Source organism: Trachypithecus francoisi, unplaced genomic scaffold (assembly GCF_009764315.1).
Source record: "Trachypithecus francoisi isolate TF-2019V2 unplaced genomic scaffold, Tfra_2.0 Lachesis_group11, whole genome shotgun sequence".
Taxonomy (NCBI): Eukaryota; Metazoa; Chordata; class Mammalia; order Primates; family Cercopithecidae; genus Trachypithecus; species Trachypithecus francoisi.
In genome coordinates, this window is record NW_022681456.1 from 44721077 (window position 1) to 44948693 (window position 227617).

A 227617-nucleotide genomic window follows, 5' to 3' on the forward strand; every position below is an offset into this window, starting at 1 on the left:
TTATCCTGGTAGAATTTTTAAAAAACAATTTGCAAAACAGAAAACAAGGAACAGGGTTCACAATTGTTAAGTGACTTGACTGAGGCTGCCCCACTACTGTCTTAATCCTGTGGCCATCTTTGCATTAGAGCTAAAACAAGAATGCAGAGAATGTCATCTTTGATCTCAGCAAAGAACTTGCACATTGGGTACTCAAACCTTTCATCACTCTGTACATTTACAGTCATGTGAACAACTGTGAAAGTACTTCAAGTATTGATTTTGGAGTTCCATATAGATTTTAGCAAGTAGGGAAATTCAAAAGTATGAAATCTCTGTATAATGGAAATTGTCTGTATATTGTAGCAATTCTTGAATCAAACTCCCTTTTATTAGTGCTGTTTTGTTGTTGCTGCTGTTACTGCTGTTGTTTATTTACTGACTTTCCAAGACTAATTCTGTAGAGTAAATATTCCCTACAGTGTGTAGCCTATGAAATCTTTGCTTTTTATTTATTTTTCTATCAATTTATTTACTTCATTGCTTGTATTTTAAAAACTGTATTTATTGAATTCACTCCAGGTCAGCATAGTCTAGTGATCAGTCAGTGATTGGGCAAAAGATTTCCTTGAGCCACTAAATCTTCCACAGTGTTCTAAGGGATCTGTGTACATGAAGGCACACCTTCAAAGTTTAATTGATTTACACGTCTGCATTAGCTTTCACTTGCTGTTTGCATAGTTCACCAAAGTTACCCAATATGAATAAATAAATAGTGCTCCATTCAGTCTTTCCTGAGCACGTACACAGGCATACAAGTACTAGGACTCCTAGATCTCTAGTAATGGATTGAGGCTTTTCAAAATCCTTTAGGGTTGTGTCATTGCTTAGATATTCCTTGCAAATTCTTGGCCAACAGATACTGCAAACTTAAGCATTTGTAATATTAATTATTGCAGATAATTGTATTTGTTTTTGACAATGACCTGAAAATGAGGCTTTTTGTTGAGCTGACCCCCAAGTCAGGCTAAACAGCAACAATGCCCTGGAAATTGGACTTTTCTAGAGAACTTTAAGTATAGTCAAACACACATAACACTCTGGGGAATGGTATCATTTGTAGAGCTCCAAAATGGATCAGCTCCATCCAGTGGGTGCAAGGCTGATGGTTAGGAGAGCTACCATGCCATGGACCTGGGTTTGGGATGTAAGTATCCCCAAAATAAAATGCCACAACTCTATTTTTGTTATAAAAATCTAATTGTTTTGCTAAGCATTTTCTACTTTGTTGTATGCCTTTGGTTAATTTCTAGAGTTTCAAAATGGTTAATTTTGATAAAATTTTCTTTGTTTTTAATGGAGAGGATTTAGCAAGGTCCTTACTCTGCCATTCAGGAAGTTCTACTTCAATCAATTATTTGTATCACTTTGCCTGGAGACTAACATTCATAACAGCAACCTAGATTTTTTTAAACCATCATATTATGTTTATCTCTATAGCTATATCTCTATTGTCTAGCTAAACCAATAAGGTAATTAACATTAATATATCTTTTTTTCTAGTTATTCAACAGGTTTTTGAGCAACCACAATATGCACAATACTTTACTATTTACTGTGGAGCATATTAAAGAAAACTTCAGACATCTACCTTACCCTTAAGGACTTTACAGTCAAATTGAGTAAGATAGACATAATACAAATAAATACAAAAACTTGAATTATGTAATGAGTTCCATAAAACAGTAGATGTAGGTAACACTCAAAAAGTTCTAAGAAGTTATACTTTGTCTGAAGACATCATAGAACGCTTCATGAAGTTGTGACACAATACATTAATGGATGAGAATATTAACCCATTGTAGTTTCTGAATATATTTTTTTACATGTCAAATAACCCAAGACAATATATGAGGCATTGACCAGGTTAATGCAGAGACATGTTGAAGCAAGCAGGCTTTCAGCATCCCTTAAATTTTGCTATATCTGTGACATCCTAAAGAAACTGGGTTATGATATCATCACTGTAATCAATCATCATTTATTTTAAAGATAATAAAATCATTTCATTTTTTGCCTTTGCAAAAGTGAGTCATTATCACTCATGTGAAAGTTTTTATTAGAAATACTTTGTCATTCAAAGGCAAGGATAGTACTCCACATAGTTGGAGGAAACTAAAAGCAAAAGTTTATGTATTAACAGGACCAACATTACAACTATTTTCATGATAATAAAGTGTTAACTTTTATTTCATCTGTGAGTGAGCTGGTCATGTCCATATTTGGTGCATTAGAAGATGGTGAATGAACAAATGGGGCATCTGTGGAAGCCCAAAAAGTATGAACATCTTCCAAATAAATGTCTGGGCAAAATAAACAATCAAGAAACAGGTCTGTTCAATTCTACTGTGGGCTCTAAAAATAGGTATACATGAAAATACAGTCAAGTGTTTTACAAAGTGCCTTGGCAATAAGAAGTGCTATTTCAGTGAAGTGTAAGTCCTAGGAATTCAAAGAGTTGGGCAAAGCAACTAATTGGCTAAGTTATAAACATGGTTTGCTAAAGGGAGACACATTAGTAATAATGACATGCATGGTGGGAACCCCTGCATACAGCACCATAAATCTGACTAACTAATGTAAGCAAGACAAAAACAGCAGCTGAAACAAAAGACCTGAAAAACTTACTGAAAAAAGTTCACTGTGGAACTGTGAATAACTTAGAAGGAATGGTAATAGACAAGGCCAGCCAGTCTTTCTACATGACTAGAGCATTACAATTTGAAAGTACTCAAATAAAGATGAAATACTAGATGTTGAAATGCATTTTGTGTGTTTACTGGAAGGTGGTTGATGTTAATCCTTTTAAATCTCTGTTCAGTATTAAAGCTTAGAGAACCTTTCATATGGCAGCAAAGTGTCATTTTTCAAAGGGGGTGTAATGGAAGGATAATCCTAATATTTGTCGCTTGATTTTTAGTCCTCATTCAGCTTATGTGAAATTGAGACTCATTTTGCGGGCTGATTATGAAACATTATAAGTCTCAACATTTAACCAAAGCATACTCAAGAGTGAGCTCTAAATTATCCATCATCTAAAGTGAAGGAGTTAAGATGATAAAGGCAGGCTCAGCTCCAATAATGATGTTGCCATTTTCCATAAATGTGCTACTTTCTGAATGTCTTAAGATATCAAGAATTTTTTACAATAACATATTTATTAAGCATAATAAATCTGGATACCACAACAAAGACTACCACTTGAGACTTTGGCCTCTGCATTTCTCTCCAGGGGACAATTTATATAGTATAAAATAGCACAGAATCCTCTTGTTTACTTAATGTGACTCAGCAGCACTTGAATTTCAAGCCAGATCTATTGATGCTAATCTGTAATTCTCCTAAGCGTGCCAGATGTGGTGCCTAATTTTCTGTGTTGATTTGGTTAGCCTGTGGTACTCAGTTTTTGGTTAAACACCAGCCTAGTTGTAGTGGTGAAGGTACTTCTTAGATGTGATTAACACTGAAATAGGTAAACTTTGAGAAAAGCAGATTACTCTCCATAAGAGAATCCTCATATAATCAGTTGAAGGCCAAAGAGAAAAGACTAGAGTCACCCAAGGAAGAGGAAGCTCCACCTCTAGATTATCTTCAGACTTGAGACTGTAACAACAATACTTCCCTGGGTCTCCAGCCTCCAGTGGGCCCTGCATACTTTGAAGTTGTTGCCCACCTCCACCTCTCTCTCTGTCTTGTTTCTCTCTCCCTCTCTCTCTCTCTCTCTCTACACACACACACACACACACACACACACACACACACGTATGTAGCAGAACCATGCTATTGGTTGTACTTCTCTGGAGAACTCTAATATATCAGAGGAAAGAAACTCTCCAACTTCTTCCATACTTGGCCATCAGTGTGTCTGTACCACTTGTGTAATCACCATGAGAAGTGCTGATACAAGTATAGGTATAGGTATAGGTATACATGGCAAATTGAATTCCTATAGCTATTGACTAGAAGTGATAGGCTTTCATTTAATATTGTGGTTGATAATACCCCTTGGAATGCTTCTGTTTTTCAGTTGCCTAGTAGAAGTGAAATAAATTTTTTATAAGCACTAGAAATTGACTTGAAACATAAATCTGTTGACTTTCAGCAATAAGAAATGATGATTCTCTTCCAAAAACAACGCAAAATGGATTGATGTGGCTTTCTAGTAGTGGTGATATCTTGAAATACATGTTTCCATAATGACTTGATCCCCCTTGTGACCAAAAGTAGATAATAAAATATATAGAAATTAAATTCATTTTGATTCAAAAATATTTATTGAGCACCCACTATGTTCAGTGCTGGAGAAAAAAAGATAAGGAATAGCTCTGACTTCAATAGGTCACTTATCCTGTGAAGAAGATATATAAACACATACATACACACACACACACACACACACATATGAAAATGTGTAATTAAGGCAGTGGGTAATAGGCAATTTTACTCCACCCTCCTACCTCAAAACCTATTAAAATAACAAATAATGACAAATAAAAATATCTTCACTAATACCAAGACATTGCTATAATTCCCAACCTCATGTTATGAAGCACACCTAGACTGAAAAAAAGAACATGCAGAAATAAGTCTCCCCAAATTATATTCCACATAAACAACATTTTAAAATTAAAATGCTCCATTAGATCAGTTTTGACACCCCAGAATCATAAAACAGGGAGCACTGAAAGGAAAAACCATGGTGATGCACATGCCACATCTATTGTCCATGATGAAGCTTCTCTGCCAAAGGACATAGCCCAGTGGGAAGGAGGATTGAAGAAGTTTTAAAAGACGATTAGATCCAGGTTGCTACACTTAATAATCTAAGAGAGCATTTGCTCCTAGGGTGAAGGAAATAACTTACTTGATGATAGTAGTGTTTGAAATAAATCCCCAAACTTTTCAACGTAATGTTCCACCACCATTCAAAGTTCAGGAATGTTCAGAAAGATATTATCATGGGACCTATGTCTGAAAAGCAATAGAGAAAAAAAACAAACTGAAAGCAAGCAAGAACAGAGGGAAGGGACATGAGCAAAAGGCAACTAGATAACACAAGAATAGTTAAATCATACAGTTCTATAGTACTGAATTGTAAAGAACAGTTTTTATCTTAAAAGGAAGAAATGAAAAAAAATTCAAAAGAGTCATGTAAGTGTACAAAAAGTGATCATGAGACCAAGTAAAAAAATGAAAATGATTCTTATAAAACTTAAGAAATTAGAGGGAGGCAAAAATATCATTATGATGAAAAGCATTCTAGAGACAACTGAAAAAATGGAATAAGTGCAACAGAAAAAGTCAGAAATATGGAGAATAGGTTAGAGAAAATATAACCAAATATAATGAAAAACATATATATGAGGAATATCAGAGAAGATAACTTAGGAGATATAACACATGCAAGAGGGCTATTTTTGAAGAAGAGAAAAGGAGTTGTTTGGAAGCTGTTAGGGCTATTCACATATATTCTGATTTTCCAGGAATATGGCACAATTGCTATCCTCATTTCCTTTGACAGGGATGGGCATGTGACTGGCTCGGGGCATTGAAATGTGAAGTGTAAATGCTTTAGAACTTAGTGTTTAATTTACTACACTCCTATTTGTCCTGTTTGGTCAACTGTAGGGGACGTGTTTCAAGAAGGAGTTTCCATTAGCTTGGGACCCTGAGCAACCATAATCAGCTGAGCCCCTGGTGACCCATGTTGCACTTACATGAGCAATAAATAAATTTTTGTTGTGTCATGGCACTAAGATTTTAGTACTGCAGCATAACTTAGACTGATACAAAAATGGCCTGGAAAAATATCCCAAGGTACACTGGCTGTTCCAAAAGAATAAGTGCACTTTTAAGCTTTATTTTATTTTATTTTATTTTTATTATACTTTAAGTTCTAGGGTACATGTGCACAATGTGCACGTTGGTTACATATGTATACATGTACCATGTTGGTGTGCTGCACCCATTAACTCATCATTTACATTAGGTATTTATCCTAATGCTATCCCTCCTCTTTCCCCCCAACCCACGACAAGCCCCGGTGTTTGATGTTCCCCACCCTGTGTCCAAGTGCTCTCATTGCTCAATTCCCACTATGAGTGAGATCATGTGGTATTTGATTTTCTGTCCTTGAGACAGTTTGCTCAGAATGGTGGTTTCAGCTTCATCCATGTTCCTACAAAGGACATGAACTCATCCTTTTTATGGCTGCATAGTATTCCATGGTGTATATGTGCCACATTTTCTTAATCCAGTCTATCATTGATGGACATTTGGGTTGGTTCCAAGTCTTTGCTATTGTGAATAGCGCCATAATAAGCATACATGTGCATGTGTCTTTATAGCAGCATGATTTATAATCCTTTGGGTATATACCCAGTAATGGGAAGACTGGGTCAAATGGTATTTCTAATTCTAGATCCTTGAGGAATCACCACACTGCCTTCCACAATGGTCGAACTAGTTTACAGTCCCACCAAAAGTGTAAAAGTGTTCATATTTCTCCACATCCTCTCCAGCATCTGTTGTTTCCTGACTTTTTAATGATCGCTATTCTAACTAGTGTGAGATGATATCTCATTGTGGCTTTGATTTGCATTTCTCTGATGGCCAGTGATGATGAGCATTTTTTCATGTGTCTGTTGGCTGCATAAATGCCTTCTTTTGAGAAGTGCCTGTTCAAATCCTTTGCCCACTTTTTTATGGGGTTGTTTGATTTTTTCTTGTAAATTTAAGTTCTTCATAGATTCTAGATATTAGCCCTTTGTCAGATGGGTAGATTGTAAAAATTTTCTCCCATTCTGTAGGTTGCCCGTTCACCCTGATTGTAGTTTCTTTAGTTGTGCAGAAGCTTTTTAGTTTTATTGTACCCCATTTGTCTATTTTGGCTTCTGTTGCCATTGCTTTTGGTGTTTTAGTCATGAAGTCCTTGCCGATGCCTATGGCCTGAATGGTATTGCCTAGATTTTCTTCTAGGGTTTTTTATGGTTCTGGGTCTAACATTTAAGTCTTTAATCCAACTTGAATTAATTTTGTATAAGGTATAAGGAAGGCATCCAGTTTCAGTTTTCTACATAAGGCTGGACAGTTTTCCCAGCACCATTTATTAAATAGGGAATCCTTTCACCATTTCTTGTTTTTGTCAGGTTTGTCAAAGATCAGATGTTTATAGATGAGTGGTATTATTTCTGAGGGCTCTGTTCTGTTCCATTGGTCTATATCTCTGTTTTGGTACCAGTACCATGCTATATTGGTTACTGTAGCCTTGTAGTATAGTTTGAAGTCAGGTAGTGTGATGCCTCCAGCTTTGTTCTTTTTGCTTAGGACTGCCTTCACTATTTGGGCTCTTTTTTGGTTCCATATGAACTTTAAAGTAGTTTTTCCTAGTTCTGTAAAGAAAATCAATGGTAGCTTGATGGGGATGGCATTGAATCTATAAACTACTTTGGGCAGTATGGCCATTTTCACGATATTGATTCTTCCTATCCATGATCATGGAATGTTCTTCCATTTATTTGTTTGTGTCCTCTTTTATTTCATTGAGTAGTGATTTGTAGTTCTTGTTGAAGAGGTCCTTCACATCCCTTGTAAGCTGGATCCCTAGGTATTTTATTCTCTTTGTAGCAAGTAGTGAATGGGAGTTCACTCATGATTTGGCTCTGTTTGTCTGTTATTGGTGTATAGGAATGCTTGTGATTTTTGCACATTGATTTTGTATCCTGAGACTTTGCTGAAGTTGCTTATCAGTGTAAAGAGATTTTGGGCTGAGACAACAGGGTTTTCTAAATATACAATCATGTCATCTGCAAACAGAGACAATTTGACTTCCTCTTTTCCTTATGCTTTAATAAGTTCAGAAATATGTTACCAATTTAGCAATGTGCGGTGGCTCACACCTGTAATCCCAGCACTTTGGCAGGCCAAGGAGGGGGTCACTTGAGTTTGAAATCAGCCTATGCAATATAGTGAGAACTTGTCTCCACACACACACACACACACACACACACACACACACAAAATAAAAATAAAAATTCACTAAGCATGCTGGCATGGAACCTGCAGTCCCAGCTACTGGGGAGGCTGAGGTAGGAGGATCATTTGAGTCAAGGAGGGAGAGAGATTGCAGTGAGCCAAGACGATACCATTGCACTCCCACCTGGGTGACAGAAAGAGACCATGCCTCAAAACAAATAAATAAATGTTACCAATTTGAAAAAGTTTGAAAATTTCATTATCTATATTTTATACCTGTTAATTTTTTAAATGCATTTTAATTTTATTTTTGCTGTCCATCTTAAATCAGCTGTACTAAGAAACTTAAAAATGTATTGTTTGAAATTCACAGTACTAAATAAGTATAAACACATGGAAATAGCTTTCAAATTATGAAGTTGGTGAGTTATTTGCTTTACTTACTATTTTGTGAGCTACTTGATGAAATAGACTGTCTTTTATTCATTCCTTCTTTTTCTTTTTGAGGCAAAAACAGTGCCTGGCATCATTTAGATGTTAAATAAACTTTACTTGGACAGAACTGAATTGTTAATGCTTTCAATGTTGCTATGTAGATCATGCAGTTTGGTTCTTTTGACTAAAGATTACAATGGAAACCATTTGGCTCTATGTATATATGCACAATTACCGTTGTTTCCGGAGATTATTTACTTTTGATAGTATGACCTAAAAATATCAACATAGAGTCATGCATGTGATCCCTGCAACTCAGGAGGCAGAGGTGGGAGGATCACTTGAGGCCAGGAGAAAAAAAAAAAAAGAATAAAGCATCTTAGATGCATAGGCTACTGATTGTTATAGTACATTAAGTTTGAGATTGAACAATTGTAAAAGAGGTGACTATATAATTATGTCAAAGTAAATGTTTTTTGAAACTAGTTTACAAATGACACAACATTTTACAATTAAAATGAAGTTCAAATTGAGATATCTGTAAATGTAATTGACAGCATTTTGTTCTTTCTCTGTTTGAAAGTACAGTGATCAATAATACTTTGGGAACTAAATTACAGACACGAAACTGAGTGGATAAATCCTTAGTTTAAATCTCCCTGTTAAATATCATTATTCTTCTTCTTTATTACACATTCAACTCTTTCCAAATAATGTATGTGGTCTTTTAAAAAAACCTCAAAAGATCTTTCACCTTCATCATTAATACAGAAGAGATGTTGGTAGAGGAATCCTTTTTTGGTAAATCAAGTACATGCGAATTTAATCCTCTTTGGCTTACACTTTAGCTCCGGTCTTTGATTAAATATGTTATCACACTGTTGTGGTTCTCCCCTACTTCTCTTATCACTATTACTTGTTTCCTTTGCTAACCCCTCTCTTGCTCTTTGATTGTAGGTAATTTACTGCATTCAATCCTTATCTCTAGTCTTAATAATCTCCTTGATGATCTCTTCAACTTCTAGGACTTAAAATATTGTCTGCACATTGAAGACTTCCATTTTAACATCATCAGCCCTAATCAATTTCCTGAGCTCTGTATCTTTATTTCCTGGCAGACATGCCAACTGGAATTCTTTGCAACCTGTAAGAACTCACCAATCTAAAAACTGATCTTACTATTTCACCTGGGAATATCTTATCAGGATTTTATACCAATGGTTCTCAACTTGAGTTTTGAAGACAGAAGTTGAGGTTGTTAGGGAAGGGAGGTTGAATCAAAGTCATGTATGGATGTTTTCAAACCAACCTCTTTCCACATAATCTGTGCCAGAATTCCCTGATGCATGGAACTAATCAAATAACCATAAAATGAAAAAAGCTTATGGGTGATTTTGCCCAACTTTCATCCTTCACTACTTTCAACTGAAAATGGCTATGTTAGGCTCATAGATATCCAAACTCTTTCTTTCTTGTCCATTCCTTATAAATGCCACCATGGTATGTGATCAATGGTCTGAGATCAAGCTGAGGGATTTCTTATTATCATGAGAAAGAGAAAAGAGAGAGAGAAGGGGCTGGCAAATTCCGTGGAATAGTTTAAATTCCGAAACATCTTTAACATCAGATTCATGTTCTTTACTCCCATTCTCTCTACAACTGCTTTATTTCAGGATCACCAGAATACCTTGACTTCTGCAATGACCTAAGTGACTTCTCTGCTATTAGTGTAAATATAAATATGTTTAGTGTGTGTATGTAATTGAAGTATAATTTCAATGTAATGCAATTAATCTATATTTAGTGTACAATTTGATGAATTTTGAAACTGTATACAGTCATGTAACATCAGGACCATCATGGTATAGAAAGTTTCCATCACTTGAAAAGGTTTCCTCATGCCCCTTTGCAATTTGCAATTTGTCCCATCTCCTAATCTCCAGCCTCTGGACACTGCAAATTTGATGTATATATTATATGTATATGTAATACATAAGCATACAGATATATATATCTGTAGATATGGGATGCTGAGACCAACTTGGTTGGGGAGACCTTAACCTAGTGGCACTAGAGGAATTAAAGACACACACACAGAAATATAGAGGTGTGAAGTGGGAAATCAGGGTTCTCACAGCCTTCAGAGCCGAGAGCCCCGAACAGAGACTTACCTACATATTTATTAACAGCAAACTAGTCATTAGCATTGTTTCTATAGATATTAAATTAACTAAAAGTGTCCCTTATGGGAAACAAAGGTATGGGCCGAATTAAAGGATTAGGTTGGGCTAGTTAACTGCAGCTGGAACACGCCCTTAAGGCACAGATTGTTCATGCTATTGTTTGGGGCTTAAGAATGCCTTTAAGTGGTTTTCCACCCTGGGCTGGCCAGGTGTTCCTTGCCCCCATTCCCATAAATCTACAACCTTCCAACATGGGCATTAAGGCCATTATGAACATGTTACAGTGCTGCAGAGATTTTGTTTATGGCCAGTCTTGGGGCCAGTTTAAGGCCAGATTTTGGGGTCTTGCTCCCAACATGTCCCCCTTCTCTGATTTGCAAAGAGATAAAAGCAAGGGTAGCTTTGTCACGGTGAGCTACTTCTCACAGGAGTCAAGAACTGCATCTGCAGACTATACAAAGACAAACAATACAGATTAAAAGCACAGTATTATTTGGAATTCAAATAAATGGAAATATACATCATGCAGTATTTACATCTGGCTTCTTTCATCAAGTATAATGCTTCTGAGTTCCATCAACACTGTTGCATACATCAGTAGATTGTTCCTATTTGTTACTGAGTAGTTATTCCAAAGTATGGCTATATCACAATTTGCTTATCCATTCACTAGGTATTGGGCATTTGAATTGTTTCCAATTTTCAGATAATACAAATATAAATATTTATGAGAACATATGCTTTCATTTCTCTCAGGTAAATATGTAAAAAATAAGATTACTGTATTCCAAAGTGGCTGTGCCATTTTGCATTCCCACCACCAATGTATAGGTATTCCAGTTGTTCCATATCCTTACCAACATTTGGTGTTGTTACTCTTTTTAATTTTAGACTATTGATATTGAACAATTTTGTTTGGTGCTTATTTACCTTCATATGCTGTTGTCTGAGAAATGTCTGTTAAAATCTTTATGTATTTTTTTCATACTTTTGTCTTTTAGGTGTTGAGTTGTAATAGTTATTTATTATCTAGACACAAATATTTTCCAGGCATATGTTTTGCATATACTTTCTACTAGCCTTTGGCTTACCTTTCCATTTTAACATTGTTTTTTGAAAAGCAAAAGTTGTAATTTTAATAAAGTTCAATTTAGCATTTTTTTCTTCCGTGATTTATATATTTTGTGGCACATCTAAAAAATTTTTGCATAACCTAAGGTCACAAAGATTTTGTCCTTGTTTTATTCTAGAATTCTTAGTTTTAATTTGTACATTTAGGCCCAAAGTCATCCTGAGTTATTTGTATATCTGATATGAGATAAGGGTCAAGGTTTTTTTTCTTTGTATGGAAATATTCAATTTTTTCAGCACTATTTGTTGAAAAAAAAATGTCCTTTGCCCATTACTTCCTTTACTGAGATTTTTGATTTCTCTTTCATTTCATTGATTTATATATTGATCCTAATGCCAGTATCATGCTGTTTTAATTACTAAAGTTTTATAGTAACCTTGGAATTATGTCATACAGGTTTTCCAATTGTATTATTTTCCAGAATCATTTTAGCTATTCTACGTTTTTAGAATTTTCATATAAATTTCAGAATAACCTTGTAAAATTCTGCAAGAAAAAATTCTGACAGATTTTTAAAATTGAAATAGGATTGATTCTATAGACTATTTTAGAAAAATATTAGAATATTAACTATACTAAACCTCCAAAAAAACATAGTATTTCTCAGTTATTTTTGTCCTTTTATTTATTTATTTATTTATTTATTTATTCATTTATTTTTTTGAGACGGAGTCTCGCTCTGTCGCCCAGGCTGGAGTGCAGTGGCCGGATCTCAGCTCACTGCAACCTCCGCCTCCCGGGTTCACGCCATTCTCCTGCCTCAGCCTCCCGAGTAGCTGGGACTACAGGCGCCCGCCACTGCGCCCGGCTAATTTTTTTGTAATTTTTAGTAGAGACGGGGTTTCACCGTGTTAGCCAGGATGGTCTCGATCTCCTGATCTCGTGATCCGCCCGTCTCGGCCTCCCAAAGTCCTGGGATTACAGGCTTGAGCCACTGCGCCCGGCTTTTGTCCTTTTAAACTAATGTCAGCTATGTTTTCTAGTTTTTAATGTATAGAATTTGAATATATTTTGTTACATGTGTCCCTAAGTATTTCATATTTTTATACTATTTTAAGCAGTATTGTTTTCTAAACATCATTTTCAGTTATGACTTGCTAATAGATAGAAAAACAATTGATTTTGAATATTGATTTTGAATCTAGAAAGTAAATTGTTAAATTTACTTAAAATTTTTTGCCCTTTTATAGACTCCTTAGGATATTTTACATAATCAAACACATCTTCAGCAAATAAAAACTTTATCCCTCCATTACAATGTGTATGCATTTTGTTTTTCTTATTACCCTGGGTAGGTCTTTCAGTAAAATGTAGGAAAGAAGTGGAGTAAAGGGGGCATATTTACTATCTTTACTAATCTAGGGGAAAATATTCTCTTTCCACATTAGGTATGATGCTAGTTATAGGTTTCTCAAAAAATCCTTTGTCATGTGGAATAACTTCTTATCTACTCTCTATTTAGCAAGCGATTTTTTAAAATCATGAATGAATATTGAATTTTGTCAAATGCTTTTTCTGCATCTATACAGATGATCAATAAGTGAATTACATTAACTAGTTTTCCAATGTTGAAACAACATTGTATTGCTTGGGTAAATAACACTTGGTTATATATATTTTCCCTTTAATATATTACTAGATTATGTAATATTGCTAAACTTTAAGTTTTATAGGTCTAGGCTGGGTACAATGGCTCATGCATGTAATCCCAGCATTTTGGGAGGCTGATGTGGGCAGATCACATGAGGTCAGGAGTTTGAGACCAGCCTGGCCAACATTTTGAAACCCTGGCTCTACTAATAATACAAACATTAGCCAGGTGTGGTGGTGTCATCCTGTAGTCCCAGCTACTGGGGAGGCTGAGACAGGAGAATTGCTTGAACCTGGGAGGCAGAGGTTGCAGTGAGCCAAGATGGAGCCACCACACTCCTACACTCCAGTCTGGGCAACTCCATCTCAAAAAAAAAAAAGAGTTATCAGTCTATTTAGTTGATACGTTTCTTTTTGGATGAACTCTGATAGTTGTGTCTTTCAGGAATTTGCCCTAAGTTATCGTATATGTCATCATAAAGTTCAAAGCATTCACTTATTATCTTTTAATATCTTTAGGATGTGTAATCATTTCTAATAATGGCAGTTCATGTTTTCTCTCTTTTTTCTTACCAGCCTACTGTTGACCCACTTATCAATCTGTTCTAAAAATTGCCTTTCAGTTTTATTAATTTTCTCTATAGTTTTTGTTGTTGTTTTTCTTTCTTTAATTTTAAATTCATAAAGTTTTTAAATCAGTGTTTTTCTGCTCTTATCTCTATAATTTCCTTCCTTCTGAATATGTTCGATTTCAATTGCTCTTTTTAATAATTTGACCTAGTTTCTAAAAGTAAAAATTTAATTAATTAATTTTCAACTTTCTTCTTTTTTTAAAAAAATATAACCTTCAAGGCCATTGATTTTCTTATAAGTTGGTCTTTTGTAACTTCCCCAAAATTGTGATATGTTGTATATTTATTATCATTTAAGTTTGTGTGTTCCAATTTCTGTTATGTGTGTTAGCTTTCTAAATACTAGGGAAATTTTTGATAGTTCGTTATTAATTTTTAGTAGCAATTGCAGTTTTTTATGGTTTTAATACTATTAAATATATTTAGTCTTAAGTCATAGCCCATAATTTGAACTATCTTGGTGAAGGTTACATGTCTACTTGAAAAAAATAATATAGGCTGTTGTCATTGGGTGATGTGTTCTACAAATCTCAATCAGGTCAGGTTGGTTTGATTGTGCTGTTCAAGTTTTTAATGTACATACTGATTTTCTGTTTCCTCTTTCTAGCAGTTGCTAAGAGAGCAATGTTGTAATCTCCAACTATAATGATAAATTTTTCCATTTATCCTTTGATCAATCCATTTTGCTTCAAGTACTTTTCAACTATATTATTAGCTGTATATACTTTTAGGATTGATATATTCCCTTGATGAATCCATCTAATTATAATTATAATGTGTCCCTCTTTTATCTTGGTAATATTCTTTGTCCTGAAATATTTGCCTTCATATTAATATAGCTACTCCAGCATAGATTCAATTAGAGTTTCATGACATGATTTTTTTCTTATTCTTTCTTGTTTAACTTCTCAGTGTCTTTATATTTAAAGCAGGTCTCTTGTTGACAGCATATGACTAGGTCTTGCTTTTTTATCCAGTCTGGCAATGATACACATGTATCTGATAATACACACATTATCAACCCATGATTCATTGTTTTATATTTGTTTAATAAGTCAGTCGATTATCTTTTAAAGACTTTAAATAGTATGAAAACAATATGTTGACTTGTATAGTTATCACTTCTGGTGCTCTTTATCCTTTGTGTATGTCAGTTTTTCCAACTCATATCATTTTTATTCTGTCTACAGGCATTCCTTTAACATTTCAGGTAGTGTGGGTCTTTGGTGATAAATCTATTCAGATTTTGTATGTCATCTTCATTTTGAAAAGATATTTTCAATACATATGAATTCTAGGTGGACAAATTTGTGTTTTTTTCCTTTTACTACTTTAAAAATATTGCTCCACTATCCTCTTGTTTGCATTATTTCCAACAATACTTATTTTGACAATATTTGTGACAATCTTATTTTTATTCCTTTGTAGGTAACCTGTTATTTTTTTCTGGCTGCTTTTAATATTTTATTTTTATCACTGGCTTTGAGATATATGACTGTTAGGAACCTCGTTTTGTTTTTCTTTATATTTCTTATGCTTTAGCTTGTTGAGCCTCTTTGAAGTATCAGTTTAGAATTTCCATTAAATTTCAAAAACCTAAGTCATTATTTTTAAAAATATTTTTTTCTATCCTTCCTTCTCTTAAACATCCTAAATACATGTAGATTAGTTCATTAGAAGTTGTGTCACAACTCATTGGTGCCTTGTTTATTGTGTGTGTGTGTGGTGTGTGTGTGTGTGAGAAAGATACTAATACATATTGATTTTTAACTCTTACAGTGACCCTGGGTGATAAAAAATTTCTTTTTCTTTTTAAAGAAGAAAATCAGACTGAAAAGGCTGATTTTATTCAACAAATACTTTTAAGGGCCTACCATATGAAGATTTTATCCTGGTTTCTTAGGGGCACACAAATAAATAAATAGTTCCTGCTTTTAAAAATTTTTGTTTTTTAACTTTTTAGTTTGAAGAATTCTAAATATATGCAAAATCAAACAGAATAACATATAATGAACTCCCTTGTATCTATCTGTCTGCATTAATAATAATTAACTTGAAAGCAGTCTTTTAAAGTGTTATTATTATTTATTATTATTCTTGAGAGATAGGGTCTTGCTATGTTGCCTAGACTGGTCTCAAACTCCTGGGCTCAAGTGATCCTCCCCGTTCAGCCTCCCTAAATGCTGAGATTACAGGTGTGAGCTACCACACCCAGCCCAAGGTCAGTCTTATTTTATCCATATCCCCACATACCCCCTCCTCAGTTATCATATATTTTTAACATTTTATTTTGAAATAATGATTTATATATTATTTATAAATTATAAAGCTAGTATGGGGAGGACTCATGTACTCTTCACCCAGGTTTTCACAATGGTTGCATCTTATATAAACATCTTATATAATCAAAGTAAAATATTAAAATCAGGAGATTGACATTAGTACAATGGATGTATAGAGTCTCATGTCTGTCTCTGGTCTGTTTGTTTGTTTTAATTGTGTGTTGGATTTCTTTAGCTACCACTGCAAATAAAAGCACAGTATTATTTTATCCTTGTATACTCCTACGCATCATCTTCCTTACTACAATTTCAAATCCTTGAACACCACTAATTTAATCTTTATAGTTACATAATTTTAAGAGTGTTATATATGTGAAATTGTACAGTATGTGACTTTTTGAGACTGTCTTTTATCACCCAACATAATGCCCTTGAAACTCATTCAAATGAAAGTCAACCCAATAGTCCCATAGACAGATCTTTTTGTATAAACATAGAAACTGACCCTTCTGGTCTTAAAGCGTAAAACATATATTTGTCTTATCTGAGTCCCTTCTTCAGGACAGGACTCCCAGGCCTCTCAAAAAGTATCAAAGAACTGAAACTCACCAGAACATCATTTCCAGACAATGAGACTCTAGGCACCTCATTTATCATGATTGCTTTCTTACCTCTCCCAAGTTCCTGTATTCTCACACACAGTTATATTTATTCCCGGCTTTATAAACCCCTAATTTTAGTTAGTCAGAGAGATGGATTTGAGACTGATCTGTCTCCTTAGTAGCAGCACCTGATTAAAGCCTTCTGTCTTGGCAATAATTGTCTCAGTGATTGGCTTTCCATGTGGTGAGCAGCAGAACCTAAACTAAACCCCTAGTGTTTCAGTAACACAATTTGTTGTGTATTCAATAATTTGTTCCTTTTGACTGCAGAGTAGTATTCCATGGTATGGATGTACCATAGTTTATCTGTTTGCCAATTTGGGGACATTTTTGTTTTTACAGTTTTTGGCTATTACAAATAAAGTAGCTATCAACATAAGTTTTTTTTGATGGGCTAAAAAGCTCAACAATGCAATCATTAGGGCACATTATTTGTATATGTTTAATTGAAAAAATAATAATATTATATAATTAATAACAATAATATCTTAATAATAGGAACTGACAAAATAATTTTCATAGTGACTATATAGTTTGTGTTACAGTCAGCAATATATGATAGATTCAATCTGTCTGGATCCTCAGCAGCATTTGACATTGTCACTAGTTTTAATTTTAGCTGCATTGGTAAATGTGTAATGGTGCTCATGTTCTTAATTTGTATTTCTATGATGGCTATTGATGTTGAATATTTTTCTGTGCTTATTTGACACCTGTATATGCTTTTTGGTAAGGCGTTTTTTCATGTCCACTTTCTAATTGGACCGTTTGTGTTTTTTATTTTCAAGTTTTTAGAGTTTTTTAATACATTATAGATATGAGTCTTTTGTAAGATACGTGGTTTGCAACTGTTTTCTCTCACTCTGTGAGTGGTATTCTCACTGTTTTCACGTGGTCTTTCATAGAATAGAAGTTTTAAATTTTTGATGAAGTCCAATTTATCTTTTTTTAAATGTATCATGCTTTTTGTATCTAAGAACTCTTTACTAAGTCTAGGTCCTAAAGATTTTCTCCTAAGTTCTCTCTTTAAAAACATTTTAAAGTTTTACATTATACATTTAAATCTATGATCTACTTTGAATTAATTTTCATGTAAGGTGTGAGATTTAGATTTAGGTTAAGTTTTGCCATGTATATTTCATTGCTCCTGCACCATTTGCTAAAAAGGCTATCCTTTCTCCATTATATTGTTTTTGTACCTTAGTCAAAAATCTGTTGGCTGCACTTGTGTGGGATATTGCTGAGTGCACTGACCTGTTCCAATGATCTATGTTTCTAACCGTCTTTCAGTACACATCATATCCACACAGATTTGATTATTGCAGCAATACAACTGATCTTAAAATTGGAGAAAGTCAAACCTCTTATTTCAAATTATAAAACTGATGTAGCTATTCCACTTCCTTTCTCTTTTCATATTAATTTTAGAAAAATCTTGTTCATGTCTATTAAGAAATTTTGCTGGAATTTTGATAGAAATTACATTAAATTACAATTTTCAGCTATCTGCAATACTCATCTGTCCCTATTTGTAGATGACATGATCATCTCCATAAAAAAGGAAACTCCAAAAGTTAGTTAGTGAGTTCAGCAAGGTCACAGGACGCAAGATCATTACAAAACATAAATCAAATGTATTACTGTATATGAGTAATGAGTATGTTATAAATGAAACAAGTTGGAATTGAAGTCAATTGACATCTTTATTATATTGAGTCTCACAATTCATAACCATGGTATATCTCTCCACTTATTTAAATATTCTTTATTTCTATCATCAACATTTTGTGTTTTTCCTAGTGTACAAGTCCTATATATGTTATCTTAGATTTACACCTGAGTATTTCATTTTCTGAGCAACTTTACATAATATCATATTTTTAATTTCAGTTTCAACATGTTCATTCCTGATATACAGTAATACAATTGAGTTTTGTTGTATAGTGATCTTGCATCTTCTGACCTTGCTGAACAAGGAGGGTTTTGAAAATGTAGATGATCATGTCATCTATAAATAGGGACAATTTGCATGCCTACTATCTCCTTTTATTGATTTTTAATATTGAATACAATTTATAGTACTGTATTGAATAGTAGTTGTAAGAACAAACATTTTTGCCTTGTTGTCACTCAGAGAGAAAGTATTCAGTCTTTCAATGATTAAGTATGATGACAGCTCTAGGGTTTGTAGATGTATCTTCACAAGTTGAAAAAATTTCCTTCCGTTATAGATTGAATTGTGTTCTCAAAAAATTTTCATACTCCTAACCCCCAGTATCTCAGAATGTTATCTTACTTGAAAATAGAGCATTTTAGATTGAATCGGCTAAAATAGGAGAGGTCATACTGAATTAGGGGCCTCTAATCCAATGTAGGCCCTTAATCCAATATGATTAGTGTCCTTATAAGAAGGGGACATTTGGAGAAAGACACACAGGGAGAACACTGTGTGACAATGAAGGCAGAGATCAGGGAGATGCCTCTATGTGCCAATGAATAGCAAAGATTGCCAGCAAACTACCAGAAGCTAGGTGAGAGACATGCAACAGATTCTTCGTTATAGCCCTCCAAAGGAACCAACTCTGCTAATACCTTGATCTTAGAATTTTAGCTTCCAGTAATGTGAAGACAATACATTTTAGTTGTTTAAGCCATTCACTATGGTACTTTGTTATGGCAACTCTAGCAAGCTAATATACCATTTCTAGTTTTCTAAGAGTTGTTACTATGAGTGAGTGTTGAATATTTTCAAGCATTCTTTTAGGCGTCAATTGATGTGGTCATGTGAATTTTTTCCTTAGTTTGTTTACATAGTTGATTACAATAGCTTAATTTTGGATATTGGAGTACGCTTTTTGCTTAAAATAAATTCTATTAGTCATGGTGTATAATTTTTATATACACTGTTGGATTTAGTTTGCTAATTTGCTAAACTAATATTTCATTTGGGGATTTAAAAAAATCTGTATTATGAGGAATATTGATCTCTAGACTTTGTTCTTTTTTGTTATTCTTGTACTATCCTTGGATTTGCTGTCAGAGTAATACTGGCTTCATAAAATAATTATCAATATTTTCTCTTACTCTATTTTTTGGAAGGTATTGTGTCAGTGTTATGTCTTTAAATGTTTAGTAAAATTCTCTAGTGAAACCTTCTGAGCCTAGAGATTTCTTTTTGGGACATTTTAAAATCACAAATACAATTTCTTTGCAGTTATAGAGATATTTAAATAGTGTAATTCATATTGGTAAATTGTGGTAATCTGTGTATTTAGAGGAACATATGTACTCAAATATATATGGGTAGAGCTATTTGTAGAATTCCTTTATTTTTTGATGTCATCAGGGTCTGTAGTAATAACCCTTATTTTATTCCTGAAATTGGCCATTTGTGTCCCTCTTTTTTTTTTTTTTTGATTAGTCTTGCTAGAGTTTTGACAATTTTATTAATCTTTTCAATGAGACAGCTTTTTGTTTCAGTGACTTTTTCTATCTTTTATGCTTTTAATTTTGTTGCTTTCTACTGTTATATTTATTATGCTCTTTCATCTGCCTGATTTGGATTATCTAACTCTTCTTTTTTTAGTTTCCTAAGGTGGGGGCTTATTGTTAATTTGAAACTTTTCTTCTTTTCCAATGTGAGACTCCAGTGCTATAAATTTTCCTCCCAACGTTATTTTAACACCATCCCACAAAGTATAATATGTTTTACTTTCATTTTCATTCAGTTCAATGTATTTTTAAAAAATTCTCCTTGAGAATGCCTTTTTGACCCATGGATTATTTAGAAGTGTGTTTATGTCCAAGTATTTTAGTCATGATGTTGGAAAGCATATTCTGACCTGAAGAAGCTATGGTAGTGCTGTGAATATTATTGCTTAGAGGAAAATATTAAAAATAACTATGAGATTGTCCTTGGTTGACTTTTTGGAATCAGAATATTTTAAGTAAAACTAGTTTAACCAGAATTAAGTAAATGTATTGGTATGAGTCTAAGGAACTCTCCTGTAAAGAATCAAGTTACAAAGTTCTGATTACTATGCTAGATTGACCACAAACTCCTGTATTTTCTCTAAAACCATACTAAAGTGGCCATAAAAGGATCTCAAAAATGCCACAAGCCAGCAATGACAATGTACACAGGAAAAAGCTGAAGTGAAATGGACAAGAGATGACAGATGTAACAGACCAGAGAAAGCTGAAGTTTAGCCAGTGGAAACCTCTAAAGTAAGCTAGTCATGATGAGGAAGACCAGCAAAGCTCAGGAACTGGAAATAACAGTTACACTGACGTGGGGCAGGATACAACTGGATCTGAAAAGAGGAAGATTGCTCAAGAACCTATATAAACAGCGGCTCAAACCCTAGATTCACTCCTATAGTCCTCACACTAAGGAAATTACCCCTCATACTCCAGTAAAGGATTAATTTATTTTCTATAAAGGTCAAAAATTAGTGGCATCATATAAAGATGAAGACAAAGGTATCACAATAGATATAGGCAAACAAAGTAAAACTCTAATATAAACAGTGGGCTTCTTTGACTTATTTAGTTATGAATGTGTAGCTAATAGACAGTCTCTTATTCCCTCCAGGCAGGACATTGTATGACTCCTCCCTGAATAACTGTCCAGCATATGAAGAGGAATCTGCAGATATCAACAGTCTTTGTGTTTGTTCTTCAGAGAAACAGCCCATCCAGATCACGTTGTGATGAAGCCCAGAGTAAACAAGTCTGCCTTTAGACACTAAACTCCCAGTCAGCTTTTCAGCCATTCTTAAAGATGAATGGACAGCCAATGATCACCAAACATCAGAGGAAACTCTCTAGCAAAGTGAAGATAAAAATAAACGGTATGGGGCCGGGAGTAGTGGCTCACGCCTGTAATCCCAGCACTTTGGGAGGCTGAGGTAGGAGACTCACTTGAACCCAGGAGATGGAAGTTGCAGTGAGCTGAGATCATACCACTGCACTCCAGCCTGGGTGACAGAGCAAGACTCCATCTCAAAACAAACAAACAAACAAACAAACATGAAAAAGACAAAAAAAAAAAAGTATGAAATTTAAACAAAGATAATGAACAGAAGAAAACTTTTTGTGAAAAATGTAATTGAAGAGAAACAAAAAGAAATTATATTACATAAAAATAGGAAGTAATAAGGAAGATTCATACAACAAAAGCTAGCACTTGGAAATTAAAAATAAAGAACTATAAATAAAAAAACCTAAAAGAGTAGTTGGAAGATAAATTTGAACAAAAATTTTAAAGAACAGATAAACCAAATTTTCCATATAAGCCTTATTATACTTTTTAAAATTATGTAAGTAATTTTTAAAAATTAAAAGTAAAAGGACCAGGCTGGAAATTGGGGATTAACCCAACCAGATTTGCAAATTCTTAAGAAATTGGACTCCTTCCTGGAAGGGAAGAGGGTGTGTAGCAGACATAAGGTAATTGATTAAAGTTACTACTTTGACACATCTGCAGAGACAAGATTTTTTTCTTTTCTTTCTTTTTTTTTTTTTTTTTGCAATAGAGCCTCACTCTGTTGCCCAGGCTAGAATGCAGTGGCGCGATCTTGACCTACTGCAACCTCCTCCTCCTGGGTTCCAGCAATTCTCCTGCCTCAGCCTCCCAAGTAGCTGGGATTACAGGCACCTGCCAACACATCCGGCTACTTTTTTTGTATTTTTAGTAGAGATGAGGTTTCACCATGTTGACCAGCCTGGTCTCGAACTCCTAACCTCAGGTGATTCTCCCGTCTCGGCCTCCCAAAGTGGTGGGATTACAGGCACGAGCCACTGTGCCCAGCGAGATAAGACTTTCTTTCTAAACTTCTCTGGTGAGGCTGGTTTTCAAGTAAGCCTTGATACCTCTGTTTGAGGCTATATGCTATCAGAAACTAGAGCTATTGCAGAGAATGATGGAGCAGAAATATACAGGATGATTTTAAATTGTGCTTAAAAAGTGCCAATAAAATGGAAGAGGACTGGTGTACCTTTGAGATGGGCTATGTGGCCACAATTATAAAAGGTTTTGAGCATCCAGGACTAGTGATTTTACATGGTCTTAAAGTTGTCAGTGCATGCATTTTGGTAGCTAAAGAATATTTAGTAACATAGAAGAAAAGCTGTTAAAAGACATTTATAAGGATATGTAAAATTTAAATAACACTTTTAGTGAGCCATGAGACAAGATGTACTGGAACACAGATTAGGAAATTTGGCTTGGTTAGTGCCAAAGCAATTGATGACAAAACATTACTGAGGCTCAGCAGGCTTAGCTAATATGTGAATTACATACACATCTAATTCCCTTCCTCCCAATGATGCACTTATTGATTCAACAAACATTTATTAACTACCAGTAGTTGTAAGGCACTATGCTAGTCAACAGAGCTGCAATGAAAATGAGCAGACACATTCTGTCTTCATGGAGTTTATAATCTAATAAGGAAATTGTTAAGAGTGATAAGCATTACCCAAAAGGGTCAAGGTCACTGGAAGGGAGTAACCAAGGTGAAAGTGACATAAGCCACTCTGACAGCTTAGAAGAGACTTTGAGAAAGTGAGATGAGCGGAGGTGTAATAGGTAGGTAAGATTTAATTAAGCAAATAGGGAGGTTGGTGTCAAACTGTTTTAGGTAGAAATAAGAGCATGTACAAAAGGTTTGAGCCAGGAAAGAGCATGGTGCCTTCAAAAAAGTGAAATTTTTGCATATTGGCCAGAATATGGAAAGAGACCAGGGAAGGGACATTTGATCGACACAGAGCAGCCAGCAGAAGGCAGGTTGTGTAGGACTAATAGGCATATTGTGGATTTAGGGTCTTATCTTAAAGGTAATGGGAAGATATTAAAAGGTTTGAAGTACAATCTGATCAGTTTTGAATTCTTAAAATATTCCTTTGACTTTCTTAGAAAAAATAGATTGGCAGGGAGAAAAAGCAGATTCACAGAAGATAGGCTTTAGCAATTTGCTAATTTGTTGCTACATTTTCTGTTCCTTATGTTTGATGCTTTATTTTGCCAAGAAACCCAATTACTGAAACCATACTTGGTAACCAAGCAGTAATACATTAACAACAGGCCATGTATGTTGGTGGTGGGGTGAGGAGAGGTCAGGAAAAGCAAGGACATTGTCTTATTTTACTGTGAAACCTCGGTTCTTTCCAGAGTGTCCTTTATTTCTCCTCTTGCTCTATTTCCTTTTCTTCTCACATCAGGGCTTATCGGGTCAGCTTCTCCACTGTGATATCTTGTGTAAAGCACCTAGTCAGTTATCATAGAGCAGCATAATTTTCTTCATGAACTATCAACCTAGCTTTTGTGTAATTTTATTATTTTAAGATTAAAAATGAATATGTAAACTGGGGTCAAAAGGTCTGTGTTTTCATAATAAAATAGATTTGGAAAGTTAAAGGCATGCCCTCATTTTTCTTGATATAAACCTTTCCCTAATTTTATATGTAACATCAATCAAATGAGTTTGGGAAAGTGAAAAAGTTTCAAGAAAGGGCTAAAATTCCTCTATCAAAACACTCTTAATTTTTTTTTGTTTTACTTTTGTTCCTGCCTGAGCTGCTTATAATATCAGAGAGAGGCTTATATAGTTATGCAAACAGAAAACTCAATCTATGCCAATTTTATGGCATCACTGATTATTCAATCACTGTTCATTTACTCATTTACATAAGTAGTTTTGCAGCAGCACCACTGTAGGCCCTGAGATCCTTGTTTGCATTCAGAGTAGGTGAGAGAAATCAATAACGATAACATAAACAGGCAATTAAAATAGCAACGTGTAAATGTGGTTCAGGAGCTAAAGACACACAGAAAAGACATTCATTTCTGTTGGGAACAGGCCCCCCAAAATCTGGTCTTAAACTGGCCCCAAAACTGGCCATAAACCAAATCTCTGCAGCACTGTGACATGTTCATGATGGCCATAACGCCCATGCTGGAAGGTTGTGGGTTTTCCGGAATGAGGGCAAGGAACACCTGCCTGCCCAGGGCAGAAAACCGCTCAAAGGCGTTCTTAAACCACAAACAATAGCATGAGCCATCTGTGCCTTAAGGACATGCTTCTGCTGCATATAACTAGCCCAACCCAACTCTTCATTTCGGCCCATCCCTCCGTTTCCCATAAGGGATACTTTTAGTTAATTTAATATCTATAGAAACAATGCTAATGACTGGCTTGCTGTTAATAAAAAAGAGGGTAAATCTTTGTTCCGGGCTCTCAGCTCTGAAGGCTGTGAGACCCTTGATTTTCCACTTTACACCTCTATATTTCTCTGTGTGTGTCTTTAATTCCTCTAGTGCCATTGGGTTAGGGTCTCCCTGACCGAGCTGGTCTTGGCACAATTCGGTCATGGAAGTTGTCCTACAGGAGTGAAAACTCAGGGAGAATAAATTTTCCTATGGATGTGTAGAATCCCGCTGTAGCAGTAGAAGAGTATTCTAAAGCGGAGGAAATAGCATAGACAGTCTCTGAGGACAGAGGAAGCATGGCCCATTTAAGGGACTAAAAGTAGCATGATGTATGTAAGATGATTGTGTAGGTGGAGGCAATAACAGAATTTAAGGTTAGAGAGGTGAGGAGACGGCAGATGATTAAAAAAAAAAAAAAAAAAACCTCTGAGCCACATTAGAGAATTTGGGTTCATGGTTCTCTGTGGCCATTGGGGAAGCATATAAAGTCTTAAACAGAATGTGATAATAAGATTTGTACTTTGGACAAATCACTATGGCTCTAACACAAAGGATAGCCTGAAGGCAGTTGCACTGTAAGAGTGATCCAGCCAAGAAATAGTGGTGTACCCTCTATTGGGCAGTGAGAATGAAGACAATTAGTTGGCACAAGGAATAATTTAGGAGTAGGTTAATAGGATTGGATGATTGATGTGGATATAAGGGTGGGCTAAGTAGCAGAGAGAGTCAAAGATCATGCTCAAGTTTTGATTTGGGAAATTGGGTGAATAGAAGTGGACATGTTTAATGCGTGGTGCTAGTGGACATCTAAACTAAGATCTCTAAGAGAAAATTATTTCTGTGGAGCCTGCAGTCCAAACAAAGGGTGAGGGGTGTGGATATACATACATGAGCACATATGTGGGAATGGGTGAGTAGGTGGGAGGGAAGTATTCTATCATCAAAGACTCTTTCATTTGCAAATGAAATAAAACCCCAAAGGGTGAGGGGTGTGGAGATATATATGAGCACATATGTGGGGATGGCTGGGTAGGTGGGAGGGAGGTATTCTGTCATCAAAGACACTTTCATTTGCAAATGAAATAAAACCTCCCTCAAATAATCAAGAAATGTATTGGTTCATGTAATGATAAACTGCAGAAGTATACTTCAGGCTTCAGATCCACCTGTATTCAGGGACTTAGTGAATTCATCAGAACTGAGTCTTCATCTAGTTTTCACTGAGGTGGTCTCATTTTTCTGAACCCCAGCAGTACGGTGCTAACTTTCTTCTCACTGCCAGCAGAAAAGACATAATTCTTCATTGATGGCTGCTACCTACATAAATCCTGGAATAGTTTAATTGACCAGGTTTGGGTCAGATGGAGATTTCTAATTCAACCTCTGTGGTGAGACTGAAGGTATGAAAATGTCCCTTGCAGGCATGTAACCTATACATGTATAAGATGAGAGTCAAAAAACTAAGAAAAACGGCTAAGAAGGTAATAGGAAATTATGACAATTTAAAAAAAAAACAGGAGAGTATATTCAATAAAAAGGAAATATTTATTATAGCTAATGATGGTGCTAGGTTAACTGGGGAAAGAATGTAAAATATTCACTTACTTTAGCAACAAAGTGATGATCTGTGATCTTGGCAAAGAAGTCTCAGGACTGTGGTCCTGACTTTTGTTATGAAGACATAATGGAATGCTACAAATGAACACTGATGAAGTGGTGGAGGCTGAGGTTATAGACAACTGTTTTGATTGTGAAGAAGAATGAGCACCAGGATGCTGGTTAGATCCACAGTTGCAGCTGATGAGTAAGTGGTGACTGGACCTCCTTTTCTCCCTTTGAACACTGCCTCTGCACTCTTGCCATGCAAGCCTGGTGTCTAACAGTGAAGCAGATAAGACCACCTCTCACTATTCCTTGCGATAACAACAAGGAAAGATGTAGTCAAGACTAAAACAGTTATCACATTAATTGCTTTTATTTTTATTTTTATTGTACTTTAGGTTCTGGAATACATGTGCAGAATGCACAGGTTTGTTACATAGGTATACACGTGCTATGGTGGTTGGCTGCACCCATCAACCCATCATCTACATTAGGTATTTCACCTAATGCTATCCCTCCCCTAGCCCCCCAATCCCTGACAGGCTCCAGTGTGTGATGCTCCTCTCCCTGTATCCATGTGTTCTCACTTTTCACCTCCCACTTAAGAGTGAGAACATGCAGAGTTTGGTTTCCTGTTCTTGTGTTAGTTTGCTGAGAATGATGGTTTCCAACTTCGTTCATGTCCCTGCAAAGAAAATGAACTCATCCTTCTTTATGGTTTCACAATATTGCATGGTGTATATGTGACACATTGTCTTTATCCAGTCTATTCTTGATGGGCATTTGGGTTGGTTCCAAGTCTTTGCTACTGTGAATAGTGCTGCGATAAACATACATGTGCTTGTGTCTTTATAGTAGAATGATTTATAATCTTTTGGGTATATACCCAGTAATGGGATTGCTGGGTTAAATGGTATTTCTGGTTCTAAATCCTTGAGGAATCACCACACTGTCTTCCACAATGGTTGAACTAATTTACACTTCCACCAACAATGTAAAAGTGTTCCTATTTCTCCACATCCTCTCCAGCATCTGTTGTTTCCTGACTTTTTAATGATCGCCATTCTATCTGGCGTGAGATGGTATCTCATTGTGGTTTTGATTTGCATTTCCCTAACGACCAGTGATGATGAGCTTTTTTTCTGTTTGTTGACTGCATGAATGTCTTCTTTTGAGAAGTGTCTGTTCATATGCTTTGTCTACTTTTTGATGGGGTTGTTTGATTTTTTATTGTAAATTTGTTTAAGTTCTTTGTAGATTCTGGGTTTTAGCCCTTTGTCAGATACATAGGTTGTAAAAATTTTCTCCCATTCTGTAGGTTGCCTGTTCACTCTGCTGATAGTTTCTTTTGCTGTGAGAAGCTCTTTAGTTAATTAGATCCCATTTGTCAAGTTTGGCTTTTGTTGCCTTTGCTTTTGATGTTTTAGTCATGAAGTCTTTGCCCATGCCTATGTCCTGAATGGTATTACCTAGGCTTTCTTCTAGGGTTTTTATGGTTTTAGGTCTTACATTTAAGTCTTTAATCCATCTTGAATTAATTTTTGTATAAGGTGTAAGGAAGGGGTACAGTTTCAGTTTTCTGCATATGGCTAGTAGGTTTTCCCAATACCATTTATTAAAAAAGGAATCCTTTCCCCATTGCTTTTCTCAGGTTTGTGAAAGATCAGATGGTTGTAGGCATTATTTCTGAGGCCTCTGTTCTGTTCCATTGGTCTATATGTTTTGGTACCAGTACCATGCTGTTTTGGTTACTGTAGCCTTATAGTACAGTTTGAAATCAGGTAGCATGATGTCTCCAGCTTTATTCTTTCTGCTTAGGATTGTCCTGGCTATGAGGGCTCTTTTTTGGTATCATATGAAACTGAAAGTAGTTTTTTCTAGTTCTGTGAAGAAAGTCAATGATAGTTTGATGGGGATAGCATTGAAACTATAAATTACTTTGGGTAGCATGACCATTTTCATGATATCAATTCTTCCTATCCATGAACATGGAATGTTTTTCCATTTGTTTGTATCCTCTCTGATTTCCTTGAGCAGTGGTTTGTAGTTCTCCTTGAAGAGGTCCTTCACATCCCTTGTAAGTTGTATTCCTAGGTATTTTATTCTCTTTGTAGCAATTGTGAATGGGACTTTGCTCATGATTTGGCCCTCTGTTTGTCTATTATTGTTGTATAGGAATGCTTGTGATTTTTGCACACTGATTTTGTATCCTGAGACATTACTGAAGTTGCTTATCAGCTTAAAGAGATTTTGGGCTGAGATGATGTGGTTTTCTAGATATACAATCATGCCATCTGCAAATAGATACAATTTGACTTCCTCTCTTCCTATTGGAATACACTTTATTTCTTTCTCTTGCCCTATTGCCCTGGACAGAACTTCTAATACTATGTTGAGTAGGAGTGGTGAGAGACGGCATCCTTGTCTTGTGCCGGTTTTCAAAGGGAATGCTTCCATTTTTTGCCCATTCAGTATGATATTGACTGCTGGTTTGCCATAAATAATTGTTATTTTGAGATACATTCCATCAATTCCTAATTTGTTGAGAGTCTTCAGCATGAAGCTGTGTTGAATTGTATCAAAGGCCTTTTCTGCATTTATTGAGATAATCATGTGGTTTTTGTCATTGGTTCTGTTTATGTGATGGATTATATTTATTGATTTCTGTATGTTGAACCAGTCTTGCATCTTAGGGATGAAGCCGACTTGATCATGCTGGATAAGCCTTTTGATGTGCTGCTGGATTTGGTTTGCCAGTATTTTATTGAGGATTTTCATATCGATGTTCATCAAGGATATTGGCCTGAAATTATCTTTTTTTGTATTTCTGTCACATTTTGATATCATGATGATGCTGGCCTCATAAAATGAGTTAGGGAGGATTCCCTCTTTTTCTATTGTTTGGAATAGTTTCAGAAGGAATGGTTCCAGCTCCTTTTTGTACCTCTGATAGGATTCGGCTGTGAATCTGTCTGGTTCTGGACTTTTTCACACTTTTTCCCCCATTCCACTGTAATTTTTTTCTAATCGATATCACAAAACTGTAGATTATACTAAGATAAAGTATGGTTTAGACTGCTAATTGATGGATTTATAGCATAGTAGCATATCACATGGGAATAGATTTTAATCTCAGTGCTTAAAATAAAAATAAAGGATCGAGTGTGGTATAATCCTAGCATTTTGGGAAGCTGAGGTAGAAGAATCACTTGAGGCCAGAAATTTGAGACCAGCCTGGGCAACAAAGCAAGATCTCACGTCTACACATACATACACAAAAATTGTCTCGGTGTGATGGTGCACTTCTAGTCCCAGCTACTCAGAAGCCCGAGGCAGAAGGATTGCTTGAGCCAGGAGGTCCAGTCTGCAGTGAGCCATGATAGTGCCAACTGTAGTCCAGCCTGGGAGACAGAATGCAACCCTGTATTTACAAACAAACTTAAGTTTAATTAAAATGGAATAAATAATGCCCTTGAAAATGATCTTCAAATACAGTATGGTACTGTCTTTTAATAAGTTCAATACAATTGTTCCTCCAGTCTTAGAATAGAGCTCTATTTCTTTGGTTAAGCACCAGGTGATAGCTGGCTTGCATGGAAAGCACTTAAGGACCATGCTGTAAAAAAAAAATATGTACTGCATATTTATGAATGAAGATCACACTCATCGTAGCAAGATACTCTCACTTAGGCAGTTGAGAACTTAGATAACTTGGGAAACAACAGATTCACGGTTTTCATTTCATGTTCACTCACAGCCATAAATTCATCCTGAGGACAGAGGACAAAATCAAATGATGTCTCTTTCTCTCTGTCTCCTACATAATTGAATTTAAATTACATAAGCATACGATGCTGCTCTGTTGTAATATTTGCTAGATGACATCAGTACACTAGATCCTTTAACATCTGTAAACAATCTTTTCACAAACATGTTTGACAGTTAGACTTAATATTACTAAGAGGTTTTTTAATCCATTAATTAAAACAAACAAACAGAGAGGCCCTCCCCCCAACCCCCACAAGAAATTTGGCAGAGCTATTGCCCAAATTGCGTTTGGAGCATAACGATGATAACAAAAGATAAACTGTGGAGCCAAAATATCCAAACTAGTTATTTGCTGAGGCCTTTTAACACAGTTGTGATATACAACAAGAATCTGGAAATATCTGCCTCTCTCTGATATGGAGATGGAAGGGAATTGGAAAGAAGGGATGGAAGAAAGCAGTATGACCATATTGAATGCGCTAATTGGTGCTATATATGCTGAAATTCAATTATATTGGTAATTGAGATAGAAAGATTTTCTGAGTAGATCAAAAAGTAGAATTCCCCAACCAACACAGCTTTAGACTCTATCAAACCTGTTTTACACAGTAAACCAGTAAACAAATATTTTGCTGGCAGAAATTCTACCTCTTCTATGCAGATATACAGCAGGTGAATCAATGGTGCAATGGACTCTAAGATCAATAATTAAAACTGAAAAATGAGCCAGCCAGGTACCATGGCTCATACCTGTAATCTCTGCACTTTGGGAGGCCAAGGAGAGCAGATTGCTTGAGCTCATGATTTCAAAACCCTGTCTCTACCAAAAATACAAAAATTAGCTGCTCATGGTGGTGCATGCCTGTAGTTCCAGCTACTTGGGGGGCTGAGGTAGGAGGATCGCTTGTACCTGGGATGTTGAGGCTGAATTGAACCAATACTGCACCACTGCACTCCAGCCTGGGTGACAAAGTGGGATGCTATCTCAAAAAAAAAAAAAAAAAAAAAAAAAAATTGAAAAAATGAGCAGTTTTTCTTCTTGAGGATGGATGCACTATATGGACATTTATAAACAGACTCTTTGATATCCATGGAAATAAAAATCAAAAGAGAGTATGTATTTGAGACAAAATGGGGAAATGCATCCTAAATTTACCCCAGACCTACACTGACTTTTGATCTCTTCATAGGCTCACTGTTTTTTTCTATTATTTAAAATATTTAACACACCCTTGCCAAAAATGTGTTTGAGGAAAATGTATAGTCTAAGATTCAGAAAAGTGAGGAGAAAAGAAAAAAATAAGGGAAGAAAAAAAGGCAGTGCGGTAGGGTGTCTTAGATGCAATTAAAATACACTAAGGAAACTGTGAAAAAGTTCTAATAAACTGGTAGTGCATTAAAGTCATATGGTTATATTTTAAAGAAAACCACACATTTTTTAAAACCACAAAAAATATAAGTCTAAAATAATGATGAGCAGCTAATTTTATCTGTGTGTGTGTGGAAACTATGGCACTTATTAAAATAATTACCTGAGAACCTCAAACTGGAGTTTACTTTATATCATATATGCAATCCTTGTAGCGATATCTGGGGTGTAACCAATTAGTTGGATTGTAAAAAGTCCTCAATTCAGAGTTCTATTAGTAATTTAGTTAAGTCCTAAATTGCAAGTACGTAGATTACTTCATACATTTCTAAATCTGATGTTAGGGCTGAATTATGATGAATCAGGTTTTAATTGGGGATTTTGTGAACAGAGCAATAAAGTCTTTTCACATAGATGGCACAAAGAATCCACTCCCAAGGGACTTTTAAAATTCTACCCATCATTTAATACAAAAAAGCAGGCCCTCTAGACAATCCATCTCTCCACAGAAAAACAGAAAGAAAGGGAAAGAGAGAGATACATACAGAGATATTTGGGAATATTTTAAAGAACTACTCATCCTTAAAAACTTTAGTGAAAATTCTGAGAAACAGAATACGGTGCATTCTTTACTGTTGATGGCAACATTGTACCTCTTGCCACCTTCAATCAAAGTTGTAATCAATAAGAAATAATTGAATATTAAGGCTAGGTGTGGTGGCTCACACCTGTAATCCTAGCACTTTGAGAGGCTGAGGCAGGCAGATCACCTGAGGCCAGGAGTTCAAGACTAGCCTGGCCAACATGGTGAAACCCTGTCTCTACTAAAAATATGAAAAACATTAGCTGGGCTTAGTGGCGTGTGCCTGTAGTTCTAGCTACTCCAGACACTGAGGCATGAGAATTGCTTGAACCTGGGAGGAGGAGGTTGCAATGATCCAAGATTGCACCACTGAGCTCCAGCCTGGGTGACAGAGCAAGACAGTCTCAAAAAAAAAAAAAAAAAAAAAATTACTTATTTACTTATTTAAGTAATGATTTGTTTGAATAGTGTGTATGCATGCATTCTCTCAATTGATTTGTTTGGTTTTCAGCTAATATTACTTTAACCACCCTCCACCCCAATTGTATACATAAGGAAACTGTGTTTCAGAAAAGTTCAGTTCTTTGGAGAGCTTCCTTTGTATTCTTCTGCTTCTAAATTGTTAGCCACAGAGAAACTAACAAGGTTAAACTATTCCTATTTATTCCTAGACCCTGATTTTAATTTTCATCTTATTTGTAGAGGGCAAATGTTTTCTTCCTTTTCCTACCTTCCTACCTCAGTCCTTTCTCTCTTTGTCCACTAGCCTCTTCCTACAGGAGGAAGAGGAAGAGGAGGAGGATGAGAAACATACCCACTGGTGAGAGCAGAAAAAGGGCCCCAGACCTTGCTTGCAAGGCCCAGACCCCATCTGGCTTCTCAAGATCTTCCTCTACCTAGACCTCCCTCATTCTGCTCTGCTCCTTGCTCTATAGAGGCAGACTGGGGTTTCCCGTGTGGTCAATAGGACGATAGTCAAGCTCTGAAAGTCTAAAGGCTTCTAGGCCTGGATTTGAGAGTGGAAGCAACAGAGGCACATTTTAACTCATCTGTTTGCATTGTGCTCACCAGTCTAACATTATAGAGCTGCTCATTTATCTCTGGTTCCTGGTTCAGAATCCAGAAGGAGTGTTGACATTTCCAAAATCTCAGCATACTCCTTTTATTGTCACTGTTGCTACTCAGAAAACAGAACATTTGATCCCCAAAAGAGAATATGCTAATAAACTTCAGTCCACTTGAAAAAATCTAATATAAATTTAAGAAGCTAAAAATATGTGTAATTTTTAAAATTTTCTCCCATGACTGCAATAACTAAAATGGGAAAATTTCCAAATCTTGCTTTTTGGGGACATATAAAGGAAGTAATGCAAAACTAAACAACTTCGTAAATTCTGTAGCCTGATTGTATTGCTTTTAAAACCACAAATCTTTGACACGTCATGCTTTAAGAATATGTCTTTCACAATGTGTAATTGCTAGCTGATAGACAAGAATCTAGTTGAAATCCAAAGCTTCCATCAGGTAGCTGATGGTTTCAATGTGAGTTTACTAATCATAAATTTTATTTTATAATTAATATTTTAAATTAAAATATGAAGATATGCATTTCCTTTTTTCTGAAGTTTGTATTGTATTTATATCTGCAAATCACCCAGTTCCAGATTCCTCATCCTAGATCATTTCCCGTTGGTCAGACATTCTGATGGCACACTCTACTTTTCCTTTCTAGCTGTTATTGCAGTAACAGTTAAGAAGTTATTGGTACAATTGTGGTTGATGGACTGCATCTTTCAGTAGACTGCAGGCTCCATGAAGAGAGGGATCATATCTGTTTCTTCATCATCATGTTTCTGCTGTCCAGCATATAGCCTGATACCTGACAAATAGATAAACCTCAAGCAAAACATCATATTTTTAAGGCAGACATAGATATTACAGCCAGCTATATTTAAGACAGGTATTAGAGAGATTTGCAAGAATATAAATATTGCCACTCTTCTCAAAAATATTTTCATTATTATTTTAAAAAACATATTTTTCATAGTAATAGGTTAATTATTCTAACCCGAGAAAATCCAAGTAAAGCTTATAGTACAGCACCAAGAAAATAGTCTGTGCTCAATAAATGTTACTAATTAGCAACACCGTTAATACAATTGTTACTGTGTGTCCACTGTATTCTTGACACAAATACGAAAACCTGCTATCAAAAGTAATTTTAAAAGCTACTTGTTTTTCTAGTATTACCTACAGCCCCTGTCTCTCATGCTATACCCCAGCCACAGAAAATGATTTGAGATTCCTCCAGAACATCAAGCCCATCTAAGCTCCTTTCCTTTGCACATAACTTTGCTGGCTTGGAAGGCTCTTCTCTTCCTAGTCTGCTTGGCACACTCATTTCAGACTCTAAAGTTTCCATGTCAGAGGTAATCTGTTTTATGGCACTTTGAACACAGTCTTTTTAGTATTTTTTATTTTATATTTTGTCTTACTGAATTATACCCTTCCAAGCTACTAGTGTCCAGCATATAATTGGCACTTGAGAAATGCTGTGTGAGAATGTGTGACTCCACTGAGCAGGTCAGATTTGCTTTTAACATAATATGGATTTTCATATTGTTTCAGTTTTCTTTTTCAAGATAGCAAGGCTTTGTTTACTAAAGAATGGTCACTGATATTGCTAAATATATTTATTTTATTTTCTGTCAAAATTTACCAGATGCAGATGTGCTAATAAATGTTTGTGTTTTCCAACATTTGCTGGCAAGACTGGCTGTTTCAAAGACTGGAAAGAATTATTTGTGTAAATGCCCATGGAACACAAAAAACTTAGTTGGGGATGCTGTTCTCTGAGGCTGTCAAGAGATAAGAGGTCCCTTGGCAGAAAACCCTGTTGACTCTTAGCTTGTAATCTTAGTGAAGGTCACAGCCTTTAGGATCTGGCCTGTCTGCCCAGATGAGCTGGGGGCTGAGTTTGCTGGAGTATGGTAGAGAGGAAAAAACATCAGGAAGAACTGAATGGCACATGTAAGTGTATTTCTTTCTTAGCAGCAATGAATTATTTAATCGTAATCCGGTTCCATTGAGTCTTTCCTAGGCATGAATGTTGGAGTAATTGAAAGTTGCAAAGTTGCTAAGTGCCAAAAAAGGAAAGGGTATATTTGCTGGGCTTCCTACAATAAATGTCTCAATTCTCTTCTTGGTAATGTACAACTGGAAATAATATTGGGGTTGGACTAGGGTTACCAATGAAGCAATGTTCATATTCCACGCTTCTGTTACCAACGTTCTCAGTTTATTCAGAACTGAGAGGTTTCCTGGGATGCGGTACAGTCAGTGCTAAAACTGGGAAAGTCCTGAACAAATCAGGATAAGCTGGTCTCTTTAGCGGATCCATACCTCGCATATTTGCAGAGCTTAAGCAGCCAGAAGTATACTTTCATATTTGTCCTAACATCAGCTGAGTTCCATTACAGAAATAGACTAAATAAGAAACTGTTGTGAGTTGTGTTTTGATGTACACCATCTACATTTACTTATACTTTGCTTCTGGGGAGATGGTAGAGCATGATGCTTGGTGACCTTGATCCATAATGCTTGGTGACCTTGGTGACCTTATACTTTATCCTTGGGCATAATCCTTAGTAACCTTGACCTTAAGGCCAAAATGCCTGAATCCAAATTCCAGCACTACCATGTATTTGCTTAGTAATCTTGGAAAATTAATTTAACCTCTGTATGCCTCAGTTTTCTTGTGTGTAGTTTCTAAATCTATAACCTATATAATTGGCTTGTTATTGAGAATTAAATTAGGTAACATGTAAAATCTTTAAAACAATGTTTATTATTATCACTGTTGTCTCTGTGACTACTATTACTACTATTAGTTAGCTGTTCAATTCTTCAGCTTCTTTATCTGCAAAATGGAAATATCTCATAAGGTTGATATGAGGATTAAAAGAGAAGACATAAAATGTGTAAAGCACTTAGTTCAGTGACTAGCAAAGAGTAAGCTTGCCAGTTTTACTCAGTGTCATTATTGTCATTATTACTATTATTGTTAAAAGGTCACTGTTTTTATTATCAATTTGTTTGCTTTATTTTAGTTCCAAGGCATATCACACTCACAGTTACAAGCAAATGCTTTGGATTCTTAGAAAGCTTTTAGATTTCAGATTTAATGTTTGCTATGTTATAGCCCTGGCACCTGAAAGTCTATCACAGTGCCAACCTTCTCAGGTGGTAATAGAACTGGGACAAGTCATCTGCCTTTCTCTGAATGACTTGGCCATCTACAGAGGGCAGACACACGGACCACTGGCGGTGACAATAGGCCACTGCTTTATTTCTGGTGTGGTTGACAAGGCCTCTCATAACACTTTCAGGCAAGTGACTGAAGTAGGTGATTCTCATGTTTCTTTTTACTTTTCTTTCTTTCATTTTTTGCCACTCTTTCTAAAATTCTTAGTTCCTATATAACATTTCTTTTCCCCATAAACCTTAAAAGATATATTAGAATAGCACTACACATAATAGAGTATTTGTTGGAAAAACTGAAAAACTGGAAGCCATTTTATAATGCAAACATTCCTGATTATTAACCAGTGCAAGTGTCATTTGAGACGAGGAAGTTAGAAAGGGAAGGAAGAGCAGGGAGGTAGAAATTACAAACCAATTAACAGAGCATAACTAAACCTTTGAGACTCCTAGAAAAACAACATGATCAAGGACACATTCCAGGCTTATAGAGTGACTATAGATTCTTTATGTCCCAATGTGGCATTACAGGTCATAAGTGTTATAGCCCTGAGGGGAAAAAAATTCATTTGGATTAGTTTAAATATTTAAGTTTTAACACCAGAGCTTACATGAATACAAATCAATCTTAGAATAACGTTTGATGCCATCAGTCCTATGAACAAGGTAAGCATGCTCAACCTTTAAAGTCTCCGAAAAGGTCTGGCATTGAGTAAGGAATATCTGTCCTGATGTGAACTCACTGTAGAGCAGAAAGGGCTTAGAAGTAGCTCTGTGTGTAAGAAATTATGCAAACTCACCGAAGAGAGATGTCAGATACTTTCAGGTGGCCTAAGCCCTGGTTCCTACAAATGTGCTTGGATGCTGCTCTGCTCATTCACACTCTGTGGTTGGATTTGGAGGGTTCTGCACCTAAGAAGTGAAGTCAATAAATGCAATAAGATCAGTTTTATTTCATTTCTGTAATTCAGCCCAGTTCAGAGTAGCAAAAAGAGTGCTGAAAGATTTAGGCTTCCAGTTAAAGACAGGATTTTAAGCTCAGCTGTCCTATAGCTTGTGACGTAATGGGGGAAAATTATAGTAACCACAGCCAGTGAGCTAAGGAAAAACCAACATGCAAAAGTGGAAGAGATGCTAGGCAAACAAACATGCACAATCACGCTTTCACACAGGGACAGCATCAGGCTTTATGAGCGCCGTAAAAGATAAATAAGAGTTTCAAGATTCGAGAGAGTAGATAAACCCATTGTCTGCGTGATAAGTGAATGTGCTTTAGGAATTCCTTAAAGCACATGATAGTAATATTACGAATAAAAGATAATTTCTAGAATTCATTATGAGTTCAGAATCACTATCTTTCAGACTGTGTTCAGGAATTCAGTAGTAAAATAAATATATACACTAAACAGGCAAATAGAAAATATGGGTTTTTCTCTCTGGGGAGCTGGGGAGAATTTTCTAAGAGAAAGGCTACTATTAGCCCTTCGACCTTAAGTGGAATTCATGTGAGGACAGGTTGAGCAGTGCTGCCTTAACACCTCATCCATATCTTCCTTTCCAGTATGCATGTACTTGCTTTCCTTTTGGTTTCGTTCAAGTCTTATAAGGTTGAACCATCACAGAACTTACTCCATTTTACAATAGCCCAATTTGTTCTACATAATAAGAGAATTTCCCAAGAACTTGCTGTTGCTATTATTCATTATGTTTAATTGTTTGTAGCATTTTTCTAAGATCTTCAGACTAGTTTTTTGTTTGTTTGTTTAATAGTATGGTTAGCCATGTTTTATGTCACTTCCTGATATGCTTTGGCTGTGTCCCCACCCAAATCTCACGTTGAACTGTAGTTCCCAGAATCCCCACATGCCATGGGAGGGACCTGGTGGGAGGTAATTTAATCATGGGGGAACTTATCCTCATGCTGTTCTTGTGATAGTGAATGAGTTCTCATAAGATTTGATGGTTTTATAGGGGACTTTATCCTTTGCTCAGCATTTCTCCTTCCTGCCACCATGTATAGAAGGACATGTTTGCTTTTTGTTCCATCATGATTGTAAATGTCCTGAGGCCTCCCCACCCGTGCTGAGCTGTCAGTCAATTAAACCTCTTTCCTCTATAAATTACCCAATCTTGGGTATGTCTTTATTAGCAGCATGAGAATGGACTAACACACTCCCCCACCCAGTGGGATAAATCAGATGTGAAAATCTGACCAATAGAAATATCATTATGAAGTCATAGCAATTACTTATTTCATATGTTTTGGGAATACATTCAATAGCTAGTATTCAAGCAATTGGTGAATATTTACTGTTCTTAGCATATTCTCAGGCACTGGTAGTAGCTAATTGTGTATCTCTTCTAAATTACTAAGCAATTATTACCTGTAATATTTGTAATATTCATTTGACCAGAAGTCTTGCATTTTACATATTTTTTTATTTCCTCCCAAGAGCCAGGTATTATGCTAAATGTTTGATGTACACCATTCCTAATCTCCAAAATCTCTTACTGGTAGGAAATATTACCAGCACTTTATAATGAGACACTGAGACTCATGGACACTGAATGACATATCTAAAGCTACAGATCTAGAAAGTAGGAAAGGGCTTTTCTAAACTGAGACTCTTTGACTCCACAAATCAGCTTTTTTTACTAGACCACATGTTTTGGGGGTTTTCTGACAAGCCTTACTGAAAGTCTTCAGTCAGGGAAGCATATCTTGAAATTTTACTTGCTAGTATGATGTTCTCATGGTTTCTATGATTTATTTGTTCAATATATCATTATTTGACTTTTGATCAAATAAAAATCTTAAGCCAGTAACAGTGGCTCACTGTGATTACTACTTGTAATCCCAGCAGTTTGTGGGACTGAGGTGGGAGGATTGCTTGAGCACAGGAGTTCTAGACGAGCCAGGGCAACATACTGAGAGCTCATGTCTACAATATCTAGAAAAATTAGCTGGCTGTGGTGGCACATGCCTATAGTCCCATGTACTCTGGAGGCTAAGGCAGGAGGATCGATTGAGCCTGGGAGGTAGAGGCTGCAGTGAACCATGACTATGCCACTGCACTCCAGTCTGGGTGGCAGAGCAAGATCTTGTCTCAAAAATAAATAAATAAATAAAAATAAAAACAAAAATTATGGTAATTTTAGATGATGCATCAGCAAGGATATGGGCTGAACAAAGAAAGGAACTAGAAGAAAAGTCGCAAGAAAAAAGATAAGGGAATAATAGCTACGTGGAATACAATAGACAGATAATCACTGTGACTCTAGAATTTGAAAATTGTCCCGAGTTGAGAATATTTCCAAGGATAATTCAAGGATTCACATAGTAAACTGGATTCTTTCTTCCTCCTGCTGCTCCTCCTTCCCACCCTTCTTCATGTCCTCTTTCCCTTCATCCCTCCCTCTCTCCCTTCTTTCCACATAAGTTAATTACTGACATGCACGGTTCTATGTTAGATGCTAGGACTACAATGATGAATAGAGGAAGACACCTATTTAAGGAGATACGTTAAAATACAATCAATTCTCTACCAAGTTCTACAAGAGTAAAAGTTGAAAACTGTCAAATGTAGAGAATTAAACAAATTATATATACATATAATACACAACATTTTAATTATGTATATTGCAAATATGCATGTATATACATACACAGTATTTGCCTTAGGAAAGAAATGTTCTTGGGCATGGGCCATGAGCATTTACTTTTTAAATTGTTCACTCAATCCAGTTTATCACTCTTCACATTGCTAAACCTCAGTAAATACCTAAATACTTTCTTTGGTTAGTGCTCCTGCTGACAATTTCTTATGGTCTTCAGCTTTATTTTATGTAGGAGTTTTAACCTTTTAATTTGCATTGAAATTCTACTCAATACCTCTTTGAATAACAACTGCAATACTTGTATAATGGCTGCTGCTTCACAATTGTCAAAATGTTATCATATATTCTTCTTTCCCTTTTCCTTGACACAATCTGAGTTTTTATTTTTCAGGTGAGTAGACAAGGATCAAAGAAAGCTCCATGACTTCCCCATGGTCACTCCCCTAGGAAAAAGCAATCCAAATGCTGGGCTTCTGAGTCCAGAGCCCATCATATTAAATTGACTCTCTGAAAAAAAAAAAATCTCTTATGAGACTCTCACCTCTCATAAGCCTAAATTAAGAAACTTTCTTCCATTACAACATAGCAGACTGTGGGGTTCATAGAGAGTCAGACCTGGAACGACTACTTACCAATTTTGATTCTTTGGTGAAATTAAAATTAAATTTCCAAGTTTCATAATCTTAATATTATAGACTATTTTACTACATTGGAAGAACTGTTGCATGGATCAAATGAAATCACATGAGAGACTTAGTCAGACTTCCCCAACCAGGAAAAGTATTATTATTACAGGAACAGGACTCCATATGTGTTAGGTGAACTTGGAGAAGGGAGAGCAGTGCATATTTAACCTATCTATGAAGCCATCAAAGAAGGGATACAAATTAAATTGGCCTTTAGCGAAGATGAGCTTTAAATTAGCCAAAAAGAGAATTCCAAACAGGGGGGAAGAACAAACAAAGATAGGAAAGAGAATGGTGAAAGTTGGAGTAAGATGAGATCACCAGTCTGATCAGGGAAGATTCATGTTGGAGAATCATAAGAAACAAGACAAAATAGTGAAAGAAAAATAACTGAAGGGGGCTTGAACTCCAGGTTGAGAAAATGTGACTTTTGAAGTATCTTTTTACCAATTTTTGGAGCAAGAGGAATAACATAATGGAAGTGAAGTTTTTAGAAAGGAACTCTAAATCTTAGCATATATTAGATGGGAGGAGTTTGGAACAGGAACCAGAATCAACAGGGGATGGGTTGTAGCAAATTTACTGAAAGTTATTAACATGAATCAGTGTTGAGTTTTGTCAAATGCTTTCTTTGTGTTTATTGACGTAATCATGTGATTTTTCTTCTTTAGCTTGTTAATGTGAATCCATTATATTGATTGATTTTCTGAAAAGTTGAACCAGCCTTACATACCTGTGATAAGTCAACTTGGTAGTGGCATATCAATTGTTTTATACATTGCCGGACTCGATTTGCTATTTTGTTGAGAATGTTTATATCTATGTTAATTAGAGATATTGATTCTAGTTTTCTTTTCTTGTAATATCTTTGGTTTTGGTATGAGGATAATGCTGGGTCTCATAGATTGAGTTAGAAAGTATTCATCCTTTTTCTATCTTCTAAAAATCATTGCTGAAAATTAGTATAACTTCTTTCTTAAATATTTGGTCAAATTCATGGTGAACTCATCTGCACCTGATCCTTTCTGTTTTGGAATGTTATCAACTATTGATTCAATTTTTAACTGGGAATTTTGTGAACAGACCAATCAAGTCTTTTAACATAGATGGCACAAAGAATCTACTCCCAAGGGGGTTTTAAAATTCTCCCCATCATTTAATACAAAAAAGCAGGCTCTCTAGACAATCCATCTCCCCACAGAAAAACAGAAAGAAAGGGAAAGAAAGAGATACAGAGATATTTGGGAATATTTTTAAGAACAACACATCCCTAGAAACTTCAGTGAAAATTCTGAGAAACTGAATACAGTACATTCTTTACTGTTGGTGGCAACATTGCACCTCTTGCCACCTTCAAACAAAGCTGTAATCAATAAGAAATAATTGACTATTAAGGCCAGGTGTGGTGGCTCACGTCTGTAATCCCAGCACTTTGGGAGGCTGAGGCAGGCGGGTCACCTGAGGCCTGGAGTTCAAGACCAGCCTGGCCAACATGGTGAAATCCTGTCTCTTCTAAAAATACAAACAACATTAGCTGGGCTTAGTGGCGTGTGCCTGTAGTCCTAGCAACTTGGGAGGCTGAGGCATGAGAATTGCTTGAATCTGGGAGGAGGAGGTTGCAGTGATCTGCAATTGTGCCATTGCACTCCAGCCTGGGTGACAGAGCAAGACTACATCTCGGAACAAAGGAAAAAAAAAGACTATTTATTTGAGTAACGACTTGTTTGATAATTTTGTAAATTTTGGAGCCTAACAGTATTGTTTTTAAAACTGCAAATCTTTGACACATCACCGTTTAATAATATGCCTTTCACAATGTCTAATTGCTAGCTGATAGACAAGAATCTACTTGCAATCCAAAGCTTCCATCTGGTAGCTGATGGTTTCACTGTGAGTTTACTAATAATAAATTTTATTTTAAAATGAATATTTTAAATTAAATTATGAAGATATGCATTTCTAAGTCTGAATTAGGACTGAATTATGATGAATCAGGTTTTAATCAGGATCAAATATAAAATTATCATCCTAGCCCAGTGAGGAGGAGACAAAACATCTCCTAACATGTCTCCTCAGATGTCCCAGAGGCAATTCAAAATCAACATCTCCATAAGTGCCTCAGATTTAACTTCCATCCTGTATTCTCTCTGTGTGTCCCACCAACTATTTTGTCACCCAAATCTAGGAATTATCCTTAGCCCTATTTTATACCTTATTCAACCATTACATCACAAAATTCAAGTCAATGCTGCTTGGTAAGTATCCTTTCTTTCAACCCCATGTCACTACAAATATTCATTGAGCATGTACTCTGAAGTAGGCACTGTGAAAGACCCTGGGATACAGTGGCAGACGGGTGGTTTACAGTCTAGAACAGGAGACAGATCCTGAGCAAATGTTACGCGACTGTAGCTAAAGACAAGTACAAGTCCTATTTTTGTGTCTCAAAAGGCTGTGAATCCTGATCTAAGTGGGGTCCATGAAGGCTTTCCTGGAGAAGTGACATTAAAACGGAAACCTCAAGGATGAAAAGGAGTTAAGTGATATAAAAGAAGAAAAAAAATTCCAAAAAGGAAGAATATCATCTACAATGGTTGTGAGTCAGGAAAGGACATAGTATGTGTGAAGAAAACAGAAAATTCCCAGAAACTAAGAGATGAGCAGCTTGCACCTATATGGTCTTTTGCTGTACTACCAAAATTGTTTAAATGTTTTCTTTTTCTTCTGCCTTGGACTACTAGCATCAGTTTTTCACTTTGCCTCCAGAGAGACTTTCCAAAATGCAAACCTCATTATGCCACAAAATCCACAATGGTTTCCCACTGACTACACAGTAAAGGTCAAATTCCCACAAGAGATTCTTCCATTCTCTTCTTTGTGTCTTCCACCCACTCCAACACTTAGTGACAATGATGCCATTTATAGCTCTTCAAAACAGTCAGGCCTGTTCACCTACTTATGTCTTTGCCAGCTGCTATTTTCTTCATTTGGAATGTCTTCGTCTGCCTGGAAAACTCCCATTCATCCTTTAATGGGATTCATATTATATATTTTCTAAGCCAGAGGCCAGCTACAGTTCATGAGACAAATCCAACTCTCTGCCTGTATGACCTGTGAACTAAAAATCGTTTACCTTTAGTAGAGGTTGAAATAAAATCAAAAGAAGAATATTTTGTGATATGTAAAAATTAAAACACATTTAAATTTCAATGACCATAAGTGGAATATTTTTAGAGCATACCCACACTCATTTGTTTACATATTGCCTACAGCTGCTTTTGCACTACGATGGCAAAGCTAAACAACAGAGACCACTCAGCCCTCAAAACTGAAATATTTACTGTCTGGTTTTCTGCAAAAAAAAGGTTGCTCACTTCTGCTCAAATCTAATCTTTCCAATATGCTCCTTATAGGCCCCATCCCATGGAAATATGTTCTTGGAGCAAAACAGTTACCCTGACTACCATCCAAAGCAAATAACAGAAAAATTATTTTAAAAATTTGAGTATAAAACTTGACTTCACCTTAATTTCCTCAGCTGTATAATGGAGACAATAAAAGTGTCCATCTCATAGGTGCTCTGTGAGGATCAAAATAGTTAATAAAGTGTTTGGAATAGTGCCTGGTGCATAAAAAAATGTTCATTAAGTCAACTGTATTAAACATTTTTCCTCTAATATATCTTGTATATTCATCTACTGTTTCCCTTCACTGTATTTCAGTTCTTTTTCCCTTATGAGTCAATTGTGATTTTTCTTTTGACTTGTGCAAGGTGACTCCTCAATAAATATCTAGTGAATAAATAAATGAATGAAAATGAAAGGACTCATGGCCATGGATAACAGTGAGAATGAAAGTGAATTGTGTTGAACACTGTACTGCTGTTTAATATTTACATTGCAAATTTTGTGCTACTTTATGACTTTTAGCTGAATTTTTAAAATGTAATGAAGTCAGAAATTATTTCACTCAAATGCCAGAAAATGTAAGATACTTTTGATCAAACTGGAGGGGTTATATTAAATATTAAAGTCTTACAAGCCTCAGTAACTCTAAACTTATGTTGACTTGAGGATCATTTCCTGACTTTTACTGGAACCATTCTGGGCAGTATATTCCCTCTTCCTGATGTCTTTGTGAGCTTCTGCTCCAATTTCTCTTTTCATGTCTTCTTTATTTTACCACAGACTTATATGCCTCCAGCACATGAAGCTGCGCTTAACTTGGCTCAAAAGCAAGGCTAGATATTATCACAATGTAAGAGATTAAAAAGCATTCTAATCTCAAAAGAAACACACATGCAGAGTCCGCAGAATATGTAGGGAAGATTTTTTTCTTATGTTAATAAAATGGCAATCCCAGCTTTAATTTAGGATGCATCTATTGAGATCTAGACCAGGTTAGTCATTTTCAGCGAAATGCTGGGGTGTATTCTCCAGAAATCTGTTTCCATGAAGAATCTGCAAAGCCCTCAGGAGTTAATCCATCTTGAGAAAGAAGAGTCTGGGAAACAAGTTTAGGCCGGTAGCAGAGTTTTGGTTACCAGAGAGGAGAGGGGACATTGAAGACAGCAGGGAATTTGCCATTTCTAGGTTTTTGTTTGTTTGTTTGAGACAGGGTCTCACTCTGATGTCCAGGCTGGAATGCAGTGGCATGATCATAGCTCACAGTAGCCTCAAATTTCTGGTCTTCAGTGATCCTCTTGCCTCAGCCTCCCAAATAGCTGGGACCACAGGCATGCACCACCATGCCCAGCTAGTGTGTTTTATTTTTTGTAGAGATGTTGTTATGTTGCCCAGCCTGGTCTTGAACTTCTGGGATCAAGTGACCCTCTTGTCTAGGCCTCCAAAGTGCTGGGATTATAGACATGAGCTACCGCCCCCAGGCTGCCCTTTCTAATTATCTGCCAGACTAGTCCCCAAAGATTCACCTAATCTTCAAATGTGAATGTTAAACGTGAAAGGGCAATTTCTCAGAATCTTGGTATGATGTTGAGTCATAAGTAACATTTCCTTAGGTCCTCTTCAAGAAAGTGCATGCATACATAAATGCACAAAAAGAAGAAAGAAAAGAAAAGAAGAAAGAAAAGAAAAGAAAGAAAGAAAGAAAGAAAGAAGGACAGAAGGAAGGAAGGAAGAAGGAAGGAAGGAAGGAAGGAAGGAAAGAAAAAAAGAAAGAAAGGGAGAAAAGAAGGGAGGAAGGAAAATGAAAGCAAAAAAAGAAAAGAAAAGAAAAGAAAAGGAAAGAAAAGAAAAGAAAAGAAAAGAAAAGAAAGAAAAGAAAAGGCATATCTCATCAAAAGTTCCTTAGAGAATGGACTAGCTAACCTGAGACCTAAATGAAGGAGTGGTGAGGTGCAGGAACATCTACTACAAAGGCTTGGTTATGATGAATATTATGACCCATTTGGGGAACTGCAACTCATTTAACTCTGACCACAACCCTATGAAGTGGATACAATTATTATCTCCATTTAAAATGAGAAACTGAATTATAGAGAGGTTAAGTAACTTGCTTTATGTTACATAGCTAAAAAAGTAGCAGACCTAGGATTCAAACTCAAGCAGTCTGACTCCCACATCTGTGATCTTAACCTCTACTTTATAATATTCCTAATATAATAGCCACCTTAAGGTAAGAAAGTTTATATCACATACTGTATTAAGTACATTATACGTATTGCTTGATTTAAATATGCTCCAGTTATCTCCTGCTTCATACCAAAATTTAGTGACTTAAATCAATAAAAATCATTTATTTCTCTCATGAATCTGCAATTTGGGCTGGGTCCTACCCTACCCAATGCCAACTAAATTGAGGTGTGCAGGATCTGCTTTTAAGATGGGTCACTCACATGCTAAGAAGTTATTATGGGCTCCAGGATGAGTTTTTCCCACCTAGACTTCTGGGCCTGTGATGGGAGAGACTGCCATGAAGGTCTCTGACATAACTGGGGACATTTTCCCCATTGTCTTGGTGAGTAACATTTGACTCCTTGTTACTTATGCTAATTTCTGCAGCTGACTTCAACTTTTCCCCAAAAAACAGGTTTTTCTTTTCCATCATGTCAGTCTGCAATTTTTGCAAGCCTTTATGCTGCTTCCTTTTGAATGTTTTGCCACTTAGAAATTTTTTCTGCCAGATAACATAAATCATCTCTCTCAAGTTCAAATTTTTTCCACAGATCTCTAGGGCAGAGGGGAAAGATGCCAGTCTCTTTGCTAAAGCATAGCAAGAGTGACCTTTACTCCAGTTCCTAACCAGTTTCTCATCTCCATCTGAGACTACCTCAGCCCGGACTTCATTATCCATATCACTATTAGCATTTTGGTCAAAGCCATTCAACAAGTCTCTAGGTGGTTGCAAACTTTCCCACATTTTTCTGTCCTCTTCTGAGTCCTCCAAACTCTTCCAACCTCTGCCTATTACCCAGTTCCAAAATTGCTTCCACATTTTTGGGTATCTTTACGGCAGCATCCTACTCTCTGCAGTACGAATTTCCTGTACTAGTTTCTTCTCACTCTCCTCTGAAGAAATACTGGAGACTGGGTAATTTATAAAGGAAAGAAGTTTAATTGACCCACAGTTCTGCAGGGCTGGGAGGCCTCAAGAAATTTAGAATCATGGTGGAAGGAGAAGCAAATAAATCCTTCTTCACATGGCAGCAGGAAGGAGAAGAATAAGAAATGAGCAAGTGGTGAAGCTCCTTATAAAACCATCAGATCTCGTGACAATTTACTATCATGAGAATAGCATGGGGGAAACAGCCCCCATGATTCAATTACCTCCCACCGGGTGCCTCCCAGCACACATAGGGGTTATGGGAATTACAATTCAAGATGAGATTTGAGTGGGCACATAGCTAAACTGTATCAATGGGGGTGGTTTCTAATGGTTTAGCACCATCCCCCTAGTGCTGTCTCATGACAGAATTCTCATTAGATCTGGTTGTTTAGAGGTATGTAGCATATCTCTTGTCCCTCTCTCTCCTGCTCAACAATGGTAAGATCTGCTTGCTTCCCCAGTGCCTTCTGCAATGATTGTAAGTTTTCTGATGCCTCCCTAATATGAGCTTTTGCAAATATTCTTTATCAGGTTAAGGAATTTTTGCTTTAGACCAAATTTACTGAAAGTTATTAACACAAATGAGTGTTGAGTTTTGTCAAATGCTTTCTTTGCATTTATTGATATAATCATGTGACTTTTCTTCTTTAGCTTGCTAATGTGAATCAATTATATTGATTGATTTTCAGAAGTTGAACCAGCCTTATATACCTGTGATAAATCACCTTGGTAGTGACATACACTTTGTTTTATACATTGCTGGACTTGATTTGCTGTTTTGTTGAGAATTTTTGTATCTGTGTTAATTAGAGATATTGATTTCTAGTTTTCTTTTCTTGTAATGCCTTTTTCTGATTTTGGTATGAGGATAGTGCTGGGCCTCAGAGAATGAATTAGAAAGTATTCACTCACTTTCTATCATCTAAAAAACATTACAGAAAATTAGCATGATTTCTTTCTTAAATGTTTGGTCAAATTCATGGTGAACCCATCTGCACCTGATCCTTTTTGTTTTGGAATGTTATCAACTATTGATTCCATTTTTTAAATAAACGTAAGTCTATTCAGATGGTCTGTTTTTTCTTGTGTGAGTTTTGGCAGATTATGTCTTTCAGGGCATGGGTTCATTTCACCTAGGCCAGCATGTGAGATTAGAATTGTTTGTAGTATTTCTTCTTAACTGTTTTTTAAAACTTTTCAAAGAGAGAGTGTCTTGCTCTGTTGCTCAGACTGACATGCTGTGGCATGATTGTATCTCATTGAAGCCTCAAACTCTTGGGCTCAAGGAATCTTCCCACGTCAGTCACCTGAGTAGCTAGGATTTCAAGTGTGCACTACCATACCCAGATATTTTGTTAAATTATTTTTTTGTGGAGATAAGTTCTATTTTGCCTAGGTTAGTCTCAAATCCTGGCCTGAATTTATCCTCCTGCCTTGACCTCCCAAAGGGCTGGGATTGCAGGCATAAGCCATCAAGCCCGGCCCATAGTATTCCTTTGTTATCATTTTAACGTCCATGGGAGCTGTAGTAATTTCTTTTCTTTCCTTTCTGATATGAGTAATTGTGTTCTCTCTCTTTTGCTTTTTTTTCCAGTTACCCTGACTAGAAGCTTATGGATTGAACTTTTCATTAGTTTCATTAATTTTCTCTACTGATTTTTTTGTTTTCAGTTTCATTTATTTGTGTCCTAGCTTTTATTTCTTTTTTTTTCTACTTACTTTGTATTTTATTTGCTTTTTCTTTTCCAGTGCTGTAAACTGGTTGATCTATAATTGATTTTGACATTTCTTTTTTTCTATTATACACATTTAGTGCTATAAAATTCCATCTAATCGCTACATTTGCTGCATTCTACAAGTTTTAATAAGCTATGTTTTAAATTTCACTTAGTTTAATTTCTCATGAGATTTTTTTCTTGGACCCATGAATTATTTAGAAGTATATTGCTGAATCTCCACATAGTTTGGTATTTTTCAGCTCTCTACCTTTCTACTATTCCTCTCTAGTTTAATTCCATTGTTGCCTGATAGCAGACATTGTATGTGTTGTGTTTTTAAAAATTTATCAAGGTGTATTTTATTGTCAAGAACATGGTCTATCTTGGTCAGTGTTCCATGTGAGGTGGAGAAGAACATGTATTCTGTTGATGTTGCATAAAGTAGTCTATCGATGTCCATTATGTCCAATTGTTTGGTGGTGTTATGGAGTTCAACTATGTCCATATTGATTTTCTGCCTGCTGAATCTGTTCATTTCTGACAGAGGGCATTGAAGTCTCCAACTATAATAGTATATTCATCTATTTCTCATTGCAGTTCTATCAGTTTTTACTTCATATATTTTGATTCTCTATTATTAGTTACATACAAATTAAGAATTATGTCTTTTTGAAGAATTAATCCTTTTGTCATTATGTAATGACCTTCTGATATTTTTTTAACTCTGTGCCTGTGCTTACCCATGTAATGCACTTCTTTATCCCTGATGACATTCCTTGTTCTGAAGCCTACTCTGCCTGAAATTGATATATCAATTTCCACTTTCATTTGGTTAGTATTAGAATGGTATAATTTTCTTCATCCATTTACTTTTAATCTACATCTCTTTATATTTAAAGTAGATTTCTTGTAGACAACATTTGGTTGAGTTTTAATTTTTTATCCACTATGACAATCTTTGTCTTTTAATTGGTGCATTTAGACAATTAACATTCAAAGTGATTATCGATACAGTTTTATTAGAATCTACCATATTTGTTACTGGTTTTTATTTCCTATGCTTCTTATTTGATTCTATTTTTGTCCTCCACTTATATTTGCCTTTTGTGGTTTTGACTGAGTATTTGATATAATTTTATTTTCTCTCCTTTCTTAACATATCACTTATACCTTTTTTAAAAACAAAACATTTTTAGTGGCTATCTCAGAATTTACAGTGTACCTTTACCATTACTCCAAGTGCACTTTCAAATAATGCTATACCACTTCACAGGTAGTATAAATACCTTATAATGGCAATAGTTCTAAGCCCTCCCTCAAGTCTCTTGTATCATTGTTGTCATTTATTTCACTTATATATAAGTATATATAAGTGTGTGTGTACATATATGTATACACTTTATATAGATACTTCATATATATATCCTTGTATGTGTGTGTGTAACACACACACAGAGACACATGTATACATACAATTGAATACAATTATACTATTGTTATTTTTAACAAACTGTTATCTGTTACATCAATTAGGTATGAGAAAAATAAGAGGTTTTTTTTTTTATTTTACCTTCACTTATTCCTTCTCCAATGCTCTTCATGTAGATCCAAGTTTGTGACCTATATCACTTTTCTTCTTGCTGAAGAGCTTTTTAAAACATTTCTTGTAAGGCACAACAAATTCCAATTTTTGTTTTTCTGAGGAAGTCTTCATTTCTCACTCATTTTTAGAGGACAGTTTTACAGGGTATAAGATTATAGGTCGATAGGTCAGTGGGGTTTTTAATCTCTCAACACTTTAAATATTTCACTGTTCTCTCTTCTTGCTTTCCTTGTTTCTTTCTTTTCTTTCTTTCTCTCTCTCTTTCTTTCTTTCTTCTTTCTTTCTTCTTTCTTTCTTTCTTTCTTTCCTTCCTTCTTTCTTTTTTTTGAGATGGAGTTTTGCTTTTGTCACCCAGGCTGGAGTGCAATGGTGTGATCTCGGCTCATTGAAATCTCCATCTCCTGTGTTCAAATGATTCTCCTGTGTCAGCCTCCTGAGTAGCTGGGATTACAGGTGCACACAACCATGCCCGACTAACTGTTTTTTGTATTTTTCATTAGACATGGGTTTTTGTTATGTTGGCCAGGCTAGTCTTGGACTCCTGATATCAGGTGATCTACCCACCTCGGCCTCCCAAAGTGCTGGGATTACAGCTGTGAGCCACCACACCCTGCCTGCTTTTCTTGTTTCTAGGGAGAAGTCAGATGCAAATGAAATTCTTATTTTTCTCCTCTATAGGTAAGGTGAGATTTTTCACCTCTGTCTTCTCTTTGTTGTTGTTCCACCCCTACCCAATCCCCCAACTTCTTTCAAAATTTTATCTTTGATTTTCTGTAGTTTGAAGATGATATGCCTAGGTATAGAGATTTTTTCACATTCATCCTGCCCAGTGTTCTCTGTACTTCCTGGATTTGTGATTTAGTGTCAGACATTAATTTGGGGGAAATCCTCAATCATTATTGTTTCAAATATTTCCTCTGTTTTTCTTTCTCTTTATTCTCCTCCTGATATCCTCATTATGTGTATTTATGCTTCTGGAATTGTTCTGCAGTTTGTGGATATTATGTCCTTTCTTTCTTTTCCAGTCTTTGTTCTATTTGCTTTTCAGTTAGATGTCTGTTGACATGTTCTCAAGCTCAGAGACTCTTTCCTTAGCTTTGTCCAGTCTACTAAAGCCATTGAAGGAATTATTCATGTCTGTTGTTTTTTGTTTGTTTGTTTGTTTTTTGTTTTTGTTTTTGTTGATCTCTAGCATTTTGGGGGTTCTTCCTTAGAAAATCCCTATTTCTCTACTTATATTGCCCATCTATTCTTGCATGCTGTCTACTTCATTCACTACAGCCCTTAACATATTGATGAAAGTGGTTTTAAATTCTCAGTCTGATAATTGCAACATTCCTGCCATATCTTAAGTCTGGTTTTAATTCTTGGTCTGTCTCTGCAAACTGTGGTTTTTGCCTTTAGTATGCCTTGTAATTTTTTCTTGATAGCTGAACATGATGCCTTGAGTAAAAGAAAGTGCTATAAATAGGCCTTCATTAATGTGGTGGTAAGGTGTGGGGGAAAATAAGTGTTTTATAATCTTAAGAATAGGTCTCAGTCTTTTACTAAGCCTATGTCTCTGGGCTGTGAACTTCACACATGCTTCTCAGTCACATCCCCTCAACTCAGATGGGACTAGATAACTAGACTGAGCTGAAGTTGGGTGTTTTCCTTCTTCCACATGGAAGACCAGATAGAGTTGGGTACACCTCTTTCCCCAGGTCAGTTAGTTTCTGATAAAACTCTAGCAATTTTAATTTTCAGCAACTAGTTAAATGGTTTCCCCTGGGGACAGAACTTATTAAGAACAGAATGTATTGGTATATTTCAAAAAATTCCTTCCCTTTCCTCTGTCAGAAGCACAAAGGAATCTTTTCTCCTGTAATCACTGTGAGAACTTGATAAGGATCCAGGAAGTAAAACCCATAAAAGCATGAGGTCTTTCCTAAGACTGAGTCCCCCAGAAGTCGTTAGCTCTCAGACCCATCCACATGAAACTTCTGGCAATTCATCAGTTACACTTTAGGTTTTCTTCATTAGTTTCTGCTCAGGTAAGTTGTGATTCTCTATATTTGTTCAGGCAGCAGTTTGACCTGTAACCTTACTTCTCTATGAATCTAAGAAAGGTTATTGATTTTTCATTTTTTTTCAGCCTCTTATTTGTTGTTAGGAAGGAGTGGAAACTTCTAAGCTTTTTACATGCCAAACTATAAACCAGGAGTCCTTATTATTTTTTTTTAATCCAGGGGGTTAGTCCAGAATTTCAGTGTACACGAATCGTACTGAATTGAGGGAGTTTCACTATCTGACATTTTTTTGTTCTGTGAATCCTCAAATTCCAACTAATTAATATATTTCCAAATTTTCTTTTAGAAGAAAAAGTATTTTAAAATTAAACCAAGTACTATTAGAAATTTATTTGTGAAAGCTTAAGTTCACCACATATTTTGAATTGGTCTTATATCTTATACTTTTTACATTTTCTATTTTAATTACAATTCTTAAGTACCAAGAAGAAATTTCAGAAATCATCACTGACCCCCTCCTTGTTTTACAAATAAAGAAACTAAATCTCAGACAGTCTACCATTTTTCCTTTGGTCACTTAATGACAAAGCTTCAACTAAATCCAGGACACACATTATTCATATTGAGAAGGAAGAATATAAAGAGGCAAAGGCCATGCCATGTCTAATGCTCTGAGGTGTGATCTGCTGCATATAAAGATGATCTTGGGTTGGACATAAACAATGGGAATGGAAGTTACTTAAGCTGGCACTAGAGAGACAAGTGGGGCCAGTTCAGGGAAGACTTTGGGGGCAACGTCAATGAAGGCATTGTAGGATTGAAAAAGAGAGAGAAGTGGAACCATGAAATTTGTAGTCTGAAAAATCACTCTGACTATGGGAAAAGCCACAGGGATGAGAAAGACACAAAATACTCAGCAAGTGAAGATAATTTATAAGGCTAGAGCTTAGAGCCTGCTGTGAGGAGTCACAGGAAATGTAGGCTAGAGTCAGATCCTGAAGGAAGCCCCGTCTGTCTTGGAGTAAGACTTGTATAGTTAATCCACCAGGGAATGAGGTCACTTTGATAGATTATATGTTCAGAACATAAGAATCATGCTAAAAAGATTCATTTGTATTCATAATATTGTAGTTATGAATGTGGATAATGGATTGACAGATTTTACAAATATTTCATAAAAAGTTGGAAAGAAAAAAAAAAGATGCCTTTCAATTAACCAGAACTGCCTATTTTCGTTTTCTGTTTTCCAGTTGTTTGAGATTGATTGAAGACCTCAGCTGTAACAAAAAACAAACTCAGAGAGGGCAGAGAAAGACAACTGAGACCTCGCCATACAATGCCTTGGTGAGATGGACTTTCTGCTAAACCTTACGTTAACTCCTCAAGGAAACGTCTGGGCATATACCACAATAGTGCCTGCCTGTGTGATGCAACCTAATGCTGCCTCTACTTGCTGGAATTTTGCTTTGTGCCTCTGGGTAGTAATTAGGGATTGTTTGATCTTAGTCAATAAAATACTATTCAATTTCCCCTGCAGACATCAGAGATGCATTTATTATAGTAAAAACATTTTCCCATGCCACTATTTGAATTTAAAGCATACATGTCTGCTCATTTAATTTCTAGCTACTTACACAAGCTTTTTAACATATAGACTAAGTACAAATTAAAAACCGAAGGACATTACTCATGTTTCTGGAGGTAAAGATGGATGGATGTTCAGTAAATTACACCTACTCCTATGGAAGCTGCTGTTGATGAAGCTTATGAAGTTTAATTTCTTGATTTATCTACACTGGCTGACTCCCATGATCGTCTATATTCTGAAGCTTAGATTAAACAGATGATGCAAGAAACACCTACATTCAAAATTTGAGAAGTACCTTTGAAAATTCAATGGAATTCTTTGTAATAAATTTCTAAATCACACATGTCAGACATATTGTGGTCCAAATCCTGCCATTTCATTCATTATAAACGTTCACCTTAAAGCAGAATTTCTCTGTAAAGCTGGTAGCAATCCTCTTTCACATTTCCTGTGTTATTACAAAGAGGTGCCATTCTGTGTAAGAGCTTATGAGGCTGCTAGTGGTAAATTCACTTGTTGCATCAGTAGACTTGGAGACAGACAAAAGATCTTGCATTTGTCTGATGATTAAGTGATAAGCACCATCAATATGTTCACAAAGAATAGGGGAGGAAATAACACCCTGACTCAGTGTTGTTACCACCTTGGGTATGTGAATTCATTGATATCCTTGTTAATTTGGTGAAATACAAACTCTAAATTTAGAAACTGAATATTTTCTGTTTACTTCATTACACTGTATTATATGACATTAAAGAGCATATTAAGCAAGTATGATGTTTAATATAAAAACTACTAATATTATATTTCCAGTTAAAAAAAGTCTTCCAAACAAGTGAAGGAATTTATATGTTGTATCAAATGTCTCCGACAACACCATAACTTCTTGATACTGTTGTGATTCTTATTAGTATGAAAAAGGATACAATTGACATAGTTCATAATAAATGTTAAAGTAATATTCTGAAAATGCATTAGTAATAGGATTTGAATTCACTCATAAATAGAAAGCATTAAAATATTTTGTTTTGTTTTTGAGAAATAAGGACTAGCACCAAGTCAAGAGTTATACGATACAGAGAAAAATAGTAACCCCACTTCAAAGGGCATATAACCTTAAGGAGATTAGATAATATGTGCATTAACAGTTAAATAATCGAGTGGTTCAATAAGGAGTTATAGAACATATAAAACCATAGAAAATGGATATCAAGGTGCAAATGTATGATTAAATTAAAATCTAATTAGTAGTAAAGACATTAAACACTATGAGGTCATAGGCTACAGAGTGCATGTGTGTTGGTGTGGTCAAGAAGGCTTCATGGGGAAATGAGAAATTAAGTGGCATTAAAGTAGCAGGAGGAAATGGGCAGAGGGAGAAGGAAGGGATGGGTTTTCAGAAGAGGAGAGGGAGACGTGGAGGGAGGTTACAGTAAGACTCCAGGGCAAGGAGGAGGGGGAAGCCACCAGTAATACCAGCCGGTGACTATATCAATCCAGATATAATCAAACATTTATGAGGGAGAATAGTGGAAAATGGGCTGGAATGATAGGCTGAAGAAAGCTTCGGACTCCTTCAGTCGGACCTTTATTGAAAATTTCCCCTGAATGGTAGTCTTCCACTTCTTCTCCAGGTCTCTGATGGTATACTGACTTTGGTAGAACATGCTGCATGTCATCAATGCCCTTGTTTGATTCATTGCCTCATATTCAGAATCAAAATGTAGAGCTTGGTACAAACTGGCTTTTATGAAAGATGCAGATGACTGCAAAATCACAGTTTCTGGAATGTGCATCTGCTTGTCATTTATTTCAACTGTCTGTTGGGCACTTACACTGAAACCCTGCTACTCTTCCCTCTAATCAGGTCTACAATGAAATTCTACTTCATTCTGAATGCCTATCTTCTCTATATTTGTTGGAGGCACTTCAAGGCAGTTCCATCATCACAGCTGCCTGAGCTGAAAGTATTCTCCAATACATATAAGATGACTAAATAATTTATCATCCAAGTGAAAGGAGTGTTATCAATAATTCTTCTTGGACGACAGATATAAATTGGATGATCCTAGGGAAACAGGACTAACAGTTATGCTATTTGATTTTTCCATCATTGTATCCTGTCCATTTCTTTTTTTAATTATCTTAATTTCTCTCCTTTTTCTCTCATCGCTTCTGTATCAGTCCCCACACTGAGTTCAATTGCACCCTCTGGTCTTTCTTGCTAGTCATCCGTCTCTCTCCTTTCATTCCATCCTGACACAGGAAAATGTACCTAAAACTCTATTTTGAGTGTTACTCTCTTGTTAAAGAACCTACAATGAGTCTTCAATATTTTTCCCCAAAATAATGAACTTTTCAGCTGGGCACATTTGGCTCACACCGGTAATCCCAGCACGTTGGGAGGCCAAGGTGGGGGGACTGCTTGAGTCCAAAAGTTTGAGACTAGCCTGGGCAATCTAGTGAGATCTTGTCTTTACAAAAAAAATTTTTTTTAATTAGCCAGGTATGGTGGTGTGTACTTGTAGTCCCAGCTACTTGAGAGGCTGAGGTGGGAGGATCGCTTGAGCCCAGAATGTCAAAGCTGTGGTGAGCCAGGATTGCACCACTGCACTCCAGCCTGGGCAACAGAATGAGACCCTATCTCAAAAAAAAGTAAAAATAAATAAATAAATAAACTTTTCTCTCTGGCTCTTTAGGACCAGCTTGATCTACATCTACCTACCTGTTGTTATTTTCTCCTGTTCTCAACTGCAGCACTGGATTTTCAGGATTTTCCACAAATACTCTTCCTTCCTTCCTTCCTTCCTTCCTTCCTTCCTTCCTTCCTTCCTTCCTTCCTTCTTATTTATTTATTATTGCTTTTGCAAGTACTGATTATCCACATCTATACCATGCCCTTTTATTTTATTTTTTCCTAATCTAGTTACTGTATAATCTTTAGAGCCGTCCCTGAAACTGAACCTTTCTTTGAACTTCTTAATAACCTTACATTGAATCTTTAAGAAGCCACTACGCTTTTGAGTTCCTGTTTTCTTTTGCTACCATGATTTCAGGTTTGTTTTCTTAAACAATTTCTCTTTAAACTAGATTGTTAATTCCTTGAGGAGACAGAATAGGGGGTCATATGTCATTCACATAAAGGTGTTTTGAATATATGATGAGAGATGTGTCTTTCCCATCAAAATCTCTTCTCTCTTTTTGAGATGGGCTGTGGCTCTGTTGCCCAGGCTGAAGTACAGTGGGGTAATTTCAGCTCACTGCGACCTCCACCTCCCAGACTCAATAAATCTTCCCACCTCAACCTACCCGATAGCTGAGATCACAGATGCCTAAATCTCTTCTTATTCCACTCCTGCCTAATTTGCCCTTGACCACTTCTAAAAAGCAAAAGAAGACAAAAAAATTAAGCATCTGTTTTCATTTCACAACTACCTACCCTATAAATCCAAAAATAATGGTATCCTCTCCTTACTAAGTGAAACAAATACATTCCAAGATGTGAGGTATTACTGTTCTGAGTCTTCAAAGTCTTTACCCAATTCAGCAGAATCATTCTCAGATGGGCACAGAGTTTGCTTTCTTATGCATAATGGATTCATATACAAAAATTTCCTGACCAGGATTATTCCTGGTAAAATGTAAATCTGGTGTTGTTCCCTGTGCTTTTATATGTTTCTATCTTTAACCTTGAATGTGATGCCTTATGTAAACCTGTATGTTTAGGATGGAGGGGATGGTGAATTTAATTCAAATGTAATGCAAATGTAATTCCCACTACAACATAGATCTTCAGAGGCCATGAGCAATATTCATCCTGAAGCCCTCTTGCTGATTAATTTGGGGAGGGGGATTAAGGATTCAAACTGGTGTACTTAATATGAGTCAAAAATGTAAACACTGCACTGAATGAGTGTTCTGTCTCTTGATTGGTTACCTGATATACTTCATTAGCTAGTGTCCTCTTAAAAGAGGAGGTGGGAGGTGAGGGGTTTATAGGTGGTATAAAATAGCAGTACTTGGGTGTGATATTCTCTGCCTCTTCCTTTGTCCCCTTCCATGGTCCTCTTGGCCCTGTGAACACACATGGCGAATGATGGAAACTGAGTCTGCTGGGTTCTCCACTTGGTTTACTGGCCTGGCTGTTTACCCTCAGCCTTTCTTGCCTGGTCACCTTGGTCCTTGATTCATCATCTGTGATCCATGGAACTTGTGATACATGGTGGGTCAGAAGTTTTAAAGCTGAGGAAAGTGGGAGCCACAATCCCATGTCACTGCGAGGCCATCATAAACTGGCTCTGTTCCAGTATACCTACGTAGGTTACAGGGAAAGGCACACCGCCTGGCTGTTTCCCTCAACTTCTAGGACCTGCCTTTTTCTTTGATTTCTATTCAAGAAAGAAAGGAAACCTTGATTTTCTACTTCTGACTTCCATTTTCTTTTCTCTATTAACCTCTGAACAGGAGAAAAATAAAGTAAGCTTTTTTTTCTCTATCTATATTCCTTCTTCCTGGTTTTAGCAGTGGACTAGGCACTCTAGGAGCTGGAGTCCCCAGGTCTGAGGCCTGGATGTGTTTAAAGAGAACGTAACCTCCCTGCACATAAAGCCAGCCTTTCATTGCAATTGTCTTACAAGGAGATTAAGTCCCAGCATCCTCCTGCCCCAAACCAGATTTAACAGAACAAATTAACACCATCAATTTAATGCTATTTAAAAAATAAATATCTTGATTATACACAAAGTCAATGGAATACCTCTTCTTTTTCACTGATGGAAAAAATTTCTCACAAAATATACTTCTGAGTGAAGGCATTGGTTTTCATAATTAGATCTTAATAGTATGTAATTATAAAATTATTTCTTACAATTCTACAGTCATATTACATATATGGCTATAAAAATGCAAAGCTTAAGCATCAATGATCATCGCAGATACCCCATATATCTTAAAATAAGTTAAAAATACCAGCTTCCTACATAGCATCATTCTGAGCAATAATGATTACTACAGTTAATTACTTATCTATTGTACCTTAAGATTATTTACTCACAGCCATGACATTAATAGCATACTGCTTGGGGCCGGGCATGGTGGCTCAAGCCTGTAATCCCAGCACTTTGGGAGGCCGAGACGGGCGGATCACGAGGTCAGGAGATCGAGACCATCCTGGCTAACATGGTGAAACCCCGTCTCTACTAAAAAAAATACAAAAAAAAAAAAAAAAACTAGCCGGGCGAGGTGGCAGGTGCCTGTAGTCCCAGCTACTCGGGAGGCTGAGGCAGGAGAATGGCGTAAACCCGGGAGGTGGAGCTTGCAGTGAGCTGAGATCCGGCCACTGCACTCCAGCCTGGGCGACAGAGCGAGACTCCGTCTCAAAAAAAAAAAAAAAAAAAAAATAGTATACTGCTTGGAATTTTACCAGATAAAGACAGCCTGCTAATTCTTTCGTATTCTCTCTTTTCTTTTTAAAACAATATTCAGTCAGTATTTATTAAAAAGCTGCTTTGAACCAAGCCTTTCATGGGTAAAGCAACAGAAATAATAAATATGGGTCCTCAACCAGAGGAGCTCACGTACTTTTGTATACCAAGTATTTTCTGTACTATCTTCCTCCTTACTTTTGTTTAATTTCATAATATAATAGTTTCCCAAATCTGTGGCAGCTATTTCTCTGAAGTGATGATTAGAAATGAATAGCAGAGTCTAAGTCTCATAGTTATCTTTTGGATAACTGCTTTATCCAAAAGATTAATGGTTCCACTTTTCATTTTTATGCTTAGTTGTTCATTCTAATTTTTACATATTCATTTATTCACTCATTCATTCCATAAACATTTATTAAGCAATGACTTTGAGTCCACTGCTACAGTTGGCCTCTAGACATAAGCCATCTATATTGGCCTTCAAAGTGATCTGCCTACTGAGCCATACATATGATAATGCTATAATAGGGAAATACAATATGAAATAAGGGAAGGAGATTGAGTCTGCCCAGGGTCGGATGGGAATACTTTTCAGAAAAGTAAATAACTTGCACTGAATGTTGAAGGAGTAGAAGCACGTGAAATAGTTAAGTGAGAAAAGGCAGTCTTATCCAAGTGAACGGTACAGACAAAGGAGTGGAGGCTTGAGCAAGCAAAGTTTCTTAAAACTCGAAATGGAGTATGCCAAAGAGCCTATTTCAGTTTTGTTGGGCATACAAATGTGCCCAGCTACAAGATGGCATTTCCTGTCCTTCCTTACAGATAAGAGTGAACAGTGATAATGTGCCCCAGCCTTGGTTAATGAATTATAATTGGTAGTTGTATAGTGAGGCTTCCCAGCAAACTCCTTAAAAAAGGAGGAGGCTTACCTGGACTGAACCTTTTGCCCTTTGCGCTTTGGCCTTCTGTTCTTCCTGCATGTGATATAAACACGATGCCCAGAGGAAGAACAATGCCCTGTGACCATATAGCAACAAGCACACTCTCAGAAGGGTCGAGCAGAAAGACGCAATGAGCCTGCAGCCCTGAGATAACATGGAGTAGCTCTGCCTGCCAGCCCTACACTGACCATCTGAGACTTCTCATGACCAGAGGAAAGGTTCCTTAGTTAAGCCACTTGTTTTCAGATTTGTGTTACTTGGGAAAACTGACGGAGTAAACCTGAACAGGCTAGAAGAAGCAGACATTTCTGAACAACACCCTCATAGGTTCTGATTCTGATTCTAGTCATCTAAATGGCACCTAAGAATTCCAACTTTACTTTCTGATGTATGTAGTCCCAAGATAACCTGCATTTAAACAAACAAACCAAATTTAACAAATGTGAAAAATAAAAAACTCTCTCAAATTTGTGGATATGGAGCAATTGATGTGTTTGCTATAGTAGGCAGAACAAGTATTCTTTCTCTCTCTCTTTCTCTTCCTTTCCATCTTCATACAACACATGGGGAGAGAGGATGGCTATTCACAGTCAACAAAATCCAAATCTATGACATCTATGTTATGGCATAAGACTAATGGAGAAGACATTGTATATTTAATTTAGCAACACTTAAGTAGTGCTTACTATATGACAGGGACTGTTCCAATAACTTAACAAGCATCAATCCATTTACATATTATAAAAACTCTACAAGGTAGGAACTACCATTATCCCAAATTGTAGATGTGGAAACTGAGTCACGGAGATGTTAATTAGGTCATAGAGCTATTTAGACACTATACTATATCTTGAATTTTTAACCATCATAGATTTATCATTTGTGTTTCAACTACTTATCAGTGACCATAAAAAATCCATAATAGTCAATTATAATGAGAACAAAGATATTATTGCCATATGTTGAGATATAAACATGTGTAGAAATAAAAATATTATAATGAGGGCATCTAGCATGAATGAATCTTATGGGTTGTGATGTTGGTTTTGATAAAGCAAGTAACTTAGCGAGCCTAGCTAATCTCCAAACATCTGTTTCTTAGTTTAATTTCTGGGTTTTATAAATTTGGGAATTCTCAAAGGTCTAGAGTTGTAATCAATGTAAATATTATGGACCCACAGTAGCATTTTCTCAAATATATTATTTTTTCTTTAAACAGTAGTTCTATAAGATGTTAAATTTAAAAAGGGCTTCCTGTTTAAATAACTTTGAAAAATATTAGGTTATACAAAGTTTTTACTGCCAGATTTATGGGAATCTTTGCTGCCAGATTTTTTGAAATCTTAATAAGAAAAATCCAATTGTAAATCTCTAAGAGTAAAATATATGTAGCATTTTCTGAAAAATTGACCATGCAATCCTTTTTTTCTCAGAGTATTTAATGACAGGATTGTTCCATAGAATACTGTGTATTCCAAATTTAAAATTGTATTTTGTACAACTTGAAGTAATGTTTTAAGCAGAACTACTCATAAAAGGTTTTTTTGCAAGCTGCAGGTATCTTTGGTATGTGTAGTCATGTAGATTAGAGAGAGGAGGAATAAAACACTACTAAATGTAACTCTCCTTACCAGCAAAAAAGCACTATTTTGTGAATAATTTGTAAATACTTACAATACTTTTTAAATTCCTTACAATTTATTTTAGCATTTTGTTCTAAAATTTTTCTGTTCTTGGCTTTGATGAGTTCTGCTGTTTCCCCTTTGAGTTCTGCAAGATCTAGTGTTTTGGGTATTTTTGTGTTTCTTTTTCTTTCTCTAATCATAAAATTGTAACTATAAAGCATAAAAATGGAAAATTCGTCTTGTTCATCCAGCCAGTAAACATCTTTCATCATCTGAAATAAGTGGGAGAAACAATCTTAATGTATGCAGGATAAAAATCAAATTATATTTTTCTTAATGAGCTAAATAAGCAGATAAATGTTTGTTATGGATAAACATCTTGATACATAGTAAATAAATATGCCTGAACTTCTCTGCTAAGGAGAATGCTCTCGTTAATGTTGATGTTGTACTATTTTGGTTTCACGAAACATGAAACAAAACTTTAATAACTTATTTGATTATGTTAAACTCAAGGCTCAGAAAAGATTGTTTTGTATTTAATAAGAGGTGTATTTATTTAGATAGTTTTCAATTTTTTAAAATCTCATTTAAAGATAGTAAAAGACTGCCTAAGTCAACCAATTCAGTCTGGCTCCTCTGTAGACTTGTTTAATATCAGAACACTGACTTCTTGCATAGCTTGATTTAAAACATTTCTCAATTGAACTGTTTTTCTTCTCTCTGGAGAATTTGTGTTTCTTAGGGAAGGAATATTTTGAAGCATTATTCTCATGTTGCTTACTCTTCCCTGTGTTTGAATGTGTATTTGTGTTTCTCTCTTTTTTTAAATTTTTAATTCTTGGAAGTCAGATCATTTTTTTTACTGTGTGATATTTGTGTCCTTTATTTTATTTTTTAAGAAAGAAGATGGCTACATATTAATATTAATTACTATTGTTATTTATTTATTTCAAAATATACTACATAAAGAGGATACGAAGATAAGTTAAAGGCATTGTTTTAAGAATGTCCCATCATTTTGGTAGATAAGTAGTAAAAAAAAATGATAAATTCTACCAATGCAATCATAAGATCTACAATAAAGCAGAATTTTTACCTCCCCATTACCCTCCAACAAAAATTCCCAGTCTTCTGTTTTTTGTGCTGGAATAAAAATTAAGTGAATTCTGGATACTGGCATATTCTACAAGTTGTTTTATATCCTTCACTCTCATATCTTTTTATAGTTATCACCAAGCTATGGTTTCTCTTTCATCTGAAAGAAGCAAATAAAGAATTAGATATATATTCACCAAACTGTAAGCAAGCCTTTCATTGTGATATGTTATATTTATTATAATTAATTATTTTTTGTAATGAGCAAATATTCTATACTCAGAAACAAATAATTTTTAAAAGTAGTAAATTAAGGGGCACTTGATATAAAATTCAATTAACGTAACAGCTTTTAAAAATCCAAATATGTATAATAATGAAGATGCCTGCTTGCAGAAATGGAAAGATGATAAAATGCAAGATAAAAAGCAGTTTTATAATATCACTTATTAATATGTTCAGTAAAATAGGAGCAACCCAATGTCACATAAATATTACAAATGCCAATAATGATGATTTCTGGGTAGTAGAATTATGACTCAAGCATTTCCCTTTGTTTTACTTTATTGGCAGTTTTTTGTTTTTCTGTATTTACTAATTATTTTTACAGTGGATACACAATGAATGCATGACTTAAAAAAATTAACATGAATTGTAATAGACCTTATAACAAGAAAAGAGGCAGGAGATTGTGCGAGCAGGGAAGGCATGCAGGTGGAGAATAAGGGGAGAGGCAAGCATTTGTGATAGGAGCCTGAGAATGAGAATGCTGACACGAGAACCAATGTGTTCCCTGACGTTTGGAAACAGTAGAACTGTGTTCAAATTCAAGTTCCATATGACAAATATGGACAAGTTCCTCGACATCTCCAAGGTTGTCTAATTGTAAAATTGAGATATCCCCAAGGCATATTATAGAAACTGGATGAGATAGCTATGAAAAACAAGTAGCACCATGTTTCTCACAAAGGTAATGGCAAACAAATGATAAGTAGGCTGATATAGCATTTTATGACATGATAAATCCTTCACTTTTCATCAACACCAGTGCCTTCCTATACTCAGTCTGAAGTAACTGCCACCACTATTAGCCCAAGGAATGAAGCCCTAAATTATCTAGAGTCAGTGGTAGAGAATGCATCCATTCTCCCCAGGGTGCTATCTAAATCCAGAACACTAGATTAGTGTCTGCAAATAATTCCCATTTTCAATATTTACATGAACCATTGTCCCATTTATTTTAGAAAACAATTCATCTAACTAGTAAATATATATTGGTTTTGTGTGTGCTACTTTTACAGTGGGCCAGAATTAACTAACAGAATCAATGGCACATTGGTACCTTGGATCCCGGGGAGAATGGTTAACTTATGAGGCAAAAATTGAAGGTGCTAAAAAAAATTTTGGATACTTCTGAAAAGAAATTATTATGATGTATGAAGGAGAAGGTAGACGAGATGCCCTTGGAGTTCTTCCTAACTCTAAACATCCATGATTTCATGATTTTTATCTTAAAACATAATTTTTTGTTTGTTTGTTTGTTTGTTTTTGTGTTTGTTTTTGTTTTTGAGATGGAATCTCACTGTGTTACCAGGCTGGAGTACAATGGCGCGATCTTGGCTCACTGCAAACTCCACCTCCCGGTTCAAGCGATTCTCCTGCCTCAGCTTCCCGAGTAGCTGGGACTACAGTCACGCGCCAGTCATGTCTGGCTAATTTTTATATTGTTAGTAGAGATGGAGTTTCACCATGTTGACCATGATGGTCTTGATCTCTTGACCTTGTGATCCGCCCACCTCGGCCTCCCAAAGTGCTGGCATGAGCCACCGCGTCCAACCATGACTAACATTTTTAAACCATATGTCATAGATTTTAGTCGTCAAGTATATGTGTGTTAAATACGTCCTATTCATCATTAATTTTTGTGTTTCTCTTTCATTATGTACTACTTTGTGCCTTTGAGAGTCTCCTTTTTCTATGCTTTTGTACCTGACCAGCTCCCAGCTGACACGTCTTTTTACTATGTTAACGTCTTCAATAATTGTCAAATTTTGCAGATGTATAAGTCATTATTTCTTCTTTGCAGTGTCTTTTCATATTCTCCTGATGTGTTTCTAACTGCTTGACTCTGAGCAATCTCATTTCCCTTATTTTCAAGTGCTTATGGGACTGAGTCAGAAATAACTGATAAATTATTGATGAATAAATTCTATTCAGATATTCACTTACTGTGCTGTTCATTGTTAAATTTAAAATACTTAAAGATGGTCTATATAGTTATGATTTTTTTCTTAGATATGAACAACATCCAAATAACAGAAATTAATGTTTCTTGCTTGATAAACTTCTTCACATTTAACATTTGGAGCCTTAAAATTTATTTTTGAAATACAAGAGTTACTTCTTTGGAGCTAGGGAAGTGAGAAGCGTTGAATTTAGTAGCCAAATGCCAAAACATTATGTGAAAATCAAATTAGAAATAGGAGGATTTTCTTGTCTTTCAACAGGTGGTAGAGCCTCACCCCGAAGAAGTCTTGGCAGATTTTTATGCCAAGTCTGCAATTAAGGAGGAAGAAATAATAAATACTGCCACAGCTCTCACACACAATATACACACATTCATGCACATATACATCCCGCACACTTCCTCTGCCTTCTAAGTGACTCAAATTTTCAAAAGGAAAAATGAATATGATAAGAGAGATTACATTATCTTCAAAGATACTAAGGAAAATTCTCATAACAACAAATTTAGGTATATAAATAAATTTATAAAAGAACATAATTTTAAATGCAATTAAATTAATGAGTGCTAGAGTGGCAGAGTCCAAAGATATAGTCCACTAACTGATTTAAGAAAGGAATTACCATGCTTTTTTTCTTTCCCTCCACATGAACGCTCTGAAATCCATAGAATATATTATAATTGGTATTATAATTGGTATATACAAGCCCCTCTAGCTTTATATTATCTTATTTTCTTCTGTGTCCTCTAACCTCAATGTTTTTCCTTCATATTTATAGGCTTCCACCCTAGTGCATCTAATATGTGGCCTTGGACATATGTGTACTATAGAAACACACATACGCTGGGGAAGTTTTTGTAATACAGACCTTCTCTCTTCCTTAATCAACATTGTGTGTCTTAGCTGATGTGTGGCAGATCAAAAGTGGCCACAAATTCATGGACACTCCTCCCACAAAGAGATAGATGCAAGTTCCTTACCTCAGTTCTGGGTGGGCTCTGTGAAAGCTTTGGCTAATAGAATATGGCAGAACTGACACTGTATGTGTTTCAGAACCTGGGCCTTAAGAAACTGGCATTTTCTACTGCCTTAGATTGTCCTCTCTGGAAGTCCTGCAATACCATTTATGTAAGAAGTTTACCCAACCTGAAATGGCAATGCTGGGGAGGTCACATGTAGGCATTCCAGTTGACAGCCCCAGTTGGGTCTAATCTTGTAGCCATCTCTGCCAAGGCACCAGGCATGTGAGTGAAGCTGTCTTGTGTGCTGCAGACCAAACTTTCCACTATTAAATACCAGGTAGTGACCCCATTTAATACTATGTTGAGTAAAGGCATCATCCAGGGAGTCCTTCCCAAATCCCTAACCCACAAAACTGTGAGATAATAAATTGTTGTTTTAAGTCACTAAGCTTTGGGGGTAGTTTGCTACTCAGCAACAGATAACCATGACAACATGCTACTTCAAGTATTGCTAGCTTATATTTTCTGACTGCTATAAAAGGTAGTTGTATATGTCTACTTTTATCCATGAGTTCTTTTTAATTTGCATCAATATAAGTATTACTCTCTAGATCTACTTTTTTAAGCATTCTACTCCCTTGTAAAGATACATCCATGTTGCTCTTGGAAAATCTAGTTCTTTGGTTCCAAGAATCTAATTCATTGTGCTAAAATTACAGCCATCGCATATTTCCATATCTCTAGAACCACAAACCACACCGTCACACATGCTTCTCTGTCACTCGATGTGAAAATTTATTTGGGATATATTCCAAGAAGTAGGATTGCTAGTGACAAGGTGCATGCACAATTCTTTTCACTTAATATTGCTACACAGCTCTTCATAATGATGCAAGTCTATATCCATCATATTTACTGTTATTTAAAGAGTGCTGTGTTTCTTTTATCTTATTTTGTGTTTTCTATTTTCAATCTTTTTCTCATTTTCTGCTTTTCATTGGGTAGATTAACTCTTCTTATGCTAATCTTAAAGTTATGTACTATCTTGTATTCAACTGGCAGTTATCATAATGTTATCCAGCATTTGTTTACTAAGAACAAAATTCTCTTTAGCTAGTTTCAGTTAATGACAGAGTTCTAAATGTTTTATGGACTCACTAGGAGGACTGAGGAAACATTTGAATTACATTTTTAGAAATAATTCAAGGAAATTCTTACTCATTGTTTCTTCAAACACTCATTCCCTTCTATTTATACATTTTTCCCCCTGTGATTCCTATTATTCAAGTATGAATACTTTCTTAACCTATCAAGTCTTCTCTTATGTTTTCCATTTCTGTCATTCCATAATGCCATTTGGATAGGTATGCCCATCAATTCTTGAAGCCTATACATTCATTTTCAGCTGTATCCATTTTGATATAAATCCCATATATTGGATTCTTTCAAGTCTCACATTTTTCAAAACCAATTGGTCATTTTTATAAATGTTTGTTTCCTGCTTCATATTTACCAATGTCTACTCTTAGTCATTTAAAGATATTAAGTTTATTTTAAATTCTTGTTTTCTCTAATCTATTGTTTTTCTTGTGATATAAGCTCTCCAGTTTGTTGGCTTTCTCTTCCGTTGAACTCCTCAGATTGTTCTTATTTTCTCTGTATGCTTATATTTCCCTAGGGGTAGAAGCTTACAATAGCAAGTGTGGTAGGCAGACTGTAAGATGGCTGCCAGTGATTGACATCTGCCTCCAGTATTCTCACATTTATGTAACCTCCTCTCCTTGAGTGTGGGCTAGACCTAGCAACTTGTTTCTAGTGAGAATATGGCATGGGATATTCTCAGAATTGGATTATTTAGAAACTAAGTTGTGTCCTTTGTTGCTCTCTCACTTGCCCAATCTGATGGAAGTCATTTGTCAAGAGCTGAGCTTCCTTTTGGAGAGGCCACATGGCAGTGGACTGAGGAAGGCCTCTGATCAACAGCCTGTGAGAAACTGAATTCTGCCAACAAACATGTGAAGGAGTTGGGAAGCACATCATCGCCTGGCTGAGCCTTCTCGTAAGCCCACAGCTGTTGCTGACACATTGATGACATACCTATGAGGGGTGTTAAGATAGAGCACTCAGCAAAGCCACACCCAAATTTATGATCCACAGAAACTGTGAGATAGTAAAAGTTTATCGTTTTAAGACACTAGGTTTTGGGGGTAATTTGTTATACAACAATAAATTACTGTTACAGCAGATGAAATATATCTCGTGAGAAGGTGCAAGCCTACACGCTATTTCCTACATGCCTGAGGGGAGACAGTCTCTGGGCTACACATACATGTTAAAACATAGCCTCAGCTTCCTACCTTGCCATCCCTCTACTAAGTTACCTTTCCCTTTAGGAGGCCATCCAGTATTAATGCCTAGGGGAATACTTTTCCCTCATTCTTCTTTCTCAAGTACAATCATCTACTTATTGGGGTATAAGAGGTAAAAGGGGAACAGAGAACACTCACGTCTGAACTTATTGTTTTTCTGTCCTACCTCTGTCTTTTCTGTTTTCCACCTCATAGTGGTAGTAGGGCAGGCGCTGACCCACCCACAGAAATGTGAGCAAGAGAAATTCCCTTTTGTTCTTGCATTGGAATGATAGTTTGGCTAAGCATAGAACTCTAAGATCTAAATAGTTTTTCTTTAGCACCTTGGAGACTTTGTTTTCTAGCAACCTACATCACAGCCAAGAAGTCAGATGTGGGGTAGTTCTCCTTACTTTTAAGCAATCTCTTTTTCCCCTTGGAATCACAAAGATAAGTTTATTGTATCTTTTATTATTTATTCTTCTATATTTTCTCTATTCTCTCCTTCAGAAACTCTTAATATGAGAGAAATGTTCTTTTGGATCTATCCTCCATGTCTCTTAGACCATATAGTTGGTATTAGGTCAGAATTATTACTTATGTGGCAAGGTTGTAAAAGATAGGAGTTGGTACAATTTTTATGGAAATATCCATGTAATAACTAATAAAATTAAAATAAGTTTACAAGTAGGTCAAACAATCACCCAAAAAAGCTAGTACGTAAGAACACATATACAGATAATGAAGGATTTTGTTTGCAATAGCAAAGCCCATGAATTTTCACTAAGGCAAGGATGGTTGAAAAAATTATGGCATCTACTATATATTCTATAGAAGAATATGCACCTATAGAATGAATTACATTTAAATATTTACTAAATTATTTTCTTTAATATCTGTAAATATATTCAGTGAAATATTATTGCTTTTAATTATTTTTAGGGAAGAAAAAATGGAAAGAACAAAGACTGTAGAGATGAATGTTCAAATAATAGACTTTGAGCTTTTCTGATGGAAAGCTCTTTATCTGGTGCTTTTGTGTCCCATTATTGGAGGGATAAGGTTTTGGGCTATTTTCATAGATCTACAGAGCTGGGAGAAAAAAGTCCCTCCCAGATACTTATTAAAAATCCTGTTTCTACACCCTTCCTCAACAAACACATTCAGTAGGTAATTCTTTCCCTGAGTTGACAATCTTCATTTCCCCAACAGCCAATTTCACAAATCGCTGCAGAAACCGATGATATCTAGGTTTCTGAGCAGTGCTGAGAAGATTAAACAATATTTAAATTTTATTAGACTGTCAAACACCTTCTTTTCACTGTCATTTTCCATATCAACTTGCTAAAATAGTTAGGACTGTTATTTTTTAGTATCCTGGAAACAACCAAAATGAGTGATTGAGGCGTAAGCCTCTAATCATGGAGGTTTATTGAGTCCACCTGAGAGCACGCCTGGGAAAAATGCACGCCTCAGAAGCATCTGTGGCTGTTTTTTCCAAAGATGTTTTCAGGAGGTTTCATATTCATACACTTTCCTTAAAAAAGAAAAGGTAGCACTGAGACTTTGGCTAGTGCCCAGTAAATCTACATTTTATATAGAATAAGGTGAATATTTGAAGAGAAAGGGAGTAGAGGAAGGGGTGAAGAAAGATGAATCTCATTGTGTCTTTGTTCTGTACCTGGGAGGGTAAGCTTGCTTGAAAGACACTGGCTTCTTTTTAGCGCTTAGGGGAAGAAAACCTAATGACTGTTAGTAAGAGAGGGAATATAATGAAGCTTATCTGATCTCCCATCCCTTCACAGACCTGAAATCAGCTTCCAAGATTTCTCTGGTGTTCTTTTGGCCAAGAAGGTATCCATTCTGTAGGTTGGGAAGCTTAGAATTTTGTTTTTATTTCCCACAGGTAAGCCCTGTCAAACTGGGGCTTAACATGAGTCTTACAAAGAACAAACAAGACAGTTTCAGAATGTCAATTTCTTGAAAAGTGACTCAAAAAGCATAAGAATGGAGATTTAGGAACTCTGCAGACCGTAAAAAAGCCATTTTAAATTTGGAGAACCTTTTATAACAACTCAGTTATATTTAACACTCTAATTTCAGAGAACAGAACGAGAAAAAAAATAGTCATATCTAGGATTGTGCTAATGTCAGAGGGATACTAAATATTGGCAGGGGTGGGAAATCATAAAATGCCAATGTGAGTTCATTTTAACTCTTTGGGTCAACCTAAGGGGAAAAAATGTATTTGAACAGAAAAATTCCACTTAGAAGAATAACCCTTGCGGAAACAATTCCCTTACTTGAAAATGAGTCCAGGAAACGCTTTGATAATGCTGATGAAAAGAGTCAAACTATAAAATATTTAAAAAGGTTTATCTGTAGTCAAATGTGAGTGACCATGGTCTGAGGCATAGTCTCAACAGGTCCTGAGAACCTGTGTCCAAGGCTGTAGGATTATAGCTTGATTTTATATGTTTTAGAAACATATTGGACATCAATCAGTATTCATGATGTATATGTTGGTTCAGTCCAGAAAAAGGAGACAACTTTAAGTGGGAGTGGGGAGGGGGTTAGTGTAGGTGGGGTGGGACTCATAGGTCACTGGTGGATTGAAAGATTTTCTGATTGGCAATTGGTTAAAAGAGTTTAGTTATTCTTTAAAAACCTGGAATTCGTAGAAAGGAATGTCTGGGTTAAGACAGAGGTTATAGAGACCAAGGTTCTTATTATGTAGATGAAGTCTCATAGGTGTACACCTTTAGAGACAGTAGATGGCAAATATTTCCTATTCAGACCTTTAAAACATGCTAGACTATCAGTTAATCTCTTCAGGATTGGGAGGGCCTGGCAGGGGAAAGATTTAGTTATGTTAATAGAGAGTCTTTACAGATGCAAGTTTTCGCCTACAAAAGATGGCTTTTCAGGGCCATTTCAAAATATGACAAAGCAGAATATGTTGGGGTAAAATATTTTGATTTCCTTCTTTATCCCTCATGTGATGTTATGCCAGAGTCAGCTTGGAATGTAAACTACATTATATAGGGTTACATAAAACCCATCTGATGAGATTTTATGGTTTGTAGGGCATGACTCTGTAGGCCCCTTAGATAGGAATTTGAGCAAGAGAAGAAAAAAGGTCGGAGTTTAGTCCTTAAAACCCTACTATTCTCCCTGGCATTCAAGTCCACAACAATATTTATTTCATCTGTCGGATACTTGGACTAAATGGAATTCACAAGATTGTTGAATTGTAGCCATATTTCTAAACAAACAACTGGTACCTTGGCAGGAAGATATAAACATTATGGAATTTTACATCCATCTTATTTGGGAGTTCCATTGAGACAAGAAGGGGTATCGTCTGCACCTGAGCTGATAGGCGTTCACATTTTTCCATTCTCCCAATAAAATGCAGCTGTTAGGTACTGATGAAGCTGAATAAGACACAGTTCCTAATCACATGGAATGCCCAGTGTAAAAAAAATAGTAAGAAGAAGAATAACTAGCTGGGCTGGGCTCGGGCACACTTGGGGAAGGTATTTTAGATAATCCTTAGCTTGCCCATTTCACAACTGTCATTTCCTATAATCCTGTTCTTTCTGCTCTGCCCACATGAAAACCTGTACTTAGTTTGACCATCATCATCTTCTAGCATGGAGTAGAGCAGCAGCACAGGACAGACTGAAAATATTGGATCAACTCCAGAAATTTCTCCAGCTTTCCCTAGAAAATGGCATTCAGTGTTTTCCTGTGGAGGACCAACCAACTTCTGAAACTGCAGCTTCTGAGGTGGTAAATGGTGTCTCAGAAGTGTAGACCTAGAGCTGGATCCTAGCCTTTCACAGAGCAGCGATTGTATCTGGAACTTCTTCCTGCATCTATTTTTCAATCCTAGTGGCTCTTGGAGTGATCAAAGCCACCAGAGCTCACATTTAGGAACCAGTTGATGACTATTTTTCACCCACTTAGATTAGAGTGATGACCCTAAACAAAAGAAGCTTCCAGAAGGCGAGAGGGGGATCATGACTTTACTGTGGTAAATCAAGTTTTCTGGCCTGGCCACCACTATTTCTTGTTAAAATGATTCTTGTGTCCAGCTTTAAAGGGAGCTTCAAAAGGCAGAAAGCAAAGGCCTCTGAAGCCAAGACATAGGAAACAAAAAGCTGAAGCAAATGCAGAGCAAAATTTTCTCTCCTTGCTTGCCAGTCATCCTTTTAAGTGTTGTTGCCACCCTTTATCTGTAAAGGCATCATCATTTTACAGCAATCTTGGTCTTTTCCCTTAGGCCCTTGCCTAGCTGCACAGCTTGAAGGATGTGATTCATCAGAGTAGAAGGAGAAGCTAAAGCTCAGAGGTGTGTAGAGCAGTGTCCCTGGGCACATACCAAGGTCATATAGGGCTGGAACTTTGTTCTCAACCTCAGTCAACATTGCCTACTAAGATGAAAGAATACTTTTGTCATGTGGCCAGTGCCTGCTGTTTGGGCATAGCTTTACCTAAATTTTGCTCCTGAGGTGTGAGGAGATGAATCCTGTTCAATAAAGCCTCTGCCTTCCCCCTCAGTGGTACTTTTCATCCAACAGAAATACAACTTGTCCCTTAACTAGTCTCTGTGCTTCTCATCTTTCCCCCAGCACATTGATCTCACTTCTATACAGCAGCAGCCAGAATAATTTTTGTAAAGCACAGATGTCCTACTGCTTTTACTTCCTGCTTCTCCCCAAATGTTTAGCATATGATTTACATGGCCATTTATAATCTAGGTCCCACTGACCTCTCTCCCCTCACATCATTTTTTTCCCCACACTCCATGGTTGATATGGTTTGGCTCTGTATCTCCACCCAAATCTCATCTTGAATTGTAATCCCCATCATTGCCATGTGGCAAGGGAGAGATGGGTTCGGGAAGGTGATTGGATCATGGGGGCAGTCTTCCCCATGCTATTCTCATGATAGTGAGTGAGTTATCACAAGAGCTGATGGTTTTAAAGTGTGACACTTCCCTGTTCTCACTCATACTCTCTTCTGCTGCCTTGTGAAGAAGGTGCCTGCTTTCCCTTCTGCCATGACTGTAAGTTTCCTGAGGCCTCCCCAGTCATGTGGAGCTGTGAGGCACTTAAATGTCTTTCCTTTATAAATTACCCAGTCTCATGTATTTCTGTATAGTAGTGTGAGAAAGGACTAATACACTAAATTGTTGCTGGAAGTGGGGCACTGCTGTAAACACACCTGAAAATGTGAAAGCAACTTTGGAACTTGGTAATAGGCAGAAGTTGGAACAGTTTGGGGGTAGGGCTCAGAAGAAGACAGGAAGATGTGGAAATGTTTGGAACTTCCTAGAGACTTGTTGAATGCTTTTGACCAAAATACTGATAATGATGTGGACAATGATGTCTGGGCTAAGGTGGTCTCAGATGGAGATGAGGAAGTTCTTGGGAACTAGAGCAAAGGTCACTCTTGCTATGCTTTAGCAAAGAGACTGGCAGCATTTTGTGCCTGCCCTAGAGATCTGTGGAACTTTGAACTTGAGAGAGAGTATCTGAAATTGGAACATTTGTTTAAAAGGGAAGAGCCTAAAAATTTGGAAAATTTGCAGCCTAACGATGTGATAAAAATGAAAAAAACATTTTCTGGGGAGAAATTCAAGCCTGCTGCAGAAATTTGCGTAAGTAATGAGGAGTCAAATGTTAATCGCCAAACCGATGGGGAAAATATCTCCAGGGAATGTCAGAGATCTTGGTGGCAGCTGCTCTCATTATAGACCCAGAGGCCTAAGTGGGAAAAATGCTTTTGTGGGCCAGGTCCAGGGTCCCCTGCTCTATGCAGCCTCAGGACTTGGTGCCCTGTGTCCCCGCTACTCCAGCTCTAGCCATGGCTAAAAGGGGCCAAGGTACAGCTCGATTGTTGCTTCAGAGGGTGCAAGCCCCAAGCCTTCGTGGCTTCCAGATGGTATTGGGTCTGTGGGTGCACAAAAAAATCAAGAACTGAGGTTTGGGAACCTCCACCTAGATTTCAGAGGATGTATGAAAATGCCTGGATTTCCAGGCAGAAGTTTGCTGCAGGGCCAAAGACCTCATGGAGAGTCTCTGCTAGGAAAGTACAAAGGGGAAATATGAGTTGGGAACCCCCTACACAGAGTCCCCACTGGGGCACTGCCTAGTGGAAGAGGGCCACCAGTCTCCAGCCCCCAGAATGGTAGATCCACCAATAGCTTTCACTGTGCACTTAGAAAAGCCTCAGACACTTAACACCAGCCAGGAAAGGAGCTGCCCAAGGCTGTGGGAGCCCACCCCTTGCATCAGCATGCCCTGGATGTAAGGCATGGAGTTAAAGGAGATTATTTTGGAGCTTCAGGATTTAGTGACTGTTCTGCTGGATTTCAACTTGCATGGAGCCTATGGCCCCCTTTTATGTGTGGCTAATTTCTCCCATTTGGAATGGGTGTAATTATCCACAGCCTGTATTCTTATTGTATCTTGGAAGTAACTAACTTGTTTTTTATTTTTACTATTCATAGGCAGAAGGGACTTGCCTTGTCTCAGATGAGACTTTGGACTGTGGACTTTCGGGTTAATGCTGGAATGAGTTAAGACTTTGGGGGACTGTTGGGAAAGTATGATTCTGTTTTGAAATGTGAGTATGTGAGATTTGGAAGGGGCCAGGGACACAATGATATGGTTTGGGTCTGTGTCCCTACCCAAATCTCATCTTGAATTATAATCCCCATAATCCCTATGTGTCAAGAAAGGGACCAGATGGGAGGTGATTGGATCATGGGGACAATTTTCCCCATGCTGTTCTCATGATGGTGAGTGAGGTATCATGAGAGCTGATGGTTTTAAAATGTGACACTTGCTGGTTCTTGCTCACACTCTCTCCTGCTGCCTTGTGAAGGGATTCCCCTTCTACTATGACTGTAAATTTCCTGAGGCCTCCCCAGACATGTGAAACTGGGAATCAATTAAACCTCTTTCCTTTAGACATTACCCAGTCTTGGGTATTTCTTTTAGCAGTGTGAGAACAGACAAATACAGTGGTCCATCCACAGGGGACCTCTGTGTTTCCAGCTGACCCAGAAGGTTTCCAGGTCACCTTCTGACCTTCAATGGGCCCTTCCGTCTACCTGGAACACTCTTTCCTCTGCCTGACCAGCTTCTTGGCCCCTTTCCATTAAGGCCTTCGTAGGCCCTCCTTGGGCACCTAGGCTAGGTTGACACCTCTTATCTTGTCTTTCATCCTACCTGTTATATCTTCCATCCCTGATGTCATCATCCTCTGTTTAAATTACTTGCATAATCATAGAGTATCCTTGTTAGACTCTGAGGTCTGGGAGAGCAGTCTGTGGCCCCAGTCCCTTGTTGCAGGCCCCATTGCTTAGCATGCTACTGGGTGCATAGTAGGTGACCAGCAAACATATAAACAAACAAAGAAGTGTGCTGTTGGAGAAGGAGCCAAATTCATAGGTTTCTTCTATCAGAGAGAACGGTACTTATCCCGAAGCTGTGTGGAAAGTCTGGGTTGGTATTGGCATGACCCATTTCTGCCAAATGCCTGGAAGAACACTATAAGGAAAGCTGATAATTAAGATATATTTGTAGCAATGTCAGACTCAAGACCAAGAACTCCCTTCCCAACTTTGTAGCATTTCTTCTTTTTTTTTTTTTGTATAATAATGACTTATTTTTAGTTATCAAGTAAGATGAATTGGTTCTCCAAATACTGTGTTATCTCATTAGAAAGCTCATCTTGGTGGTCAAAGGATGCTTTGGCCTCAGGCTAAAAACTGGCCCATCTCTGGAAGTCCTCCTCTCCTGAAGACCTATAGGAGAGGAAGAGGCTCCTTAACAACTTTGGATGGGTTGGCAAGTGGAATCCCTTCCCCTTCCCCACCTGCTGAGTCTCCTATGGATCTGTTTGAACTTTACTAAATAATTATATGGTGCTTTTTCCTTGATGGCTCTTTTTGGAGACCATGAATCGGTGAAGAGTTGATCCTTATGTTCCATTATCACCAAATCTCCATCGAAGTTCTACTATGCTCGGGGCACTGGGGATGACCGAGACAGACAGGATCCCTTTTTGCCTGAGCTCACGTGCTGGTGGAGGGTGAGAAACATTATCCAAATAAGTAATTTAAAAGAATAGATGACTTCAAGGAGTGCTATGCAGAAAATAAGAAAGGTGATATGGGGAAAAAAAACCCAAGAAGTGCTATTTACATATTTACTAGGAAATCAGCAAGAATCCCTCTATTATAACTGAGATTATAATGGCTGATACCTTCTTATTTATACCTTTCTTGATTTTCTGCTGTGGGGTGAAAACCTGAAATTATTTTCTAGAATCCTGTTTTCCTGAAGGCATAAATTATTAAGTGTGAGAAGAGAAAAACAATAGAAATAAATTGCTAAAATGAGGCCCCTATTCAGTCCCATTGTAAGAGAAGAATCTTGAATATTGGAAGCACATGATTGGATATCTAACGTAAAAGAAGATGTCCCACGTGGCATAGAGTTAATTGGGGTGTAACTGTCAATTGAATGACTTTATAAAACTCCCTCAAAAGGAGTGATACCTTACTCAGTTAGGTTTTTGTCATAAAATAGGGACAGCTGCAGTAAGTTCTTTTTCTCACAGGAAGGAAAAAGAATAATACAGGGCAAAGCATCCCTGGTCTAAACTTAGAGGCACCAAGGACTGGTGCAAAAAAAAAAAAAAAGAGAGAGAGAGAGAGAGAGTTAGATGTCTTGTTCTCACAGAAATCTGTCATTTTCAACAGACCTGATATGTTTTGTGGATAGAACCCTAATCCTCATCAATTTCTACCTGAACCACATAAGAGAAAGAAAGAAAGAAGTCTCATTTCCAAGAGGATTCTCCTATTATGCTGACTACCTGAACTGTGGGTGACTCCAAGTAGCTATAATCATAAATCAACTTAATTTGAATTATCATTAGTATTCACCCTTCAAAAATAAATATAACATAACCATTGTCTGCCATTAGAAATTTTTAGGAAGAAGTGATTAACTTCTAAAATAATCAAATCATTCAATTCAATCACTTGTGAAAGAAATATTTATTGTCTACTATGTGCCAAGCAACATAACTTCAGTAGAAACTATTCTTAAGTAGAAATAATATTCCTAGAATATTGTACTCAGGATAGTGACAATCTGGATTAATGATTATTATTAAACTTTTGCCTATGGTATGAGGAAACCTATGGGCCACTTTTCAGAACAATACATATATGTTGTATTGGGTTGAATGATGTCCCCCACAAAAGATTTATCCAACCAAGTTCTAACCTCCAGTACCTGTGAATATAACTTTGTTTGGAAATAAAATCTTTGCAGATAAAATTAACTTAAGGATATTGAGATGAGGTTATCCTGGATTTAAGGGCCATAAATCCAATAACAAGTGTCCACAAAAGAGACCACAAAGGAGAAGGAACAGAGACACAGAGAAAAGCATCATGAAAAGATGGAGGCAGAGATTGAAAGTGTGCTGCCACAAGCCAAGAAACATGAAGGATTGCTAAAAGCCACCAGAAGCTACAAGAGAGGCATGGATTTGATTCTCCTTTGAAGCTTCCAGAAGGAATCAACCCTGCCAGCACCTTGATTTCAGACTCCTGGCCTCCAGCACTGTGAAAGAATAAATGTTTGTGGTTTTTAATCTGCCTAGTGTGGTAATTTGTTATAGCTGGCCCAGGAAAAAAACATAACGCTCTTACATGCAGCATTTCGCATAATATTTCAAACTCTCTGCATGGACTCCCCAAGGGTCCATGAAGCCTAAGTTAAACAGATCTGAATTAGAAATGTCCAGGCAACTGTGGTCAACGTAGTGAGGGGACTTGAGGGAAAACTTGTAATTTGTGACAAACATCAACCAGGAATACTTAGCCTGCAGAGGAGATGAGAGACATGATGGCTTTCCTCAAATGTTTGGAAAACTATTAAATCTATATGTCCTCACAGATGGGTGGACCTATAATTTGTCATCTAAAATAGGGCATTGCTGAGAGTTAGAGGGGGCAGTATTAACTTGTTGTAGGGACAAAAAGCTTATATAAACAAAGACTGTCCCAGGAAAATTAGGTCATATGATCACTCTGCACACAGGAGAAAACCAGTGTCAAAGGATGGGACAGAGAAAAAAGACAGACATAATTTGGCTCAAAACAAGGAAGAACTCTGGAAGAAAATAATCCAACACCTCACCAGACCTGTTTTAGTAGAAAGTGGAGAATAATTTGGCAGAGAATTTTAGAGGTGCAGCATTTTACATTCAAGGACACCTCTAAAGTCATTTCCTATTCTAACATTCTATGTTCTATCATTCTACTCCAAATTCGAATTTAACCATTTTCAACACATACTTCTGGAATGATAAAGTATTGACTTTGGAGTCCCTCAAGAACCAATTTTTAATTCAGGTTCTGTTAATTTTCAGTTATATGATATTAGTAAATATATTTAGTTTTATTGAGTACAGTAATATCTATTTCAAAGGGTGATTGTGAGGTTTAAATAATATATGAAAAAATTCAGCACAATATATGATACATAATACATGAACAATAAATTAAAATTCTTTTACCCTAGTAAGTCCTAAGCATATACGTATAGGTTTTGTTATTTTTTTATTGAGTAAATTAATGCAAATGAGTTCTTTAGAGATTATTATTGCTTAGGTTTTAGGCCTTTGGAAGTAGAAAATGATGTTTTTCATATACGTTTGAGGGGAAAGGGTAAGAAGGAAGAAAGAGAAAGTAGAAGAAAGGAAAGAATAGAGCATAATAATGAACAAATGAATGAATGAGAGACGAAAGGAAGAAAGAAGGGAGAGAGGGAGGAGGGAGGAAGGAGGGGAATTAGGGAGGGTAGGAAAGAAAAGAAACAAGAAAAAAGTTCATAGTGATCCTTTTGTTACATGGAGGACAACTGCGCCATGAAGATTTTAACTGGCGTCAAAGGCATGTAATCTGATTCAGGGTGAAGTGTATAACTAATGTCCTTCAGAAACCTTGTGACAATTTCTGTAATGTTCTGAATAGATTAATATGTGAATGCCTCAGATACTGTGCAATAGTTTGTCCTCAGCTGAAATAAGACATAAATGCTTTGGGTACAATTTATTCTAGTTATCTGAAATATGTTTTTAGCAACTTAAATTTCTATCAACAAGTCTTTAGTGAGTCTACCGCTTTTAAGGGCTCTAATCAAGACAATAGTTATAGGGGGCATAGATAATAACATTTGTCCTAGTTTTCAGGGTTCTCATGAGGATCAGATATGATAATAGAGTGAAAAAGCCTTAAAACCTTAATTGCTATAGAGTGGAAAATTCTATTAATAATAACGAGAGTCAATAATGACAACAATTCTGGTGAAAAAAGTCAGCTCTCCTTGGCGGTAGGGAAACGAAGTGTACACTTCTGACCCATGGGCATAAGGAGAATCCAGCTCTTTTTGAAATATAGGGCACCTGGAGAACACATGGACTAACTTTGAACATAATTCCAAAGTGGTAAACAAAAAGTCTGCCAATTTGAAAGAGACAAAGACATTGGGGATTTCAAGTACATGAAGTACAGAACCCTAAAGGCAGGCCATTTTCAAGAAGCAGCATGTCAAGTATTGGTGACCTGCACCAGACTTGCTAAAGGCTACAAGATGATATCGTGAATTGCGCAGATGACCACAAATGCCCAGGGCACTGTGGCACTTTCCCAACTTTGTTAACTGGCACTGACCTCCTTCGGTTTATCCTTCCCATGGACCATGCTCTTAAAGGCAAAATAATTTACTGGAAGGTTAAATTGCACATGTTCTGCTTCTATATTTCTTCCCCCTTTATTGCAGGCAGCCAGGCTTTGTAATTATGGTCTTAAGGATTTGATCAGAGCCAAACAGAAGCAGTGAAATGTTAACAAGTCTTTCTGCCTTTTATTTAAAACAAGATTTCTAGAAAAAAAAAAAATATGTGGTCTTGCTCTGTTGCCCAGGCTGGAGTGTAGTCGCATAATTTTGGCTCACTGTAGCCTTGACCTCTCAGGTTCAATCCTCCCACCTCAGCCTCCTAAGTAGCTGGAACAGCAAGCATGTGCCTAGCTAATTTTGTTTATTATTTGTAGAGATGAGGTCTCACTATGTTGCCCAGGCTGGTCTCCAGCTCCTGGGCTCAAGTGGTTTTCCCAACTCAACCTTCTAAAGTGCTGGGATTATAGGTATGAGCCACTACACCCAGCCTGACCTCGGACTTCTTTTAAAGTCATGACCCTACTTGAGTATTTTACTCAATCTCATGTTCCTTGAAGTGTGATCCATTAAAATATTGTCCTTACCCTTCCTTTTACTTCCAATAGAATGTAGCTGTCTCAGTATGGCATATTCCAGCACGGAGACAGCTGCTTAAGGAGAACTTTTTTTTTCTCAAAAAAGTCTACTCTCCACTTCCACGTTTCCAATGATGTGAGAATGAATGAACATGAGACTGAACTTACTAAAATGCTTGAATCCCTATTTATTTAGATTTTTATGTAGAAATTTCACTCTTTTTCAGGACTCAGCTCAGACATTCCCTTCCCAGTCTTCCTTTATTTCCTAACTCTAAGTTAGGAGATCCCTGTTTGTTGTTCTGTGGAACCTTGTGGCCACACCTATCATGACTCTTACCATCATATGCAATTGCCTGTTTGTTTCCCAACTTCTCTGTCTTCCCACAGAATTGTGTGCATCCCAGGGGCAGGGGCTGTGTCTTAACTCTGAAACCTGTAGGTAGTGTCTTATAAACAAATAAATATAACATTGTGACTGCTGATACTTCTGAGAGATTATCGACTCATGGATTGGAGTAGTGAGAGAAAGACTCTTCACCAAATGGATCTAGAAAGAAATCCTGTCACAAATAGCCTCTCAATTTGAGGGAATGGTACTTATCTTTTTGCCTAACTTGAAAACCAAGGAGAGACTTGAGAAGGAAATATATACCAAACTTAGTAAATATTCAAAGGAGAAAAAGATAAAATAGCAACAGGAGAAGGAGAAGTATATACAATATTATTCTCATGATTTTAAATTGACTTTCTTTAAACATAAACACAAAATTACAACTTAAAACTCCAAAGTAGTTAATAAAATTATTTGTAGCACTTCATCTGTCATGCCACCAATGGAATATAATTAAGCTAAAAACTTTTATAAAAGACCCAAGTGAAAATATCATCTTTTCCCGGTGTGAAGTTCAGATTGTCAATGAAATTGAATATAGGAAAAATAAAGTCTGGGAATTAAATTTTTAAAATCAGAATTTAATAATTATCTAGAGCATAATTTTTCATTGCTTATTTTTATGGAATGTTTAGTTCTTATATATTATGGATTTTTCAAGGTCTTTGTATTGGCATTCACATGTTACATGGATATATTTTTCTCTTTCAACACGAGTGAACTATAAAAGGAAACCTTATGCTCTTCAGCAACTGATTATAACACCACATTTGCTGCTATTGTTAAAATTGTTCATTTTCACAGCATTATATAAAAAAATGTGATCCAGGATGAAACCTGGCTTACAAAGTCACAACTCACAAGTGAACTTTAAACAGTCTAGAAGAATCTATTCATTTGTTTATAACATGCAATTTTATGAATCAAATATAGACATGATAATTTTAGATACCTTTTACAGTTGCATCACCAACAAATGGTTTGTTTAAAAATATAGCTGTGATTTAAAAAGGACATGTACTACCACAATATTTTAACACTCCTTTCCTTGTGAGCTAGAGGGGGACAGAAAAAAAAGCAGTCCTTTTTTGTTTTCCCCAGAAAAACGGACATCCTCCATTTCTACCTTTTTGTTTGTGAACCTTAAACTATTGCCTAGGCCAATAGTTTTCAACTTTTCTTATGGTAATCTAAACCATTTTTCAAAGTACGTTTTTTTGCAGAACCATCACCCATACAAAACATGAAAGAAGAGCTGCTGTGGTTGAGGCAGAGGATTTGAATCCCTGCAGGAATAGCTGCCTCTGTCTCATTATCCCCATCCTCCTCCTGTGGCCTCTGAAGAGAATATAAACCTGGAGCCCTATTGCTCCAGGGTAGTCCCGGTTTACACCAGTTATTCTGGCATAGTTATAAATAGCTTCCCCTTTCACCTTTATTAACTGCATGGCTATCATACCTCTGAGGCACTGCTACATAACTAAACTGCTTACAGAACGCAGATGAAAATCGCTGGTCTAGAGCCAATCTAGAGGTCAGGTGACTCCTCTCCTCATGCATCAGGCAGAGGCTACACGTTTTGCCAGCAAAACCAATTCAACCAGGCTATCTTACATTCTAGACAAATTTAGCTACCCAGTAAGCAAAATAGAGTTTGTGCAAAACAAAAATCCATTTCTTTCCCTACCAATGTACTCTTGTATTCAGTGTTTCTGCTAATCTTACCAACTCCCTAGTCCTTGAAGCCAAAACTCCAGTTAATTTTTAATTCTCTTTCCTCTTTATGCCAAAAATGCATTTAGTTGTCAACTTCTATCAATTCTATCCCCAAATGTCTCTCCTATGTGCTTTTTAACCTCCACTGTCACTGTTATTTCTCTAATGAAGTCCATGTTTGTTCACACATTGGTGGGCCAAGGCAAAAGCCCGTGCAACTTTTAATTCCTACTTCAAACATCTCTTCATAAATTTCCCTCCTTGATATTTACCACCATCCCCACAAACTTTTCCCAATTTCTCTCTGCTTGACGGAATCTCTTTGTCCTGTGAACATTATTAGCACTTTATCCACACCTCACTTATGACTCACACAATTTTCCACTTTCAGTTATAAGTATTGTCATGTTTTGTTTCCTCTGTTAGCTTATTGGTTCTTTAAAGGCGAGATGTGTAACTAACTTTGGTGTTTTAAATAACATCTTGTACTTTGGACCTCTATGAGTATTTATCCAATGAATAAATAATTGGATGAATGAACAAATACATACAAAGATATAAGTTGCTTCAATGTATTCATTGCTTCAGCCTTTACAATCTGACAAGAATTATGATACACTATTCACTATCTTCCCCATTCCAAACAAAAAAATCGACTTCATTTGTCCTGAGCGCAAACTGCTTTCTGTGATCCTTTTCACAAGTGACCTACATACAGTACTTTCCCCCTTACCTTCTGCTACTTTTATATGCCCTCCAGGTTTTCAAAATTCAACTCACAATTAAGTTTCTCTTCACCACTAGCCTAATTAGCTAGCCCAGCTGAGCAACATTGTTTCGCTATATCATTTAACCGTCCCTATTCCCTGGTACCACCAACTTTAAATCATGCAAGTAACACAAAGAACAGGTAAAACTAATTCATAGTTGTCTATACCATGCATTTCTTCCAGACTTTTCTAATATTTCACAATTTTTTAGTATTTACTATGTACCTGGTACTGTTCTGAGAGTTTTATCTGTAACGACCCATTAATTTTCAGAGTCACCATAAAGCAGGTCATATCCTTCTGTTAAAAATTAGGAAACTGAGGCCAAGGAAGAACAGGCAAATAAGAATAACTGGACTTCAAATACAGGTAGTATTAATGTGGTGTCAGCTTCTATGCTTATTGCTAGTACATTATTTCTGCTTCTCAGAGCTCTGAACATGCTATGCCTGATATCCTGAGGTTAATCATACGGTGTAATAAAAAGCCTTTAAAGTTACTTGAGGTCAAAGTCTACATCTGCTACCCCATAGCCCTGAGACCTGAAACAAGATACAAGATACGTAAGTGAACTCTGCTTTCTTATTTCTAATATTGGGAAAATTCTAGTGCTATGAAAATGGAATGAGTTATATTTCATCAAAAAAAAATCCAGCAAAAACAATATATGGTGGGTGTTTAATAATACACAAAGCAAATCAGAGTGGGGATTGGTAATACGAGGATGACTCCAACAGAACCAAGGTGCCAATCGTGTTGTCGTCATGCTTGCCATATGGTCCTCAGCCATCAACAAAAGGAGGCCAGGTGGTATGATGGTTGAGAGCCTGGGCTCCAGAGTCAGTCTTTCTGAGTCTAAACCCCAGATCTATAAAATACAAGTTGTATGAAGTTGAGTACATTTCCTAATCTCATTAAGCTTCAATGTCTTCAACTGTTAAATAAGAAAAATAATAGCACCTATGTCATAAGGCCATTGTGAAGATTTGATGAGTTGAAATCCTAAACAAGCTATAGTGCATAGGAAGCTGTGATTACTAACTAACTAGAATTTTTTAACACCTCAGCTCAAATTGCCAGAATAGCTCCTGAGTGGTCCTCAAGCATGTAGGAACTTTCTTTTACAATCCTGTACGTCATTGCAAGGATTATTGTGGTAAGCTAAGCAGAAGATTTTTTATGTATTTATGTATTTATCTATTTATTTATTTTAGAGACAAGATCTTGCTCTGTCACTCAGGCTGCACTGCGGTGGCACGATTACAGCTCACTGTAGCCTCTAACTCATGGGCTCAATCAGTCCTCCCACCTCAGCCCCCTAAGTATCTGGGACTACAGATGTGTGCCACCATGCCCAGCTAATTTTTTAAAAATTTCTATAAAGACCAGTTCTTTCTATGTTGTCTAGGCTGATCTTAAACTACTGGGCTCAAGTAATCTTCCCACTTTGGCCCTCCAAAGTACTGGGATTACAGGTTTGAGCCACTGCATGTGGCTGGTAAGCACAATTCCAGATGACTTAGTCCTTAGTGTCCTATTGTTACTCCTGTGATTATGTTACCTTACATGGCAAAAGGGATTTGGGAGATGTAATTAGGAAAGATTATCTAAGTGGAATAATCTAATGACATGAATCCTTTAAAGCACAGAGTTTTCTCAGGCTGGTGGTAGAATAGGAAGTAAAAAAGATTGGAAGCACAAGAAGGACTCATTGCTGTACTGCTGCCCTGGAAGTTGGAGGGAGCTATAAGAGAAGGAATGTGGGTGACTTCTAAGAGCAGAAAGTAAACCCCAGATGACAACCAGGAAGGAAACAAGACCTTAGTTCTACAGCTGCAAGTAATTGAAGTCAGTCAAATCCTAAATGAACTTGGAAGCAGATTCTTCTTCCAAGCCTCAAGACAAGAGCCCAACCCAACTGACAGATAAAGGTCAAGCTGACCTTGACTTCCTCCTTATATGACCCTGAGCAGAGAATCCTGTGACCCTGTGCTGAATTCTATCTTACAAAACTGTGAGATAATAAATGGGTATTTTTTTAAGCTACTAAGTTATTTCTGTTACTATGCAGAAATAGAAAACTAATAAAATCATTTTTCTAAATGATTGTTCATTATGTCAATGGATTCTAATTACTTTAACCTGCTGTACAAGACCTTCCAAGGTCTTACTCCAATCTAATCTTTCTGACTGTATCTCACATTCGTTAGTTGCTTCCAGGTAAAAGTCACTCTCATCAGGAGACAATTAACTGATTTTACACGGTGCCTTTCATTTTCCAACCTCCTGCTCTTATTAATTGTTCTCAGTCACCAAGGCATACTTCCTCTCTACTTGTCAATTCCTTTGCGCTTTCCATTTAGCATCTCTCCATGTGTCTTAAATTCCCATGTAGGGGGAATGGCAGACTCCATGCTTTAACATTTTCCATTTCTGGTCCTTTTACAACGGGTTTCCTGATTCCTGATGGTGAGAAGGTTTGATAATGAAGATATTGATGAGCATATTGATAAGAGCAATCTTACAGAAATGACAATAACAATAACAGCAATAGCATCACACAGCATTTTATTAAATACCTAGGATGTCCCAAGCTCTGTGTTAAATACTTTACATGCTTTCTTTTACTTCCTTTCATCAATCCTATTAGACAGCTTTAAATAGCCCCACTTTGTAGATTCAGAAGATGGTTTAAATGACTTGCCTCAAATTATATAGGTAGCAAAGAATATACGTTCATCTATTTGACTCAAAAACTACTTTTGCTGGATTTTAGTCTTATGTTGTTTCAAATGCTAGGATATACTGAAGAATTTGGGATTTTGAACTCATATGGTGCCTTGGACAATGACATTGTTTTCAGTTAAAAATTTAATCAACATTTATTTGCAATCTACTTGTGCCAGGTACTGTGTAAGGCACCAGAAGCATAAAGAAGAATGAATAAGCTGACGCATCTTGAGATGTTCACCGTCAAGGTAGGATTTCTTGAGAAAAGGAATCCCTTAAAGGGAAGAGTAAGACTGTCAAAGGCAAGGGGTGTTCCATTAAGAGGAGACAGAGTATGAAATGCTATAAAAGGCCTGATGAGCTTGGGAAACAATGAGTATTAGGGTGAAGATGCAGACAACCAAGCAGTGAAAGAGGTGAGAGGCTGGAGAGGCACAGTGGTCAAACTTAGAGGGCAGAGTGCACATACTCAACAATTATACACAGCACAGAGGCAGTTGATTAGACTTGAACAAGATTGGTAATATTAATAAGAATAGATAGCACTCATTGCATTGTCACTTCCTGGCACTGAGGCAAGAGCTTTACATATATGTTATATTTTCTAATCTTTCTAATTATCCTATATGGCAATATTTTAAGCCCATTTTTACAAATGAGGAAAGTAAAGTTTTGAGAGATTAATCTATTTGCCCCATTGAAAGCTACTAATTGGTTGATTTAAAATTCAAACCCTGATTTCCCTGAAACCCAGGCTCACATTCTTAACTGCTACATTTGATCAGGTACCAGTGGTAAAGTGGAAATTGTAGGTTAGGCTGTGTTTTAGAATTAGAAGGACTCATTAGCTAATTGAATAGTTTTGTTTACTTATGTGTTATACAGTAATTATAAACACATGTTCACTCACCTAAAGGTTTATGTTCTTATGATATTATGGCAGCAGTGTGAGAGAGAGAATTTGTTTTCCATTTGGATTTAGAAGGGTGAATTTGAAATTCTTGGTCTTCATAATTTTTTATTATCTTAAATCACTTAAAGATACTCTTTAAAAAGCTCTTTCAGGTGATTTATCTTAAAACCTTATTGGCACATCTGCATACCTTGAGTCTTAAATATGCATATTTCTATGAAGTCCTCAGATATGAGAGACATACCCTTCTACAGTAACTTACTGGTTCTGAGGAAAATGATAACATAAACATTGAGTTTAACCATTTACTCTTTCCAAAACTTGGAGAATAAAGTGTTCCTATCTTATCGAAAATATTTCAGATGTCACAGGTTTTCTTTCCTTTACCAGATTACAGAAATCATATCATATCTCAAATATTGTTTATTAGTTGTCCCAATGTTTAGAAAACCTTTAAATGTGAAAGGAACACAGCTAGAGGCTTCATTAGGAGGTAATTCCTACCAATGGCGAGCTGGCCATCTAGATGGGAAAATGCCATGTATTATAAAAAATAAAACCAAAGCATTATTACATGATCAATACAAAATGAAATAATTAATGCTGTCAGAATTGAGAGGAAGAAGAGATTTGGCAGTAATTCATAAAAAAGAAGGAGCAGCATATGATCTGAGTCTTCAAAGAAGGATCAGATTTTAATGATTTCTGTTGAAAAGAGGAAGGAGAACTTTGAAAGGAAGATGATTAAGCATCAGCAATGGCAAAAAGATTAGGACATGGTTAATTTTTTTCTAGATAAAGATGGAAGACCAGCTATCTGGAGATGAAAGACTGTCTAGAAAAGGAGATGTTACTATTTTGGCAATCACCTATGTGTTTAAAACTCTAATGAAAGCTATGAACTCACTTCAGAAAACTATACAAATGCAAATACACTAAATTATCCCATTGTACCAACACAATTACTGTCAGTATGGGGTACACATCGCTTAGACCATATCTAGTTATGGATATATAGGTGCATTTCTACAAATCCATCTATTAGTTTTATGTGTGTATATTTATGTGTATCTGTGAAGATGTCTCCTCCTTCCCACAAGGACTGATATTTGGTCATTTACAGCAGCAGATTCAAGTGCAGAGACTGATGACATTCCTTTTGAAACCAAAGATGCTGTTATATTCAGAATTATTTTATTAGAGTAGGTGTTTGTTGCTTCGAATATCTGAATATCTTTCTGGAATAAAACCAGCTTTTTTCTTACTTATATGTAAGTAAAACTACATACTCATACTAAAAATTTTAAACAATATATGAAAGTCTAAGAAGAAATGTGAAAAATCAGGTGAAATTCCAACAAGAATGGAGGGGCTGCTGAGTAGCCCAGTAACATAATTAATGCAGTCATCCAATTTAGTAGTGCTATGTGAGTTAAATTGGAAAAGAAAAAGCCTAGAAACCAGGAAATCAGTTAGACAACCATGCAATCATCTGACAAATAACCAAGGCCATGAGGAAAACTCACCAGAGTGACAGTCAGAGCCAAGTTGTGTTGAACAACTAATTTGTGCAAAGCAGAAACACTCTGAAGAAATAAAAAAGACATGACCTGTGTGCTCTAGGAGCTCAATTTAGTGGAATAGACCAGTTCTAGCATAATTGAGGTTCACAAAACATGGCCAGGGAATTTATGTGAATAAGACTAATTCCTGGTACATGTCCTTTTCCACCTTCATGCTGTGTTGGGAAACATTTCAAATTCACATTTTAGATTTAGGGTTAGGGGATATGTGGTGGGCAAAAGAGACTCATTATATCAAGCCTATAGTTGTACCAACGTTTAGAAAATCTTTAAATCAACATAAATCATTTCATTTTGAAATGCAAAGAAAGACACAGGTTTGTACAAAAAGAAAGGTTCCAGGGGTATAGGTACCTGAGGGTGGATGTAGTCTCTTTAAAAGGTAAATTCTCAGAAAACATTTATCTCTACTAAAAATACAGAAAAAAAAAATTAGCTGGGTGTGGTGGCAGGCAGCTGTAGTCCCAGCTACTAGGGAGGCTGAGGCAGGAGAATGGCATGAACCTGGGAGGCAGAGCTTGCAGTGAGCTGAGATCGTGCTACTGCACTCAGCCTGGGTGACAGAGCAAGACCCAGTCTAAAAAAAAAAAAAAAAAAAAAAAAAAAAATTATCCCTTGATGGCTGTCTGGCCAGAAAGGTCAGACTTGGGTAACATTTGTTAATGATTATCTAAGTGCCAGAATTATTTTGGAATGTGCCTAAAGCTAATTTTCAAAGCAGGAGTGAAATATGAGATTCATTGAGAAGATAACAATTATGTGAAAACAAAAGGGAAAAATAATGAGTGAGACAGAAAATATACAATTCTACAAGTAGCTGGGTTTTTTTTTTCCCCCATTATTTTAGTTTCTGATTATCTGGAATATTTTCCAATGAATTCACCTTTTTGTATTAACAAGCAACATAAAATAGTGCATTCATTTTATTATCTATGCATTTGTCTGACAAAAATTAACTATAATGACATGTCAAACATAGTACAATTAGAAATGAAAAGTTAAATTGATAGTATTACTGTGACTTTATTTTTGTTATTATAATGTACTTTTCAAACAAATTAGGACAATATAAGGAGGGGATATGGAAAACAAAACTTTGAGAATGCACCATGATTAAATCATTTCATACTAAAATCTGCATCTGATTCTTCCACAACTATTGAGGCTAGATCACTTTCTAATGTCGCTATTCTAATAATATATGTAATATATATAAATCATACAAGATATGCAAATAAGTATTAATATATGATTTACTTATGGCAACTTATATAGATTTTATATTGAACGGGCACTGCATATTCCCCATTCTAATTTCACTAACACTAGCTAAGTCTTTTTAATAATCTAAACACAACTTCTAAGCTGGGAGGGGCTGCAATTCATTTTCTGATTCAATTCCAAAGTTCCTTTCAGAGTAATAAAAACATTTTCTAAGGAAACAGAGGATGACCTTGCTTCATTATTTAAGTAGCTCAGCCTCTGTTTTTTTTCCAAGCTTACCATGGAGTTGGCTTCAAGGACACTTTTTTTCATAAAGGTTTTTCGAGAAGGAATGATGTCACCATGGAAATTGTCAAGCTTGATTCTTTCCCAGAGACATTACTCTGAGCTAGATATTAGGAAGAAGGGGCCCAAATAGAGAACTCTTCAAAGACATACCTAGATTTAGATCTAGATCCACATCTGGTCTTTCTTCGGAAAAGACTTTGCTTTGAAAGTAATTCAGAGAGACACAAAAAATTTAAAGCAGTTATAGATATCTTTCAGTGTCAAAAATGTTGAGATAATAAATCACTATAATCAATTCAGAAAAAGATGAAATTGGCTGTCATTACATTATATTTTTAATTTTAATTTTGTTTTAGTTTTCTTCTGGTGAAGACATATGGCTCACTAAATCGTATAAAGTAAATATGCTAAGGTTATATTGAAAGCAAATGGTCAAATAGTATGTGAGGAAAAGATTAGAATACACGTATAATTTCTCCATCTCGTCCCAAGTTGATGGATTACAATACACCATCCAAATTCTGTTCTAAGTTTCAAAAATGAAAAGATTATGGGTAAATTTAGAGAATAAATGTATATAAAAAAGAGCTTTTGTCACATGATTAAAAACAAAATGTCAGTGTAGATTGGGTCTGCATTCTACACAATGCAACTCAATTATTTGGGTCAGATGTTCATTTTAACTCAAGTGCCTCCAAATCCCAACTCTTTTTCATTTTTAAAAAAGAATTAAACTACATAGCCCTAAATTCCATCTATTTCTTTTTGGAACTATGGTAAGAACCTTGATTATTTTTTCACCTAGAATGCTCCAATTGCATTTTAGTTTATCTCTCTTTCTAGGTTTTATCACCTCGATCCACCACCCTCCTCACAATTTGACCATGCAATTTTCTCTTTCTTCTTTCCTTCCTTCCTTCCTTCCTTCCTTCCTTTTTCCTTCCTTCCTTCCTTCCTTCCTTCCTTCCTTCCTTCCTTCCTTCCTTCCTTCCTTCCTTCCTTCCTTCCTTCCTTCCTTCCTTCCTTCTTCCTTCCTTCCTTCCTTCCTTCCTTCCTTCCTTCCTTCCTTCCTCCTTCCTTCCTTCCTTCTTCCTTTCTTTCTTTCTTTCTTTCTTTCTTTCTTCTTTCTTTCTTTCTTTCTTTCTTTCTTCTCTTCTTTTTTTTTTTGAGACAAGGTCTTAATCTGTCACCCAGGCTGGAGTACAGGGCAGCCTTGACCTCCTGGGCTTAAAGGATCCTCCCTCCTCAGCCTCCCAAGAAGGTGGAACTACAGGCATGCACCACCACACCCAACTAATTTTTGTATTTTTTGTGGAGATGGGGTCTCGCCATGTTGCCTAAGCTAGTCTGAAACTCCTGGGCTCAAGTGATCCTCCCACCTTGGCCTCTCAAAGTGCTGAGATTATAGGTGTGAGCTACCATGCCAAGCCTCATATGACTTCCTTAATGCCAAGTTCTTCATTGACTTTCTTTGGCTCTCAGCCTAGTGGACAGGCCCTTGATCTTCTGTGGCACACTTTATTGGACCCTTCTGTTATCATGTCCTCATGTACACCCCAAACTATCCCTTCCAGAAAAACCTTGATTCCAGTTCACTATCTAAAATGCTTAACAGCTTTGCTAAGCTAAAATGTCAGTTGCTTAGGCTTAAAACCTGGGATCCTTTTTTTTTTTTTTAAATAACCCTCTCTGTCAGCTGTTAGTTTATCAGTACAAAATATTAAATATTAAAATTGTAAGACATGAACAAATACAATTTTATGTAGTCACTTTTATTTCAAATTTTAAAATATCAATCTATTTAACAGCAGCTGCTAAAGGATCTTCTTTGCTCTTCAACTTTTTTATACTCACAAAAAGAACTACATTCATTTCAAGCTCAGTGTCTTCACAAAGTAAAAACAGACAGAGTCAGAAAGTCAATCTGAATTTGAAAAGATCTTTATTTTTCAAAGTTTTAAGGTGGATCCTCAATTATGTCATGTTGAGAAGAATTTTAGTCTAGATGACTAACAGAAGAACTTTTGTCAGTAGAACCGACAAAATGTGCCTGGAAAATGTTCAACTATTTTGAAAATAAATGTCAGGATGTCAACTCCCGTTCCTCTTGCCACAGGCTATCATTATTTGGCCATATAACTAACTCATTAGCCCTGGCCCTATATATTAACCCCATGAGGGAAGAGTAAACAAAGTGAGGCAGAGTCTGCAATCAACTTTCAGTGCTTTAATGTCACACACACACACACACACACACACAAACCTACTTTGTTTTCTTCTTCAATGTTACTTTTTCAGTTGGGCAATTTACAATAGATTTACATTCACAGTCATAAAAAATAACAATAAAAGAAAAGTAATTCTACCACTTTTCAGTCAGTAATGCTGGTCAACGAAATCTGACATAGACAGGAGAGAATGCATATTTGCTGGAGGAGAGAGGAAGCTAGCATTCATAAAGCATTTATCATTATCCCAGTAATAGTAACATTCTGAAAGGCTCTGTCACTTATGTTCTGTCTTCGTTTTGCAATCTTCTAGTGTATAGAGTATATCTAGTGTATACAGTAGTAATAACTTCAAGGTAGTCATGGAATGTTCAAGAGCAAATGGGCTTTAATGTATTTGTATTTTTTTAAATTAAGTTACACCCGGCAACAATATGAAAAAAAGAATCAAAATTATATAGTCAGTAGTTATATAATTTTCATTTAAGTCCCATTGTCATGCACATTATTTAAACTAATTCAGCTTATTTTTTAAGCTACCCTAGAAGCCAGTTTGAAGATGGTTTGAGTGCGTATATGGAAAGAGGGAAGGGAATTAGAGTTGGGGATTCTTTTTTCTAGCCCATGTAGTTCTATAACTTATTTATGCAGTGAAATCAAAACGCCATCTTCAAGTTGGGACTTCAAGATTTCTCTGTAAGGAGTTTATCGTGGCACTGTATGTAACAGCAAAAAAGTGGAAATAATTGGATGTCTCACCTAAGGGATTAATTGATCAATATAGGATGTTGATATGGCAGGATGTTGATATGGCAGGATGTTAAATAGCCATTAAAAGATACTGAAAAATATCATTATAAGTAGGAAAATAAGATCATAAAATATTACCTTATACTTATAAAATAAATACATGTATATATATTTATTGTGTGTATATATAGTAGAATATATATTTGTGTGTATATATAGTAGAATATATATTTATATGTAGGATAAATACTGGAAGGACATGCACAAAAACAGAAACATGGTTTATCTTTATGCCTTGGTACTATAGATGGTTATTAGTGTCTCCTTTTTATTTATAGCATTAAAAAAATTACTATAGTAAACATGTTACAGTATTGCTTTTCTAATAAGATAAGGAAATAAGATAAGGAAATTATCTTTTCTAATAAGATAAGATAAAATATATTTTAAGATTTATGTCATTCCAGAAAAAACATTATATATATACACACACACACATATGACTGCATGTATGTGTATATATATATACACATAGATATATATGTTCATATATAATTTAAGATATATCACTGAAAATGTCTCATCACACAAAAATGCATCTGAACCTGGGTTGAAAGGATTGCAAATAAATGATCAATGAAATAATTTTCATTTCTATTTTGTACTCTGATTACTTAGCAAAAGCAGAAACAAGCTAGTGCCTTGAAAGTTTGAGTTCCATAGCCTTGCCCTAATCTTGTAGGCATTAATTCAAGGTTGGATACATTTTCAATTTTCCTTTTAATCAAGTCTATGAGCCAGAAACCATGAAAGGAGATCATTGCAGCTAAGTCGTAGCTGTAGCTCCTCACCTTCAAAACTGAAGATCAGGCATATCAGGAGTACAAAGTTCATTTAGCCCAAAACAAGAAAGAAAAAAATTAATTACACCCCACAACATACCCACACATTCACCCCACAGTGTTTCCCAAGATTCAGTCAGAGTTCTTAGGAAATGTCTTAATATGTGAGATCATTTTACATCTACTTAAAAAATATCATGTAACTACACATATATTTTAAAAATAAAAAACAAAAAAGAGAAAAAATCTATAATCTCAACATTCTAATAAATCATAAATGAAATTAGGAAAAGAGTTGTATTTATAAGGATTAAAAAAACTCAATTATATGAATTTATCCATATCATTATTACATCCTCATTACAAACCTGAATATTCAAATATACACAATAGGCAAAATTCTTTTGTGTTTTCATAATGATTTTAAATTGGTTCTCTTGTAGCAAAGATGTGTCCACATCTCCATTTTATAATTTTAATAGTCCCTCATATTTTTCCATTAAAACCCAGATCACAGTAAGTATATGTAATTTCATAATTTTATTTATTAATATATCTCCACAATAAGATCCTAAGAAATTACAGTATGAGGACTATTCTAGCTTTTGATTACTCTGGTACCCCTGGCACCCAGCTCAATTATTGTCACAGAGTAAGGCTGAAAATGAAGGAATGACAGTTATCCAATGAATGAATAAGAAGTCTCTTCACTTAATCAGCATCATTTGATCCACTCTGAATTTGCTGTCTACTTTTGAATCAAACATCTCTTTTCACAGATTTTCCTTACATTCTTTCTTTGAAAATTTACTGTAGGATTATTTTATGTGTTTAACCCTATATTACAGAGTTATTTAATACATAAGCATTTTACAGGATGAATGCATAATTTACATCCAGTAAAATTTACACTTACAGGAAGTCTGGATTTCAGGGACCGTGATAGACCTCCATGAGTGCATAATACTTGCCATTGTGGTATAATGGAAACACCAATATACCATGATATACCATTGTTGTATATTAGAAACACATATTCTGGAATAAAATTAACCTGGGTTCAAATGCATGCTTGCTTATGTACTTGTGTGATCTTGGATAGATTATCCTAATTTCTTTGAGTGTCAATATAAACATCGATAAATTCAAAATGTAAGCAACTTAACTGGCCAAGGTTGTAGTTGTAAATAATAAATAACATATATATAGTACCCGGTACATAGAAAGAATTTTCATAATATTAGTTCCAATCCTTAACAAACTCAGACATTAATGCTAAAGAGAGAACAAGTGACTTTGGTTTTCTACTTTTTACAGGATTTCACATTTTATATCCTATTTAGGAAATCATAACTGTGAATAAAATAATTCATAAAACTCATGTTATCTATGAAATTGTCTCAGGATCATGAACTGCCTTTACCAAAACAACAAATAGTTTCCTCCTAGAAGAATTTCTTTTGCAGCATAACATTACTAATACAAACCATCTCCACAGAAAAAAACAAAGAAGCTACAGATACAGTTCAGGATAAACATAATTTAGCCAAGCAACAAAGTTCACACATTAATTTATGAGAATGTCTACAGTTTGCCATGCAAAGCAGACGGTCGAGATCTTGGAATCACCTTAAAAGCAAAGTAACAACATGCCTGCCTGTTATCATGGCTATGTGCTGCCAGGGATTTGAGTCAACTGGAAGAAAACATGATTTATTCAATGATACATTTGTGTCATACCCAATTGTTTTATTCATAATTAGTAGAGACTTATACTTCACAGGTATTCAGCTGAAGTTAACTGGGGTCTTGGCATAAAAAAAAAAAAAAAAAAAAACACTGTAGGGTGTATAAAGCAATTAGACTGCACGTGTGTTTCTTAGAGTCATCACCCATTGAATTTTATTTTTTAAGTAACCTCTTGTTTTATTCAGGGATAATAGGAAAGAACAAGTAAATAAATGAAATTTACACAAAAAAAATCCAAATATCTGAAACTTTGAACATATTTTCCCACAAAACTAACAAAAATAATACTTATTATTAGTCAATAAATGGCTATTACTTTACATGCACTATCTCATTTAATACTTACCACAACCCTATAAGCATGGTTTTATCATTAACCCCAATGTACAAATGAGGAAATCTGGGCTAGTAGAAGTTGAGAAACTTAACCGAGTTCACACAGTTGGTAAATTGGCAAATTCCAGTGAATGTACCATTCAACCTTTCCAAAGCCTATTCTTTTAACCATTCTCACCCAGGAACTGCTAACAAGAATTCAAATTAAATGATTAAAGAGTGTTAGGCCATCATAGATGTTGATCACTGATGATCAAGAAAATAACTAAAGGACAAGTAATTGGAGGAAGACATATCAAAAAGCAGGATAGTGCATAGATTTTACAGGTGAAGGTGACCTTCAAGATCACTTTGTTCAGTGTCCTCATGGTAAGAGTCCAAGATAGAGAAGATAAGGAAGATCAAGCCCAGGTCACTTTCTATGGCCTGACATCTTCTCATAACATCATTGTATAAAAACCTTGATAATATGTCTTCCTATACAGCTGGAAAAATATTCTGTTCTACTTCTGACCTCTACCTTGATTTTGTAAGTATTCAATAATTTAGATAATGTGCTATGTAGCTTTCTTCTTATTGTTCCGAAATAATCGCCATGTCAGTAAGACCTATGCTTTAGTGATTAGCTCTGTGGAAAAGGAAATGAGACATTCTATAAATGGGGTAATTTTCTTCTCTAATGAAGGAAGAAAATACTCAGTTGGTGAACTAATGTTTAGCGTATTCATAATTATTTCCATACTACTATAAAAGACACAATATCCCATCTGCTTCTGGCTGCAGAACGGGTTAAGAACACAATTTAACTCTACAATCAACGTTAGTTCCAAAACACCTGGTTGCATAAGAAGAGGGAATTTGGGGATTCAGAATTTGCTCCATGAAATATCTTCAGTTTAACTTCATCTTCATCTCCATTTTACTCTGCATACTCTCAGCAATTACATGTTCAATTGTCTTTCTTGGGCTCTTTTAGTTTTCTAAATATATCCTTTTTTTCTATGAACATATTTGATCTCTTCAAACTATTTTGCCTCATGGATCAGCTCTATCCTTTTTTGCTATATAGTATGTTCTCACTCCTTCATCTGTTGCTGCAACACTTTGCATACCTGACATATAATTCTAATCTGTTTTAGAACAACTTGATATGTAGGGAACTCAATCATGCATTCATTCAACAAATATTTATTCTATGATAGGTCTATGTTAGGAGCTGACCATACAAGAAATCAATATCCAATTCTTCCACAGTGAAAAGTACTTAAGAAACAGCTATGTGCAGGGTATTATGGAAGAAATTGACCCAGTCTGGCTTCCACAGATGTCTTCTTCAGGGAAGCAATCCTGAGCTGAGACTTGAAAAATTAGTAAGAAATTTAGCCTGGTAAAGTATTGGGAGGGGAGGGCATTCTAGCCAGAAGGGGTAGCATGTATTATCTTGATATATAAAGAAAGCAGTACCAAAGTACCAATAATTAGACACACTTTAAATTTATTTACATTTTTATTTTTTACGTTTCTTTGCAATCAGTTTTCCCAGATTGAATACACTTTTGTAAAGCAAACAAAAGTTTGTCTTTCAATTACTCTCAGCTAAAGTGAGCAATGGCAATAGATTTCAGATCATCAGCACTATCATAGATTTCCTCTAAAACCTTGGGCTAGTCCATTTTTTCATCTGTAAATGAGAATATACTGTTTCAACCCACACAGAGTAGTTGTAATGGTTATGTGAGAAGAATCCATGTTGTACCCTAGGCATTATGCCTTGCACAAATTATTTTAACTGTGATTAATTAATTTCCAAGTCTAGATCTGGTTATAGAAAGAGACAAGAAGTCACTTAAAATTTTAATATATTTAAAAATATAAGTATTTATATATGTACACACACATACATATTTACATATACCCCTGAACACAACAGTTTAGGCTGAGATAAAAGAGCCAATAAATGAAGGAAGTTCACAAAGTTGAGGAGTTAAAACAGGTAAGGGAAGTGCTAAATGAAAGAATGCCACTCTTGGGTTTTTAACCATGACCTGAAATTACATTTGTTCTCAGAACTTGATATCCTAAATGGCCTTAAGAGTCTGGGAACTCGGTATCCCTTTTGTGCCCTCAGTTTAACTCTAGAACCCAAATTGTTCTTTCGGCCTACGTATATAGTTATTAAGTCTTGACTGAAAAGCACAAGTCCTTAACCAATCTGCAATAGGTTTCCTTAAAGATGCCCCCATTCCATTCAAATACAAGCAGTGTTTTACTTTAAAAAGGCACTTTCTCAACGGAAGACTGATTTTCTACAAGCAAAAGGAGCTGTGGCATTTCCTTCTGTAAGCACGAAGAGAAGTGTTAATTATTTACTAGAGTAAGAGGTAGCTGATTAGGCTAATATGTTTAATATTTACCAGAATCTAACTATTTTTTTAAATAAATGACTACTCTGTGATAGATCCAAGTAGAGGATACTTAATGTTTCTGTTTAATCTCATTTTTATCTTAACTACTTACGGGAACAAGTCTTGAGAAGGAAAAGCAAATAAATAAAAGTTTATCATATAAAGTTGTTAGCGTTATGCAAGTTAATATCTGCAATGCTTGTCAGAGCACTGTGGCTCATGCCTGTAATCCCAGCACATTGGGAGACTGAGGTGGGATGATCTCTTGAGCCCAGAAGTTCGAGACCAACCGGGACAATATGGTGAAACCTCATCGCTATAAAAAATACAAACATCAACTGGCCATTGCCTGTAGTCTCTGCTACTTAGGAGGCTGTGGTGGGAGGATTGCTTGAGGCTGGGAGGTGGAAACTGCCACTGTCTTTCACTCTGGATGACAGTGTGAGACTGTGATCTACCGTATTTCAGCGACCATGATCCCTGCTAAACTTTGAGTCCCTCTAGGACAAATCTGTGTCTTATTTTTCTATAGGATATGCTGAGTCTTATTCTACTGACCGTTCTGTGCTAATGCCATGCCTACCACTGAAGGATCTTTGGATGGATAAAATAAGTAGACAAACAAATGAATCAACCATATATACATGCATAAAGAAGCATAAATTATTTACAAAGCACTATATAGCTAAGTATGAAAAAATGAGTGGGATACACATTGTGTCTTTAGTTCATAAAAAATACAACTGGCTGCTGACTGTGGACTCTGCAATAAAATTAAAATAAGAGTACTGTTTAAAATAGCTGCTTGGATAAAATGGTTCTTTAAGAGAAATTACACTAACTATTTCTATCAACACATTTTAGCAATCTTATTATTTTTCTATCCTAACATTTGATTTAACGAACACTTACTGACCAATAATATGTGTTATAAATAAGACTGTTTCTTGCAATTGGCAGGAATTGCGGCAATTTAATGGTAACTCTAGATATTTCATGCTTACCAGAATTTCTGATTCATATATGTAAAATTAATTAAAAAAATGAAAAAAAACACTTTATTATCTGGTGGTGTCCAGGCTTTTTCTAAATGTGGTGTCTACAAAAGGAGGAAGCAGTAATCGATTATTTAAAAAATTGAGAATCTAGGTTTTTCTAAATAAGTATTTTCCGATAATGAGCTCCTTTCTTTAAAACATTTTCTATTTTTTGCCGGGTGCAGTGTCTCACACCTGTAATCCCAGCACTTTGGGAGGCCGAGGCGGGCAGATCACGAGGTCAGGAGATTGACTGGTATCTCCTGGCTAACACGGTGAAACCCTGTCTGTCCTAAAAATATTTAAAAAATTATCTGGGCATGGGGGTGAGCGCCTGTAGTCCCAGCTACGCGGGAGGCTGAGGCAGGAGAATGGTGCGAACCCCCGAGGCGGAGCTTGCAGCGAGCCGAGCCAGTGCCACTGCACTCCAGCTTGGGTGATACAGCCAGATTTCGTCTCAAAAAAAAAAAAAAAAGAAATTATGTTTTTTCCTTCTTAAAATGACACATGCACATTAATTGCTCAATATTTACTCTAACATTTAAAACATATAAGATACGATTATTTCCAGAAATGTACAAAAAATAGAATGCATATGTGCATATGTATTATTTTAATAATCAAACATTAGAAAAGTATATATTGTAGAAAGGAAAATTCCTCCATTAGACTTCAATACAGTGAAAAGTGTTCATCCTATGATAACGGAGAGATGTGGGGGCTGGAAGAGAGGGTGTAGGTCAGGCTGTAGCTCTCAAAGTGGCTGTCCTGTTCACCTGTCAGCAAAGTTAGTAATCCAAACAAAGATTTACTCCATCATTTCATCCAATCTATAAATGCAAAACTAAAACAGGATCTCCCAATCTATTAGATACAGTCATCTGATTGGATTATGGTAATTGATATGATTAGATGAATAGTCAAATTAGATAAAGTAACCTATGTGCTGACATCATGATTTTAAAGCCTGTGATTTTGTTAATTCTACCCTTCTGATTACTATTGGTGGCATCTGAATACAGTGGTTGCCCTTATTTGTGGTTTCGCCTTCCAAGATTTCAGTTACCTGTGGCCAACTGCAGTCAGAAAATGGGTGAGTACAGTACCATATTTTGAGAGAGAGAGAGAAAGAGAGAGGGAGAGAAAAAGGGAGAAAAGGAAAGAGAGACCCCATTCACATAACTTTTAGTACAGTATATTGTTATGTTTGTTCTATTTTGTTATTATTGTTGTTAATATCTTACTGTACTTAATTTATACACCAAACTTTATCATGGGCATTTATCGGTAGGAAAAATCTGTATATAAAGTTTGATACTATCCATGGTTTCAGGCATTCACTGGGGGTCTTGGCAACTGTCCTCCAAGGATAAGGGATTACCACTGTGCACAGAATAATTGAGCTTCTTCAGACGCTAGTCCATTTGGGGAGGCAGCTTCAAGAGAAACACCACATAGCTTGCAATAACCCTACCTTTTTCTTTAAACGTAGGATTTGCCAGTTTTATCTCCAAGAATGATGACTTTAAACAAGAACACCCCAGAACATACTGGAACAATTTGACTTGATGACAATTCCTCTTATTCAAGACTAGCTGAACACTTCTTTGATAAGTGAGAGTGCTGGTTGATGCATGGCCACAGTGTCCTTTGCCTAATTAATTACCTTTATCTTACTAGATGTCAGACGGCAAAAATGTCCACTTATATGTTTTACCCAGTTAGAGGTCCCCCTCTTTTCTCCCCTAAACTTCAATTCTCTGCTTTCAATTATTCTCAAAATATTTCCACATTTGTTTGTATCACCTAAAAGCATTTTTTTTTCATTGAACAGATATTTATTTATTTAATACCACCACATGCATGGCATGGCTATGGATGAGAGAGAAGAGGGAGAGAAGGAGCCTTAATTTAAAGAAAAAACAAGGGGTGGGTGAGGTGGCTCACGCCTGTAATCCCAGCACTTTGGGAGGCTGAGGTGGATAGATCATGAGGTCAGGAGATCGAGACCACCCTGGCTAACACGGTGAAACCCTGTCTCTACTAAAAAATACAAAAAATAAATAAATAAATAAATTAGCTGGGCGTAGTGACAGGCACCTGTAGTCCCAGCTGCTTGGGAGGCTGAGGCAGGAGAATGGCGAGAACCCGGGAGGTGGAGCTTGCAGTGAGCCGAGATCATGCCACTGCACTCCAGGCTGGGTGACAGAGTGAGAGACTGTCTCAAAATAAAATAAAATAAAATATAGAAAAAACAAATATTGATCATGTTCTTGAGGTGATTACAAACTAGCATAGCCATGTACGTAACTATATTTAATGAGGTTTTTAAATAGTAGTTATTACCAAAATAAAGAAAGAAAAAGAACATTTAGAAAACTCAAGGCAGAAAGCAATGACAAACACTCAAAGAGCTCCTGTTCTGCTTCGTGGAAGAATAGAAATGAACCTGGTGATGAAGGACATGGAGTAATTGAACATGGTGTGATAAACAGAAAGACTTCAAGGCAGATAGAAACATTTAGTAGCAACTTTTTTCTTTAATTACAAAAGCAAAATGCTTCATGATAGACCAGAAACCAAACTTGTAGGCAGAAAAGCTAAAGGTTTTAGTGTAGAGATAAATGGGGGTGGGGGTGGGAGAGAAACCGGAGAATAACATCATTTGTAGCACTTCCAAGTATATGTCTACAAAATCTGTTAATTCTTTAAAATAAATAGAATTAAAAGGCAGCAAAATTCCCCTAAGGTTTCTAATTTTAGTAGCCTATGAGACATCAGGCACAGGCCGTCATGACATATATAGACAGCCAACAGAGATGGCATTGGGTAGTGTGCCTCAATCCCTGGATTACACAGTGTTTAAGGGCAGTAGAGGCAAACAACACCCTCTTAGTGTGACATCATGAATGGCAGGAAGGCTGCGGTGTCCCAGATGATCTCTCCCATAAAAGAATGAGAGAGACTGAAACTCTAGAGTTAATTACTACGTATTGAGAGTGTACTCCTGGGCACATTCATTCATTCATTCAATTGGTCTTTGGACACCTACCTACTTTATGACAGGTATTTTACTATGCCAAGAATGTGAAACTGAAAAAGATAATCTAGCATATACATGTTCTTCCCTCTTCCATGAGTTCACTCTGCCTCTACCACATGCATACATTGCGGTGTCCTTTAGTTGGCTTTTTAAAATGTTTTAGGCTTCAGTTTTAATTTATATCATATCCTTTTATTTCATAAAGTTGTTCTCCCCTTCTATTCTCTCTCAAAGAAACCTGCTCTTTTTTTTTTTTTTTTTTTATCTTGGATACATTTCTCCCAACTTGCCATTATATTCTTATTTGTTGATGTCTCTCTGCTAGAATAGAATGACTTTTCTCTGAGGCAGAAACCCAATTTGTTTTGTTTACTATTGTATATTCAATGTCTCACAAAGTGCTGTTGCACTGTAGATGTTCTAAAAGTTATGGTAAACTTATTAATGAACATGCATTCAAGAGGGAAACCACCACCGAGTTGAGAATTAGGTACGCTGTGAACTCTTGTCTCCTACTCATTATAGGTGATCAACAGTCTCAGTTTGGCCAGAACTTAGGCATTTCCCAGGAACATAGGATTCTCACTACTTAGGGTTAACTGAGATGGTTGGTCATCCTTGCCAATGAGAGGCATGATTTGCAGGATAATAGACATTAAAATGTATGACTGGAATTGTTTTAATTATAATTTACATTTGGATCATACTTTCTAGGTTTTAAGAGATCATTCAACAATAACATCTCCCTGTTCCTTCACAATCCTTTGAGATAGAAAGGCAAGAGACTATGACTTTTATGTTATAGATGATGAAACTGAGGCTCAGAGAATTTAACAGATTTCTCCAGAGTCACTTGCCTAATAAATACAGACACGGTACTGGAAGCCAAGCCTTTGGAAAGATTCCTACTGCTATGCCTGATCCAACCAATCACACTGAATAACCAACTCACATAGGAATAAAACTTGTGACCTTGGCCTAATTAGCATCACATTTCTAGTAACTATGCAAACTGAGACAAGTGGATATTCATAGCCAACAAACCTGAAATATAGCTACATAAGGTCTTTTATCACGTCTGTAACAAGCACATATGTCTGTATCAGGAGTATTTTCTCTGAACTGGTATAGTCTCCAGATCTTTGAAATGTTTTTAGCTGTATGTTTTAGATTTTCAATGTAATGTTGTTGTCGTTAACCGTTTTCTTGCCACCATCTCATTATATGTGTGACCTATGTCTACTCTTTGAAGCTCACTCTATCATTTTGTGACCCCTGTGTATACATAGGGCTTCACTAATGATAGGAATGTTTTCCTTTACCCATTGTTCAGCTCTGAAAGAGCCCTGAGAAATGACCAACTGTAGGTAATTAGAAGCTACTGAAATTAAATATAAGAAAATGTATTCCCCTAAAAAAGCAGAAGGCAAAAAATAAAACTTAGGCAAGGATCTAAAAGGATGTTTTTTAAGCAGTTAGAATGTAATGGATATAGGTAAAACTAGCCATATTTTTAAAATGTGGATGTTTACTAATAAAATTTTTTCCTGTGTGGACACTTAGAAAAATCATCACTCGTTAGTTGTCTTCTGGATCTAAAAGGATGTTTTCTAAGTAGTTAGAATGTAATGGTTATAAGTAAAACTAGCCATATTTTTAAAATGTGGATGTTTACTAATAAAATTGTTCCCCGTGTGGCCACTTAGGAAAATCATCACTCGTTAGTTGTCTTCTGGATGAGGTAGGACTATTCTAACAAGAAAGTCACTAAGGGTCAAAAGTAAAGATCTATAAGCTAAAAAGACATAGCATATTAGAATGAGTCAATGCTTTTCCATCTTTATGTTAGAAAACTTTAACCTCTAGCTTACCCAAGTGAAGCTACAGTAAATATGAAACCCATTAAGAATTAAACCAAAGCATGTAGTGTGTACAGTGAACACCTTCCACAAATAAATTGGTTGAGGGAGATCTATATCCTTTTACTTCCAATTTGGGTGGGAAAGGGAAATACAGAAAGACAAAGTTATTCATTTGGAACTCAAAAATTACATTATACTGATCTCAGATTTGAAAAGAAGATATCTATTTGGATAATTGCGATCTGGGAATAAGTATAAGAAAACGTCTTTCTCAATGGTGAGCCTGGTTGTAGCTCTTGCTGACAAGTATAATAAAGGTTTTCTAACCAAGAATGAACCTCTGCTCTCATCCACTTGCTTTATTTTATGCAGACCTCAAGGGGTGATCCACACATTTGAAAGCAGATGGGGAATAAAAAGCAGTTCACTCCCATTCTAATCCTCCTGTTTTTCTAGGGCATCTCTCTTCTTTCATGGGTGCTTACTTCTTTTTATTTCAAAGGGCTAAGTGTTTTTTAGCTTCTGGAATGATCATTTTTCATACATGGATGAAAAGAAAACAGTGAGAATTCTTGTCATTAAGGCTATTTTACTTCAAGGCCAAGAAGAAAATTGTCAAAGAACCAAAGGCCTTCTGCCAGTAAATGCTTTTAATTTAAGTATTCTCCCCAATATTAATCTTATAATAAATCAAAATTAAGAAGCAGGCTGTTGACAAGAAAACAGTTGAAAAGTGCTGAAATTGGGATGGTTTAGCTGTATTCAGATATGGGATGTTTAATAACACAGCATGTGAAAAGCAGGGGAAACATTTAATAAGCTTGCATTCATGGTAGCATTTTTGTTCTTTAATGAATAATGAGTTAGATTATGCATGGAGAAAACTCATTAAAGTAAAGGAAAAACACTCAGTATAATTTGAAAAGATGATCATAAATATTCAAGAATTGTAGCAGTAAATAATTACACTCTCCAAATAAAACAGAAACAATATTAATGTTAAGCAAAGTCAAGCATGTGGTATAATATAAGGCCATTTTTGATTGTTAAAAAGCAACATATAAACTGAAAACATAATAGATCCACTCTTACAGGTAAATAATATAGCATTAAAATGTATTTAAAAATCCATTTCTAAAAAAGAGAAATATATATGCAGACAATAGTAATATTTTAACAATCTATCAGCCCAAAAAAGTAAATGAAATAATCAAAACATAGAGAAAACCTCTATTATTATTAATAAAACACAATTAGTAAGTTATAATTTTAAGCATTATGCTGTTTTAGCAATAAAAATACAATTGCATCTCAAGTGTCAGTGGAACAATTAAAAACACTGATCAAATATATGGTGGCAAAATGTTATATATTTTATAAAGCAGAAATTTTAGATAAGTCTAACTAGAATATTTTGAAAAGTAAATTGCTTAGAGATTTAAAATCTTAAATATTTGGTCAATAACAAACATGAAATTAACAAAAATGAACACCACATCTTAAATCTAAGAAGTACAATAAAATGTATAGATCATTTCATGCTTTTAATACTTTATTAATAGAGTAAATAAGTGGTATTTATAAATAATTGATATTCTTAAATATTATTATTTTAAAGTAGAGAAAATAAGTTGAAATAATATCCAATTCAAGAATTTTAAAAGAGAAAAAAAAGACCCAAGGAAAGTAGAAGGGAGTAAGTACCATAAGAGCAAAAATTAAAAAGCAGAAACAAAGAGAAATTAAAAAATACACATGCGGCCGGGCGCGGTGGCTCAAGCCTGTAATCCCAGCACTTTGGGAGGCCGAGACGGGCGGATCACAAGGTCAGGAGATCGAGACCATCCTGGCTAACACGGTGAAACCCCGTCTCTACTAAAAATACAAAAAAAAAACTAGCCGGGCGAGATTGCGGGCGCCTGTAGTCCCAGCTACTCGGGAGGCTGAGGCAGGAGAATGGCGTAAACCCGGGAGGCGGAGCTTGCAGTGAGCTGAGATCTGGCCACTGCACTCCAGTCCCGGCGACAGAGCGAGACTCCCCTCAAAAAAAAAAAAAAAAAAAAAAAAATACACATGCAGTAGTTTTTTTTTTTTTTTTTTTCAAAGAAAAGCAGTGACACCACGGTATCTGAAGTCTAATGAAGAAAAAAAAATTAAAAGGAACGAGGCAAACAGCAGAAAAGGAAATTTGAAACATTTAAGGGAATATGTACATAATATGTACATGCTTACAAATAATTTTAAAATTTCCATGAAATAGATTGTTTTCTGAAAATATATAAATTATTAAAATTGGCTGATAAGAAGTATAAAGCTCACATAGATCATTTATATAGGGAAAAAAACCTGATAAATATGTATCCACAAGAAAAACTTTAGAGCCAGTACTAATACTCATTGATTTTCTCACATTTTTAGGAAATAATTTTTGTTTTCCTTAATTCATTTCAAAATATTAGAAACAGGAGACAAAGTTACCTGCTGAGCATGGGGCAGAGCTATGACACAGGCCAATCATCTTCTACTACTTCTTACTGTAGAGCAAGTCTCATTCTCTCCCGTATGACAAAGCTTATGTTTCTATAAAAATATGGTTTTTTTTTTAAGCCCATGTTATGGTGGGAGGGATACAAAAGTTCAGTGAAACAAAATAGTTTACGCAAGGTGATCTACTGGAAGATTCACATCTGTCTGTTTTAAAGTTGATACTCATTCTGCTACTTTGCACTACTCATGAGCCCTGAATCATCAATGTTTAGCCAGCACTCATATCCTGAGAGTAATTCTGTAGTTACCACCCCACTAACAGTTCACCCTCATTTGTATTCTATAACCACACTTAGCTCTCAAGCCTCAATGCTATTTGATAGTGCAAAACTGAATTCTTTTAAGTCAGAACAATTTAGTTACTTCTGGTTTAAACTGGATTTCTTCTGAGAAACTACTCAATCGCTTCAGAATTTCTCTCAGGACTTTTCCCTCTTTTCTTTTTCTATCTCTTCTCTTTAGGGTGATGAAGCTCTGGGGGTTCTGGGGTGAGGGTGAGGGGTTTACACAGACTCTGGGTGTAGGCAGACAGGGACCTGGTTCATGACTGCTTCTTTGCTAGTGCACATGCCTCAGGATACTTCACTCTTCCATTGGCTCAGGCAAGGCAGGAAATGACCATTGTCATTGCCCAGAATTGGTCACTTTCTGCTTATCCTCTGATAGAGAAGCCCTGGACCTCCAGGATCTCCAGCAGCTATGCTAGCTGTCATCATTAAGCTCTTTTCTTGCACCATTCATTGGCTTTTTTCTTTGTCACATAGAAAGGAGACTTGAGTATCAGTTTTCAGTCCTCTTTTTTCATTTGGCCTGACACCTATTCTATGCAACTGTTGCAGCTCTAGTTTGAGATGAACAACTAAAGTTGGGATGAACAACTAAAGGTGGGATGAACAACTAAAGGTGGGATGAACAACTAAAGAGTTGTTCTAAACTAGAACTGCAACAGTTGAGTAGAATAGGTGGCAGGATAGGACAAATGAACACCCCTAAATTCCCCTGAGTTCCACATGAAGGGCAGGATATCTCTGTCCTCTGCAGTTTTACTAGCTTTTGACTTTCAGAAGGGGCTAAAGAGTAATTTTCAGAAACCCAGTGCATTGAACACTAATATCTGCATGTTGAAATTTTCTTTCTCTAACCCTCTGAACAGGTCCTGGTGTCAACAGTAGCCTAGAACAAATCATGATGCCTGAGACGGAGTTAGGATGACCCTAAGACCCCCAGAGAATTCTTAGATCAAGAATGAGTCCTCAACAGCCCTTTAGTGTTTAGGATAGAATAGAGAAATCTCATGGGATTCCAAGTCTGTATCCTGCATTCTGCAAACATATCCACAATTTAGAAAGATGGACTCATATTTTCAATCCCAGATTATGTAACCATCATCTCAGAACTTTGAAAGAACAGATTGAGTAAGGAAAAAAAAATGTATCAATTAATTGGTAGCTTCCAAAAATTCTTTTGATCAACTTAATCTAAAAAATCTTCTTTCAACCTTCACAGTATAAGATTATGATGCTGGATCACTGCAGTGAGGAGAAGTTTTGGTAGCGAAAGATGTATAAAAGATACTCAGGAATTCGCAATTTTTTAAATAAAAATTTTAGTGGGAAGAATTAAGGAATCATCCCTTGGCTAATTCACTCAGTTCAGTAATTAGAACAACTTATTTGGCATCTCAGGTACTCTACTTCCATAGTAAATACAATTCAGATAATAATAACTGCACAGTTAATCTATTCACTTCAAATTTTCATGACACATAGGCTAGTAGACAGTGTATGTAGCTGATTTAGTTATATCACATACACATGCACTTTACACAAAATCAAGAAACCATAAAAAGTTCCAGAAACTTGGAAGTCATCCTAAAGTCCTCTTTTCCCCTCAGCTCCTTCAGCTTATCATTTACCAAATATTGTCAGTTCTACCACCTTCATATCTTTGATTCTGGCAAATGTCTTTTATTCTGGCAATCAATGATTTAGTTTGACATTATGTTGTGATATTTACCACAATGACTTTATAAGTTATTCCTCTTCCTGCCTTCCACCTCCAATTTGATTTTCATATTTACCAATCTTTCTGATCTTATGTTTCAAGGATCCTTTTATAGCTTCCTATTGCCTTCAGAATAAAAAACTCCAAACAACTTAAGATGCATCCTAGAAGCTCCATGGCCTCGTGCCTTCTTATTCCTCTTCTGCCTCACCTCTCCCTACTATCTCCTCATTATTCTGCTGGCTACACTGGTGACTCCTAGAAATTGTCAAGCTTTCATCTCCAGACTTTGCACATGCTTTTTGTCCCTCTTTCTAGAATATTCTTTCTGTCTTCCCTCCCTTCACCTAGCTAATTCTTATTTATCCTTCAAGTTGCAGTTCAAGCAGCATTTCTTCTCAGAAACCATCTTTCTCCAAGCCATCCCATGCCCTACCTGAATTAGGATACTCCTCTCTAATGGCTTCTCATAGGCCACTATGGATATCTCCTCTATTAAGCAACATACTGAATGATTTGTTTCTCTTTAGGCAGTAAATCCCTATAGGATGGTGAACATATATGTGTTATCTTTGTAAACTCAGAATCTAGTACCATTTTCAATGACATAATAGCCATTCAAAAAGTGATTTGTTCACTGAGTCATCCAATAAATACAGAGTGAGTTACTTGATGGGTATGTAATTGGGAGTGTGTTAGTTCATTTTGCATTGCTATAAAGGAATACCTGAATCTGGGTAATTTATAAAGAAAAGAGGCTTATTTGCCTCACAGTTCTGCGGGCTGTACAAGAACCCTGAACCAGCATCTACTTCTGGTGAGGGCTTTAGTTTGCTTCCTTTATGGCAGAAGGGGAAAGGGAGTCAGCACATCACATGACAAGATAGGGAACAAGAGGGAGAGGAGGTAGTGCCAGGCTCTTTTTAACAATCAGATTTCCTATGAATTAATAGAGTGAGAACTCACTCCTTACCATGGGAAGGGCACCAGCCAGTCATGGGAGATCTGCTCCATGACTCAAATACCTCTCACTAGGTTCCACCTCCAACATTGGGAATACATTTCAACATGAGATTTTGAGGGAACAAATATCCAAACTACATTAGTGAGCAAATACACTTAACTGTCATTGTTTCTTCGTCTATAACATTGGCATAATGTTATACTTAGCTCCTAAGATTTGTAAAAGAATTAAATGACATCATCCAACACAGTTCTTTGCTCAAAAAAGGTTGGATGATAGACTTGTGTTTATATCCCTATTCCTCCATTTTTATTGGCAGTGCCACCTACTTTCATTGTTGCCTAGAGCAAGTTTAATAATCTCCCAAGCTTCATATTTCTCATCTATTAAGAATTTAATGTTAGTACCTGCCAACAATTAAATGAGATAATGCACATAAAGGATGTAGCAGCAACTAGCACATAGTAAATAACAGTTTGTTGTGGTTATTATTAATAATTTTTGGTGTGAATAATACTTATTATTAATGACATAGGTTATAAGAAAACCTGTGATTATGACCCTAGAAAGCTGTATTACAAAGAAGGTTCCAAATCTTCATTACATATGTAAAGCAATAACTTCTCCAAAACAAAAATTTACACTTTTGAGAAAAATAAAATACATAACAAAAATGAATTGATTATTATTATTAACATGTGGAGCATATTTGAAGCTAATATCAAGAAATTATTCTCAAGATTTATATCATTTCTTCCTAGAATTAAAAAAAACTTTGATTTCAAGGCAATAATAGTTAGCAATGTACATATCTAGGACAATATAGTTTGACATTCTTCAACTACTTTGGAACATTAAGCATCAAGGGAAGCAGAAATAGCTCAGACAAAAAGGAAAAGAAATTAAGAATGACTTCAGAGAAAGCAAAGGAAACATGATTTTCATTTGACCTACATTTATAAAGGAAAGTACTGTAAGATAGAAATAATGAAAAAAGGTTGGGAAAACGGAATATCCAATACTTAAATCAAAATTTTGCTGCAGTTTGGGGAGATTTTCAGCTTATTTTTAAAATTAGTAATTTGTGAACTATATTTAAAGAACAAGAATGTGTATGATAAAACAGAAATTTTACAGATTTGGTTATTAAAAAAGAAATTTTGTCTTTAATTATTGCTTATAATCAGTCTTGACAGGGAACATGTCTTCTGGCTGCCACAGATAACCTAAGGATTCATTATTTTCTACATATTTAACATGACTGATAAAGTTAGTACTGCATCAAACAGAGACAGCTTGGTGCCTGCCCTAAGGGTAGAAAAAAAGAAACTTCAAAATGGGAGGAGAACACAGCCTTAATAAGTACATTATATTTATCTTTTGACTTTGGCTATATTTGGCAGCTTCTCAGTACGAATGACTTTTTCTCTGTGGTATCAACTAATACACTGCAGAAAGGCTAGCACTGTTACTTTCAAAAGAAATTAAACACTCTGTGCTGATAAAGCTGCTTTCATTGTTCTCCATTTACCTAAGTAGCTTAAAACCTTTTTTGGAAGAAGCCAGGGAATGAAGTATAAACATTTTCCTTAAGCAAAGCACATTCCTTTCAGAGCGAGTACTGGTTATATTGGGATATCCAACTTATCTAGGTACAATTTTGAGGTGCTTAGATTATGGTGAGAGGGGCAAGGCAGATATATTTTAAATATCTTTTTGTGTGACAAGATTAGAAAACCAAAAAAGGCAAATCATTGAAAGAAAACTTGTTTGAATCAAAGCACACCTATTTAGTGAAAGAGCCTCTAGTTCTATGATCAGAACTACAGAAGGACTGGATCGCTCCATTAAACAAAATCAGAAGAACTGTGTGTGTGTGTGTGTGTGTGTGTGTGTGTGTGTGTGTCTGTCTGTCTGTGTGTATATAGGGGAGGAGGGAAAATGGGGGAAAAAAGGACCAAAAAAAAAAAAAAAAGGAGCAGAACAAGGAATTCAGTACACATACAAATCCTAAACAGGAGAAATGTAAGAGCATTGAAGAAAATATTGTGAACAAAATGGCTAGTCCCCTGCTCCCAAATTGGTCTTCCCAATTACATCACATAAATGCTCAGGAGCTAGGAACACAACATTTCTCTCTTACATTTGCATCTCACAATGAGTTTCTCAGTTGCTTTTTACAAAAGCATGTCATTTAGTGACCTCTTATAAGTTTCATCATTATTTTATATATTTTCATTTATATATTATATATTTATTATATATTTAAATGCATTTCTTTCTTCTCTTTTGAAAAATATATTACCATCTGCAAACTTTTGATTCTATAATATCTAAGTGTGAGACTCAGAAAGCAAGTTACTTTGATCTTTAAATACTTTTGCCTCATGATAGTTCATCAAACTTTTGGTTTAAAATGATACTTATATCACTTGTTAGCATCTAACTTTTTATCTGCTAGTCTTCTATCATCTTATATAGATACATATAGATGTAATGTAGTTATATCCCTAACTACATTGCAAAGTCTTGTGTCTGATGTTCCCTGTGTCCTCCCTAGGGCCAAGCCAGTGCCTTGGATGTAGATTATAATTGGTTTTAATTTGATTTAATTAGAAACAATCTTAGGATAGAAATCAGTAATAAATAACGGCTTCATTTTAAAGTTGACATGAACCACCTGGGAAGAAAATAAGAAATTATAACAGGAATAGATAAGAAATTAATACTTCACCCACTCATTTATTTATTCAAAAATATTAGAATGACTTTCATGTACTAGGTAGTGTTGTAAATCTCTCGGGAAACATTGGTGAACAAGACAGACAAACACGCTTGCCCTTGATAATTAATATATGTCAGAGGGTAGTAAGTACTATGGACAAAGCAGAAAAGAGGTAAAGTGAGTGTTGGGAGAGAACTGTTCTGAGAATGGATTGAACTTGTAGTAGGGTGGTCAGGGAAGGCCTCACTAAGAAAGTGGTATTGGAGTAAGATCTGCTGGAGGTAGGCAGTGAGCCAGAAAAGTATCTGGGAGAAGATTTCCAGCAGGGGGAACAAGTATGAAGACCTTGAGGTAGAAACATGTTATGTGTGCTCACAAAACAGCAAGGTAGCCCCTGTGGGCCAAGCACTGCGGGAGAGACAGTGTTGTAGGAGATGAACTCAGAGAACCAATAGGTTTGGAGAGAGGTAAAAGTACAGCCTTGGAGGCCACTAGAAGGACTATTTATTTTTATTGTGTAGGAGCAAGAGAATGTCACGTAAACTTATTTGATCTTAACAAGAGAAGGGTCATGATGTGACTTATTCTTTAATTCTGCTTTTTCTGAAACTAGATATAAGGCCATTAAGGAGGAATGTCAACAATTTAGGCAAGAAATTATAGTTGTTTGGACCAGGGTAATAGCAGTAAAGGTAGTGAGAGTGATAAGATTCAGACTATATATTGAAGTGAGAGTCAGCAAGATTTGATAATGTAAAGTATGAAAATAAGACAGAATTCATGGATGACTAAAGGTGTTAGGAAATATCCACAGCTTGGAAATAAGACAAAATGATGACAGCGTGTCTTTTTGTATCAGATCATTGTCTCACAGGCACTGGCAAGGATGATTTAATTCTCTAAGACATGCACCCATGTTGACTTACTATTTACTGTTGCGAAATAACTTCACTACTGTGAAGTTTTATGTGGAGTTGTATATTCACTTGGAAACTTTCGCACAGTAGAGATGAAAATATTTTTCATCCAGTAGAGAAGATAATCTATCTCAACAGTGTTATTTTCCTGAAGTTCATCAACTGCTTTGTTCTCTAACTTAGCAAACTTACTTTGCTTGCGTTCCTGGCTGACTCCATAAGGTCTGCTTCTCCTCTGAATTGGCTTTACCTCTTTTGAGTCCTTTGATTTTTCAAATCAACTTTTCCACTCTGCTGGTTTCCCTACATGCGAACTGACCCATTTTTGACACAGGCTCACTTTACATTTGTATAAGAGTCATAATCCTTTGTTTTTTGAAAATTATATTGTGACAAAAGTTGTGGGTGTGAACAATTGGAATAATGAAGTTACCATTTACTAAACTGAGGAAAACTGTTAGAAGATCAAAGTTTAGGGGAGGAGTCAATAGCTCAGCTTTGGACAGGGTGATTTTGAGGTATCTACTAGGTATTAAGTGCCTATATCAAGTGAGAAGTTGGGATAAGGGATGGGGGCTGACTTCAAGAAGATGTAAAGTTGGGAGACATCAGTGTTACAGATGATTTTAAAAGTCATGTGATGTTTAAGGAAAATCACCATAGAAATCTTGCTACAAATTTTTTTTCTCACTTCGGGAGGCCAAGGCGAGTGAATCATGAGGTCAGGAGACTGAGACCATCCTGGCTAACACGATGAAAACCCATCTCTACTAAAAAAATACAAAACATTAGTTGGGCCTGGTGGCGTCCACCTGCAGTCCCAGCTAGTTGTGAGGCTGAGTCAGGAGAATGTCGTGAACCCGGGAGGCAGAGCTTGCAGTGAGAGGAGATCCCGCCACTGCACTCCAGCTGGGCGACCGAGCGAGAGTCCGTCTCAAAAAAAATAAAAAACACAAAAACTTTTTTTCAATACTGAGCCCTGATGCATTCCAACATTTAAAGTTAAGGAATTGGAAGGAACAAGAAAAAGAGTGATTTGGAAAACCAGCGGCCTATATTGTCCCGGAAACTAATTAAAGAAAGGTGTTTCAAGCAGGAGGTAGGGATCCACTCTGTCAAATGCAGTGGAGTACTCAGGTAAGATGAAGGCTGAGAATTGATCACTCAATTTAGAAACATACATGTCCTTGGTATCTTTAGCCAAAGCAGTTTTCGTGGAGTTATGGAGTGAGACGCCTAATTGGAAAGAGTTCAAAGAGAATAAGAATAAAGCAATTGAAGAGAGAGAATATAGATAATTCATTGGAGGAGTTTTGCTACTGAGAAAAGGAAGCTGACCTTGACAGGAATGAGAAGAACTTGGGGGATATTTTTTAAGATAGAGAAACTGTTATTCATTTGTATGATAACATGAATGATCAAGTTGATAGGAGTTCTTTGGTGACAAGGCAGAGGGCCTGATGCACTAGTTAGAGGTGGCCTTATCTCTTAGTAGGAATTGTTTATCCATGGTAAGAAGAGAAAAAGCAAAGTATGTAGGCACAGGTTCAGACTCAGATTAATGGTCATGTATTTAGGTGGGCCTGATTGTATGCTTTTCTTCAGTCAAGCTCTGCCGTGAGGGTGCAGACACAGGGTATACCAAAAGTTTGAACAGCAATTGGTCTTTTTCAAGGTGATCTTGATTCAGGAAGTGAGTCTCAAAAAGACTTGAGGATGTAGAAAGAAGTGATTATAATGATGGACCAGAAAATTAAGTGTAGAAGGAGAGCAGAAAGGACATGAGAGCATGATGATAGTGAAAACGTGGATTGTGGATGGCAGCATCTGGTGAAATTAAAGAAATGCTGGAGTCAGGGACACAGAGTATGTCCAGGCAGGGAAGGAGTCTCCAGAGTTGGTTTTGCTGCTACCCTCTATCTGCAAGATGGGGTTACAGATTTAAAATGTAAGTGTTTGCTTACACAACCACTCTTCTCTTGTTATAAAGCGAAGTGTTCATTCAAGATCTTGACTCAAATTTTTTCTCAATAGAGCATTAAAAAGATAGTGATCTCAACTAGATTAGTATCACTAAATTTTCTCACTGTGATAGCAGAAGTGGAAGAACAATCTAAGTAAAACGAATAAAACAGGAATTGCTTTGATTTATGTTGCATCTGCCCGTGAGATGTCAAGTGATTTCTTAATGACATATTCACACCCTCATTATATAAAAGTGATCCTGTCACGTTTCCATTATTTTAAAGAAAAAAAATATACTGAGAACAAATGTTAATTGCATAATATCAATTTTATAATAAAGACAAAAAGACGGGACTCAAACAGTGTTATTTAAACAATTTAATGAAGAAATTGTCTCAAGCTGTCCTTAGTACAGCAAACATGATTGAACATATGCAAATTAGTTCTGTTCGTTTAACTGGCAAGAAACACTGTTCCTTAATTCCAGTTCATGCATTCCTAGGAATTTTTATAACAGCCCTGAGAAAAACTAAACAGTACATTTCTAGGGGACTATGGTACTTCTCAGAGAGTCCTAATCATTTGAAGAGCAATATTAGCTGCAAGACTTAAGGTCAAAGTATGCTTATTACGCACAAAAGCACTATCTTTAAGGAGGACATCTGAACAAGGTGAAACCGTATCTCTGCATAGGTCCTATCCCATAAGGATTTTAAGGATTTATGCTTATCAAATAACTTGAAATTTTAGAATGTGTTTTTGGTTGCTTGTAGAAGCAATGGTCAAATTACACTTTCATGACGATGGTACTAGATATCTGCAGAGTTCACACTACACTTTTACCTTGAAAAACATAGTCCCAGTGTTTATTTTTATATATAAAACTGTTCATTTTAGATAGTCTAAGAAACTTAGACTTAAGTTTCTAGTTTCTTAATTTCCTGCACCTCCACATACTTATACATTCCATTACTCATTGTCACACCTTATGTAATGTGTTCGTGTTAGAGTTTGTCTGGATTATACCCTATCTCTAAATCTCCTGAATTTTGGTGAACAAGTAAGGATTTCTTTCTCATAGAGACAGTAATCTCTGCAAGCTTATTCCACGGGCACCCTGGAATGCTGCAGAAAAACTTTTCCCATTTTTCTCCCTGTTCCTTGCTTCAAAGTTTTCTAACAATAAAGAAACCACCTATTATTAGCCCTGAAGCCTACAATATCAAAGCTACAAATAGTACTCATTGATAAAACAGTGTTCTCATAGTATCCTTCAAGTAATATATTTGCTTGGATAGTACTCACAACTTAAGCTAAATTTCATCTTATGTTTTAGTAAGAAAGCAGGTCATATAATGATATAGCATCTGTTAAGCACCATATATAGCATTTTCATCACCAAAGGGAATGGGCAATACAAGATTGAAGCATTTTATAGATCCCTGTATCCAAGAGTAGCTGATTACTTTTAATCCAAATTATAGGCAAGAACTGAAAAGTACCAAATACATAATTTCAGATTTTTGATTGTTTGGCCTTTTCCTTCCAATGAGTAGCACTGATACCTCTTTGCTAGGAACTCAGACTCTTTTAAATTCAAAAGATACAGGAAAAAAAGCTTCAAGTCTGACCATTTAGGGTTAGAAAGAGAATCAGTAGAAGATCCTCTAGAATACAGCATGCTACTGTGTACTCCCTCAGCGGGACAAAGAGTGGAGCACCAAAGGAAACTGAGTGACAGGCAGCAGAATCAGGGATGGCTGCAGAATTTAAGACCTATTTAACATTCAGCTGTTTCATATTGAGTTCTACTCTGTAAAGTAGACATTAAGGTATATTAGCATTTATTATCATTCTGAAAGTAGAAATTAATTCAGTAGCTAAAGAGCCAGAGCAGCAAGAACAACAAAATAATTAAAGGTAAAGTATACAGGACAACATAAGAATATATGGGACCTTACACAAGTCTAACGATGAGAGAAGAGTAAGAGTGAGAAACAGACTCTATAAGGATTTGCAGAGAGGGCAGCAAAGCCCAAACAGAAATAAAGAAAACTGAGCACTTAGCAACTCCTAAGGGAGTAGAATTTAGGTCCCTAATAACACACATAGAAAGATGATTATTAGGCTGGAAGGAAAGGGAACTAATATAGTTAAGCATGTATTACTGTCAAGCACCAAACTGGACATGATTTCATTTAGACCCCACTACAATTTGAAGAAGTAGATATTATTGTTTCTGTGTTACAGATGAAAAAACCTGAGCAAGGAGTAATTGAATAATTTCCTTAAGGAAACACAGTGGAAAACTGAGGAAAGCAGTATTATCTACCAGGCAGTCATAAATTCAACAAATATTTACTGAATACCTCCTTTGTGTCAGATATTTACACTTATTTAATTAGACAAAGTAATTACCCTTAGACAAAGTCTTTGATAAACTATTAAATAAGAATTTTAAATATATTAAAATTTCCTTATTAAAGGAAGGAATTAGGCTGGATGTAGTGGCTCATACCTGTAATCCCAGCACTTTGGGAAGCGGCAGTAGGATTGCTTGAGCCCAGGAGTTTGAGAACAGCCTGGGCAACACAGGGAGACCACATCTCTACAGAAAACTTGAAAAAATAGAGGCCAAGGTGAGTGGATTGCTTGAGCCCAGGAGTTTCAGACCAGCCTGGGCAACATGGCAAAATCTTGTCACTACAAAAAAATGCAAAAATTAGCCAGGCATGGTGGTGTGTGCCTGTAGTCCCAGCTACTCAGAAAGCTGAGGTGGGAGGATTGCTTGAACCTGGGAAGTGGAAGTTGCAGTAAGCCATGATTGCACCACTGGACTCCAGCCTGGGCAACAGACTGAGACCCTGTTTCCAAAAATAAATAAATAAATAAAACAAAAAATAAATAAATAAAAACTGAGCAGGGTATGGTGACAACACTCATAGCTACTCCAGAGGCTAAGGCAGGAGGATTGCTTGGGCAGGAGGTGGAGGCTGCAGTGGGCAATGATCATGGAACTGCACTCCAGCCTGGGTGACAGAGCAAGACCCTACCTCTAAAAAAAATAAAAATTTAAACATTTTAAAAATAAATTTAAAAACATTCCAAATAAGAAATTAAAATGTAAGAAAGGCAATGTGAGTAACAAGCTGATTTGGAAAATAAAAAAATAGAACTTCTAGAAATGACAAATGTGGTCATTGAGATTTTTAAAATGTACTCAATATGCTCATAAAATAACTGACACTTCCTGGGTATTTCTATATACTGCATACCAGCATACCAGATAATGTGCTAAGCACAAACTAATTTGTTCTTACAACCCAACTTTGATGTTGGCTCTATCCTCACCCACATCATGCAGATGCTTGAAGGTGTGGAGGAGGTTGCCCATGGTCACATGAACATGAGTGGAGATGCTAGGATTTGAAGCTGGGGATTCTAACTCAAGAGTCTTCAGTCTTTTTAAAAAACAGATTAATAAAGATATAAAGACAGAGAGATAATTCACACGCCATACAATTCACCCATTTAAAGTATGTAATTCAACAGTTTTTAGTAAATTCACAGAGGTGTACAATTATCACTACAGTCTAATTTTAGAAAACTTTCAACATTCACACACAAAAAAATTCCATGCCCAACCTCTCCCTCCTCCCAGCCCTAGGCAACTACTAAACTACTTTCTGTAGTTTTGCCTATTCTGGACATTTCATATAAACAAGATCTTACAATAATACAGTATGTAGTCTTTTGAGACTAGCTGCTTTCACACAGCATATTATTTTCAAGATTCATTCAGGTTGTAGCATATATATCCATATTTCATTCTTTTATCATCAAATAACATTCCACATGAATATAGCATATTTATTTGTCCATTAGTTAGCCAATAAATATTTAGATTGTTTCCACTCTTTCTCAAAACTGAATAATTCTGTATGAATAATGCCTTTATGAACAGTCATGTACAAGGTTTTGTGTGGACATATGGTTTCATTTCTCTTAGGTATATGCTTAGGAGGAGATCATTTGGCAACTTTATGTTAAACATCTTGAAGAACTGCTAAACAGCTTTCCAAAGTGGCAACACCAGTTTACATTTGTTTTACATCCTAGCTAGTGTAAAATGCTATCCCGTTGTGGTATTGATACGTTTCTCTAATGATTAATGATGTGCAAACATCTTTTCATTAGCTTGTTGGTCACTTGTATATTTTCTTTGAAGAAATGTTTATTTAGATCGTTTTCCAATGGACACATGTCATTTTCATTGCCTTCAACTTAGTTCTTGACGAGAAGTCTGTGTATGAGTGGCAAAATAAAACAGGAAGCAAAGCAGTTATCATTTGATGGGAAACCATAAAGACTGTGATTTGAAGGTCTTTGCTGTAAGACTCACCAAACTAAAACTAAAAAGAAAAGGAAAAAAAAAAAAAAAAAAAAGAACTAATGGAAACACCATCCCAGAGCAGACAAAACAGATAATTTTGTGAAAATATTTGTTTAAGATAAGCAAACAAAATTGAAGCTTTGGATTATGTGTACACACTCCCCTCCCCTTCCACAAATAAAAATATTCACCAAATAACTGGCCTCATTCAAGCATGAGTAGTAGTAAGAAAGGAATCCTATAAAACCACATTTAGGCAGAGTGTGCTTGAAAAAGAGAACAGGAACTAAGTAAAAGGAAGATACAGAAAATATATTACAGAATCCCCTACCCACACAAAGAATTTGGTGAAGTGGCAGTCCCTTCACTCCACACCTGGACATAACTCCAGGTATTTGGCACACCTGCTTCCACAGATTCAGCTTTAGCTGCTCCTCCCTGAAGCTTTGCAACTTTAACTACAAAGACCTTATCATGGCAGCTGTTTCTGTGCTCCTTCCCCAGGCATATCACCTGGCTTGAGGCATACCTGTTCCCTCAGATTAGGAGCTTGAGCCACCCCTCCTGTCCCCTGCAAAGACCTTGTTGGAGCATTGGTTTCTGTACTCCTTGCTGGGGCATATTTCCAGGCATTGGGTCCACCCATTTGCCCAGATCAGGAGCCTGAGTCACCTTTCCCTTCAGGTGCAGAGATCCTGGTGCAGTGCCACTCTCTCTGCTTGATGCCCAGACAAATCTCCAGGCATTTGGAGCACCCACTCTTCTAGATTAGTAGTTTAAGCTCTCTCTGGTTTCCATGCAGAGAATGTAGGGCGACAGTTTTCCAACCTCATACCTAGGAAAACCTCTGAGTGCATGGCAACCACCCACTAGAAGCCCCTCAGAGTTAGTGCTTATGCCTACCATTGGGGGACTTGTAGGTCGGCCTGTCTAGTCTGGCCCCACCCATTTTGGTTCACCCACTTGGGCTGAGCAGGGACCTCATACCACTGTGCATTCCACAGATCAGTACATTGCCTGAGGGAACAGAGAGTTTCTTCCAGCAAACAAGGATTAAGTGTATGCACATCTGCATTGTCCACAGCCGGCTCTTATCCATAAGTGCCACTTACTGGCCTGGAGGTTAACTGGCACAACCCAAAAGGAAATATCTAACACAAGTGCATAGCACCAGGAAATGAGATAAGCTTCCTGGCATCTCCATCACCCCAGCCCCACAGGAGGCAGTGAACCTGTTCAAATGCCAATACATCACTACTATGACCAGGATTTAGAAAAGCCAGCATACAAAGGCTATCTATAACCAAGGAACTTATACACACTATTTGCCACTGAAAGCACAAAAAACCAAAACCAAATAAACCAAAATGACCCTACACAACATATATATCAACACCTCCTTAAGGAAGAAAAGTTCTGTCTAAATGAAAGCAAATTCAAAAAATAAGAATGAGAAACAGCTTGCTCAGATGAGAAAGAACCAGAGAAACAACTCTGAAATATATATATATATATATGTATATATACACACACACATATATATTTTAAAAAAACCAGTGTTACAACACACACAAAGGATCACATTAACTCTCTAGCAATAGATCCTAACAGAAATGAAATCTTTGAAATGCCAGATAAAGATTTCAAAATACTGATTTTGAAAGAAGCTCAGTGAGATCCAGGAGAAAGCTAAAAACCAACACAAAGCAATCAGAAAAATAATTCAGGATATTAAAAAAGAGATGGATATCATTTAGAATAAAACATGAACTTCTGAAAATAAAATATTCATTAAAAGAATTAAAAATACAGTTGAAAGCTTTAACGATACGCTATACCAAGTGGAAGATGAAATTTCAGAGCTGGAATATAGGTCTTTCAAATTATACCAGGCAGACAAAAATAAAGGGAAAAGAAAATTTTATAAAATAAACAAAGCCTTTGAGAACTATGGGATTATTTGAAATTTCAACCCCTACAAGTTACAGGTATTTTAAAGGGAAAAGAATAAAAAGTTAAAGGTATGGAAAATACATTTGGGAAATAACTCAGGAAAACTTCCTTGGGTGTGGGAGGATTTAGGCATCCAGATACAAGAGGCTCAGAAAGTCCTTGCAAGATATATTTCAAAAAGAATCTCACCAAGGCATATAGATTATGCAAAGTCAACATGAAAGAAAAAATCCTAAAAGCAGCAAGAGAGAAGTGTTTAATCACCTATAAAGGATATTTTATCAGACTAACAGTGAACTTCTCAGCAAAAACTATACAAGCCAGAAGAGATTGAAGGTCTATTCTTAGCTTACATAAAGAAAAAATTTTGAGCCAAGAATTATATATTCTCCCAAACTAAACTTAATAAACAAAGGAGAAATCAAGTATTTCCCAAACAACACTAATGGAATTTGCCACCACTAGACTGGTTCTACAAGAAATGCATAAAGGAGTTCTAAACATGGAAAGAAAAGGACAAGACTCACTTTCATAAAAGGACACATAAGTACAAAGCTCACAGATCCTATAAAGCAATTACATAACTGAAAACTCAAGGCAACTGGGCAACAAAATTGTGATAGAAACAAAACCTCACATATCAATATTAATATTGAATGTAAATAGCCTAAATGCTCCACTTAAAAGATACGGACAGACAAATTGGATTTAAAAACAAGACTCAATTATTTGCTGCATAGAAGGGACCCACCTAATGGCTAAAGGCAGCTGCAGACTCAAAGAGGTGGAAAAAAATATATGACACTAATGGAAAATGAAAGCAAGCAGGAGTACCCATCGTTTTATCAGATTTAAACAGATTTTAAACAAACACACTAGAGAAAGAGGAGGAAGGGAATTATATAATGATAAAGATTCAATAGAAAAAGATTGAACTATCTTAAATATATATGCACCCAACATTGGAGCATAGAGATTCATAAAACAAATACTATTAGACCTAAGGACACATATCAGTAGCAATAAAATAATAGTGGAGGAATTCAACACCCTATTGACAACACTAGACAGGTCATCAATGCAGAAAATCAACAAAGAATTTCTACTTAAAATGGACTATCGATCAAATAAATCTAACAAACATTTATAGAACACTCTTTCCAACAACCACAGAATACACATTCTTCTCATCTGTGCATGGAGCATTCTCCAAAATCAAACATATGCTTGTTCATAAAGCAGGTCTCAACAAATGTGAAAAAAAATCAAAGTCATATGAAATGTCTTCTTGGACCACACTGGAATAAAACTTAGAAATCAATACCAAGCTCTCCAAACTACACAAGTACATAGAAACCAAACAACTTGTCCCTGAATGTCTTTGGGTAAACAATGATATGAACACAGAAAAAAAAAATCCAAAATATATGAAAATACACATGCAACATACTCAAAACTCTGGAATACAGCAAAAGCAGTGCTAAAAGAAAAGTTTGTAACATTATAACATTAAATGCCAACATAAAAAAGATAGATCTCAAGTTAACAACCGAATGTCACACCTCAAGAACAAACCAAACCCAAAGATAGCAGAAGAAAATATATAACAGCAATCAGAGCAGAACTAAATAATATTGAAATAAAGAATAAAGATAACAAAGGATGAATGAAACAAAAAGTTGGTTCTTTGAAAAGAGAAACAAAATTGACAGACTGCTAGTTAGATTATTACCAAGGAAAAAAGAAAAGATTCAAATAAGTACAATCAGAAATGATAAGGGTGGCATTAAAACTAATATCACAGAAATGTAAAAGATAATGAGAGGCCATTATGAACACCTATGTGTGCACAAACTATAAAACCTAGGGGAAATGGACAAATTATTGGAAACATACAACCTCCCAAGATTGAATCAAAAAGAAATAAAAATCCTGAATGGGGCAATAATGAGTAATGATATTGAGTCAGCAATAACAAACCTTCCAACAACAATGACAGAAAACCCAGGACCCGATGGATTGACAGCCACATTTTACCAGATGTACAAAGAAAAGCTGGTGCCAATCTTGTTGAAACTATTCAAAAAAAAAAAAAAAAAAAAATTTGAGGAAGAGGCATTCTTAACTCATTCTATGAAACCAGTATCTCCCTGACACCAAAATCAGGCAAGGACACCTGCAAAAAGCAAACTACAGGTTAGTGGTTCTGAAGAACATAGATGTAAAATTCCTCTAGAAAATATGAGCAAACCAAATCCAATAACACATCAAAAAGTTAATTTATCATGATCAAGTGGGTTATATTCCAGGGATGCAAGGATAGTTCAGCATCCACAAATCAATAAATGTGATACATCACATAAACAGAACTAAAAGCAAAAACATGATCATCTCAATAGATGCAGAAAAAGCATTCAATAAAAGTTAACATCCCTTTATAATAAAATCTCTCAACAAACCTCAACAAATTAAGTGTTAAAGTAACACACCTCATAAAAATAAGAGTCATCTATAACAAACCTACAGCCACCATTATACTTAATGGGAAAAAGTTGAAAACATTCCCTATACAAACTGGTATAAGACAAAGCCTAGACTTGATAAGTTACCTCAGAAAAATTTCAAGATACAAAATCAATGTACAAAAATCAGTAGCATTTCTATACACCAATAATGTTCAAGCTGACAACCAAATCAATAACTCAATCCCAGTTACAATAGCCACAAAAAATGGAAATACCTAGGAATATATTTAACCAAGGAGGTGAAAGATCTCTACAAGGAGATCTATAAAACATTGCTGAAAGAAATTATATTATATAAAATGGCTTAGTAGAAAAAAAAATTAGCAAATAAAAAGAAATTGTGGGTAACACAAACAAATGGAAAAACATTTCAAATTTCATGCTCATGAATTGGAAAAATCAATGTCAATAAAATGACCATACTGCACAGAGCAATCTACAGTTTTAATGCAATTCTTATCAAATTACCAATGTCATTTTTCACCGAAGTAGATCCAAACCATGGGAAAATGATACCCCATTCCATAAATAGTGCTGTGAATATTGGCTAGCCATATGCAGAAGAATGAAATTGGACCCCTATTTCTTACCATATACAAAAATTAACTCAAGGTGAATTAAAGTCTTTATTTTATTATTATTGTTATTATTATTATTATTATTAATTTAGACAGAGTCTTATTCTGTCACCCAGGCTAGAGTGAAGTGGCATGATCTCTGGTTACTGTAAATACTGCCTCCTGGATTCAAGTAATTCTCCTGCCTCAGCCTCCTGAGTAGCTGGGATTACAGGTGTCCATCACCATGCCTGGCTAATTTTTATATTTTAGCATACTAAAATAAGATTTCACCATGTTGGCCAGGTTGGTCTTAAACTTCTGACCTCAAGTACCCTGCACACCTCAGCCTCCAAAAGCGCTGAGATTACAGGCATGAGCCACTGTGCCTGGCCTGGAGTAAAGTCTTACCCATAAGACCTGAAACTGTAAAAATCCTAGAAGAAAACCTAGGAAAAATATTTCTTACCAATGGGCCTTGGCAAAGAATGTATGATGAAGACTCAAAGCAAATGCAACAAAAACAAAAATATACAAATGAGACTTAATTAAACTAAAAAGCTTATGCCCAGCAAAAGAAATAATCGACAGAGAAACAGACAACATCCAGAATTGGAGAAAATATTTGCAAATCATGCTTTATACAAAGGACTAATATCCAGAAGCTGTAAGAAACTCAAACAACTCAACAAGAAAAAAACAAACACTTCATTTAAAAGTGGACAAAAGACATGAACAGATATTTTAAAAGATGAAATACAAGTGGCCAACAAACATGAAAAAATCTTGAACATCAATAATCCTCAGAGAGATGCAAATTAAAACCACTCTAAAATTTCATATTACACGAATCACAATGGCTATCATTAAAAATAAAAAATATTGGATATTGACATGGCTGCAGAGAAAAGGAAATTCTTATACATTGTTGATGGGAATGTAAATTAGTTCAGTCTCCATGGAAAACAGTATGGGGATTTCTCAAAGAACTAAAAATAGAACCACTATTTGATCCTGCAATCCCACTCTTGGGTATCCACCCAAAGGAAAAGAAAATATTACATAAAAAAAGACACTTTCACTTGTATGTTCACTGTAGCACTATTCACCACAGTAAAGTTGTGGAAAAAAGTTAAGTGCCCATCAACTGTTTACTGGATTAAAAAAATGTGGTATATATACATCATGAAATACTATGCAGCCATAAAAAGATAGAATCATGTCCTTTGCAGCAACATGGGCAAAGCTGAAGGCCATTATCCTAAGCCATGTAACTCAGAAATGGAAAGCCAAATACCAAATGTTCTCACTTATAAGTGGGAGCTAAACAATGAGTACACATGGACATAAAGATGGAAATAGATCCTGGGGACTCCAAGAAAAGGGGTGGGTAGGAAGGGAGTGAGTGTTGAAAAATAACCATCAGGGACAGTGTTTATTTTTTGGATAATGGGTACACTAGGAGCTCAATTCTCACCAGTACACAATATACCCATGTAGCAAACATGTACATGTACCCCTCTGAATCAAAAACAAAATAAAAGTTTAATAATTATATATATATATATACACACACACATTTATTTATTTATTGAGACAAGGTCTCACTTTGTTGCCTAGGCTGGAGTGCAGTGACATGATTTCAGCTCACTGCAACCTCTTCCTCTTGGGTTCAAGGGATACGCTCACCTCAACCTTTCAAGTAGCTGAGACTACAGGCATAAGCCACCATGCCCAGCTAATTTTGTTTATTTTTTTGTAAAGATGACTTCAGCTAGGTTCAAAGAAATCCCAAATAACATGTTATGTCTTGAAAATTATTTAAGAAAAAGGATACAAATGTTTTTAAAAAGTTGTTATTAGATAGAAGGAAGTGAAAAGCAACCTGGAAATGAGGAAAGAAATTTATGAGAAATTCAAAATGTTATAAAGATTAAAATTTACAGTAGAGTCAAATGAAAAAGAGAATGAACATGGCTAAAATTAGAGGAAGAGACTTTATGGGTAGGCTAAAAGTAATCACCAACATGAAACAAAATATATATATGAAATATTAGTTTATTAAGAAGATAATAGGATTGATGAAAAATATATAATTGACATTTCCATAAAAGAGCAGAATTTATAGAGTACAAAATTACTTAACACTTAGAAGAAAAATGTATTTATGACATTTAATATTATTTATAATTGACATATAATTTATAATTGACATTTCTATAAAAGAACAGAATTTATAGAGTACAAAATTATTTAACACTTAGAAGAAAAATGTATTTAATAAACAAAACATGCTTCTGACCCAGGAAATATTGACATAAGTAAATACAAATACAAAAGACAAATCTTAGTAAAATTACTAAATGTAATGATAAAAGAGAAAAAGATAACCCTACAAAAAGGGAAAGATAATGTACAATGAGAAATGCTGTATAAGGGTTTTCCAGAGAAAAAAAAATAGAAAAAAAAATATATATTCCTAGGTATATGCACATTGTTAAAAAAAAAAACAATGACAAAAACATTAAGACACTAAGAACTATAAAATGCAGGCTGGGCACACCTACCTAGATAGACAGGCAGATAGATAGATAGATAGATAGATAGATAGATAGATAGATAGATAGATAGATGTGCCCAGCCAGATAGATAGATAGATAGGCAGATAGATGTGCCCAGTCAGATAGATAGATAGATAGACAGATGTGCCTCTCTCTCTCTCTCTCTCTCTCTCTCTCTCTCTCTCTATATATATATATATATCTATTATATATGAGAAAGATGATGTCCAGGTATATGAATAGATAGATATCCCAGCTCAGGGACATAAAGAGGTAATTCACCCTTTCACTGCAGAGAGAGAGAGAGAGAGAGAGAGAGAGAGAGATGATTATGGGAATTAATTTGTGATTATGGAGTCAGGAAATCAAAGTCCTACCATCTGCTTTCTGAAAGCTAGAGAAACAAGAACCAGGAAAGCTGGTGGTATAATTCAGTCCAATTTCAAAAAACAAGGAAAGCAGGTACAGAATTCTGGTGTAAATCCAGGAGTCTGAAGGCTTGAGAATCAGGAGCTCTGATGTCCAGGTGCATGAGTAGATAGATATCCCAGTTCAGGGACAGAAAGAGGTAATTCACCCTTTCTCTGCCTTTTTGTTCTATTCAGACCCTCAACAAATTGGATGGTGCCCATCCACACTAGTAAGGCAAATATTGTTTAATAAGTCAACTAATTTAAATGCTAATCTTTTCTGAAAATACCTTTATAGACACATTCAAAAATAATGTTTTACCCCTGATCTAGACATTTCTTAGCTTAGTCAAGTGAATACATAAAACAAAAATCACAAACACTCAGACTGCCTTCAGACTTTCCTATAGTAACACTCCATGTCTGAAGACAGTGAAAAGCTGCCTATAAAGTGCTGAAGGAAAGTAAGTGATGCAACAATTTTATGCCCAGCAAAATGGCCTATTGTGGGTAACATCCAGAGAGCACAGCACTCATAAGCCCTTCTTGTAAAATTGCTGGTAATGAAAACCAGCCAACTGATGGATGGTTCAAAATAATGTCCTCAGGGGAGAAGTCATAGTCACAGAACTGATCTAGAACACTGAATCTATTGCGCTGTAGAACTCAACATAATAATTATGGTTTCAGGCAGAATTCAAATGTTATAAACTTAAACAATGTAGAATTAATAAAACAATACTTCAACAATTGGTGGACAGGAGAAGGGAAGGTGGTAATTTCCTTGTTTTCATAACAGGAAAAATCAATGAATTATAGCTGTAAGAGTAGTTGCATCTTAGAGTTTAAATAAGGAGATAGAATCTCTAAGTGCATTTTATATAGTTTTCCCTTAACCAGCAAATGTTAAGAGAAATTCATATTTATTAGAAAGAAATACTCATCTGAATTTTAATAATTCATTCAGTTTGCTTCCATTTCAATTTCTTCTGTTAAATTCAAGGAAACTGATCATAATATTTTTGTTTATACTCTCATTATAGTATAATTTTATTTTTTAACCATATATCTTTTGTCATCTATATATGAATAAAGATATGTCTAGAACTATATTCATCAAATATTGATGAGGATGATTAATGGGATTTGGGGATTTTGGTTATTCCTTTTTCTTTTGCACTATATATATACACACACACACATATACACACATATATATACATATATGTATACACACACACATATATACATACATATATATATATATATCTTTTTTTTTTTTGGAGATGCAGTCTTGCTTTGTCTCCCAGGCTGGAGTGCAGTGGTGCGAGTTCGGTTCACTGCAACCTCTGCCTTCCACGTTCCAGCAATTCTCCTGCCTCAGCCTCTGGAGTAGCTGGGATTACAGGCACCCACCACCACACCTGGTTAATTTTTGTAGTTTTAGTAGAGATGGGGCTTCACCATGTTAGCCAGACTGCTCTCAAACTCCTGACCTCAGGCAATCTTCCCGCCTTGGCCTCTCAAAGTGCTGGGATTACAGGTGTGAGCCACCGTGCTTGGCCTGCATTTTATTTTTCTACAATTTTTTTTTTTTTTTTTTTTTTTTGAGACGGAGTCTGGCTCTGTCGCCCAGGCAGGAGTGCAGTGGCGCGATCTCGGCTCACTGCAAGCTCCGCCTCCCGGGTTTACGCCATTCTCCTGCCTCAGCCTCCCGAGTACCTGGGACTACAGGCGCCTGCCATCTCGCCCGGCTAATTTTTTGTATTTTTTAGTAGAGACGGGGTTTCACCGTGTTAGCCAGGATGGTCTCGATCTCCTGACCTCGTGATCCACCCATCTCGGCCTCCCAAAGTGCTGGGATTACAGGCTTGAGCCACCGCGCCCGGCCTCTACAATTTTTTTGTCATTGTTTTTCAACAATGAACACATACCTAGGACGAAAAGGGAGAGAGATACTTCATTTTAATGGAAGTGTTAATAGAGTTTTATTTGGTGTGATGTGTTTTATTGGCTTTGAGTAAATATTATATTTCACTAGATTGTTTGCATTACCATATAATTGATTTTTAAAAATTAGAAATGATATCTCAAATTAGCATATGTGTTTTAAGCATGCAATGATGTAATACATTATTTTCTATTTAATTTGTTAATATAATTAATTGCCTTAATAGATTTCTTGATATTGAGCTGTCTTCTCATTTGTTAAATAAATCCAACTTGGATCATAATATATTCATTTTGACAGACTGTTCAATTCTATCGGTTAATAATTATTTAGAATTTTTATATTTATATTTTTAAATACATATGGTTTTTGTGGTATTATACTATCTCGTGAAGCAAATACCAGCCTCATAAACTTAACGAGAAATCTTTCTTTTCCCTAACATTAAAAATGGTTTGAATAACAGTGTAATTGTTTATTTTTTAAACAGTAGCCTTTTTATGGTATTAGTTATCTTCCAACTCCAAATATAATTACTGTCTGCTATGGCTTTCCATTTTTACTTAAGTTAGTTTGAATATTTTCCTAGAAAATCACCCAGTTCCTTTTAGCTAGAAACTCACATGGGTCCTTTTGAATTTCAAATTTAGTGCTGCAGAATTGCAAGAAATATTCTCTTACAGCTCTCCTAGTATCTTCAAAAACTTTTGTTATATTCCCTTTCCTCCATTCCATTCCAACACATCAAGATGAAATCTTTAGAATTTTTTTTACTGCACCACTTCATAGCCAAGTACAAGTTCTCTAAAATGCTTTTATGTCTAAATTCTTGGTTTTGTCAAACTATAGTTGATACGGTTTGGCTATGTCCCCACCCAAATCTCATCTTGAATTGCAGTTCCCATAATTCCCATGTGTCATGGGATCGATCGTGTGGAGATAATTGAATCATGGGGGCTGTTTCCATCATCTTGTTCTCATGATAGTGAGTTAGTTCTCACGAGTTCTAATGGTTTTATAATGGGCTGCCCCCTTTGCTGGGCACTCAATTGCTCCACTGCAGCCCTGTGAAGAGGTACCTTCCACCATGATTTTAAGTTCCCTGAGGCCTCCCCAGTCATGCAGAACTGTGAGTCAATTAAACTTCTTTCCTTTATAAAATACCCAGTCTCAGATATTTCTTCATAACAGAATGAGAAAGGACTAAATACAGTAAATTGGTACCACAGAGAATGGGGTCCTGCTACAAGGATACCCAAAAATGTGGAAGTGACTTTGGAACTGGGTAACAGGCAGAGGTTGGAACAGTTTGTAGGGCTCAGAAGAAGACAGGAAAATGTGGGAAAGTTTGGAACTTCCTAGTGACTTGTTGAATGGTTTTTAAAAAAATGTTGACAGTGATATGGACAATGAAGTCCAGGCTGAGATAGTCTCAGATGGAGATGAGGAGATTGTTGAGACTTGGAGAAAAGGTCACTCTTGCCATGCAAAAATACTGGTGGCATTTTGCCCCTGCCTCAGGGATCTGTGGAACTTTGAACTTGAGAGAGATAATTTAGAGTTTCTTGCAAAAGAAATTTCTAAGCGACAAAGCATTCAGGAGGAAGCAGAGCATAAAAGTTTAGAAAATCTATAGCCTGACCATGCAATAGAAAAGAAAACCCCATTTTCTGGGGAGAAATTCAAGCCTGCTTCAGAAATTTACATAAGTAAAGAGGAGCTGAATGTTAATCCCCAAGACAATGGGGAAAATGTCTCCAGGGCATGTCAGAGACCTTCAAGGCAGCGTCTTCCATCATAGGCCCAGAAGCCTAGGAGAAAAAAATGGTTTCCTGGGCCAGGTCCAGGGACCCCTGCTGTAAGCAACCTTGGGACTTGGTGCCCTGCATCCCAGTCACTCCAGTCATGTCTAAAAAAGGCCAATGTATAGTTCAGGCTGTTGCTTCAGAGAATATGTGCCCCAAGCCTTGCTGCAGGGGATGAGACCTCATGGCAAACCTCTGCTAGAGCTGTGTGGAAGGGAAATGTGGGGTTGGAGCCCCCACACAGAGTTCCCACTCAGGCACTGCCTAGTGGAGCTGTGAGAAGAGGGTCACTGTCCTCCAGCCCCTAGAATGGTAGATCCATGGACAGCTTGCCCTGTGCTCATGGAAAAGTCACATACACTCAACACCAGCCCTGAAAGGAGCTGCTCAAGGCCATGGGAGCCCACCCCTTACATTAGCGTGCCCTGGATGTGAGGTCATTTGGAAACTTTAAGGTTTAGTGACTGCCCTGTTGGATTTTGGACTTGCACAGGGCCTGTAGCCCCTTTGTTTTGGCCAATTTCTCTATTCCTTCCTTCCTTTTTTTTTTTTTTTTGACAGAGTCTTGCTCTGTTGCCCAGGCTGGAGTGCAGTGGTGCAATCTTTGCTCACTGCAACATTTGCCTCCCAGGTTCAAGCAATTCTCATGTCTCAGCCTCCCAAGCTGCTGGGATTACAAGTGTGCACCAACACGCCTAGCTAATTTTTGTATTTTTAGTAGAGATGGGGTTTCACTGTGTTGGCCAGGCTGTTCTTGAACTCCTGGCCTCAAGTGATCCACCTGCCTCAGTCTCCCAAATTGCTGGTATTATAGATGTGAGCCACCATGCCTGATCTAAGATTTCCTTTTTATTCTTGAAATTCTGAAAAGTCATCAAGATAGGCCTTGGTGTATGGCTTTGAAAATTAATTCTTCCTGGAACTCAGTAGGGTTTTCCAGTTGGCAGACTCAAGTCAATTTTCAGCCCAGCTAATTATTCTTGAATTACTTATGTTATTACCACTCTGTTTCTTCATTTTTCTTCCCATGGAACTCCTATTATTTCTGCATGGTTTTAGAATATACTCCCTCTGACTCATCTTTTGTTTAGCAATATTTAACACGTTGTATTTTTGCTCTGTTTTGTTAAATTTTCTACCACTTGATCTTCAGAAAAGAAACTAGTTTCTCTTCACTGATTCTCCACTTAAATGGTTCTGGAAATGTATTTTTGGTATGTGATCTGATGGTAACTACCAATTTGTCAAAATGACTTCTGACTCCTCCATTTAATTCAATCAGAGTGAAAGTTGCTTATTCTTCCTCTCTTGAGTAATGGGATCTCCTTAACTAGGTTGTTCTTCGTCTGCTTATGAATTTATGTCCCCATAGCACTTGTACAGTTTAAGCAGTCATAATATCTTTATCATCACTCTTTACCAGACTACAGCACTGTCCTGAAAGTGTCAGGAAGTACAGCATTTTCTATTTGATGGCTGTTTTTGAACATATTGATAACTATTAACACTTTGATGAGGTGTAAAGAAGCTATTTGGCTTCTCATTTCCTCCCAGTGTAGGCAACAGTCCTGTCTGCATCCCAGAGTCAGAAGCAATTCAGCTTATGGTGCAGTTAACCTCCAAGGTCATCAGGATCCCCAGGTTTTTGTGGGTCCTTCCCAGAAAACACGCAGGAAGTGGAAGTTACCTGAGGAGGGGTAAGGGTCCCTTTAGTGACACGGTCAGAATCCGGGAAAACCAGGCCTCATGTTTCTCCACTGCCTCTAGCTTTTCCACTGCCATTAATCTCTCCAACAGGAGAAGTAATCCCTATACCTGCATAGACATATTATAAATATTTGTTAAATGAGTTACTTCATATCACACAAGTTGATCTGAGAACTTGACAAATGACCTTGGTCTCCCTACTCTTGGTCCAGTGGCCTTCCTACTACATGCTGTTTCTTCTTGATGCCCTGCTGTTGTCCTCATGGTCAAGGTGGTCAAACGAACAATAATTTCTGTGTATATGTGTTCATATAAGATTCATTTGTGACTGTTTAATTGATTTGGATTATCACTTCTAGAAATGGGCATCACCCCTATCGTGGGAAGTCAGGGACCCCGAATGCAGGGACCGGCTGAAGCCACAGCAGAGGAACATAAATTGTGAAAATTTCATGGACATTTATCAGTTCCCAAACAATACTTTTATAATTTCTTATGCTTGTCTTTACTTTAATCTCTTAATTCTATTATCTTTATAAACTGAGTATATACGTCACCTCAGGACCATTGTGATAATTGTGTTAACCGTACAAATTGATTGTAAAACATGTGTGTTTGAACAATATGAAATCAGTGCATCTTGAAAAAGGACAGAATAACAGGGATTTTTAGGGAACAAGGGAAGACAACCATAAGGTCTGACTGCCTGTGGGGTCAGGCAAAAATAGCCGTATTTTTCTTCTTGCAGACAGCCTATAAATGGACGTGCAAGTAGGGAAGATATCACTAAATTCTTTCCCTAGCAAAGAATATTAATATTAATACCCTGGGGAAGGAATGCATTCCTGGGAGGCAGTCTATAAGCGGCTGCTCTGGGAATATCTGCCCTATGCGGTTGAGATAAGGACTGAGATATTCCCTGGTCTCCTGCAGTACCCTCAGGCTTACTAGGGTGGGGAAAAACCTGGCCCTGGTAAATTTGTGGTCAGACCAGTTCTCTGCTCTCGAACCCTGTTTTCTGTTGTTTACGATGTTTATCAAGACAATGCATGCACTGCTGAACATAGACCCTTATCAGGAGTTCTGCCTTTGCCCTTGTCCTGTTTCCTCAGAAGTATGTGATCTTTGTTCTGCTTTTTGCCTTTTGAAGCATGTGATCTTTGTACCTACTCCCTGTTCATACACCCCTCCCCTTTTGAAATCCTTAATAAAAACTTGCTAGTTTTGAGACTCGGGAGGGCATCACGGTCCTACCAAGATGTGATGTCACCTCTGGCGGCCCAGCTGTAAAATTCCTCTCTTTGTACTCTTTCTCGTTATTTCTCAGCTGGGTGACACTTATGGAAAATAGAAAGAACCTACATTGAAATATTGGGGGTGAGTTCCCCCGATAACCCCCATTTCAGTTTCTGTATCAAACAACAACAAAATAAAACAAAAGAGTATAAAATGCTATTTTTGTATAAAAGCTTTTGATCTTATAATAGTGTAAAATGGCATTACTTTAATGATAGGTTTTCTAATTGTGAAAAATATAATAACACTCTGCGGTCCTTTTGTGCCTTTCATCTGAGAATGTCAAAATTTTTCATAAGCCTTTATTAACTGCTCAAGCCTCCCAGCACCATCATAATATAGGAACAGTATTATTGGCTCTATTTAATGGATTGAAAAACAAGAGGTCACTGGGTTATAGATCGAGGGACAGACTTCAGTCAGGGCAATGGCAGAGCAAATGCAAAAGCAGTCTTATCTAGGCTTTATCCTAAAAGACACCTTACCCACTCAAAGGGCCTCCCTTGAATGCCCAATAGTTATGTACCATAAAAAACGTATATTGTCCTCAGAAAGGGCAGAAGAAAATATTGTGATTCCCACTCATTCTCTCCTTCTTCTGGGTACAAAGGGAGAGAAGTGGAGGAGCCTCCTCATCTCTTTGCATCTTAGAAATGCAGATCTTCCAGAGTCAATTGGAAAAATAAAAGAAATGTTCATAGATTTTGAGCAGTGTTTTAGACATAGTTTACATGAAAGCTCTTTGTAAAGTAACATGTTATCTTAGTAACATGTTATTTTGTAATAATGAAAATGCTTTCTTGTGTTTATTAACTCAATACATATTTATTAAGCATCTACCATGTCAAGGCAATGAAGCTACATCAATGAATAAGACAAGGTTATTACTCTCATAGAGCTCATGTTTCAAAGGGAGTGAAAGTGGAAGAGACAATAAACAAAGAACCACATATGTGGTAGGGAAAGTTTAGAAGAAAAATAAAACAGGGTAGGGAGACAGAGAGGGATAGAGAGGCCCTGTTAGATGCTAACAAAGGCTTAGAAGAAGGCAGCAGGCAGTCAATGGATATATAATGGGAGATTATTGCAGCAAAGAGAGAAGAAAGAACAAAGACTTTGAGGAAACAGTATGTTTAGCATATTCCAAGATTAGCAATAAGGCTAGCATGGTTGAAGAAAAGCAAGCCAGGTGAAAAAAGAATTAAGATCAAAGAGGTGGGGACATAGGATGGAGTAACACCCAAATCACACAGAACTTCAATGGCTATGGGAAGGGTTTCTTTTTTTTTTTTTTCTGAGTGATAAGTGAAGCAATTGGACAGTTTTGAGCAGAGACACAATCTGATTTGTATTTTAAATGGTCACTCTGGCTGCCATGTGGGAATAGACACAAAAGTAGAAGTAGAAAGCTATTGTCATATCCTAGACTTGATCTGAAGCGTAGCAATGAGACCCCAGAGGAAACATTAAGTAGGTAGTTGATTATATGAGTCTTGACTGCAAGTGGGGAGCCAGGCTGGGGATATGAATGTGGGCTGGAATGAGATTGCTAATCAAATCAGTGAAGAGGAGAAGAGAAGGGATGCAAGGCTGAGCACTGGAAACTTCAATGTATATAGGTGGGAAGTAGAGAAAGACCCAGCAAATGAAACTGTGGAAGAATGACCAGGGTGGTGGGAAATAAACCAAGAGAGCAGTGTCCTAGAGACCAAGTGGAAAAAGCATTTCCAAAAAGAGGACAGTGCCTTTCATCTGAGAATGTCAAAGTTTTTCATAAGCCTTTACTAATTTCTATATCTGTGAAATAATACTGATTAATATGAGGCCTGAACGTGAATTAAATAATGTAACATGGGTCCCACTAAAAACCTTCAAAGGAACAGTTTCAAGAGAATGTTGAGAACAAAAGTCTGATTATACTATGATACTTTGCAGAAATCTGTTTCCCCATTACTGAATTCTTTTTCTTTTTCATACTCAACATACTTTAATTTTTGAACCATGAAACTTGTACACATTTAATGTATACAATCTGATGAGTTCAGAGATAGTATACCTGTGTGAAACCATCACCACAATGTATGCCATAAACCTATCGATTATCTCCAAAAGTTTCCTCCTTCTTTGTTGTTTATTATTGTTGTCATTTGCGATGAGAACTTTTAACATAAGATGTACGTCCTCAGCAAAGCTTTAAGTATACAATACAGAATTATTAACTATAGACACTAGACCATACAGTAGATATCTGACTTGTTTATCTTGTATAACTAAAACTATATACTTTTGGCTAATACTTCTCTGTTTCCCTCTCTGCAACCTCTGCAAACCACCATTCTACCCTCTGCTTCTCTAAGCTTGACTAGTTTAAATTTATCGTATAAGTAATATCATGTAGTTAATATCATATTGTATTTGTTTTTCTGTCTAATGTATTTTACTTAATGTCTTCAAGTTTCTTCCGTGGTGTAGCATATACCAGAATTTCCTTCCTTTTTAAGGTTAGATAATATTACATTGTATGACTATAACCACATTTCCTTTGTCCACTCATGTGTCAGTGAACATTTAGGTTACTTTCATGTCTTGGCTATTATCAATAATGGTGCAATGAACATGAGATTGCAGATTTCTCCTTGAGATTCTGACTTTTTTCCAGATTCTTTTGGATATATACCCAGAAACTGAATTGCTAGATTATATGGCAGTACTATTTTTAGTTTTTCAAGACTTCCATGCTGTTTTATATACTAGTGGTACCAATTTACATTCTCACCATAATGGTACTCGAGTTCCCTTTTCTCCACAACCTTGTTGGCTTTGTTATCTTTTGTTTTGCTCTCTTAAAATATATGTTTTCTTTGTTTTTTAAAAATAAAATTCATCTTAAAAAGTGTGAGGTTATATCACATTGGGGTTTTATTTGCATTTCCCTGGTGATTAATGATGTTGAACATTTTCTTTTCTACATCTGTTGGCTATTTGTATATCTTCTTTGGGGAAAGGTCTATTCAGTTCATTTTCCAATTATTAAATTGGTTTGTTTGTATTATTGCTATTGAGTTGTAATGGTCCCTTAATAAATTGGATATTTGCCCTTTATCAGATACATGGTTTGCAAATATTTTCTCTTATTCCATAGGTTACCTTTTTATTTTATCAATTGTTTCCTTTGCTGTGGAGAAGGTTTTTAGTTTGACGCAATCTAACTTGTTTATTTTGGCTTTTCTTGTCTGTCCTTTTGGTATTATATCCAAAAAATAATTGCCAAGGTCAATATCCAGAAACTTTTTCTCTATGTTTTCTTCTAGAATTTTTATAGTTTCAAGTCTAATATTTAGGTCTTCCATCCATTTTGAGTTGATTTTTGTGTGTGATGTGAGATAAGGGTCTCATTTTACTCGTTTCCAATACCATTTATCTCAATAAATTGGCTATAGAAGGAACTTACCTCAAACAAAAAAGCCCATGTATAAAAAGCTTACAGTCAACATCATACTTAACAGTAAAAACAGAGCTTTTCTGTAAAGATCTCGAAGAAGGTGAGAATACCCATTCTCACTCTTTCTATTCAATATAATACTGGAAGTTTGGGCCAGAGCAAGTAGGCAATAAGAAGAAATAAAAGAAATCTAAACTGGAAAGGAAGAAGTAAAATTATCTCTGCTTGCAGTTAATATAATCTTATATCAAGAAAACCCTGAAGATTTCCTTAATAATATTAGAACTAATAAATTTGACAAAGTTGCAAGACAAAAAATCAATGTAAAAAAATCAGTTATATTTCTATACGCTAACTGAATTTTCCAAAACAGAAAATAAGAAAACACTTTCATTTACACTAGCATGAAAAATAATAAAATACTTAGCAACAAACTTAAAGGAGGAGATAAAAAAACATGTATATTGAAAAGCATAAAACAATGATGAAAGAAATTAAAGCAAACAAATGGAAATACATACCATGTTTATGGATGAAAAGAATTAATATTGTTAAAATGTATATACTACACAAAGTGATATATAGATTTGATGCAATCTCTATAAAAATCTAAATTGAATTTTTTTCAGAAATAGAAAACAACAATCATAAAATTTGTATGAAATCACAAAAGACATGAATAGCCGAAATAATTTTTAACAATGACAAAGCCGAAGGCATCATTGTTCCCAAATTCAAATTACATGACAAAGCTACAGTAATCAAAACAGTGTGGTACTGGCATAAAAACCAACAGATAAAATTAGATAACTGTACATGCATAGTTTATTTCTGAGCTGTCTGTTCTATTAAGTAAACTATGCATGTGTGTTCATCTGATTTTTGACAAGAGTGCCAAGAATACACAATGAGGAGAAGACAGTCTTTTCTCCATTACTGAATTCTATAATACTTGGGTCTCTTTTTTTTTTTTTTTTTATACTTTAAGTTCTAGGGTACATGTGCATAACGTGCAGGTTTGTTACATATGTATACTTGTGCCATGTTGGTGTGCTGCACCCATCAACTCGTCAGCACCCATCAATTCATCATTTATATCAGGTATAACTCCCAATGCAATCCCTCCCCCCTCCTCCCTCCCTATGATAGGCCCCGATGTCTGATGTTCCCCTTCCCGAGTCCAAGTGATCTCATTGTTCAGTTCCCACCTATGAGTGAGAACATGCGGTGTTTGGTTTTCTCTTCTTGTGATAGTTTGCTAAGAATGATGGTTTCCAGCTGCATCCATGTCCCTACAAAGGACGCAAACTCATCCCTTTTTATGGCTGCATAATATTCCATGGTGTATATGTGCCACATTTTCTTAATCCAGTCTGTCACAGATGGACATTTGGGTTGATTCCAAGTCTTTGCTATTGTGAATAGTGCCGCAATAAACATACGTGTGCATGTGTCTTTATAGCAGCATGATTTATAATCCTTTGGGTATATATCCAGTAGTGGGATGGCTGGGTCATATGGTACATCTAGTTCTAGATCCTTGAGGAATTGCCATACTGTTTTCCATAATGGTTGAACTAGTTTACAATCCCACCAACAGTGTAAAAGTGTTCCTATTTCTCCACATCCTCTCCAGCACCTGTTGTTGCCTGACTTTTTAATGATTGCCATTCTAACTGGTGTGAGATGGTATCTCATTGTGGTTTTGATTTGCATCTCTCTGATGGCGAGTGATGATGAGCATATTTTCATGTGTCTGTTGGCTGTATGAATGTCTTCTTTTGAGAAATGTCTGTTCATATCCTTTGCCCACTTTTTGATGGGGTTGTTTGTTTTTTTCTTGTAAATTTGTTTGAGTTCTTTGTAGATTCTGGATATTAGCCCTTTGTCAGATGAGTAGATTGCAAAAATTTTCTCCCATTCTGTAGGTTGCCTGTTCACTTTGATGGTAGTTTCTTTTGCTGTGCAGAAGCTCTTTAGTTTAATTAGATCCCATTTGTCAATTTTGGCTTTTGCTGCCATTGCTTTTGGTGTTTTAGACATGAAGCCCTTGCCCATGCCTATGTCCTGAATGGTACTACCTAGGTTTTCTTCTAGGGTTTTTATGGTATTAGGTCTAACATTTAAGTCTCTAATCCATCTTGAATTAATTTTCGTATAAGGAGTAAGGAAGGGATCCAGTTTCAGCTTTCTACTTATGGCTAGCCAATTTTCCCAGCACCATTTATTAAATAGGGAATCCTTTCCCCATTTCTTGTTTCTCTCAGGTTTGTCAAAGATCAGATGGCTCTACATGTGTGCTATTATTTCTGAGGACTCTGTTCTGTTCCATTGGTCTACATCTCTGTTTTGGTACCAGTACCATGCTGTTTTGGTTACTGTAGCCTTGTAGTATAGCTTGAAGTCAGGTAGCGTGACGCCTCCAGCTTTGTCCTTTTGACTTAGGATTGTCTTGGCAATGCGGGCTCTTTTTTGATTCCATATGAACTTTAAAGCAGTTTTTTTCAATTCTGTGAAGAAAGTCATTGGTAGCTTGATGGGGATGGCACTGAATCTATAAATAACCTTGGGCAGTATGGCCATTTTCACGATACTGATTCTTCCTATCCATGAGCATGGTATGTTCTTCCATTTGTTTGTGTCCTCTTTTATTTCACTGAGCAGTGGTTTGTAGTTCTCCTTGAAGAGGTCCTTGACATCCCTTGTAAGTTTGATTCCTAGGTATTTTATTCTCTTTGAAGCAATTGTGAATGGAAGTTCATTCATGATTTGGCTCTCTGTTTGTCTGTTACTGGTGTATAAGAATGCTTGTGATTTTTGTACATTAATTTTGTATCCTGAGACTTTGCTGAAGTTGCTTATCAGCTTAAGGAGATTTTGGGCTGAGACAATGGGGTTTTCTAAATATACAATCATGTCATCTGCAAACAGGGACAATTTTCCTTCTTCTTTTCCTAACTGGATACCCTTGATTTCTTTCTCTTGCCTGATTGCCCTAGCCAGAACTTCCAACACTATGTTGAATAGGAGTGGTGACAGAGGGCATCCCTGTCTTGTGCCAGTTTTCAAAGGGAATTTTTCCAGTTTTTGCCCATTCAGTATGATATTGGCTGTGGGTTTGTCAGAAATAGCTCTTATTATTTTGAGGTACGTTCCATCAATACAGAATTTATGGAGCGTTTTTAGCATGAAGGGCTGTTGAATTTTGTCAAAAGTCTTTTCTGCATCTATTGAGATAATCATGTGGTTCTTGTCTTTGGTTCTGTTTATATGCTGGATTACGTTTATTGATTTGCTAATGTTGAACCAGCCTTGCATCCCAGGGATGAAGCCCACTTGAGCATGGTGGATAAGCTTTTTGATGTGCTGCTGAATCCGGTTTGTCAGTATTTTATTGAGGATTTTTGCATCAATGTTCATCAGGGATATTGTTCTAAAATTTTCTTTTTTTGTTGTGTCTCTGCCAGGCTTTGGTATCACGATGATGTTGGCCTCATAAAATGAGTTAGGGAGGATTCCTTCGTTTTCTATTGATTGGAATAGTTTCAGAAGGAATGGTACCAGCTCCTCCTTGTACCTCTGGTAGAATTCAGCTGTGAATCCATCTGGTCCTGGACTTTTTTTGGTTGGTAGGCTATTAATTATTGCCTCAATTTCAGAGCCTGCTATTGGTCTATTCAGGGATTCAACTTCTTCCTGGTTTAGTCTTGGAAGAGTGTAAGTGTCCAGGAAATTATCCATTTCTTCTAGATTTTCTAGTTTATTTGCATAGAGGTGTTTATAGTATTCTCTGATGGTAGTTTGTATTTCTGTGGGGTCCGTGGTGATATCCCCTTTATCATTTTTTATTGCGTCTATTTGATTCTTCTCTCTTTTCTTCTTTATTAGTCTTGCTAGTGGTCTGTCAATTGTGTTGGTTTTTTCAAAAAACCAACTCCTGGATTCATTGATTTTTTGGAGGGTTTTTTGTGTCTCTATCTCCTTCAGTTCTGCTCTGATCTTAGTTATATCTTGCCTTCTGCTACCTTTTGAATGTGTTTGCTCTTGCTTCTCCAGTTCTTTTAATTGTGATGTTAGAGTGTCAATTTTAGATCTTTTCAGCTTTCTCTTGTGGGCATTTAGTGCTATAAATTTCCCTCTACACACTGCTTTAAATGTGTCCCAGAGATTCTGGTATGTTGTATCTTTGTTCTCATTGGTTTCAAAGAACATCTTTATTTCTGCCTTCATTTCGTTATGTACCCAGTAGTCATTCAGGAGCAGGTTGTTCAGTTTCCATGTAGTTGAGCGGATTTGATTGAGTTTCTTAGTCTTGAGTTCTAGTTTGATTGCACTGTGGTCTGAGAGACAGTTTGCTATAATTTCTGTTCTTTTACATTTGCTAAGGAGTGCTTTACTTCCAATTATGTGGTCAATTTTGGAATAAGTGCGATGTGGTGCTGAGAAGAATGTATATTCTGTTGATTTGGGGTGGAGAGTTCTATAGATGTCTATTAGGTTCCCTTGGTGCAGAGATGAGTTCAATTTCTGGATATCCTTGTCAACTTTCTGTCTCGTTGATCTGTCTAATGCTGACAGTGGAGTGTTGAAGTCTCCCATTATTATTGTATGGGAGTCTAAGTCTCTTTGTAAGTCTCTAAGGACTTGCTTTATGAATTTGGGTGCTCCTGTATTGGGTGCATATATATTTAGGATAGTTAGCTCTTCCAGTGGACTTGATCCCTTTACCATTATGTAATGGCCTTCTTTGTCTCTTTTGATCTTTGATGGTTTAAAGTCTGTTTTATCAGAGACTAGGATTGCAACCCCTGCTTTTTTTTGTTCTCCATTTGCTTGGTAGATCTTCCTCCATCCCTTTGTTTTGAGCCTATGTATGGTTCTGCATGTGAGATGGGTCTCTTGAATATAGCAGACTGATGGGTCTTGACTCTTTATCCAGTTTGCCAGTCTGTGTCTTTTCATTGGAGCATTTAGTCCATTAACATTTAAGGTTAATATTGTTATGTGTGAACTTGATCCTGCCATTATGATATTAACTGGTTATTTTGCTCGTTAGTTGATGCAGTTTCTTCCTAGCCTCAATGGTCTTTACATTTTGGCATGTTTTTGCAATGGTTGGTACCGGTTGTTCCTTTCCATGTTTAGGGCTTCCTTCAGGGTCTCTTGTAAGGCAGGCCCAGTGGTGACAAAATCTCTAAGCATTTGCTTATCTGTAAAGGATTTTATTTCTCCTTCACTTATGAAACTTAGTTTGGCTGGATATGAAATTCTGGGTTTAAAATTCTTTTCCTTAAGAACGTTGAATATTGGCCCCCACTCTCTTCTGGCTTGTAGAGTTTCTCCCGAGAGGTCTGCTGTTAGTCTGATGGGCTTCCCTTTGTGGGTAACCCGACCTTTCTCTCTGGCTGCCCTTAAGATTTCTTCCTTCATTTCAACTTTGGTGAATCTGGCAATTATGTGTCTTAGAGTTGCTCTTCTCGAGGAGTGTCTTTGTGGTGTTCTCTGTATTTCCTGAATTTGAATGTTGGCCTGCCCTACTAGGTTGGGGAAGTTCTCCTGGATGATATCCTGAAGAGTGTTTTCCAACTTGGTTCCATTTTCCCCCTCATTTTCAGGCACCCCAATCAGACATAGATTTGGTCTTTTTACATAATCCCATACTTCTTGCAGGCTTTGTTCATTTCTTTTTCTTCTTTTTTCTTTTGGTTTCTCTTCTCGCTTCATTTCATTCATTTGATCCTCAATCGCTGATACTCTTTCTTCCAGTTGATCGAGTCGGTTACTGAAGCTTGTGCATTTGTCACGTATTTCTCGTGTCATGGTTTTCATCTCTGTCATTTCATTTATGACCTTCTCTGCATTAATTATTCTAGCTATCAATTCTTCCACTCTTTTTTCAAGATTTTTAGTTTCTTTGTGCTGGGTATGTAATTCCTCCTTTAGCTCTGAGAAGTTTGATGGACTGAAGCCTTCTTCTCTCATTTCGTCAAAGTCATTCTCTGACCAGCTTTGATCCGTTGCTGGCGATGAGCTGTGCTCCTTTGCAGGGGGAGATGCGCTCTTATTTTTTGAATTTCCAGCTTTTCTGCCCTGCTTCCTCCCCATCTTTGTGGTTTTATCTGCCTCTGGTCTTTGATGATGGTGACGTACTGATGGGGTTTTGGTATAGGTGTTCTTCCTGTTTGATAGTTTTCCTTCTAATAATCAGGACCCTCCGCTGTAGGTCTGTTGGAGATTGCTTGAGGTCCACTCCAGACCCTGTTTGCCTGAGTATCAGCAGCAGAGGTTGCAGAAGATAGAATATTGCTGAACAGCGAGTGTACCTGTCTGATTCTTACTTTGGAAGCTTCCTCTCAGTGGTGTACTCCACCCTGTGAGGTGTGGGGTGTCAGACTGCCCCTAGTGGGGGATGTCTCCCAGTTAGGCTACTCAGGGGTCAGGGATCCACTTGAGCAGGCAGTCTGTCTGTTCTCAGATCTCAACCTCCGTGTTGGGAGATCCACTGCTCTCTTCAAAGCTGTCAGACAGAGTCGTTCACGTCTGCATAGGCCTCTGCTGCTTCCCCTTTTGTTGTTTAGCTTTGCCCTGTCCCCAGAGGTGGAGTCTACAGAGACAGGCAGGTTTCCTTGAGCTGCTGTGAGCTCTACTCAGTTCGAGCTTCCCAGCGGCTTTGTTTACCTACTTAAGCCTCAGCAATGGCGGGCGCCCCTCCCCCAGCCTCGCTGCTGCCATTTCGGTTAGATCGCAGACTGCTGTGCTAGCAATGAGGGAGGCTCCGTGGCCGTGGGACCCTCCCGGCCTGGTGTGGGTATAATCTCCTGGTGTGCCCGTTTGCTTAAAGCGCAGTATTGGGGTGGGAATTACCCGATTTTCCAGGTGTTGTGTGTCTCAGTTCCCCTGGCTAGGAAAAGGGATTCCCTTCCCCCTTGCGCTTCCCAGGTGAGGCAATGCCTCACCCTGCTTCAGTTCTCACTGGTCGGGCTGCAGCAGCTGACCAGCACCAATTGTCCAGCACTCCCCAGTGAGATGACCCCAGTACCTCAGCTGAAAATGCAGAAATCACTGGTCTTCTGTGTCACTCGCGCTGGGAGTTGGAGACTGGAGCTGTTTCTATTCGGCCATCTTGCTCCATCTCTCTTTCTTTCTTATAAGAGGAACTTTCTCCAGTGTATTTGTGTAGCTCTGACTTTCCTTAAACTCCTTGTTTTTGTTTATTTATTTATTTATTTATTTTTTGCCCATTGACCAATAAAATGTGATTTTACATTTTATTAATCTTCATTTAACAACTACTTATTCAATGCCTGAAAAATGTTTTCTTAAAAATTTTTAATACATTTTATACATAACATTTGAAAATTACTGGCAGATAGTAGTTTTTCAAGAAAAACTTATTCATAGTAATATAATACAAAATGGTACAAAAAATAACACAAATCTTTACCTTCAGTTATTATTATTTTGGTGGTATTATGGTCCTGATGCAGTATTTCCTCCTATTGCAGATCTAAACTGCTAAAAAATTTATTGCCACACAGTAGTTGCAGAAAACCCTTGGGTTAGGCACAATTTGGATAGCAAAAAATCCAGATAGTTCACAGAACTGTCTCCCTCTATATACAACTCAATGTAGACCTGCATATTATAAAACATGTGTTGGGTGACAGGAAACCATTTTCTAAACCCTTCTATAGTCACAAAACTGCCATGTAAAACAATCATGGAAGAATTTAGCTAGGGATCTCCTACTTAGAGGCAGTAGAGTTTCATGAATCTGGAAGCCTCATTGCTGAGTGGCATCCTGGTTTAACCACTTACTAGCTTGACCACTCACTAGCTCCATGACCCAGGGCTAGTTGTTTAAACTCTCTGTGTCTTAATGTCTTTATCTGTAAAACAACATATCTAGTAAGTTCCTGGTATATTGTAAGTGCTTGATAAAGATTATAACTGAGAAAATGATCTGGATAAAACAGCAGCAGAGATAAAGTGACCCATTTTCCACGTGGAAACTATAGAACTATAATAGATACCCAAACTAACCCTTCTGCTGAATAAAATATTTTTAAATCTTTCAAAAGTATTTTGTCAGCTGGCAAGAAATTAAAGAATCTCTAGAGGCCAAAAATGAAACAAAAGCAAAAACTCAAAGAGATAAGTGGAGCACAGAAGCTGATTTTCACCCTGTCTTACCTCAGGTTTCCTAGAAGCAGAACCTGAGATAGGAATTCATATGCATGGATATAGGCTCAGTTATTATAAATTCTATTCTTAGTCAGATGCAGGGAGCAGAAAGAAAAGGGAGCTAAAACATAAATTTCACTGTAGTGTTGTTTCCTCTTGAAACAAAAGTATCGGATTTTTGAACCCTATGTAAGTCAGTTATTGTCTATGGGCCAGTGGAGGCTACTTTCTGAGTCAACTCCCATCGGCCCTCCAAACTAGGGCAATTCTTTGGAAAAGAGAGGCAGCCAAACACATCAGCTGGAGGATGAAAGCACCAGCCAAGTAAAGTAGTCTGAGAGGGTGACTCCCTGAGTCACCCTAGAGACTGTTATGATCCACCCCTTTCACCACTGAAATTCACCTGTTTTTTGCATTAAGTTCATTCCAACTAATTATAGCATCTCCAGGGGAACATGATCGCAATTCCTGGCAAAACCTATAAGGGAATATTATTGGGATTAATAGTGTCTCCATGACTGCAGTTGATTTAATGACATAATTAATACTCATATTCTATCTTTCCATCACCCTAAAACAGCAATTCTATATTCTAATGGTTTGCTTAGTGAGGTGACCCAGATCCTCATCCCTGAGGGGGCTGAACCTCTGGTAATCATGGTCTCATCAAACCATGATTGCTTTACATGCCCTTATAGAACTAAAACGGTGCACAAAGGCATCAAAAAATGCCCCACGGGATCACCTTTGAATTAGGCACATTCTACCCAGCCTCCACACACAGCAGCAGTCATGCTACCTCATGAAGATAAGGATCAATTTCACCTGCCAGTTTGTGTCCTTTCTCTGCCTGCTCTTTTACAAGAACAAGGAACACAAAGTGACCAGATGGCAGGTGTGACTTTGAATTTATACTGACTTTTATTTTATCCCTTGGTGGAAGCACCTCACTCCCACTCCTAATCAAGATGTCAAGACACACAGAGCCTAAACTTCCGGGGACAGGAAACACAGCTTCCCCACGTAGTTCACTGGGAGAGAGGATAAAAGCGGGGTACAGTCTTATTTTCACCCCTTTATTTCTGAACTTATATATTCTACCTACTTGGGACACATCAATAAACAGTGAGTGAATTTTAAGGTATGTAATACACCTAAAGGAAAGCCCTATAGTGCATGTCTTGGTGCCCCAGTCAGATCCTGACTGATAACAAACCACATCTACCTTTCACTAGAGAATAGCCTTCAGCTAACAGGAACCACTTAGCCCAGGAGGCTATGCACACCTCTGTTCCAGGGGCAGGGCAGTTGTCTTTAACCAATGATTGATCCATGCAATGCACAAAAGATAAGCACCCTTGCTCAACGTAGAACTATGTGATACAATTTGTGCTGCAGATGTTCCCCCTGAGATCAGATTGAAAATTAGTCTCCAGCTCAAACCAGAGTCTCACTTAGCTTCTTCCCACCCTACCCTGTCCCGCTTCAATCACTTCCCTTCTCCTGAGAACACTTCCCTAACAAATTGTTTGAGCTGGAGTCTTTGTTTCAGGTTTTACCTCTGGGGAACTGCATAGCATTTTATTATTGCAGAGCATCATTTCTATGTATACTTCTATATGTCTTTAAAAGGTCAGACCACTACCTGAAGTGCACCAATCCAAGAAGAGCAAAGGAAATAGTAAATATGTGGGTAAATATAAAACATTGTTTTATCTTTTTAAGAAATATGTGAAAGTCAGTTAATTATTTAAAGAAAAATTTAACATCAATGTATTATGGGGTTTATAACATACATAGAAATAAACATATGACATCGTTACAAAGGACAGCAGAAAAATAATTGGAATTATATTGTCATGAGGTTCTTATATATGGTGGTGTAATGTTAATTCAAAGACTTTGATAAGTTAAATACATATATCATAATCACTACAGCAACCACTAAAAGTGATATCAATAGGTATAGCAAAAAAATCTATCAGAAGAGCTAGAATAAAATCCTAGAAGGTAGTTGAGTAATCGTCAAAATATTTAAGGCTGGGCATGGTGTCTCACACCTGTAATCTCCACACTTTAGGAGGCTGAGGTAAGCAGATTACATGAGGCCAGGAATCTGAGACCAGTCTGGCCAACATGGCGAAAGCTTATCTCTACTAAAAATACAAAAAATGAGCCAGGTGTGGTGGTGAACATCTGTAGTCCCGACTATTCGGGAGGCTGAGGCACAAGAATCACTTGAACCTGGGAGGTGGAGGTTGCAGTGAGCTGAGATTATGCCACTGCACTCCAGCCTGGGCAAGAGAGCAAGAATCTGTCTAAAAAAAAAAAAAAGTAGACTCAAACAGATGCTATTTGAAAAAGATTTACTCTAAATATAAAGACAGAAACAAGTCAGATAAAAGGATAAAAACATAAACACGTCATCCAATCACTAAGACTGAAAAATTCAATACAATTAGAATATTTCAATACAATAAGCAATACAGTCAGAGACAGAAGGTTATTTTGTAATGACAAAAGAATTGGCTAGTCAGAAAGACATAATTCTAAATGTGTACTTATCTAATTACAGAGCTTAAAAATATATGCAGCAAAACGAAAAGAACTAACGGGAGAAACAGGAAACTCCACAATCGTAGGTGGAGATTTTTAACCTGCCCCTTCACAATAATTGACAGAATAGCCAAAAGAATTACTCCCTCTTTTCAATGCATAATATAGGGCTATGTTTGTCAAGAGACTGTGGTAGCAAAGAGAAAAGTAGATAAATAGAGGAAGAGCAAGTTTAAAAACAGACACACACCTACATGGTCAACTGATCTTTCCTATAAAGTAGCAATGTAATTCAAAAGCAGAATAATTTCTTCAGCAAATTATGTTGGGGAAATTGATTGTACATAGAAAAATAAAACAAAACTCAATTTCTACTACAGTTAAAAATGTATTCAAGATATAACATTACATTAGTCAGTTCTCATGCTGCTAGTAAGAAATATCTGAGGCTGGTATAAAGAAAAGAGGTTTAATTGGCTCATGGTTTGGTTATGCAGGCTATACAGAAAGGATGACAGCTTCTGGGGAGGTCTCAGGAAACTTTCAATCATGGTGGAAGGTGAAGGGGAAGCAGGCACAGCTTACATTGCCAGAGCAGGAAGAAGGGAAGGGTGCTACAAACTTTTAAACAACCAGATCTCACACGGGCACAGCACCAAAGGGGAAAATCTGCCCCATGATCCTATCACCCCACACCAGGCTTCACCTCCAACATTGGTTATTATAATTTAACATGAGATTTGGGTGGGGACACATATCTAAACCATATTTTTCTGCTCTTGGCCCCTCCCTAATCTCATGTCCCTCTCATATTGCAAAATACAATCATGTCTTCCTAACAGTCCCTCAAAATTTTAACTCATTCCAGAATTAACTCAAAAGTCCACAGTCCAAAGTCTCATCTGAGACAAAGTTAGTCCTATGAGCCTGTAAAATCAAAAACGAGTTAGTTACTTTCAAGCACAATGGAAGTACAAGCATTGGGTAAATACTCCTGTTGCAAAAGGGATAAATCAGCCAAAAGAAAGGGCCCACAGGACCCATGCAAGTCTGAAACCCAGTAGGGCAGTCATTAAACCCTAAAACTCCAGAATAATCTCTTTTAACTGCATGTTCCACAGGCAGGGCACACTGATGTAACAAGTGGGCTCCCAAGGCCTTGGGGAGCTCTGCCCCTATGGTTCTGCAGGGCTCAGACCCTGAGGCTACTCTCAAGTGCTGACATTGAGTGCCTGCAGCTTTTCCAGGCACATGGTGCAAGCTGCCAGTGGATCTATCATTCCGGAGTCCGGAGGACAGTGGCCCTCTTCTCACAGCTCCTCTAGGCAGTGCCCCAGTAGGGACTCTGTGTGTGGGGCTCCCCAGTCCCACATTTCCCCACCACACTGCTCTAATAGATGTTCTCTGTGAAAGCTCCAGCCCTGTAGCAGGCTTCTGTCTGGACATCCAGGCTTTTCCATACATCCTCTGAAATATAGGCAGAAGCTCCCAAACCTCAAGTCTTGCACTCTGCACACCCGCAGGCTTAGCCCAGGCTTATAGCTTGTACCCTCTGGGGCAGTGGCCCGAGCTATACCTGGGCCTCTTTGAGCCATGGCTGAGGCTGGATGCGGGGACCAGTTTCCCAAGGCTGTGCAGTGTGGTAAGGCCCTGAGGCTGGCCCGTGAAACGATTCTTCCCTCCTAGGCCACCAGGCCTCTGATGGGAGAGGCTGCCATGAAGATCTCTGAAATGCCTTCAAGGCATTTTCCCTATTGTCTTGGCTATCAGCATTTGCCTTCCTTTCAGCTATGTACATTTCTGCAGCCTTTTCAGATTCCTCCCCTAAAAATAGACTTTTCTACCATGTGGCGGGGCTGCTAATTCTTCAAATGTTTATGCTCTGCTCCCTTTTTAAATATAAGTTCCAGTCCTACATCCTTATTTGCTCATGCATGTAGGCATAGGCTATTAGAAGCGTCAAGGCCATACCTTGAACACTTTGCTGCTTAGAAGTTTCTTCTGCCAGAAATCCTAAATCAGACCAGCCTGTCCAACATGGCAAAACCCCATCTCTACTAAAATCTTTTTTAAAAATTAGCTGGGCATGGTAGTGCACACCTGTAATCCCAGCTATTCAGGTGGCTGAAGCATGAGAATCACTTAAACCTGGGAGGCAGAGGTTGTAGTGAGTTGAGATCATGCCACTGCACTCCAGCCTGAGCAACAGAGTAAGACTCTGTCTCGAAAAAAAAAAGAAAAAAAAAAGAAGTCCTAAATCATCACTCACAAGTTCAAAGTTTCACAGACCCCTAGGGCAGGGGCACAATGCCTCCAAGTTCTTTGCTAAAGCATAACAAAAGTGACATTTGATTCAGTTCCCAATAAGTTCCTCATTTCCATCTGAGACCTCCTCAGCATCGACTTTACTGTCCATATCACCATTTGCACTTTGGTCACAACCATTTAACAAATCCCTAGGAAGTTCCAAACTTTTCCTCATCTTCCTATCTTCTTCTGAGCCCTCCACACTTCCAACCTCTGCTCATTACCCAGTTCCAAATTGCTTCCACATTTTCAGGTATCTTTACAGCGATGCCTCACTCCCAGTACCAATTTTCTGTATTAGTCAGTTCTACTGATATAAAGAAATACTTGAGACTAGGTAATTTATAAAGAAAAGAGGTTTAATTGGCTCATGGTTCTGCAGGCTGTACAGGAAGCATGATGGCTTCTGGGGAGGCCTCAAGAAACTTTCAATTATGGCAAAAGACAAAAGAGAAGCATGCACATCTTACATGGCCAGAACAAGAGGGGATTGGGAGTTACTACACACTTTTAAACAACCAGATCTCATGAGAGCTGTATCATGAACAGCACCAAAGGGGAAAGTCCACCCCCATGGTCCAACCACCTCTAACACTGGGGATTACAATACAACATGAGATTTGGATGGGGTCACAAATTCAAATTGTATCAATCATAGACCTAAATATGAAGCTAACACTAAAGTTTCTATAAGAAATAGAGAATATCTTTACAATGTTGCAATAGGTAAAATTTCCTAGGATATAGAAAGCTCAAACCATAAAACAAAAAAATATAAATTATATTCTATCAAAATTAAACTCTAAGGAGACATCATTGAGACAATAAAGAGACCGTGTTAATAATTCACTTTATATATTCAGAGTACATTAATAACCCATGCAACTCTGTAATTGAAGTACAAGCCAATAAAAAATGTGCAAGAGATTTGTAAAGAAATCTAAAAAATAAAATATAGGAGTTTCTGAAATATACATAACAAGGTAATCAACATTATTAGTTTTTAGGAAAATATAAATTAAAACCATATTTGATATCACATTGTACTATTAAAAGACTAAAATTAAAATAGCAACACCAATTATTGAGGATCTGGATTAAAGGTCTCTCATACATTACTGGTGGGAATGTAAAATGGGGCTTTTTGGAAAATACGTTGCAGTCTCTTATAAACTTAAACATGCATATAACTTATATCCCAGCAATTCCCTTTCTAGGCATTTATACCAAATAAATGAAAACATATATTCACAAAAAGAGTGTTTCAGCAGTTTTATTCATAGTAACAAAAACCTGAATAATCTATATAAAACAACCTTCATGTTCATCAGCATGTTATTGGATAAACTGTTCTATATTAAAAAAATAGAATATTTAGCAATATTCTGTTACAAAGGAACTACGATTTACACAATATCTCTACAGCAATGCCCCACTCCCAGTGCCAACAGAGTTAGTCTATTCATTTAGGCATTCTTAAGGCAGAGCCTGTTTTCTTATTTACCTCACTATTGAAGATGAATTTCAAAATTATCATGGTGACTAAAAAAAGCCGGACACAAAAGAGTGTATCCTATATGATTCCATTTATATAAGGTTCTAAAATAGGCAAAAGTAAAGCTATGGTTTTAGAAATCAGACTGTTTCCTCGGGTGTGGGTGGGGTGTGTGAAAAATTGCGAAGTACATTAGGGAATTTTCTGGGATAATGGAATATATATATATATATATATATATGTATGTGTGTGTGTGTGTGTGTGTATATATATATATATATATCTTACTTTAGAGATAAGATCTTGCTCTCTTCTCTCACCCAGGCTGTAGTGCAGCAGCACAATCATAGCTTACTACAGCCTTCAACTCCTGGGCTCAAACAATCCTCCTACTTCAGCCTCCTGAGTAGCTGGAACTCCTACATCATGTGAATCACTTTGCCTGGCTAATTTTTTTTTTTTTTTTTGTAAAGACAAGGTCTCACTATGTTGCCCAGGCTGGTCTTGAACTCCTGGCCTGAAGCAATCCTCATCTTGGCCTCCCAAATCACTAGGATTACAGGCATCATAAGCCATGTCTGGTGGAAATTATATATTGATTGGAATGCTGGTTGTATAGCTGTACACATTCATCAATGAATTATACACTTAAAACTTGTACATTTTGTTATATGCAAAGTGTACCTCAATATAGTCGATTCAAAACATTTTCAAGTTAAGAACGATACATTTTCCACCTATTTCTTCTAACAATAGCAACAACAACAACAATTTTTTTTTTTTTTTTTTTTGAGGTGGAGTCTCACTCTGTCGCCCGGGCTGGAGTACAGTGGCCAGATCTCAGCTCACTGCAAGCTCTGCCTCCCGGGTTCACGCCATTCTCCTGCCTCAGCCTCCCGAGTGGCTGGGACTACAGGCGCCCGCCACCTCGCCCGGCTAGTTTTTCGTATTTTTTTAGTAGAGACTGGGTTTCCCAGTGTTAGCCAGGATGGTGTCGATCTCCTGACCTCGTGATCCGCCCGTCTCGGCCTCCCAAAGTGCTGGGATTACAGGCTTGAGCCACCGCGCCCGGCCTACAACAACAACAATTTTTTTTAAAGCTCACATTTACGGAGCCACCTGTTCTGTGCCAGGCTACGACTACGGTAAGTGCTTTATACATGTTAACTAATTTGATCCTCTTAAGAATTTTATGATACTTCATACCACACGTACAATATCTCCTCTCTCCATTTTATACATAAGGAAGTTGAAACACGCAATATTGCATTAAGGTCCTCAGTGGCTCACAGGTAGAAACGGGTAGAGCTAGTCTACTAATTTAGGCATTCTAAATGCAGAGCCTGTTTTCTTATTTACCTCACTATACTTCCTCTAATTTATTCACTACTGTTATAATTGATTGACTCAAAGATAGTTCATTTACCTTAGCAATATTAGATTTTACAGAGTTGAATACTTTTGAAGACTTTGACACTAAAACCAGCTAAGCAAGCATGTGTATATCCAAATTAACTTCTTTAGGGGTCTGTTTGTGTAACATGGAACTACAACAGGTATACTTTGTCATTTCTCAAGGTGTTGTAGATAGCCTGCCAATTCTTCATAGCTGGCAACATTACCAGCAGCTGACCAATCAGGTTTGAGCAGCATCACTGTATGATCCACTGGAATACTTGAGATGTTTTCTATTCTCTTTCCCATTCCTGGGTTTCACCGAAGGGTCTCCAGGTGTGCATGGTCTCCAGGTGCTGCCAGCAGGGGCCTACTAGCATTTTTCCCTTCAACAGGCCATGAACTGAACTCAAGTAGGGAAGGATGTAGGTCTGTGTTAGGTTTCTGAGTGGAGAGCATGCCAACATTTATAATAGAATGGTAGGCATTTTGCCATCTCTGCATGTAGTATAATGCTGACTTGATAGCCAACAAGTTGGAACACACAAAAGAATCTTATTAATCTACACTATAATCTGTAGGTTTATCTTTACCAAGACTCTTTGCAAGAATTGAATTTCATGACATATAATTAGGTTTCATGAAATCTCTGTAGTGCCTTGTAATCAACAAGTAAATTAATTTGCTTTTTTCATTTCATGTTTGTGCATAATATTCATAATACTCATTTGCAAGCCAAGTAGTGGCACATTCTCTTAAATCTTTTCTTTTCCTTTAAAAAATAATTTACTGCTTTATTTATGACTATTTGGAGTAAAAGAGGTTTCAATAGTCACACTGAGAAAGTATCTTGCAAAGAAAACTGCTTAATACTTTCATGTTCACGTTTTTCTAGAACTAGTTTTGGCCAGTGTTTCTATAAATGATATCCCTGCATCAAATTCAACTGAGTGCTCACTTAAAACTTAAGTCCCTGGGCCAGGTGCCGTGGCTCATGTCTGTAATCCCAGCACTTTGGGAGGCCAAGGCAGGCGGGTCACCTGAGGTTAGGAGTTCAAGACCAGTCTGGCCAACATGGCGAAACCCTATCTCTACTAAAAGTATAAAAATTAGCCAGGCATGGTGACAGGCGCCTGTAATTCCAGCTATTCGGGAGGCTGAGGAAGGATAATTCCTTGAACCTGGGAGGTGGAGGTTGAAGTGAACCGAGATCGCGCCACTGCACTCCAGCCTGGGTGACAAGAGTGAGACTCCATCTCTCTCTCTCACACACACACACAGTCGGTTCCTGGGCCCCACTCCCCAGGATACTGGGTCAGTGTATTAGCTGAGGGACCCAGAAATAAACAGTTTAGTAAATACTCCAGGTGATTCTTAGTTACCCCTACATTTGGCAACTCCTGCTTTAGGCCTGACAGAGAGGAAAAAAATGGCCATTGAACAGTGTATTTGTAGAAAGCAATTCCTAAAATGAACGGAGAATTAAACCATAGCCAGAAAAAGAAACTTTTCACGTTGGCACGGCAGCTTCTCTCTGCAAAGGGCTGCTTGCTGGCTTAAAAAACAGGATCTTTTAAAACCTATAGCACACTAAGCCATTATCTTCAACTTCACAAAGGGGTTTTTAGATCTGCTACATGAAAGATGTTGTAATAAACCACACAAATGCTACATTGAACTAAAGAAAATGCAAAGGGAGAATGTAATACCTACAGATATAAAACCTCAGTTTGTTTTTTAAAGATCTTTTTCATCCTGACAAGAAAGAGAGATTTAATCAGTCCTTTTGCAGAAGTTATCCCATGTCAGAGTCATGCTGCCTTACTTTAGTTCAAAGAGGGCAAAGGTAGTTTCTTCTTCTAAACCAAGTTGGGAAGGGGCAGGAACTGAAATAAATGAGTAGCTACCTTTATTTCCATGGATCAAATGATTTGTAATATAAGAAGCATTTCTATTTTAAGGAACACTAAGAACTTGGATCCTGCATAAGCCTAAATGTAGTTTCTTGTTATTTTTTTTAACTTTTCCATGAAAATTAATGAATGAATGAAAAAAATACTTTAAAATAATTTGATTGAGCACATTTTACATTTTTTCTGTCTGTTGCCTGATTTTTCACCTGTAACCAGAGATTGCCTGAGCATTATAAATGGGCTTTCCCTGCCTCCTGAACCTTGGCTGGCCTCAGTGAACCTGACAGGCTAAAAAGCAAGGCAAAGATCTTTATAAACAGATGGCTTCAAGCAATACTTTGTCCTTTCAGAGTAATTCAATTACTAATTCTATTAAAAAGCTGGATATCAGTCTACCACTTTCTCATCCAGGCCGTTGTCATCATTGCTGGTGGACTTTATACCATCTTCTTGTCTTCCTCTTTGTGTTCTTGAACTCAGGTAAGAAAAGTAATACTCAAATCAGCTCTGCAGAACTATGACGCAAGACCAAAAGGAGGCAAACTAATTTCTATTTGTTACAAAAGAAAGTGCATTCACTGCAAAACTATTTTATAAAAATGTCCCGATTTAGTACAGACTGCAAGTGCTATAAGTGAAGGAAAAGAGGTGTTGAGGCTTGAATTCTGAATGGGAGGGCCATATAATACAGTACTGAATGCTGTTAATGTTTTTCTTATACAGTCTCAATAAAATTACTACTTAATTTATAGGTTGAGCACTTAATTAGATATCAGGCATTCAAGCATTGGTGGTTAAAATTAGTGTTGTAGGAAATAAATAAGCTTTTTGAAGGGATGCCAATAGGGATTGGCAAAGATTTTCAAACCTGCTTTGGTTGATATTATTTATTACCTCCTCTGTTAAAACAGGCATCATTTCTGGACTCTATCATCCTGAATTTTCCTATTTATTATATTGAACACAGAGCAATCACCTGAATTTTCTATTATCTTAAAATAATTGGCCATCAAATTCCCCTCAACTTGACATACAGGGTTTACATAGATAGGTACTTATCTAATCTAATTGCACTGGTTATAGGGAAAAATTGAAACAAATCCTTTGGGTGCTAAGATGTTAAACAAAGCTCCAGGCTACCTGAAACCCTAGCATTGCTCAATGAGATATTTTATATCATAAGAATTAGAGAATTACAGAAAAATGTGAGTGTTCCAAGGCCAAGTTGAAGGTAAAGGTAACATTGGTGACCTGCTCCTCCCATCTCTCCTGTTAATGTCTGTTATGCTGCTGAAGGTGGAGACTTACTGAAACCTACCAGAGTCTATGGAATGTTGCAATTAGAGAAAAAATATGTAGCTTATAAAGTTCCATCAAATATCTTTCCCTGAGCTGATTTTAGAGATCCCCAAAGCCACAATCCCACAATTCCAAAAGGTATGGTATTAGTTACAAAACTTAAAATTCTGACACATGAAAATATTTATTCTCATTATCACTTAAAATGACATAAAGGGACTGAAATAGTAAACGGACGGGGTAGGCAGTAGCTTAAAACAGTTAAAATTGCTAGTATCACATTAATGTCAATAACGGAAGAGCACAGAGTAAATGACCAGGTGTAAAATAAATTTAAGAGTACCTTCCAAATTGATAAAGCAAAATATTTTTTCTGATCACTCATTCAATGAGTATTCAGTGAGCACCTAATACAATCAATGCTGTGTTAAATATTGTGGAGATGGTTACATAAGAAGCATAAAATATGATGCCTGCCTTCAAGGAATTTTGATCTAAGGAAGGAATTGTGATGATGTGTTATTTCTCATATCATTCCATGGATAATTATCTTTCTTCCTGGTGAGAACTTAACTTCAATGAATTGTTTAGGCACTCTGTAAGAATTCGGTCTCACAAATGCACTCAGAGACGTCATCTGGGTGCCTGTGGCTTGTCTGTTCTGAATTCATTTCACAAATAATCAAAAATCTATGCACTAGTAAAAATGCTAGGAAATAGAACAACTGAATTTTGGCTTCTTCCAACACCTTTTTTTAGGAAATATAAAATTATAGTTAAAGATAGTCTCTGAAAAGCATATCACTAGATGTAGATTTGAGATTTAATTTATTATATCAGGAAAACTGGATAAACCATGCTGAATATTTTTTGGCCTCAGTTCATGTAATGTTCTGATAAAATTTGCCAGAGAAGTTTCACTAACTTTGCTATGTATATACAAATTCAATAAAATCTTCCTGTTGGTGATCAACATTTTATTTTATTATACAAATATGCAAGTCACTTTTCATAAAACTCATAATTGACTAAATTTGTGTCACCTTTTAAAAACTGATAGTCAAGGTTTACTTTTATTAATCACTTTTATGGATTCACTTTTATTAAAACATTATACAAATATGAAATAATTAGAATACCCAAAGTTCTATTACAATATTCTTTCTCTTCCAGTAGTACAAAGGTGTTTTGTGAAAGATGGCTGCTCACTATGCTGTCCATTTAAAAGGTTAAAAATTTTCCTGCTGCTATACAAAGCTTCCCTCTATAATCTGTGAACTTAACTTTCATTAACTTATCTAAATTATTCTTAAATAGATTTGTATTTTTAATCTATGTAATTTCATAAGAAAATAGTCTCTTTAATTTTCGCCACACCAAATAATTTGCACTTTTTAAAATTATTATACTTTAAGTTCTGGGATACACGTGCAGAACGTGCAGGTTTGTTACATAGGTATACATGTGCCATGGGGGTTTGCTGCACCCATCAACTTGCCGTTTACATTAGGTATTTCTCCTAATGCTATCCCTCCCCTAGCCCCCAGCACCAGACAGGCCCTGGTACATGATGTTCCCCTCCCTGTGTCCATGTGATCTCATTGTTCAACTACCACTTATGAGTGAGAACATACGGTGTTTGGTTTTCTGTTCCTGTATTTGTTTGCTAAGAAGGATGGTTTCCAGCTTCATCCATGTCCCTGCAAAGGACATGAACTCATCCTTTTTATGGCTGCATAGCATTCCATGGTGGGTATGTGCCACATTTTCTTTATCTAGTCTATCATTGATGGGCATTTGGGTTGGTTCCAAGTCTTTGCTATTGCAAATAGTGCTACAATAAGCATACGTGTGCATATCTCTTTACAGTAGAATAATCTATAATCCTTTGGGTATATATCCAGTAATGGGATTGCTGGGTCAAATGGTATTTCTGGTTCTAGATCCTTGAGGAACTGCCATTCTGTCTTACACAATGGTTGAACTAATTTACACTCCCATCAGCAGTGCAAAAGCGTTATTTCTCCATACCCTCTCCAGCATCTGTTGTTTCCCGACATTTTAATGATTGCCATGCTAACGGGCATGAGATGGTATCTCATTGTGGTTTTGATTTGCATTTCTCTAACAACTAGTGATAATGAGCTTTTTTTCATATGTTTATTGGCCACATAAATGTCTTGTTTTGAAACGTGTCTGTTCATATCCTTCACCCACTTTTTGATGGGGTTGTTTATTTCTTGTCAGTTTTTTAAGTTCCTTGTAGATTCTGAATATTAGCTCTTTGTCTGGATGGATAGATTGCAAAAATTTCCCCCCTTCTATAGGTTGCCTGTTCACTCTGATGATAGGTTCTTTTGCTGTGCAGAAGTTCTTTAATTTAATTAGATTTTTGTCTAGAAATTAGTTTAATTTGTCGATTTTGGCTTTTGTTGCCATTACTTTTGGTGTTTTAGTCATGAAGTCTTTGCCCATGCCTATGTCCTGAATGGTACTGCCTAGGTTTTCTTCTTGGGTTTTTATGATTTTAGGTGTTACATTTAAGTCTTTAATCCATCTTGAGTTAATTTTTATATAAAGTGTAAGGAAGGAGTCCAGTTTCAGTTTTCTGCATATGGCTAGCCAGTTTTCCCAACACCATTAATTAAATAGAAAATCCTTTCCCCATTGCTTGTTTTTGTCGGGTTTTTCAAAGATCAGATGGTTGTAGATGTGTGGCATTATTTCTGAGCCCTCTGCTCTGTTCCATTGGTCTATATATTTGTTTTGGTAGCAGTACCATGCTATTTTGGTTACTGTAGCCTTGTAGTATAGTTTGAAGTCAGGTAGTGTGATGCCTCCAACTTTGTTCTTTTTGCTTAGAATTGTCTTGTCTATATGGGCTCTTTTCTGGTTCCATATAAAATTTAAAGTTTTGTTTTTTTTTTTTTCTAATTCTGTGAAGAAAGTCAACGGTAACTTGATGGGGACAGCATTGAATCTATAAATTACTCTGGGCAGTATGGCCATTTTCAAGAAACTGATTCTTCCTATCCATGAGCATAAAATGTTTTTCCATTTGTTTTTGTCCTGTCTTGTTTCTTGAGCAGTGGTTTGTAGTTCTCCTTGAAGAAGTCCTTCACATCCCTTGTAAGTTGTTTTCCTAGGTATTTAATTCCCTTTTGTAGCAACTGAGAATGGGAATTCACTCATGATTTGGCCCTCTGTTTGTCTATTATTGTTGTATAGGAATGCTTGTGATTTTTGCACATTGATTTTGTATCCTGAGACTTTGCTAAAGTTGCTTATCAGCTTAAGGAGATTTGGGGCTGAGATGATGGGGTTTTCTAAATATACAATCATGTCATCTGCAAACAGAGACAATTTGACTACTTCTCTTACTATCTGAATACCCTTTATTTCTTTTTCTTGCCTGATTGCCCTGGCTAGAACTTCCAATACTATGTTGAATAAGAGTGGTAAGAGAGGGCATCCCTGTCTGGTACAGGTTTTCCAAAGGAATGCTTCCAGCTTTTGCCCATTATGATATTGGCTGTGGGTTTTTCATAAATAGCTGTTATTGCTTTGAGATATGTTCCATCGATACCTAGTTTATTGAGTTTTTAGCATGAACAGGTGTTGAATTTTATTGAAGGCCTTTTCTGCATCTATTGAGATAATCATGTGGTTTTTGTCATTGGTTCTGTTTATGTGATGGAATACGTTTATTGATTGTGTCAGTTGAACCAGTCTTACATCTTAGGGATGAAGCCAACTTGATCGTGGTGGATAAGCTTTTGATGTGCTGTTGGATTCAGTTTGCCAGTATTTTATTGAGGATTTTCTCATTGATGTTCATCAGGGATATTGACCTGAAGTTTTCTTTTTTTGTTGTATCTCCGCCAGGTTTTGGTCTCAGGGTGATGCTGGCCTCATAAAATGAATTAGGGAGGAGTCCCTTTTTTTCTATTGTTTTGAATAATTTCAGAAGGAATGGTCCCAGCTCCTCTTTGTAACTCTGGTAGAATTCTGCTGTGAATCAGTCTGGTCCTGAACTTTTTTTAGTTTGTAGGCTATTAATTACCACCTCAGTTTCAGAACTTGTTATTGATCTATTCAGGGGTTCAATTCTTCCTGGTTTAGTCTCGGGAGGGTACATGTGTCTAGAAATTTATAGATTTCTTCTCGATTTTTTATTTGCATAGAGGTGTTCATAGTATTATCTGATGGTAGTTTGTATTTCTGTGGGATCAGTGCTGATAACTGCTTTATCATTTTTTATTGTGTCTGTTTGATTCTTCTCTCTCTTTTCTTCTTTATTAGTCTGCCTAGCAGTCTATCTATTTTGTTAATTTTTTTAAACAATCAGCTCCTGGATTCATTTATTTTTTTTTTGAGGTTTTTTTTTTTTTGTATTTCCATCTCCTTCAGTTCTGCTCTGATCTTAGTTATTTCTTGTCTTCTGCTAGGTTTTGAATTTGTTTGCTCTTGCTTCTCTAGTTCTTTTAGTTGTGATGTTAGAATGCCATTTTTAGATCTTTCCTGCTTTCTCCTGTGGGCATTTAGTGCTGTAAATTTCCCTCTGAACACTGCTTAACCATGTCCCAGACATTCTGGTACACTGTGTCTTTGTTCTCACTGGTTTCGAAGAACTTCTTTATTTCTGCCTTAATTTCGTTATTTACCCACTTAGGAGCAGGTTGTTTAGTTTCCATGTAGTTGTGCGCTTTTGAATGAGTTTCTTAATCCTGAGATCTAATTTGATTGCACTGTGGTCTGAGAGACTGTTTGTTATGATTTCCGTTCTTTTACATTTGTTGAGGAGTGTTTTACATCCAATTATGTGGTCAATTTTAGAATAAGTGTGATGTGATGCTGAGAAGAATGTGTATTCTGTTGATTGGGGTGGAGAGTTCTGTAGATGTCTATTAGGTCTGCTTGGTCTAGAGCTGAGTTCAAGTCTTGAATATTCTTGTTAATTTTCTGTCTCGTTGATCTGTCTAATATTGATGGTGGGTACTAAGGTCTCCCACTATTATTGTGTGGGAGTATAAGTCTCTTTGTAGGTCTCTAAGAACTTGCTTTATAAATCTGGGTGCTCCTGTATTTGGGTGCATATATATTTAGGATAGCTCTTCCTGTTGCATTGAAAACTTTACCATTATGTAATGCCCTTCTTTGTCTTTTTTGATCTTGGTTGGTTTAAATTCTGTTTTATCACAGATTAGGTTTGCAACCCCTGCTTTTTTTTGCTTTCCATTTGCTTGGTAAATCTTCCTCCATCCCTTTATTTTGAGCCTATATGTGTCTTTGCACATGAGATGTGTCTCCTGAATATAGCACAACAATGGGTCTTGAATCGATAATTAGCCAGTGTCTGTCCTTTAATTGGGGCATTTAGTCCATTTACATTTAAGGTTAATATTGTGATATATGAATTTGATCCTGTCATTATGATGCTAGCTGGTTATTTTGCCTGTTAGTTGATGCAGTTGCTTCATAGTGTTGACGGTCTTTACAATTTGTTATGTTTTTGCAGTGGCTGGGACCAGTTTTTCCTTTCCATATTTAGTGCTTCCTTCAGGAGCTCTTGTAAGGCAGGCCTGGTGATGATAAAATCTCTCAGCATTTGCTTGTCTGTGAAGGATTTTATTTCTCTTTCACTTACAAGTCTTAGTTTGGCTGGATATGAAATTCTGGGTTGAAAATTCTTTTCTTTAAGAAGGCTGAATATTGGCCCCGCTCTCTTCTGGCTTGTAGGGTTTCTGCTGGGAAATCTGTTGTTAGTCTGAGGGGCTTCATTTTTAGGTAACCCAACCTTTCTCTCTGGCTGCTCTTAACATTTTTTCTTTCATTTCAACCTTAGTGAATCTGACAATTATGTATCTTGGGGTAGCTCTTCTCAAGGAGTATCTTTCTGGTGTTCTCTCTATTTCCTAAACTTGAATGTTGATCTGTCTTGCTAGGTTGGGGAAGTTCTCCTGTATAATATCCTGAAGAGTGTTTTCCAACTTGGTTCCATTCTCCCTGTCCCTTTCAGGTACACCAATCAAATGTAGGTTTGATCTTTTCACACAGTCCTATACTTCTTGGAGGCTTTGTTCTTTTCTTTTCATTCTTTTTTCTCTAATCTTGTCTTCACACTTTATTTCATTAAGTTGATCTTCAATCTCTGATAGCCTTTCTTCTCCTTGATTGTTTTGGCTATTGATACTTGTGTTTGCTTCAAGAAGTTATTGTGCTGTGTTTTTCAGTTCTATCAGGTCATTTATTTTCTTTTCTAAACTGGTTACTCTAGTTAGCAATTCCTTTAACTTTTTTTCAAGGTTTTTAGCTTTCTTGCTTTGGGCTAGAACATGTTCCTTTAGCTAGAAGGAGTTTGTTATTACCCACCTTCTGAAGACTACTTCTGTCAATTCATCATTCTCCCTCCAGTTTTGTTCCCTTTCTGGAAAGTTGTGATCCTTTGGAAGAGAAGAGGCATTCTGGTTTTTTGAATTTTCAGCCTTTTTGCACTGTATTTTGCTTATCTTCGTGGACTTATCTACCTTTGGTCTTTGACACTGATGACCTTCGGATGGGGTTTTTGTGTCAACATGCTTTTTGTTGATGTTATTTCTATTCCTTTCTGTTTGCTAGTTTTCCTTCTAACAGTCAGGCTCCTCTGCTGCAGGTCTACTGGAGTTTGCTGGAGATACACTCCAAACCTTTTTGCCTGGGTATCACCAGCAGAGGCTACAGAACAGCAAGGATTGCTGCCTGTTCCTTCCTCTGGAAGCTTTGTCCCAGAGGGGCACCCGTCAGATTCAGCCAGAGCTCTCCTGTATGAGGTGTCTCTTGACCCCTGCTGGGAGGTGTCTCCCAGTCAGGCGACATGGGAATCAGGGACCCACTTGAGGAGGCAGCTTATCCCTTAGCAGCACTCCAGCACTGTGTTGGGAGATTTGCTGCTCTCTTCAGAGCCTGCAGGCAGGAACATTTACGTCTGATGAAGCTGTGCCTACAGCCGCCCCTTCCCCCAGGTTCTCTGTTCCAGGGAGATGGGAGTTTTATCTATAAGCCCCTGCCTGGGACTGCTGCCTTTCTTTCAGAGACGCCCTGCCCAGAGAGGAGGAATCTAGAGAGGAAGTCTGGCTACAGCAGCTTTGTAGAGCTGCGATGGGCTCTGCCTAGTTTGAACTTCCAGGCCGCTTTGTTTACACTGTGAGGGGAAAACTGCCTACTCAAGCCTCGGTAATGGTGGACACCCCTCCCCTCACCAAGCTTCAGTGTCCCAAGTTGACTTCAGACTGCTATGCTGGCTGTGAGAATTTCAAGCCAGTGGATCTTGGCTTGCTGGGCTCCATGGAGGTGGGATCCACTGAGCTAGACCAGTTGGCTTCCTGACTTCAGCCCCCTTTCCAGGGGAGTGAATGGTTCTGTCTCACTGGCATTCCAGGTACCACTAGAGTAAGCAAAAAACTCCCGCAGCTAGCTCAGTGACTGCCCAAATGGCTGCCCAGTTTTGTTCTTGAAACCCAGGGCCCTTGTGGCATAGGCACTTGAGGGAATCTCCTGGTCTGCGGATTGTGCAGACTTTGGGTAAACCATAGTATCCGGGATGGAATGCACTGTTCCTCTTGGTACAGTCCCTCATGGCTTCCCTTGACTAGGGGAGGGAGTTCCCCGATCCCTTGTGCTTCCTGGGTGAGGTGACACCCCACCCTACTTCAGCTTGCCCTCTGTGGGCTGCACCCACTGTCTAATCAGTCCCAATGAGATGAGCCAGGTACCTCAGTTGGAAATGGAGAAATCACTCACCTTCTGTGTTTTGATCTCCCTGGGAGCTGTAGACCGGAGCCGTTCCCATTTGGCCATCTTGCCAGCCACCTCAATGTGCACGTTTATTTGTCCTAAGAATACAAAAGCATAGTTGCTACTTCTGTTTATCAGGTTTCATTTGAAAAAGTCTATATTGATTTTATTTGTGATTATTTATTCCATTGAATAATTCAATTTTCCTTTCCTTACAACATTTTGAAGTTACCTAGTATCTTGTTCTCAGTGTTTGTCACATCCTCTCAGGGTAGTCAATACAATTTAAAACATGCTCTTTTTAGGTATTGTGAGGAAGACATGATCCCTGCTCTAGATGAGTTTCCATCTATTCTGTCCTGGGATAATTATATTTACTCTCAGAAATTTTTGATGGCCCCCATACAAAGGTAAATCTGTTGATCTTTCCCCTCACCTCACATTTCCACATGCTTGTTCCACAGGCACTTTGTCCTCAACATGTTGAAAACATTTAAAATTTCCTGTTAAACCTTTTTTTCTATTATTTTCTTGTCTATATGACTAAATAGAAGTAGGAATACCCTTCTACAATGAATCCAGGCTACACATCCAAATTCCATTGTAAGTTACTTTTTCACTCACTTTATCTATTTGATTACCGAGTTTTTAATATTCTCCATCTTTAATATCATAGATATATATTAAGTTTGTATATATTTACATTTCAGCTAATCTCTCTCTCTCTCTTTCTTTTTCATCACTTCTATAAAATTACGTTGACTATCCACCCTCTGAGAATTTTGTATATGCTGCTATCATGGCATTTATTATATTACTCTTTAATTATCTTCTCTCTCATTCTGCTTTTCCAAGTTCTGTAAAGACTCAGGCCTCAACTTGTTTGTCTTTGTATTTGTAAAGTTCAGCACATGGTTTGTCAAAAGGTAGGTTTACAATAAATATTCACTGAATAATTAAATTATACCTTCCCCAAGAAGATCAAACTTTAGTTGAACTGATGGATATATATGTAACTAACTATATGAAAAGTATGACAAAAGAGCCACTATTTATTAAAACTTGAGAGATATATGTGTTCTATCATTTTACAGAAGATAAAATTGGTTTTACAAATAAACTACAATGACTAAGTAAAACTTTTTTTGGCAGAGTTTCATATAGGTAATTGCATAGCACTTTTTAAAGTATCCTCTTCTTTTACTAATAGTTATTATTCTTTCCTTTAGAAAATACACTACAAATTTGCATTTTTAAATATTGACTTTGTATTTTACAACAGAAACTTGCTTAATTATAATGAACTTAAAATGAAAAAGTTGTCTTTTATTTTTCCTCTGACTTTGGGTAACTCTAGGGAAACAGGTATAGTTGTCCATTGATATCCATGGAGATTGGTTCAAGGGCCCCCCACAGATACAAAAATCTATGGATGTTCATGTTCTTTATAATAAAATGACAGTATTTGTGTATAACCTCTGTATATCTTCCCATATACTTTAAATCATTTCTATGTTATTTTAAATACCTAATACAACTTAAACCCTCAATAAGTAGTTATTATACTATACTGGTTTTTATTTGTATTATTTTTTATTGTTCTCACTTTTTACTGATTTTAAAAAACACTTTTAATGTGTTGTTGGTTGGATTCTTGGCTGTGGAACCTGCTACAGATACAGAGACCAAATTATATTTCTGTTTCTATCACAGCAAAATTCCAGTGATTACACAATCTTCTCTGATTAATTTTAACCAATGATGGATAAGAAAGCCAGGTTCTTTGCTATCCAACAAGTATTAGTTTAATCTGGAATTTGTTAGTATGAATTTTGGCTCCATTTCTATGGAAAATAAAAACTTCTTCTTCTTTTAGAAAACCAAAAATAAGATTCTTCTATAAATAATTTTTTGTCCTATTACTTCAACCAATTGGATGAAAGCCTTAAAGCTTGGGAGATGTGTGGTGGATGACTCATGTGACGACCAAGTCTCAAGTTTCATTTGTTCTTTTGAAGGATTCTTTATAATGGTTACTATTGTCCATGGTCAAAATACAATTACCTTTTAAAGTAAATAAATGTCTTTATTTGCATTTATGATGAAACTTTTAGCAACATGAACCAATATTAAGTACAAAACAGATGAAATATAAAATGATACACAGAAGAATTGTAGGATAAATATAAACAAATACATCTTGAAATATATGCACATACACACATACACACACATAAATTCATATTCCCTGAGGGGACCTAATTTGTTTAAAGAATTTGCAATTTGTAGGGACTTTCTGCTGAGTAACAAGAGCACTGGTTTCAAATCCTGGCTCTAATACTTACTAGCTATGAAACCTCAATTAGATGACTTACTACCTTTAAGCCTTAGTTTCTTCATGTATAAAATGGGAATACAATACAATCTCAAAGAGATACTGGGAGAATTACATAACATGTAAAAAATGATTTAAACTTGTTATTGGCACATTTATATAACAAACATTCAATAAAATGGCACTACTTTTTAACTATCACTCTTAGTCTTTTCAATCAATACCTTTATATTTGAATAGTGTTTACCTTACATTAACATGTAAGTTCTAATTGTGAATACCTATGTCTTAGTTTGGGTCCCTTCAAAGCAGTCCCAGGAACAAGACTTGCGTGTAAGTGTATTTAGAGTATGATTTTAAGAAGCATTATTAGGAGACTGAGAAACTGAGACAAAGTGGGAAAAAAGACAATGAAAGGTGCATTTTCTAGCTGATTATTACTATGGGAAACTGAAGTCTATTCTGCAGAACTTTGAGAAACCATGTGGAGTTATCCACCCAACAAGTGAGGACGCTGAAGTATTTATCCTCCAATTCCCCTCTGGTATTGGCTGAAGGGCACTCCAAAACCATGAACTTCCAAGCACTTCCAGCTCTCTCATGTTCCCACCTCTAGCCACAGCCCAATTCTCCAAAGCAGGATTCCACTGGTATGCACAAAAATTAAGTATACTGGAATGGTGAGTACACAGGAAGTATGGGAAGGGTTGAGAGTTTTTGAGAGTTTTCTGCTATGAGTTAACAATTTAGGGATTTTGTTTCTAATACACATAACAATGAAACAAATGAGCAATGTGAGGAGAGACACGAAAAGGAGGAATCGTGAAACTGTCAGCAAAAGCACATGTGAGTTTAAATAATCTGCAAACTCTGAGATACTCCTCAAATTAGCTTTAGTATATACAAGAAGTTGTTTTACTAATCCAGACTACGAATGGTGTACCTTAAAATATAATAAAATGACTGAAAAAGTACATCTCTTCCTCAGAAATACTATCTTTAGGATAGATCACTGCTTAAAACCTCACTCAAGGAAGTAGTACTACTGAAAATAATTTAACAATAGCATCTCCTAAGTGGGAATGTGTGACTTACCTTTCCTATTCTTGTTTAATCATTGTTTAGTATACTGGAAGCACTAGGATAACCTGATTGAAAGGCTTATTGAATATGGAAGTTGGAAATCCTAAATAATAAGTGCCACTCTTGTGCTCTTTTAATTTGGATGCAAAATGTAAGTTTTCCTATGATAATTATCACTTTCTCTTATTTATAGAGAACCTGTAACTTTGTGAATAACAAACTATATCTGCTTTGCCAGTTTTCTATAAATATAATAATAATTGTGGTTAAAACCGTGGTTAAATTTTGAAAATACTTAACAATAAATAGGGGTGCCATTCACATGATAAAAGTACAGAGGAAAAATCTACAATAAAAAAGCTGTAATCATGATCTCTTTGCCGAATTCAACCCATAATTTCCAATGTCAGAATTCTATATCCATACAGTTCATGATAATACTCATTTTGTTAAATTGCATAAATTAAAAAAGTAAAACAGTGGTATGGCTGAATGAATAAGCAAAGGTCTACAATGACTGAGTTCAAATCATTTCCTGTATTTAAGGGAGTAGTGCTCAGGCTAAACTATGAGACTGTACTTTTGGGACACAGATAGCCTTCTCTTTAAAAGTATTTGAAGGAATTTAGTGACTCCAGAAACTTGTATTACATAATATCTTTCTATCTCAAATCTTAGATTTTATTGTCATTCCACATTGGCTTAATGTCAGTAACTTAGATACATTTGTCCTCTTCTTTATTTCCTCGTCTGTCTTACCTATTTTACAGAGGTTTTCTTTTGTAAAGGCAAAATACAAGTGAACCCATTCATCAGTCCCTTTTTTTAAATAAAATTAAGTAAATCTTTGCATTAAAGTGTATTGAATAAATACATAAGTAATGTTCATTTGAAGATCAGATTCTCTTTCAGGCTTCTTAATCTCTGACTTTTAAAACTGACTGGCTCAAGCAGACTGTTACCTGGTATTAACTGTTTTCCATATCGGACCTTTCACTTAGCTATTAGTCACCCAATATCTTAAGTTTCAGCTCCTACTTTTCATTCCCTCAATATATTTTAGCATATACTATTCATCAGCTCCTGGCTGCAGCCACTGGGAATGCTGTAGTGAATATAATTTATATAGTAAAAGGGAATAAAACAAAGTTTGTCATGGAGCTTACACACTTACTAAATGCTTCAAGATCCCCTGTAAGACCTAAGTTATACATAAAGTTCCTGCAATTAAAATAGAATAATTTTACCAGAAAAAACAAATTCTTTGACTTGCAAATGACAGAGAATAAACTTGAACATTCTGAAAAGAAAGGTAATTTCAAAGGTAAAGAAATCACACAATTTCTTGGTTATGCTGCTAATATTCACGACCTAAAAATATTTGTTTAAGCACATATTCTTAAAATAACTCAAGAATAAATATGCATACAGGAATCATTCACTCTCTGTTTTGTAAAATCAGCATTTCTCTATTCTTTACTCTTGGCATACAAAAATGCTCAGATGTTTTCAATATTAAAAAAATAATGATCAGGTGCTGTGGCTCATGCCTGTATTCCAGCACTTTGGGAGTTTAAGGCAGAAGGATTGCTTGAGCCCAGGAGTTAGAGACAAGTCCTGGCAATATAGTGAGACCCTGTCTGATATGGTGTGGCTGTGTCCCCACCCAAATCTCATCTTGAATTACAGTTCCCATAATCCCCACATATCTTGGGATGGACCTGGTGGGTGGTAATTGAATCATGAAGGTGGTTTCCCCCTCCTGTTCTTGTGATAGTGAGTTAGCTCTCACGAGATGTGATGGTTTTATAAGGGGCTTAACCCATCACTCGGTTCTCATTCTTTTCTCTCCTGCCGCCATGTGAAGAAGGATGTGTCTGCTTCCCCTTCTGCCATGATTATAAGTTTCCTGAGGCCTCCCCAGCCATGTGGAACTCTGAGTAAATTAAACCTTTTTCCTTTATAAATTGCCCAGTCTTGGGCAGCTCTTTATAGCAGCGTGAGAACGAACAAATACACCATCTCTACAAAAAATAAAAATAAATTAATCAGGCATGGTGGCATGTTCCTGTAGTCCCAGCTACTCAGGGGGCCAAGGTGGGAGAATTGCTTGAACCCCAGAGGTCAAGGCTGCAGTAAGCCGTGGTTGCATCATTGTATTCCAGCCTGGGTGACAGAGTGAGATTTTGCCTTAAAAAAAACAAAACAAAACAAAACAAAAACTCTCCATAGTCTGCCTCTTTCTCATTCCATACTTTCTCTATTTTTATGTATATTTTGGAAAAGGAACCCCTATTTATTTTTACTCCTTACTTTTCATCTGCTTTGCTCTTCCATCTGCTGCAGCCCTCCCTAGTGCATGGCTCCTGACATAATAGCAAAGATAACTTTTTTTTTCTCCCATGGATAATTTAAAAATTCATTGAGAGCCATTTTCCTTTGCCCTTTAAGCAAAACCTTGGCCAATTCCTCAGCTTTTCTGCTTACTGTTAAATAATAGGTAGTCATGCTTTCAGTTTAAGTCTCAACTTCAGTCTCCATTCAATAATTAGAATGCACTGTTTCAAGATACTGATCAAAACTTCAAATTTGATTTTAGAATTAATTATTCTTTCTCCTACATAGGGCCTGTTTCAGGGCTTCCTCTTCTCTACTTTGCACCTGGGTTTCCAAAAAATAGGAGAAGGAAGGTGTTACTAGGAAAGAAGAGACCAACGGACAATCAATGTCATAATTGAAACTGAAGCATCTTAAATTGATTTGCACTTTCTGAACAAGCCCATATGGAAGCTGATTTTATGTGGTTCTTCAAAAATGCCCTTCACTGGGGACTTCTATTCTGCAATTCCCACTATTCAGGCTGATCTCTCTAAATTCCGAGTGGTTACTTGAATGATTACTGGATGAATACTCACTATTAGATCAAGCATCAAGAACACACAGGCAATATCTATTCTGCTAAAATTGTATTCCTAGTTTCCTGCATGGTGCTTGATAATAATCTCTCATTAAATATTAGTTGAATGAATAAGTGAAAGATGCCTCCATATTGTCAAATTCAATGTTCACTTTCTGATCTTAGCTAAATTAACCTGTGTAGCTCTCCTTTCTTATTACTATTACTATATACCACTTTCTTTACCCATTCACTTGGCTTTAAGTAAGAAGTCCAGACTTCCAGCCCAGAACTTGCTCCTAAACTCCACACCCACATATTCATCTGCCTACAGAATATCTGCCATTTTACGGAAACCTCAAACTCTTCATGTCCCGATTTGAATCATTACATGCATCATGTTTTCTCTAAGATCTATCCTAGTCCTAGATTTCCATGATGTGAATGGCATCATTATATATTCAGCCTATCTGGTCAGAAATCTGGAAAAATAATCTAAACTACAGCTTTCTCATTCAAAACACACATACAAGTGGTTCTCCAGATCCTTTATCTTTAATCTAAAGCAGTTTTTAATCCATACCTTCTTCTACTTTCCAGAGTCTTATCTTAGGTCCCTATGACTTTGCAATTAAAGTATCTCTATAGCCTCCTTTTAACTGATAACCTCTACCTTTCCCAGTCTATTCCTTCTCCTGCTGCTAGAGTGATCATTCTGAAATAGAAATTTAACTATGGAGTGAAATCCTTTCATTGCCACTTACAAGCCACTGACCTAAGTTAGGCTAATCATTTACTTTATTTTTCCTTAGTTTCATCTTCTGTAAATTAGGTATGGTAATATTTCTTACCCATAGAGTTATTACAAGGATGAAAGAAGTTTATACAATTAAAGTGTTTACCACAATGCATGATTGATACATAGGAATATCATAGCCTCCTACATAAGTGCTTGATAAAAATTAACTATCATTATTTTTCTTTCTATACCCATAAAGACTCTCAAATATTAATTAGTTGAATGAATGAGTGGACTAATGAATGAAAGTCCTGATGATTCATTTTTAGGAAATTATAAATGTTTAAAATACACCCAAACATTTCCTCAGAGAGCAACATGTTCCTGACTCCCTTCACAAATTAAAATAGAGTTTTGGCCGGGTGTGGTGGCTCACGCCTGTCATCCCAGCATTTTGGGAGGCTGAGGCAGGTGGATCACCTGAGGTCAAGAGTTCGAGATTAGCCTGGTCAACATGGTGAAACCCCATCTCTACTAAAAATATAAAAATTAACTGGGCATGGTGGCAGGTGCCTATAATCCCAGCTACTCGGGAGACTGAGGCAGGAGAATTACTTGAACCCAGGAGGCAGAGGTTGCAGTGAGCCAAGATCACGCCATTGCACTCCAACCTGAGCGACAAGAACAAAACACTGTCTTAAAAAAAAAAATAGTTTTTATGCTTTATAGAATCTAGTTATTCTTTTATGATATTTATAAAATAATATAATATAATCCAGCTTTTCTACTTAAAAGTATTTATTGCATTTTATAATACTATATGTGTTTTGTCCATATCTATATCTCTTACTCAAATTTACTTGATGTCAGGCCATTACCATTACCAAACTTTGGATTGTAGAACTTGATGTTCTAAGTCTCAGTCATAGTGTTTGTTACCTATCTTAATTCTTAGTATTTAGTAAGTATTAAATTTTCGCTATTCAAGCTTCCTTTCATTTATGTTTTATTAATCATAATGTGCCTGTTTTAGGGCAACATGCCTCATATCTCTTTTTAGAAGGAGGTAGGAAATAAAAAATGAGAAGGGAAAGGGGAATTGGTTAATGTTGGTTATAGTGAAAGTGTGAAACTTACAAATACTGTTTATAAGGCTTAGGAATAGATCGCCAAGAAAGTTGTCATGAATATAAATGCTAGTTATAATACTATTACTAATAAAAGACATTTGTCTTGTTTTACCAACACAAAGTTGTTTCATATATATTCTCTCATCTAATGCTCACAACAGCCCCCAGGTAATTAATGCATAAATTTTGATCCACATTTTACATATGAACCAATTTTTGCTCAGAAATGGCATGACTTTCTAAAGGTTTCACATTCACTGAATTGGTCAAGCTGTGACTCAGATATAGATCAGCTTTGCCAAGTCCATTGCTCTTTATAGGATACCATTGCAATTCCATCATAAATGAAACTCTGTGTTCAACTAAAAAAGCACTTAATTAAACCAGGAATGGGTTTTTTAACTCCTGTTCTTAAGTGATCCTCCCACATTGGCCTTCCTAAGTGTTGAGATTACAGGCGTGAGCCACCATGCCCATTAGAATGGATTTTCAATTGTGATTTATTTTAGGGGAATAGGTAACAGGATCTGCTTAACACATTAAATACCAGAAAGAATGAGTTACATGTACCTTTGAGCTTATTCATGCCACATTGAGATGCTAAAACAAGCTGTGCCAGGCATTTCTGAAATTAATTGATAGGTTTTTTCTTTTTACTTCTGCATTTTATCAGATGCAGATATCGTATTTTATCTAGTGCTTGTCAAGTGATAATGTAGAAAGCAGCTCATTGTTTAATTACAATGAAAGCTGAAGTAAACAGCATGAGTGATTTCTAAAAATCTAACCACTGATAACCACACCCTTTGGCAACTCTCCTAGGTCTCACAAGAAGACAATGGAGTAGATTGTGTTAAGCAAAATTAAAAAAAAAAAAAAAAAAATAAGCCTTAAGCTATATGCCAAGACAGGGTAAAAGATGGAATTCAGATTAAAACTAATGAATAAAAGGGCTTAAACTTACATAAGGGATCCTTCTTTTGTTTATTTTTGTTTGTTTTGCTCACAATCAACATTGTACCATGTTTTGTGATTACCATATGAAAGGAACTATTCTAAACAGAAAAAAAAAAAACTTTCAATGAAGTCCAATTTAATATTTTTAAAAGTATAAACTTGGAATCATATAGATCTAAGTTTTAATCCCACCTGCCAATTGTTACTAGTACATATGAGAAAAAGAACAAACTACTTAAACTTTTTGATGGCTGGGCATAGTGGTTCACACCTGTAATCCCAGCACTTTGGGAGGCTGAGCTAGGTGGATTGTTTGAGCCTAGGAGTTCCAGACCAGCCTGGGCAACATAGTAAAACCCTGTCTCTACAAATATACAAAAATTAGCTAGGTGTGGTGGCACATGTCTGTGGTCCCAGCTATTCAGACGGCTGATGTAAGAGGGTCACTTGAGCCCATGTCAAGGCTGAAGTGAGCTGAGATCATGCCACTACATTCCACCCTGGGCAACAGAGTGAGACCCTGTCTCAAACAAACAAAACACACAAAAAAACCTTTTTAATAGCATTACACAAAAGCTACTATCAGGATTAAATTAGAAACCATATTCATTTATCTGTTCATTCGCTGGAGCCTACTTTGTATCGGACACTGTTCAAAGCACCTAATACACATTAGTATGCAAAACAAAATCCCTGTCTCCCTAGTTTCCATTCTAATAGGTATGAAATAAGAAAATGCTATCCTGTGTATAATTTTGTGCAAGTAAGAGAGACACAAAAACACTGACTTTTCCAATAGGATGTGTGTGAACTAAGCCTATAATGATTAAGAATTGATGTCAGTAGCCACCTTTGAAAGTGGAATAACAATGTCCTGAAAATAAGAGTAGTGGTTGAAAGTGTGTTTAAGATGAGTCCCATTCAGCCAAGTAACTGCTTATTTCTTTATATTTACTGAATGAATGTCTGGGAAAACACAACAAAATAACAACACATGACCCACAGAATGATTAAATAAATTGCTGAAGTTTGATCAGTTCTTCTGGTCTTCTACATGAGCTAAGGGACTCTATTTGAAGAGAATGAAAATTAGTCAGTCATTGCCATGAATTTAGTACATTTACTCCTTTATCTGAATGTGAATCAAGTTATTTCCAGAAATGTGTTGCCATGTTTCCATCTCTGAATGTACTCATCTACACACTACTGAGGAGTAGCTCTCTTTAGATGTTATAAAGAAACAAGAACCAGCATTTGGCAGCTACTTGAAGATATAAAGAAGACAAACATATAAAATATAAAGTATATCATATAAATATATATAATAAAATATATATAAATATACAAAATATAAAAATTACATAACTATCAAGAATCTTGGGCTGTTTGTCTATGGCAGGTTTATTTTTATATTTCTAAGAGACAAGGATAAGAACCCTGGTAACCTCAGTATTGCATATGTGGTTGTAGCTAATATCCCTGACAAAGGATAAGGAAAATTACAAGTTTAACCACAAAATAAACATATAAAATAGAAAAGAAAATGTCTGCCATTAACTTAGAACCCACAATCAAAGCATAAGAAACAAGAATCCGTGGTGTGTGGGTCCCTCACATTATCCAAATTAAAGCATAGTGGGTGTAGTAATCATCTTAAAAACTGATTTTAATTGTTGCAATTAACTTGACACACACAATTTGTATTATTAATAAACATTTTAAGCATGTCCAAATTTGAATCAATTTTATTTTGGCTGATTAGGTTGTTCTGTATCCAGCTGTAAACCTAAAGAGTAAACCAAGTAAAAGGAATATGTGAGATGAAGACAACAGGGTATAGAAAAATGAAAGAGGCAATTAGACTATCTAAGGTGATGGGGAAATATCCCAGGATGGCAGTTTGGTAGCTGACCTAGAGAGCAACACATCTGATATGAGCAGGGGGACAGAGTGTTCCAAAATTGATGTGTCTAAGAAAAATGCATTAATAAAATACCTGCTCTGTTCATTAGTTTGAATGAGATAATTTACAGTTACAACAGAGAGCTTGGAAGTCACTGGGCAAGAGGTATAAGGGAAAGTAAACAATTAGAATTAAGAGACAATTACTAAATCAATGGGAAATACAAGTTGTACCAGAAATAAATGTAATCATAGTATACAATATGGCTTACCTGTGGAGTGTTTACTTAGCAATAGACCTTTGACTGGGACCTACACTGTTAATGCTCCTGGTTTTCAAACCTTCAGACTCAGACTGGAATTAACACAACCCTTCCCTGCATCTACAGCTTGTACACAGCAGATTATGCAATTTCTCTACCTCCTGTGAGAATATATATATATACACACACACACATATATACGTACGCACATACACACACACATATACACACAGGATATATATATAGGCTATATATATCCTATATATACGCTATATATACACAGGATATATATATCAGATATATATATACAGGATATATATATACATGATTTGTATCTATTGGATATATATAGGAAATATATACATATAAGTATAGATCTATGTATAGATCTTAATATATAGATAGATCTATCTATATATGTATATCATATATATCATATGTATATAGATAGATCTATATATATATATATCTCCTATTGTTTCTGTTTCTCTGGAAAACCTTGACTAATACAAATGCTAAGAAAGGAAAGAAACAATATGAGAAGTTTAAAAAGTTTATTGTCTCATAACCAGCAAAAAGTTTAGACAACTCCATTTTATCCTTCCCTCAAGCCTTCCACTATCCCATAATTATATGTGAATCCAACCTAAAATTAACTCTGTTCTCTCACTGCCCCAAGTTCTAATAATCCACTAGACAAACTTACTTCCACCAGACATACATACACTTATACATAAACGTGTGCAATGGAAGACCTTAAAAGGAAGGTGTGTGAGAGTCTTCTCTAAGGTGTAGGTCATGGATGACCTTCCTGAAGGTGAGATCAAGGTAACCAGACAAGTCTTCAAAGGTATCTGCCATCCTCACATTCTATCCCTAACTGCTTAAAAATGTCTAAAAATCTTTGATATTCACAGGCACTATAAATATGATCAATAAAAGTCCTTCTGCACAACTATTACTGAAATGCCAGGAGTTCGTCTAGGTCCTGCTGCTTGCCACACAGAATTCTAGCCAGTCATTGAGACAACACATATTGTCAAGGAAGAAGGCTTTACTTGGATGCTGCAGCTGAGGCGATGGGAGCTCATTCTGAAATCCAGCTCCCTGATCAACCAAAACTACGGGTTTATATAGCAGGGAAGAAATGTAATAATGTATAAGAAAATAAACTAGGGAGGGGCAAGGAAGCAATCATGATGAATGAGGGATCTGGTATCTCACATTCTGGATGTGGTGATCTGGTGAATTTCAGTTCTTTGAAATTGGGGGTCCTTTCCTAAGAAAGTAACTCAGATAAAACAAATTAGGTTTCAAGTCTTAAGACCAGAAATATAAATTTCTAATTTATTTATTTATTTAGAGACAGAGTCTCACTCTGTCACCCAGGCTGAAGTGCAGTGGCACAACCTTGGCTCACTGCAACTGCCACCTCCTGGGTTCAAGCGATTCTTGTGCCTCAGACTCCAGAGTAGCTGGTATTACAGGCATAAAAGGATGAATTTCTATGTTTATACATTAAAAAAAAAAAAAAAAAAACTATCTATGGGGTTATTGGCTCAGTTTTACTTCTGCCTTTCTATTTAACAATTCCTCAGTCATGGGGAATCTGGTCATCCATCTTTCTGGCTGCTTCATGCTGAGGAGGGGGGTCCTGGGTAGCTCCATGCTATAGGTGATTTCATGGCCACCCAGGAATCAAAGGTTAATCTAATACTATATTTTTCTTCTGAAACAGTATTTCTCTCCCTAGTCTCCCACTTCCACCAAAGGCAAATCATACCAGGACCAATCTACCTGCAAAATAACCCTCAGTCCCATCTCCTTGGCTGCAGAAGCTGATTAAAGCCTTCTTCCCGGGCAATACTTGTTGTCTCAGTAATTGACTTTTTATGTGGTGAGCAGCAGGACCTAGACTGAACCCCTGGTATTTTGGTAATACAACTACATGCAAAAAGAAACATTAATACAATGAAACCCTTAAAAAATCCTTACCTTTATGGTTTATTCTAATAACCAATAATAGTAGTAATCCAGATGAATTTGCATAAGAGAAACTATAATTTGTATTCAAAGGGTGGTAATAATACCCCTAAAACATTCTATTCCCCTTGTAAGTATTTTTATTTTCAATTGTCTCCACTTATTTTTATCCCATTTTACACAATTCTTATAAAATTACAAAAGTATTTTGTTTTTGTAAAGACCAAAGACAAAATTTAAACTTTGTAATTCCACACAGGCTTGATAGCAACTTGGGGCATTTAGAAGTCAATGCAGCAAATGTCTTATTTCTGGAATTTGTTTTTCAGTTTCTCACTTTTCAAAAGCTGTGATATTTTCTATTCTTAGATGATATTTGATATTTGATTTTCATTGAAAGATGCAATTACATAATCTGAAAGGATTCAAAGACCATTTCTCCAATTCCAAATTTATTAAGATATGGCATAAAATGTTTACATCTGAGCTAACACTTTTAAAGTACTTAAAAATATATCCATCAATCCCCTTCTGAACCAAAAGAAAGTACTGATAAGAATGATTTTCCATAACTAGTATTAAAAGAAAAAAGGCTGATAATATTGTAAAGAAATTATCTAGGTATACCTCTCAAGCCTCATAAAGGTAGAAAATACTCATTTATTTGTTAACTTATAACCTCTTTATTGAATGCATTGTTCCCAGTGGGCAATAAATATTTTTATTTTCTCTCTCTTCTTTTTCTCTTTTCTCTCTCCCTCTCTTTGGTTATCTCTTTCTCTCTCTCTCTCTAATTAGCCAGTGTAGATTAGTAGCGTTCTTATACTCCAACAACACTATTTTGAACTCTGCTGTTTTTATTTACATCATTTCAGAAATATTTTGCTGTTCAGTCTGATTATCTATTGAGCATGTACTTATAATGACCATTTTGGTAGACACAGGAAATTTTACTGTGCTGATGGAGCACAATTATTAAAATGTCCCCTGAATGTTGGCTTTTTATTGATTTGTTCATTTCTGGTTTTTCTCATTTTACTACATCAAAGAAAGACATATTTTTAAAACATCTTTCTGTGGTGATGCTAAACAGGGCATAATCTTTCATCCTTAGAACTTCCATCTTTAGAGAGTCTACGTCTGGTGATGGATGTGACTTTGAGCAACTTCCTTTTAGTTCCTAGATTCTGTACTTTTGTCCTGACTTTCAAATGTACAACTGCTCATGTATTAATGTAACTATTTGCAACAGAGTTAGCTTCCTAAGGAATGGTAAAGTGGAATGGGGCTTTGTTGCATGTGAAGAGGCATGGGGAGTAGAACAGGAAAAATCAAGTAAGAAGAAGGCAATAAGCACTTGCACATTGATTTTTTCTGGGGAGGAAACACTACAGAATGAGAGAAAGTTGACATAAAAACAACTGAGAACAATGATAGGGATAAGGAATCTACTGACAGCCACATAAACAGACATGTATTCAAAATCGAATTTTGATCATATCAACTTGCAGAAAATGAATATGTCATAACATGACCAACACTGATTTTTAGTATCTTAAGTATTAATTTATTTCTCTGAATGTCTGTTTAGCTGTGATAATTTAGATCACTCGGAGAGACAGTCAAAGTGAATATGTAAGCTATATTAGGGTTTAGTTCAGCCACCATGTAAAAACATAATCCTCATCTCTTATTTTAACTCCCTTCATTTAAAGTGCTATATAATTTTCAGTAAATTTTCAAAGATGAGTTTCTGAAGGAAATATGCCTTTGGAGATCAATCAATGACAAATATAATTTGTTTCAATAGATTCTCAATGCTCAAGCTGCTCCTATATTATCTGTTGATGAAAAAAAAAGTTACTTAAATTAAGCTACTTTAATTGTACTTTGGAAAATCAAGATTTTAAATAAAGCTCAAGGTTTTTTTTAATGTAATAAATATTTATTCATATAGTGTGGAAAGATACTTCTTTATAAATTAATTTGGTCTTAGTAATAAGAACCTTCATCCTCAGTGGAAAGAGGATCTATAGAGAAAGCATCAATGGGCTAATGAAAAATACCTAAGGCTACCTTCCTGTCATAGCTCAAAATCAGTCTTGCTGAGATAGCTTAGTGGTATACCAAGGCCCAACATTGGTGACCAACTGCTCATTAAATGGCTGACTTCCTTCTCACAATCCCACAATTATTTTCATCTTTGCTTTCCGAGTGGCACAAATCTACCTTCTTGAACTGCACATAGTGTGGTAAATAACATAATACAGTAAAACATGCATTTGAGACCTAGTTCCAAATCTATCACTTACATCATCATGTAAACTGCTTAAACTCTCTGAACCTCAGTACCTTAATCTATGAAATGGAGTCTTAATGCTTATTTAATAGGGTTCTTGTAGGAGTAGGTGAAATGACTTAGCAAACAGGTACTCCATAATGTTAGTTCTCTTCCTGTATATTCAAAGGAAATAAGTTTTGTTCAAGCCAGAAAGGATAGACAACCACCTAAAATAGGGATGGCTAACTTTATATGTAGCATCCCAAACAGTAAGGTATTTTCAGTTTTGTGGACCCCATAGCCTCTATTACAACTATACCCCTCTACTGTTGTAGTGGGAAAGTGGCCATAGACAATATGTAAACAAGTGAGTGTGGCTGGATTTGGTTCATGGGTCATAGTTTGCCAATCCCTATTCTAAAGAATCAACAACCCAATGCAAAGATTGTTCCACATTGAAAAAGATCCAGGGAAAACAAGAATGACAAGAATTTGTAGACAGTGGGGTGAATCAGAAATCAGCATTGCTTCACATAGCTCTTCTACTTTCCTAATTGGTGTTGCTCCATGCTCATCTCTTCCTTCTCAGATCCCTCATGGGACTCATGTTCTGTGCTGTCATACTAAGGTAATACTAGTCTATATTATAACAAAATCCAATACTCCAAAGTGTAAGCAAAGACTCCCAGCATAGAAAGGGCTTGATTAAGATGAGGCTGGTGGTTTCTTGCAAGAATATTTTCATTGTAAGCTCTTCTCTGGTCATATTTAAGAGGGCTTGTTGTTTAGTTTTAAAGAAAGGAGAGCTTTTTGGACACTACCTATATCCTGGCTTTTGTTGTTCCACAGTTGCTTCACTTGATAAACCTCTTAGCTTCCCGTGAATATGGCAAAGATCTCAAAACCAGGAACTATGTCACATAATTGTTCTATTGTTTTTTTTTTTTTTTTTTAACCGAGAAGTTGTATACAACAACATAGAGATGGGTTGGGACTGGATGTTATATAATCAATAAACAAAGCTTACAGATATTTAGGAAATTTTTTGATATATTTAAAAAAGCTTTTTATTTACCAAAACTTCCCAGTAAAATAATCTTTGGGATGAGAAGACACTGAGCTTTTATGTGACCTCAAAAACACATATGTTTTATATTTTTATTCTCAAACTTGTAGGACTGAAAAGAGTATCCAAACTTCATTCTTATTTTATGACCAATAAAACATATTACTATTCAACTGGCTACAACAGAGAGCTGTAGAATAGAGGATGTTGTTTTATTTATTGTTTATCATTTTATTTTCCCGTATTTTATTTCTTTGTGAAACATGCTGGCTGTCAGAGGAATCAAATGCAATGATGTGGACTTGGTAGCAATGGGGTCTAAATCATTGGTCTTTCAAGGGAAGTGGCATCATTGTATGTCAGACAATGCCAAGTTGACCTATTGACGTAGAGAAAGTAATTACAATTTTTACTTGTATTCACTTTTAATGGAAACAGCTAAAAAGGAAGTGAAGGTTTACTGATATACACTTGAACTGGTGCTGTCACTTGCTATGTATATGAGGCCCACCAGCAAGGGATCCTATTCTGAAACAATGCCCTTCATCCAGTTGTTAATTTTCAGCATGTTGCAGTTTAAGTAAGCTCAGTGATTGTATTTACCAATTAAATTACCTAGATTTAGCTGAAAGTAACTTTACAGAATAAACAAATGGTTTTAAAAGATTCTAGCAAGTACATTATAAATTGAGAATATTGCTACTAATGCAAGCCCAAGCAAACTACAAAAAGAATGGCAGAGCTAACTCTTTGCTACTCCTAGAACAAGCTGTTCACTAATAATATGAGACTAACAACAAGGATACCCTAATCTAATTTAGGGTGACAAGAAGTCAGCCAACAAAATTCAAATTATCAAGAAGAGTATTTTAAACAATGGATTTATAACCACAGTTGTTAACAAAGAAACTTTTTCCATATGTATTTCATGCTTTAAGAAATAACATAAATTCATCACTACTGATAATACATTTTAAAATGTGGTTTACACACTTTACCCTGACCTTTTAAAATGTCAGTTTTTTAATGTCATTTACATAACACATTAGTAAAAGATTATGTATATATAGTTTATAAATATGTTCCCCAAGATACATATATAAGGATTTGTGTTAAAAAAAAAGTTCAACTAGAGGCCGGGTGTGGCAGCTCACACCTGTAATCCCAGCACTTTGGGAGGCTGAGACAGGTGGCTTGCTGGAGCTCAGGAGTTCGAGACCAGCCTGGGCAACTAAAAACACAAAAACTAGCTGAGCTTAGTGATGTGCATCTGTAGTCCCAGCTACTTGGGAGACTGAGGTGGGAGGATCGCCTGAGCCTGGGGGGTTGATGCTGCAGTGAGCTGTGATTCCACCACTGCTCTCTAGCCTGGGCAACAGTGTGAGACCTTGTCTGTTGTCCAGGGTGGAGTACTGTGGCATGATTATAGCTCACTGCAGCCTGCTGCTTTGAGCTATAATCATGCCACAGTACTCCACCCTGGGCAACAGAGCAAGACACCGTTTCTAAGAAAATAAATAAATAAATAAATAAACAAATAAATAAAATATTCTACTAGTATGAGGGAGTATGCAGTCAGAAAAGTTTGCAGAAGAAACACTGAAATAAACAGCTCAAATCATGAGTAGAATAGCATGAAACAGATTAATTTTATTCTACGTGTATGTTGTCAACAGTGGAAGTGTACATAATTACTGCACTTTAGAGGTGCTATGCTTATTAGATGACCACAAAGCAGCTAGACTTGTATATGATATACAAATATGCCATGATACGGGAAACTTGCAAAACATTTGGCTTCTGATAAACATTAAAATCACCTGCTATCAACAAAGATTCAGAAAATAATTTTTGTTAAGCAAAAGCAATGCCAATTACAATAGCTTTAAAAAACAAAATATATGCATACATTTAAAACTATAAATATTGCTGAGAAAAATGAAAGAGATTTGTTATGTTCACAAATTCTAAAACTCAATATTATTAAAGTCAATACTTCATGATCTATAAATTAACACAATCCCAATCAAAATCCCAGGCATCTAAAATTTATATAGAAATGTAAAGGACTTAGAATAGCCAAAATAACATTTTATGAAAATAACAAAGGTGAAATACTTAACACTATCTGATTTCAAGACTTCCTACAAAGCTACAGTGATCAAGACAGTGTGGTATTGGTGTAAGAACAGACAAATAGATCAATGGGACAAAATAGGTCAGGAATAAACCTCCTTATGTAGGATCCATTAATTTTCAACAAAGACGTGAAGATAATTAAACAGGGGAAAGCATTTTCAATGAATGATGCTGGAACTGGATATCCATATAGAAAAAAAAAAAAAAAAAACTGAACTGGTATCCATATGGAAGAGAAAATGGTCCTTGGTCTTTATTTCATGCCATATAAAAATTTACTCAAAATGAATCATAGATGTAAATGCAAAAGCTAGAGCTGTGAAATTTCTTAAAGAAAAGATAGAAGAAAATCTTTGCAACCTTGTGCTAGGCAAATATTTCTCAGATAGGACAGAAAAAAACATAAATCATTAAAAAAATGGTGAATTGAACTTTATCAAAATTAAAAATGAAAATATAATTACAAACTGGGGATTTGGGAGAATATGTGCAATGCATACATATGGCAAATGATTTATATCTAAATTGTATGAAGAACTTTTATAACTCAATAATATGGGAAAAAACAACTAATTAAAAGTGGCCAAAAAATGCAAGCATATATTTCACAAAATACATAAATATAGCAAACTAGCACAGAAAATATGCTTCATGTCATTTGTCATCAGAGAAATGCAAATTAAAATGCAATGAGTTCCTAAACATATATCAAGTTAACTGAAATGGAAAAGAATGCCATTATCAATTGCTGACAAGGATGTGGAACAACTGTGTGAACTCACATATGGCTGGTGAGAGAGCAAAATGATATAGCTACTTTGGAAAGTAGTTTGCCTATTTTTTATAAAGTTAAACTTAACTTTACCATATGACTTAGCAACTTCACTCTTAGATATTTACCCATGAAAAAGGAAAAATATGTGCCCACACAAGTGGTCATACACAAGTGGTCATAGCAGATCTGGAAATTAGAAGTAATTGAAATGTTCATTAACAGATAAATAGATAATTATGGAATATACCTAAAATAGAATATTATTCAGGAATACAAAATAACAAATTATTGATACTTATGACAACATGAACAAAATTTTCAAAAATATGACGTTGCATGAAAGAATCCAGGCACCAAAAAACAGTATTGTAGGTTTCCATTTATATGAAATTCTAAGGCAGGCCTAACTAATCTCTGCTCGAAGAAAGCAAGTCAGTTATTGCCTGGGGTTTTGGGATTGAGTAAGAGTATTTGTTGACTGTAAAAAATTCAAGAATACTTTATGGAATGATGAAAATGTTTTATATCTTGATTACACTGGTGAGTATCAAAACTCACCAAACTATACACTTAAGTGGGTGTAATTCATTGCATATTAATTACACTTCAATAAGGTCAATTTTTTTTTTTTTTTTTTTTTTTTTTTTTTTTACCTTTTTTGTTGTTTTTTTAAGAGAGAGACTTGCTCTGTTCCCCAGGCTGAGTGCAGTGATGCGATCACTGCAGCCTAGACCTCCTGGGATCAGAAGCCTCTTATCTCAGCCTCCAGAGTAGGCAGGACTACAGGCATGTGCCACCATGCCCAGTTAATATTTAAAAAAAAAATTTGATAGACAACAGTGTCTTACTATGTTCCCCAGGCTGGTCTCAAATTCCTGGACTCAAGTAATCCTCCAGCCTCAGCCTCCCAAAGTGCTGAGATAACAGGCATGAGCCACTGCACCTCTATGGCTTGCTAAGGTCAATTAAAAAAAAAACAACTTCTCATATTATTCATAAAAATTATAGACTGCATATTTACTTGCTATTTTCTGATTTATTATGTGCTTCTCTCAGTAGACTGCAAGTTCCATGGGGAGTTGGACAACACCCCTTTTATTAACTGTATCTCCAAAACATTTTGTACTTTACTTGACTCAAAGAAGGCATCCAATAAACACTTTTTGAATAGATAAATGAATAAATGAGTTGTTATTTACATTTCCGTTGCCTCCCCATGACCACAGTTTTCTTAAGTAAACCGGTAGTCAATTTCCCTTATTTCTTGAACTCACTCCATTATAAAATAAATGACATCCAGATGTCATCTGGGAATTATTGAATCCTGGTATGTAAACATATTTTCCTTGAAAACAATTCCCAGGCAAAGTAATACACAATCCAAACCCATCCTGAGGTTTGTTATAGAAAATAACAATAATTAGGTAAGTAGATAATGGTTTCCACAGAGCTTTCTAACCCGGGAACTGCCCAATCCCATCTTCACCTTTAAGTGAGGAGCAAGCTGAATTTCAGCTTCAGAAACTCAAGCTGGTTGAATACTGAATATACAGTAACTCTATTCTACACACATCTGACTCATGTGAGTGATTTTTTTTGGTGGAACTCAAGCATAGAAGGCTATGATCCATGTCAGGTATAAAAAGTGGTTGCATAACTAGAATAGCAGACAACCTATAAGCTAACCTACATTGGAAGCAGGATTAAATGGCCTGTTGGTTAGTTTACAGGTTGTAATAGGTTATACGCCTGATTCCAATGGAGGTTAGCTTATAGGTTATTTTGCTACTCTAGTTAAGCAACCACTAACACTAGAGTAATGATAAGTATAGGGGGCTTCCATTGAAATGATGTGTGATTGATAAAATGTCACATGAGTCTCAAAAGTCATTGCTTCCTCAGGTTACACTGGGTAATGGAACTGTAAAGAAGAAACCTACTCCTACAGACAAAACCAATTGGAAGGTAGGAAATTAAACCTGTGAGTCAGAGCAATGTGGATAAGTAGAAACAGGGAGGTCAGAAATTCTGCCTGAAACTTTAGGTTATGAAAGGGTGATTTTTTTTTAAACTGTGAAGACTGGCAGGAGTGAAGTATTAAATGGTATTAAATGTTGAGCCAGTGTTGGATAAGGAAAGGGAATTAAGAAAAGAATCAATGTATACACCCGCTGTGCAAAGGGGATATAGTTAAATAAGTGGTGGGCTGATGTAGAAGAATACACAACAATAGTATTTACCACTCCCAGGAAGTGAGGAGCTTCTGAGAATGGGCGGTAGAATAAGTATGGGGGAAATGAGAGACAAAAAAAAGAGGGGAAATTATAATGCTCCATACTATGTTGGATACTAAATAGAATCTCAACATTTCAACAGAGAGGCTTGATAATGACGTGTTTTTTTCCTCTTCTAAATTCTTTCCTGTCACACATTTCAATTAAGTTTGAAAATGACTCTAGAATAGACAGTTTGAGGTGTGATTATCACATTTTAAGGAAGTCAGCTGTTACGGTCTTAAGAAGGGCAGTAGCTTTCTCAGCTGTTTTACTATGGTAGTTCTATTAAAAATGATTACCTTTCAGTAATAGGAAGAGTGGCCTAAGTAGCCCTCATTCAAGCTCTTATTAGATTGTGTTGCTCTCAGAGAACTGACCAACTCTTTGGTCGATTCAAATCTCCTCTTTTAAGATGTGATGGCCTCATTCCACTAAGTATATAAATCAAACCTTTTATCAAAGTACCAGACATTTGATTAAAGATTCGCTTTTCAAAATGAAAAAAAAAATCAGTGCATTTATCAATAACAAGGCATTATGAAGCTAACATTTTTAAAATACATGTGTCCAATAGAAGATTTGGGAAGAATGTTGAGAGCCAAGAGGAATGAATTTTGAAAGACTGAGACAAGTCTTCAGAAGTGAAGAAGAAATCGACAATGAAATAGGTAAAATTTTAGGAAAGAAAAGAAAAGGAGATCACTCTTGACTTCAAAAGCTGTAATTGCGACAAAATGCAAACTACCAAATAAACAGAATATATATGTGTAGGCATATGTAGATACATATATGAAACTTACACATCATAAGAACATGTGTCTGCACGGTATTTTTCTTCTCCATAACTATGTAAGTAGACATTTGGACCTTAATTGTTTTATTGCTTGACCACACACTCTATATTACACAACAGTGTCACCAGCTGTGTTTGTAAAAGATATTTAGTTTTTGTTTGATTTACTTGATTTGGATTGGGTTGGTCTGGATTAAGTTTGGAGATTTGGGCTCTAGAAACACGTACATTTTGTCGACATGAGTCAACCCATCTCTCATCAGATGCTGAATTTCACACGACTAGAGGCAAAATCTAAAATTTGCTCTACAAGTGCTATTAGAATTATGAATATTACCTTTCATGGTAGGTCTGACTCCAGGCCTACATACCTTCCAAGTATTCTGAATGTACGTGGGTGAATATCTCCTTTTTATGTTACCACCTATAGGTTAATGGGTTAAGATAACTCAGTTGCTTTCCATAGATAATGAGATACAGAATTCATCTTACCCACTCTCTGCCTTAAGCTACTGGACCATTTACTCTTAACCCCACTAGAAACAGCAGAAAGTACCTGCACTTTGGAGACCTGGATTGAAATCCTAATTCCACAACCAGCTGTGTGCCCCTGGGCAAGATATGTGACTTCTCTGGGGTCCAGATTCTTCCTCTGTAAAATTGGAATGATATTACGTACTTTGCAGGGTTTTATGTGGGCTAAATAAACTAACATATATAAAATACTTAACAAAAGTTTTGGAAAATAACAGGTTCACACACACACAAAGAGAATTCTCTACCCATGCTCAATGCCAAACTTATGTGACTTCATTCCAACTAACTGTGGCCTTTGTTTCTGTCAGTTTCCATTTCTTATCCATAAGGTAGTAGAAACAGATTTTAGTGACTGGGTTCACATTTTCCTGTAATAGAATTTTGGCATGAATTAGCATAAATTTTGGTATGTACCTTTCCTCTGACACTCACTGGTTCCTTGCACGTGGGATCTTCTTGGTTTCTTGGGGCTCCCTCATGCAAAAATTGCTTAAGTCATGCCTCATTTTGATTTTTGGCTTTAAGCTGTTGACTCTTCTCTAATTCTCAAATTCTGTGAGCTTCCATGATCTCCCCTCCCCATAGGCTCACTCTTCCCTTTGATCTCAGCTGTGCTCCCACTGCAGAACTCCACATGCTCCTCTGCAGTCCTGCTTGGGGTTAATACAAGCCACAGCACACAGGGAATACTTACCAGATGGCAGCCTCCTCATATTAATTTTTTTCTGTTTCTTGATATTACTTCAGAATATGAGATTACTTAGATATTGGAAGCTTAATTATTTCTTAAAGTAATTTATTTGGAGTATCCATAGTTTTCCTCATATTAACACTGTTGCCATTAACATTTTAGTCTGTTTTACTTCTTTTTTTCTGTAATACATAACATTTTCAACACAATTATAGTCACATTATACATGGTATTTCATATGCTTCTTTTTCACTCAATATTATTTTAATTTTTGCAGTGATTGCTTATACTTTAATGGCCAAATTGCTATCTAATGAGTAGATATAATACTATTTCTCTAATGTTTCTTTTTTGGATAGAGATTTACAAGTTTTATGTTGTTTACAAGTTTTGAATATTACAAATTAAATCATAATGAACATTCAATATATAAAATTCATTATCCTTATATTTGACAATTTATGTTTTTGGATTCCCAGAAGTGAAATTACTGGGGCAGAATGGGCACATTTTTATGGCTTGTGATGTATTTGCCAAACTACTTTCCAAAAGGGATGTAAAAATTTATGCTAGAAGACTAATTCTACCTGTAGCTCAGCTTTAAGATGGATCAAGCTCCATATAGAAGTTGGAATTAAAGGATTTTTAAAGCGGCTTTTGCTATCTCCACTATCTTTGGCTTGGAAAGAAATTTGATGCATATTCTGCCCAGTTTTGTAAAGTCTGTTCTGAGTTATTATTACAAATACATTTAGTCATCTTGAAATACTTTCTAGAATAAGGTGGGATATAAATAAATACATGGTACAATTGTTAACCAAGCAAAAGGCAGGTTTCTAAACTTAAGTGTTTTGTCTTCGTGGGTTTGTTTTTGGTTTTGTTTTGCAAACATGGTCTTCTGGGCTAAATGCCAGTTGGTGCGTATCTTCAGACACATTCGATTCTTTCCTATAACTCCCTCTGTGAAAATTGCTACTTTACTTTCACATACAGATGATGCTCATTTGGTATTGTATTAGGTTGGTGCAAAGGTCATTACAGTTTTTGCCATTACTTTCTATGGCATTCAACGAATGCCATTATTTTCAATGGCAAAAACTGCAATTACTTTACAACTATTTTAAAAAACATAAAAAATAGATTATCAGGAAAAAATCAAATACATTTGTGTCCAATAATTTTACTCCTAAAAATTAGTTATAGAAAACAATGCTTATTAGAGTTAATTGTTCAACACAACTTAAAGATTCAGCGAAGAGGAATGGGTATGTAATTTACGGAGCATCAGCTGAAGAGTAGTAGAAGTGAACATTTATGATATTTTCCTACCTAGCATCTACTGGACTTTTATGATATTTTCCTGCCTAGCATCTGGTAATAATTCTCAAATTAGCCTCTACCATTTTTTGAGTGTATCAATCGAGTCTTTCTACAGGCTGTAAAGATAGCCTGTGCTACATGGAGTAAAGATGTTAAAATGGCACCATTCTTGATACAGCTAAGGGTAATTGTTATAAATACATAGCTAGAAGGAAAGATTTCTGGCAAATGCATTTTGACAGGGGAAAAATGTAAGGAAGGATTAAACCAGTGAATAAAAGTAGCCTTTTGTCTTATTGGGTTCAGACCAATATCAAAAAGCATTTAAGGGTGAATACAAACTAATTTAGAACATAAACGTAAAAAATTACTTTGGTAGAGACCAATACTGTGTGCACTATTGAAAAATGTAACTTTATTTTCTAAAATATTATCTAAGTAAATTCAATATTCATTAAAGCCTCATGTTTTTAAAATAAGTTAAAGTAACATATATATTTCATTCATTGAAACAGAAAAAAGATATACCATGATTATGAAAAATTGAAAAACATGATATATTTTCAAATATCTACATTAACTATGGTATGTTCTCAATTACTGATACTTGATTTAAAAGTTTTTACAATGATTTTCTTAAGGGCTTTATTCAGCAACATTGCTTCACTTATTTATATAGAATACATACATTTACTCCTATGGGATACATTTAGCATCTATTATGTGTAGTATTACCCGAGGCTGCCTTCTCTGTGTCTGCTTCCCAATGTGTATTCTTCAGGAAGGAAATGGAATTTAATGTTAGTCTAATAAAAATTATAATTGGGAAGGCTTGCCCACAACAAAAAAATTCTATAGACCACCACAAAATCTAAAGCTCAGAATTTAGATATTTATGTAAACTGTACAGATTAGCATGAATATGTATAAATTCTATTTCTTACAAATATCTGCACCATCTTTTGAAATTTAATTTTTATGAGTGATGCTCAAAGACAAATGAAAAAATATAGCATAAAGAAAACTAAAAATTCAACAAATTATAGCCTAGGACCACACAAATTGGGGAAAAAAAATATTTCAAAGAAAAGAAATGCAGCTATAACATGAAAGCAAAAGTTAGATTTTATTTAAAATCATATACCACAGAGCAAGCTACTGTCCTAAAGGTCATCATTTTTTAAGAAAATATTTGCAGAAAAGACAATGGTGTGACTATGCCAAATTCATCTAAGCATTCATTTCTAATATATACAATATTTGTGAAAATCACTGTCCTTGACTCCCTTAGGTCCTAAAATGTATGTTTACCTCAAAGCCACAAACACTTTTAATGAAATATTATTCTTTTGGGGAAAAAATTCTGTTTGGTTTTCTACAGGGACCATAAACAATTCATTAGAAAAGGATAAAACTCTGAGACCTATAATATGAAAGTGTAGCCTCTGCCAGCCCTCCAGAAGTCCTTAGCCATGCTTGTAACATAATCTCTTCATTTATCCTTCAAAACTACTCCTATCTTGGCAATGTCTCTCCCAGCAGCTGTGTGCTTTGCTCTCGGTGCTTGTAGTCTCTTCCATCTTCATTATGGACAGTAAATCTTTGACAAAGTGCCTGGAAAGTTTAGCAAAAAGCTCTATATACACACTTAGGGGAAGGGGTCAATACACTTCTAGAAGCATAAGAGCTGACTATCTTGGTACACGTGCATGTGGCAACTAATTGGTGGTATACATAAACCAGAATGCACTGAAATAGGCAGTACCCTGTGGTTTAATCTGGTTCACTCTAGTAGAAAGGAAAGGAAAGACAAGAAACTACTTTATGTGATTAGGGGGAAGAAAAATCCATACTTTCCATATGGGAATTTCTCGTGTGTTTTCTTAATGAACACAGAGGGAAGCTGAGAAAGTCTTTTAAGCTGTTAAAACTACTAATATGGTCTCTTTGGGGATGTGAGAGTATGAATTTCCTAATTTCATCAGAACCATTAATGACTTTAGTTCCTTCCTTCTACAGCAGAGGAAGTAAAGGGATTCTTCACTTCACAGTGATTGTGAAAAACAGAAGGCAGGAAGAATGATTTGTAATCATGTTGTGGAAAGAAAAAAATTTCTTCTCCTCCTAGAAATGATTCTCGTTGCTGAAATTCTAAAAGCTCTTTAAAGGCTAGATAATTTATTGTAATGGAATGTACTTATGAGTTAGCATTTCATAATAGCTGGGAGGTTTTTTTTTTCTTCCAGAAGGTTTATTTCTTTAAAGGATGCCTTAGTTTCCAATGAAGATTGTACATTTTTATTTCAACCTTAACCTTAAGACAGAACTAAGAAAATTCCAAGAGGAGCACATCTCCTCTCATGTTCTTTTTTCATAATTTTTTAAAAAGAGTTGTTTCTTCATTCAAATAACTGAGGTCAAGAGAAGTAAGAGGTCACGTAACAGGTAAACAAACCAGAACCAGGAGATAATTCCTGAAAGTAGAATAAAGGAAATTGTTCAGTGCCCAAGTAATTTGAACTTCAGAAAAAGAGGGAGGAAGAGACAAGCAGGGGAGGAAATACAAGGCTGCTGAAACCAGAAGGAACAGGGAGCTCCACCCCTGGACTCACAATGCAGGGATGCAAGCACTTTGTAGAACTGAAGTGAATGAGCAAAAGAAAGCTGCAGCTATTGTACTAGTAAAGCCAGGCAAATAATCATTTAAACAGCTAAATTAAATGATATTGAGTTCTGGATTTTTTCTGAAGACTTAGGTCTAATTTGTTTGAGTGAATTAAGACAAATGATGTGTGTTGAATCCTGACCACTTCTGTAATACATATTTATACATGTGACATAGACATATAGGTATGGCATTAGAAAGAAGACAAAAGACAAGCTCACTGAATAGTGAGCTGGCCACAATTTAATATAGGTAGTCTATAAGTAAAACTTTTTTATAGCAATATACTTAGCTTGCTAGAAGCCTAAAGAGAAAATTTAAATTATTTATCTCAGGGACTTCAATTCATAATTGAATCATAATTAATGATCTATGGTATAATATATACAATGAATTTTTCTAATTTTTTAGTACATTAAAGGTGGAATGAATACAAATGTATATTTCTTATCCTACAATGAAAAATACATAACTTTTTAAAGATAATTTACTTATTGTGATTCAAATTTAATATATATCCAATTGGCTATTTAATAAAATCTAAATACTGTAAGTCTATACAATTACAGTCATGCATTATTTAATGACAGAGACACATTCTGAAAAATGAATCATTAGGTGATTTTGTCATCCTGCAAATATCATAGAGTGTACTTACACAATCCTGGATGGTATAACCTACTACACACCTAAACTGTACCACAGCTTATTGCTCCTAGGCTCCAGGCCTGTACAGCATGTTACTATACTGAATACTGTAGGCAACTGTAATACAATGATAAGTATATGGTTATCTAAACATAGAAAGTACAGTAAAAATTGGAATATTATCAGCTCATGGACTGTTGCCATATATGCCATTCATCATGGACCAAAATGTCCATACAAAATGCAAAATGCAGCACATGTCCAACATTCAAAAATTAAATTAATGGATCAAGGAAGAAGTCGTAATAAAACTTTAGAATATTCTGAACTAAATGTAAATAAAAATACAACTTATCAAAATTTGTTGGATCCAGCAAAACTAGTGCATAAAGGGAAATTCATAATGCTGAAAACATGTATTGAAAAATAAGAAATATCTGAAATTGATAACCCAAGCTTAGGAAAATACAGAAAGGAGAGCAATGCAAGCCTAAGGCAAGTAAAAGAAGAGAAATAATGAAAATTAGAACTGAAATCAATGGCATTAAAAATAGGAATTCAATAGAGAAAACAAAAATATAAGCTGGTTCATTGAAAAGACCGATAGAACTAATAAATCTCTGGCTAGGCTAACCAAGAATACAATAGAAAAGGCACAAATAAAATATCAGAAATGAAGGAAAGGTCATCACTACTGAGTCCATGAACATGAAAATGATAATAAAAATATTATAAACAGGTCAAAGTTTCTTTGATAACTTAGCTGAAATTCATCAATTCCTTGAAAGGAATAAACTACCAAAATACAGTTTTGTATTAGAAACAGATAACTTGAATAGAACTATATTTATTAAAGATGTTAAAATAATAGTCAATAACACTGCAAAATTAGAAAGCAAGGCTGATTTCTCTCGTAAATTCTACCAAACATTAAAGGAAGAAAATATACAAATTCTCTACAATCTCTTCCAAAAAAATGAGAAGCAGATGAAACACTTCCTTACTCACTTCATAAGATCAATATTATCATATCAAAACTAGATAAGGGCATTACAACAAAGGAAAACAGCACTGAAGTATCTTTCATGAACATGGATATAAATATTCTCAATAAAATATTAAGAAATGAAAACTGGCTGGGCACGTTGGCTCACGCCTGTAATCCCAGCACTTTGGGAGGCCGAGGTGGGCGGATCACGAGGTTAGGAGATCGAGACCATCCTGGCTAACATGGTGAAACCCCGTCTGTACTAAAAATACAAAAGATTAGCTGGGCATGGTGGTGGGCGCCTGTGGTCCCAGCTACTAGGGAGGCTGAGGCAGGAGAATGGTGTGAGCCTTGGAGGCGGAGCTTGCAGTGAGCCAAGACTGCGCCACTGCACTCCAGCCTGGGTGACAGAGGGAGACTTCATCTCAAAAAAAAAAGAGAAATTAAAACCAAAAACAATTCAACATTTTTAAAAATTATACACCATGACCAAGTAGGATTTGACATTTGAAAATCAATTAATATAACCCATCACATCAACAATCTAAAGAAGTAAAAAAAGTCATATAATATTAATAAACAAAAATGTGCTTGACAAAATCTAACATTCATTCATGATGAAAACTGTCAGCAAACTAGGAAGAGAGAAGAACTTTCTCAACTTGGTAAAGAGCACCTAAAAAAACTTACAGCTAGCATTATACTTAATGGTGAAAAATTCTAAGTTTTTCCAAGATCATGAACCATGCAAGAATGTTCCCTTTCACCACTACTTTTCAAAATTATACTGGAAGTTCTTGCTAATGCAATAAGACATGCAAGGAAATTAAAATGTATACAGATTGGGAAAGAAGAAATAAAACTGTTTTTGCATATAACAAGACTGTCTATGCATAAAATCCAAAAGAAGCAACAAAAAACTTCTGAAACTGTAGATTTAAAATAACCATAATCAAAATCTCAGCAAGCTATTTTGTGGCTATTGACAAACTGCTTCTAAAATGTATAGAGAGAGGCAAAAGATCCAGAATAGCTAATATAAAACTGAAGGAAAAGAACAAAGTTGGAGGACTAACACTACCCAACTTCAAGACTTACTATAAAATTACAGTAACCAAGACAGTGTGGTACTCATAAAATAATAAACAAATAGATCAAGAGAATAGAATACGCAGAAACAGACACATAAATATGGTCAACTGATCTTTGATAAATGAACAAAGGCAATACAAAAGAGAAAGACAGTTTTTTCAAGAAATGGTTCTGGAGCAACTGGATATCCAAAAGCAAAAACAACAACAACAACAACAACAACAACAACAAAATTATAGCTGCACCTACAGACCTATTAGAATGGTCAAAATCAGAACATTGACACTACCAAATGCTGATGAAATTGTGAAGCAACAGGAACTCTCATTCATTGCTGATGGAAATGCAAAATGATACATCCACTTTTTAAGACAGTGTGTTAGTTTCTTCCAAAACTAAAACATACTCTCAGCATACAATCCAACAATTATGTTCCTTGATACTTACCCAAAGGAAATGAAAAGTTGTGTTCACATAAAAACCTGCACATGGTTGTTTATAGCAGCTTTATTCATGATTGCCAAAACTTGTTCAGTGTATGAATGAATGAACTGGTACTTCCAGACAGTAGAATATAATATGGCACTAAAAATAAATGTGTTATCAAGCCATGAGAAGACATGGAGGATGCATAAATTTATATTATTTAGTGAAAAAGCCAATCTGAACATATTACATACCATATAATTCCAAGTATATAACATCCCGGAAAAGGCAAAGCTATGGAGTCCAAGGATCAGTGCTCGCCACGGTTTAGTAGGAAGGGAGGAATGAATAGGTGGAGCACAGGATTTTTAGGAAAGTGAACTACTCAGTCTAATACTATAATAGTGGATAAATGTCATTATACATTTGTCCAGACACATAAAATATATCACACCAAAAGTGAACCCTAATGTAAACTATGGACTTTAGATCATAATGATGTGTCAATGTAGGTTCATCAATTCTAACAAATGTACAATGCTAGTGGGGAATATTCATCACTGGGGAGGCTGTGCCTGTGTTGAGGCAGGGGCGTATCAGTAATCTCTGTACCTTCCACTCAATTTTTCTGTGAAACTAAAACTTCTCTAAAAAATAGTCTATTAAAAATCACAAATTTAAAATTAAAATACCAAGATACATAGCTTAAAAAACTGTCATAAGAGCTGGATGGAATACTAGAAAGTAGTTGATTGTCAAACTAGTTAAAAATCCAAGACTCAATTAGGTGCTGTTTGAAAGAGATGTACTTTAAATATAAAAGCAGAAACAAGTTGAAAGTAAAAAGGTAAAATTAAACAAACCCCTGTGGGGGTTAGAGGCATGAATAAGTGAAGCACAGTGGAATTTTAGGGCAATGAAACTATTCTAAATGATATAGTCATGTGGATACATGACATTGTGCATTTATCAAAACCCATAGGACTGTACAACACAAAGAGTGAACCTTAATATAAACTATAGACATTAGTTAATAGTAACATACTAATACTGGTTCATTAATTATAATAAATGTACCCCATTAATGCACCATGTTATTAACAGGAGAAAATACGTGAGTATATTTCAGGGGAGGTGACATATGGAAACTCTCGACTATGTCCAACTTTTCTGTACATCTAAAACTGTTCTGAAAAGTGAAGTATTTAAATAATTTTAAAAGAAGGATTTAAAATTATTTACTCTGACTTTAGATAGGCAAAGAAACAAGTGCCTGCCCTGAGGGGCTTCTGGTTTTATTATCTTCCTTTACCATTCAAAATACTAACTTTAAAATTCTCAAGTTTCAAATTTCCCACTAATGGAAACAGTATTTCATTATTTTCACTTTTCATCCTAAGTCATGGTTAATATATTATTTTATATGCACCTTTCCTGTGTTGTGTGTCACCCTTTATGATTATTTATATATATGTCTCTTCTCAACTTCCTCAATCATATGGCCTCTGAAGCGAAAAAAAAAAGAGTATTTCTTTTTCATCATATCTAGTGCATAGGTAATTCTCAATAAATGTCTATACAATAAATGGACTCTGAATCAACATTAATAAGCAATTTTAAAGCTGGAAGGGGTATTGTTGATGCCCCTTAACCTTGTTAGTTCATCACATACTAGGGTGGCTATCTTGAATATTTATTTTCAGATTTCACATTTAATAATTTTGTTCTGTTTTCCAGCTAATTTTCGTGGCTTTTCCTTAAGACTGCCAGAGGCGAGCTCATTCCAGCTGTGCTCCTTGGTGGTCAGAGAACCTTATGATACAAACACTTGGAAGCACTGGTACCTGCTGGAGCAATCATGGAGCGGATACCATGGGCAAGGCTTGAAACTTACAGGTTGGCTATTATGTCTGTTCCTAGGGAGGAAAGCCATGTATGGTCCTGTAAGCCAGGCCTGAAGCCTGTGTCAGCCTCCTTCTAGGACCAACGGGAAGAAATACAATAGTAATGCTACAAGGAGTGGATACATCCACGAAGGGCCCTATTAAACACCTGTGTTTATGCCCATAGGCTGCTGTTTCTGCTTCCCATGGCAGCTGGTAATGTCTTCCTGTACTGGGCTGCAACTATACCTGCAGTCAGCAACCAGTCCGATTGTTGGGTATGTGAATACCTACTCCTGTCAGTTGGTAATGGTATGCCTTGGAAAATTCTGCCTTTCTCACAATAAAACTAGAGTGACTGGTTCAACAGCACAGATAACGCAACCCAGACTCATTGGAGATTGCATTGACCTGGACCAATTGCCAACATGACAGAGACCCAACAATTTGTGCCCTTATAGGTGTTACCTATTGCACCTATGTCCATGATGAAGAAAGTAATGTCACAGATGCTTTAAATCATTTGTCAGTTCAAATCCATGATATAACCCAATTAGGTTTCTTTGACTCATTCTCAAAATTGGTTATACACCTTACCTACTCACTGCAGTTATGTTTTGCTAATAGGTATCATAATTGTCATTAGCTTCTGCCTTTTGTGCTGTTGTGTATACTGTAGACGCTGCCCATATGCACAAGGCATGGCTATACCTTATAGGGCTGTATACTTCTTCTCCTCACACCCAACTCAGGGACTCTTGTACAAGATTGATAGAAAGAATGGAAGAGCTAAGGTATAAGGTAGATTGCAGTGTTATGGGTTCCCCACCAGGTTACTTAAGGGTGTGTATCTGCTGCTTGAACCTTGAATATTGGGAGGTGAGCAAGGCCATGATACTGGGAGGTGAGCCAAGGCCATGATGCCCATCCAAAGAGCAGGTGTCCCTGAGAACCCAAACATCCCAGAGCATAGCTGGGAACATACCAAGGAAAACAGTTTAATTGCACATATATACACAGTAGGCAAAGAACCAGAAAATTGCTTAAAAGCAGCTTAGAGATGAGAAATGGGGCAGGTCTCTAGAGCTGTCCTGCTACCACCCAGGAGTGCCCCACATAAAAGTCCTAATAAATTCATCTACTTGCCAAGCTGGACTTGTCTGCACCATTCTTTGGCCTCTCAACTCCTTCCCAATTTGGAGGGAATGTTACAATCTTGTTTTCTCATAATAAGCGGAACCCTGATGCTCTGTGGGAAGACTGAACATCATTTTATTGATCAAACTGCAAAATAGTAGAAAGACAGCATTCCCTGACACTTTGGTGGTTTACCACTACATGATACTAAGGTATTTGATAGAAGAGATGGTAAAGGCATCTTCTTCATCTTCTTTGCTTGATACAGAGGGTTGATACAGGTTGAAAAAATCTTTAGATGGTACTAGGTAAATTTATTATACTAAATGTGAATTTTTAGAAACAGAACTTTTTCCTTCTGAAGGCAACCATGAGGTGGTAGGGAATCTTCTGTCAATCAGATCTGAGGAAATAATAGACAACTGAATAGATTGAAAATAACCCACATTCTACATATCTTCTGTTAATTTCTAAGAGAAGATGAGATATATGCCCTCTTGTGGTAGGGAGTAAAGAGAAAAAAGGGAAAAGTTTTTTCAAATCTTAATCTATTCAGATTTAACCTAGTATTGAGTCATCTGCAGAATATTCAGACATTCTATGGGGAAAAATTATTTTTTGTATTTGTAACACAAAAACTCATAAGTGAATAATGACTTAGAAGAACAGTATGGTCCAAAATATACTTATTTCAAAATGTTCCATAAAACATAAGTCTATGTATTCACTCAGCAAATCACTATCAACTTCCAGTTGCATACTACTTATGCTATCATCCCCTCCTTCCCCTGTTCCAGTATCTTACCACAATAGAAAACAATCACAACTATATCTCATCTTGGATATGCTCCTCTTAGAACACATTACTTTCTAGAATCCATTTCCTACTCTAACTAATATTAGTGACTCTGGCTTCTTTAACACTCCTTAGACAAATTTTATCTTAACTGGACACATACACCCACAGAAATAAGCTGTTCTGTATATAAAATATTTCTAAAGTAGCCACAGAAACCAAGATTAAAAAATCCTAACTACAGATAATGTAATAAGAGTAGTAATTACAGTCAAATTACCTTTCTCTGGAGTTGGTCACATTAAACACTTATTGAATGCTCTAACTATACATTTAAATATGATCCCAAAGAAGAATTTAAGTATATTTAGAACTTTGAATAATTTTGAAAAATTATTTGGAACCTTTTGGTTGATTTCCTCCTTTGAGTTTTCCTTTTTTTTCCCCACCAACTCTACTGTCTGAATGCATATCTTGGATCTTTACTGCTTCTCAAATTCAAAAGAGGGAGAAGTTAGAAGTGAAAATAACATTTACTGAGTGCTTCTGATACTTCAGGAAGATATCAGGAAAGTGCTGGTCACTTTGCATACATTTTGCCATTTAATCCTTTCAACAAGTATACAAAGTAAATACAATTTCCCCTATTTTAAAAGAAGAAAAGGAAAAATCCAAGAGGTTAAAGAGCTTGCCCAAGTTTCTCATAGCTGATAAGTAATAAAGCAGAGAACCAAGATTGAAACTGCATCCATGCCCGTCCCAATAAAATGCTTCTTTTTCCAAAACCGACTATTTTTGCTTCTTCCAAAATTTATCTTTCTATCTTTCCTAGATTAGTTAGTAATACTGACTAACACTACTAGCATTAATGGCTATGTGGGGTGGCTCACACCTGTAATCCCAGAACTTTGGGAGGCCAAGGCAGAAGGATTGCTTGAGGCCAAGAATTGGAGGCCAGCCTGGGCAAAATAAAAAATGAATTATTTGCCACTCTTCCTTTTTCAATGTATCCTCCTTCCTTGCTTCCCCATTGGTCACTAGACCTTGTCAAGTCCACCGTCTTCAAACAGTTCTTGCATCCCACCTGTCTTGCCTGTCTCCATTGTACGTACCACAGTCAAGGCTCTTATATTGCCTATTGACTACTAACTGATATTCCTGTCATTACTGTTTTCTGGAAAAGGTCCATTTCCTTTTATTGTTAACAAAGTGATCTTTGTAGTACATGCCCCTAGCCATTTCCTCTTCAGGTTAAGTGGTTCAACGGGCTCTTACCAATGTGGTCCAACCCTCACTCTGAATCTCATCTCCTGCCCCATGGGACTTCTTACCCTGCCTCACACTCACTATACACATGATGTTGCCTTTAATTAGAACCCTCTTCTTCCTCTTATCCTCCCAGAGTCTTTGACAACTGTCCTCTCTCCTCTGTAGTCTTTCTTAGATATCCTATCCCTCCTAACTCAAATTTAGTTATTCATAATTTGTGAGTCTCTGATATTTTGTGCATATTTCTTTTACAGTATCTAACCAATAATGCTATAATTCTTTGTCCACAAGTTTATTTTTCCTTAAGATCATGTGTTACAGGTACTAAGCACATTATTGGTATATTGTAGGTATTTACATTTATTGTATTTTTAGACATACATTTTATTTGCCTAAAACAAAAAACATTGCATAATGAATTGGCAAAGAATTTATTAAAAAGAATACTTAATACTGGAAAGTGTTTGAAACAACAAAGATTTATGGTCATCTAAGTGTTATTTAAATAAGGGAGGCTAAATGTGCATAAATATTTTCAAATATATTTCTGCAAATAACTGTCCAAAAATAACCCTAATCTATGAAGACTCAGATAATATAGAGTTCTGATATTCTATTGGAATAGAGTACTAGATATTTCAGGAAGTTCTATCCAGTAATGACAACAACTTTAAATATTTGAAACAAATTTCTTCCAAAATGACCCTTTGTATGGAGTGTGTTAATAAGTCTAAATTATAGACTCTTGAAATAAATCAAATCTTACAGTTGCTGGCAGTAGAAATTCTGTTTAAGAAAGCATTAAATCCTTTCCTAAGAGAGTAAATATGTATTAGATAGAGTATATAAAACACTCCATAAACGTTAGATAAATAAGGGAATTACTATCTCTGTATTTTTTATGGATTTAATTCAAAAGCAAAAGAAAAATTAATCCTTAAAATGCCTTAAATTGTTGTTTAAAATTAAAACTAATAAGGCATTGAAGGCATACAGCCGCTTCAGAATTCGAAAGAAAACTGGCACAGAATTTCATGGCTTTAAATAAGCATCTTGAAGATACTGCTTAATAGGAACACTTAGCCACACTTATTCAAACAGTAATTGTTTTCTAAACATTAGTGTAAGAAAGAATGTCTATCTAGATTTTATTTTTAAATCTTAGAGTGTTTTACAGTTTTCAGATTTCTCTCTTTTCCCTCCCTAGTACTCTTTTTGGCCAAATTATGTTTATGTCAGGACCCAAGAGAGAAACATCTTCTTTAAGTAACTCCCTATCTCCCCGCAACCTGCACACATGGAAATAGAATTAATTGATCCATAGGTTGCTGTTCCATTGCACTTTATGGACACCATTTATTATAGTTGCTGCTTAAAATTATTATTTTCTTATGCTAGACTAACAGCTCCATGCAGACAAAGGACCAAGCCTACTTTAAGGCAATGAGAACATGATTAAGGATAAACCTTAAAAGTTATCACGGTGGCATAGCAGCAAACTGGCAGAACACAAACAGTTTCCAGTAATATTTCTTTATTTGGGAAAAAAATATGGCAGTACCTTTCCCTGGCACTGTAGCATACAACTACAAAAATCCAAGCATTAGCATAACAGAAGCACTAAATAAGTATTTACTGGAGATCACTGAAAACTCTAACATAGAACTTTAGTATCCCCAAATATAGGTGGGTGAGGGGAGGAAGATACCTTAGGGGAAGTGGGAAAAATGTATGTTTTACTTATATGTGTGCTTAAGACAGACAAGGCATCATATAACTTGAAAAAATAGTAAATGTGTGTATTCCCCACTCTGAAAGCTTAGAGCCTATTGTTTCCTGGGGAAAACAAACTTATACTTAACCTTAAGCTGTTTTTCTCAACCTGAGATTGCGGAGAAGGCTTTGTATGGCCTTTTGAGGAAGAAATGTATATAACCTTCTGAGTTAAGGGGGAGGAAAATTTGGGCTCAACATAGCATGATGTGGACTGAGTTAATGTCACTTCCCAAGGCAGAATAAGAATCAGAAAGCTTTAAAGAACCAGGAAACCTGTCAAATCTCTAAAACAAAGGAACTTCTGGGGGGTTCTGGGACATTGTAGATATTCAAATTTATTATATTTTAGACATTTTGAAAATCTGGTGAAAAAAATAATATAATCTATTTACCAGAAAAGAACACTTATTTTTCTTGAAGCATTATGAAATTATAGGGTTTCCAGAAGTCCATCCATCCATGCATGTGAGGGTAAAGACTCCCAAGGAAGTCCGAAGCAACTCTAGCAGAAGCTGCTAGACTGGTGGGCTTTGAAAATAAGAGCAAATATGCCTTTCAGAGGCTGGGTGTAATCTTCCAGAGGCTGAGTGAGTCCTCCAGCAGCAACATCATATCAGCAGTTGGGAACTGAGCAAGTAGCTGCCAGATGCTAAAAGCATTTTGGGATTCCAAGCCAGAGGCAAACAACATAGAGCTATGTGAAGTGAGCTAGAAGTAGGAGGGTCAGAGTAGTGTTTCTCTGCTCTGATGGTCTGTTTAAATGGGGTTGCCTTGGGACAGAGTTTTGAGGCACATGAATGGGAATGGCTCTTAGAGTTCTCTCCTTGAAGAGAATTTGCCGTAAGGGAGCATAAATCTTTGAAACTGTTTTTTTTTATAGTCCAACATAGTTCCTGTTAACAATCTCATGAGAAGGCTAAATAGATAACTGTATTAGTCATGATTTTCCAGAGAAACAGAACTGAATAGATATACAAGGTGGGTGTATAACACGAATATACACAACATGCATTACATACACATGCACACACACATCACACAGATTTATTACAAGGAAGTGGCTCACACCATTAAAGAGGCTGAGAGAATTCCCAAGATCTGCAGTCAGCAACCTAGAGACCCAGGGGAGGTGATGGTGTAGTTCTAGTTCAAGCCCAAAGCCAGGAGAAGACCATAGTTTCAGCTCAAGACCATCAGGCGGAGAGAGCAAAGTCTCCTTTCCTCAGCCTTTTTGTTCTGATTAGGCCCTCAATGGATTGGATAAGACCGCCCATATTGGGGAGGGCAATTTGCATTACTCATTTTGCAGATTCAGATGTTAATCTCATCCAGAATTATCTTATACACACACACCCAGAATAATGTTTCACCAAATATCTGGGCACCCTGTAACCCAGTCAAGTTGGCATATAACATTAACCATCACATTGACCTTGAGTACAAGAGCAACCAAACAAATGTTTAGGGAGACCCAACCATAGCCCAGAGTACAACACGAAAAGACTTCAGACACTATTGCTATCTATTATAAATGTGGTTTAAAAAGCAGTCAAGAAGGCTTTTTTTGATATCATTCTTCTCTACCAAGAACAAACTAAATCAATAAAAAAAACTATGAACTGTTTCTTAGATTTTATTCCAAAATACAAATAAAAATGTATTATTTTTACATTTCCTAAGCTAGGCATTGAATGTCTATCAAGAATACGCTGCAATGTTGGTCTTGCAATGAATACACCGCAATTTCTGCCTTGCAACTCTTTTTGCAAAGAGTTGGTTTTTAAAAATTTGTTGTAAGTTTACTTCTGAAGTCATTATGATAGCCTAGGGGGTTGCACAATATTTATCTTGGCACAAGTTGTCTAATTTTTGCAAAAATGTAAGTATAATGCTATAACCCATCATATCATAAATTGAAAAAACTGGAAGCTTTTGAAGGAATTGTTTTTTCTTTTACTATTGCTCTGATTTTAACATGAGATTAAGAGTGATTCTAGAAAAGTATCTAATGTTTGGCCACTTAAGAATATACCTATCAGTGATTTTACAGTATTTGATAGTCTTCTAATTTATCTGTGAGTCACAGACACCAGAATTTAGTTAACTGACAGTTGTCTACACATGAGAAGGAATGATTTTAGTGGCAGAAATAATATGTAACTATCAAGAACTTAAATCATGCTCTATTTGATTTTAGATATTCTGTATGTTTGAATTTTGTTTTTTCATGTCAAACTTTGCTATGTTCTGCTGATACTCATCAAACTTTCTTCGTGATTACATATCAACTGCATAATGGGATTAAAATTCAGACCTTAAAGCCCTACCTAATATTGAGATATTAAATTTCAGAGGACTTTTAGATATTCCATAAAGTAAATACATCTGTGCAGTTAATTGAAAATTGAATATACACAGTAAATCCAACTTAAGAAAAACACTGATGGTGACATTAGTGAATTAAGGCCTGTAGGAACAGAGGGGAGCACAAATGTTTTCATTATCTCTACTATAGGTTTCCTCGCTAACATCCGCCCAGTATAACTCTAATGCCCTCGGTCCTTCGTCATGTAAGACTTTTTTTTTTTTTTTTTTTTTTTTTTTTTTTTTTTGAGACGGAGTCTAGCTCTGTCGCCCAGGCTGGAGTGCAGTGGCGCGATCTCGGCTCACTGCAAGCTCCACCTCCTGGGTTTACGCCATTCTCCTGCCTCAGCCTCCCGAGTAGCTGGGACTACAGGCGCCCGCCACCTCGCCCGGCTAGTTTTTTGTATTTTTTAGTAGAGACGGGGTTTCACCGTGTAGACCAGGATGGTCTCGATCTCCTGACCTCGTGATCCACCCGTCTCGGCCTCCCAAAGTGCTGGGATTACAGGCTTGAGCCACCGCGCCCGGCCCGTCATGTAAGACTTTAACGGCAAAAGAGAAGAGGACAAGATTTCATTTTTTTTTTTCTTTATTCTTGCATATTCCAGTTTATTCTATTGGTTAACCAAAAATAAAAAGATAAAACTTCAAAACAATCATGATAATTCGGTACGCTACAATAATTATTTTGAAGATGAATTAAACACATATCAAATGGTCATTAACTTGAACTTCCCAGATTTGAATTATTATTTCAAAAAGAGTTCATCTTTTTCTCTAAATCATCTTCAATTATCTTTTATACTCAATCTTCTCTAGGACTTTTAAATATTATTTAGCCAAGTAATTACTTGCTAGAAAAAGTGTAGGGCAGAAAAAAATGTAAGGATCAAAGGATTTTTGTTTTGTTTTTTGTTTGTTTGTTTGAGACGGAGTCACACTCTGTCACCCAGGCTGGAGTTCAGTGGCACAATCTCAGCTCACTGCAAGCTTCACCTCCCAGGTTCATGCCATTCTCCTGCCTCAACCTCCTGAGTAGCTGAGACTATAGTATCATGCCACCACACCTGGCTAATTTTTTATATTTTTAGTAGAGACAGTGTTTCACCATGTTAGCCAGGATGGTCTCGATCTCCTGACCTCGTGATCCACCCGCCTCAGCCTCCCAAAGTGCTGGGATTACAGGCACGAGCCTCTGCGCTCGGCCCATATTTGTTTTTTTAATAATGATTTAAGATAAAAATTCTCTGTGTCTCTTTTCCATTAGGTCCTGAAACCTGGAAGAGTAGCAGGGAAACGATTTTCATATCTAATAATAAAATTTATTCTGTGAACGTTTATAATATGTCTTAGCTTCTTAAGCATACTCCTGCTTTCTTTCCCAACCTCTTGATTTCTCTGTTACCTGTTCCCAATCAGTTCTTCCTCCTCCTTTTCTTTCTCAGCCTGACTTCCATTGATTTTTCTGCTGTGATGTTTTCTTTCCCAGGTGACACCCATGCTGCCTCCCTTTGTCAGGATCATGATACTCTTCGAGGAAATCCTTTATATCCCAAGTTTTCTTTCTCAATACCTCCTTCTTCCTAATTATTTCTTTCTAATTTCCACATATTTTGAGGTCCATACTCCTTCAAGCTTCCTGCCAGTGGGAACTTCTTTCATTCTACCTCAGTTATGGGCCCAAAAGACAAATTAATGGCAAATTTATTCAATACCGGCTGTGCATTTCATGGCAGGGGAGCTGGTAATAGGTCACAACATCCAGAAATCACTTTAACAGCGGAACATCTGTCATGATCAGGGGCCAGGCCCTGTCTGTGCTTGGCGCCAGGCCTGCAGCACCAATTTATAACTCCCTTTAAGGCCCCTGGCTTCTGATATAATCACTGATAGAGGGTGCGCAGTGTCAACCACAATTAATTCCCAAGTTCACCTTCCATTCCCAGGAACCAGACTATTGACTAACAGAATGTTTTACCCAAAGGATTAAAATCAACTATGCTTAAGGAATATTATCTATAAAACTCTCACTGGTAGGGCTAGCAAAAGGCCAATATGAATTGGATTATTTTTAGCTTGATGACAACAATTTGAGACAAAAGATAATTTGAATCTTCCCAGAAGGAAGTGCCTCTATCTTTAAACTGAAAAGCTCAAGGAGTAGAAAACAAAATTAAGAGCTGTAGAAAGACTATGGATTGTGAAATTTTTATTCATGAATCACTGTCACTGAGTATGGTTTTGTATTTCTTAATCTGAAGAGAATTTTGGAGAATAAAGCAGTGACTAAGAAAAAACTGGGATTGCAAAGCAGGCATTGTATCAACAGCGGAATTCCAGGGTAATAGTGGAAAACAGCACACACTGCTTACAAAGTCAGATTGTTTTTCCATCGAAATTCCCTTTTAGGAGATCTGTCAATCAAGCAAACTCCATTCATTTTTTAAAAGATAGTTAGATGCCGTCTAAAAGTGCAGTCTTTCCAACTTTACCCATCTTTTTTATTGCAATCTAATAGTTGTCTTACATATCGGGATAAAATTTAACCTCCCCCAAATATCACAGAGGGTATAATATTATGTAAAATAACTTCAAACGAAATAATCCTAAATTTAAGAAAAATCTAAAAACATTAACTTACAGGATGTAGAGGTGCCATATTCATTCATATTTATAGAATGGATCCTCATAAATGTAATGCATTCCAAAGACGGAATATAACATGACTAACCTGAGGGTCCTCAAGTTTTCAGGACTTTGGAATTGGCCTTTTCTTTAATTTCCAAATAAAAATAATTCAGCTCTCCATCCTGCATGATTGCAGTCATGCATGCCTCCTTTCACACTCCACTTCCTTAATTTTACTAAGAACCTTGCAGAATGCTTATATATTCCACTTGCCCACCTTCAGTGTCACTACTCACTTCTTGCTCTTTCAAGTCACTTTCTTTGTTGCTGGCCAACTCATAGAATTCAAGTACTGGTGGCATCTCTTGAAAACATGCTGCTACTACTTTCCTGTCAGCCTCAGAAGAGAAAACAGCTACACTCATCATGAGCTTAGTAAAACTGTGGTTAAAAAACTGCCTTGAAATCTTCTTCAGCAAAGTTTAATGCAGGCTTCAATGATTAATAAGGCTTACTTATAAATTTAAGTATCAATAAAGGAATCACAACAAAGAAAAAAATTTAAGGTCAGATATTATTAGTACTAAAAAAGGCCACATGCCATGCCTTTTTTTTTCAGAAGTTCCCTGGTTGTCATCTCCTTCCTTTCCCCTGGACCCTAAGGCTGAATCCCAGACCTTGGCAAATCAGAGTCTTTTACTCTGTCTCTTATCATACCCCATTGACCTTGTCTTTTACTCCTGTCAGCCAGCACCCAGGGGAAGCAAGGAGTTAGCTAGTCTAACAATCTCTCAGAACTGCCTGCTTAGTCAATGGATGCTGTCCTTTTTACTACCGAGCAGAGCAATTTTTTCTCTTTGTGTAAACCTCTTTCATCAGACATACTCTGAACTTTACCTTTTCATAAGCGATATCTGTGTTAAGGCATTTTTCCCAAATAAAGTGTCTTCACTCTACTCAAAACTGAATTTTGCTTTACCCAACCTCCTCTCAACACAGAATTCACAAATAGTTAAAATGTTTTTTCCTACTGCATGTGCATGAAATCACTACAATCTATAGAAATATGTTCTTGGGGTTCAGCAGTATTAGACATGTCTAATTTTTGAAGGAGATGAAAATAAAGGGAGGTATGGACAGAGGAAGAAAGAGAAGGCAAAAGTTCTAGAGCTTGGAACACACCTGTAGTCCCAGCTACTCAGGAGGCTGAGGCAGGAGAATGGTGTGAACTCAGGAGGCGGAGCTTGCCCTGAGCCAAGATCATGCCACTGCACTCCAGCCTGGGTGACAGAGGGAGACTCCGTCTCAAAAAAAAAAAGTTCCAGAGCTTGAAAAGAAAAGAAAACAGGCCGGGCGCGGTGGCTCAAGCCTGTAATCCCAGCACTTTGGGAGGCCGAGACGGGCGGATCACGAGGTCAGGAGATCGAGACCATCCTGGCTAACACAGTGAAACCCCGTCTCTACTAAAAAAAAAAATACAAAAACTAGCCGGGCGAGGTGGCGGGCGCCTGTAGTCCCAGCTACTTGGGAGGCTGAGGCAGGAGAATGGCGTAAACCCGGGAGGCGGAGCTTGCAGTGAGCTGAGATCCGGCCACTGCACTCCAGTCCGGGCGACAGAGCGAGACTCCGCCTCAAAAAAAAAAAAAAAAAAAAAAAAAAAAGAAAAGAAAACGTAGTTAAGAAGGGAAACAATGTCTTGCAAAATATAACTGGGACTTTGCTATCCTACATACGATTAGGAAATGTCCAGGTAGTGTTCATATGTGTGTGTGTATGTGAGTATAATATACCAGGCTGTGCTGAATTCAGTATTATGCATAACAACAAAACCACACTTTTATGCCATTAACTGTAAGTTTAAATAAATGTAAAAATTCTCATGGGGTTCTACTTATATCTGTCAAATTATTCACTTTTTGTAATGATAAGTTTACATGTTTCTCTCTGTCACTAGACTGGACTTTCTGGGATTATAATCATAGCAACTGCAAAAAAAAAAAAAAAGAAAAAAGAAATTCTCATGAATTACTAGATAATGAAATACCAAAAACACAGCAAATCCTCCTGTATTAGTCCATTCTCATATTGCTATAAAGAAATGCTCAAGACTGGGTATTTTATAAAGAAGCTTAATTTCTTTATAATTGGCTCACAGTTCCCCAGACTATACAGGAAGCATGACACCAGCTTCTGAGGAGGCCTCAGGAAGCCTTTATTCATGGCAGAAGGTAAGGTGGGAGCAGGCACTTCAAACAGCCAAAGCAAGAGAAAGAGATGAAGAGAGGGGGTGCCTCACACTTTTAAACAACCAGATCTCATGGGAACTCACTCACTACAGTGAGGACAGTACCAAGGGGATGGTATTAAACCATTGATGAGAAACGCCCACCCCCACGACGATCCAATCACTTCCTAACAGGCCCCATCCAACACTGGGGATGACATTTCAACACGAGATTTTGACAGGGACACATATTCAAACTATATCACCCCCTTCTTCCTTTTTTTTCTTTTCTAGGTTAGAGGCAGAGCAAAAGCCAGAAGAGGAGAGAATCTCTGTCCTGATATTTTCCAGCCACTTGCTCCAGCTTCCTCACATTAGGGTGTGACTCCAAGGTCATTTCACCAGGCTGACTCTTGATCACTGGGTTGCCAATGGATGGGGAATCCAGCCCAGAGTGCCAGAACAGAAGCAAGACAAGCATCCACAACAAAAACAAAATATACAAATGGGACTTCATTAAACTAAGAAGCTTCTGCACAGCAAAATAAATAGTTAACAGAGTAAACAGAAAATCTACAGCATAGAAGAAAATACTTGCAAATTATACCTTCAACAAATGACTCATCCAGAATTTACAAGGAACTCAATGAGAAACAAACGAATCCCATTAAAACCTGGGCAAAGGACATGAACAGACACTTCTCAAAAGAAAAAATACAAGCAACCAACTAACATATGAAAAAATAGAATTTACGTTTACAGGTCTCTCCCTCTTCCCCATGTCTCCTCCACTAATCCCATCTCCCGCCTGTGCCATTTTACAGACACTGAACATCCAAATATTTACGCAATAGGAAGAAACAGGAGACATTTTTATACTTGGTGTGTTTTTGCCACCCTAGCAATGATTCTCCCCGTGACCCACACTCATGACATTAGCACAGGAACTCCCTCAGTAATAAGTGCCTGAGGGTTTGATTAGCTCAAAGAATGTTTGAAACTTACGTGTACTTCAGTAAACACAACTTCATTGAAGGCTTCCTTTTACTTGGTAAGACCAGGTATAGGTAAGAATAAGATAATGAGATTGATTTGGAGAAAAAGTTCTTCAGAGAATCCTCAAAGGGAATGATTCTGAGAGAATCAGCAATTTGTCCAAGGCCACATAAATAGTGAGCATCAGGACTAAAACTCAGGCCCCCAGATTCCCAAATGAGTACACTTTAACACATGCCAGTGACCCTCAAATTCTGATGTGCAAAAGATTTATCAACAGTGATAGTGAGACCCCATCTCCACACAAAAAATTAAAATTTATTCAGGCGTGGTGTTGTGCAACTGTAGTCCCAGCTGCTCAGGAGTCTGAGGCAGGAGGATTGCTTGAGCTCAGGAGTTCAAGGCTAAAGTGGGCTATGATTGTGACACTGCACCTCAACCTGGGTGATAAAGCAAGACCTTGTCTCAAAAAGAGAAAATACCAATGGGGCTCTCTAAAACCTGCAAGCTTCTTTGACTCATCCTCAGAGAATCCTGTTTGGGAGAGTGGGACCTGGGAATCTGTACTGCTACTGAGCTCCCAGTGATTAGAGCAACACTCTGGGGAAGTGAAAAGGGCATCTGGTTGCTGAAGAGGGCATCAATTTTGCTCCTGGTATTTATAGACATTTTCATTCTATCCTTGGTTATTCTCTCACATTTTCCCCTTCAGCAACAGTCTCATAATTAAGATTAACTTAGCAACAAGTAGAAATCATGTTTAAACCAGAGACATGATAAACTCTATGTAGTATTTTGGGTGAGGGTAAGTATGGAAAAGTCAGTCTCCCTCCTAATAAGACGGCATGTCTTTCAAAGAATTACACAAGCATTGCCTAAATATATGCCCATTTAAAAATTTAAACATTAAACAGTGAGAAGAAGATAAATGAAAAGTGAATTTTTCCCTTCACCCCTCCCCTAATCTCGCCCTCTACCCCGAGTTACTCCTGCTAACCAATGGTTATGGACCCTTCAGTATTTTCTATACAACGACATACACAAGCATCTGTGGCCCTTTTGCCCTTTTGCTTTTGAAAAGTTATGTTTATAAAAGGATCAAGGCATTTTTTTATGATATAGGTGACAGAAGATGATCTCACCACCACAGTATCAAACTTAAATTAAGGGCACTTCAAGATGCATGATTATTACTGGTAATTGCAGCATCAACTTTTGACGTTTTTAGAAATGAAGACTTCCTGGACCTTACTCACCTCCTCAGATACATGTTGGTCAGTAAGTGATATTCATCAGTCATATAAAAAAATACCCGTGAGGATGCTAAAGGAAGAGGAAAAGGCTGGCAGTCACATCGTGTAAACTTGTGAACACTCTTATAGTCCTCACTTGAGCACAAGGTGCTAAATTAATTCACCTCATTGCAAGTTCTGCAGGACTGAGAATGTTTCCATGAGAAGGGTTGGATGGGGTGGGGCTGAGGGTACAATGAAGGATGCTTCTATGCATTCATATAAAATGTACAGCATTCACTCTGCTTTCTCACCCTCAGCATTCCACTGAAATGGCTCTTGCAAAGATTACCAAGAAATCCTAGTTGCTAAACTTTATCTTCTTGACTTTGGTGGCATTTGCTGATTGACCGTTTCTTCCTTCTGCAAAGATTCCTCCTCCCTTCCTTCTCCTGTGGTTCTGATGAAACTGAGTATTCAATCTCTGTTTTACAGATTTCTCTTTAATATTCACATCTCTCAGGGTTCCATCCTGGAAACCTAGGATGCTTTTATGCTTGTTTTTTATCCTCTATCTAACAGAGCTGATAAAATCCTATACTCTCAGCAATGACATCCAAATTTGCATCAACAGCCCCATTTTTGCATTGAGCTCAAGGCCCCCCCTTCTGCATAACCACCAGCATCTCAAACATGGCATGTCTAACAGGAAATGGAAGTCTTCCTCCTCACTTTCTCACCAACCCTGCTCCCGCCACCCCATGTATTACTCATATCAGTTAAGGATAAACCAGCATATCAGTTCTTCACATTAGAAATGGCATTGCCATTTCTCACTCCTCCTCTTACCTTTTCTTTGCATCAGTCAATCATCAACTCCTATGAAGTCCACCTCTAAAATATTTATTTACTCTTTCACTTCCTCTCTCCTCCCATTGCTAATACCCTGGTCCTTGTCATTGTCACTTGGAGCAAAGGATGCCCTTGAAGGCATCCCTATGTGGAATCTCTGTCCACTTCCAATCCCAAACATTTTGCACCAAAATGCCAGAAGCTTCCTCAAATGCCAGAATCTTTCTCATATATGCTTTTGACCATCCATTTCCTTCAGCCAGAGTGTTCTTCTCTGCCAAAAAAAGTCCTTCAGAATGTAAAGTAAATACTTTCTCTTCTATAAATCTATGCCTGGCATCATTTCTCCACACCTCCTCATAAACAGTGAGACCTTCCTCTGTGCTTCCACTGTGCATCTACCTCTAACAGGGCACATTCTAACCTCATCTGGCCAACATGTTAGTAAGTGCTCATAACAATATATTGTGATAACACACATCATTTCAAAACTCTACTCACTCTAGCAAACCTACTAAACTGAGAACTCTGGTGTTACAAAGACACATTTTTGAACCCTAGTACCAGATCTAAACCCTATCCTCCAAAATCTGTTCATTTGTTCTTTCATTTATTTATATATCCAGTAACTATCAAGTACCTACTGTGTGCTAGACATGGCTCTAGGTGTTAGGGATAGAGCAGTGAGCAAGAGAGATAAAAATCCTGACCTCCTACTGCTTACATTCTAGTGATAAAAACAAATAGACAAATATATAACTAGAATATATCATATTCCAGGCAGCAACAGGTGTTAGGGAGGAATATCAAGTAGAAAAGGGAATCGTGTTGGGATATGGTTAAGGGTGGGGTTATTCTAAATAAAGCAGTCAAGAAAGAGCTTAAGATATCATAATTCTAGTTTGTACTCTAGGGACAGCTTCCTATAAAATCCAGGGAAAGTAGGACACTGAGCCTATGTTTCAGTCCCTTACAAAAAACAGTGGGGTGAATAAATGGTATATAATGGTTTGGAACCCAAAGTGCCCTTCATCTTGCCACCATTTCCCATGGATTCATGAGAAGTATGAATAGACAGAAATGTTTTCAACAACAGAATACAGTTATGGGTCATATGTCTCTTGGGAGAACTTTGGACTTTATAATGAAGAGAAACCTTGCAGCCTTAGGGCCTTATGGGGAACTTCAGAGACGTTATGTTAGTGAGAGAGTGTGGTGTCCAGAAAGAGACCAAGACACCAAGCTAATGTGAGTGGGATCACCAGAAGAACCAATCCTATATCCTGACTAATGTTAAGTGGTAGAATCTGACGAAAGCAACAGTAGTACCCAGGACAGCTGGCAAAGCCCAGCAGACACCACAGTTTCTACTGGAAAAAGCCTGGAACAAAAGAGGGAAGAAATGGTAAATGCCCACAGGAAGCAATGAATAAAGTTGGCACATAAGCACATGTGAGATACCTCTTGGGTTTCCAGAGAATTTTTAGAAGGGTGCTTTAGAGAGATTTTGTATCCTTTATCATTAGGAAGTGGAGGTGGTATGGAACCAATCAAAGCATGTTATCAAAAACAAGCTTGGACCTGAACGCTCCAGTCAGGCTGAAGAAGGCTTGGTAGCCTGAAAAAGCAGAAGTAGCCCAGTTCTGGAACAAGAAAATAAATGGGTAATAGTCTTAGGGAGGGTGTCTCTTAAATTAATATTTTTATTTTTTATTTATTTATCTCTTTCTTCTCTACATAGGAGACATGGAGCCTACTTACAAACTAGATCCAATTCCATGAAATCCAATGTTTTTACATAATTAATTTTATGTATACTAGTTTTTCAAATGTGCCAACAATTTTTATGGTATCAGGCTGACATGTAGCTTTAGAAAATATTATTTCCAGAATTATACACATGACATTGCATTACAACAAACAAAAGTCATTTTTAAATAGGAATATTCTAATGAAGAAGTGTTTTGTTTCATTCTCTAACAAAATTTAGATTCTTTAAATACCATATTCAGTTATTTCATTGACATTCTGGTGGGCTTTCCTGGGTTTCTCTTACTGAATAATAAATTATCAGGGATTATTAAAACAAGTTTCATTACTCAAGCTGTATCCGAAGGTCAGACTTATATAGAAATTGATTGGCATCCTAGGGACAGTTATTTTGAAGAGATTTATTTAGTAAGTGATGAAAGCTACAGTCATCATGTAATTTTGAATTTTTTTACCATTATTTAGAACTTAAATTTATTTCTGGAAATAAAATGATATAAAGCAAGAATTGTATGACAAATTCACAAATGTAAACACTGACACTTCCTATTCTATCATTCTAGACTGTGAACTAAATAATATCCTTGCAATAGTATATTATAATTATAAATGATATCATGTGGAATGATAGATTGCTCCAAAGAAGGCAGAACATTTATGGGGGGCAGGGAAGTGAGAGAGAGAGAAAGAGAGAGAGAGAGAGAGATCCTGCTAACAAAATTTAGATCCTTTAAATACCATATTTAACTATTTCATTGACATTCTGGTGGGCTTCCCTGGGTTTCTCTTACCTAATAATAAATTATCAGGGATTATTAAAACAAGTATCATTACTCAAGCTGTATCCAATCCTGCTACATTCTATTTGTTCAAGCATTCACAAAGGTCCTTCAAGTTTTAAAAACTGTGTCTAGAGGAGCGATAAACTACCTCTTGGTTGGAAAGTTACAAGGGTCTGTCGGACCAGGAATATTGCTATAGCCATTTTTGGAAAATACTATCCACAACAATGAGATCTCTTAATTAACGTACTTGAGATTACTTTGAACTCACAGTACAACTGCAAATAATTTATTTTAGCCTATTTAAATGTTTCCAAAAATGAAGTTGAATGTAGAAATAAAATTGTAGGTTAATCTGAAAGAGAAACTTAGTCAAGTGCATTTTTAAAAGGAAAGATTTCAGCATGATGAAAATGTACTATTTTGGTTATTCATTTGGTCACATCTAATTGGTCAATAAATAAAACCTATACTTTTGGTTGTAAATATGTGGGTGAATAACAGGTAGCTATAACCATACCTGCCTTGCTGTCTCTCCAACACTCTAACATATATGCTTAGTGTACGTATGCATTTATATATACTCAAATATGTACACACATATGTGTATATTGTCCTTTTAAGCTAATTCAGGAATGCCATTTTTAATAAATAAATGCATTTTATTAGAACTTAGATCATGGTTAATTTATACAGAGTGAAAATTTTAAGAAGTTGCACTAGATTCTAGATTTAAAGAAACTATGCTCTTTGCAATTAAAGTCACTTCTATAGGATGAATTGTGTCCCCTCATCCAGATTCATGTCTTTAAACCCTAACACCCAGTAACTCAGAATGTGACTGTATTTGGAGATAGGGCATGCGGTAATGAGTTAAAATGAGGTCACTGAGGAAGACTTTATTCCATTCTGACTGGTTTTCTTATAAGAAGTGGAAATTTAGATACACGGAGAGCCACCAGCTGTGCACAGACACACTGTGATGAGGCAGCAAGAGGATGGCCATCTACAAACCAAGGAAGACAAAACCACTCTGCTGGCACTTTGATCTTGGACTACCATCCTCCAGAATGTGAGAAAATAAATTTCTGTTACTTAAGCCACCGAGTCTGCATTACTTTGTTACAGAAGCCCTAGCAAATTTAGAATACAATCACTCACTTTACTATTTGAATGCATGAATGAGGCCTAGCATGGTAGCTTTCACCTGTAATCTCAGCACTTTGGGAGGCTGAGGCAGGCAGGTCATTTAAGTCCAGGAGCTTGAGACCAGCCTAGACAACATGGCAAAACCCCATCTCTACAAAGAAATAAAAAGTTAGCCAGATATGGTGGCACATGCCTGTAGTCCCAGCTACTTGGGAGGCTGAGGCATGAGAATAATTTGAGACCAGGATGTAGAGGTTGCAGTGAGCCATGATCAGGCCATTGCACTCCAGCCTGGGCGACAGAGCAAGACTCTGTTTCAAAAAATAAATAAATAACTAAATAAATAAATATGAAATTATGTATCTCTAATATGTTTCTAAATATTCTGTCACAAATTTTCGCTCTCAAAAATTTAAATACAAGAGAGAAAAGTCTATTATCTTTCAAGTACTATGTCTTCATTAATTTCTCTCCTACCTTTGGGTCCTTCATACACTCTTATGTAAGGTCTTCTGGCACTGTGTGTTTGTGATCCTTTTATAAAATACAGTTCTGAGTATATTCGAAGCATTTCTTATTACTTTGATTTCCTAGAAAAAGCACAAGATAGAGTTAAGATTAGAAGTTTCATTATCTTTAACAAACTTTAGATTGATTTAAAGATCTTTAATGATCTTAAATCATTAAAAATAATTAAAGACCTTTAAGTCAACCTAAAGTTTAAACATAATTTTGGTTATAATCTTTTTTTTTTAATAAAAGTCAAGGCTATAGGGTCAAGCTCAGAGCATTTGAGATCTGAGTTACTAGTCATGATGGACTTTTGCACCCCTCTGTGATTACTAATGCATTGTCTTCTCTGCACAACGGTGATGCTACTATCACATAATCAATGTTGAAGCATAACCTGTAGGCAGAAACAACAATTATGATACCTTTGTTCCCACTGAAGAAGGAAAAGTATACTTATATCTACTTAGAGCTGCAAGCAATTTTGTTTGCATTTTGTGTATATATGTTGATATGTGTCTCTATATTTGTGTTGGCATATCAATTAAGAATAGTGTATTCATACGTTTTCATGCAGCTGATAAAGACATACCTGAGACTGGGAAGAAAAAGAGGTTTAATTGGACTTACAGTTTCACATGGCTGGGGAGGCCTCAGAATCATGGCAGGAGGCGAAATGCACTTCTTAGATGGTGGCAGCATGAGAAAACGAGGAAGCAAAAGCAGAAACCCCTGATAAGCCCATCAGATCTCACGAGACTTGTTCACTATCACAAGAATAGCATGGGAAAGACCAGCCCCCATGATTCAATTACCTCCACCTGGGTCCCTCTCAACAACACATGGGAATTCTGAGAGATACAATTCAAGTTGAGATTTGGGTGGAGACACAGTCAAACCATATCAGATAGATTAAACCACTTATGAGGTTAGTAACTCAGTATAAGTTCCTTATTCTAAGCCACTGTTCCCTCATCTATAAACTGGGCTAATAAAACACTGTTTCCAAAACCTTGGACAATGTGATTAAATCAGAAAACATGTTCAAAACTCTTTGCAGAGCAGCTCATCCATTGCAAGAGGTCAATGAATGATAGCAACTATGAGCTTTTATTGCCATAAAGCTCAGACATTGGATTCTTCAAAGGCAGAGACTATAGTTATCTGGGGAAAGCATCATGCCTGGCATTGCAGACTCTTAATGATAGTGGAGGTTACATTCAGCTGGACTGAGCTAAAATAGATAAATATTATATTTACACAATGCTGTAAATTTCTGTCACTTCCTAAAAGTATTTTGATATTGCAAAGAAAAAAATATCAAATATTAAGGTATTTAACTGGGTAGGTGAAACAAACTATATTGAGGAATCAAAGTCAGTTCAGGCTGAATTCTATAATCCCAACACTTTTCAACAATATAGAGTCAGTAACCAATTACTCTATTCTAAATAGACATGTTTCACAGAAAATTTAATGTTTTTTTTATACTCCAATTTATTTTGTTGATCAAAATATTTATCTTTCCATAGTTATTTAGAGTGGATACATTTGATTTGTGATTTTTAAAAATTTCAGTTTTCTTTTTGAAAAAAGCAAAACATTTTGTTAATTTTCAACTTTCATGGGTCTGAAATCAGTTCAAAGCTCAAAACTGATAGTGGCACAAGTTCACTCAATTTAGCACAAGTGTGTTCTCTCTGTTCCTCTCTGAATGTTACAGATAATTCATCTTTTTTCACATTCAAAAAACTCAGGATAAGAACGCATCATAAACTCATAAGATTTTCAAAATATCATTTGATTGCATATTTCTTCTTATAGTTTATTCTAACACAGGATTTCTGGAAAAGTATGCCAGACCTATAGAACAGCAAAAAACCCAAAAAACAACAAACAAACAAACAAACAAAAACAAGAAAAAGGTGTAATGGGAAGATCACTAGGATAGGATTCAGGAATTCAGATTCCAGCCCTGACTTCCCTATTTAAAATTACATCATCTCTGGTTAATATCACTAAAGTTCTTTGGATCTCATCCTCCTTTTCTGGAAGGTGAGAATTATGATGTATGCATGCCCTTATCTATTAAAATGTGATTATGCTTTGAAAAATCGGCCGGGCGCGGTGGCTCAAGCCTGTAATCCCAGCACTTTGGGAGGCCGAGACGGGCGGATCACGAGGTCAGGAGATCGAGACCATCCTGGCTAATACGCTGAAACCCCGTCTCTACTAAAAATACAAAAACTAGCCGGGCGAGGTGGCGGGCGCCTGTAGTCCCAGCTACTCGGGAGGCTGAGGCAGGAGAATGGCGTTAACCCAGGAGGCAGAGCCTGCAGTGAGCTGAGATCTGGCCACTGCACTCCAGTCCGGGCGACAGAGCGAGACTCCGCCTCAAAAAAAAAAAAAGAAAAATCATAAGCACAATTCAGATATGAGATGATATTCCTGTATATTGTCTGCCGTGGCATGTATTTTTCTCTATAAAAGTAAGTACTAAGTTAATGCCACCAATAGATCTTGCATGAATTTAATAATGTAGCTCTAATATTTACTGCATGCTTATTATGTAGCATTTATTGTCTGCTTAAGAATTAGGGACCTTAAATACATTAACACTTAATCTTCGAAATGCCACTACTATAGGTAGTCATTGTTATCCTCATTTGAGAGAACAAAAACCACTAGGAGCATTAGTTCTGTATGTTTTGTCCCCATGTGCAGAAAAATGTTCTAGAATGGAGCAGTGAAGCATTATTATTTCCATTTAAGAGATGAAGCCTCTGAGACATAGGGGTTAAGTTGGCCAAAGTCAAACAGAAGGTTACTGTCACACAGAGGCCCCAATACTACTGTGAGGCAAGTACTGGGAGTTAAGAAGCTGCCATGAATTTCCCAGGTAGAAAGTGGTAGAGCCAGGCCTTAAACTGAGGTCTGTGTATCACAAAGCTGATGTTATTTCTACTGTGGCACAGTGTAAAACGATCTATGTTAGATAAGCAAAGTGCTACCTCCTTTCATTTAATAAGCCATTGTAAAATAATCGTATTGTGTTTTACAACTTCCTTGTTCACTTTCTCCTCCCTCCTTGGCTAGAAAGCTCTTTCTCTCTTCTTCTAACTGATTTAACTGGTCTCCAAAAGTCAAACTGGCTTTATTTATTTATTTTTTCCAGAGAGGAAGATTTATGTACCATTATCTATTTTTTTTTTTCCAGCCCTGCTTAGAGTTCAAGGATTTCTTCCTTAGCAATGCTAGATCTTTGATGCATTCGATTTAAGAGAAAAGTTTCAGTGCAAGGATAAATTGACAAAAAACTTTTCATTGAAGTTCAAATAGAAAAACTTTGTACCATAGCAAATAATCCAGATTTTAGCCAACTCTCTTTGTTCACAATGTCCTACGGTGTAGGCTATTTTTTAGTGAACCTTCTCTCCAGGAATCCTTCTTTCTTCAAATACCTTTTTTAGGTTCACTGTTAGTGCTTTAATACCTTGACTACCTATTTCTGCTCAACGCAAACTTTTTAGTTTCTCTTTTTCTAGTTAACACCATTGGAAATCAGATGAAAGGCAGCTTCTCACTTTGCACTGATAGTTGATCAAGATAAGCCCACACAAAGGTTACAGAGATGATATTGTTCAAGTTATACTAAGGTCAGTAACCAGTAACCCAATAATGGGGATTAGGAGAAAATCAGTACAGATAATCTTCAGCTTCCAATGTCTGCACCAAAAAGGTCCAGTGCTAGCCTATTTCCTTTACTCTACATAAAGGAACCTCGTTTTGCTTTCGGAGCCCTTCATTGTCATGAAATCAGTCATTGAATCAAAGTCCTTAAGGACATTTTCCACGCTGTAAATACTTCTTTGAAAGGTGTCTAATTATCCTGTAGTCCGGGTAGCTATCCAGCATGCCCTAGGATGAGACAAGTTACTTTTTTACCTTTTGACTACATAAGGAAACTCTGCAATGTAAATACTATGCTGTATTATCAGAAATGTTTAACTGACTTCCTAGCTCATAAATGTTCCCATTTAACAACAAAGTACTGTTAAGGGATACACTAAAATATTATGGTTAAAAGAATGGATTTTTAGAGTCACTCAAATACCAGCTGAATCCCAAATTGGCCACTTTCTAGCTCTGTGACCTAGAGTAGTCACTTAAGTACCCTTGTGACTTAGTTTCCTCATCTGCAAAACAGGGTAATTTTACCCATCTCATAGATGGATTTGATCATCTTATTTCCTTTCTCTAAATAATGACAATGATAAGCACCACATTATTCACAGTAAGCTTACCAAAATCAAAACCAAAACAAACAACAATAGCATTCTTAGCAGTGTTGTGAGGACTATTGTAGAGCACACCTTTTCGGTGCAGACATTGGAAGCTGAAGATTCAACAATATATGGAAAGTACTTAGTGCTTGGTAAATGCTCCCTAAACAATTATGAACTGATCTTAAGTCTATTTACTATGCATAATTCTTAGGTTATTTACAGTATATTATTTGGCTACCAGACCATAGAGAAAGCAAATCATAGATCAAATTCTCTCACAAATGTAGACATGACTAACCAATACATTGACAAGTGGACACAAGTCAGGTCATACAAAATATTATTTAAAGCTTGAGTAAGTCCCAGTTCTTGGTACAGTTAAGTGCTCCCTTTAACATCTGAAGTGAAAAATTCACTCAACACAAACATATCCTTAGAGTTTCTCTCAGTCAATGGCTAGAACCAGTTTGTTTAGGGCTCATGTCCTTAGCATCACTTTTATTGCTACAAGCTTCAGGCCTCCCTGGATTCTTACACCCTGGTCATGTTTATGTCTCTAAAAGAAGTTTAACCAATCCACATATTCTTAAGAACTTTAATCTTACCAATTAGAGCTCTCTTTTTACATTAATGATGCTGATCAGTCAGTCACTATTTTCACCTCTAAAAAACCATTTTCCCATATAGCATGCTATTCATGAATAATATCTATTAATAACATTCTTATTTTGAACATACTTCCAACATCTGTGGATAAGCTACATATGGGTAATATAAATGCTTGCATTAGTGCCTGCTAAAGCACTGTATTAATACGTTCTTATGCTGCTAATAAAGACATACCCGAGACTGGCAATTTACAAAGGAAAGAGGTTTAATTGACTCACAGTTCAGCATGGCTGGGAGGCTTCAGGAAACTTACAATCATGGTGGAAGGGAAAGCAAACATGTCATTCTTCACATGATGGCAGCAAGGAAAAGTGCCCAGCAACAGGAAAAAGCCCCTAATAAAACCATCAGATCTCGTGAGAAGTCACTCACTATCACGATAATAGCAGCATGGGGATAACTGACCCCATGGCTCTATTATCTCCCATTGGGTCCCTCCCACAACACGTGAGGATTATGGGGACTACAATTCAAGATGAGATTTGGTTGGGAACACAGTCAAACCACATCAAGCACGGAACTCCCATTAGAAAGCCTGTTTGTCAGCTGTGGACTGAAATTCTTGAATAGAATGCTCTTAGCATGTGGGATGTAGGCCTCACTCAAATAGCAAACACACAATACCACACTGCATATTTTAAGGTAAATGAAAGCTATCATGACATTAATCAATCCAATTTAAGAATGCATTTTTGCTGTTTTTTGTTTGTTTGTTTGTTTGTTTGTTTGTTTAGACGGAGTCTTGCTCTGTCACCCAGGCTGTAGTGCAGTGGCACAGTCTCGGCTCACTGCAACCTCCACCTCCCAGGTTCAAGCAATTCTCCTGCCTCAGCCTCCCAAGAAGCTGGGACTACAGGTGCATGCCACCATACGCGGTTATTTATTTATTTATTTATTTTGTATTTTTAGTAGAGATGGGGTTTCACCATGTTAGCCAGGATGGTCTCGATCTCCTGACCTCGTGATCCACCTGCCTCGGCCTCCCAAAGTGCTGGGATTAGAGGCATGAGCCACTGTGTCTGGCCAAGAATGCATTTTTAAATAAACTATAAAGGAAACATATTTAAAAATTCAGAGGTTATGACAATGAACATCTTGTTTAACCTGTGCCTCACCTTGGGTATAGTTTTCAGAACAAGAAAGTTAGTGTCTGGCATTTGCCAACAAAAATAAAAAAAAAAAAAAAAACAGGGAGGTGAGGGCGAGTAGTGTATGTGGCCAAGGATGACAATGCCTGGGGCCTACTAACCAGTCTAAGTTTGGAAATCTAAATTCTAAAAGCCATCTCTACCCTCAAGGCCTCTGGAAAATGGGTTGAAAACTGATTAAGATCCCCATAACCTGTGAAGATGGGGGTCATTGCAAACAGTCAGTTTCTAGCTGAGAGAAAACTCAGACAACGAGGTACACTGTTAACAAATGTATTTTATGCAAACTTGATAAGTGGTCTGATGACGTTGAAAGGAGACACGAAAAATCTACAACTTGTCTAAGTGGCACATCCGCCCCCCCTCAAAAAAAAAAAGAAAAGAAAAGAAAAGAAATATTACAATGCCTGTTTCGGACTGTGGAACCCAAAATGGTAAAAGTTATCTGTTCCCTAGTTGCCTTAATGTCAAATTCATTCCTTATCCACCCCAACCCCCAAAAAGGCAGAAAGAAGAAAGAAAGTCCCAAATGTTCGATAGCTTCTCAGTATTCCCTGTTTATAGTTTTCATAGGAAAAGACACCATGGAAGTTGCATTGCATCTTGTGACAGAACTTTCCAAAACATTACTTTTGTCTATATACCTCAACCTTTATTAACTTTGTCGTTTCAAGAGTGATGCAAAACAAACTTGTCAATTAAGAAATAAGCCATACTCCAGGAACTTCTCATTAAAATGATTCACTAGAGGACACATGTTTCAAAAGTAGAATATGAAAAACAACATTGCCACAGGTGAAGCCACAAATCTTTTAAAAAATCAAATAACCAAAAAGAGTAACATTGCTACCAAAACCACCAACCTAAACTAATTTATCTGGTACAAATAAAAGTTATTAGACACAGAAAAAGTCACAAACTAAAATGATGCCAAAATGTACAGTTATATGATAGATTTTTAAGTGTTTATGAAAAAGAGGGACCTGTGGTAAAATTTATTAAAATTGTGGTATTACATTATATTTTAGCATCTAAAATGTATGCATTCAACAGCCTCCTATATTCTGGGAATATAGAATATAAAAAAGTATATTCATAGAAATACATATCACTTAGAAAATCAATTCTATCTTTTCTTCATCTCTAGAAATTCCTCTCTGAATAATCTTAAAACCATTGTCTCCTTAACAATGAGTCACTCTACTATAAACAACACTAGAATATTTACTCGTTGATCTTGATTCTTTGGAAGTACTGCTTCTGGACTAACCAGAAGGTTTTGCATAAGTCAAGTCTGAAGATGTGTGTTCTACTCCTCATTCTATCATAAATTAGCCCCTCTGTAACCTCAATTTCATCACCCGCAGGTTAACTGTGTAAACTACATTTTAGCAAAATTTTCTTTATTTTTATAACCTGTGTTCATGAAATAACTCACAAACTCATAGTTCCTAAAAATCTGTAAATTTTCTCTAGTTTCTAAATTTTGAGTCACAAATATATTTATATTAATAAAACTTTTAATTGCAAAAAAATACACATATAGGACCATTATCAAGACTTGATAAATGTTCTCTAGAATGTTCCCATCACATTTCTACAACTCATTTTACTATTCCACTCAACACATTTTGAGTAACAGCCTCTCCTTCACTGAGTGAAGGCTCATGTACTACAAATTAATTTTCCCGTTAACAGTAAACCTAAGATTGTAAGGAATGAGCAACCACTCTGCTTCAAAGAGAAAGTGATATTTGAACCAGTCTTTGAATGATGAAAAGGAGATTTCAGGAAAAAAAAATGGAGGAAAGGCTACTCCATGTTAAAGGAACAATGTGAGCAGAGGCACAAAGGTGTCAAAGAGAAAATGTTGTTTCCTGAATTTTTAATGATTGCCATTCTAACCGGTGTGAGATGGTAGCTCATTGTGGTTTTGATTTGCATTTCTCTGATGGCGAGTGATGATGAGCATTTTTTCATGTGTCTGTTGGCTGCATAAATGTCTTCTTTTGAGAAGTGTCTGTTCATATCCTTTGCCCACTTTTTGATGGGGTTGTTTATTTTTTCTGGTAAATTTGTTTGAGTTCTTTGTAGGTGCTAGATATAAGGCCTTTGTCAGATGAGTAGATTGTAAAAATTTTCTTCCATTCTGTAGGTTGTCTGTTCACTCTGATGGTAGTTTCTTTTCCTGTGCAGAAGCTCTTTAGTTTAATTAGATCCCATTTGTCAATTTTGGCTTTTGTTGCCATTGCTTTTGGTGTTTTAGACATGAAGTCCTTGCCCATACCTGTGTCTTGAAGGGTATTGCCTAGGTTTTCTTCTAGGGTTTTTATGGTTTTAGCTTTAATATTTAAGTCTCTAATCCATTTCGAATTAATTTTTGTATAAGGTGTAAGGAAGGGATCCAGTTTCAGCTTTCCACATGTGGCTAGCCAGTTTTCCCAGCATGATTTATTAAATAGGGAATCCTTTCCCCATTTCTTGTTTTTGTCAGGTTTGTCAAAGATCAGATGGTTGTAGATGTGTGGTATTATTTCTGAGGGCTCTGTTGTGTTCCATTGGTCTATATGTGTATATATGTTTTGGTACCAGTACCATGCTGTTTTGGTTACTGTTGCCTTGTAGTATAGTTTGAAGTCAGGTAGCATGATGTCTCCAGCTTTGTTCTTTTGGCTTAGGATTGTCTTGGCAATGTGGGCTCTTTTTTTGGTTCCATATGAACTTTAAAGTAGTTTTTTCCAATTCTGTGAAGAAAGTCATTGGTAGCTTAATGGGGATGGCATTGAATCTATAAATTACCTTGGGCAGAATGGCCATTTTCACGAAACTGATTATTCTTATCCATGAACATGGAATGGTCTTCCATTTGTTTGTGTCCTCTTTTATTTCATTGAGCAGTGGTTTGTAGTTCTCCTTGAAGAGGTCCTTCACATCCCCTGTAAGTTGGATTCCTAGGTATTTTATTCTCTTTGAAGCAATCGTGAATGGGAGTTCACTCATGATTTGGCTCTCTGTTTGTCTGTTATTGGTGTATAAGAATGCTTGTGATTTTTGCACATTGATTTTGTATCGTGAGACTTTGCTGAAGTTGCTTATCAGCTTAAGGAGATTTAGGGCTGAGACGACAGAGGTGCTAGAGA

At 36.4% G+C, this 227617-nt stretch overlaps 1 long non-coding RNA gene across 4 annotated transcripts; it reads left to right on the forward strand.

Annotated features, from left to right (window-relative positions):
- Positions 1 to 35390: 35390 nt before the first annotated feature.
- On the forward strand, positions 35391 to 217981 carry LOC117089654. Of its 4 annotated transcripts, XR_004439694.1 has the most exons (5): positions 35391 to 35493; positions 43479 to 43643; positions 54172 to 54265; positions 198744 to 198902; positions 211378 to 217981. It is a non-coding gene; the product is annotated as an uncharacterized LOC117089654 (long non-coding RNA). The 4 variants fall into 4 exon arrangements; XR_004439695.1 differs by lacking the exon at positions 43479 to 43643 and having other exon boundaries at positions 35398 to 35493; XR_004439697.1 differs by lacking the exons at positions 43479 to 43643; positions 198744 to 198902; positions 211378 to 217981 and adding exons at positions 68717 to 68866; positions 77938 to 78502 and having other exon boundaries at positions 35398 to 35493.
- Positions 217982 to 227617: the final 9636 nt, after the last annotated feature.